At 37.9% G+C, this 288,358-nt stretch overlaps 18 protein-coding genes across 28 annotated transcripts; 8 read left to right on the top strand and 10 right to left on the bottom strand.

Moving 5' to 3' along the window:
- Positions 1 to 17,793: 17,793 nt before the first annotated feature.
- Positions 17,794 to 22,006, top strand: LOC135468933 (uncharacterized). Its single transcript, XM_064747421.1, has 5 exons — positions 17,794 to 18,056; positions 19,452 to 19,560; positions 20,087 to 20,249; positions 20,931 to 21,012; positions 21,797 to 22,006. The coding sequence occupies exons 1-5, from the start codon at positions 17,877 to 17,879 to the stop codon at positions 21,815 to 21,817; spliced, it is 555 nt and encodes a 184-aa protein (XP_064603491.1). The 5' UTR covers positions 17,794 to 17,876; the 3' UTR covers positions 21,818 to 22,006.
- A 392-nt stretch (positions 22,007 to 22,398) lies between these two features.
- On the bottom strand, positions 22,399 to 46,603 carry LOC135468932 (uncharacterized). The gene is made up of 14 exons (XM_064747420.1): positions 46,556 to 46,603; positions 37,654 to 37,770; positions 37,313 to 37,390; positions 36,684 to 36,791; positions 35,551 to 36,199; positions 34,416 to 34,618; positions 33,433 to 33,887; positions 32,593 to 32,750; positions 31,010 to 31,227; positions 30,461 to 30,690; positions 29,300 to 29,458; positions 28,837 to 28,966; positions 27,129 to 27,228; positions 22,399 to 26,768 (listed from the first exon to the last, which is right to left on the bottom strand). Exons 1-14 carry the CDS (start codon positions 46,556 to 46,558, stop codon positions 23,176 to 23,178), a joined length of 6,201 nt encoding a protein of 2,066 aa, XP_064603490.1. The 5' UTR covers positions 46,559 to 46,603; the 3' UTR covers positions 22,399 to 23,175.
- Positions 46,604 to 48,478: 1,875 nt separating this feature from the next.
- On the bottom strand, positions 48,479 to 64,495 carry LOC135467939 (myb-related protein A-like). Its single transcript, XM_064745877.1, has 18 exons — positions 64,342 to 64,495; positions 62,039 to 62,204; positions 61,726 to 61,876; positions 61,406 to 61,511; positions 60,429 to 60,557; positions 58,407 to 58,563; positions 56,916 to 56,934; positions 56,104 to 56,221; positions 55,542 to 55,678; positions 54,982 to 55,118; positions 54,420 to 54,764; positions 53,829 to 53,974; positions 52,882 to 52,996; positions 52,268 to 52,381; positions 51,779 to 51,895; positions 50,963 to 51,076; positions 50,550 to 50,606; positions 48,479 to 50,200 (listed from the first exon to the last, which is right to left on the bottom strand). Exons 1-18 carry the CDS (start codon positions 64,362 to 64,364, stop codon positions 50,087 to 50,089), a joined length of 2,265 nt encoding a protein of 754 aa, XP_064601947.1. The 5' UTR covers positions 64,365 to 64,495; the 3' UTR covers positions 48,479 to 50,086.
- A 2,071-nt stretch (positions 64,496 to 66,566) lies between these two features.
- Positions 66,567 to 81,670, bottom strand: LOC135466485 (aldehyde dehydrogenase, dimeric NADP-preferring-like). 4 transcript variants are annotated; one of them, XM_064743985.1, is made up of 15 exons: positions 81,498 to 81,670; positions 79,130 to 79,273; positions 78,653 to 78,748; positions 77,731 to 77,866; positions 77,428 to 77,513; positions 76,296 to 76,459; positions 74,243 to 74,369; positions 73,817 to 73,920; positions 73,234 to 73,360; positions 72,560 to 72,630; positions 72,098 to 72,213; positions 71,138 to 71,267; positions 70,340 to 70,481; positions 69,053 to 69,107; positions 66,567 to 67,928 (listed from the first exon to the last, which is right to left on the bottom strand). In XM_064743985.1, exons 1-14 carry the CDS (start codon positions 81,513 to 81,515, stop codon positions 69,084 to 69,086), a joined length of 1,485 nt encoding a protein of 494 aa, XP_064600055.1. In that variant the 5' UTR covers positions 81,516 to 81,670; the 3' UTR covers positions 66,567 to 67,928; positions 69,053 to 69,083. The 4 variants fall into 4 exon arrangements, with proteins under 4 accessions (XP_064600055.1, XP_064600056.1, XP_064600057.1 ...); XM_064743986.1 differs by having other exon boundaries at positions 70,346 to 70,481; XM_064743987.1 differs by lacking the exon at positions 69,053 to 69,107.
- Positions 81,671 to 83,561: 1,891 nt separating this feature from the next.
- On the top strand, positions 83,562 to 117,941 carry LOC135466256 (GTPase HRas). 2 transcript variants are annotated; one of them, XM_064743667.1, is made up of 8 exons: positions 83,562 to 83,628; positions 98,454 to 98,502; positions 103,364 to 103,392; positions 104,346 to 104,430; positions 112,460 to 112,562; positions 113,770 to 113,809; positions 114,465 to 114,625; positions 115,455 to 117,941. In XM_064743667.1, exons 1-8 carry the CDS (start codon positions 83,625 to 83,627, stop codon positions 115,512 to 115,514), a joined length of 531 nt encoding a protein of 176 aa, XP_064599737.1. In that variant the 5' UTR covers positions 83,562 to 83,624; the 3' UTR covers positions 115,515 to 117,941. The 2 variants fall into 2 exon arrangements, with proteins under 2 accessions (XP_064599737.1, XP_064599736.1); XM_064743666.1 differs by having other exon boundaries at positions 83,570 to 83,808.
- A 4,931-nt stretch (positions 117,942 to 122,872) lies between these two features.
- On the bottom strand, positions 122,873 to 125,590 carry LOC135469254 (uncharacterized). The gene is made up of 4 exons (XM_064747852.1): positions 125,344 to 125,590; positions 124,616 to 124,745; positions 123,224 to 123,364; positions 122,873 to 123,018 (listed from the first exon to the last, which is right to left on the bottom strand). Exons 1-4 carry the CDS (start codon positions 125,509 to 125,511, stop codon positions 122,942 to 122,944), a joined length of 516 nt encoding a protein of 171 aa, XP_064603922.1. The 5' UTR covers positions 125,512 to 125,590; the 3' UTR covers positions 122,873 to 122,941.
- A 3,304-nt stretch (positions 125,591 to 128,894) lies between these two features.
- LOC135469132 (inactive heparanase-2-like) lies at positions 128,895 to 136,783 on the bottom strand. 2 transcript variants are annotated; one of them, XM_064747666.1, is made up of 10 exons: positions 136,523 to 136,783; positions 134,813 to 134,931; positions 133,962 to 134,132; positions 132,800 to 132,962; positions 132,282 to 132,329; positions 131,806 to 132,012; positions 130,939 to 131,047; positions 129,775 to 129,884; positions 129,393 to 129,533; positions 128,895 to 129,119 (listed from the first exon to the last, which is right to left on the bottom strand). In XM_064747666.1, the coding sequence occupies exons 1-10, from the start codon at positions 136,750 to 136,752 to the stop codon at positions 128,966 to 128,968; spliced, it is 1,452 nt and encodes a 483-aa protein (XP_064603736.1). In that variant the 5' UTR covers positions 136,753 to 136,783; the 3' UTR covers positions 128,895 to 128,965. The 2 variants fall into 2 exon arrangements, with proteins under 2 accessions (XP_064603736.1, XP_064603735.1); XM_064747665.1 differs by lacking the exon at positions 136,523 to 136,783 and adding an exon at positions 135,304 to 135,564.
- Positions 136,784 to 141,286: 4,503 nt separating this feature from the next.
- LOC135469186 (heparanase-like) lies at positions 141,287 to 148,064 on the bottom strand. Its single transcript, XM_064747729.1, has 10 exons — positions 147,816 to 148,064; positions 146,985 to 147,103; positions 145,973 to 146,143; positions 144,895 to 145,057; positions 144,386 to 144,433; positions 144,013 to 144,216; positions 143,325 to 143,433; positions 142,620 to 142,729; positions 142,045 to 142,185; positions 141,287 to 141,640 (listed from the first exon to the last, which is right to left on the bottom strand). Exons 1-10 carry the CDS (start codon positions 148,043 to 148,045, stop codon positions 141,487 to 141,489), a joined length of 1,449 nt encoding a protein of 482 aa, XP_064603799.1. The 5' UTR covers positions 148,046 to 148,064; the 3' UTR covers positions 141,287 to 141,486.
- Positions 148,065 to 149,873: 1,809 nt separating this feature from the next.
- On the top strand, positions 149,874 to 162,980 carry LOC135468092 (cell division cycle protein 23 homolog). 2 transcript variants are annotated; one of them, XM_064746148.1, is made up of 14 exons: positions 149,874 to 149,979; positions 150,993 to 151,068; positions 151,492 to 151,672; positions 152,587 to 152,686; positions 153,038 to 153,170; positions 153,737 to 153,914; positions 154,579 to 154,676; positions 155,431 to 155,512; positions 156,165 to 156,329; positions 157,456 to 157,564; positions 158,223 to 158,360; positions 159,127 to 159,205; positions 160,903 to 161,019; positions 162,323 to 162,980. In XM_064746148.1, the coding sequence occupies exons 1-14, from the start codon at positions 149,879 to 149,881 to the stop codon at positions 162,488 to 162,490; spliced, it is 1,725 nt and encodes a 574-aa protein (XP_064602218.1). In that variant the 5' UTR covers positions 149,874 to 149,878; the 3' UTR covers positions 162,491 to 162,980. The 2 variants fall into 2 exon arrangements, with proteins under 2 accessions (XP_064602218.1, XP_064602219.1); XM_064746149.1 differs by lacking the exon at positions 149,874 to 149,979 and adding an exon at positions 150,428 to 150,567.
- Positions 162,981 to 164,462: 1,482 nt separating this feature from the next.
- LOC135468325 (protein FAM184A-like) lies at positions 164,463 to 183,923 on the bottom strand. The gene is made up of 17 exons (XM_064746512.1): positions 183,571 to 183,923; positions 181,830 to 182,702; positions 177,805 to 177,925; positions 176,507 to 176,688; positions 175,791 to 175,997; positions 175,422 to 175,544; positions 174,566 to 174,727; positions 173,702 to 173,823; positions 170,694 to 170,844; positions 169,943 to 170,155; positions 169,265 to 169,418; positions 168,845 to 168,972; positions 168,104 to 168,288; positions 167,275 to 167,421; positions 166,775 to 166,892; positions 165,744 to 165,848; positions 164,463 to 165,443 (listed from the first exon to the last, which is right to left on the bottom strand). Exons 1-17 carry the CDS (start codon positions 183,709 to 183,711, stop codon positions 165,276 to 165,278), a joined length of 3,300 nt encoding a protein of 1,099 aa, XP_064602582.1. The 5' UTR covers positions 183,712 to 183,923; the 3' UTR covers positions 164,463 to 165,275.
- Positions 183,924 to 185,382: 1,459 nt separating this feature from the next.
- Positions 185,383 to 194,163, top strand: LOC135468358 (protein BCCIP homolog). Its single transcript, XM_064746565.1, has 7 exons — positions 185,383 to 185,533; positions 187,664 to 187,738; positions 188,748 to 188,828; positions 189,549 to 189,641; positions 190,315 to 190,499; positions 191,242 to 191,398; positions 192,027 to 194,163. Exons 1-7 carry the CDS (start codon positions 185,390 to 185,392, stop codon positions 192,189 to 192,191), a joined length of 900 nt encoding a protein of 299 aa, XP_064602635.1. The 5' UTR covers positions 185,383 to 185,389; the 3' UTR covers positions 192,192 to 194,163.
- A 2,010-nt stretch (positions 194,164 to 196,173) lies between these two features.
- On the bottom strand, positions 196,174 to 201,589 carry LOC135467073 (uncharacterized). The gene has a single exon (XM_064744833.1). It carries the CDS (start codon positions 201,587 to 201,589, stop codon positions 198,296 to 198,298), a length of 3,294 nt encoding a protein of 1,097 aa, XP_064600903.1. The 3' UTR covers positions 196,174 to 198,295.
- Positions 201,590 to 203,229: 1,640 nt separating this feature from the next.
- LOC135468104 (probable ATP-dependent RNA helicase DDX56) lies at positions 203,230 to 221,719 on the bottom strand. Its single transcript, XM_064746167.1, has 17 exons — positions 221,621 to 221,719; positions 219,316 to 219,477; positions 218,853 to 218,933; positions 218,381 to 218,454; positions 217,418 to 217,588; positions 216,663 to 216,753; positions 216,005 to 216,069; positions 215,558 to 215,662; positions 215,024 to 215,095; positions 213,953 to 214,066; positions 212,624 to 212,743; positions 212,073 to 212,173; positions 209,907 to 209,980; positions 209,349 to 209,438; positions 208,095 to 208,200; positions 207,280 to 207,395; positions 203,230 to 203,365 (listed from the first exon to the last, which is right to left on the bottom strand). Exons 1-17 carry the CDS (start codon positions 221,693 to 221,695, stop codon positions 203,291 to 203,293), a joined length of 1,692 nt encoding a protein of 563 aa, XP_064602237.1. The 5' UTR covers positions 221,696 to 221,719; the 3' UTR covers positions 203,230 to 203,290.
- A 250-nt stretch (positions 221,720 to 221,969) lies between these two features.
- On the top strand, positions 221,970 to 235,050 carry LOC135466332 (putative pre-mRNA-splicing factor ATP-dependent RNA helicase PRP1). The gene is made up of 13 exons (XM_064743766.1): positions 221,970 to 222,108; positions 225,246 to 225,349; positions 225,741 to 225,889; positions 226,967 to 227,157; positions 227,763 to 227,964; positions 228,613 to 228,789; positions 229,180 to 229,434; positions 230,131 to 230,389; positions 230,940 to 231,131; positions 231,538 to 231,660; positions 232,142 to 232,332; positions 233,097 to 233,266; positions 233,913 to 235,050. Exons 1-13 carry the CDS (start codon positions 222,056 to 222,058, stop codon positions 234,031 to 234,033), a joined length of 2,187 nt encoding a protein of 728 aa, XP_064599836.1. The 5' UTR covers positions 221,970 to 222,055; the 3' UTR covers positions 234,034 to 235,050.
- Positions 235,051 to 236,446: 1,396 nt separating this feature from the next.
- LOC135467072 (acid phosphatase type 7-like) lies at positions 236,447 to 239,262 on the top strand. The gene is made up of 2 exons (XM_064744832.1): positions 236,447 to 237,584; positions 238,374 to 239,262. Exons 1-2 carry the CDS (start codon positions 236,447 to 236,449, stop codon positions 238,550 to 238,552), a joined length of 1,317 nt encoding a protein of 438 aa, XP_064600902.1. The 3' UTR covers positions 238,553 to 239,262.
- Positions 239,263 to 241,667: 2,405 nt separating this feature from the next.
- On the bottom strand, positions 241,668 to 259,169 carry LOC135466503 (ectonucleoside triphosphate diphosphohydrolase 2-like). 2 transcript variants are annotated; one of them, XM_064744023.1, is made up of 12 exons: positions 259,064 to 259,169; positions 257,394 to 257,472; positions 256,471 to 256,595; positions 254,999 to 255,116; positions 254,143 to 254,287; positions 252,758 to 252,929; positions 251,683 to 251,910; positions 248,728 to 248,892; positions 247,785 to 247,931; positions 247,250 to 247,369; positions 246,174 to 246,308; positions 241,668 to 243,406 (listed from the first exon to the last, which is right to left on the bottom strand). In XM_064744023.1, exons 2-12 carry the CDS (start codon positions 257,446 to 257,448, stop codon positions 243,176 to 243,178), a joined length of 1,641 nt encoding a protein of 546 aa, XP_064600093.1. In that variant the 5' UTR covers positions 257,449 to 257,472; positions 259,064 to 259,169; the 3' UTR covers positions 241,668 to 243,175. The 2 variants fall into 2 exon arrangements, with proteins under 2 accessions (XP_064600093.1, XP_064600092.1); XM_064744022.1 differs by having other exon boundaries at positions 259,038 to 259,149.
- Positions 259,170 to 259,281: 112 nt separating this feature from the next.
- On the top strand, positions 259,282 to 281,995 carry LOC135467967 (AT-rich interactive domain-containing protein 5B-like). 4 transcript variants are annotated; one of them, XM_064745925.1, is made up of 11 exons: positions 259,282 to 259,494; positions 259,716 to 259,970; positions 265,644 to 265,860; positions 273,860 to 274,093; positions 274,619 to 274,752; positions 275,478 to 275,640; positions 277,276 to 277,328; positions 278,446 to 278,460; positions 279,243 to 279,340; positions 279,837 to 279,999; positions 281,572 to 281,995. In XM_064745925.1, exons 1-11 carry the CDS (start codon positions 259,474 to 259,476, stop codon positions 281,731 to 281,733), a joined length of 1,515 nt encoding a protein of 504 aa, XP_064601995.1. In that variant the 5' UTR covers positions 259,282 to 259,473; the 3' UTR covers positions 281,734 to 281,995. The 4 variants fall into 4 exon arrangements, with proteins under 4 accessions (XP_064601995.1, XP_064601994.1, XP_064601997.1 ...); XM_064745924.1 differs by having other exon boundaries at positions 278,437 to 278,460; XM_064745927.1 differs by lacking the exon at positions 278,446 to 278,460 and having other exon boundaries at positions 279,255 to 279,340.
- On the top strand, positions 281,754 to 288,006 carry LOC135467071 (bromodomain-containing protein 4-like). Its single transcript, XM_064744831.1, has 3 exons — positions 281,754 to 281,819; positions 281,990 to 282,886; positions 283,598 to 288,006. Exons 1-3 carry the CDS (start codon positions 281,754 to 281,756, stop codon positions 283,916 to 283,918), a joined length of 1,284 nt encoding a protein of 427 aa, XP_064600901.1. The 3' UTR covers positions 283,919 to 288,006.
- Positions 288,007 to 288,358: the final 352 nt, after the last annotated feature.

The raw sequence follows: 288,358 nt of genomic DNA, 5'->3' as shown, positions 1-288,358 counted from the left end.
GCTGGAAATTTCATCACAGTTCGGCATATTGTCGCTTGAGTACAGTTCACACGTCTGCAGTTGGTTTTTATACTTGTAAATCCAACATTTAGGCTCTGGTTCTCCTCCACAGCGTTCTTCACAGATTTCTTTGGACACGTTCACAAACCGTCTGACAATCATCCCTGTCGGTAGCAAATCTCTGCCATATTGCTCCACAAATCGACAAGGTTGACCTATCAAAAAAGAAGTTAATTCTCACATATGTCAATGCGTATATACGACTCCTATTCTAGATTAACGAAAATCACAGGAAAGTGGAAATGCACGCTGCGAACTGGCATAAGGATTTATTTATTTATTTATTTATTTATTTATTTATTTATTTATTTGATTGGTGTACTACGCCATACTCTAGACTATTTCACTTATACCACGGCAGCTAGTACTATGATGGGAGAAAACCGGGCAGAACCCGGGGGTACCTTCCCATCTGCTGGCTACTGGCATAAGGAAGCGTATGTGTATAATGACACATAATCAGATTCAAGGACCAGTCTATATAATGTTTTCCTCACAGTTTGTGGGCAGAAAATTTCAAAATCCTTTTCGCTGACGTTATTGAAATATCGAAAACTGAGTGACATGTCTTCCGATTGTGGATTAGTAACTGACCAATTGTCGCCTGTCGCATCAACATTTACCTGTATTCGAGTTACTGAAAAGTTTAAAAATCGAGCAATGAGATTGATATGGTAGGTCGGGGTATAACAAGCTACATTTCTGGATCAGGCTTTTTTTGTCAAATGATCCCAGCCTGAAAATAAGCAGTTGAACAAGAGTAATGTCCTACACTAAACAACATTTTGACTGTAGCCTACTGCTTGTTTGGTGCAATACAAAGCAGTATTATAAACAACATAGTCGCTTTAAAAAATTGTTATCTGCAACATTATGTCCTGCGACAACATATTCGCTATCAAAGCACCAAGTATTACCTGTGTTTGTTTCGCAGATAGCCATTGTGTCATTTTTACAGGGAACTCCCTTCACTTCGTGTAGCTTAGATGCAATGATAAATTTGACAGCGGAGCAGTTGCTAGCAATGTTTTCCGTGTATGGAAGCGGGTAAGTGACATTCAACTCCCCAGCATCAGCTTGTCCATCAGACCAGAAGAAGGTCCCATTCGGAGCCCGTGTCAAGCCAATGGCAAGCTTGTCCCAGGTATAAAGAAGGCTGAAAGCAAGTACATTAGCCTGTTAATCAGGGCTTGTCACTGAAGAGTCTTTTGACTTATTATGTAATCTCATGTGTTCAAATTCAAGTTGCACTGCAATGACTTCTCATCTATCTGTTCGGGAGATCTATGAAAGATGTTCGAATCCAGCTGTCCCTGTTTCGACGGTGACTTTAAATCAGGAAGTTTGCCAGGTACCTGACGATGGTCGGTGGTTTATTCCACGCTTTTCGGTTTCCTCCATTTACAAACATGACCGATGTCATGTAAGTGAAAATTTCTGTTCAACAATATATAACCAGTACCTAACATCCGGGCACCTTGCACGGGAGCTGTTCAGTAACACACAACCAGTAACAAACATCCATACACAGCACTAATCCGTTCAATAACACACAACCAGTAACAAACATCCAAGCACAATGCACCGATCATGTTCAACAACACACAACCAGTAACAAGCATCCACGCACCAGGCACAAGACATGTTCAATAACACCCAACCAGTAGCAAACATCCACACACCATGCACGGGTCATGTTCAAGAACACGCAACCAGTAACAAACATCCACGTACCATACACGAGACCTGTTCAATAACACATAACCAGTAGCAAACAACCACATACCATGTACGGGATCTGTTTAAAAACACACGGCAAGTAACAAACATCCATGCACGATACGTGTTAAATATCACGTGAAAGCAAAGACATTTGTACAGATATTTGGGCAAAAGAATGACCTGGTGACGTCTACTTCGGACTTGGGGTATCAACTTCGAGCATCTGTAGTTACGGTCAAATCAGGTGGTACAGTCTGACTGATAGATGCACGAAAAACTTCTGGAGCGGGGAGTAGGTGTTTTTGGTTCCGACAGTACAATTCACCATCAAGTTCTATGCAGAATTCCGGATAGCCAGACTATTGAACAGCTGAACCGGCAGGACTCCACTGTCAGTTATTTATTCATTTGATTGATGTTTTACGCCGTACTCAAGAATATTTCACTTACACAATGTCGGTCAGCTTTAAGGTGGGAAGAAACCAAGTAGAGCCCGGGGGAAACTCACGACCATCCGTAGGTTGTTGCCAGACCTTCCCACGCACGGCCGGAGATGGATCCAGCTGGACTTGAACTCGCAGCGACTGTTTGTCATTGTCAAGTTATTCACGAACTTTACCTCCAGGCTGTAATCCAGCTAAGTCTACGACACCATGCCTCTTGTTGAAATGATCAGAAATTATCGGATTTGGCTCGGCTATCATTTTTCTGAATCTCACCTCTGGTAGGCTATTTAGGTTAAAATGTACTGGGTACGAGAGGAACAGTCGTCGTTACTGTCCTTGACAACATCTATTCATTAGGACTGTAGCCTAAGCTAGGCACTGGAGTATCCCAGCACGACAGTAACGCAAGGAACGGATCCTTCTGACGGATAATGTTCTTCGCTGCCTGCAAGGCTCTTTCTACTTCACCATTTGACTGGTGGAAGAGAGTATTGCTGAAGACATGCTTGATGACATAAGTTTCGTGAAAGCACCAATCTCGTTAAACTGATCTGTGGACCGTTATCACTTATTAAAGTCTTTTGAATACCCCAACGAGACATCATGTGTTTCCCCTTAACAATAACCACAATTCGCCTTAAATTTCTAGTAGGTAGGTAAGAGGTATCTATATACCTGGAGTAGTAATCAACAACTACCAGATAATTCTCATTACTTAGTTCATAGAAATCTGCACCAATTTTCTGACAATGGTGTAGATCGCAGAGTTTCCTGACACTGAGCTGCTCTCTTCTCCTGACAGTGCTGGCAATGCTTCACTACACGCTCAATTGTGTCACTGAGTCCCGGCCACTGCTTAGGTCGCTCGCGACGTTTAACCGGATGTCCATGATGAATCTTCTTAAGTGTACTATCCCTCATAAACTCGGGAACACCAATGCGTGTTCCACGCAAAACAGTCCATCAATACACTAAGTTCGCCACGAATACTGCGAAACTCACGAACATCACCATCACACTGGGTGATAAGTGTCCTTTTGAACTCCCATCTCGGCCATTTGAGGAACATGTCTCACCAAATAGTCCATCATACCCATTACCTGTCTCAACTGTTTATCATCGGTAGGTGGATTTAAGTCATCTATGGCCTGAACTTTTTCAGGGTGAGACATAGCACCTTCTTTACTCACCAAATGTCCCAGGATTTCAATACTGCTCTTTTTAATGTCACATTTCTCCCTCTTTTGATCTTAATGTCAGAGTCAGGCACTGTTTAGAACATCAGAAAGATTGTCATCGCGTCCTTTCACATCAGGGCCGAATATGACGACTTCGTCCTAAAACATAGCTGAACCCGAATCGCCATCTCACAATGTAGTCATTGCACGATGGAAAACTTCACTCGCACTAGAAATTACAAACGGCATCCTCAAGAATCGAAGGCTACCTATAGGCGTTGTGAAAGATAACGCCTAAAGCTAAGCATCTAACTTTGAAAATATCTCAGACAGACGAGATAACACACTGCACCGCTTCTGATTTTTCGTCCCCTTCTGATGTCAGTCTGTGTAACTCCCGCCAGATTTCGCTCACATCCCCATTCGCCAAGTTGAGCGGTCCTGATCGTTTCAGTGAATCCATCGCTCGGTATTAACTTTGAAACATTCCACAAGAATTCATAATCAAAGTTTTTCTCACATTTTCTCAGCGATTAATACAGTCAGGCCTAATGCGTTTTTCACTGCCATCATGTCATGACCACTTGGACTTGTCAGTGGGGTGACATAGAAGTAAGTCATCAACACGCAGTACAGTGTCGTAATCGCATATCGTGATCAAAGTAGTCAAACATTCACATACCGTGCGTGCATGTGATATGTTCAATAACACACAACCAGTAACAAACATCCACGCACCATGCACAGGACCTGTTCAAATAACACTAAACAAGTAACAAAAATCCACCCACAACGCATGACGTACATGCCATCCCAGGGAGAATAATACATTCTCATCCACTTACCTGATATGTCGACCCAACCAGCACAAGATGCTTCCAAAAACTAGTCGATATTCACATCCACACACCTGACATGTTGACCCAAACAGCAAAAGATGGTTACAAAAACCACTCGATATCCGCATGCATACCGCAGACATAATAACTGAACAGAACAACAAACATCCACAACTCAGACATGGCAGCCCTACCAATATTACCACAGTCTGATCAGACTTGTCATCCCAGCCTGCAATGGACTTCAAGGTGCGCTTTCAGAGCCATTACCGGACATATCAATACAACTGACACATCCAAACAACCAGCAATACCTGTAGACCCACCTGTATCAGACATGCTTACTCGTCAAAGATGATGATTTATCAGAAATATTCACCACCACCACCCACCTAGAACCCCCCTCCCCCCACATCTTCTCCTCGTACATACATTCAACCAGTCTTCACGAAAACACATCTCCCAATATTAAACAGTTACATACCCGAAAAGATAACTTACCCACTAATGCACATTCTAATACACCTGTGCAATACCCCACAACTTTTAACTTAGACCTCCGCCACCTTCCAACGTGCCTGAAATCTGCATTTTAGGCCACCTGGACCCTAGTTAAGCAACAAGGGTTCATGTTAATTAATTTGCCCAGAAACTGGAATGTTTTCTTCTGAGAATCTTTATACGCTGACAGTGTTGTTATAACTAGACGACCAGACATGACTTCTTATTATTCTGTGCCTACCTTCTGCTGTAATAAGGTATCAACTGATGAAGAGCGGATGACGCTGTACTGACTCGCAGGTCTAACAGGTGACTGCTGCCGACAGCTTCGCACTGGTTCCTGTGGGCGATGTAAGACTGCAATGATGTCCACACGTCATACCGTCGATCTGGAAGACGATCAAAAAGTCTATGGTCTGATAATAATAAGACTAATATATTACCGTACCATCCATCTTGTTCCCTGAGAAAAACCAAAATATTACACAGTCAACCCGTTATTTACACACAAAAAAAATCTGCACACTTTTTTTAACAGTTTATCAAAATGGATTGAAACGTGTAATGAAACTTAAATTGAAAATTGCGTTTGTTTCGAGCCTCTGATGAGTTTGTAATTCTCGTTATCCCATAAAATGAACATCGAAAAAAGAGCGAAATCCTGCCTCAAATCAGAGGGATTATTTTGTCTTGTATCTCTGTTTACAAAAGTGCTTTTAGAAGTGCTAAAGAATTTAAGGATGTGACATAAGTCATTCATCCTCAGACCAAAGCGCAGGATGAAATACATACGCAACACAAAAGAGTTCAACTTCAGACCTGCCTTCACTAAGCAAAACTGAGGTGAATTTATTTCATTTTCATTTACACAGTTAAAACTGGGTGGCAGATAATTGTTTTTATTTTATGATCATGATTATCAAAGGAAGGCCTCAAAGAGTCACGGGAAAACCAGTGACGACTACACGAGTGTGCAGCGTGCATGTCTACGTGTGTGAGAATGCCGGCTGAAAGGCATGTCACAAAAACATATCAGGCGAGAACATTTGAATACTTAAATGGCAATCGAAATCGGAATTTCCAAAGTATCAGTATCTTGGACCTTTGCACTCAATGGAGACGACAAGGTCACGTAGTAAAATAGTTCGGCGCGTGTAAAGCCAATGATTAGCTGATTTTTATCAACGAACTGTCCTGAGATAATCAAGTACCTCCCAACATTGTTGACGAAAGATAGGATGCTGTATAATTTATCACACTTCCTTTATCCCATCTTCCGGGTCAGGTATATGGGGTAAATATGTTTCACTGAGCTTTCAGAGTAAAACTACTGCTAACTCCATAATCAGACCCTCATCACTCTGATGATGGAATTAGTAGTACTCTGAAAGCTCAGTGAAATATATATATACAATATGATTTAAATTGTCATAAGTTACTCATTTGCTCAGATCCATTGGTCATCACATTTGTCAAATTACGGACTTTATATGGAGCCCAGTTTTGTATTGCTATTTAATATTATTGACCACAATTTATTTACGTAGTTAGAAAGTTATTTCACTGGTGTTTTACGTCGTACCAAAGAACATATCACTCATATGACAGCAGTGGAAGAAACCAAGAAAACTGTGATGCTGAGATACTCTCCCCTCCCCTGCTCTCCTCTCCCATCCACTCTTCTAAAAGAGGGGGAAAAAGCGAAGATAATGACAGCGAATAATAAAATAAACGGCCATTTTTAAGCCTAGCATATCAAATTGGTGAAAATCAACTAAATAATCGTTTAAGGAATTGTATTATCGTTATTTGAAGTTACGCTGTCAGGGAATAATACACATTCTTGTACCGGACACTAAGGCACTGGTTCAAAACCCGGAATAGGAGTGGCCTCGACTAAGTTTTAGCATTATCATCTATGCTATTCTCAGAAATTGTAATTCTGTATAACGATCTGTATACGTTTGCATATATTATTCAAAGCAATTTATTACCACATATAACGAAATGTGACTTTTGGACAAAAGTTGTATAAAATATTTTTCTATATGTCGCTTTAATACTTACTTGGGTTCGAGTCCAGCTCACGCTGGCTTCCTCTCCGGTCGTAGATCTTGCAACAACCTGCCCGGTTTCCTCTCAACATAATGCTGACCGCCGTCGTATAAGAGAAATATTCGTGAATACGGCGTAAAACACAAATCAAACAAATAAATAAATTAATACTTACATGTCGTTTGTTCGTTCAAGGCTCCAGAATCATTTACAAGCGCCTGTAACATAACAACTCTCTGATACTAGGCAGCCAAATAACATGAAGAAATACGGATTTCTCACACAAACGTTCATTCATTATAGTGGAACCGGGGAAATTGTTACGCGTATCTGAATAATGACCAATATGCTCACCGAAATACAACGACACGCTGAAATTACACTGACTGTTATTTACAGCATTGAAGATTAATACATTGCCAAAATTACAGAGTCGGGGTGTAAAGAGGTGCAAGTTTTCTTTTTCTCCGCAAGTTAAAAGTCAATTCCCTCTACTTTCAGTCAATCCACATAACCAATTAAGAAGAAATTTGGATTTATTCAGAAGAAATATAGTTTAAAGCTTTTCGAACAACTTCTGGGCACTTCACAGAGAAATAAAAAATAAAAGCATGAAGAGTAAAACCAGAGCAGCGACTATCATGTGATACCTGGCAAATGGTCACACATTAGGCCTCTTGTCATTTACCTCAGGGTTTTATTCTAACTATTAATGTAAATGCTCAAATAATAGCACCTTAGACACCCACTAACACTATGGCTTAAGCAGAATTAGGTGATAAAAACGCGATGATGTTAATTGCATTGTATTAGACGTCTCTAATCTTGAATTATTCATAATGCTGTGTTGTTATCAAATTTAATAACCAATCACATGAAAACCAAGCCACGGGGACTTATAGTCCACCAGCAGAATCCTGTGTTTCGGCATCAGATGCTGCCATCATCACATAATATCACTACAGGAACACGATTTAAAACACTACAGTACGGAGAGTAAAAACCACAGGAGTGACGGCAGTGCGAAAGTGGGCTCATGGTCACGCAGACAGAATCAACTTTAGCTTACGGTCGCTTTGTGGAACGGGACCCAGAGTCCTGTACAGACCTCTCTCTAATGGCATCTTAGGCTTGTGCACTAAAGGCTGGCAAATACATCACAATTATCCCATCGTGACAATACAAAATGAGAAATATCAGCAGCGACCAGCAAATAACCTTTCACACGCAGAGAATAGCGACCAAAGGCTCCAAATCGCCTACAATACTAATTAGTGCTTCTAACAGCATTACGATGGGAACATTATGAACATATGAAAAAGGACGTATCCCTTTTAGTATATATTAGCCCCTGATGCCCGTTTTACAAAGAGATTTCGGGCTTTAGCTTAAAATTGTAATCCAAATAAATGCAATAAACTGATAAAATTTTGACCCTTGAATTTCAGCCAAGCTTAAGCGTCAATCATAAAATATTTTGTATGGTAAAGAAGTTTAAGTTTTGGACTTAAGAATAAAATTTACGGTTCTTCTTTAAAGACAAGAGGTAATAGTACATACTTGGATGAGATAGAAAGCATATAAAGTTGCTATATCAAGGTCGTTTAAATTTTTGATAAAGCATTCGCCAGAATGTTATCATGGATATCCGACTCGGTCCCACATAGGGTGTCTTACACACCTGTTCCTCAGGTGTAACAGGCCTGATGTACACTGGACAGGGCTGATTGTCCCATACCTCACCGTTAACGTGATGGATGTGGAAATCTAGAAAAATAAACAGAATATATACTTTAGTTTTTAGAGATACACGAAAGGACCCGTGAAACGGACATTAAAAAAAAACAGTACACGGAAAGCAAAGAAGTGCTTGGGCGGTAACCTTGCGAAGATAAAAAAATTTAAATATATGAAGACATGAAGAACCTCTCCCTTCTTCCATTCATACCTCTAGCTCGTCATATTTTGTATGCCTAACTATACAACAAGAACCATGCCATTTCTATTACATTTAAAAACAGCTCAAAAACAATAACACGATACAAATAAGTTATATTGGTACTTCTACACTGAAACATTTATATGCATCGAAAGAAAAGCGCACTTATATGCAGAGTTACGACGACAACCACATGTCTCGTATGCAAAATACATACATTTATTCATTCATTGGATTAGTGCTTAACAACGCAGACTCCAGAAGCTTTAGTCTATAGGTGCAAGACACCAGAGAGCCAAGAAATAGAAACAGCCAAATTCAAATCCGACTAAAACGCAATAAACTTCAAATTCCTTCACGCTCACCGTATGCGAGATTTTAACAAAATATCCCAGACACAGCAATTTAATTTCAAAATTCAAGTCATTTTCTTCTACAAATGTGAGGACAAATCATTCATCAAGATTATCGAGCATGCCGAAACTTCGATGACAGATGTTCTGAATGGAACTGTTTGACCATGAATATAATAAATACAGACAGAAGACAAATCAACAAGTCAGACGAGTAAGAAAGTGATTAAGCGCTTACTGAAACATTTTTTCTCATACAGATCAGAACCTGGGGCCTCCCCAAACCATAGTTAACTGTCAAGAGTTGCCGGCATTAGCGTACTGTTATACAAGCTGCACGTCTGTTCCCCCGTCTTGTACTCGTAGAACCAGCATTCATCCCCGCACGAACTCTCACAACTCACAACGCTGGCCTCAGTCCGCGACGACTTACTCATCTCTGCGGTTGAGAAATCAGTATCAGGGCGTTGACAATATCCGCACTCGCCTTCTGTGAAATTAATGAACAAAAAATGGCTATCGAAGGCTTCTATTTTAACTCACTTCTGATTATTGTTTTTGTCCACTTCATTATTGTCGCTCACAACAACGGGCTCGGTCACGTGATAAAGAATAATCGTCTGCATGAAAAAATAATTAAAACAAGATGAATGCATATCGTTTCGTCGACTTTTTAAAAGTGTATTAGAGAGTATTCTACAAGGCTGACTTCACACCACTTTAACACTAGATTTCCGTAGTTTTATAAGATTCGATGTTGAGGTGTGAATAAATCACTGAAATATTACCTATAGTATAGTCACATATAAAACTATTGTTCTGTGTGCAGCCTCTGGCCTTCACAAGCCACAAAGTGTTTAGTGTACTCCACTTAAGGGATATACATCTGCCCGGTTTAAGATTCCCAATATACGGCAATATGAAGCGAATGGTGTCTTGGTCAAAAATTTCTCCGTCAAACCACACCACAGTATCGACCGGATGAGTCAAGCCTGTCCCGAAGTAGTCTGTACCGGTAATGTCTCTGGAAGCAAAAAAGGATGAAAATCATTTTCTTTCATTGACGTAAAATAGTAGAAGTCAGATTTATATGAAAATTAACGTCGTAAACACATAAGCCTGAACTATAAAATGCTATGTCTTATCTACGTTTAATGTGTGACGGAATTATCTATACCTAGGATTTTTTTATTTCACACGGCATTTGCCCTTCACTGTGTATCGTGGGGCATCGTTGGCTCACATGATAAAACTGGCAGCTCGCTGCAACTATAAGGTCACGTGTTCGAATTCCGCTGTCTTTCTTTCTGCTGCGGCTTTAGGTCAAGAAGTGTGCCAGTATCCTGGGGAGGGTCACTTGGGACGCTCAAGTTTCCTTCAGCCATAAACCAGACCAGAGTCATATAAGTGGAATATAATAGTAACGTTTTGTGTTTTTTGTTTTGTTGTTGTTTTTGTTGTTGTTGTTTTTTGTTGTTGTTGTTTTACTTTTTTTTTTGTTTTGTTTTTTTCTCCTTTATCTTGATTCGATTAATCTACTGAGCCATGGTCCACGGCCAAAACAGACCCATAGCGCTATAGCGCCTCTGCAAGTTTTTAAGGTATATAACCCATTGCGTTCATGTCGTCGCTGTATGTACATTAAAATGTACGACAATTCAAATAAAGACATGCTAGTTACCCTCGGTCTACGTATCCTTGTAATTGGTTTACCAAAGAGTCGGCCAGTAGTGGTCTTAGATCCAACAGGTGACCGTTGTATTCCTGTTGGCAATAGAGTTTAGCATTTTCGTAGGTCATTTTTTCCAAGTGCATATGATACTCTCTTTTCTGGAAACCTGCAAATATAGAAAATGACTGTATTACTGGTTCTGTGTTTGTAAACTCTGTCAAAAAAGAAACGCGACCCCTGTATTTTAGAGATTTTAATATTTAGTTTTAGGACGGCACAACTTTTTTCTTATTGAAGACAGAAATTTGGCAGAATAATAATCAAGATGGTCATGTTTAAAACTGTCTTTTCAAAAGTCATCTCACAGACACCAGTTGCTCACCAGGGGGCGTCTTCCTCAGTATCTCGTATGACCACCACGAGCTGCAATCACTGCACGGCATCTCCTTGGACAAGAACGGATAAGACGCCGGATTCTCTCCTGGGGAATGGCCCTCCACTCCTCCTGTAACGTAACGGCGAGCTGTTGAAGCGTCTGTGGCGGTGGCTGACGTTGACGCACGTGTCGGTCCAGAGTATCCCACAGGTGTTTAATAGGGTTGAGGTCTGGTGATTTAAAGGGCCACGGCAAGACATTGACGTTGGAATCCTGCAGAAAGTTCATTGTTACACGTGCAGTATGACGCCTGGCGTTGTCCTGTTGAAAAAGCTGTGTCTGTCGGTCAATAATCGGGAGAAGGTGGGGCTGTAACACGTGGTTGATGTAACGTTGGGCTGTCAGGTTCCCTGGAACGATCACCAAGTCTGATTTCTGGTTGTACGAGATGGCTCCCCAAACCATAACATTGCCTCCGCCAAATCTGTCCACCTGCCGGACGCAGATGGGCGCAAAGCGTTCATGACGTCTCCTATACACACGCTGTCTTCCGTCGTGACGTGTCAAAAGAAAACGGGATTCATCAGAAAACCAGATGCGCCTCCAGTTTTGTAAAGTCCATATCCTTACGTTGTTGCACCACCTGAGTCGTAGGCGTCGATGTAAGGGGCGTAGTACAGGTCCAACAACTGGTCTACAGGCACGTAAACCCGCTTCTTTCAGACGGTTCCTAATCGTTTGAGCCGACACTCTCCTCAAACCTGGTATTTGTGTGGCAGTCACGGTTGGTAGGGCATGCCAACTACGCAGGTGAAGGTCCCGGATGTACCGATCTTGAAGTGGGGTCGTGATTCTTGGCCTTCCACTTCTCGGGCGATCGTTGGTCGAATTAAAGTTGTTGTAACGGCTCCAAAGTCGGGATATCGTTGTTTTGTGAACATTTAGGTGTCGTGCAATAGTACCAAAACTTTCTCCGGCTTGAAGACGACCAATGGCGATATTTCGGTCGGCAGCACTCAGTCGCGGCATTTTACCGACTGCCTTTCGTCGACGAATGAATGAATAAAATACGAAAGCACATGGGCTTTTATACACCCCCACACTATAACTGCCATTGACATGATTTGCATGTGAACGGTTCTGTGTGCGACGTCAACAGGGTCAGTCTATGCGTTGTGACGTTATAAGCAATAAAATACACTTAGGAGAGAAAAGGCAGTTGTTTGGATGGTAATCTTCATTAAAAACGTGTATAATTTCATTACATTTGGCTAAAATTTAGTTTGGAAGCAATAACTTTATTCAAACGAATTTTTGATATCCGAGGACAGGGGTTGCGTTTCTTTTTTAACAGAGTTTAGATTGATTTTAGAGCGTTAGACATTATACAATATTTCAAATTTAACTTAACATAAAGCTTGTTGTTGTTTTGGTTGCCTCTTAGATTATGATAAACCTTATGGCTTACCTTGACACAACTCTTCAGAAATAATGCCCACAAAAATGGTAACCTGTAAAAAAAACAGAGGACTATTCAGCTGCAAAATGACTCAGCATTTTCACTTGTTTATAATTATCTGTTTGTTTCTCTTCCATTCAAGCTTCTAAATATTTCTATTAATTATATTATCTATAGTTATTGATTAGTGTTTTAATCAACAAGAAAGTCTGAGAAGTCAAACATGCACTGAAATCATTCTTCATTTCATATGTTTTTATGAAATTTTTAGCCTCTTTTTAAGTAGAGCAAATCTGATTTGGTTGTCATTTTTCTAACGACTTGCAATAGTGCAGTTATTCACAAAACTTAAATTCTTAATTTTGCATTAACCGTAAAATGCCTACCAACAACATCACCGTTTTGCTCACGATGATCCTTGACTGCATCTGTATTGGATCAACTTGGCCTGGGTATGGAGACCGTTATATTCCTGTTGGCAACAGAGTTTAGCATCATCGTAGGTCTTTAGTTCCAAGTGCATATGATATTACTCCCTTTGCTGGAAACCTACAAACGTATAGTCTAAAAACAAACTGAACGCTTGCAGAATGATCTCATTCGGTACTGTTTCATTATGTTGAAAACTGTTTTTTACTGTTTAAGGTTACAAGAGAATTTGGTTGAATTCAATTAATTTGACATTTGATCTGACATATCTTGTTAGTTTATGTATCGTTGTTTTTAACATATCATCCATAAGTTCTCCAAATATCTTAATAAAAACGTTTTCTTTTTTCTTCAAAATCCAAATATGTATTTGTATTTTTGTCATTCATACTGACGCAACGCGGGCCATTTAAGGCTAAATAATCTTTATTTACAAATAGACGAATAATCTTTAATTTTAAGCTGAAGTGAATAGAGACTTGGAAATACAAATTTTTTTGTCTCGTTGGATTAGACTAAATTTATAAAACCGTATCTGAAAAATTGTGTAAATTGTCCAGAATGTGTTAAATTGCGGAATTAGTTTTTCAAGGAAACAATAATAGATTTTAACTGTTGATGGAATATTTTAAACTTCGATCAGACTTGATAAGCAAATGTGTGTCGTCCATAAAATGAAAGTAGAATCTAACGGTTCCTTGTCGATTAATGCTGAAAGAATGCTGCATTCTAATTCAGACATAATTATGTTATGGCGGAATATGACTAAATTAAAAGACGCTTCCAACACTGATAAAAAAAATATAAAAGAACTCTATATACTGGAATATCAAAATAGTTGTGATATACAATACAGCAAAACTCTCCGAAATGTTAAGAATTTAAAGACCAGCTTTCAACAGTAACCTTGTATACCAGGTTATAGTTACCCAGATGTAAAGCAGCTCTAATTTGAAGAAAATTCATTCAGAGAAACCAACTAAGTACGTTCTTAGGTTTCAAAACTGCGAACCTTTTAAGTACTTGACGACAAGCCATGTCTTACCCAATCTAGAGATATATTTACGATGCAGATCTTGTAAGAAGTCTATTATACAACATGACAATTATTGACAGAGCAAGCCACGGGAGAACTATTTTGTTCACAAAAGCCAATTCAACAAAAACAAAGGAACCGGAACTCAGAACTTAGATTGTCCGCCAGCAAAGAATCGTTTGCACTGAGCTGATGTATTCCTCTCCATATTACTGTAGATCCCTTCATGTTTGTATTTATATTTTGTCATGTTCTTGTTTATCTTTTTGTGGTGTCTCATAGAGGCAAAGGAAACACTAACGAGAAGTATATGTCAGATTGCCGCCTATTAAAAACTAAATTACACTTGGACTCCAAAAAAACATAGGAAACGTGAAAAAAAATCATAAAGAAAGTTGAAAAAGAGCAATTACTAAAGTAAACGTTCATTTTTAACGCCCAGGGAATCAGATTGGTGAATGTCATCTAGAAAAATCAGGAAAGTGATCACATCACATACGTAACTGTGCTATCCTTATTTGGGATTACACTTCCTGGAACCAATTTTTTATGCGTTTCCATACATGATGCCAAGCAATTTATTTCCACGTACAAGGATATAGGCCGGGTATAGATACAGGATATTTAAAAGATTTTCTGTTCATACATTATCTTGCTGAGCCACTTACAAGCCGATTGTTGCCTTCCTATAAATAGTCCATAACCGATAAACAGTGCCTGTAACACAACAATTCCCTGATGTTAGTAATAATAGTGCAATATTACCATCGGAATATTGTTACAATTATCTCAATAATGTCCAAAGTGCAAGTAATCAAACCTTACATTAATAGTTACAGCATTATGAAACAACCCATTGCCAAGAGAATACACTACTCAAAACAATTGCGCTGACAGATTTAGAAAACCCCAGATCTGCGTGGGTCTGCCAATAAAGAAATGTGTGCGATTTATGTTTCTGTACTTGTTAAAAGTTGATTTGAATTAAAGATCTGAATTAAAGTAGTGGATAAATTCTTTGAAACTTACCAAAGTAAGTCTGAATAACAGAGTTCTGCAGAGATATCTCTCTGGTGTCATCTCACTTCTTAGGTGGTCTGGAATTCGTCAGAGCTGATAATCATACTTGATTGATGTACAGTCCCATACTAAGCTTTTGACCCTGAGAAGCCAAAAAGCTTTGATGTTTACGTGCTTTACTCCCATGCTCACATGAGGTGCTTATCTTGCACCGACAGACGCCAATGGAGGTACCTTTAGAGTAGAGCATATGCGTAATACCCTGCATGTTTGACAATAGCACTGACTGGCACCTTAGCAACGGAATGGAAACACATAAACACAAGGATGACAGGAAATCATCAGAGTTGACTTGAAAGTTTTCATTTTGTAGCAACTTCTTCAAATAAAGGAAAACGCCGACTAAGCAATTTCACTTCCGCAATTATTGAACCTCCTTTATGTACCTTCTTTTTCATTTGTCTGGACTCTTCATGACATCCCCCAGGTCAGAATCCAATTCCTTTCAGCACTTCTTACTTGCGGGCGGCTAATCCCTGCTTATTGGATTCAGCTCCATTGTTTCGGATGACGTCATTACTGTAGACTTTCTTTTGTGACCTTGTTCAGGTAATGGTTTACTTTATTCGAAAGCATTTGCAACCGTCCGCTGTAAAAAGCATGGTGTAAATACGACACAGAGTTCATATGTTTGAAGTATTGTTTTTATGATCCAATGCCAGAGGAAACACACGCATCTGACGAATGCCTGACACAGCCTTTGTGTAATTTTCTTTCAGAAATCCATACAGGTTATTTGACTTCTACCATCAAGCAGCCACAGTGTGAATAAAAAGAGAAAAAATGTGAGCGTTTTCATGTCTTTGTGCTCGTTTGTATGACTTTGGATAAAACAATAACATACAGAATGCCTAGATCAATGTGTATTGTTATCTAGTTGCTTGTAGTTTAGACATTGCTGTCTAAAATGGTGAATAGTAAACACAATAGCACCTTGAGAGTTTGCTGTGGTGGAGCTGGGTTGCCGAGACGATTAAAGCGTTGGCGCGCTACAACTGTAACTTAACCAATCAGGGGGCATGTACGATTTCAGGTCTCTCTGTTACGGTTGTGGTCTTAAGTCATGTGCCCGAGGGCGATGGTTTACTCATCAACCTGGGCCCCATCATATGACTGAAAAATTCTCGAGCGCGGCGTTTAACAACAATCAATCAATCAATCAATCAATCAATCAATCAATAATCTACAATCAATCAATTAATAATTCCTCTGAAATGTGTTCTCCGCTGAGGATGGAAAAAATCAATTCTCTATCAGCAGGAAGACTCGATGGGCCACGTGACTAAGGCCTTATGCTCGCCGCAGCCCATCCATGCATGACCAATGACGAAACAGACTGGAATGGAGTGGTTCTGGTGCGAGAGGTTTCTCGAGAACCTAGAGCGAATGAGGGTGGTTTATTCCAGGCACTCTGGGCTCCCCTTACAGAAAAGCTTAACGTCGTTGCATATACAAAAAATGATTTTGTTAAAAACCTATCAAATAATGAGTGAGTTGGCTGCGTGATACCCTCACCGATGCACATAATCCGTATTCCACGAAGCCGTTGTCAATTTCACGTTTGTCAAAATATCAAACATTGCATTATACGATATGTTTGGAGCGCATGATGTAAAATTATTGTGTAAGTTCTGTCTTTTTGATATCTAAGCTCTGACAAGTAATAAATAATGTGAAATCAATATTCTGTTTATGTGGTTATATTAAGTAACATTTTTGTGTAAAGGCTCAGTCACAGCACGGCCGATTTACCCAAAGGAATTCTTTGCACTCACATTTAAAGTGACCATTAAACTCTTGCAAGACGGATGGCAGTTTGTCGTAACTGTATGCGATGATGGGCCTCTATATACATGTAGTATCCGATGTGCCTGATATGAATCGTCTGTGTTCCCATCATCATGGAATGGAGTACTGATAATTATTTATCTCCCCTCCCCAGTTATCTTGTAAAGAATGGAATGATTATGGTTTAATCACCCCTCGTCATGGTAATGTGGTACGTCTAACCAGTCTTAATTAATGCATGGATTTTCTGTTACTTATGGCTTTGGGAACTTGAGTTGTGTTAAAGTATTGGCTGTAATACGTTCACACAAACCAGTTCATCTGCCCATACAGAATATACCAAACGAATGCGTCTCGCTAGTATAGAATTAGATACAGGACACAATTTCTGCATTGGTGTTATATAGGTACATAATATATATCTGGTGGAGATCAAAAAGTCTTTCACCAAAATATTTAGAAAACTATTTAACGAGAAAAGTATATGGCTTTAATACCTTTAAATGTTTTGTTTTTTGTTTTTTTTTCATTTGAAAGATCTCTCCTTATTAAAAATAAATTGCGTTTTTTATTTGAATTCAAATGTCTTATCCATTGAAAGAATCCTACACTAACATAGTCCGTCCACGTGGCTGGCTAAAGATGCTAAAAGTAGCCACATATGGCTTTCTGATAAAAATAAATACGTTTTCAAAGTGTCGGATGACATCGATAAACGTGCTTAACGTAAGATGTAATTTTTCAAAGTTGATACTTAACACCTGTTTTAGGTAGGACGTCGATTTTTAAGGATTAAGTCTTCTTAACGAAATCAATTTGAAATCAATACGTCAGTAAGTATCAAAGAAGGCCTGATTACAGTCACCGAGGTGGTCATTGCTATCAGACAAAAATCACGAGCTCTGAGTATATCTCTCTCCCTTGTGCTCGCAGACAGAGAACGATGAAGTTGTTTTGCGTTCTGGCTAGTTTACTGGTCGTCGGTCAGTGTTCCTCAAGCTTTGACCTGTGTGAGGACAACGATCCACGATGTACCTGTTTGCGACCAAACAAGCTTCTGGGAACTCTCCGTCCTGTGGGCGAAGCCAACTCCGACAGTTTTTGTTACTGTCCTTGTGGTCAGGTAAAATTTATCTTATGTTTATTAAAAAGACTACCGGTAAGTGCTACTCTCTGAACGAGTGTCCAGTAGGTTATACTTCACTAAGGGAACGGAGAAAACGAAAGGAATAGAAAAGTTACGATTTCGAACCCTATGGTCGCTTTAGGCAAAAGCAGTCTCGCTATATCAGGTGACGTGTCAAAAATGTTAAGACAACTTTTGTTAATTTTCCCTTTACCTGTTTCCTTGAGTTTGGAGGATTTCTGGAGACAACTCTTTCCTTATAGGTGAAGAAGACCTAAAAACATTATAATATAGGCTGAAAAGAGCACATTTTTTCTATCTGGTGGTGCCTGCTGAATAATTTTGCCATTTTTCCTCGGCATACACGTAAAGCCTGAAAATCGCGTCCTCCATCTTCAACACCCCGTAATTTATGCTGAGGCTTAAGGTGGGGGGGGGGGGGGCCTCTCAGCCAATGAGTTAAAACTGCCGGCATGTTCGTGTAAACTCGGAACCTACGTCCAACATTCCGGTTCCCCGATCGTCAGCGGAAAACGAATTGTACTGTTCGCTACCTCCTGGGAAGAAGAGTGCTACCAGAAATGTACGAACTGTACTTCGGCAGTTTCCGATGGCAATTCTCCTCCCAAAACAGAAGACTTCAGGACTAGTTCTTAGGCAAAATGGAGTCGCCCACAGCGGATTTTGGCTCTGACTTTATTTATTATTTATCAACTTGAGGTACTTATTAGAATTTTTATGGCATGGACCAGCTAGGAAGAGGATACTCTTTTCAAGGGTATTTGACTGATATTTAAATTTTTTTCTCATTTAAGTTCACAAACGTTCAGCTAATCAGTTGAATAGCTCTTTGTTAAAGGTTTTTTAGACGCCCATGTTATAGTAAATATAAACATATAAAAATGGTTGATTAATATTTTTGACAGGTTAGGACTTTTTTACCTTTAGCGATAAAAAAATTCGAACTTGAATCTGCCCTACTGAGATGCTTTTTTTTGCGCCCCGTTTTTGTCCCTCCATTGGCCTTTCGTCAGACATATACTTCATTTTAGTGTTTTCTTTGACTCTAATCAAACTGTGTTCAGTCATCATCAGCCAACGTTCAAAAGTATATTCAAAATTAGGTCACTTTGAAACAGTCTCATTCTAATACAAAGGAATTGTTGCTTTTATCTTGGATCGAAAAAATAGCTAAAGTGCCTCTATATGGTTTAACATTCCCGTGTAATTCCGGTCCAAGCCCTACTGACCACTGTTCTTTTGCAATGCGTGAGTAAAACGTTAACAATTTACACAGGAATACACAACTTAGTATGGATTACTTTAGACGGGAAGGTTCCTCACTTTCCATTCAGTCTTTTACATTTGTGGTTGCTATTGTTGTTCTGACAGGCCCGGGGAGAATTGTGCTCGACAACAGAGGAGTGCGCCGTGGGAACCTACTGCGGGGCTCCTATTCATTTTGAGACCCATGCAGACAAAACAAAAGGGGTATGCAGAGGTAAGCCGAAACGCGGGGGCAGAAAATACCATATTGGCAGTTTGCTTTTACTTTTACACAGTTTTTGTAAATCCTTAAAACTGAAGAGCAAATATTTCCTACTTCAGTTTGTACATCGGGTGTGTGGATTAACCGACCTTTGTCCTGTTTCAAGACAGATGTAAAACTTACTTTAACTTTAAAATAGTTTACTGCGCAAGAATTGTGACTTATTTTAGGAATCTCTATGTTAATATTTAGAGTTCTCTTTGTCGTTGTTGAACGACAAAATTCAACAATGGCACTTTGTTTTCCGACAAGTGTAATGACGACCCCATGCTATATTGTTTTCAGACAGATGTCATGAATACCCCATAGTAAATTGTTTTCAGACAAGTGTAGTGACGACCTCATGGTATATTGTTTTCAGACCGATGTCATGATCACCAGATGCTGTACTGTTTTCAGACAGATATAATGAATACCCTATGATATATTGTTTCATGCAGACATGTAAAATAACTTAACCATGGCATGTTCTTTTCAGACAGATGCAGTGACCATCACTGCCCGGAGTTTACCATATGCAAACTGAACACCACGGGTTACCCGGTATGTGAAGCCTCAACGTTCACCTGTACTCGTAACGTCAACGTTCAGGTGTGCGCCTTTGATCATCTTGTGGAGGAAATTAAATATTTCCCAAACATGTGAGTTGTTATTTTACCACATTTATAACTTTGCTTTACTTTCACTTTATAATTTTTGCGTTTATTGATGGGCGTCATGTGTTGGATCCGTGTTGCATTTTAGCTGATTTAACCAAGAACTTTCGAAAATTTCTTGGAGTGTTACAGACAGCCATTTGCAATAAGCTATAAATGTAGTCATTTCTATTATCTTTCGTCAATAAAGGTACAAGACGAGCATAGTATCTGCCGAGTATCAGTGACTCCGTATCAGTGCAAATACATGTGCCTGAAATATTGTGGTAAAATGAGTCATCACTGATTTATTAGTCACCAAATGGTACCTTAGGCCAATTTTCGATAAAGCGTCCACTGAACGCCCAAACTTATCCACTCTGGGACATCTATTCTTCATAATGAATAGCCTGTTCCACAGATTGTTGAATTATTATATTATGTTATGTTATGTTATGTTATGTTATGTTATGTTATGTTATGTTATGTTATGTTATGTTATATTATATTATATTATATTATATTATATTATATTATATTATATTATATTATATTATATTATATTATATTATATTATATTTATATTATATTATATTATATTATATTATAATTATATTATATTATATTATATTATTATATGACTGTGAGCACAATAAAGCTGTTGCACTTATATATGCATTGTTGCAGGTGTTATCTGGTGAATGAAATTTTTGAACGCACATCCGTCGGGAATGGAGACAGCCTGGAAAGACGTGACTGCCAGACAATGGTAAGTATACAAGTCACGCCCCATTCACAAAGATTCACTTGTGAGATCTGGAACTGTAGAGTGGCTGATGGCTGTGACTGACGTCGATGGCCCTCATTGGCTCATTTGGCCACAACGTCCTCACCTCTGCCAATCGGCCGTGGATTTGTGGATGATTCGGCTACGGAGTTATGTCTGGAGGTCTGTCAGGTACTTATAGAGAATGGTTGTGTTTTACTCCGGGCGCTTTGGTTTGCCTCCCACTATAAACCTGACGAAACCTGCAGATGGCCGTGGATTTCCGCTGGGCTCTGCTTGGTTTTCTCCCACCATAACGCCGTTGTATATGTGAAATATTTTTGAGTACAGCGTAAAACGTTTTATTTATTTATCTCATTCCAATTTTACGCCGTACTCAATAATATGTTGACTTACACAACTAAGGAATAAATAAATAAATGAACCTGACCGCTGTTGTATGAGCGAAAGTTTCTTGATACGGCGGTCTACGCGAATCACATAAATTAATAGATAGGACATACAAATCCCTGTGGAAGTGCATCGATGAAACAAATTTCCTGGGAAATTCAGCTTAAGCTTCGTGAGCTTATCTGTGATTCAGCTTAAGACTAAACATCGCTGTTTCTTTTGTAATAGTTAGAAGTCACGTGCTGTGCGTTCAGGTCAGTGAGACTATATTATCAAACATTAATTTGGTGGTTTGTCGAGATAAACGAATATATGAAAATGTAACAATATCAGTCATTCATACATAATAGATAATACACTTTGTTTTGTCTTCCAGGCCGTAATACATTCGCACTAGCCGGATTCCTTCAGCCGGAGAGAAAGTTCCATTCCCCGTGAAGTTGAGAATCCGTCCAACAAATTCCCAAAACAACAACGTATCATTCAGGTCTCCCGGTTTGGATGATTTACGTGTGTCATAACATAGTCAAATGGACAACATAATTATCTTCAACAAACTCAAATAAACTAACTGATGCAATTTAAACCTTGATTAGCTCAAAGCTTTTTTTAGTTTGTTTGTTTATTTGTATGTTTGTTTGATTGATAATAAGAAGGATACAAAGACGTTTTGTAACTGTAACAAGTTCCCCCAAGAGGGAAGAATATAGCGGTGAAAGGAAATGTGTAGGGCTGTTACTGTTAACACTGACGACTGGAGACTTTGCCTTTGTTTGTCAGTATACATACAAGAAACTGGACACCTTGGATATGTCGTGCGTTGTCTCAAGTAAAATATAATGACAGCTTAACAAAGTACACTCGTGTTATTCCGTGTGTTTTTGAAGGATTTTTTAATTTGGATTGTATTCTTCGTGACCCATTAACAGCCTTTACATTGAGAATGAATTACTAACGCAGTCATAATAAATAACCTTCTTTAATGCATTTCTATTTACATTAGTTTCACACACAATATATTGTACAACAAGAATTGATATGGTCTATACCTATAATCTCTACATATATTCGTTATTGATATTGTATCGGGACAGTTTGACAGTCTTTATTATCACAGACATGCTATAATACTGGTTATGTAATAATGGCTTTTAAGAAGATATGTCACATTCTTTTAACTTATACAAATAGCCTTGTGGGCACGCATTACTGATGTTCGATGATGCATCTGACTAAAAAATTCAAGGCAAAATTGTAATATTGTAACCTTAGGTGGTGAAAAAATATAAGGTATATGTACACTTCCGCGTGTTTCACGAATATAACAACTGAACCACGTTGGACGAGAATGAATTTTCGAAACGCCAATAGACAGTCAAATACTTCCCCTTTTCCCCCAATAGACAGTCAAATACTTCCCCTTTGCATTCAACAGCTTATATGCTACAATTATGTCTGAATTTTTTCACGAATGAAATTTCCAAAACCATGGCTCCATGGACGGCATTCGGGTTTCTTCAGCTTAATACAATTAAGACAACACGGGTTTTGTTTTGTGTTGAATGGGTACTACTAGACTATATCTCTGCTATAGCATTGCTATGTGCCATAACGGCTACCAAATCCTGTCTTTTATGTAATGTCTGTTGTGCCGACGTTCCCCGACGGTACCATACAACTGAGGCATTGTCATAGACGATAACGGATATCGAATCCTGTCCATTTGTAATATGTTTGATAAGCGATGCCTCACCATCAACTCTCGTCATTTTCATCGTCTTCGTCTGAGGTATCGCCGGTTGTTTCACCGAAAATGTCCTCACCCTGGTTGTCTTGGATAGGCTGGATGTCCCGGGAGGCCAGTTTGAGTACGACCACATCTGCGCTCTCTAGGAGACCAAAAGCCACGACCTTCCCATCAAGACTCACGCTACAACACTGTATCGTCATATCTGGGCTGAATATAGCCAGCACCGACGCTTCCGCTATGTCCCACAACGAGATGTCACCAGCAAAGACAAGGGCACGGGTATTGTTTTCAACGATGAATATTTTACTACCAACACCGAAGTTAAAGCCGGCATACCCTTTAATTTTGCGAACAGAGTTCTGTTTCATGGGGTCCCAAATGCGTAGTTCGTTGTTGCTTTTTCCAAACACCACTCGTTCGCCGTCGTTTGCCAGGGCCAAAGCGCACACGTCCGATTCGTTCTTCAGGCGTCGCTTCACCTGACCGGTATTGCAGTTCCACAGAGTAACGTAACTAGTTTTGTTGTTCTCGTCATAATTAGCCTGAGCCAGGTAACTGCCGTCAAAGGTCAAGGCCGCAGTGTACAGGAACAGCATTGAACTTTCATTCTCAAGGGTAGATTTATGTGCATGACTCGGCATATCAAATACACAGAGGTGGTGAGCGAAAAACGAGGCCACTATCGTTTTGCTGTCTCCACTAATAATGTACTGATCGATGGAATTCTCTTTCTCTTTTTTGATGTCTTCGATCTTCTTTCTTTCCTCGTCTAACTCCATCTCCCGGCGCCTTTGTCGGGCATCGTGTGTTTCCGATCTTCTGTCCCACGCCAGCATTTTGGCAGTAGTCGCTCGCTTTATGATCGGATATTCTCTTGGAGGTTCGCCGCGCTCAAGCCGCTGTCGTTCAAACTCTTTGAAATTCGTCCGAATCCTATGAACTACGTGACCAGTGTGTAAGCTCCAGATGACGAAGTGATTCCTTTCGTTGGAAAGGCCCATTAGCAAGTCGTCCTCAAGCAAAACATACTCATTGGGTGGAGACGGTGTGATGAAGACTCCTGTCAGCTTTCTGTCATACTTCTTCGTCTGCAGGTTGTATATGAGAACAGTTTGAAAAACCGGTTTTGAATCGTCGCTGACGCTGGAAAACCCTCTATCCGTCAGAATGACAATCTTAGTGTTTCGGACCAAGAGAACATCGCTTGGATCTACCAGCCCTCTTTCTATCCTGACTGCACCCTGAAGACACTTGGCTTTCGCTACATTCCACACACTCAGTGGTCCGTTATTTACTGCCTTAGCCACCACGTACCTGGGGTTATCAACCATGGGTATTATCTCACAAACTCCATTGAATTTCTTCATTTTTGCCCCTGGCAAATTAACCTTTCCGCTGATGTTCCAGATCCGTAAAGTCTTGTCGTTGACGGCTGCTGTCAGACAGTACCGGAAGTCCAGACACACGCAGATTTTAGACACGTTTGCATGTCGTGCCAAGTGTTTGTGATCTTCCGTTTCCAAGTTCCACAGCGCGATGTTCGACATGTTGTTCTGCTCTGACGCACACACGGCGATAGCGTGAGAGCCGATCTGGTTGATAAGAAGTTCCTGAACATTGTCATGAATACATCCGCGTACATTCCGCAAAAAGTGGCCCCTTTTAATGTCAAACAGCTCTAATGTAAAAATCTCATGCAACTTCATATAAGGCTGTTTACAACCCAAGACTAGATAGTCTCTGGTGATTGCCAAACATGAGATTAACGACGTTGGGTCATGACACTTTATAGCATGGATTTGTCTGCCGGTTCGGGCGTTTTGCATATAGGCCATTTTTGTGCCACGAGCTCCGAACAGAATGTGATCTCCAAACGGATTTCCTGCAACTATTGCCGAGTTATCCTGGTGAACAACCGTGTGTTTAATGTCGATTTCGTGACGTAGGTTGAAGTTATTCTCCAAGTCCCATACCCGCAAAGTGTTAATTCCGTCAAACACCGCCACGAGTAATCTCCCTTCACTCGCAGTCGTTATAATAGCGGGATCATCGTAACCGGAAAGAGTGTGCACGTGCGCGCCAGTGCGCAAACTCCAGATGCGTATACAGCTTGTTTCTGATGTGATGGCGAGACTGTTGCTCATGCCAGTTTTGACAAACGACACACCCTTACCGACACCATCTATAGTTCTAACAACACGACCACTTCGCAGGTCCCACAGCTTCATCGTATCGTCGTTGGCCGTCGTTAGCGCTCTCATTCCGTCCGTAGTCAGCGTCGCGGCTGTGATGGCCTCATTGTGTCCACATAGAAGATCAAACAAAACACCCCCAGGCTCTGTCAAGCAAGACACCGACGGTATAAGGGTAGGCACTGATGACTTGGGAATCTGGGCGAACAACTCCTTGAGGTATGGGTACTTACATGGGTCGGCTGCCGTTGCCGGGATATCTCTTGAAACTATACCATTTAGTCGCCCAGCAATCTGGGCCCCTATCTGTTTCGGCTCTTTGGTCAAGGCCCTCTGTGACAACTGTAGAGTGTCCGCTAAAAGTTTTAGATCTTTGTCCGTGGGTTCTAAGCTTAAAGCAATGTGGTACTCCTCCAGAAGAGCGCGGAGTGAGGTAGCACACAACTTTGCAAGAATGTATTCAAAGTTGCAAAGCACCATCGACTTCAATAAATCTGTCTGCTGGGAATGTAAAAGATGATGGGGCAACTCTCTAATTCTCCGGATGTTGAAGATCTTCTGAGGTTTCCCCTTGGCATCAGACGACTCGATGTACAAGCTTTGATTGGCTATATATCGCAAGGACCCGGTCTCGTTTCCAGGATAAGGTTTCAGCACTGATGACCATTTTCCCGAGAAATACTCAGCCATAGCTTTGTGGTACGATGGAGCCTTATCCCGGGCTAGTAGGTAACGCTCCTCTGCAGCCTCGTGAAACTGCGCATGGCGCCAGCGAAGAGTGCAGATGCCACCTGCGCGGCACACCATGAGGTACTTCATCAGCTCTTCCCGGAGACCGATCCAAAGTACGGAAGGAATTCGTCGTCTAGGTGGCGACAGCTGATGCTTGACGTCCTCCATGACGACTTCGTCCAGAGATAGAAGGTCCTCCATCTCATTGCTGCTCACTCCCTCCCTCGACGCTGTAATGTAACCCAGAGCTCTCCTTACCAGCGGCTCTCCGAACGTCTTCTCCATCTTCCCATACTTTATGGTAGCTATTTTCTTCACGGTTTCCCCGAGCTTCACTTGTTCGGTGTCCACGTAGGATGGCCAAGACATGGCTTCGTGAAATGCTGTATCAAGAAATAAAGGCGTGGGACATTTCTTGAAGGCTTCCAGTAATACGTCATATTGGAAATCGGTGAGAAGTCGGTTTGAGGCTAAGAACCATTTGTCCATTATAGAAATAGCGTCCTGTTCATCCATCTGTCCCAGTATCAAGTAGTAATGGTTACTCTGTGGGTACAGGCCCTGCAGTGCCTTGAGACAACCGTATTTCTCGTCTGGTAAGGTAGAGACTATTAGGTGCACATTCGCTGGCAGCTCTCTTGGCATCCATTGAAGCTTACGACCATCGTTCTCATCTGAAATTCACCAAGGATGTGTTTTAGTTATTACACCTTCCCATGTATAAATAAACCATGCGAGAAATAATCGGCAAGACTATCAAAGCTGTGTTACTGCATACGTTGTTTTTCCGAACCAATATAGGTCTGATAATAAAGAAATAAATGTGTTTTAAGACCATTAAGATGGCATCTGAAAGTCTATAAAACTATAAAGTTCCAAAAACTGTGCTTGATTTCTACACATAAAACGCGATTTTAAACACATGTTTATTATCCCAATGAATTTATCTTTAGCAGGTAAAATAAATTATGTTTATGTTTTTAAATATCTTTCCCTCATGATTTCCATCACCTTGCGACATCTAATAGATGTACCTGATAGTCGGTCCAGTGCATCGAGAAAGACAATAACATGTTTGTCCTCGGGTATGTGAGACAGCAACGTGCTGAATTCGTTTACTATACCTTTGGTGTCCTGTTTAAAAAAAGCAAGAGGTGTTAAATATGCAGGTGACAATTAGTTGAATTCTTAATAGATCGGGATTGTTCCATATTTTATTTATAAATTAATATACTGATGTTGTAATCACGGACATGATCAAAACACTGGGAGATTTAAAGGAAGAAAACTTAAAAACATGACACTTTAGGCGGAAAAGAGCACATTTTTTTCTATCTGCTGTATAATTTTGCCATTTTTCCCGGCCATACACGTAAAGCCTGAAAACGGCAAAGCTGGCATAAATTGCTGAGTCCATCGCATTCTCCATCTTTAACACCCTGTAATTTATGCTGGGGGGGTGTTGCCCCTCAGCCAATTAGAGTTGTTAAAACTGCCGGCTTGTTCGTATAAACTCGGAACCTACGTCCAACATTCGGGTTTCCCGATCGTCAGCGGAAAACGAACTGTACTGTTCGCTACCTCCTGGGAAGAAGAGTTCTACCGGAAATGTACGAAGTGCACTTCAGCGGTTTCCGACGGCAATTCTCCTCCTAAGACAAAAGACTTCAGGACTAGTTCTTAGGCAAATGGAATTGTCAACAGCGGATTTTGGCGCTGATTCTATTTATAAATTATCAACTTGAGGTACATATTCGAATTTTTTATGACATGCACCTGCGAGGAAAATCATACTCTTTTCAATGGTATTTGATTGATATTTAAATTTTCTTCTCTCTTAAAAATCTAACAGCTTCGGTGGATTGCAACAATAGCTATGCACACCTTGTCAACAGCCAGGTAAAATCTTTTTTCTTTAAAACAAATGCACGTACGTAACATACTTCCTTAGAAATTACGTGCTATTGCCTAACATCTGGTGCAGATCAATAAACTTTGTTTAGTGTGTGCTCTGCAGTCTGTTGTCGAGATTGCTGACATTACGCTTGTGATTACATGTCATGTTGTCTTCAGTACTCAACCCTGTACTTAGAGACCTGGTGAATCAACTATGAGCTAACGGCGTTGTGGATCGATCCACCTATCGACATTTACTGACTGATTCACTGATGAGAACATTGATTCCATCTATTTCCTTCCTGCTAACAACGAGGCCGTCAATGTACTGTTCACGCTGGCAGGAGCGTCATTTAGTACGTATATTTCTGTTACTGTACTAGAAGAGAGTTGTTATTCTCAGATAAACCGACAGGAAAGTTTTTCTGCGTTACCTTACGCCTATAGAGGAGTGGATTTGTCAAACCTATAAAAACTAGCCTGTAATTTTTAACAATTTTACCCCGATGCCCATTAAGTCTTACATTACGTCCCAAGTCAATGACCAAACAGCATTCTCTTTCGTCAAAGATTCATTGACCTATCCTAATATTAGATTTATTTCAGTGGGCTTTGGGCTTTCTCCAGAATATTCAATTTATGACAGATTTAGAGGTCATGGAAACTGGGCATAGTTTGAAGAAACCCACATTTCTTCTCCATTACACACTTTCTGACAATTCGAATTAACATATCCTAATGATTCTAGCTCGTAAATCCGATCTCACCCTCACACCCCCCCCCCCCCCGCCCCCTCTCTCTCTCTCCGCTGCCCACGCACATTTTCAGGGGACATCTCATTCTCACCTGGGGAAGATCTTTAGCCTCCATATCCATGATGTGACACAGTTGCTGACATATGTTATACAAGAGAAGACGGACGTTTGTAGACTTATCACTAAGCCCAATCGCGCGATATAGTATCGAAATGTCCGACCTGAAATACAAACGCACGATAGTCAGTTTCATTCAGACGTCTTTGAGGTGTTGATATGTTTGTCTCAACACCATTCAGTCAAACTGCATGATTACTGTTTACTGACTTACTGATTCTATACCGATTTATTCAATTATTTTTTTTTCCATTCCACGTAACTTTTCAACACACTGTTCTCCTGAATTGTTTATATATTGATTCCGTACTGATTAAATTTGTTTCATTTTGAACGTGATTTTAATGTAAATTATAGGGAGAAAAATTTCTACGAATTTGGACTGCACAACAGAATAATGGACTGCAGTGCGCCCACAAATCCACTGAAAGTCTTACCCTTTGAACCATTTGTGTACCTCCCTGGCCGCCTTTGAGAGAAGCGATGTCTTTCCGGTACCGGCTGCCCCGTGTACCACCAGAGGTACGTTGGCAGGGCATCTGAGGTACGCTTTCACCCTCATCAGAAGATCCTTCCGACCGTGAAACTTTATGGCACTTCAATGGTAAACAAACATCAGGAAATTTGTTAATTTGTTCACATGTACACATACATCAAATAGTTGGCGATTCTATTTCTATGTCAAAATGGAATTCTTATCAGCGTTGCTTATAACTGTCGATAGCTACAACATATGATTTTGAATGATTGAATGTTTTCAGACTAATTCCACAATTTAAATATTCAGCTATTGTATAATTGAATTTGCCCTACAGTCCGGTTTGGTTCCAATCGTGTACTGCGGAATTCGGGTTTCCGAGTACAAGCATCCTTATTTCTTCATGGTGTGGCCTGTGACCTCGAGGTCGGGAGGCCCGGAATACAGAGGACTAAAAATGGTCTCGTTTGGCGCTCAGCACTGAGAAGTCAGAGCTGGGAACGGGAACTGGTTGGCCGGTGTCAGTATAATGTGACTGGACCAAACAGGGAAAGAGTAGCCGCACAGACAAAACTGATGTAAGAATGAAATATGCTAAACACACCGAGTGAGTAATGTCCCTTGAAAAACAAAAAGTTTATGTAAGGGCGGTTGCAATGTAAGGTCCCTAAGGGTTGAAAGCATTAGAATAAAAGTAGTCAAAACCCTCAGTAGTACAAAAACGGTAATACTTTCGTCGAAAAGGGAGCAAACTTTTTATTGCGAAGTCATATTCAATTCTATGAATAAAATGTCCGGAAAACTGTTTCATGACGGACTGACAGACTAGGTTTAAAAGTTCTGCCCCGCGCCCCCATCCACTGGTACAGACTGACGAACAATAACCATGCTTTCACCTGTATTTGTTTGGAGCACAAATGCAGCCCTGCCAGAACAATTAAGCAACCATAGTTTTACACGTAGTGTATGCACAAACGGCATAATGGGCTATAATGAAGGTTTTGATCAACCATAATCAGATGATATACCTAGACCAGGCATTGCATATGGATTTACAACTTCTTGGTTTATTGTCACGCCGTTTCGATGCAGGTACTAGTATCGGTATCAGATCATATACCTGTAATGGCAGAAGCGGACGTGATGCGACACTTCTTCATACAGAGCCTTCTTTTCAGAATCAGCGTTGTTGTCAGTGTCTCTGGGGTCTAGAGTCAGGGTTTTCAGTAAATGGTCCATCAACGACTGGGACATTTTCTCTAGGTACATGTGATGGCCTCTGTTGCCTGAAGGCAGGATTCCTCCAGAATTCCAGACAACTTGAAATTCCTGTATGAGGTCAGCATTAATCTGACAGAGAAGATAATCCAAAGGGTTATAATCAAGTTCAGAGACATGGAAGAATTTCCAATGAAATTTACTATTATGCATTTTTATCCCTTTTTGGTTATTGTTAAATTATTGCAGCATCATTGCCAGTTGTGTGTTATATAGCAATCCATGTTCCCAATGTACATGTCAGATATGTACACCAAGATTTTCAAACGCCAATTCTAATTCTGTCAACCTGAAGATATAAACTTCAGTATTTGCTCAAAATATTAACTTCGCAAAATACATGACAACAGATATTTCCATGGAAAACAGGATAGTAACAGTTCATTCTCACGTTTTCTGGTACAACACATTCTCGAATTTCGTCAATCCGGTCTGCCAGTTTTTCGTCTATTTCTGGTTTCTTCCCTTTCAGACGAATATCCAGATAGTCAGCAACTTTTCCCTCGGCTAAATTCCGGTTGATGTGCTGTAGATTTCTTTGCATGACGAAGCATCGGTCATTTGGGTCGTCCGCTTGAACCAAGCCCTGTTCAATTTCCAGATCCAACACTACACAAAAATTAATACACATCAATACAGTCCAGATCAAGCACTACACAAAAGGTAATACACATCAATACAGTCCAGATCAGGCACTACACAAAAGTTAATACACATCAATACAGTCCAGATCTAGCACTACACAAAAGTTAATACACATCAATACAGTCCAGATCTAACACTACACAAACGTTAATACACATCAATACAGTCCAGATCTAACACTACACAAAAGTTAATACACCAACACATTCCAGATCTGACAATACACAAAAGTTACTCATCAATACAGTCCAGTTCTAACACTAAACAAAAGTTAATACACATCAATACAGTCCAGATCTGACAATAGACAAAAGTAACACATCAATACAATCCAGATCCGGCTTATTTGCTTCAGTAAGTCATCTCAGTGAAACATCACTAGATAAAAGAGCGGTGGAAACCCGTCCTGCAACAAGGAGGCACATTACATGCACTCTAAGGACTCCTTCGTTGTCATATGACGACTGAAATTGTTAAGTACAACGTTAACAAAACTTAATACACATTAATACAGTCCAGATCTAACACTACACAAAAGTTAATACACCAACACATTCCAGATCTGACAATACACAAAAGTTACTCATCAATACAGTCTAGTTCTAACACTAAACAAAAGTTAATACACATCAATACAGTCCAGATCTGCCAATAGACAAAAGTAACACATCAATACAATCCAGATCCGGCACCAGATGCACAAAAATCAATACAGTCCAGATCAGGCACTACAGAAAAGTCAATACATCAGTACAGTCCAGATCAGGCACTAAACAAAAGTCAATACAATCAATACAGTCCAGATCTAAGACTACACAAAAGTCAATACATCAATACAGTCGATATCTAGCACTACACAAAAGCTAATATTTCTCAATAACGTCCAGATTCAACACCACATTAGGTTTAATATACAGTTGTAGGATCCTATCAATTTGAAAATTTTGAACAAAGATTTTGAACTTAATTTCACGACATCGTCTTTATTAAGTGTTATGCCAAATATATATGATTTTGGACATCTGAAACCATAAACTTAACAATATGATGAAGTTTTCAACTTTGTCTTCAGGCAAATTACATTTCGTGGAATTAACAGTACACAAAGTTTTTTTTATACAACAAGAGAATCTATATCCAGCACAACACATGGTTTAACACGAAAACAAGGTCCAAACCAACAAGTACCCAGCGATGCATAGCGATTTGGTAATTTTATCCATGTTCCGATCACTTGTCTTCCATAAATGCACATCTGTACATCACGTAAGTAAATCAACATATAGTATTAGAAAATCAGCGTCTACAAACTTTATTTCAGCAACTTACGAGAAGTGAAGTACTTCCTCCTTGCAGCTGGATCTTCGATAACTTTGGTGGCCATGGATTGAAGGATACCCAACAATCTCCTCGATGTAGACAACCAGTTTGTCCTGGCCTGCAGGCGTTTGGAAACTTCACCTCGTAAGAAATCCGCCACATGTGTGCTGCAGGCAAATATATACATAAAAACCGATATTCAACATATTTGAACATGTCCGGCGGTCTACTGTTTTCCACCAGTGGAGTTCAAATGAAGATTTGATTTCATTTATCATCATTATATATGTTAACGTTTGATGCACACGACACAAATTGAGTGCCCTTTATGTACTGATGTTAAAACTGCTATCGTCATTGGTCTCGCCATATTTTTCCTTGCGGGTTAGTATCAAGAGCAATAACAGGATATCTATAGCAATAGACTCCAAACTATTAACTGACAAAACCGACTAGCTTATCAAATGGACCATCTGACAAAAATGACCAGAGCGCCACTGAATCACGAGGAAACCATTTACTGCAGAAATGAGAGCAAAATACTACAAAATAGTATATTATGCCAACTTAAACTCAAAGGCGCTAAAAAAATGTTTCTGTAATTTATAAATCAGGGGTCTCTAGACGCTGGCGTAACATACTTAGATCTCATTACATATGTATAACCAAAACTCGTTCAGTTATTGTCGATGACGTTTTGACATAGATTCTAATGTCGTTTTCAAACCAATACTGTTAGAAATCATCGCTTTCAAACCAAACGTCTACAGCAATTTGTGAATGATATTACTATCTATAAGTAACCTGTTCTTTAAAGTTCGATACATTCTTTATGAACGTAACGATTACCTGATATTCTGCAGGCGATATACGGACGGGACAACATTGGTGTCCAGCTTGTACCACGTACTCAAAACATTCACATCGATCACATCATTGATTTTCTCCGGAAGTTTATTCTGGTCTTCGCGCATAAACCGGATGATTTGGGCCTCTTTGCGAATCATCTCAGCGTGGTATCGGAGCCTGCTAGAGCCGGATCTCTCCGGGAGGTCCGGGGAGAGAGACGTTGAAGGCGATGATCCGCCCGTCAACGCGTTGATATCCAGATTAATGCTGTCCTCCATTCCCTGACGTCGTTGTTGTGCCTCCGCCTTAGCCGCCTCTATGGCAGCAGCGCGCTCGGCGATTAGCCTTTGTTGACGTACAAGCTCTGTGTTAGCCGCACGGTATATTTTGTCGTACTCCTCCGCGGGGATGGTCGTTGGTAGAAGGTAGGGCCCATACTTCTCTCCAAGAAATAACTAGAGCAGGAGAGAGAAAAATACTCCTTATTTTGTAACAGTATATGGTTTACGCTTTTGTTACTGTGTAAATCTGGTTCCATAAAACAACTATTACCTTATTGGATTAAAGCTTAATGCTCGTTACCCATTGACTGAAGTTGATTATAGAAGATCTGGCTAACACATATTTCTGTCCTTGGCTACACTTCAATGCCTCATTGCTCAACCAGAATCGCTAAGAAATACATTGAACTGCAAGACTTGCACACTTGACTTGTCCACTTCGGAAAGAAGTCAATAAAGAACAAATTTATTCCTATTTAAGGACCATGTGTGAAGTGGTAGGAAGAGATGCTTTGGACTTATAATAGAAACCCGTGAGAAATCAGCGATTGGCTGAAGTGTATCGGAGATAAACAAATCACACACAAGTAACTGTTATCAATATTGAATTATATCTTTATAATAAAACCGTTCAGGGAGAATCATCAAGTACCAGTGTGATTTATGCCACACACAGGTTAAGTCTCTTAAGCAGTAATTTACCAGGAAGCTTGTGCCGAAGGGGCTTTCCCGTGACTTGACCACCATGTCCATACAAAGCTGCTGAATGCGATGATCGTCAGTGATGGTGTCCTTGAGACCCCAGTGAAGGTCGTATATCTCAAGCTCATAACCTTTCCCTAATACAGCTTCTCTTAGTAAAGGGAATACTCTTTCCAACAGCAAACTCCGCTCAACTTCTGTGTCTATAAAGATAGTACGTGTAATACTGTATCGATAAGCATAAGACGTGCATCACTGTATCTGTGAACGAGACGTGAGCCCAGTAGGCTCGCCGAGTGTTAAAGTCCAGCCCATACTGACTTCCCCTCCGGCCGTATATGGGAAGGCCCCCCTGCAAACTGCGGATGATCGTGGGCTTCACTCAGGCTCTGCTCGGTTCCCTCCCATCATAATGCTGGCGTATAAGTGAACTATTCTTGAGTACAGAGTAAAACACCAATTTAATAAATCCGGCACAGTTGGTAGAGCGATCTAGGGTCAATATTGGGTCGGGTCACCTTTGACCTTAAAAGAGGAAGTTGTAACTTCCTTAAGGGGATAGTGCAACGACTAGTTGACCAGTATCAGTATAATGGCTCGGGCGGGGCGGCTTATTTGCTTCAGTAAGTCATCTCAGTGAAACATCACTAGATAAAAGAGCGGTAGAAACCCGTCCTGCAACAAGGAGGCACATTACATGCACTCTAAGGACTCCTTCGTTGTCATATGACGACTGAAATTGTTAAGTACGACATCAAACCCCAAGCACTTACTCACCAATTAAATAAATAAATTTATAAACGATCACATAGAATATAAATGTTATTTTCCAATGATTATGAAATCCACCCATTACCCCTCCTCAGCATAGACACAGGATAAATTTAAATTATATCATCAATTTATCACTATCAGAAGCTTTAGCGATTGTATGTTGGTATAAAGAATTCGTATCAAATTCTCTTCGAACAATTTGAAATTCGCCCAATACGCCCTCACAACATAGTCTCAAATTACATATCATTGTGTAGCTACTAAATGATCAATTTAGCATTGTATGAAACTTCAGCCATCTGGTTTGAAAATTTTCGTGTCAAGCTCAATATCTGTGACGCGAGATGCGTGAATTCATTACCTGAAAATCCCGAGCTGACGTAAAGTTTCAAAGCTCTATCATCTGGTGGACAAGTCACGTGAACTTGACCTTTTAGAACCCTTTCCATCCGGTCGTTAAAGCTTAGTCTCGTCTCCTCTCGCGTCATCGGGCGGAACATGACAGGTGTTGCCACTGGGCTTATATCCGGTTCCGGTTGTTCGTCGACAACAACTTTGGTCAGAGTGAACAAGGAGGCCTCTCTCTCAATGCCTGCGTTGAGTCCCCTGTGAACCGCCTGGTCATCGCAGTCAGCCTGTGTTTCAGGGGTTGTTCTCTCAATTTCTCCGTGCTCGCTCCGGATGTGCAGTTCATCAGACTTTGGTGTTTTCTGTGCGTCCTCGATTTTTTCTGTTCTGCCATTCTCAAATACAGCATTAGTGGATTCGGAGACAGGTGTTTTACTGTGCTCTATGTCGGGTAGGGGCGTATTGGAATTCAGCGGCATAACATTGCCCTCTGAACGACGGGCCCCTGACGAACTGTCACTCTTCCCATTCATCGCGGAGCTAAGCTTACTGTCCGACATATCCAGTGGTTTTAGTCTTGTAAGCGTTTCAGAGATGTCGCCATTCAGTTTTTCTCCGAACTCCGAATATTTCTCAAATATGTCAGTGGGTGTTTTGGTTGACTGCAAGTAAGAACAAAAAAACAACAAACAATGAAGATTTAAGTATGCAAAATAATATAATTGTAAATTTGTGTGTGTGCACGGTTGAGCGTCACAATTGTACAGTTGCTTATTAAGACCATGTTGAGCATGACTGTCCATATCATCTATTTAGTTGTGAACTGAAAACCGGTTCACAGCCTTTAAAAAGAGTTAACTGACAGTGTAACACTCCTGAAATACACATACTTAACAAAATCTCGATTAATTAGATAAATATTTTGAGAAGCCTGCGATAAAATATTACCCATCCAAATTTTAACATGGAAACCTGGAAAACAAGCAGTCCAAATACTGATTTGAAGCCTTAGTCTATAAGATGACACAAAATACAAGGCAAGAAAAGTTTTCTTACTCGATGTACATTGGCTTATGTATATCCTTCTAACTGAATTTCAAGTTTAGTTATCTTTAAACTTTCAGATATGACAAGGCCAAACCACACCTTTCGATCGGCTGATGTTGGAGGAGTGGTCTGTGAATTCACACCCAACTGGTTCTCGACCTCGTCTAGATTGTACAATCTCTGTTCCAGACGGCGTATTAACTTTCTCTGAAACGAAAAAAATATACAGTTTAGCAACGTAAAGAGTGTTTCGAAACATTCATTTGTCTGAATGGGGTCACTTTTGGTGCGCAATTGTGAATCGGGTCCACGTCGGACTGACCATTGTCCTCTTTATAAATCATCATCGGAGAAGAGAAGTGAGCAACAGACCTCACATCTTTAGCCCGATTTACTTTAGGAGGGAAAGGTCATTTCAACATTGCCTTGAAAAAAGGATAATTTTTAGAAAATGCTCGAATGAATCTGAATGCATACATTTTATGTCATGTTTTAACAATTTTTTGGTTTCTAACATTTTATCCCATATTACCCCTTCCAGCATCATTATATTAAATCGAAAGGTGTTATACATGTAACAGCAAGTTTTGTTAAGGTGTGATAGACTTAAAGATATGAACTATGACTTTAAGTGAAACATCATCTTACAGATAAGTCGATACATGTGAATATGACTACTTTATGCACTTTAGGAGGTTGAAATCAAACAATGCAATAGGCAAACTTACCCGCAAATGTGCGATGACTTTACGATCGACCATCAAACTGAGATGACGGGATGGTTTGTGCCAGTGGCTGTACTGGGCCTTGGGGAAGAAAGCAGGTAGAATATCAACTTATAATCCTTACATGAAACATTACATTCCTCGGTCTTAGATTAGGCTACTTACGGACTTTATGGATCGGTTAAACAACCATTTGAATGTAGAAAAGGCTTTACATATGACCGGACTCTGGTTATGGCTTCTTATAAGTTGTTAATGTTGTGGACATATGCGTGAAACAAACAAACCCAAAAGCAAGCAGTGCAAAGGAAGTTACTCCCTTGCTTATTAACCGTGAAACTTACAGCTTCTAGGGAAGTGTGAACGGCTTTTGCAATTCGTCGTCTGGTCTTTGAGTGAGCAGACGACCGCATCTGCAAAGGCGGGAGGACTGGTATCCTTTTACGGCCATCGTCGGACGCCTGTTAGATAAAGACAACTCACTGATATTGGGTGAGTAAGAAAACCTATGGATACTATACCATACTGGCCAAGTCTGAGACAAGATGCGAAAATAAATATTTCACTTATCATATTTCACTCTATGTGTAGTCGTACGGTACGAAAAGTATTGATGTAACTATGTGTATATATAATTCAGCGTACATGTACCAATATGCCACGGGAAGGCATTGATTCTATGAATTTTTTTTTTTTATTTGTTTTTTTTTTTTTTTTTGGAGGTCAACCAAGTTAGTTTTACATTTGTAAGGAACAGGATGAAGTAAGCATCAATTTTATCAACTTAGGCCTGTATTTACGCAAATGGAACCGCAGTAGTTGCAAATGTACTTTTCTTCAAAGTAGTTCCTACATTTCCACTTACTGAAGAAATGTTTGGTAATATTTACAGTAACCAGGGATAATAAAGACAGCAAAATACTATTAAGTCTTTTAAAGTCAAAAGGTTATCTTTTAAGCCGACGAATAGCCATTAGCGTGCGTAAGACTCCTTTTATTTCACGAGCACTCTTTGATTTAATGGTCGTCAAATAAATCCGCGTGTACAATGTTTCTGTCGCTAGGCCTGTGCAAAAATGAGGTGCAAAAGGAGAGCCGTGTAAAAGTACGTTACCTGAGCCGAGAAGTTTAGATTTTTTATGCAATAGTTGATCGGGTATGTGCGTTAAAAAGGGCGAGAGCAAAATATAGCAGGAACAAGTCGTTGACAATGTTAAATACAAATCTCTTTATATCGCAAAATAAAATGTAGTCGCTCATTTGATTTCAAAATAAGTCGTCAGTATTTTAACAGTCGTGAGTATCTTATTGTCAAGCAGAATAAAGTGTCACCAAGACAATTGAGGTACGACAAACTCCATACTTGAAGTTTTATTTCAGGCAGACCATATATTCTAGTAGTGGTGACTTTGTCTGCAGGTATGAGTTGATATTTAGTTTGGCAATTCAGGCTCTTCATTGCCACACATTTAGACATGAAGGTGGCGTATACTTTGAAAAACTCCCCAAGAGAATATAGCAAATCTCATAGTTATTGGTTTGGCTCGTGCCTCGAATCTACGTCATGAAAAATATGGCAGTGCAGTAGTTTACAAGGGATTGATGAATCCCTTGTAATTTGAAATGAAATTGCCTGAAATGAATATTACAGCCAAGTATAAGTTTGAAGTGCAACTGTCCATATGATCGAACACATCAAAAGAATATAGCAAATTTTTGTGTTTTTTAATGTTTTTTGATGTTTTGACGAAAGACCTGCTGGTGCTTAAGAAGCTGATGTCAAATTCTCATTCTTAAAATCTTGATAATTCTTTTTGCTCTCTTAAATGAACATACTGAGAGAAAAGCTTCGGTTAACTGACTGAAAAATTTGACTTTTTTATGTCCAGATCAGCTTAGTCATGAAACTCATCTGGTTTATATATTGTTGACTCACTTGGTTAATCGGAAAATTCGCAAGAGTCTTTCACAATTCGTGAGATGAATTAGCTCAATTGTACAACTCAGATGTTTTAGTTATTTTCTATCAGTTCAAGATTTTCTTCATTCATTCGACTGATTCGTTGTCGTCGATGTTTCGATGTTTCGTGACTGCCTACCTTCATCAAGCGAATCACTCGTCCGTTCGTTTCGTGAACATTCACCCACCGTTTTGACCTCTTCTCTCGCGTCGGTGGATACGTGTGAAATTTCACGTTGCGTTGCTTTGCCTTTGCTGGCGAATTTTCCGGAAAATTCGTCACTTTTCGCAAAGGTTTAAGGGGTACATCCGGGTAATGGAACTCTTTGACTGGTCCGAACCTCGGGAGGATTGGGGGGAGGTAAATCCCCGTGTCATTGCATAACTTCATCGTTATGGACACAGAAAACGACGAGTAAGAGAGATCTTCGCATACAGATCCCAAAACACCAGGGGAAATCGTGTTCAAAACTAAACGAGACGATGGATCAAGGGTTACAACCTATGTGACCAATATACCCCGGATTGAAGCATAAGACCTTATGCTTGTGTCTTCACAGATCTAAATTCCACTCTGATTTATCTACACATTATCTGTATCCAAAATTGTTGCTTCCAAGAACATTGTCTCCCCGTTATTGCCATGTAACAGCAGGGGCAGGGAATGCTACTTGATATATCTCCATGTGGCGACCAGACCGTCTGGGGCGTATCTATAAACTCATAGGTCATAGCACAGTTCACTGGGGGGAATTGTTATGGGTGAGATGTGGACCCCATTGTCAAACACTCCGTTTTTAAGCTCGTTATTAACAGGCGAAACGCCTCACACAAAACCTGTGGACTCACGTTGAAGCCCCCTGAGACTGATCGCTGAGTTTTGTATTAATCCGTTTCACTTGTCCCCAAAGCACGCGATTCGTTTATGAATGAAGATCGTAAATACAAGCGAATTGATATGATGTTAAGAAAAAGTGATAATCGAACAATTGCCTGTCAGCACCCATTGTTACACCAGGAGATATCGGTGGTCTCCTGGCGCAACTCGATTTTATAGGGACAGGCTCAGTCCACGTGTTAAAGGTCAAGTTTACATATAAAATGGATTATTGGAATCTGCTCTCCGCATTTCTTTGAGTCTGTGATATATCTTTATATGGCATGACAAATTAAACATATGCATAAGTTTTTGTTGTGGTAATATTAAAATATTATTGATAATTAAATCTAGAAATTGTAAATTAATCGATAAAATTTAAGTACTAGGAACTGAGCTCAGTACTTCTTTGAAAATCAATAAATATGCCTTGGGCATTTATAATAACAATAACCAAAATGAACTCTTCCATGCAAATACATATGGGACTCGCTCAACTTCCATCATGCCTCCACGACAATAAATAGTTTTCGCACAAGAGCTCTTTGAACCCGTAGAAAAATTCCTACGTTGTCGATAATTTAAGAAAACATTGATCAAATAATTAAGATACTGTGTTACCATAAAGAGTTCATTAGTGTAGGTTATTAAACAACCGTGTGCCCTAAATACCTACTTTAGTAATATCAAGAGGGCCACTTTTCAAACGACGAATAGTTGCGTAACTATAACCAAGTAGTTATCTGCGAAAGATTAAAACCATGGTTCCCATGCTAAAGTCTGGAATGTTGCATGTTCTTGTGAACTTCGACTTCACGGAGGGAAGAAGGCTGTGGCCGAGCGGTTAAGGCGCTTGCATTTCATTCAGTAGGCCACACAATACATGGGGGTTAAATTTCTATTCTAGACCAGGATCTGTGGTTTATGTATTGTTTTTATGCGATTGTTATTAAATCTAAGGACAGCATTATGAGTTATTCTACTGTTTTTTTGTTTGTTAGTTTGTTTTTTGTTGTTGTTTTTGTTGTTTTTTTTGTTTGTTTTTTTTTGTTTGTTTGTTTGTTTTTGTGTTTTTTTATTGTTTTTTTCTTTAGTTGTTTTATTTTTTTTTTACTTATCTTGCTCTATACGCCATGGTTCTAAGGACTGTCTAAGTTGTTACTTTGTAAGCATTTACATGAACAGCTCGAGTAAAACCCTAAACGAGATAAACTGACATTGTATTTCATCGGTTATATGACCAGTAGTCAGCTATCACCATTGTCTGGTTTTACTCTCCATGATGTGATCTTGTATATTTATATTTGTGTTGCACACGATATTCAAGAATATTTCACTTGCACAACCGCGTTCACTTTTCTTTGTGGCGAAAACCATGCAGACCACCCTATTTCGTCCACAGCCAATTAGTCACATGATTGTCATCGCACGCGAGAACCCATTACTTCTAGTTGTATATATGTGTCATTCAGGATTATTCGTCTATACATTTTACGAAGTTAACAAAATGTACTGTCATGACTAGGAATGTCACTTCTTTAAATCATTCCACCGAATAATTAGCCTAAGGAAGGCAAAAGAATACATACAGTCCAATTGTTCTGTTAATTTATTAAATCGGTCCAAAGTACTGTCTTTATCTTGTTCAGCGCATGCCTGTTCAAAAAGGTAGTACACAACCACTGAAGCGTCACGGCAGAAAAAGGCGTGTTTCACTGCGATTTGGACGCTTTTGTGCACATGTAGCACGTGGAAGTCATTATACTTCACTTCCCCAATGACTATTCTGGTGACGACCATAAAGACATTTCGTCTAACCAATTTCATTTGTTTACCGCATAACGGTGTAATAACCGACATGCCAAATTGGCAAAAATATAGCCAATATATAGGGCGATTCCAAATGAGCCTAAGGAATACCCGAACATGTAACGAAATATTAACATGCCTTTTTTAACTTTTTTCACCGTGTCTCTATGATGTAGAAATAGTGGAAGTATATAAGGTTACCTCCTACCATATCGGACTGTATACCAACACGACGAAGCTGCCATCTTTGTGTTGAAACAGACATTCGTATACCAGCCATCAGCCAATATGAACGTTCTAGGCCGATAATCACAACCCCAATTTCAAAAATGACGTTTAACACAAACCACCAAAGAACTAAGAAAGTATATAAAAAGACAAAATTTGGACGGAATCATACAAAGAGAAGCAGTCAACAGTTTCCAATGATGGTGGAAAAAAGTAAGTTGTGTTCAAGGCAAATAAGTTAAATCGGTATTCAAATATTGTGCCATGGTAGCATAACATTGTCGATAAGAAAATGTATCAGAGTTGCACTTTGATTGGAAGTGTTCATCTATCCAACGTGGCGATCTAATTCACGATGAATAAACATCCCCTAGACCCTGATCATTTTTAGGAGTTTTAGCCTTTTTTCTTCTGGATGCTGTTGTACAAAATGAAACGCAAATGCCATGGCCTTGGAATCCCCCAAAACCACCCCCCTCCCCCACCCCAACACCCCCATCCCTTCTATAACACTTCTTTGAAGTTTCAAACCAAAACTGGGAACTTTCTGAAGAAACAAATTTACGCGCTTTTTCAACGTTTTAACCTTTGTGAGACCCAGCACACATAGGTTCCATATTCAATGTCCAAGTGTCAAAAATTCCATATGCAATAGGTAACGACTTCATATTCCATATTCAAGTGTTTAAAACGAAAAAGTGTCAAGTGCATACGAACAATCTTTCGATCAAATGTTTCTTTTTTCGACATGTTTTACAAAGAAGACGGCTTTTGGAGTGAGATCGACAACAGCAAAAAGGTCTCTAGCTCGTATTCTGGGTGCAAGATAGAAACTATATATTGTTGATCTTGAGAGATTATTATCAAATATCAAGCCAATGCTGTAATGGAAAAACTTGCGTGTGTATAAACTGGAGATTGAATTCCTGTCAGCAAGCTATATTTGCTTAATATCCTGTAACACGCACGCTTATCATTGCCTAACTGAGCCTGGTATCAGTATATCCAGTGTAATTTATGTACCTCGATGCTTTATGTCCTTAATAATGTCCCTACTTCTGTTTACAAAAGAAGTTCATGCCTGAGTGCAATAAAGATCCAAAGTGTGATGTGTTGCGTACCACACTATTCATTTCTCGTCATAAAACTTGCTGTACTGATTCTTTGCCAGATCATAAAAGGACTTGATATAGACTTACAGGTCACCGAACTTGTAAGTTTTGCTCGCCTACACGAATACAAGAGTGGAACGCCGGCATTAAACAAAGCGAACTATGTAACACAGACACGGTAGGCCTTTATTGCTTATGTTACATTGTAAACATGTGACACCTAGTAAAATGGTCGAACTACTTCGATCTTGCTCTCTCTTATAAATGTCATAAATAGTTTTTTTTTTCTGCACAGAGTGGAGAATTAATGTTATAAATCTTTAACGTATAAAATACCTAGTGTAATAATAAATGATTACAGACAAAAAAAAGGATTAAGGAGCCCTGATCTACAACTGTTCGTATAGGTAAAGTGTATACATTTGTACATACATGTGTACATTTGCACCTGATGTTGTATTTTAGCGAAATGCAGACTTTCAGTGCGGGGGCAGACATGACAAAATGCAAGCTTTTTGCTGCCATTGTTCTTTTTCATAGTTTTTAGGCAAGGACATACAAGCTTAGTTTAAGGTGATATGCTGATTGTTTTGTTCTGATTCATTCACATCCGATCCAACAACTTATTTAACGATTATACAGTTCTTTGAAACATAATATGGTTAGGCCAAAACAATATGCTGCCTACGTCTTTGGATTAGCATAGTTCTTACCTAAAATGTACCTCAAACATAATGCAGAAAAAAAAATCCAAAAGCGAGTCTCGTTTCAAAGTCAATCCTTGAGGAAAACAAGTGACCAAAACCAATCTGCGGTCGACCAGAGGCTATACAGCTTGATACTAATTGTCGCCTACATGTAAATACATTTGCTGAAACCGCTGAAGCATAGGTTTTAATCTGTTAGCAACAGGCATCATTTTTTTTATACTATCAATATGATGCACTTCAGATCGTCTTCAGGATTAAAGAAAAATGAATCATGTCATAATGGAAAATTGTCGGTTGATTTCTCCTGTATTGCATAGGCAAAACTTTACCGTGTAGACGATATATCTCACTTTATAATCACTGTTTAGACACTAGAACTTAATATAACTATCAGAAATAATGCCTATTCCCATAGGACATAAGGCACACATCTTAAAACGTTGGGGTAATATAGCAGTTTGACTTTTAGGACCATATCTGGTAAGTTAGTTTATCCTGTCACTCACTTCCTTAAAAAAAAAAAAACGAAAAAAAAAACAAAAACAAAAAAAAAACGCATATACCTTTTCCGTTATATAGCTCCTAGCCTGTCAAATTAGTACGGATCTATTTCGTATTTTTGCATCGTATACAAACCAATGTCATATGTGTATTTATTACTGTGATATAGAAGTATTCTATAATCCAATTAAAATGCCTTGATTAATTCGTACGGCATATATACTCACTTGTTCCGGTTCCATGGAGACAGGTTACTCAGGCTGCCAAAACTGCACATATATTCCTTGGCAAATATAATGATATGTCTAACAAGTTTACCTATAACTGTCTGTATGCCTGCTATATGTGGTAAACTAACAGGTCTGTTGATATCTAACGGAGCATGGCCTGGCCATAGATAACAGCACTTCGTCATGTATTGACGACGGCCTCGCCAGCAGAAACTATACACGGCATGGCATGACAACACGGTTCGTTCAGCGCAATACAAAAGCACCACAACAGCAGTTAATCTGACTGTATATAATGAAACACTGGAAGGCTATTCTGTAAAGGTTGTGACGTTTCTGACTTAATCATGCTCTCCACTTTGCCAATTTTCACATACGATTGAAATGATGGGGGGAAACGGAAGAAAGAAAGCCATTCGCGACAGCTGGTAAAAAGGACGATTGTTCCCAAACCCACTTTCGGTATACATGGACAAGTCGAGTTTGGTCTCACTTTGAAACCGTTTTCCTGAGAATCTGTTAAGGGTACATAATGACAGGCTATTATCATATGTCCCGCTACACAGTATTAAACACTCAGGGGTAGGGCAATAGATATTTATGAACTGTTATTTAATTATCATCATTTGTATATAGTTAAATGTGCTTAATACGTCTATATACATCTCTTAACGCGATAGGTAGACCCGTGATCAGGCAAAAGTGGAATTCCTGAAATTATTTGCTTGTGTTAATATACATATTGTCGTGTTCATCCTTATGCAAATTTCTCCAATAAGAAAGCGGACCAGTTAGCAGGCGGGAGAGACCGAATCAAGCCTATATTAAAAGATACAAAGTGATCTATATATCATAGTTTACTTCCGAAAGTTTAGAATTTCACAGCCCGACGTTGAATGTGCAGATGACTCAATTATTTTTCAACGTCGCTAGCGATGCTATAAGTAAATCTAATTAAAGATTTTTTTAAGTATTCATTATAATACGTTGCTCACAAACTGTTGGCTTTATATAAGTAATGTTGTTTTCGAATTGATTCATTAGGAAAGTATGTGTTGTGTGTGTGTGTGGGGGGGGGGGGGGCTGTGAAATTGTGATTAAACCCCAAACATGTATTCATTTTTTTTTTCAGATAATGGCGCCTACCATTTGTTAACCACGAAAGAAAGTATGCCCGTACTCATAAAAAGACCAATTTTCAGAATCATTTACAGTTACAGTTAGTAAACATGTTGTGTATGTATGGTAAATACGCCTACAGTGGATGACATATCTTTTAGAATGAAATAAACAATTAAGATCGACTTGGGCAATCTATAAATTTTACATGCACATAGGCTACTCTCACGCCTTTTTCGACATCTCCGTCTTCATAGTACATAGCATGATCAGTTTGCACATGCTGATTGCACATTTGCACGTCCTAATCACACGAGCCCATGAATTGCAGAACTTCAGTGTACAACACAGAATGTTAAAATGTTAAAATACATCTGTAGAAGTTTTCTTTCAACATTTCTGAGTAGAATCGCTATTAAACAAATCAAGCGTGAACGCGGGATTGACGGCGGTTATCTGTAGTGACTATCTATATACATAGCCTTGTACGATCAGGCAAGTACCCCCCCCCCCCCCCCCCACTCTATTCCCAGGCTTACACCCACCCCTACCCTACAAAAGTATAATAAGGAACACTGTACATCGTGGTCACTCCAACTTGTCTGGCTGGTAAACAGTAGACTGTCAGACTAGCGCCAGCCCACAATGATCGATTTGGTCAGAGGTTCGAACTGAATAATGTATAACAAATGTCACTTACCATTGTTGGACCCTATAGATAAACGGTAACCCAAACCCAGTATAAATCTTAATTCAAAGGTCTGGTGTCCACAGTAATTGCGTCGGCATCGTGGTTATATGGCTCTACATGCTGGGCCTTACACGAGCGACGCTTTCATGGTTTAGGTGCTATACAAGGTGATTCAAATATTTCAGTCCTGGATACCACAACTTTTACACAGCCTACCCCTCGGATCTCTACGCGGAGCCTATTATATGATTTATACTGTCATAAACATAGTGATTTAGCCCAGGAATAGCACTCTTATAACGGTTGAACGTACTGTTTGACTGCAAGAGGGATTCCCTCAAGAGAATTGTCATTAACATGAATACAAATATAGCTGCTTGCAATTGGATAAATAAATAATGGTTTGGTAGTATATTCAACAGGTAAACACGTTTGCGGTAGCCCGGTAGCTATTTTGCTAAGTGGCTGTTCTCTGAGAGCATATATGTTTGCTTAGGTAGGCATTCCGCTTTGGGACGAGCGACCCCGCTGTCGTTAAGATATTATTGCTCTCAGGAAGGTCCGCTATTATCTTGTCCACAGTATAATGACCCTGTAACTCAACACTCTTGGGCGTCGTATATAAACAGTATTGTGATGATCGGAATTCAACACCTTCTTGGTTTGTGTTAAAGTCACCTGCGAGTGTGAGCTCAATCTTAAAGTTAGACTTAGTACATGAACTATTAACAATAGGGGGAACTCATGTGAGCGCCTTCGGCATAGTCATAGACCTATAGATTTACTCTTTTTACGTCTCGTTGAATTAAGATTTCAGTCAACATCGGTGTGCGTCATGAAACACAAGGTATATAGCAAACGGAGAAGTTTGTCCTCAGTTCTGTATTCTCAAAACTATGCAAATTCCTTGAACAAGATTCCATGAAGGAACCTTGCAAGTTCTTTAAACAAGATTCCATAAAGGAACCTTGCAAATGACATTCACTCCTCCCACTATATATAACAGCGAATATATCCATGAACATAATGTTATGTGCTGGTATTGTAGCCTGCATAAGTGTCTTGAATACCAACACACGGATGATTTTTGGCGATACCAGTATTGATATAACGCTTAACTATTGCCCACACTCAAGCGTCCATGTTTACTATGGACTCGAACAGGTGATACATATACTGAGAAACTGTGTTCCAACCTTTCCTCCAATAAGTGAAGAAATAGCCTCCAAAAATACAACTGAAGTATATTGCTTGGCCTATCTGGGGGCTTAGTCAATTAGTAATATGCACACGTATATCCAAATAAAATGCACCGACGCTGAAGTCACATTTACATGAAAACTTAGTCAATACTGCCTCAGCTTACAGAATGGTAGTACTTTTGTCACACTTCCTAAATTCAGCAGGACCCAAAAGCAACCTCCGCACTTCGGGTTTATTGAATTGATTCCTGTGCAAAGATCGTCCAATTACCAATCGCCTCAAAATGATGCAAAAGGATATGCCGCCGATTAGCTGGAGTGCTCACCGCGATGAGTTCGCCTTTAATGTGGTAAGACAGCTCTTGTTATCGATTCCGGTAAATCAACCAAAAACGAATGAAAACCGAATACTTAATTACATAAAAGAACAAGTTGGATGTGCGTGTTTCAGTTGCTTTTATGGTTGTAATTTTATTGTATTGTGTCGATATTATCCATAAATAAAATAAATGAACAGTTTATCCAAAAAGCCTCACATAAAAATTTAACCCGATGTCCACAAACATGTCCTGAAAAAGTACAGAAACACATTTAACATCAGACAGCATACAAAAAGTGATAGGTACGGACTGCTCAAGGATTTTAACACTGCATTGTTTAAGTCACAAACTCGCAAATACCCGACACAATTGACGTCGAGAAGCACTGATGTTACGCATGTGTGTGTGTGTGTGTGTGTGTGTTGGGGGGGGGGGGGTAGTGTGCTACTATGCAGGTTTCACTAGCCATATATAAAAACCTTGACAACATGCTCACCTATAAATACAAATATACATATTAAATATCCAAGAAATTCATTACGATCAAGAAAGGATTTTTTGTACATTTTTTATGCATTCTTTTACCATGTATGGTGTAACTGTTTTTCTTTATTAACTAGAAACGCTCCTAGTTTTACCTGTAAATATCTAGTTGTCTTGAACATAAACTCAATGTGAGTTGCGTGCAGATGAACATGTATGCTATAAAGAACAAAGCACTAGCTACAGCAACAAACAACAGGAACCCGGCACATGCCTCAAGCCAATAACATTGGCCTCTAGCTAACAGTAGCCCTAAATTTACAACAAAACAAAATTGCCAACAATAGTCCGCTCAGTGTCCGAGACCTTTTCAGTTATATATTACCAAATGTCACACTCTATACAGGAATAAAAAATTTGATAAAAATTTTCTTTCTTTTTTTTTTCTCTCCCTCTCAGAACATTTTAGTTCTAAAAATATTTGTATTCCACACTAAACCCGCGTGGATTAGGCCTTCTGGAAATCAATCGGTTTCGATCACAATATTGCAGCTGTTCGGCTGTTTAAGAGAATACTACATAACAAAATGAGAACAACAATATTCAATGACGAATTTAAAAGAACACAACAGGCTGCTGAACGAAAGAAAATATACAAATAAAAAGACAAATTGCTGATGACAAAGACAAATCAAACCTCTCATGTAAATGTAAGAATTACGATGTGAACAGATCAAAAATCTGAAATTGAAACTGATCATGCAGCGTTTGTTGGGTGGAGGTGCGGAGGAATAAAACACATTGACATTTTCATGTTGATATTTCAAAACAACAACTTATAGCATTTCTCTAACCAACCTCGAAGATAACTAAGGACTTCTACTACAAAACGTGACAAAGTCAGAAGGCCAATACTGTGCCATTTAAACAGGTCGCCCAGATGTCTAACAGGTTAACATATCAAAAAAATCAAAATCCACCGATGTGAGAACGTACATAATACTTACATAAGTACATACATTTACACATAAGGATGCTCGGATAATGAAAATTTTCAAATTTCGTGACTTGTTTTGTGATGTGGCATCTCTGCATTATATACTGCTCACACTCTTCACAACACTAAGATCTAGTGTGTTTAACTTTAGATAGGTGATGATTTCTATCAAGGTACTAGAAAACATCATATCTTTAGTGACTTTACATACTTCAGATCTAGGGTACAAAATACTTGCAAAAATGTAAATATATATCTAGTTGCTACACATGCAACGTACATGTACTATTGTATGTTTACAAATATTGGGAGATCCACATGTACATAATATTTACAAATATATATATGAAATGCTTTACAGGTTGTCGAGTAGCCCACAATACTAGAAATAATCCTTGTAGGAAATTGCCAAGGTGTTAAAAATTGATATTAAAAGAACGTCAGAAGCACTGCTCATCAATATTGCCATACAAAATCTATAAAGGTGTTTAATTGTGGAATTGCACTGCCATAATATACAACATGCATAGTCAGCCACTCAAAGATTGAGAGCATGCGGTCTAAGAGAGGCAAAGTACTTCCTAGCTAATTCTGTCAGTTCAACTTGGTCTGGAGTCTTTCCACAAGCAAACATCTCAAACTTCTCATCAAGCTGAAAATACAAATCATCACAATCAGCTAAAATTATTTAGGCTATGGACAGGGCAAAATACCCGTGAGGCAAAAATTCTGCAATGTTTATTTTCATAAAGACATTAATAGACATACCATATCTGACCTAAAATTATGTTACATGAACATGATTATGTTACTCCTATGAAAACATGCTCACAGAAGCCTTTAGCTCAACTTTCACAATACTAAAATGACAATTGGGGCATTATTTACAACAGAAAAGAGCTTCACAGATATTGGATTAAACTAAGTAAGTTCAAATATCTGCTGCCTGAAATATGAAAATAAGGTTTTAGTACTTAAAAAATTAAAAAAAAAAATTATACCTTCTGTACTGGTTTTGATGGGGTTTCTTCAAACGGAATCCTTTCACTTGACTTCTTCTGCAAAAAAAAAAAAAAAAAAAACATTTGTTAGTTTTATAAGGTCAACCTCCTTGCTCATTCCAGCTAATCATCAAATCGAAACAAACTTCAAGACAAGAAAATAACTCATCAACCACTCCTAGAGATCACACAGCTTTCTTGAAAAATATTTTTCAATGACTTTTAAGAACCTAATATCCTCAGATGTCCAGACTTTCCCAGGATGATTCAGTTTAAGGACAAACCTTCATGTGGGGATTAATGGATACTATTTTGAAGTTATTTATCAGTGAACTTCAAGGTAATGCAATATGATAATGAACAATCAAGTACTTTCAAGGACCACTGTGAACTGCTCCTTATTTATGACTTACCTTAGCTGGTGAACCTGGCAATGCGAACACTCCTCCTAACCCAGGAAATACATCTTTCAAGGTTGATGGAGGTGAAAACAAGGATACACTCTCATCTCCTATTAGCGACTTGCTCTACAAAAACAAATGAAGCCCACACATGTAATTATTGCTTGATATCAAAAATTATACACAATAAATCAATGCATGAAGGAATTGTCAGTCATCTATACATCACACACGTCAATAAATAGGCACCAAAAAAAAGTTAGCAAATGACTGAGTGCATCCGGGCATCTGCTCTCTCAAAGCTCAGTATGAGGTGTGAAAATGGGCAGAAATGCTGTACAGGTTTGGATCCGACACCACATTAGCAGTACAATTTGTATATTATGTACAATAAAGTGTAAGACATAATCCAAAATGTAATCATGAAAAGCTATAAATTGTTTAATCTACCTTTTATGGTTTTACACAATAAAAGAGCTAACAGATATCATATGACGATCCCGATCTGAACATAGAATACAACCCCACGTGCTGGTGTTTAGCCCCAAGTACTGATTTGTGAGAACATGGGCATATCATTGCATTACAGACTATCTTCAACCTCAGAATCTTACAACAGGGAACTACAGCTGAAGCTGAAGGCATGTTTTATTTTCTTATGGGATATAAAATTGTTTTAATCAACCGAATGAATTATTTTGTTTAAGTTTTCACCTTGCATCAGCTATCAAGATCATCAGCTTTTTCAATCTCCAGTTTTAAAGAGTATTTTCCATCACGTCGGAGAACTTGGAGGACATTATAGTGAGGTTTGACTGTATTACTTACTGGAGTCTCTGGTTTCGTGAAGGGGTCATCACTTGAAAAGTCTGAAGCATTTACAGCTTCCATCACAGACCAGTCCTTATCCAGGGACTTCCTCACACGATTTGACGACGTGGAGCTCTGCAAAATAATATTGACATTATTTGTTTATTTTTGTAATTTGTGTTTAAAAAATATCTCATTTACACGACAGAGGTCAGGAAAATGGAGTGCCAAGAGTGACTCACTGGCTACTGGCAATGACAAATTTTCCCACACACTATGCACCCATATTCACTGATGAAGAAATCTGACTGATTTCAATCTTGAGCATGCTCATTAGAGCACAACTGAATCCACAGAATAATCCTTGACATCTTAATGACTTCGCAAAAGTTTATCACTATGGGGCAAATATCTTTGAACGCATCAAACAATATTTTGATTGGAATTATACCTTAAGAATTACTATTATCCCTCAGTCACAATAGCATCAGAGACAAGCATGCTCACCTGTCTGTGTGATCTGTTATCCGTGGTACCTAATGTTGAGGTGTCGGCTTCATACCCACTGGCTGTGTCTTCTCGCATCACATCATTCAGGTACACATCCACAGTACTTGGGCTCTGTGCAATCAGTTCAACAGTGAATATCAGAGAAATGCATCATGATCAATCATTTTGCAAGTAGTGATTTACATATATACATATGTGTGTGTGTGTGTGTGTGTGTGTGTATATATATATATATATATATATACCTCAGTCACAATGACTGATTAAGGTATATACATATTCTTAAGGTATATACATTCGAAGTATGTATATGTGTGTGTGTGTGTGTGTATATATATAAATGTACACACACACACACACACAAATACATACTTCTTTTAATCACTACAAGGTAGCACATGTTGATTTTGCTACATATGGATAAAAACAGCACATATCCGTGTTTAATGTTATTATACTTCATTATGATTTAGTCAGAACATATATGACTAATGCTGATCAGCCCTTGACAACTGGATGAATGATCATGGCTTAGCATGACTTCAGCAAATGCAGTATCATGGTGACTGACTAATGAGGTTGTGTAGCCCATGTGTACTTGTAACATTTACCATCGGTACTAATGTCATTGCCTTCATTGCATTTCTCAGAGGAGTGGGTGTCTGTGGGGCTGTCTCCAGAAGAGACCTCTTCACTGCTGGAGTCCTGTTCTCATCATTAGACCCACTGCAAAACACATTGTAGAAACAATAAGACATTGCTTGGATGTAGAAAGCTCTATCTAATATATAACATCCTTCTTTTCTCAATCATATTACTTAATTCTATTTCCACGGGGAAAAGCAAGCAATCTTTCATACCGAAATTGGGGCCAGAGATCCAAAAAGGCCAATTTAGAAGTTAAAAAATTTGAAATCTGGTTTATTTTGATTAAAACTTTGTTGAAATGTTTGATCTGATATTCCTTCTTACTCAGTCAATATCCTTGTTATTAAGTAGAGAATTTCGCCTATAATTAGACAAAATTCCACATTCCTCTAATTTTAGACCAAATCAAAAGCCCTCATTTGAACCGAATTTCTATCAGATAGCAGACATCCCATCTTGCTGACCACCAGAAATATGCAAACTGAGTAAGCATAGAAACAAAGGCCTGGTACCTTCCTATCATATTTATCAAACCTGTCACTCAAGTTTCTGATTACATTTGACATTTCCAACGGCTGAAATTCCTAAATATTAAACTTATTCTTTTCATTAAGTTTTACACTAAAGTAACCTGTACAAAAATTTCCTGTAAAGTTATCCACCCAATAACCAAATAATTAACATGAGGGGAAAGGAACTTATCTCCATAAATGGATTGGCTAATACATTGCCAACTGTAATAGTAGAAATAGAAGTCTTCCTTACAACTTTAATTTCATGTCAACTGATCAATTACAGTGAAATCTCCAAGCTACCTGATTACAGCTTGGAGCTAACATCATGCCTAAGATCTGTCTGTATCAAATGAACCAACATTTCCTGACATCTATCCACTTGAAAACTATCTAACCTGTCATGCACTTTGCCTGACTCCTCCAGTGTGTCCAGAGTAGCACAGGTGGGTGTCGTCAAAACAGAAGAACTTGTGTCACAAGGATTAGAGGCTACAGGTGTGGACGTCAGCAATCCAAAGGGCAGGCCAGGACTGTTCAGAAACTGAAATACAATTCCACCGCCACGTCAGACATTTCACAAAAACAAGGCTGACTCGCTCCAAGCCACAAACACAAACTCCCATAAATTTCTTGAAAGCATTCAAATAACAATGTAAGACAACTATGAATTTGTTAAAAAATTAGCAACACTCAAAAAAATATGGACATCCATGTTTTCTAAGACGTGTTATACTATGTTGACTTGGAAAAATTCCATTTTGAAATCAATGGAGCTCTTCAGGAAAAATCTTTGTCATTACGCACAGCAAAAGTGCTCATAATTATGAAGATTTATTACAATGAACTCTAATCTGATTTATTGGTTATATACCTTTCAATCAATATACACCACACAAGATGCTTGTTTCACGAGCTCCTCCTAGCATGTCTTCACATGAAGACTTATCTACAGCAGACCTGTGACAGACAGAGGAATCAAATCTTACCTGTGATGGTGAAAAGGGCAGGTTCTTGATTGGTGTTCCTGTTGGGGTTTTGGTTTCCTGTTTTACAGGGTAGTAAGGATCCAAATTTTCAATGTCAATTTTTGGATCATCTGATTCTGATTTTATTAAAACCTCTGGTGGAAGACTGTAGGCAGCGAACGGAATGTCTACATGACCTGATAGTACCGAAGCTGGTTCTGAACACATTTCCACTGGCTCAGACTTTATGCTCACTGGTTCCACCTTTAATTCATTTACAAACTGCTCAGTTTTAACATCAGAACTGAGTGATGACATGGTTGTGTTCTCAGGCTTCGATGCAAATATTCTGCGGCATCTAGTTCTCTGATAATTGTGTTAAGGATTACAACGATTAAGGAAACTCAAATTTCCACGGCAGATATAAACTATTAAGAGTAAAAAAAAAAAAAAAAGTATTAAGTCTATATTCATAATGATTACAATTAATCATTTTAACAATCTATGTCATGTTTTGTTTCACTAAAAGACAAACCATGTCACAAGTATAAATAATATAATAGTATAAATTAAACAAGGATACATGCTTCTGATGTCGCCCTCTTCTTAGAATAGCTGGTGGAGTGGAAAGGCGAGAAGCAACTGGGGAGGGGAAGGGTATCAACCCTCCACCCCCTGGACTCTTTAACTTCCCTATTGCACGGCCATCAAACCTGTAGCCTGCCAAAATGAAAAGTATTACACTTTATATGTGTGATATCTATTTGAACACATGTAAACACCTCCTGCTTTCACTACTTTTGGAACACAGTAAAACTGTAAAATATATCAAATACACTGGATTCCCACAACGCCAGCTTACCGGGTAGACATAACAGCCAAAATGAGAGGAGGTCCAGCAAATCTGAGTGCCAGAATGTCCAATTTTAATTGCCTTCCTGCAATACCAATAAATATTATATCTACACTGTTGGTATTGCTTTTAATTTTGTGCCACTTCTTTCTGGATTTAAAGCAGAAATAAACACGCTCAGTAACTGATGGATGAAAGAATGGAAATATTTGATCACAAAATCCCACTGAGTTTACTCTACAAAATAGCTTCTGTAACCATATTTCAGACCTTCGTCACTCCACACAAACCTTTGACTCCATTTCTGGTGAGCCTAGATGACTTAAGGGGAGTCAACCCCTGTGTAATTTCAACACCATTGATCAAGTCTAGTGCAGACATTTCTCCAAAACCAGAGCTCTGCGTCAAGGCTTCAGCGACATTAGATCTAGATGTAAAAAAGAAATACAAAACTTTTGTGAGATTTCACTCAAATAAAATATACATACAAGTCTGTTTGAAAGTATCAGAATTTCAAATATCTGTATGTAATACACAACAAACCTTTTGGAAACCATTGGATCCATACACCAGAGCCTGAAGAAGGTAACACTGACCTTATGCTATTTTTAATAAAAGACAGTTTGACAAAACTTTCTGCATTGAGGGTGCTTTTGCTGTAATGAGCATATTAACTTATTTCATACGATCAGATATCACACATTTCTTAACAACTGTACCAAAATCTTAAGTATGTGTAATTCCATAGCAATCAAATCATAACCATATCTTTGTCAGATAATATGAGAACACAGCACTGCTCAAATTTCTTAATACAATCAAACAGTCCAATAAAAAGATTAATTACATTACCTGACAGGGGAGATAACTCCATGGGCTTCAACAACTGTCCAGCACTTGCCCTCATTTCTTTGGTCCAGTATCACTGCATTTGTCATCTGATTGTTGGTTAAAAGTGATGTACCTATACCTGTGATTCATATAGAATGGCAATCAAACAAGAACAACATTCACAATATATTAAACCCTCAATATTTAAATATACTGAATTATACCAGTTGTTTCATAACCATGGTGTCACAATTAACACACACATGCACCTGTTGCATCAAAAGCAAACCAAACCTTGCTAACTGCCATTTTCAAGTTGGCTTCATCCAAGACAGATGAACTCCTGGATCATTTGGATTGAAACCAATAAGGTTACACCATTTTAGTAATAGGGTCAATGTCAACATTAAATTTTGTTTTAATAATGAACAGAAGTAACCATGAGCAACTAATGTGAAAAAATGATCTTAATTTTGGGGCGAGTCTCCCCTAGCAATTGAAGCAGGTGATTTAAAAGTGGCAATTGTGAAGTTTCGGTGTTTCAGAGTCTATGCTTTGGTTAGATTTATGTTAATATCAACTTTATGGTTTTCATAATTCCTGCATAATACAGCTCTATGAATTCAAAATTACTTTAAAATTGAGGGAAACAGCTTTGAAACTTTCAGGCCAGCGCATGCAACAGTGGGGAGTTCCAGGTTTGTGAATGTGAAGATTCATAGCTGGAAACATTGCCAGCCGATCTTGGAGCTTTTCAAGTACCTTCACAGCTTATATTGTACAAGTTTTTTTTTTTTTTTTGTACAAGTTGAGAAAAAAACAAGAACAATTACCTGATGACTCAGAGTTTATCTGTAACAAAAGAGGAAAAATATTACCATAAGCAAACAGAGGAAGCAGCAGAGGCAAGTTTCAATCTTCTCAACACTTTGAAACATGTCCATTTAAAAAATACAGGACTCTAAGTCATTTCATCCACTACAAGTATAACTATTACACAACTTTTCAATACTTTCAACAACCTTATCTACCAGCTGGTAAACGGACCTGGCCATGTTCCACAAACATGACTGACAACAACTAGGATGTGTCTCCATACCACATAGTATTAATCTCTTTATGGAGCACGTACCCAAATTTATTTATTTGACTGATTTACGCTGTGCTCAAGAATATTTCACCTACAAGACGGCCGCCAGCATTATGGTGGGAGGAAACCAATGTCACACAAGCCAACCCTACCCTGATATCTTCCAGTCTAATATTGCTAAATCAGAAAAGGGCCTTTACAAGCACCATGAAATTCTCAAAACAAAATGCAGAAATGGATAAATTCCATTTTATATCAGTGCAACTTTTCTTATTCTATGCTGCTGGGAACAACATTCAATGCAATTTATGCACACTTTTAATTTGATTTTGGAGACAAAACTACACTGACTGGATTAACCAAGTTCAGGGCTTCACAAAAACTATGATTTTATCAGTTTGCACTGAATAATGCCTTCATGAATAAAACACCTTGCAAACAAGCAAAATGGTTGAAGGATTACAGTAGTGTGAATTATGAAAGGAAAAAATATGAGGACTTATGTGTCATGTGGGCATGAATGATTAAAACACCACACATCGACCTACATTTTACACAAAGAAAAAACATTTGGTTGCCTATCAGATTACATTAAGTTTCTGTTTATAAAATAATTCTGAAAACCATGATTTGCATTACATGTCGGACGTTTCAAGCCATGAACGTTTTACTGGAGTATACGTCTAACTCATTTCAAAATATCTCATAACTTTTACATACATAACAGTGGCATTGAAAACAATTTAAAAAGATGTGCGGACATCGGTCGACTATCCCAGCACAAAAGGCCAGGGCCCAGGAGCTGCCTAGACCCCAGATGCTACACAGATGCCCTGAAATTGCGTTACTGGGTTTTTATTCCTCACACAGCTCTAGTGTAGTTTTATGTGCCTAAAGGTCTACAGTGCCACATGTGTGTGCTTGGGCCTTCATTTTGCTGGTCACAATTAAATCGGTTCCACTTTACAAAAACATGCAAAAACATGAAGCTGCTCTAACCCAAAATGCTCATCTCTGCATCCCATCACAACAGCGCCCAAATGACTAAAACTGCATACCATTAGGCAGCCTACACATAAATTTTGTAGACATTAGCATGTTGTGTTCATAAGTATTAAACTGCTGACCTCAGAAAGTAAGTCAAAGACAAAAGTTTACCAATGGCTAAAACTCACTTGCTCACACTTCTTTCTGGATAGAGATACATAGTAATTACTGGAAGTTAAATACATACACTTCTGAAGAGCTTGACAGGATGGACATGTTGAAGATTACTGGACGAGCTGGGAGTGTAAGCACTGGTGACCACCTGGGGGGCAGTTTGCTCTTCTTCTGCCTCAAACTTCCTCCTCATTGTTGAATTCCAGTGATTTTTGATAGCGTTATCTGTCCTGCACGGCACAGAATCAAATATAAAAATGTACAAACTTTTCTGATGTAAAGGTGAAACACCCAAGGCACAGGCTTAATTCTGCATTTACAACAGAATAAAACACTTAAAATCAATTAGTACTTGTTGCCTAGAAATTTTAAACCCATTTCAACATTAGCTGGGAGTACAAAAATACACCAAAACAAGACACTTTGCCCAATCACAGTATAACGGCACTGGGTGAGCACTACTATTAAAACCATTTCCTTACAGTCCTTGGTGAAAAAGCACAAGCATTGCCCATTCTTAAGTCAAATGGCCCACACGGGTTCATAGACGTCAAAATGTTAACTACCCTATCAGAAATAATGAGTTGTTTTCACGGTGGTTTCAACTTTTTTTTCAGAACTGTCTGACAAAATAATATTAACTTCTATGTTTTTCAGATTCTGAAAAATCAAACTGAAAACATCGAATACATCCATTTTAACTGGTTGATCCCCTATCGATCTCCTAAACTATGTAAACATAAATTCTCAATCACTATGCAACTCCAGGAGAACGGTAATTTCATATATGGGCAAGTTCAGTGTGCTTTCAGTTGATAGCTGTATTCATTTTAATTAGAATAAAATCCATTCGACCTTAATGCCAGTTTAAACAGAAAATGACTGACCATCGACACTGGTAACAGACATGAAAATAACTGCTTGCATCAGTGAGTGAGACTACTATTTAATGCGACCTGTGATTGGCTCAATAAAAATTACGTGGCCAATGAAATGTCTTGTTTCACAATCCCAAATAAAGCACATGTCCACACCTCTGAGGAGTTTGTGCTCACACAAGGTTTGAAAAGTTACCTTGACGAAGGCGAAAACCGTTCATAAACAAACTTTTACCTATGGCCAATGAAGGATAAGTTTATCATTCTGAGCACTGATAGCGGCAGGTATAGAACTAAACTGCAATGCAAATATGTGCGATACATCTGTCTGGCTCAAGCCGGCCATCGAAATGTGAAGGGTGTTGCAATCTACTATTTATGTGAGTGATGTAATACATAAACAAAAGAATATCAAATGTAATTTGATGATTAATATTTTAATTAATACTATTTCCAAGTTAAAATCAATCAAAGAATATTATTAAAAACAGTACATATGACAATTCTCTGTACCGACTTTTCATTCAAATAGGATAAAACCTGATACTTTTTAAATGAAGAAAACATATAGCTTGTAAAATGTTAGTGCGCTCTATCTGTACATGGATTGAGGATATATGTAAAAGAGAGTAAAGCACGTGGTAGTAAACTTCTCTGTAATCAGATAGAGAAGTTAATACCTAGGCTTGGGGCTCCCATACACCTTTCTGCAGGGTGACGTTCCCCAGATTACAGAGAAATAAAAAGAGCACTGTAGCTCATGTCCACCTGGCTGCAGAGATTGTTTTGAGATGATTGTCAAATAGACAGGAGAGCATGGCATGAACACGTAATGAACATACTTTTGAGCTTTTTAAACTCCATACTAAGTATTTTGAATCTCTTAACTACCCATAAACGCTAGCGAAGGTTGAAGTCTATGAACACCTGGGCCCATTATAAAGTCTCTTGGCTCTAATTACAACTGACAAATGGTTCTATAAAGTAAATTTTCTGACTTCTTAGGAATCATCTATCCATTTAAAAATTTTGAAAAGAAAAAAATTAAAATCCACAAAATTACATGTTCCGAAGTCAGGAACCTGTCCTAGTATTATAGCACTTTCAACAATCTGTTAACCGTTAACTGTTGACACATCAACTGCTTTGCAATTCTCTAAAAAAATAAAATCATATATGTGATCTCTACAGTGAAATGAATAAGATTTGACAAGTACCGTCCAGTTAAGTATTTAGCTATCTCTGCCCATCTGTTTCCCATGCGCTTGTGAAGTTGATAAATTAAGCGATCCTCCTCTTCTGTCCATGCAGATTTCTTGATGGCAGGATTTAGATGATTATGCCACCTGAACATGAAATAAGAAATTATACTTTTATCTAACATTGCTGTTTCCTTTTTACTAATAAACAGACAACACTGGTAACAAACCTGGATTAAATGACATTCATGCTTCTTTAAATACATACAAATTATTAGTATAGACCAGACAACCTCTAAGTGTTGTCAGATCTTCAAAAGTAGTTTGCATGTATAATTTGCATTAAAGTAAACCATCAAATTTGCTAGTCTTTCCTCCTTTGCATTAAACAGAACAGCTTAAATCTAAAATCTGACATACCAGTGAAACCATCCCAAGTACAACACGGGAAGTTTTAACTGAAAAAGAAATGGTGTCTCACTGCACACAAAGACTATTATTATACTTTACAGAGGGATTTGTGGTTTCCATTGGGCAATACAATCACATGATGTTGCGTAAAAAATAATGTATAATGATAACAAGTCAAGCAAAGAAATGTCATGCTTACAAAGTCATATTTAGGTACGAGAATCTTTCTCATTTTCCTCAAAATTCTCATCCCTGAATACCCCATGTTCACAAGCTAATATCCACCAATGACGTGTTTATTATACTGGAGTTATCTCCCCTCGTGTGGCTATTCCTGCAATTGATGTACATATTCAGCCGTTAAAAGTACCAGTGGAGCAGGTACACTGTTTTTTGTTTTGTATGATAAAACACATTTGCTACATGCTTTGAGATGGGATATCACAAAATGTCAGCTCTCAACAAGTGATATTCAAATCGTGATCAGCACTCAACGAACATCACTTCTCTGGAGCTGACAATTCCTGATATCCCACACCTCAGCATACACTATTTATGTACCATACATCAACATGTAAACCAACCTTTCTCTGCATTGCTTTCCTGTCCTCCCTTTCAGATGCTTTGAAATCAAAGTCCACTTTTTGGGGCCATGAACTTTAACTAGGTGCACAACCTTTTCATCTTCCTGTTCACAAAATAGGCAAACTTATATTGAAAACCTCACTGAAAGCTTCCATTTTTTTTAACAATAAAATTCAGCAAATTACAATATTCATTTTTTGTTTTTAACTAATGAATTCTTACACAAATGTTAACTAGAATAAGTAATATTTCTCAAAGACAATGCAATGTGAAATAGCTTTGCTTTTGAAATTCTCATGCCCAATATTACACATACCCTCTTTTGTCCAGGGACCTTTGATCAGTTCTGGATTAAGAACTTTGTACCATCTATGCTGACACTGGATATCAGATCGATCAGGAAAAAAACTTGATATGAGCTTCCAATCATGCTGACCATGGTTCTCCACTATCTTTTTTAACTTTTCATCCTATAATTCAACATACAGGGAAAAAAACAAAATCAAAAAATTACTTGCAAGTAATAAACATGAGTTAAACCAATAACAAGATTTCATGTAGGAATACTCACTACTACCCATTTTCAAAATCTCAATTAACACCTGCTGTACATTTATCATTGTAGACCTTACCTCTTCTCTTATCCATCTGCCTTTGTTTATCAGCTTTCTACCATATGATCTCAGATCAGTGTAAGCAGAGTCCTTTTGACCTGTGTCATCGCTGTCCTCGTCACTGGAAGCCACATCAGGTTGAGCAGTTTGGAGGCCTTGTATACCCTGACCCAAAACATGTACCCTGTCAACAGATTCATATGACACATGTTACCAAAAATGGTGTCATCATTATAGAATAATAGTACATTATACATATTGATATCAGATAATGCTACATGTATGATGTTTATCACATCAAACTATCATCAGACACATCACGGTGTCTCTTTGAAGTCTCTTTGACAATACATTTATTGTGCTGCCTCACTGGAACACCATGCTGAAAGTGAAGAGTGAAGACCCCAAATGTGACATCTTGCAGGTCAATCAGTCATATTCTGCAGACACTCGGCAGACCTATGCTTGGGATATTCCTGTTATGTTTAGCACCAAGTGAGGTAGTACGAAGATTACCAATATTAAAAAGTCTTAGGCATGACTCAAATCAGGATTCAACCCCAAACCTACCATTTACAAGGCATACACTCTATTCACAACTCAACCACAGCCTGTGGTTGAAAGATACCCATCGTACAGGCCTGGGCACTGCTAATCTGTTAGTCAGCACCAGAGAATATACTGTACTATCTGAATTTAATTGAACTGAAGGCATGTTATTTTTGGTGATTATTAATTGGCCAAAACTTCCGGTTGTCTTAATTTAAAGGAGAAGAAAACTTAAATATCAAACAATTACCACCAAAAGGAGTATGCATTTCCTCGCAGGGTGAATGCCATAAAAAAAATTCTAACATGTACCTCAATATGATAAATTATAAATAAAGTCAGCGCCAAAATCCGCTGTGGGCCACTCCATTTTGCTTAAGAACTAGCCCCTGAAGTCTTCTGTGTTAGGAGGAGAAATTATTGTCGGGACAACCTCCGAAGTGCAGTTCGTACAGTTCTGGGGAGGTAGCAAACAGTACAGTTCGTTTTCTGCCTGACAGTCGGGAAACCGGAATGTTGGAAGTAGGTTCTGAGTTTACATGAACAAGCCGCCAGTTTAAACGACTCTCATTGGCTGAGAGACAAAATACCCCCAGCATAAATTACAGGGTGTTAAAGATGGAGGATGCGATTTACGCCAGCTTTGCCGTTTTCAGGCTTTACGTGTGTGGCAAGGAAAGATCACAAAATTATCCAACAGGCACCACCAGATAGTAAAAAAATGTGCTCTTTTCAGCCTATAGTGTCATTTTTTTAAGTTTTCTTCTCCTTTAATGATATGGCTTGTACTGCTGACTATCCTTTCTTTTCCCAGTATTAAAAGACCACATGTAATTATTTGGCTTTTCATTTTCAAGTTTGTCATGTGCACATGAAAGTATAGCACAACAGATTAGCCCTACAATCTTCTGGGATTAAAAGACTTTGACCTATCTTAATCCAAGCCTGGTTGACGGCAATATGGCAATGAAACGCGAGCAAAGCTACATTAAACTTATGCTCTGAGTGTTCCCACATGAGTTCTTAGTAAAACCCACATGTTATATGGTCATTGCCTACCACGTTAGAAAGCATCCTGAAGATAACCACCAAACAATAGGCTCGAATGTTTCTTTCCACAGCCATGTTTGGCTAAACTGTTAAAGCTATCCTTAGAATTGCATGTGAGTAATGAAAGTGAAGATAACTGAGAATAAATATGATGAACAAGTGATTTATGTTGTTTGTTGTTTTACTAGCTTGTAACCATTGCCCCTGGCAAACAATATCATGCGTCCCTAAGAGTACAGGAGTCTGAATAAGAAAAGACATAAAAATGTGTCAAAGTACAAAACAATGACATTAGCCAACACATTATTAGCTCACCTCATTTGAAGTTTAATTCTCATTCCTTATCTACACGAATACTGAATAACATGAAATGTATGTCAATATTTTGGCCCAGCGTCCCAGTCCGGCTGTCCACGCCAATCAACCCAATAGAAAGTTTGACGTGTATCGTGGCTCTTTGTTACGGAAGCGATGGAATAAAATCAGTCATAATAAGCATCGCTACTAACGACACAGGACACGTGCACCCCCATATTCTAAAGATAGCTCACAAAACAACACAAACGAACTGCTAAGCAATCAACAACGTGTAAATGATATTTCTGGAGTGCACCAGCTGTTGTGAAAGTGCATGTACATGTAAAACTGACCACATCATCAGTACAATTGCAACAACGCGCGCCAGCTGTCATTGTTACTTGGATCAAAATTTACCGACTTACCCCCAAAACTCATTGCCTGCCATCCCAGTCGAACGGTGGAAGGTTCTCAGCAACTTCCATCACACAAACAGATGCAGATCAAGAGACAAGGAGGCCAAAGACTAACAAAACTAGTCAAATAAATAAACAGATTATAACACCCAGCCCACTAGTAATAAAAATGGCGGCGGAGTTTCAGTCGAATTTCCGCGCTTTCTATAATGACATGCACAATTCTGCCTGATGATTGGTTTAAAGCTCGCTCCTCGTAAACGTCATCGCTAAGGCATGTGCCGGTTGGGCCTAGTGTAAACTGTAGCCTACAGGCGACATGACAGACTTCGGGGCCTTCACACATGTCTGCCGTCGCAGAGTAGATCTTACAAGACTTATATTTGTGAAAAAGCCGAAAATGTATCAAAACCAACATTAGCTATTCTCTCACTGCTGTATACAAAAGTAAAATAAGCAAACATGTTTAACACAAAAGGAAAATATGGAAACAAGTTTAATACCAAGCACATTTTGAAGGCACCAGCTAACGCATGTTAAGACACAGGGCCATATGTTCCACTTTCGCTCTGTGTAATCAGTAGAAGGATTAAGAAGTGTAATTCAACACATAGGTGTTTAATAATTAGGCCAGATCATTTGCAGATCCACCGTTTTAGGGGTTTTCGGTAGACAGAGACAGGTGTGCAAGATTTACATACATATGGTACGTATATATGCAGAGTTGTTTCTAAAATAATCTGAACGGGAACAAGGAATCTGTAGTGTCCATGGTCTTACCTCAATAAATTGTACATGCATGGGGGTGAGTTTTGTAAGAGCACAGTGAGTTCAGCCCAAGACTGATCACCCTCACTATGATATGGTTTAAAGGCCAACTACATGTGCATGTTGCCTAGCTACAGTGTACATGTACCTTTACATGTATATTTCTTTAAGAAATCATACATTTCATCTTAATGAAAAATATTCCACATCAAATATTATAACAGAACCCAAAAAAGTAAAAACCAAAAAAAAACCAAAAAACTGTCAGCTGTTGCAGTCATCAAGTCCCTACAGGCAGTGAGAGTATATAAAATAATATATATAATATATATATACGAATATATAAATCCTCTGTCCAAGGCCGGGTTTGAGCCTTTTATGTCGTAAAGCAATTGAAAGGCAAGCACCTCAATCATTCCCCCTTGGCCCTACTGCCTTGAAGTGCCTCTAATCTACAAAATGTTTAATTGAGAACGGTCTTGAACATATCCAGCTTTACACCCATTATATCTGCACGTACACTTTGATTGACATTATCAATCAGTGGTGGGCATAAATGCACCCTAACAACTGCCATAGCTGGTGGTTGAATACTCAAACAATAGCCTCACTATTTAGCAACATTATTAGTAGCTTGTATAGGTCTACATTTAGCCATGCATGTTCAGCACTAATAGCTTGCACTTCGTAATCTGAATGGATATCCTATTCTTGTGACTTGAAAATCTGGCCATTTTTTTTTTTTTGTCTCTCTCTCTCTCTTTGATCTATACATGTATCATGTACCGTAAGCCACTGGTGCTGTTTTAATGTCAAGTAGATGTGTATTAAAATGAAAAATTTATTGTTGTTGTCGTCTATTTTTTCTCAAAATAAACATATCCCCTGTTCACACCATATTCAATTTGATATCAAAACATGAATTAACCAAGAGAGCAAAACTAGCACAAAGAGAATACATTTTATTACAGCAGATAATTACAAAAGTTAGGAGTTGTTCACCCAACATAATACAAAAATTTGCAGCACTGTGATTGTAAAGGAATGTCATGGAAAGGACGGGTCAAAAATCTGACCAGGCCCACCAGACGAACTACTTTCACAAAATGCCTGCATGCAGCCATATGCATGCACAGTTACCATGGCAAACTGTATTGTAACTACTACAACTATACAGATAAATGTGTTCAGACACAACTGGTCACAGATGTCACCACTATCCCTGAGGAGGATAAATGATGCAGTTAATCAATTTCTTTGTCATATCAGCATTGCTGTGACAATGGCTCTTGCTTGGCTACCTCAACAAAGGAGTATGACATTGTTTGTCCTTGTCCCAAATGTTGCCGAAATCTGAGGGCATGTGTAATCTTCTGTCCTTAACATTCCAAGAATTTTCTACTTCACCGAGAGACCCGTTTATATATTCTAATGTACTGAAATTTACACAAATTAAGACAGGCATCCAAACTAAATTTCTTGAAAATTTGAAAAATATATTAACACCAATTGTGGACTCATGGTTTGTTTGTTCCGATAAATTCATTGGAGTAAACATGTCATTCAGATCAGATCATAAATAAACTAATCAGATTTATTTTGATGAAGTCACCGTTACATATAACAATACAAGCACCTGTTAACATATACCTACATGTATATACACATCAATGCATCTTAAGACACATGTATCATTAAAAAAAACTTAAAGGTTTAATGTACATGTAACATCAAGTAACAATCCCTGTTTACTCACTTCCTTGAATGCATTACATTATCATTTCTTGATAACAAACAGAGGGTTCATGTCACACAACTGTTAATAACCAGAGACAACACAATGATCAGACATATTCTATTCTCACAAATACTACACCAGTACTTCAGCACCTCTTCTACAGTAACGAATTGTAAACAGATAAATCAAGGTACAATATAACCGGACACTTTATGGAAAAGAGAAAAGAAATCTAAAAATAACAACAAGTACATATTCTAACTTTAATCACTTTGAGTACCCTGAATATGATGCATATTCAGGATATTCAAATATTCTAAATTTCTTAGATGCTTGTTCAGTAAATGGGATGATAAACCAATAATAGTTTGCACTCTAAACTCAACAGAACTCTAAGAATAAGAGAAAATGAGCAAGTTAGTCATGGCTGAAATCAGAGGTTATTAAGTATAGTTCAACTGTAGCCAGAGAATAGCTGGTGATCTGATGATCAGCTGGCCACATAAGTAAAGTAATTAGTTTATTAACAACACAGCAAACTACCTAAATCTAGTATCATACATTCTATGCACATACTATATATGTAGTATAAAAAAATCTAAACCAGATCAAAGTACAGGGAATTGTTTAATTAACGAAAACAAATATATTCTTAAAAAAATTTAAGTGATCTACAAAAAGATACATGTAGATGTAGGCCTACAAACATTTCTTCACTTGACTTACCACTTGAAACAATTTTCTTCCTTTTTTCTTTGATATTTAATACTAGCTCATGAATTGGACAGATTGTTTAATGGATTCTGTTCAAAGCACAGTCATAACCAATAAACACCACAATGCCATGTTAAATCGTCATTTTTAATTACAGATAAATTTTGCCTGAGTTTAACAGTCCATCTTGAAAAAAATAGACATAAACTATGTTATTGGTAAGTTACCTTCTACTTTCAGCTCGAATGGTATTATAATCTAGCTACTAATAATGAATTTCACAATGTAGCATAAAAGGGAGTTCCAATGACAATCTTCCTGAATTTATCCTGGTCCAAAAATCAACAGTCACCTGAAGGCTCTATATCCCAAGAATCTGAAACAAGCAGTAAAAATAACAAATAATGGAATCTTTATTTCTAAATGGTGTTGTCAGCCTTCTTTTTGTGCCTTTTTAAATAATTAGGACAAAAACTAACAGTGAGGACTGACAACCTTAGTTTACAAAATAAACTCACAGAATGTAAAAGTAAACAAAACCTGTTCACAATTAATATCCATCAGCAGGATACAGGAGATATAAAGGAGTTGTAGGAAGGTTCTGGTACTATAGACACCCACCATATTTTTAGGTAGAAGCTGGTATCTAGGCATGGAAAATACAGGTTAAAGGAAGGTTATCTCCCATACAAGAGATATCGAGATGGCTTAGAAAGGTTCTGATACAGGACTGACTATTCTCAAAGACATCATGACATGCGTCATATATGTGAAATATTCTCGAGTACTGTGTAAAACACCAATCAAATAAATAAATAAATAAACCTCATGAAAAAACTGAGCATTGCGTAACAATAAAATTGTAATACACAGAAATGTGACATGCTGCACTCCAAGGAACATATATTCAACTGCGGTAACAATTCTATATGTACAACCATGTTTTTTTTTTTGAGGCTGTGACACAGCAAAAAAGTAAGGCTGAGTTAAGCCAAATATAAACCTGTAAACAGCCAGGAAGGTGTCCTGGCTTATGTTAAACAGGCAATTCTTCAGAACATGCTGGATGGCTCACATATAATGTGAAGATTTTGAGAGGCAGAATTAATCAAGACAAATTCAGTGTTCAGAATAAGATCATATCATCCTAGGAATCATTATTTGGACACTTGACTGCAAGAAGGCGGCAAAATTTAATTACATACAGGACCATTTTTACTCCTTAAAACTCCTTATATATATATATTATATTAGTTCATACCAAAGCAGAAAATACTTAAAGCAGTAGAAAATCATAACAATCCAGCACCTCTTGTCGGTAGTTCAGTTTGGAGTAAAATCAGGACATTCCAAGAAGGAGCACGCAAAAAAAGAACATGCACAGCCGAGACCCCCCAAACCATGCTTTATGAACAAAACACAATGTTAGGTGGGGGTGGAGTGGTGGTGAGTGTTTCATTGCATTTCCCTCTCAGAAAAATATATATACATTTATCTCACCAATAATATTGTCTCTCAAAAGTACAATGTATCACGGTGACCTCATTACACCATGCTGTAAGACAATTCAAAGCTGAACTTCATAAACTTGTCATATTCCACACATCTGTTATCTGTATTTATTTATTTATTTTATTTTACTTATTTCATTGGTGTTTTATGCCATACTCAAGAATATTTCATTCACATGGCGGAGGCCTGTATTACAGTGGGAGGAAACTGTAATGCCTGTTAGACATCTACAGGTACATATATACCTATATCCTTTATACATTTCCACAAATCCCCATCACATGAACCTACTGTTAGTATAAATAGGTCCCATTTGGTATTTTTACACCAAGTACTACAAACAGTCTGTCAAATTCATATTTATTACACTACCCTTCAATCCATACATCCATTTACACATCTCCATTTAAGAATTTTACCCAAATCCATCATATCCCAATAGAGGAGTTTTGAGTTTATGCTCTTTTATCACTGAAGGCAAAGAATGTCCTATTGTACTATGTGACCTGTCACAAATGTTAGGCAACTATTTATGATAACATTTACTTTAACTCTGGCACATGAAAAAAGTTCCACAAAAAGCTGCTTAGGGCATGTGAAAGATGGAGAAAACTGAGAAGCTGAACATTTGAAAATTCAACAAGTTCCTGAAGGAAAGCAGTGTGATTTCATCCTTCTGAATATGGTAAGAAAGGTGATAAGGTTACAGAAGAATTGCCCTTTAGCAACAAAAGAGTTCAAACTCTAAACTCCCCCCTACTGTATCTTTATATCTCAGTGATGTCAGGCCAATTCCACATACATGTACATGTACAGCTTTACTATGTTCTCAGCAGGTATATGTCTCACCTTCCCAGCTACATCTAGGTTTTATATACCTGGGTATACCCTATTTCTTCTAATTTTTGGGACACTTGGTCTGTTCATTTTAGCCATTTTAGCACTTTTAATATGTCAATGTAGCACGAGTATTGAGTTTCTTTTTTCACATGGTTAGACAATTTACTGAACAACATACTCATATCTTTACTTTTCCAAACGGCTAGTAAAGAAATGTAATATTCTACTTTCACCACTACTAATACCTGTCCCAAAAATTAGCAGAATTAATGTCTTTGTGAAAGGTGTACATTAGGCCTTTGAAAGGCCCACCTTGGGCTCTTCACCAGCAGCATGTTTTCTGGACGAGTAAAACACCCAACAGCCTGAGGAAAACCTACACAATATTTCCACAATTTATAAAGTTGCTAAATCACTCAGAAATCAGAGACATACCGGTACCTTAAACACCACGGCAAAAATGGTGCCTAACAGGAGGAATGGAACAAAAGAAAGGATTCCAGATCTCTTGGGTTTCTTCTGCATTATCCAAGTGATCCAGCTCAGCTTCTTCTCAGTGTATGGAGGGTATCGGATCCTGACAAATCATGCAAAGACAAAAGTAAGCAAATTTTCCATCACAACTGATAGATTTTGCAACTTAAATGAGCAAGTAAACATATTTAGGCCATCATTAAAAACTTCTTTGTTGGAGGTCACCAAACCCAATCCAAAAACATAGGGCCAGAAAATTTTATTTTTCATCAGGTTTTCATCAGGAGGTTTTAAAGTTCTTAAAATTGAGAGATAAAGAAAAAAAATAGAATAAGATATTTTTGAGAGGATGAGTTGGGTTACATATTTTTAATGATGGACTTATTCAAGACCAAGCTCATGTATACAATCACTGAAATTAAGAGTAGTACAAGTGCTATCTAATAGTTTTACGTAGCAAGCACAAATTCACAGCAGCTCTGACCTCCCGCAAAAAGTCAAGGTTGCCACACAAATGCTAAATGATGGGTACATGCAAAATTTGACTGACCCACCTGTCTGAATAGACAGACAGAGTGAGTTTCAATATATAGCTGACAGTCACAGCTGAAAATAGCATAATGGTATGTTTCTCATATTTCGATCCTGAGACAACAACTATTAAATGGAGGAAATATTCAGTCACTTCACATTAATTTGTATCGCACTAACAAGACCAAAAAACAATGTTTATCTTCAATACCTATAGTATTTACTCACTGATTAACATTGTCCATTTTCAAATCCTTCAGCAAGCAGGCTCGCTTATGGCTGAAGGTATCAAATGTGTGATGTCCGTGGTAGCTTCCCATTCCACTATGACCCACTCCCCCAAAAGGCAAAGTTTCCACTGAAAAACAGAAAGCTCTACATCTATACGCTCATCACAACAAAATCAAGATCAGAGACTGAGCAAAATTTTAACAATACCTTGGCCATTGGCTGTGGCTAAATAGGGTGCCCAGAGCACACCAATGATGTCTGGTGAGTTACTGGCAAACTCAACAAATTGTCACATATCATACTGGTGATAGTCAAAGGCAAAGACCACTCTAAAATGAAGTACACATCAGATGAAAGACCATTAAAAACTGTTCCAGAAAACACTTAGATTTTGTTTCGTTTTTTTTTTTAGAATTTTTCCAGCCAAGTAAAATTGTGTTAAAAGATAAGATTCTACGATGGCCTGCTGTGATCCACAAGGTATCAGTTACGTCATATCTATAATTTCTGCTTGAAATAATTCGCTTCAAGGTCAATTTAGCGAATGAATTATGAATTCTGAATGATGAAATGTAGCAGTCTAATATGTATTAAGTAGGAAAAACCTTAAAATCACTGGCACCACTTTGATCAGAAAAGGCCACCACAGAATAAAATATTCAAATGCGTTTTACTTGGTTAAACAAATTAAAAACAAAAATAAATCCAGCTATTCTCCTGGACAGTTTTTCATGGTCTTTCATCTGATATATACTTGGTTTTAGTGTTTTCTTTGCCTTTAAGTGCACAATTATCCACAAATACCTGGCCAAGCTTATGTACTACAGAAGAATGTGAATCTCAGAGAATGAGATTAAACAGACATCTTGTGTGACCTGGGAAATGCAACAAGCTCCCAAAGGTAAATGTATATGTGCACAACTTTCCAGATATCTCATGTTTGTATAATGTACTTACATCCTCCATGTACCATGACATCATTCACACAAAATCCACCACTGCTGGTCTGCTCCACAATTTTGTCCACCACATTCTTGTTTGTGGAAAAGACATACAAAGCCAATGGTTTTTCACTACAACAACAAAAATGACAAACAACACATAATATTCAGCTGCATTTCTCCATACAAAATGAAGTGAACATCTAAACAGATGAATCATTTTGATACATGTACCTTGTAGACCTTGAAGAAGGTTTTGGCCAAGATCTAAACAGGAAACTCCTTGAAATGTGATAATTTACCAATGATAAGTTCATAATGAAGGGTAATAACAAGGTTGTAGGTAAAAGTGGTTATACTTGTGCATTTGGTTAGAACGATCAGATAAATCTGAGTTTGAATTGGTTATTTGTCCACAAAACATACATGAAACTTTAAACAGGTTCTGAGAATTACAATATGTATGTGATACAATTACCGTGAATTGATGATGTCAATTGCTTCATCTTCATTCTTCACTGTGACAATCGGCAACAATGGCCCAAATATCTACAAATTATACAAGAAATACTCTACAGGTACCAAATAGGTGTTTTGTGAACTTAAAAATGTTTTCTAGTAAAGTAGGAACATGTTCCTTCCTGAATTGAGCAAATATTGTTCCTACATTTTCTTCTGTGATGGTCATAATTTTGTTAAAACTAAACAAAAATGTGAAACTCATAACATGACTTAACAGGTTCAAGATATGCACTAAATTTCAAATTCACTTGCCTGAACTACTTAAAAAAGAACTTTGCTATATAAGTGCCAGCTTGTTTGAAAGTTTCCCGTTCAGAAAGAATGCAAAACTAGCCATTAAGTGAAGGCCAACAACTTGTCTTACTTGGCAGCCAATCACAGCAGACACTTTAACGTGTGAGTTCTTAAAGGTGACCAACAGAATACAAAGTGATGGCTGTCTAAAACAATCAAACACAAATGTATGTCTCGCCGACACAAGGCTGGTAAAGAAATGTAATATTCTACTTTCACCTGTTCAAAAAATTAGAAGAATCATGGTACTGTGTGTCTCGTTAAGCCTTACAAGCAAAAAACCTCCACCAGAAAAAGAAGAAGAAATCTTCACATATACATGCCGTTAATGCTAACCTCATTGGTCATGACAGGATCATCTAACTTGACATCTTTAATGACTGTGGGCGAGATGTACAATTCCTCTGGTTTCAGGTCTCCTCCAAACGCCACAGTCCCCGAACCCAGCAGATTCTTCACACGCCTGTCAGCAAAAAGAATGTGTGACCTCTTTTACAGAACTAGTAAATAACTTGAGCAGAAAAATGGATAGGAGAATACAAGCAGTAGTTTATACATCAGTTCCTCTGGTTAAACCAGTTTTAATGCCAACATTATAGCGCAGTGGGATGATCATATAAATAAAAAATTTTACTGCTTTTTCCTAAACAGTTTTACAGCTTTTTCCTAACAGTTTTACAGCTTTTTCCTAAACAATCTGTATAGCCTGACCAGGCTCTCCTCCTTTATCTTGTAACTACAATACCGGGATGAGAATGAAAACTTCTATCCAAAGACCAAACTTTTGTCTAAAGCATTTCATGGCAACATTATGTAAACAATATGATGGCCATAGTAATGGTATGAGGGAAAGGTAGAATGCAATCAGTGAATGTGAGTCTGGAACAATGGACAGTGAATGTTCAACTTCACAACCTACTCGAAGTGTCGTTTATTAATAATGCGACCATAGTCGTCGGATTCTGCTGGATCTCCTTTGTAAAACTCATCCAAGGCAGACTTCAGCTTCTCTATAAGGGGCTCCTGAAAACAAATAAACAGACAGAAATTTATGTGAAGAATTTAGACATGCTGCATGCACTTAGCCAACAGTGAATGGTGATATGAATGTGAGAAATGCAATAAGTCAATAGTTAAGAAGAATGACTGTATACAAAAGCAAATGTGGCCATTAGGTCCTTTTAACATTTGCGTTTTCATTTTGACCATTTTGCTAATATGATAGAAAACAGGTGAAATATGGATCATACTGGCCATTTCAAGATATATTTACTTTTACTTTCTGTGAAAATGAACTTACTGATAGCTCATACAGATGTGTTCACAAAGGTGTTACTACACATACCTGTACATCTTGTGGACAGAGGACATAGTCTGGGGCCACACAGGTCTGTCCAGCATTACAGACCTTACCCCACATGAGGCGCCTGCCGACCACTGATAGGTCACATCCACGATCAATATACACAGGGCTGGTGGCAGGCAAAGAAATAAAATCATTAGCATCATTTAAGTATTTTCCAACTGGGACGAACTACGACCCATTCGCTGATTACGAATCAACGATTATTACTGACATCCTATATGCTTACTAAATCACTAATGTATTCATTTGAGTGAGTGAGTGCTTGGGGTTTAACGTCGTACTCAACAATTTTTCAGTCATATGACAACGAAGGAATCATTAGGGTGCATGTACGTATAATGTGCCTCCTTGTTGCAGGACGGATTTCCACCGCTCTTTTATTTAGTGCTGCTTCACTGAGACCACTTACCGAAGGCAAGTAAGCCGCCCCGCCCGAGCCATTATACTGATACGGGTCAACCAGTCGTTGCACTATCCCCTTCATGCTGAACGCCAAGCGAGGAAGTTACAACTTCCTCTTTTAAAGTCTTAGGTGTGACTCGATCAAGGATTGATCCTGGATCTACCGGTCCCGAAGCAGACGCTCTACCAACTCTGCTATCCGGGTCGGTTGTATTCATTTGAGGTTTAAGGCTTAAAAAATGGTCCTATGAGTCACAGTTGAAGAAATTTTATCAACATGTACATCTTAACCATATCTTACCCTTTACTTATTCTAAAGATGCTAACATAAACTACAGCCAATGGGTGAATCTCTCTATGTATTAGTTACATGAAGGTAAAAGTTAAGTACTGACATGACATATGAGAAGAAAAACACATATTGTTTTGTAAAGGAGAATCTTAACCAAAACAATTATTGCATTTATTGTATTTGTTTATTTAATTTGGATTGGAGAAAAGGGCGGCTTTTGTACCATGCTTATAATTACTGCACTTAGATCAGATTTTTTGGGTGGAGAGCACAATGGCTGTGTAAATTGAGTGCAGGGTCCTCATGCCAGCTGAAGCGAAGGTGTAAGTGCAGAAGGAGCACTGAGGGTGCTTTATTTCAATATTGTTCCTGTTGAACCCCATTCTAACATTGAAGAAATGGGGAGTGAAACCCTTGTTCGCAAAGAGTAATCTTGTGTTACATTTTGCCGTTCTAACCTCATTCTCGTGTGGGATCAACACCAGTGCAGTGATAAGAATAAGCCCAATAGGGCCTATTGGACTCCCCGGCCCTCCCTGCCCTCTTTAATTCACCTGGTGCCTGACTAAATAACTACACTCCTGACATAAAGCCACAGTCAAATGAATGAGATCTGAACACTACCATGAATGAGATCTGAACACTACCATGAATGAGATCTGAACGCTATCATGAATGAGATCTGAATGCTATCATGAATGAGATCTGAACGCTTCCATGAATGAGATCTGAACGTTACCATGAATGAGATCTGAACGCTACCATGAATGAGATCTGAACGCTATCATGAATGAGATCTGAATGCTACCATGAATGAGATCTGAACGCTACCACGTGCATCCAAAGTATAACACTGACGCATCACACATCAATTTAGCCAATAAAATGAGCGACTGATTGCTTGAGTTTAGTGTCGTACTTAGCAACTTTTCAGCCATATGACGACGAAGGAGTCCTTAGAGTGCATGAAATATGCCTCCTTGTTGCAGGACGGATTTCCACCGCTCTTTTATTTAGTGCTGCTTCACTGAGATGACTTACCGAAGGCAAGTATGCCGCTCCGCCTGAGCCATTATACTGACAAGGGTCAACCAGTCTTTGCACTATCCCCTCGATGCTGAACGCCAAGCGAGGTAGTTACAATTTCCTCTTTTAAGGTCACAGGTGTGACCTGATAAAGGATTAACCTTTAATTTACAGCCTCCCAAAGTGGACGCTCTATCAACTGTGCTATTGGGGCCAGCACTAGCCAATAAAGAGCAAATAAATCTGTTGTAACAAAACAAAGTTGAGCAATGCCTGATACCAATTTACATCAGCTGTACAACGTCTGGCTACCTCTTTCCTCCCAGCTCTAAAGTGACTGGGGTCAGGTTCTCTGCTGCAGCTTTCATTACTATTTTGGCCACCATGCTGTTTCCCGTGTAGAAGATATGATCAAATCTCTCCTTGAGCAGGGCAGTTGTCTCGGGCACCCCACCATTCACCACCTTTACACATTCCTACACAAAACACATACGCAAACTGTTCATCTTTTTCATTCATATTTTAGGCAAGTATTCAAGGGACTGATGAGCAGTTTGACAAAGGCAGAAATAGCCACAAAGTCACTGATATGTTATAATGACGATGAGAGAATGGATTTTTACCTATACCAATTCAGAGTTATCTCCCTCATAATAATCTTCCTCACAAGTACTTATATCGTACTCCTTACAGTGCATGAGCCTGTCTCTACATACACTTTACATCGCTGCCACCACTACAAAATTTTGAACAGAAATCTGAAACAACACTGGAGTCAAGGTGATGAAGCAGGCAGCTTTGTATCTTACAATACATTATATACCTGCATTCTCTGTCTAAAATATGCACAACATGATTCTAAACAAACAACTAAAACATTTTTATTGCTGAATGCTGATAAAATTGTTCTCCACAAGGACACCAGTGGTGAGGCTAAGCCTAAACAAGCATACATGTGTTGTACAGGCTCCAAATGTCAAGCTTGTCTGGTGGTGGCAGTGAGGTAAAGAGGGCATAAGGAGCAGCACATGCACTGTAATGGTATATGTATATATATATATATATATATATATATATATATATATATATGATGTTATAATAAATCTTTTATAGAGCAGCATGATTTTAGAGGTAAATATATCTTAAGGAACCATGCCATGAACTCAAGGAACACAAGAAAACATTTAGAAAGTTTCACAAGCTCAGATTTACTTAAGGTTTGAATTGAAGTCCTATGAAATTTAAAACTTCTGAAACTGGTGCAATTGAATAACGAATACCATTGGGTAAGGAATGGACATTAGTAAGTGTCTGTGCAGTAAATGTTTGATTATTTCCTTTCTAATGTAAGTTTGGGCAAAATAGCTGTACCAGTTCTGAGACAAAGACAGACAAATACAGTAAAGAGATGCACATTTATACATGTAGCTGAAGTGGATCCTACCGTATCCAGATATTGTGGGATTAGTTTTTCCAGGAGCAAAGCTGTGTTTTCCGCCACTTCAGAGGGTTTCAAAATTGCACAATTCCCTGGGTGAGACAAAGAAATGCAATACATTTCTAAATATATCTCAGAGACACAAATGATGAGAAAAATGTATGTTTCTGCTCCAAATGTAATATTATATGACTTTATTCACCTCTAAAAATGCAATTTTCAGATGATTTTTTATGGCAATTACAGCAGACTGAAGGTGTTTTCCTATCAAGAAATGTGATGATTGAATCTCAGTGACCGATACCTTACCTGCTGCCAAGGCCCCTAACAGAGGTAGGAGGGTTAACTGCAGAGGGTAGTTCCAGGCCCCCAAGATGAGGACAGTACCAAGCGGCTCCCTCCTTATGTAGCATGTGTCCATCATATTTAACAGTCCCTTCTTCACCTGATAAATAAAAAGTTAGGATTTGAAAATGTTGGATATGTTGGAACCAAGGTTAAAAACAGACACACCAGTGCCAGTATGTTTGTGTGTTTACACACTAGTCTGGTGGGAGAGTTATTTGTCTATTTGTTTATCTTGGGTTTCAGTTAAACGCTGATTTAAAAGGTATTTTGTTGATACCATGATGGGGTCTCATTGTAACAGGATGGTACCCATGGTGCTGCCTCACCAGAATGCCATGCCAAAGACAACAGACATGAAACCCAAACCTGTCACAGTATATTACCAGGCCTATTACCTTGAAGGGATACAGAATCAATTCTGACTGGCTGGTATGAGAGATATCTAAGCAAGTCTACGCCATGCCTAGCCTAAGCTGAATTCTCCACCCCCATCTGATCAGCGTCGACTACGTATAACTTTAAGCTGAGCAACTCGCCAGGGAAGAACATGTACCAAAATTATTGATTTTAAAAGTCCTTTGGTTTGACTTAAGGAAAATTGTTGATGCACTATGAATCAGACCCCCTTAACAAAGCATTATTATCAATACAAGGCTGAAACATAAAGTTTGACACAATCTTTGAAGAAGTCTGGTTCTCTTAATTTCATATCATAATCATGAAATAACTGAAAAATGAAGTCTGAACTTCAGCTGTAAAAAAAAAACAAACAAGAGAATTAATGTAAAAAAAGTAGTTCAACAAATGTAAATATAGAATGTGCCATGTTAATGTTTGATCAAATGTACAGATCAGTTCATAGTATCATAACTAAGTTAATTACCTTCTCTGGTTTCATCCATTCCTCTAAATTATTCATGGTATTAATGACCTCGTTTGTTGCTAAGGACACTTCAAAAACCAAAGTCTCCATCTTTGGCTGCAAAACCAAGGCAAAACAGTTTTATAATTACTGTTAGACTTACAAAAAATAGAAAACAACTTTTACAATGTCTAGGCTTCAGAATAAAATAAATGTAAATCAATATTTCATCTCTTTCCATTTAAGAATCTATCTGTACTGAGGTAAGTTTTCTTCTAATTTTAATGAATGGAGTATAAATAAAAATTGCAAGCGCAAGCAAACAAAAATTTATTTTGGATAGCAGATATACTGTCCAATTAAATACCAAACTATGGACAAGATTTGTGCATTTTATTATTATTTTAAAGTAAACATGAAATTCTTTATAACTATGTGGTGTACATCATATCATGAAATAAAAGTGTAACAACAAGGAAAAAAGTTTTGGAGTGAAACCTTGTGTAAGTCTTTCTTAAGGGCCTCCACTATGTCATCTTTCTTTTCCGTTAAAATCTTTAGAATACCATCAAGCTGCTTTCGACGCCATGCCAAAGTCTTTGTTTTCCCCGAGAGAAACGTTTTTCGCACTCCAGACACAAGCTGTTCAAAACAAAATTTATTGTCTATATATTGACTGATGAGCAGAGTGTATAATAATAATAATAATAATAGTGCTATCATGCTATAATCAGCCTGATACAGGCAAAAAAGTCATCAAATACACAGGGTTAAACTGACGAAAATAGCAAAGTTCAGCATCATACACATTAAACATCTATCGTAAATCTTCAAACTTTTCAGCCAGAAAAGCACTTTTTAGGATGGAATTTATGAATACGTTTATTATGAAAATGACAAAAATGATTTGTTTATGTCACTAAAGATGCAAGCTTCATACCGCTGTGCAAATTATTTCCCTACACTCCATAGTTCTCTCAGAATGTTTCAAAATACTGGTTGCAAAGATGGCTGAGAAGATTGAAGAATTTGGGTGCATGTACATACACAATCTGAAACAAGTAAAACCTAGAAAATTTATTTATTTGATTGGTGTTTTACACCGTACTCAAGAATTAATATTTCACTTATACACTGGTGGCTAGCATTATGGTGGAAGCAAACTGGGCAGAGCCTGGGGGTAACCCACAGCCATTTGCAGGTTGCTGACTGGCTGTCTCACATATAGGAGAGGAAGCCAGCATGAGCTGGACTTGGTGAGAGGCTCCTGGGTCATTTCACCATACTGGCATGCTAGCCACCTCAACCACGAATGTCCATGCTTGGAGTAACCAAACTAATACCACACCAGAAATAGCAACACGCACCTTAAACAACACACTGGGATTTATGAAGGCCATTCAAACAACTAACTTCAGCACAAAAAGTGGCATTTTTACTCTTGGGTTGAATTATCAATGGATACCAAGTACTATCACACCAGCATTTACTTACATTTAATTTCAGATAGTATGGTTTATAACTCTAACCAAATACAAAATTTAGGGCAAACCTGGTAAAAATGACTTCAATAGCTTAGTCTGAACTAAATTTTGGTGGGTAAAGGCATGGGAGTTAAAGCTCCAATGCATCTAAATTTTCTGAGTTTCTGAAAAGGCACTGCTTCACTCAATACTCTCACTAAATACCAGGCTTGAAAAATTTATCAGTAACTATTTGAGTGTTGATAGAGCTAAATATCTTTCATTTGCATGCCATTCTGATGATAACATCTCCATAGCATGCGATTATAATTAGTGTATTTATTTACATGTTTAATTATCTAACAATTTTTGAACATCATTTCAAAAGGAAATCGAAAATGCCCAAGGTAAATCACCAGCTTATGCCAGTTATGAACAAACTTTCTATCTGAATTGTGATTTATTTATTTGTTTCATTTATTTGATTGGTGGTTTATGCCATACTCAAGAATATTACGCTTATACGGCAGCAGCTAGCAATCTGCTGTGAGGAAACTGGACAGAGACCTGGAGAAACCCACAACCATCGAAGTATAGCCAGAGAGGAAGCCACCATGAACTGAAATTGAACTCACGGCGACCTCGTTAGTAGGAGGTGTCTGAGACATTGCGCCGTGCTGGTGTGCTAACCCCTTGGCCACGGATGTCCCCCAATTCCAACTGATGTAAAGATACGCACACTGCATTGGTGGACTGCTTATTGTCACCAAGGTCCTCTGAACAATAAGACTTGGAGTAATCTAGAAATGTCCTGCCCATGGCCAGGACTGAAACTGCTTATTAAATTAACCTATGCAAGGGTAGTTGTGCTTGACATAATAATGTGCATGTCTTCTGACTTGACAATCTCAAAATAGATTGATCAAGTTGTCATATATTTGCAATTCAGGTTTACCTAAAGCTCGCCATCCGAGAAGAAGTAATCTTCTCAAAAATCCACTGACTTAAAGAAAATGCAAAACTATTAATTAAATATCGTAGCAATATCATTTACAAATGGGAACTAGCTTATAGGGATACAATTATTTATTTATTTATTTGACTGTTGTTTAACGCCGTACTCAAGAATACTTCACTTATACGACGGCGGCCAGCATTATGGTGGATGGATGAAGGCCTACAATTAAGTCTTCTGCTGAAATATTAAGTGGATATATTTTAATGATCTTTAAAATGTTAAACCTTTATTCTCTGCCAGATTCATTAGTATTCGTTTCAATTTAGGACTATTATAATTCTGCAGAAAACTATTTGCTGTTGGCACATGTATACATGATCATTGATAGTACAGTATACATTACAACAACAGCAAATGCCAGTTAGCGATGTGCGAACAGTATTACCTCTGTGTAGTTTGCCATGACAGCTACCTCAGATGTGTCGCTCTGATGTCAGCACCGATTATCGACTCGATCTATCACAAAGAGAGACAAATATCTGGCACCTATATTGTTTTATTTTCGATTGTTCTCAACTTTAACTGTCAAACAATAAAGAAAATCACATGACAGGTACAAAGTTCGAAGACTCGTACACATGAAAGATACGCGTCCGCTTCCGGGTGGGTTAAAATTTCTTGAGCATACACGTACTTTTGACAATAAAACCGAAAAAAGTACTGGTAACCACATAAAAATTAAATAAGAAAAATTGGATGTAACGATGTTTAGTAACTATTCAAGTACCTCTTTGGCAACCATTAAACAGGCACCATAACGATGGAACCACAGAAAGATAGGCAAGTGCATGCAAGCAGTAGAGGCATATACATGATGCACAGTTAATGAGTTATTGTTGTCACTCACAGTTTAACATAGTAGAGTATTAAAAATATGATAAACCATGCGTATCATGAATATCTAGTTGTGCGCATTTGGTTTATAGGTGTGAGGTAGTCGTTCATTTATTTAGGTTGGCAAGAAGTTTTGTTTTTGTGTTACCCGATTTATACATATTTGTATAACAGTCCCACATGTTATGGTGAACTTCAACTATGGGAAAAAGTGTTTTCTTGAAATTATGCTATAACTGTCTTGCCATTACTAATAAAAACTGCATGTAACCTAACATACAGCATCTTGATGTTGAATTCATTTTTACAAGTCTTAATTAATTATGAGGTTGTGCAAGCTTACTTTTAGACCTTTTGTCTCCTTATTTATTCATTTGATTGATGTTTTACACCATACTCAAGAATATTTCACTTATACGACAGCGGCCAGCATTATAGTGGGAGGAAACCGGGCAGAGCCCGGGGGAAACCCTCGACCATCCGCAGGTTGCTGGAAGACCTTCCCACATACAACCGGAGAGGAAGCCAGCATGAGCTGGACTTGAAATCACAACAACCACATTGGTGAGATGCTCCTGGGCCATTACGCTGCGCTAGCGTGCTAACCGACCGAGCCACGGAGGTTCTTAAAACTTATTTATTTGATTGGTGTTTTACGCCGTACTCAAGAATATTTCACTTATACGACGGCGGCTAGCATTATGGTGGGTGGAAACCGGGCAGAGCCAGGGGGAAACCCACAACCATCCGCAGGTTGCTGGCAGACCTTCCCACTGACGAGGTTCTTAAAAATGACACTTCTTGTCAACTCCTCTGTGCCGTGTGTTCTCCCAGTGTATTCTCCTAGTGTGCTCTTGTGCTCTCCCTACACTCTCCCAATGTGTTCTCCCAAAATTATTTTCACACCCACAGTGCAAGAATCTTAGACACACAAAAAATAGCCAGGGTAAAGCAGGGTAATGAAATTCAATTTGAGTTACTGTATTTAAATGAATTAAATGTCCTAAATATCTAAAAAATATACAACTTCACTATTAGACTTCGAGTTCCAATAAAGAAAACAAATATATACATTTAATTTTGATGTTACTTTATCGGACATAATAATGGGGGGAAATAACACCCACACGCCACAGTTCTACAAAACCGGTTTGGCAGAATAGAAGATCATGGTGTTCAAATAACTATCTCTTATCGAAGAGTCATAAATGAGCGACACGATATGAAACTATATTGGCTGGGCAGGACCGATCTATAAAGGTCAGTTGCCCAGAACGTCCGACGAACTTTGGCTTGCCCGGTCGACCTTCTAAGAAGACACTAAGAATGGCCTTTGTGTGTCGCATATATAACGGTACCAAAATACCGCCTCGCCGCTCATTGGTGGGCTATTTATGGAAAGGGTTGTCCTGGGGAGAACCGCACGGTATAGTCGAAAATGAGATAAGTCGCACATATTCATTGACAAACATATCGATTTCCAGTTGTCCTCTCAGTAATGAACAGTGAATCAAACCTTTGTTCTGAATTCAGGTGATAAGATATTGCTTACAAACAGCAGCAGTGCTGGTTAGACCGAAGGATGGATGACAGGAAGTCGACTGCGCCATTGTGAACAGGGGAGCTCATCTCGCTGTAGCGGCATTGCATGGGCGTGATCTTATGTTGTGAAGAGTAGATGAGTAGGTTCACCCTTACGTAGATGCTTTACACTTTGAAAGTGACGTTCGAGACATTTTAAAGTGCTTATGTTTCCTACATATCAAAAAATTCGACACGAGGGAGGTAGAACCGAGCATTGAGGGTAGTTTGGTAGGGCAAGGGGAAGCAAATGACGGAGTATAAGTTGGTCGTGGTTGGAGGTGAGTGCTAGTGTTGAAGTTTGCTGTTGTGGGGACAGTTGTCGGCGCGATCGTAAACAAAACAGGGTGTATCTGGCGCGCTAAACACACACCGGTTGATAAGGAACACTCCACATTTAGGTGCACACATCAAAATGACGAGTTAGCCGTACAAACTCCTTTAGCACCGTGCTTAAAACGCATAGTTATCAAAGAAAGTGTGCGAGAATGTCTGGCATTTGGAGCCGAATACGAAACAGTGGCTACGGGTGTGATCACGGTGCATTTTAGCAGCGATTTGACAGAAAGTTAGCTATTAGTAATTGTCTGGATGATGTATTTCTGTAGCCACTGGGATTTAGAATGTTATTTTGAAGACAGCAGTACTGTAGAATGTCTTATGTGCAAAGATGAGATGTGGTTATAAGATAAGTGTACATGTATATGTAATAATCTGACATACGTCGATATACTTTGCAGTACATTTTAAAACTTTAAGAATTGACAGTGACACAAACTCCATTGCTACCTCTCAAACATAGTTGAGATCACAAATTGCATTTGCGCTGGTGGTATTGAAGCTCTCATTATGAGCTTGTGTGAGTGCAAGCTTTGATGTCGAATCATAAGGGTTAAAGGTAAACTAAAAGAAGGATTGACCAACTCTGTAAGATGGTCCAAAAGATGGCGGTCACATGATCACCCTACTGTGGGTGAAAACAAAATGGCCTATAACATTATGAGGTCACTTTCTTCACACAAACTGTATGTTACTAAGATCACTTTGTCTGATGCTTACGTTTGAACTACTATGTCATGGTGTTTCAAGAGTTGCTATTGCACTAACCCATGCCCTGTTCCGCTATAGCTTGCTTATAGTCTGCTATCACTTCTTCAAATCTGCGCCGGAGCCTGGGTATCATTCATCGTGGAAGATTCTCATCTACCTTAGGTTAACCTTGGAAATATTTCCCCATTGAAGCTAAACATCTCAAAACACAGACTATGGATAACAACATGGAAATATACAAAATCCTAAGTTTATTTGAATGTATTATGATACAGAAATTACCGTAAAATAAGTGGAATTGACGAAAGGTCACCGGAGCCATGTATAATGGCAGACATGTTCAATGGCATGGAACTGAGAACGAAGGAAGTACTCAAGATCTGTAGCACCTTCCACAATGAATGATGCTGTGGCTCCGAAATGTCACTGGTGCAGACTGTTTTTGGTGGAAAAAGTGACAGGAGACTAAAAGAGCCATGGAAGAACGTGGGTAACTCTTGAAAAGTCATGGGCCAAGAATGACATTTAAGTTAACCATGGCGTAGTAGTGCAAGCATAAATGTCATGGATAAATTTGACGTCCACAGTGCATGTATGGCTGTTTAGGTGGCCGTGCATGAAGTTTATTTGAAATGTCTTGTCTTTTACCTATTGCAGGATACACATAGAACTTGTTGTGTATATATTGTACATGTATATTAGTACTTCGGAGGCTGCTGGTTTACTTCTCTGGGCACTTCAGTTTCCTCCACCCAAAAAAATCTGATGGCTGTTGTACAGTTTAAGCATGAAATATTCTTAAGTATAACGTTAAATCCCAATCAAACAAATAATTAAAATAAACACACTCACTTTTTAATTGTGACTTTGAAAAAATGCAAAGCTGTTCAGGTGTCCTCTGACGTGAAGAACTTACTGTTTTAAGTAAAAGTAGTGGTGTATACAGCCCTCCATAACCGTGCAGTCAAGAAACTCAATGACATTTGGAGGCTACGAAAATTCCATTACCTTTATGCATCAAATAATTAGTGCAAATTGTGATGCAGTATTTTATGGACACAAAGTTTTAGTTTAAATAGCACCTTTCCATTGCATGACATCACCTACATTTAAACAATATTCACTCTTCAAAATTTATTTTAGCAATCCTAGATAGGAGTATTTGGACTATCTAAGCCACACTTGCATTCCAGTATAGACAGACAAGGTCATGCATGATAATATGCCATTACGAGATGTTCAACAGGTATATTTCCCAACCTAAACATGATGAAATAAACCTATCATATGTTCAGGTACACACGGGCCATGTGACTAGTCCATGAAAATCGCAGCAGAAAACTTCAGAAGATCACTGAGTAGATATAAAAACCTTTCTACAAGAAATTCTTCTAAATTGCAACGCTGAATGTCTCACATTATGACTGTCTATGTTCATGTAAAGATGTTGATCTTTATGAGTACTTCAGAATTAGATATGCTTGGTTATAAATTTGAAATGAACTGGTCATGATCCTGAATTTTCCTATGAAAATTTTAACCAAAAATAATGTACACAAGACTTTAAATCCATTTTGTCCATAGGTTTATGACATCATAGGGTGGTTGTAATTTGTAAAATATTTGAATTACAGAAATAGGATTCACCTACACTTCTTTTTCTATTTGTATTTTATTAACCAAAACAGAAGTCAAATAAGGGAAATGTTTCTGACAATTACAGCATGCATGTAATATACATGGATATAAATTGTAAGGCCTAAACTCAGATTTAATTTGAATTTCCTAATTAATGACTTGCAGCATACAGTAGTATGTACATGTGTTTAAACCAGTATTCTGGATTTTGTAAACTTATGAGGGTTATCACATGTGAAATTGATTAGTTTGAGTAGGTGTAAATGTGCCATGTGGGCAGTGGAAGGTAACTAATGGGTTGTTGATGAAAGTCCAAAGGTTAACACCCTGCCATATGGCATCAGAACAGTGCCATATTAACAGTATAACCTTTGCAGGTGTTAGGCGGTGTTGATTTTTTGCCCGGTTACACAATACACCTGGTCACATGATCAGGCAGTATGATTCTGGCTTTAATAGTGGGAAGATCTCTTTTGCATTTTAGTGGGGTACGCGTGTTTGGCTTGCCAGAGCGGCACAACAAGTCAAGAGCCTCTCACCAATGCAGTGGCTGTGAGTTCAAGTCTAGCTCATGCTGGTTTCCTCTGTGGTGGTGCGTGAGAAGACCTCGCAGTAAGCTGTGGATGGTCATGGGTTTCCCTCAGGCTCTGTGTGGTTGGCTCCCGTTATAATGCTGGCCACCATTGCATAAGTGTATTTTTCTTGAATATGGTGTAAACAGCAATGAAATAAATAAACAAAACACCAAACTATCAAATAAACAAATCTTGCATTTTAGGCAATAGGAAGATGAATTTTGGGTTATGTGTAATCCTAAGCCCAAAGAGAGGGTTTCAGTGCATGGCACAGTATATTTGTTGTTGATGATATATTATACCCATCATTTTGCAATTTCATGTACTAACATACATGTAGATACTGTACTGTTTGTGCAATAGGCAGAAAATCCTAAGCTGAAGAAAGATTTGTGAATATTGAATGGCATTCAAAGATTGAAGAAGTGTGAAGATAATTTACAATTTTGTGGATTGTGAAAAGTAACAATGTTGGTGTATATTTATAAGCCAAGAAATTGCCTTGTTTTTGCCATTTACCCACTTACATGAAAAGGATTTATGAGAACAAAGACACATCACATTACATTTTAGATTAAAAAAATTTGGTGAAGTTGTCTTGGAACTGTACAGATATATGTAAGGTGACTTCCGTGTAAGGGGTGAAGATGTACTGGTGTGTAAGAAGCTTGTCTACCAATCACAGGTGTTGGACTGTTGCTTCGGGGGATCATTTTGGGGGATGCTTTTCATCACCAGATGTAAAAAAAAAAAAAATTATTAAGGGAGATAAGTCAAGGTAAAGTTACATCTGTGAATGATGTTACCTCCCATGAAAAATTTAAGCTTTTCCACTTCATAAACTATTTTGGGGGATCCGAAGTAAATTAAATGTTTTAGAATATGTGCCATTATTTAAATGTGTACGACATCTGGTTTTCCCCTGTCAGACTGTGTTACTTCAATGTGCTGATCATAATGCTGCATTTAAGTAAACTGAATTTACAAATTTTATTTCGTAGCAAATTTTGCTGATAGAGGAAATTGCATTTTACTAGGACCCTACTGATAGGTAGGGTTGAAAAAAGGATAGATTTTTTTGTTTTCAAAAAACATGCTGCCAAGCATTGATCCATTATTTTGAGGGCAGTTCGAAATGTAATGTTTGATAAACTGTAGATATAGCTGGAAGAGACCAAACTGATTCTAGCAGCTACACCAAGGCAGACAAAAAACAAATTACAGATGGAGACCTACAAGAGTCATGGGTATTGCTTCCATTCAATCAGATTATTGTCGCAAGAGATTAAATCAAGGCAAGTCAAGGAAGTATGGCTAAAGAAAAGTAGCATTTGCTACAAAATCTGATGAGTGGCTAAAGTGACTGGCTAAAAAAAAATAGTGACCCAGAGGAAGCCCTTTTACTTGGATTGGGAATTTGTAAATCACCTTGATTTCATGATTTATGGGTTGTTGGTGACAGTAAAGAGGCGGTTTGCTCAATCTAACATTCATTGAAGACTACTGGTCTTCTGTCAACACAGTGTGCATATACGCATCAAAAGGGAAAATTTGTCAGTAAGTTGCCAAAGGTTATTTAGTAATTTGCCCCCAGGCACTCTAGTTTCTTCTACCAACAAAATTGACCACCATCATATATATCACATCGTCTTCAAATTTACAGAATTAAGCCTCTTTTTATGGTTAACATGTGTACTGGGTTTTCATGACAACACTGTATTAGAAGAACTGCTTCACTTGAGAGTTTGAAATAAGATAAACCTGTGTTTTTCAGTCAACACCAAGCCTGATGGCTTTGTCCATTATTCACTCTGCCATGATGGGCCTGTGATGAAGTTCCAAAACTCTTGTTGCATATTGAAATAATGTATGACCAATTGCATTCAAGATACTTTTCCAAATTATGTAAGCCTCTAATTAGACTTACAGATGAAGTGTTACTCAATAGTTCAGGGTCCACTACATGCTGCCAAGTGTCTGATAAACTTCCATATCTAACCCCACAGTTGTTGTTGTCTGAACCGACAATGCCATATATGTTTGGAACTGAACGAGTATCAGTAAATCTCATTGACCCAGATACGGCCTTTCAAGGCAATACTACATTTCAGATGTGATAAACATATTCGTCAAGGCCCGAGTTTGTAAAGTAGGTGTACTGGATTATCATGATTAACATTGATCCGTAACATGCTTAGTATTGTCCACTTGGTATTCAAGGGGCTTTTTTTTATCATCCACACATCTAGACACATGACCAGATGAAGAAGTACAGGAGGGGATTTTACTGTACTTGTTATAGAAAGGTTTGGGGCAACTTGTAGATGGTCGTGGGTTTCCTCCCACCATAATGCTGGCCGCCTTCATATAAGTTAAATCTTCTTGAGTCAGTCACCAGTCAAGTAAACAAGTAATATTTGTTCCTGTTATCTGAGACCAGATAACCCTTGCCTCCTGGTTTTTTACATGTACATAGCTCATTGTTTCTAACCTTACCACAGTCTGGAATCGGGACACCTGGATTTTGGTCTTTGACTTGGTCTAGAAAACAAATTTAAGAGATGAAAAAAACTGTTGAAAAACTATTCATGGACTAAGCTCTTGACGTGACCTTTGGTCAGGGATCTTGGTCCGTAAGCTGGGATCTTTATTCTTGGTTCATCATTTGCAATCTGTGCTTCTGTCTTTTTTTCTACAGTAGTCTTGATGACACAGACTCATGGTTGGATATCAAGGCTTATTAATTTTGATCTGGGCTCATAATTTCTGCTGTGGGCCTTGTCCCACAAAGCAATCATAGGCTAAGTTGATTGTAACTGCCGAAGTGACAAATATCATTGACATGTGTTTGCTATTAAATGTACAGTGTAGTTACGATCAACTTAAAGTGTATTGGGGCCCTGGGCTAAAAGGTTTCTGTTCTGAACCCTGCTTCAGTCACAGACAAACGTGTACTTAGCTATAGTTACAATGGACTTACAATTGCTTTGTGAAAACATGGTCATAGGCTTATAATTTGAGGATTCTCGTCTGGTCTTGGAGTTTCTTATTGGGGATACAGTGGCTAGGATCTGGACCCATTCAAGATGTGTTTATTGTCAGGGTTCATGGTTTATCATCAGGACTGAGACCACTGATTGTTTTGGGATCTTTGGGATTTGTAAGGCTGGGGTTGCTGTTTGAGGTTAGCTAATTAAAGAAGCCGGTTTCCACAATGCATAACTAAAAATGAGGTCACCAACAAACAGTATACAGCAACCTTGTCTCTTCTAAGGTGGGATCTTTGCACATGGATTGGTATCAAGGTTTGTTTTCCATGAAATGTATTTGTACTATCTTGCTTGTGATCTTTGTTTTGAGGTTGAAGGACTGGGATATATGTATATGTTTACCTGTATTACATGCTATACAGGGTATTTTGGACAAAAAATTAATCAGTGTAAATATGTAAATTTTTACTATTTTGCAATATTCCAAGTGATTGACTTTTTAACAAATATCAGCCTTGGGTCTTTGAACATGTTTAGGTATAAAATTTGTAATAAAGTTTGTAAAATTTATAATACAGGTCGCCTTATACATGTAACCTTTTCAGACTTTACTATCATTATAACACTATAAATAGTACAAGTACAAATTTTTCTAAAAAAATCTCCAGTGTAGCCTCTTTAATTAGTATAAATCCTCATTCCTTTAATTGCTGTGATGAATAGTGTCTTATGATGTTTCATGTCTCTGATTTGCCAACTGGTTGCACTCTCTTTGCTAATGGTCTGTTTGTGTATTATCTGCAGGTAGTTTATATGTGTCGTATGCATCAGTGTCATTTATGTCGGCTCTGGCCAGGTTTGGCACCAGGGCTCATTAGATTTGTGATTGAGGCTTGTGATTGATATGTGATTGAGGCTTACAACTGATACATTATTGAGGCTCAAGGCTAATGCATGATTAAGACTCGATGTGTCATTTAGGCCTAAGACTGATACAAGATATGTGATTGGGGCTCATGGTACCCAGATGTATATATGATTGAAGCTCATGACTGATACATAATTGATGCTCAAGATATGTGATTAGACTCATGACTGATACATGATTGAGGCTCGATATGTGATTGGGGCTCATGGTACCCAGATGTATATATGATTGAAGCTCATGACTGATACATAATTGATGCTCAAGATATGTGATTAGACTCATGACTGATACATGATTGAGGCTCGATATGTGATTGGGGCTCATGGTACCCAGATGTATATATGATTGAAGCTCATGACTGATACATAATTGATGCTCAAGATATGTGATTAGACTCATGACTGATACATGATTGAGGCTCGATATGTGATTGGGGCTCATGGTACCCAGATGTATATATGATTGAAGCTCATGACTGATACATAATTGATGCTCAAGATATGTGATTAGACTCATGACTGATACATGATTGAGGCTCGATATGTGATTTTGGCTCATGGTACACTGATTTATGTTGTTGAGGCTTGGCATATGCCAATTGATGCTGATGATATGTGATTGAAGCTCTTGAAATGTGACTCAGATCTGTGTCTGGCAGGTTATAAATGATATACGTGTACATGCGTTCAGTGTACAAAGGTATAATGTTCATGTGACTGACCCACTTAGGTTATCCTAGATGAGCAAGTGTGTCAGTAGAGCACTAGGTTGCCATGAAAGCCATCTGGTTCATGTATAGAAAAAAAAACACCTCAGATATTTTTGGTCTACAGATTTGTTCCTTGGCAGAAATCAATAACCTTGCAAAACAAGCAGTGGTGTGTTTACAAACAGTCTTGAATATGGAAGCTTTGTCGTGCTGTCGGGGTGTTTGCCGATGTACGGTTCAGAAAGACTGTAAATGTATGATCAGGTGGAATATAAACCATAAAGACTGCAGATTGTTCCTGGTGATAAAAGAAGGGACAGCATGGCTCAGTTTAAATAAAAAACGATCTTGCATTGCAGATCATTTAGCATTGATCTACATGTAGGTCCTGATTCAGCAAGTATCTAATAGCACTTACAATGTTGTGATAATGTATTTTTACAGCTATGCTAGTCATATGTTCATGTAGCGCTTATAAATAACACTGTGTCATGTGCAGGTAAATCACAATGTTATGTGCCCATAACTCATACTGCCAAACATGTACATATATGTGAAGGTGAATCATATTGTCTTGCAGGTAAATCATATGTAGTGCATATTTATAGCCGTCACCTTTTTTATGGATCTATTGGTGAGAATCGCCAGGGTCCCAGTACAGAGGCATGAAAAAAATGTGAAGAAAACGCCGGAAGTAGTTGCACTGAAGTACAAGGTGTCAGTACACTTAACTAAATAGACCCTGTCTTATGGTCAGATATTAGCTTCTTTTCATGATGTTTTCTTCATTGTTTTGTTGGGATTTATATGTTATGATTATGCAATGAATAAAAATTTTATTTATGTGTAGGTGTGTAATTATGTGTAGTTTGGTGTCACGAAAACTTATCGAAGTGTCAAATACCAGTCGGTACCTTGATTGCCTATGATAGTGTACGTAGCAAAAAGATTTACAACATGTAAGGTAGCCTACGTTCATTTATTTAACGGCTCCTAATAAGATTTAGGCCTACCTAATGGCAATCGAGGGCTTTGTTAGTCCCCAAAATGGTGAAAATAAAGAATGTGAAAGAACTTGACCTTGACCTCAGTGCTGCAGATAAGAGGCGTGCAGGCATAAATGCACTTAAAAAAATTAGATGATACACCTAAATTCCTGAAAGCTATAGTGTGCATGCGAGATTTAAAGCAAACGGTCCTGTCAAAATGGAAAGTAGATTTACAGAGTAGTTTACGTGCGCGGTGCTCTGCACGGCGTGTTAGTTTTCAGAAACTGAAGGCAAAGGCTCATGTACCACTACCCGTAATCGTGGAGAATGACTTCTGTGATACTTGTATTTGTGACATTCTCTAGTGTTTGCCATGAAGAAGATGTAGCAAGGGCAAAAAAATGGTCATTTGCATGACCATACAGCAAGTTCTGCTACTGTACAGCATTAAATCATCCTATCGCTCCCAGTAAATGCTTTTAATTGTACACTGACCATCAGTTATTTGTGCAGTGTTAAAATGTGATTTGATGTATCTGTCATTTCTGAGGGGAGAAGCTAATGCAATGAAAAACAACGATCATGAGAAAAGCTAGTGTGCAGAAACACTTTAGATGTATACTATATACTGCCAATAAATAGGGGAGTTGTAAGGACTAGGACTATATTTACATTTACTTGTTGCTTTCCATGTGCATTCTGACATCATTTTTGACTGATTTTTTCTTTTACTGATTTTTCATTGGTTAAAATTGAATGGGGACATGTTCAGTTAGCATTAAGAGAAAAACAGCAGCGTTTATCATTCTAGTTTCTGTCATTTATATGACATTGCTTCACAATTTGTACTTTTTTTTAAAGTATTCACTTAACTTGTTGTGAAATGCTCTGGATTCAAACTCCCATCAGACAGCATGTCAGGTCCGTAGCTGGTTGCTCACTACACCACTCCAGCTGATGTGCCAGAACATGGTTTTTAGAGGCCTTTATGACAGATGAACATGGTAAGGGTTGAATGCACTAGTGTATGTGTGACATGATTTTGTCATGTGGACTACATCTGAAGTAGGTCTCCCCCATATTTGGTCAGCAGTTACCTTGATGTGTTGCCACATGTGGCAGTTGTACAAATAATAATGATTTTCATGCTCACACTAACCGACCAAATAGAAATGGTAACGAATGTCTTCAATCTTGCAATATATCATAATATAATGTTCTGGTGCAATGCATTCTCTTAATGAGGTGAGGCCGGTGCTCCATTACAGACAGAATAGCTGATAGGCCCTTTGTGGGTAGAGAAGACCAATGAATTGTACTAGACCAGTGAATTGTACTAGAAGACAATTGGTCACCAGTTAGAAGAAAAATAAAATAGATGAAGAGCAATAGACCCATTTCACAGCCCTTGGGCAGTTTCATTCAGCTCCAGCAGTGACAAGTTGATCTGGCCTTTGATATGTTGAGTGCCCATGTGTTGAACCCCTAACATTCCTACTTCAAATGACCTATTGATTTATTTAGGGAATGCTGAGATTTTTGCATAACATTTTGAACACAGTTTTGTACAACTAAATCATTATGCCATTCTGTAAAACAGGTCTGAAGTGGGTCGTGTGACCACCCGTTCATAACTTCACTAGTGACCAGTAAGGCCTAGTTGTCCAAAGTAAGGTCGCGAAAGCTCTGCAGAAATGGTCAGACTATCTGGAAGCTGAAAATTATACAAATTCAGTGGATACAAGATCACTGACAGCTATTCAATAATAGGCATTTTCCTATGCAAAAACATGGGAGATCGTGTGGTCTCTAGCTTCTGATCCATCTTGCAGAATGTGCACATAAATCATACTGCCATACATGTATATGGGCTTGTGAATTCATAATCACACTGTCATGTGCACGTAAATCATACTGGCATACTGTACATGTACGTGTGCTGGAGAATCATACTGTCATGTACATTTACAAGTAAATCATACTGTCATGCAGGTAAGTCACACTGTCATGTGCACATAACTCATACTGCAAAAGGTACATGTATGTGAAGGTGAATCATATTGTCTTGCAGGTAAATCACACTGTGTCATATGCAGGTAAATCACACTGTGTCACATTCATGTAAATCACACTGTGTCATGTGCAGGTAAATCATATTGTGTCATGTGCAGGTAAATCACACTGTGTCATTTGCAGGTAAATCACACTGTCATGTGCCCATAACTGCCAAACATGTACATGTATGTGAAGGTGAATCATATTGTCTTGAAGGTAAATCACATTGTCTTGAAGGTAAATCACATTGTCTTGAAGGTAAATCACTCTTTCTCATGTGCAGGTAAATCACACTGTGTCATGTGAAGGTAAATCACACTGTGTCATGTGCAGGTAAATCACACTGTGTCATGTGCAGGTAAATCATACTGCCAAACATGTTTTTGAAGGTGAATCATATAGTCTTGCAGGTAAATCATACTGTTTCATGTGTAGGTAAATCATACTGCGCTATATGCTGGTAAATCATTTAGTGTGATATCATACTATCTTGTGTAGATAAATATAACTGCCATGTGCAGGTTTTATGCATATACATGAAAATCTTTGAATGCAAACTTGTCATACTGTCATTTTCTAGTTTAATGTATCATTTCTCCTTTCCTCTTTTAAACAGTAGGTTTGTATCAGAGAAAATAGATGAAATTGCCAGGACTTAATTTACTACTGATGTAAACCAATAGTGCCATTGACCCTTAGGCCAGTGGGGTATCCAGGGCCAGTCCAATGAGATTCACATGTGAAATATAGAAAGTGGGAGCTGGCAAAGAGGTTTAATATAAAGGTGCTAGCCTTTCAACCACAGTGCCACACAAGATAAAGAGTTCAGTTCAGTTGTCAGATTTTCTACATTGCACCGCTTTTGCTTTTTCTCATTGGCCTTGATGGCAATAAACATTCAACATGACCACTGTTGGACTGAATGGTATGATTTTCTAGGTAAGCCAAATGCAGAATACGAAACCTAGTGCCAGCAAGAGGAAGGTTTATTAAAGTGTAGTTTGTGGAGGAACAGTGTGTGCACTGAGTGCATTAAAAGGTATAGAAATGAATTAAATGGTTCAAGCTCTTGCTTCCCATGAACCGGGAAGTGGCCTGTGACCAGTGTCTTGGTTTACATGTGGCCGGTTTTGAGTGTGGTCATTGATAAAGCTTGAGCATTGGAAGCTGCCCATGGGAGCTGTCCAGCAGCATCTAGATAGACTGGAGAACCTGGTTATTTGCTTGCACAGTTCAGCTAACATGACAAGCAGGCTACTGGTCCAGGTGCAGGCACCATCATAGTGCAATAATCAAAGTAGGCAGCCCTTGTTCAACATGTGCACATCAGCCCAATGTTTTAGAAGAAGCAATGCCCTAAAGCAGCCACCCAGATACATCTGTATGCTCCTGATGCAAGCCTTAAATGACCAGCCAAGTCCCTATATCCACATATTCACCATACCATTATATGGATTGATGCATGTGCCAGTTGCTCCAGTTATAGCATTACAAGGCTTCAGTCCATGGTGTGCAATTTTAAACACAGTTTACCCTGAAAAATTAAGATGTTGATGATTGTGCTGAGGAATTTGCTCATAGTACTCCTTTATTTAGGATGTGTAGTGTGGGAACGTTAGCAGAAAAAAAAATGTATACCTTTTTGTATTCAGTCATTTCCTGACAGCTGTAATTTTGGTCGCCCTCTTTCTGTATTAATAGTCCAATAGGCTACATGTATTTGGACCATGTCTTGCTGTAGGTATGGAGATGTATGTACATGTATCATGAGCACTCTACTGTATTTTACATGTACTTTAAATGACATGATATTTCGCCAATAAAAGTGCATTTTCAGAGGCAAATAAATATCACAAAATATTATTTTTGGTGCTGAAACTTACAATTTTCTAGTGTAATTTTATCCCGTGCTCCAAGCAAAGCTCAAAATTTTTTCTAAAAACAGTAAAACCTGCAGAATCAAGAAAAATGAGAAAGTCAGTCATGGATGAAGTGTATGGTTATTTAGGGTATGCATGTCTCATGGTGTGTCGATACCAGATCTACTTGTACACTGTTTTTCCATCTTTTTAATTCATGTTTCAGTGTGCCAACAACATAATTATTATGTACGATAGGACATAATTTTGCTTTACTATTACATAACATAGTGCCTGTCATCGCATTGCACAATAGTTATGACTGTAATCTTGACCCATGCATAACCTGTCTGTCCTGCACCAAGTCTCCGTCAATCATCAATGGCAGGGAGATGTGGTTAACGTGGTAGTTCTCTAGAGAATGCTAGCCAGCTCCCTTGATGTGTAAAACAGGGCGTAACATTTGACATTTCCATCTGCAATCCCCACTCATTCATCTTTCACAGCACAGGAGCAAATTCAAACAGCTGAACCTCTTGTACTGGATTTCAGGACATTCACCTTGCAGATGTAAGCATACTGCTGGGTGCTACATGTATTTATAGCACTATAGCCTACCTTTGACATTCTCCTGTAATTTACATGCAGATGATCAGAAAGTAAAGCTCCTGTGTGTCAAATGTGTGAAGACATTTTAGTGTGGTGTTTCTTGTCAAATGCTGATCCTGAAAATGCATTATACATTCGTGGTAAATTTTCCACTTTTTTAGTTTGTGGAGTTTCATGCAGTGAATATTGAGTTGACATTTGACTAGCCATACCTGGAGGATTTAAATCCAATAGCTCACATAACTGGAGAACTTGATCTTATCAAGCTGGTAAGAAAATGGATACAGTCTATGCTCAATCTGATCAGTTGCACAGCTGGCATTTTATTCACTTCTAGTGCTTTTGGTTATACATTTGTTCATGCCGAATTGCTGTGTTGTTACTGCCGTGGGTTTACGAAACATCACGTTCCAGTACCTCAATAAAAATTCAAGCATTTTATGCGTGAAAAAAACAGATTATTTGTTCAACATGAGCGATGCCTTTCTGTTGCGGTAACCATTAATAGAAACCTTGCAAACCAAATGACCGTGATTGCTTTGGCTTGTACTCAGAAGGTCTATCTGGCACTCCAGGATATTCTACCGCAGCCATCCGATACATTAAGCTCTGATCTGCAACACTGACAAGTTCAATCAAGAATGATGACATTGAGCAAATTACAAAGCTGTTAGCATCCGTATTTTAATCTGAAGATGTAAAGCTAATTGTCTGCAATACACAAGTATCAATGTACTTGTAGGCACATCATGCATGAAAGAAATGTCATTAACATTTTAAATAGGTAAACATGTAACTACAGCTATATGTAACATTTTGTTCACCCTTGAAGTACATGTACATACACATACATGCATGTATCTTGTTGCGATAAAACTGAAATGTTGTTGAAAATGACGTTAAATCTTTCACTCACTCACTCACATGCATGTATCATTCTATCAGTTTGTGTATTTATGTTGGTACATAATTGCCTTTTCCCACATGTATTGAAGACGGCTTCAGAACCCTAATGGGTAGAGCATCCATCGCGGGGTGGAGAGATCCCCGGGTCGAACACGAGCTGGGTCATACCAAAGACTTTAAAACTGGTACTGGCTGATGCATTTCTCTTTCTCTGAGAGGTTAGAGTAAGGAAACATGATGGTTGGCCCAGTGTTGGTATAATGTGACTGTGTGAGGTGTCCTGTCTGGTGTCTTCAGCATAATACTTCAGTGGCGGCAGCACTTTGGTGGCATGGACTCACTTTGCCACAAGAAGACAAAATATATGTACATGTACAGAAACCCATAGACTTTTAATCATCATAGGACTGAAAAATTGTTAAGTACAACATAAAACTACATGCATTTGTAGAGTATGAGGAATTAAAATTTTCTTTCATTTTCCTTAGTTAACGTTCATATATGTGTAAGATATGTAAGCTGAAACCTATTCTCATGTTTGAATTATCAGCAGAGCATTTTTTTCATTCAAGATGTAATTATGTACTTCTTTAAATTATATATTTTGTTTGCTTTCAGCTGGAGGCGTTGGTAAAAGTGCCTTGACAATTCAGCTCATACAAAACCAGTAAGTATTACATGTCAGTATAAAGTCTGCTCAGAAATGTTTTGATTTCTGTCTTTTATTGTGTACAACTATGTTAAGTGATGAGTTTTTAATATAGACTATTGAACTTGACATGTCTATGTACTTTCAGCATGTAGTATGTCAACATATCAAAGCTGTGCTTGATTCTACACTATGCATCATTGAAGTAGCTCCGCAAGCGTTTAAATTTTGATGTTAAGTGTATGAGATTTTGAATACCTATTGGTTAATTCCAAATCTGATACCCGCTCATAGCGCACCTACTCTTCTAAATATTGACTGCAAAATGCCCAAAATTTTTTACAGCAAAATTGGCCAATTTCTGAACCTTGTAAAACTGCTTTTAGGATCAAGGAAAGGGCACATGTCCTACAATACCTCTAGATTGGGGCCAGATAGCCTTTCCATGTGGCAGGAATGATGACAGGTGTACCTCATACATATGTTGATTCATACATGCAGACGGACAGACAGACAGACATGCATACATGAAAATGGAGATTCTTGCAGAAATTTAATTGTGTGCAAAATTTGGGGGCAAAACTCAAAGCAAAGCCCCTGTCATTAGTAATGCTTTAACTGCAGTTTTAAAGGTGAAGAAAACGTAAAAATGACACAAAGTTCAGATGAAAGAATGCAAAAAGTTATTCCTAAAAGTGGTCTTCACTATTTTTTCTGATTTTTCCTTAAGGAGAAAAAGACACTTGAAAATAATTTTTGTATGGTTGGTATGTGGGACCACCTTTTGGTATTTATAGTCTTTGTTTAATAATGTGATAAATGAGGATGGTAACACAGGTTGAATAAATATTTTTGTAGCAGAATTTGTTCTTTCAATTAACAAATGTATTAAACCTCAATTTGGATCATATTTATATTTTTAATACGTTCATAAATATTATCATAGTTTAGGCTACATGCATATGTTTGGATATGTAAACAACAAAGTTATATTCATATAAATTTATTAGACAAGCATCACTTCCTTATTTAAGATGTTATTATGCAACAACCATAAATACCAAAAGTTGGTCCCAAATACCCACCGTACAAAAATACAAAAAAAGATCATATTTGCAATTAAGTTTTGACGCCCTTTCATCTGATTTTGTCATTTTTACCAAGTGACTGATATCTAACCAAGACCTCAAAGTGGTGAATGAATAATACTCCACAGAGGCAAATCCGTTCAACATCCGGGGGTGATATTAGCCTGTTCAAAGTCATCTGGTTTTTCTATTGATAAAAGCTGTTGACCAACCAGCTCTTAACGTCCATCAGTGGTCAATCGTGCTTTCTTCCTGCTGTATCTTTGATCTGTCCATTATGGGCTTCGAAAATGTAACCAGAAACAGCCTTGAAAATAGCCTTTCCTAGAGAGATAGCGTCAAGGTGGAGAAAATAATGAGACACATCTATGTACATATATGATTTGTGTGTTTCATGTACATGTAGGTATAATGTTTATGTGCAATTCCTGCACTGTCTGTTAATTTGCATGTATTTATTTGATTTGGATTTAATGTTTCTATTTTTCCCTGATACAACAGGTGGCAGGGTTATGGTTGAAGGAAAGTTGAAGGATTAGTGTCCAGATTATTATTTATTCATAATTAGATGCCCCCTGTATATATTGTTAAATTGATTGTAAAAAGTATTGAAAAAGCTTAAATTAATCTGAGTAATATGGCACTTAAAATAACTTGATAATGAGGCTGGTTTGATGCATTTTTCCCCCGCCAACACTCGGTAGTCTCCGCCAGATTACATCATACAAGTCTAAACTTTACAAGCTGCCAGAGCTTCACAGTTTAGATCTTAGAAAAGAGCTACAAGAGTGACTACAAACATATTGAATTTCTCCAAGAAATAGTTTGTTGTTCTGCATACGACGAAAAGGGCGTCAAAGAACCCTGAACTTTCCAGAAGATTTGGCCCTTAGGAAGGCATGGATTTACAGTACAAGATGTAAGGATTTTGTTCCCACCTAGAACAGCCTTATCTGCTCTCGCCATTTTGATAAATATTAAATCTCAAGATAAACACACAAAATGTACAGTGTAACTCTTGATAAAGCTATAGCTCACCAGTCCATATGCCTGAACAAATTCAACTTCTGAATCTCAGAATCTGAAGTCTGACCAGAGATGTCCGTGTCATACATGTAAATTGTAACTTCACCATCTTCCACTTTATGGGTTCAAATTCATATATTTTCTTCTGTGCAGCTAGAATCTATCTCAAAATTGACATCGTTTTGGTACAAAATTGTACGTTATTTAGGGCAGTTAGACTTGAGTTGGCCATCTATGTCATCGCTGAGCTGTACCATGCAGCCAGCTGGAGAAGGGTTAGGGCTGTAAATCTAATGTTTTTGGTTGATTTACAGTCATTATTACGTTTCTCAGAAGCCCTTCCAGTAACATGTTGTTTAAACAGGTTATAATCTTTATAATCAGGACAGGAAGCTAAATCTGGACATTAATCTTTGAGTTCGCCTTGTCAGGTATTGGGCCAAACCTAGATCCATAGAAGTGTGAAAGAGGATGTCCAAAAAGCCCATGTTGCTTTAACAAGGAATCAAAATGGCATTATTTTTTGTATTTTACTTGACCATTTGGATGGGTACCTCGCTGATCCGTTGCTGAAAAACCTCCAGACTTAAAGCCCCAGCCAGATTCTCAAGAGCATAATTAAACGTATGACTCCAGTGATCATGGGCCCTTGGGCTGTACAGTTGTTACATGTAGATAGAAAGTTACATGTAGATATATGCATATCTCCTGTAAACACATGGAATAAAGAGCGTTAAAATCTTTTGATTGTATTATATCATTTCCACAACAGAATCATTATTGAAAATCATGCCTTGGAGTGATTGATGGATAGATTTTTATTTTTTACAGACCTTTGTACATGTAGAAAAGCTGAACTTTGATTCTGCTGGCCATACATGTACTTGATAAACACTGACAGGGAAACGACACGTAATTTCAAGGAAAGGAATGCTTCTTTTTGACAACGTACCTGAATATGCCTTAAGTCGTGATTGTTTTGCCCTTGCCAGACTGTGTATCAAGTTTAAGCTGACACATTACATGGCGGTTGAGTAGTGGACACATGAACAGTTATAATATATATGTATCATTTTCCCTACAGAAAGTTACCCTAGAGGGAATATGAAGCATCCCTAAAGCTGGGTGCACCATCTGTATTCAGGCCAAGAATCTTCTCAACTTAATGCAGAGCTCTACTGGCATCTCCTCAACTTTTATATATTATTCATAAAACTGTAGATCTTTATACATCTGTGGGTCAACTTCTACGTCTCTGAGCCGATGAAAAATTGCTGTTTTGGTCTAATGCGCATTCATTCATTCTATGCATTTAGAACATTTTATTTAGACACATGCGAACTGTGATGTGTTCATTTTGTCTGGCATCTGTATGAATCAGTTCGGCACAACAGTTCTTCATTGGTATGATAATATTGTGCAGATGTGTCATCACAGCTGTGTCACATTTGCTGGGATCATTCAGAAATATGAAACAGGTAAACATGTACTTGTAGCTCTGCTTTCCCATGAGAATGGAGATGAATTTCTATTAATAGAAATAAAGTTTGTGATATTATGGAAGAAAAGGCTGTAAATTTAAACCTGGTAAGTTTTCATGTTTGGTTATAGCATAGATATGTCACCAGTATTTGCTTATTGAATTGAATCTCAAATACAGGAAGTAAGAAGGCCATTAGACAAGGAGATAATCCATAAAATGAGAATATATAGATGATATTTATATTTATAGATGACAGTAAATGTGTGGAATTCAGATTTATGTTTTCAACCAGATTGATGCAGGCTTTTTCTTTCTTCCATTTGTACATGAAAAGTTAGTAAAGAAAGAAAAGTTACATGTTTATTGCCAAATAGCCAAAAAGCCTTTTCTAATGTTTGTCCTACAAGAAGATAAAGGAAGAAAAATTCAAACTTCAGTTTTCTGACCTGAGGCCCTGATAGGTTGGCAAATTTGACTAAAATAACCCGTACTGAAGGTGGCATATTAAAACCAACCTCTCGCTAGTTCTTCCTGTTAAAATTGGTAGGTTTGCAAAGTGCCTGATGAAGGATGGTGGTGTTTTTTGCTTGCTGTTTTTTTTCTGGGCACTCTAATTTTATCCCCCTATTTAACCTGCAAGCCAGTGTAAAAATGGAAAGATCTTGTGATAATTTGTTAAACACCAATCAGATTAGTTTTCAGAACTGTGGATGTATGCATAAATTGGCTAATGGCGGAATTTCCTGCTCTTATTTGATATAATCCTATAAATTCAGGCACCTTTTCTGGGAAAGCCTGTAGATGAAAATGGAAATCTGTAACAGCTGGAACACATAAACCATTTACAATAGGCATTCATCCAGCTGAATTGGCTGATTAATTATAAAAAATTATAAAAAGACTGGAGTGTCAGATATTGTACGTGTATTATGTTCTCAGAAATTCAGGGCAAGATGAAAGATGTGATATAAAACTGGTTTTGCACCAGGTCAAAGATATTACAGTTTTGATAGGTCATGTATATAGGAGATAATGAATCAGGATATTTGAGCATCATGTATTGGGGTATATTCCCAGAACGTCTGTGTGATATACAAGTCAGTGATGGAATAAAAATGGTCATATTCCAGATAGTCTGCAATATAACATGTATAGTACCTGGTAACAGGGATGTGTTAATGCATATCAGGAATATGTGGATGTGTGGTTTTAAAAAATGACAGAGTGAATTGTAATATCCACACTTGAAATTTTATGATATCGTTTTTTTTTCTGTTTTCAGTTTTGTTGAAGAGTATGATCCTACAATTGGTAAGAGAATTACTCATTTGCCATGGTTATACATATATACACTAAGGTTGTGTCAGAGCGTGTAAAATAAAATATGCTTTGTGATCATTTCTAATATTTCTGGAGAAATGCTGGTGTGTTCAGCCTACTTTGGTTGATCTTGTGAGATGATTCTTGTAATGTGAGGCTACTTGAACAAATACTTGACGTATACTTGTAGTTGGACGAATCTGTCAACATTATACCTGTGGAAAATCATGATTGCTCTGTGTAAGAAGAGCTGATCAGTAAAAAAATGTCACAAATTCATTTATGTTGTACAAGTAGATAGCAGGGCTTAATACATTAGCCTGCCAACATGCTATAGTGTGCCTCTCCTTCCTCATAACACTCCGACATTCCCACAAGTGATTCAGTATAACAAAGGTCACAGATTTGTTCCCCAAAGTTTTCTCCAAGCTGCCTGCTGTAGCACATAGCTGGGCATACTTTCAGAAGTTTTCTCCAAGCTGCCTGCTGTAGCACATAGCTGGGCATAATTTCAGAAGTTTTAGTAAAGAAAACCTCCACACTATGCTCTCAGACAAGTGGCTATTTTGTAATTATTAAATGAAATCCATACATCCTGCAGATCTGGCTCTACAATGATCATCCTGAATCCATGTATTTCATTGGCTATAGATGGCCAAGGAACTTAAATGACAACAGTGGGCAGCTAAGAGGTTATCCCCAACAGCAGCATTATAATGAGGGAGAGGTGTAAAACTTTAGTGTATTGACATCCCTTGTACCAGAAATAAAATATTAGGAATGACACCTAAACATACATATATGTACAATTAATTAATCCAAGACAGTAGATTACAGAATCTTCTGTAGTCTACATTTTCTGTAACCTTCTACATGTTTTGCTTTCAAAAGCATAGGTGACATGTACAGGTATAATACTTATATTTATCTTGCTTGGTTTTCAGAGGATTCATACCGTAAGCAGGTAGTGATCGACGGCGAGACATGTCTGCTAGATATCCTGGACACAGCCGGTCAAGAGGAGTACAGGTAGGCTAATTGCTAACCACTGGTCATTATTATCAGGGGCAACTTTCACAAAACTTTGTATTTCATCCTATTTCTGGTACCTTTGGCTTTTTTTGGGGGGGGGGGGGGGGACAAAATTTATATCGTCTTTTGATGTCTATTAGACCAATTTTGATGATAATCTGTTTGATTTTATTTCATAATGAAAAGCGGGGCCTCCGTGGCTCAGTCGGTTAGCGCGCTAGCGCAGCGTAATAACCCAGGAGCCTCTCACCAATGCGGTCGCTGTGAGTTCAAGTCCAGCTCATGCTGGCTTCCTCTCCGGCCGTAAGTGGGAAGGTCCGTTAGCAATCTGCGGATGGTCGTGGGTTTCCCCCGGGCTCTGCCCAGTTTCCACCCACCATAATGCTGGCCGCCGTCGTATAAGTGAAATATTCTTGAGTACGGCGTAAAACACCAATCAAAAAAAAAAAAAAAAAATTCATAATGAAAAGCTTGCACATTTCAACTGTTTATTGTTGTCTGCAGTGATGCACAACCTGCCTCAATGTAGGTGTCATTACATTAAAAATGGTTTATTTAGCCAAGGATCAACTTACAGGGAATGGAAACACTTGTTCACTTGTTAAACCAGAAAGATGTGAAATTTGTGTTCTGGTCTTTGCTGGAATGTGTAACAGTGGAACTAGAGTAAGCTCAACAAAAAATGGGTAGTTGAGATTGGTATTGGTGTCTTTATTCTTATAAAATTTACATCATTTTGGATATAGAGACAGGTACAAACATCCAGTACATGCAATTTCAGACCCTTAACAGAATTCCAGTATCAAATCATTTGCCAAATAAATGTGGGACAAGGTTCAATGAAACTTATGTACTTTCTGCCAGCGTTTGCAGTCAATAACTTCCATTTCTTGTTTTTTCATGCAAACATGTAACACAGATTGTGGTTGTGGTTGGAAGGTTCTGGATGTTGTTGGATGTGGTTGCAGTGTTTACAGAACAACCGCCTGGAGCAGATGTTCTCTTAGGCAGTATAGAATCTACATTATTAAACAGGATGATTTGCTGGCACACATGCAGAAAGCTACACATCTTTGCATGGCATGAAATGCATCCACAATGTTGAGCTCTATATTGCTGTGCAGAACAATAATGTGAAATTCAGTTGCATAGTTATGTGAAAATTGGACAAGGCCTCTCAGACCTGGCCTGATGTTCAAGATCAAACCTCTCAATATTTCTAACCCACTGTGTCTGGGTCATTGTTAACCATATCTAGCAAAGCTGGGTTGGTCAACTGCTTACTGCTCCACTAGTGACCACTGAATGTTAAATCTTAAAGAGTTGAACTTTGCAAATACTTGTGAGTAATTCTGATAAAATACAAAACGTATTCTATTACATCATAGTCATCAAAGAATCTTCGAGTAAAAGCAACAGTTGATTCCACTAATGTCATTGATAGTTGTACATAGTGCTCCAGCACTCACAACTCAAAGAAGTATCATTTGACAAGCACACACAACTCAAAGAAGTATCATTTGACAAGCACACCTTTTTACGTTATCTTTTTTCTGAAATTTACCTGCTGTTTTTATTGTCCCAAACTCTTCTGCATAGCTAAAGAGTTCATTTTAGGCAAGGTATTAGACTGAACTACACCTCTTCCGCACTGAGAGGGAGCAAAATATCCTAAGACACTTTGGATCTTGTTTGACATTGTTACTCTTGTGGCTGCACTACTGGAATCAGAGTTACGTGTGTGCAACTACACAAAATGGCCTCATGGCATTCCACAATTTACACCATGGACTCAGTAAAGGTGTAACTCTTAATAGTAATTAGGCCTGGTATACCATTACAACTGCTTTAAGAAACAGCCCTCAGTCCTGCTGTATTAATACGTAAGTCAGGATCGCAGTTATGGATAACCAGTCGTATGATGACATTCTCTGATTGTGTGCTCGAGAGTTATGCCCATTAGATGTGATGATTAATGCTGCCATTCAACAACCACGCCCATTCACAAGACAGTTGATGGGCAGTGATCCAGTGGTCTCATTCAACCACATCAGTTCAGAATTATGACAAAATGGCCTAGAGGATATTAGGTAGAGAGATGGAACTGTATACTATTTTATTGATTGCTCTCTCTACTCATCTTGTCAGCATTGACTGGACCTTGTAATTAGGCCAGCAATTTCCATTTGGCGATGTGTTAACGTGTGTAGCAATCTGTATAAGCAAATGAATATTTTTGAGTACAGCATAAAATACCAATCAGATAAATAAATATGTAAGCAGATGGATTTGCTCATCAAGTTTCTGCTCTCTGCATCATGTATTGCTGTAATTTATTTTCTATATCTGGAGCTTGAGTTGGTTTCTCTGTATTATTGTTTTATATATACGTTATATAGATTTATGTGTATTTTGTGTGTGTTTCTGTTAAATAATATTTCACTTTCATTTGACACCTACGCCCCCAGCCACAGTACAGATACCCCTATAACTTGCCTTATTGACGCTCCTATAACTTACCTTAATGATGCCCCCATAACTTATGTTATTGACGCCCCTGTAACTTACCTTATTGACTCCTCTATATCTTACCTTATTGACAACCCTATAATTTGCCATATTAATACCCCTGTAACTCACCTTATTGACACCCCTATAACTTACCTTATTGACAACCCTATAACTTACCTTATTGACACCCCTATAACTTACCTTATTGACACCCCTATGACTTGCCTTATCTAAACCTCTGTAACTTACCTTATTGACACCCCTATAACTTACCTTATTGACACCCCTATAACTTACCTTATTGACACCCCTATAACTTACCTTATTGATACCCCTATAACTTACCTTATTGACACCCCTATAACTTACTTATTGATACCCCTATAACTTACTTTATTGATACCCCTATAACTTACCTTATTGACAACCCTATAACTTACCTTATTGACACCCCTATGACTTGCCTTATCTAAACCTCTGTAACTTACCTTATTGACACCCCTATAACTTACCTTATTGACACCCCTATAACTTACCTTATTGACACCCCTATAACTTACCTTATTGATACCCCTATAACTTACCTTATTGACACCCCTATAACTTACTTATTGATACCCCTATAACTTACTTTATTGATACCCCTATAACTTACCTTATTTACACCAATACCCTTTAAAACTCTAGTCTCCAAGAAGCTTTCATGTTACGTAACCTACTTCGACCTTGGTCTGCTATACTATGTCAGATGTGCAGTATTTCCAACAGGTAACTGAGGAGGAGGTTAAATGCAACTAAAGTTAAACCTTTCATGAATACATTGTTTAGATTTTTACATATGTAGAAATTCAGACATTTTTTTTACCAAACATGTACAACATGTATCACATTGTTTTAAGTAAAGCACATAACACTTGTGTTGATTCCAGGAACTTCCATTAGACAGGTCATAATTTGCATTCACTTAGTATTGACTGCATCTAGCTGAGATCTGTCAGAGGCAGTGATGAAGTAGAGTGTTTAAGTGATGCGTGTTGCTGAGCTCAAAGGCTAGGCTTACGCAGTTTGGGTAATGGCCCTGCTGAAGTGTCGCCCTCCCCAGGGAGACTATTATTGACTCGGAGCTACGTACAGGACTCTCCCATCACCCAGCTAAGCCTCATGACATGGGTCTACAAGCTGTTATCTGACTGTTTCGTAATCACATGCAGTAGCATTGTCATAAACGAACGGTGGCCTCCAGCAAAGAGCTCATATTGAGAGGTATATTCAGCATTGCCGTTGTTGATTTCGGCAATTTGTACATCATGTTTGTATATGTGAGGAAGGGTTCCTAATTAAAACAGTTGTCTTGAGACCTGCGCCCATTGTGAGTTCACACTATCTGATATGTACATGTATGTACATTGTATGTGTGCTTCACATTTCTACAGTGTATGCCTGCAATATTGGCAAAGTGGCATTCGGCTGTAATTATTCATACATTTTTTGTGTAGCACAGGTGTGCAGTGTGGACACTATATTCACATCCATCTGCATGGAGGGAGGAGGGATGGCTTCCATTATCTTGCCTCAAGCGACTACCATAATTAAGTAACTCAAGGCATAATTCTCTATTAAAAATAAAATTCAAAAAAAAAAAAAAAATACAAACCAACACAAGATGCAATCAGGTCTGGGTAATCATTTAATGTAATCATTTGGCAGTGGCCCGATGTAATAGGTAAGCTGCTCTTCTCAGAGCCAATGCCAGGACAATGGGGAAGGGCCAGAGTAAAGCAGTGGTCTTGATATTCCTGCAGCATTGCTGTTGAACATGCGGCAAGCCTGCATGTAAATTAGCAGTCTAACACATCTGCTCCAGTTCCACTCCTAAGGCTGTAAATCAGCAGCTACTAGTCTTCTCTTTGTGTTCAAAATAGGACAAGTTTATATAATGCTAGGGTACTCTTATCCTTTTCTGTATTTTTAACTTTTGATTTAACCAGGGTGTAACACTAAACGTAGTCACCATGGTAGCTCTGAGACAAGTTGTTGTTTCCAGATGAGCTTCTACATTAACCGCTCTGAGTCGTTACATTCACTAGCTTCCAACTTGGTTCTTTCGCCTGCGTTGTCGTCGAAATGTCAAAGGTGTATAACAGAAACAAGTTTTCTCTAAATCTAAAAATAATTCTCAATTCTTATCATCTCATTAGGCAGGAATAATAAACACCACTACGTCGTTTTTAACAAGTGTAATGAACATACCAACTCAGACAGCATCTGACATTGCAAATCACGATTTTCAAAGCACTGGGCTCCGTTGCAGGGGTGGACCCAAAATTAAGATCATATTTTTCACTATTTGATTAAAGTGTTTTGTTCACTAATGAAATAAAAATGAAAACGAAGACTGTCAAACAGGTTGTCAATTGCCCTTTTTAAATAGTGTACATCTTCCTGGTTTCAGTCAAAATTTTCCAGAAGTTTATCATTTCCCGGATGATAGTGAGTGTTGGGTTTTTGGCTGAAATTGCTTTGGAATTGCGATATCTACATCTGTGTTGATTATCCATTTAATAAAGTATACATACGTCATCAAATTCAACAAGCACAACCAACCAAAAATTTGCAAGATTCGCTATTAATGTTGAATTACTTTATACAAACCCAGTGTTCATTTAATTTGTTTTTTATTGATTGATTTTGTATTATATTTTACAGACTGATTTAATAAGAAACCACATATTGATCACACCAGTTTTTTTGCTATGACCCACCTTTAATCTGCCATAGTCAGGGCAATTGATACCCTGTGTAACATGCATGTCTAGGGTTTCTTTTGTGTATGGTGAATCCATACACAATCATGTCCATCCACGTATAAAGGCTAAGTAGCCTCAAATTTTCAGACAGAAAAGTTAGTAGCTTTTAAGGAGGAAAAAAGAGAAAATGAGCACTTACATATATATCTTGGATCTTACACATTTACCCATTCAGATGCAAGTAACACTTGTCTTACGACAATTAGGCCATAAATATAGAGGGCACTCCTTGATAAGGACAGTTTATAAAGAGCTAGTTTGCTGTGATTGTCAGGCCCTTGACTAGTGAGGTCTCATGTTATAACCCAGCACTTGCTGATGTTTGTCCAGTACATGGCAAAGGGCGGTGTTTTACTCCAGACAGTAATACCCTAATTCCTCAAACTTTTCGCATATGAAAGAGCAATTTTCAGCACAATTTATGTTGTTTTAATTGGATTTTGAAAACAAGACTACATTGGTTGGACTGGCCAATTTCACGAGTTTACAAAAAGTATAATTTTATCAATCTGCATAGAATAAAACTTTCAGAATATGCTTGAATAAACACCTTGCAGACATGCGAAAACGTTGAACAGTTACAGTTTAAGGGAAAAATTCTTGAGTAACAAGAAGGCATGAAACACCAATGAAATAATGAAATATTCCAGTTCAAAATTTATCTGTTTTTTGCCCTTCATACTCCCTTATGTGAAGAAGTTTTATAAGTGGGTTGGTTGACATTCTCAGTATTTAATGACTGGCGCAACAAGTACATTGTCTTAATCAAATTCTGCAGTATCTAGGAGCATCATAATGTACATGTAGTGATAGTACAAGGGCACTGGTTTGTGTGCTGTATTGTGCAGTAGAGCTTGAACACTTGTGCTCAACCAGCTAAAGGGTCACCCCAGTACCACAGCCAAGCTTGGGTCACATTTACATGTACATGTACTTAACATTGCTGCTATTTTAACCTCTTAATAATGAGTCATCTTTGTTTTCATACTTTTACAACATTCATACTTCATACTGTAAATAACCTAAATCTGTGTCCAGGAGTTAACATGATTGCTTATTTCCCCCATTCCGAGAGTTCTATTTTATCTTAGAAAGTTTTTGGGGGGTGTTTGAGAAGGTACATGTAGGGTGATGTACAACTGGATCCAGCACCAAAACTAATGTGTAAGGCCATCATAAATTGCACAAACTTTTGAGCCCTCCCATTTTGAGAGGGGTCTGAAACAGAGAAATAAAAGGAACCACATCACATTGACCTGGACCACTGGTTGCCTTATCCACTATGAACATGAAATATATCAACACTGTGGTGAAAAAGTATCATTTGAGTGCAATTACCTATAGTGTAGGTATAAAATTGCCAGCCATCACACAGTCGCTCTCTCAACAATTAAACTGCTAAAAAATCATCGCACAAATTTCTTTCATTACTAATTTGTGTGATAGGTGAAGTTAGAGTGACAGTGCGCCGCTATAATCCCAGAGCCTCTCATCAATGCGGTCGTTGTGAGTTCAAGTCCAGCTCATACTGGATTTCTCTCCGGCTTTATGTGGGAAGATCTGCCAGCAACCCTACACTCTACCCTGTTTCATTCCACCATAATGCTGGCTGCTGTCATATAAGTGAAATATTTCTGAGTACGTGGTCAAACATCAATTAAATAAATAAATATTTCGATGATTGGTAAGTTAGCGATTGACAGCCCATAAAAACTTTGTTGGTTTGGAACACAGTGATAAAGCTGGTTTCTGTAAATGTATGTTGACAGTTTTCAGTAGGTTATTTAAAAAAGTCCCTACTGTATAGAGGCAGATAGTCGGTTTGCCCCATTTAAACAAACTCCTAGAAAAACCCAGTTTATGGACAGGAAGACTCGCTAAGAACAGGTGAAAAGCTCAAGAATAGTACAATATTGTGCGAGAGGATAAAAACAGGATGTATGGTTACAGGTGAGATGTCTGGACATGTGTTGTGGTGATAGTGTGTGACATTAGGTGGGTGCATCGAACAGGTGCGAGTTGAAGGTGTGAATAATGGGGGTGTAGTCATTTGTTATGTTTGTAGGAGGAAAATACTAAAGCATAAGTGTAAATGAAATCGTGACATGGGTGAAGGGAAAATCTACATACATGTAGTGTGTGCATTACAGTACATTTACATGTGTAAAACTGAACAGTTCCCATATGTGGATTTACAGCTTGTCGTTAAAAGAAGTATCGGTACTATCTTTAAACTAGAGAGGTTGTTTTGTCATCATTGTCATATCACGTTCCTTAGCAAATTTAAGACACCTGTGGAAAGGTGGTCTGCGCTGGGTGCTCTGGTATTATCCACATGTAAACCTGGCTACCATTATGTGAATGAAAATTCTTGAGGACTGTTTTAGACACCAAACATTAAAACAAATAAAACTATTTAAATACTCATTGTAAACATCCCTTTGCAGATAAATAAAAATCCGTGCGTGCAAAGGCAAGAATGAATAACAGACTGTAAAGCATAAATCCAAATCACTTTAGGCGGGAAACCTTCCCCATTGCATATGCCTTGTTGAACCGTAGATTCTAATTGTTAAATTTGCCAATGTATTCTTTAAGCATTGCATTTCTATGTCTCTCTAATGTCTATCCAGGATTAGAATTACTAACATGCGTGTCTATATAAATGTAGACTAGTGTTGTAAGTGTTCAGTCTGTTTTCTGTTTAGTGCCATGAGGGACCAGTACATGAGGACTGGAGAAGGCTTCCTCTGTGTCATGGCCGTCAATAATCAAAAATCCTTTGAAGATATTAACCAGTACCGTGAGCAGGTAAGGGGATTTACTCTCGACATAAAATCGTATTTGTTAGTCTGACAGAGACCAGCTTTTACTGGCTTCAGTGATTGAAGGATACATCCTGGTAACACCTTGAATGCTAAAATCCCTATATCTGATGCACTGTCTTCTTTTTTGTATTCGAATGTTCTTGTGGAATTTTCTCAAGTCTGTTAGCTGATCTTCTTGATAAAAAAATCATTGGAAAGAGCAGGTTTAGTTTTATATAGCAAAACTATGTTTTTGTTCGGATACAGCTTAGTGTGAAATCTGGAAATTTTCCCCAGCATTCCAGATCCATTATCACCATTCAGAGAAAATCCTATTGATTTGATTGGTTGAAATGCCAAACATACAAGATCGAATATACCTTTATGCTTTGAATGTATACGTCATTCCTACATGTAGTTAAATCACGGTCCATAAGCTCCTAAGTCCGGACCCAAATCAACCAGTTTCGTCTCTGCCTGCTGATCACAAGACAACGTGAAGGAGAGAAATTTGACATGGGCAAAGACTGAGTGTTGAGTGCAGAGATTTTCTTTACTAAGCACTGTACCAGCCACAATGTTATCCAAATCAACATCTTCTCTTCAGAAATCAAAAACTCCAGAATCACATCCGTCAAAGTATTTTGTGGTCTCATCTTCTTCATGCGTTTCATTGGATTATCACTAGTCTTGACCTTGACTGACATAAATCAGTTGATTAGTGACTATGATGACGTAGCTCAGTTGCCAATGACAGAAACATATGACAGTTCCGATGGTTAATAGCTGTACGTTACAGTCAGTGAACAATAGACAGTTACATCAATTACATGTACAACCTTCTTTCGACGTCTGAAAGCTCTGAACTTCAATACCAACACGGACTGTAAAGATTTAAAGATTTTATTTTACTGCCCATAAAAAAAATGCAAAGGGAGACAACTGTGGGTAAGCAGTTGGCCTTTCTAGGGTATACGGGTAGGTAGTTGGCTTCGTCCATTTATATTTTTCCTCATCATCAACTGGGAAAAATATTATCAACCTCAGCCAAGTATCTAGCCATATACCCCCGAAAGGTCATCATACAATTAATATTATTCACCCTGTATAAATGTCCTGGCTGTGTTAGGCAGTCATCTTTATTGCGTTTCAGTTTCATTTTAAGATAATGATAAAACTGCTCGATAAATGGTCATCTGTTCATTTTGCAGATAAAACGAGTCAAGGATGCAGATGAAGTACCCATGGTCTGTAAGTATTTGTAGTCAAGTGTTTCTGAATACATGTCCTTTCTTCCTTCAGCAGCTGAGACCACACCATGATTGTGAAGTGGTAAATCATTCACCTTGTAAGCCCAAGAAGGGGAGGGAATCGTTCATTCCTTTGTCAGATCTTGACAGATTTAATACTTCCATTTCTTGGCACTCTGTATGAGGGAGTAGTCCCAGTTCTGTTTTTCTTAGTATCCATATTTCATGAACATGATGCTTGGTGTCTTCAGCATTAAATATTTCAGTGAGGCAGCACTCTAAGTATGTCCGCATTAGTGCCAGGTGCCAGTTTCACAAAGCACATGTAGCGCTACATGTACGTAACTTCATTGGCAGTCAGTAATGTAGCTATTACGTAACCGTGGTAGTTATGTGGACGTAGCTTCATGTGCGCATTGAGAAACAGGCTACTAGAGGGAGACACCATGAGGAAATAAAGGAAAACAGTATTGACGGCAACATTGTACCTGAGCAAGCAAAGAAACTGATAATGAGAATAATGACATATCTAAAAAAAAAACTAATCAGGAAATAACATTTCTAAGTGATTTTAAATGTTGAATAACGTTGTCTTATTTCCATCTTGTATGCAAAGGTGTTGTGGAGTATGATTGAATGGTTCTTTTTCATTTCAGTGGTGGGGAACAAGGTTGACCTTCAGACTCGACACGTGGATGCTAAACTTGCTAAACAGGCAGCAGATGTGTACGGAATACCGTATGTGGAGACGTCAGCCAAAACAAGACAAGGCGTCGATGACGCTTTCTATACATTAGTTAGGGAAATACGAAAACATGTAAGTATGGCTTAATATAGATACATAGCTTTGTCAAAGTCAAATGTTGTAGAAAGGGCAAGTTGTTAAAGAGGCAAGAAGTGCCTACATGTAGATGATTTTCTACAAAATAATGTTCATGTACTTGGGCTTTTGCCAATCAAAGTGATAAGTATCTTTATCGAAAAGGCTATACATTACTTTTTCAGGGGCTCATTTTACAATTGATTTGGGGGGGAGGGGGGGTACATGCATTACCCATGTTCTGTTCTGGAAAACTGTGGGTTTTTCTATGAAATCGCATCTGGTTCTACCTCCACAAGACTGGATACAGAAGTTGTCTTTCTCATATGATGTCTCTTTACGACACTCCAACACACACCAAAAATGTTTTGAAAACACAGTCTGCCGACGATGTTTAGTGATGGTGGTCCCAAGTGATAATCTTTATTAATCTTTTTAATAGCCAGGCTGAAAATCACATTTGTAGAATTATGCTATAGTCATTTTGCACATGTACTCTAAGTTTACATTTGTCTGATAGCAGTTTGATCTCTATTAGTAATGTGCAATCTAAATTTAAATGCTCTCAAGTGGTAAAATGCATCAAATTTACCTTATTATATGACTTGTAATGCATCTAAGTTACAATGTCCCATGGTGGATCTCTTGGCTGAAATGTCATTTCATTTACAGTGTAACCTTGATTCAATAAAGTTTTCTGTTTTGCAGCTTTGTCACAAGTTATTTCATGTGCAGCCTGATGAAAGCTTGTTATTTACAGGTGGAGTGAACCAACTAGAGCCTCTGGGAACTGGTGAATATAATCTTTGCCTCTTCTCTGTTGCAGAAAGAAAAGAAGGGTAGAGAAAAGAAGAAGAAAAAGAAGCTTCCATGTGAAGTGTTGTAAATTGTTATATTTTCCTAATTTTTTTTCCACCTTTTTTTTTTCTTTTTTTCTTTTTTTTTCACCTCTTATCTGTTTTCTTTTTCTGTTGGGAGGGGGCATCTGTACTTGTTATTATAATGATAAACTCATGTAACACACAGACTGGTCTCACGTTGGTAGATCAGTCAGAAACCAAGCACATGGGGGAGATAACTCTTCCAGACTTATTTTTGTACCTATATTACTAATAACCCGTGTCATAAATCTGTTGTAGACAGGCGTGTAGTTGCCAAAGTAAAATTATGCTAGTAGGTTTTTTGCATTGTAGCGATGCCAGGATTGTATGGTGGAAATAGCCATGATTATCAAAATGATACAGAGTATCATTGTGCAAGACATTTCTTTTCGTGATAAATGAATGCCAGTTTAACTGGAGTAGCCTCCCTCAAGGACTGGATATTTCACAGCTATATTGTTGACTGTAATAACTGACACATCTGTTTTGGTCAGAATCTGTTATTATATCAGGTTGTTACTCAGCATGTTTATTAAGGAGGCATGTGGATAGCACTGGCTCAACCTATGCACTTTGTTGCAGACAACATATTCTTTCTCCCCTACTGTGCTATAGCTTATGTTCAGTTAAGCTTCTGTGATTTCTACCCATTTATTTACATCATCTGGAGCTTCTTTTGTTTTTTTTAATCCCAAAATTAGAATCATGACAAGCAAATAATATGAAACTCGGATCCTTATATTTTCATTGTCATTGTCACACGTTATCTATAAATGACTTTGTCTTGAGGAGAATGTGAGAACAATAATCTCAACATGATTATGTTGCAGTTTTTGTCATCATAATGTGTTGTGCATTTCTTTTTGTAAAAACTGATTGAGAGCTCTCACTGAAAACCCAGGAAACGGAATTGAGCTTCTCTCGCACACTGGTGGCACAGCGTGTATTAAACACAGATATCATTTGGATATACTGTGTAGTTTTATATCTCACAAAGAAAAGTTCCATTAACCATGATGTATTCAGCAAAAAATTACTTCAATAGTTCTGTAGGCATCAAAGTACCTTGTCTTGTTTTTTTCTTTTTTTGGTGAAAATATGAAGAAAGGGGTGTTGGTGCCTGGTTTAGTTTTTTGTGTTTACCTCAGGTTTGATGTCAATATGCGCACTATTTGTTGGGGCAATGATATTGAGAACTTTGATAGCATTCACAGGCTAACTAGAATGTTGATTTCTTCCACAGTGTGAATGAAAATTATTGGTCAATTTAGCATTGTTTCGTTTAGCTCATTGATTTGCTTGGTTTAGGTTATGTGTAAAAAAAAGGATGCCCACTTGAGAGCTACTGGGATGCTCACAACCCTTCTTAGTGGAAAACTTTGGCCTGATACAAGTCAGTCCAAGCAGTGAAACGCCACTGTTTCTGTGTAATTCTGCTTTGAACAAAGAGGTAGTTCACAAGCACTGCCTCATATCATAGGAGAATTACATGCTGTAGGCAGGAAATGTTGACTGATCATGACCATTAGGCTAGAAATTTAAAGAATGTGACGGGGATAAAGGTTTGTTGATCTCTTAAATGGATTACATTTGGTTTATGAATTGGGCATTCTCTTCAGTCTTGGCAAGTTGTATTTGGGGGGAGTTGGGACACTTTCCGTGGTTTGTGAAATATCTGTTGTTTGTTATCAAATTGCCTCATCACTTTGATTTGTACAGTATGTTATATTGTTATTTCAGAGATCTAATTGTTAAATTTGTTTAAAAAGGGGGTTGGCAAATGCTGTTATTGCTATCTTGGTCTTGCAAACTGAAAGACTGTCATACGAAACAGTCATTGGTCAAATTCTCCTTAAATGGTATGTGTCAATTTCTTCCTCCTTTTTTTGCAATGATAAGGTTCCTAACAGCTACATTATCTCCCCAATCCTCCAGAACATCGAATATCAAGATGGATATTGTCAGTGATAAGTTTGAAATAGATGTTCAATAAACTAATTTGCTCTTCATTTGCCTCAAGAAATGAAGTCAACAAGAGCTATTAAATGAAATTTTTATGGCTGGAGAGATTTTATCCAGCAGTTCATGTATGTATAATAAATTGACTTATATTCCTACAATTTTCATCTGGCATGAGATGTAATTCATCGGTTGTTGGCTACGGGTGAGCTTTCGGCCAGGTTAGTGGATTCCATGTGCTTTGTTGATGTATAAACAAGTGTTTATTGTATGCTCTATACCCAGGTTCCATTTGATGTATAACAAAACAGCTGGTAGGTTGTGGAAATATAGCATATGTTCAGCAGATTAAGAGAATGTGGAAAGTGCTCAGACTTACGTGACCAGGGGTCAGTTGTTCAAACATCTTACCAAGATATAATTCTTTAGTCTCGAGAATGGCGTAGATTGATCCTACTATATACACACACACACACATATATATATATATATATATATATATATATATAAATAACAAATATATATAGCAGGTAATACCAGTGTTGAACAACTACCCCTGGAGTTATGCCCCTTGGTGGGGGCTCATTCCTGCGAACACTGCTGACTCACCATTATGTACAAAGTATTGGTATAGTAACCTCAGGATTTTTGTATTTGAGCATCATTGATCATATTGCATTCTCTCAAAGGTGAAATTTGTACATTTATAATCCACAGTAACTGTCATCATTTGAAGATAGCTTGATCCATCAGCACTTGTCGCCCTGACTCTCTTGTTCTTTGATAAAAAGGTCCGTATATATTCTGTTCAGGTGCAGATTGTGGAAATCTGCCTACATACTTGTACATACGACTGTACATAAAATATTACACTACTGCATTTTTGGCCAGAATCTTACTTGTCAACACCTTGAATCTTAAACAGTGTTACTGTTTAACTTAACAGCTTTTTGTAAACACTTAATTTTCTCATTCATACTCTTGTCTTCATTTATATATGGATTTTCGCATTTCTGAATGTAAACTATGCTAATAAATTGATTTACATCACAAAGAAAATAATGTGTTTGTGCAACCTTTTAACAATAAGACTACATGCTTTGTGGATTTGCATTCTAATTCTTACCTGTATGCAAATAGATTCAGTCGTTTTTTAATTGCAAAAGTAAGAGGACAGTCAAGAAGTCGAAAAGGCAATACAGCATACCTTGTGCAAGTATTACATTGAGGTCATAGCCAAGTAGCTGCAGGTGCTTGACTTTCAGTTGCACAAGAACGCACAAGATGAGAGTTCAGTTATGTCTTTGCTCTTGTGTACAATATAAATGGTTGGCAATTTTCGGGTGGCAAGTTGCGCAGTCTAACATTTGTTGGAGAGCGCATGTCTTTCACCAATATGGTGTGTAGACCTGTACCCTTACATGTGGAAAGATCACTAGTAACTTGTCAAAAGCCTGTGGTTTAACCCATGCCCAAATTGGATTTATGAATTTTTGTGGACTTGAACCCTGCATTGCTGTTTAAACACAGTCTATAATCCGTGTAAGTGCCTCAGGGAATTCTGGCAGTTTTTACATGAAGTGCTCAAAGTGGTCAGAGAGCTCAAAGACTGCCTTTGCTAAAGGAGTGTCTCATCACACTTCTACATCACACAGCGATGGTTACAAAACCCTGTGTCTGTCCTCAAAGATAGAGAACTAGCTCAAAGCCTACCTGCTGTTCCAAATGTTTATGAGAAGAGCTCAAAACGTGCCTTCTGTTTCCCAAGTGAATGTCTTGTATCACAGGAGCAAACAGCGGTGGTTATAAAACACCTCGGGGTCTCCGTGGCTCAGTTGGTTAGCGCGCTAGCACAGCGTAATGACCCAGGAGTCTCTCACTAATGCGGTCGCTGTGAGTTCAAGTCCAGCTCATGCTGGCTTCCTCTCCGGCCGTATGTGGGAAGGTCTGTTAGCAACCTGCGGATGGTCATAGGTTTCCCCCGGGCTGTGCCCGGTTCCACCCACTATAATGCTGGCCGCCAACGTATAAGTGAAATATTCTTGAGTACGGCGTAAAACACCGATCAAATAAATAAATAAATACAAAACACCTCTGTCCGTTCTCAAGCATGGGGAAAGGGTTCATCCAGAGCCTGCCCTTTGTTTCCTAGATGAGTGTCTCAGTCTTCTGCATCAAACAGTCTTTAGGGAACGAGCTCGAAGACCGCCTTGTGTTTCCAATTTTTATGGGCAGATCTCGAATCTCTCCCTGTGTTTCCAATGTTCGGGATCGAGCTCAAACCCGGCCTTGTGTTTGCGAGATGAGTGTCTTAGTCGTTCCAGATGAGATTAGATTAAAACATCGTATGCTTCGTGCAGGCTCCTCACTTAGCCGGTTAAGCGATTACCAGAGAATTTGGAGCCTATTCCACAAAAGCATTTCTGACTTACGTCAAATTTTAAAACTACGTCTGAGTGATCAGGTTTTGGTACTGGAAAATGATGTTATAATATTTGTCTTCACGGGAAAGGACCCAGGAGCCTCCCATTAATGCGGTTGCTTTGAGCTCAAGTCTAGCGCAAGCTGGCTTCCTCTTCGGAAGATCTGTCAGCAACCTGTGGATGGTTGTGAGTTTCCCCTGGGCTCTGCTCTGTTTCCTCCCACAACAATGCTGGCCGCCATCGTACAAATGAATTATTCTTGAGTGCGGCGTAAAACACCAATCAAATAAAATAAATAAAGAGGAAGTAAGTGTATAAATGAAGTACGCATCAGTAGAAAGACCATTGAAAAGTTGTGTTTTTTTCAATAAGTTAAATGCTGTCGGTCATGTATTTTCATAACATGATCACCTTCACGGACCATAAAGACCTTTGGTTAGCAGTTACAGTGAGTGAGTGAGCGCTGGCGGTTTAACGTCGTACTTAATTTTTCAGTCATATAAGGACGAAGGAGTCCTTATAGTGCATGTACGTGTAATGCCTCCTTGTTCCAGAACGGATTTCCACCGCGCTCTTTTATCTACTGCTGCTTCAATGAGACGACTTACCGAAGGCATGTAAGCGACCCCGCCCGATTCATTATACTGATACGAATCAACTTACCAACTGTGATATCAGGGTCCGGTGTTAGCTGTTCTAACTTCAAGCTAGGATAGGTAAACTAATTCTGATTTATAAGTTATAAAGTTATAAGTTTGTACTATGTCGCTACTGACGTCACACCGACTTTTTTCTGACATGTATTTAATGCCAGATTTGCTTTTTCATATACACAGCATGAATACAGTTCAGAACAATTTTATTTAGATTTAGAAGATAATGGTGTGACGTCATTACTGACATACATTATTACTACTGGTATCCTCCCTGAAACCCATCATTACATTAGAACATTTTAATGGAATTTTTAACTTTTTGGAAAAAAGTAATTCAAATGTATTTTCAGATAAAGGTCTAAAATGTTTCTACTGATGCTCATTTCATTTTTATACTTTCAGTCAAATTAAGTTAACATAAGGTCGTCAAAAGTTTAATTTTTAAGGGCAGAAACAAGTCGTATTTCAAATGTTGAGATGAGTTGAAAATCTCTTAGAGGAATGGGCCCTTGTGCACATGGCTGTTACGCTCAGGGTTTGCCTAAAGACTCGAATTACTTTAGGCGGGAAAGGTTCCCCATTAATCTATGTGCCTATCCCACAATGTTCTCGTGCTGTGGCATCGCTTATCAATTGGATCTGCATACCTCTATTACTATTCGCAAATTGACACAAAGGTTTGCTGACTTTTAAAATTAAAAGAAATGACAACACCATATGTATATGTGTATCGATAAAGTACGCTAGATGTAGTTTAAAAAGTATACCAATGTTTTTTTTTTATTTTTGTTATGTTACATAAACAAGATATCGAGAAAACGGCTATCGAAAAAGTGCCGCTATCGTAACAGTTTTAGCTAATTAGGCGCCAGTTATTTCTAGAATTCCACAAGGCAACTGTTTCCACTTAAGTGACCTGAACCTTAGCTGTTTTACCTTTATCTATATGAGAGTGGCGTCCGAGTGACGTGATATTGCGCTTCCGGTTGTAAGTCATTGAGTGTGCTAAAACACTGTCGAAGTCCATGCACCTGGCGGGTGATGGGTTCACCTAAGGTTATGACGTTGTAGACGCTGTTTTATCACATCGTAATAGTTGTGAAAGCAGATTACCCGAAGAATTAAGGAATACAAACCTTAATGGAATGCAGAATCGATTCTGATTTCCTGGTGTGAGCGATAGACAAGTCCACGCTATGGCTAGCCTAAGCTGAACTTTAGGATTGACATATTAATTCAAACGTGACCAATCCTGCAGGGTTTAACCGAAGAAACCCTGTCATCCAATCAGTGTCGATTCTGGATCTCTTTGAAGGGATACAGAATCGATTCTGATTGGCTGGTGTGAGAGATAGACAAGTCCAGGCTATGCCTTGCCTCAGCTGAATTTTAGGTATGGTACATTTATTGAAGCATGACCTAAGCTGGAAAATTTAACCCAGAAAACCCTACGCCCACTGTCAGCCAATCAGCGTCGATTCTGTATCACTTTTATAACAGACGACCGTGTCGGCCACATTTGACTGTATCATTCAGTCGGTACCATTACCGATAATGAACAAATGGATAATGGATAATGTACTTTCTTGAAGTCTTTCTGCCACTTAAGGACAAATCTGTACAAATGTCCATCTGTAATTACATGTATCCATACTTGTACATTTCATTAAAATCGAGATCTCTGAATGATTATGAAACTTAAAGGAGAAGAAAACATATAAATGATGCCAAAATCAGGTGAAATCTTATTTGCAAAGATGATTTTTTAGTTTTTTGTTTTTTTTTTTTTTCGATTTTTTGCTTTCAGAAGAAAAGGGTATTTGAAAATAATGATGGATATTTGGAACCACAATTTGGTATATAATGTTTTCAAAAAGGTTCTGATGCATGTCTAATAAATTTATATGAACATAAATTTGTTGTTCATGCCCAAACACATGCATTTAATCTGAATTAGAATAATAGTTATGAGTACATTAAAAATATGATCAAAATCCAGGTTGAACATATCTGTGAACTGAAAAGACCAAATTCCAGAGCAAATATATTTATTAACCATGTGAAACATCCACATTTATAACAGCCAAGATATACCAAGAAATGGTCCCAAAAACCCACCATACAAAAATTATTTTCAAGTGTTTTTTGCTCTTTAAAAAAACAGAAGATCGTATTCAGAACTAACTTTTGACACTCTTTCATCTGAACTTCATGCAATTTTTCTCCACCTTTAATGTATTGGCTTGCGTGGGAGCGAGATTGTAATGCAGTTGAACACAGATCAAAGTAAAACATTGGAAGAAAAACAACAATTAGACAACAAACTCTTGGAGTTTCCTGATTTATTGGCACCTTTCACATGTGACAGAATTGCGAAGATTAGGGCAAGTGAGTTCAACAGTCAGCCTTTCCTTCTCTGAATGTGCCCTTATCCACTTCTCCAGTCTGTGTGTCCACACAGAAACATTGGCCTACAAAAATAACAGGGGTCAAAAATATACATGTCAGATGGTAACAGTACGATGTAGTGGTGTGCTACTGGAAGCTCTAGGTGAACAATACGCGATTAAGATTTGTCAGTCGGTGAAAAGCAGAGCCATGGTTTTGATTAATGATGTGATCATTAGTTTGCTTTCTTTACTGTTTTTTTTTTCATAAATGTGTAGTTATGCATACCGATATTGTTACATTGTTGTCTTGAGTAGCTGTCGTCCGCTTCACACTGGGGAATCCACTGACCCTGATACACTATCATCATCATCAGTTTGTGCATCCTGTCCGTCTTACAGGATTTCTTGTTCACGGCCTCACGGATAACTGTTCGAACCAAACTCAACATATCAAACACTTTTCCACACCTGTAGATTGTGGGATTCTGATGAAAGGCGCAGTACAAAAAGTTAAATCACAGAAGCGACGCCCCTGTGGACAATAGGCATTTAAATGGCGCTCTGCAGCATTGAGAAAGCACTTGGGTGTACCGATTTGAAAGGAATCATAGGTAAAGTAAAAAGGGAATCATAGGTAATAAACAAAGGCACTGATAAAGTACGCTAAGTGTGTATGTATGCTTGGGGATTTATGTGGTACTTAACACTTTTTTCAGTCATGTGACGACAAGGAGTCATGACAAGTTCATATACTATGTCTTCTTGTGATAGGTCGAGTCCATGCCGCCGAAGTGCTGCCGCGACTGAAGTATAATGCCGAAGACACCAGACATAACACTCCACCCAGACATTTTACTGACACCGCGCCAGCCAGTTCCGCAACCTTCGTCTGTCAAACCAGGCAACAACAAGCAACCAGTTTGATAAGCAGATACGTTAATCCGACTGAATCGAACTTGAACAAAGTCTGTGGGACCATGGTCTCGTTATCTCTGCGCTAAACCTATACACGAAGCTGACCAGTCATTCCTTTATTTCTGTGGAACTGTTAGATGGGGAAAACTGGATAAATTAACTTGAGCAGTATAATTAATTACCCGCTTTTCTTCACTTTTCTCCAGTAAGACTTTTAGGTCTATATTTAGGCTGGACTTATCCCACCCTGTCATGTCCTGGAGAATTCTATAGAACATTTATCCATATTATAACCCTACCTAAAATTCACGGATTTTCACACTTCACGTTGTTTGTATCACTCTTAATTGTCAATTACCCCACGGGTTAAAACTGGTTGTCGTACATGAAACAACCAGTACAATTTGATTTTAATTTGCATGGCTGGCAGAGGTGTGCATTGTAAATACTCTTTTCTGTGTTTCAAGTGGGAAACGCGCGCACTGCTTTTGTAAAGGTCTTAGATTACAGAATCCAAAGAGTGAAATTAAAACACTTTCATGAAACAGATAGAAGAAAGCGTCCAATCTATCCTATATTATATGTGTTCTCGTTCACGTGTACCATGCATTTAACTGAGCAACTTTTATATTCTCTGAAATGATATAATTCTCACGATACCTTACATGAGTAAGTAATCATAAGGCAGCACATATATGTGACGAACATGTTCATATGGAAACTGTGTGGTTCGAATCACCAGATACAGATACTTTGCATATACCTCGCCTGGAAGCCGATTTGCAGACTCCCATTCCAATCATCATGTTGTGCTGAGGAACACACGACAAGCCGCCTTCGCATTTGCCGAACGAGACCGTCAAGTCCATATGGCCGCAAGATTCTCCCTCTTGCTATAAAACATCGATAGCTTGGTATGTAAGATTTGGTGGTAAATGAAATTATTCGCTTGCACTATAAACCATATAATCATGGATCTGTAAATCTGAGTGATTAAGTGAGATTTTATATATACAGGCTAAAAGGAGCTACTCTGGTTCAAGCTGGAATGACCTCAGTTCTCACGAGTAACACGATAACAGTTTGTCTATAACACACCGTGGCAAAGGCAGGAACAGTAATGAATAGCATAATACACTGTTTATGACTGAACTATACAATGTAAGTGGTAAAAGCCCCTTGTTTTGCCTTTAATGTTCCCATTTGTAATTCAAGCAGGCAAAATGTTCCTGTAAAATTTTTCATGAAATGTTTCTAACTCTTCAAAACTAGAGATAAACTACACCGCTTGGACCCATGTTATACTTCACAGGAAGGAAAGATTTCCTGTTTTGCATTCAATATTCTCATTTCGTAGTTCAAGGAGGCGAAATATTTCTGCAAAACGTCTAATGGAACTTTTTAATTCTTCAAAATTAGCGTTAAACGATTATGCTATACTTTATCCATTTATACATATTATGAAAATATTTGTAACCTTATGCAGCTAACCTTGGCGCAGATATCCGTACAACCGCAGAATCCCCCGCCTTTGATGACGGATCCTGCGCAGTTCAAAGGCTCCTGCTCAACTCCTTCACACAGCATCGGGGTGCAGACAATAGCTTTGCTAACCCTTAGAGCCACGAGCACTACAGCTAAACCCAACAGCCACTTCATGCTGGTAATATGCTTCTTAGAAGTTCACAATTATAAGATATATTGCGGTGTGTACAGATCTGGCGTGTATAGCGCTATATCATACCTTCTCGTGAGATATGTCTCAGAAGCACTTGCTACGTTTGTGGGAATTTTTCCAGATGTATATGACATGCTGGTGTCAAGTTTCAGGGTAAACTTGACAAGAGATCAACCCTTAACGGTACAACTATAATTGTAAACAAAGACAAAGAAAGGAAATACCATATGCGTGGAAAACGTCATGTGTATTTGTCAGACTTTTAATTTTGATGTTATATGTTATGCTTCAAGCGTCGTTGCTAGATAATTCACTCCTCCTCAATAAATATATGGGCCCGAATATTTAGTACCGTGTTGGTGTTTTCCATGGATGAGTTATCAATATCCCGATAAAAAATTTTTATTAAGAAAAGAATTAGTCGCTACATGTAGAACACGTCGAATATGGATTTAATCCACTCTTTGGCATTCAGGATTCCCTTGTTTCCATTGCTCTCGAGGACTTGGTGCCAATAAGCGGTCGATAGCGTTTTTTTTGTTTTTTTTTTTTTGTGCGGTCTTACATGAGGTTCTCTGGAAGGCACTTGCCTGTCACCAACAGAATGCATGTCGCACCAAAGAAATTTCGTCATACATCCATTCGCACAATGAAGGTCAGTGGTTTACTCTTGAGCACCGATTTCCTCCACTAACATTGGCCGCATGCGCATACAATTCTTGAAAAGGTGTAAAACAATAGTCAAATAAATACATATATAAATTGTATTTATTAGTACTTTTATACTATTTAAGAATTTCAATGATTTATTCATGCCAAAAAGAGTATTATCTATATCAGTTATCTAAAAGACTTGCTTCGGATATCAATAAAAAGAGACCATTCATTATAACTAATCTCAATAGATCACTTGCCAGTATAAAAATACAGTTACAGATTAATCCATGCAGTGGGGAGCGGGACGTGGCTTAGTGGTAAAGTGCTAAACTCTGCGAGATGCGGGTTCGATCCTAACTATGGACAATCAAATTCACGATTTCCCCGCTATCATTGTTCGCATACTCATGGCAACTTTCGACAAAACCCATGGAGCCGCGTACTCAGTTTTATGTGTCTGTTGAAGACCACCTGTTCATGTCAGTATGTCAAACGTGGGAAATTTCGCAAGACTCTTGCAAACCGTCGGTGTTTTCCTCCAACCACTTCGGTTTTCTTTACCAATGCCAACCCACGTGTGAAAAATTTTTGAGTATGGCGCTAAACCACAATCGAATTAACAATTCCCTCAAATTTAGCAACATTTGAACCAAAGGAGCAATTTTTTTGTGAGTTTATATTGCAAATGTCTGCTCATCTCTTCCTTTATCTCGATAGACAGATCTGTTTTCTTTGTATAGTAATATAAAAAGATTACAGCATGGGGAATAAAACCAGAGCAGCAACGACAGTGTAATAGTTGGTTACAGGTAACGGGAGAATCCGGTGAATCAATTTACCTCAGTGTAGGGCTTCACTCCAACTGCTAATGTAAATGCTTAAACAGCCGCTGAAGAATGCCACTTGTTACTTATAGGTGTTTCTTTGTTCAGGTACTCACTTGGATATCAAAGGTCCGTTTCCGCCAGCTATCAGGTTGTACAGCTCATAATAATGACTAGTGTACTGCTCCAGGTTTATGCCGTGATTGACAAAATAATGCGGCACCCAACGTCAATATAAGAGGTAAATAGTTCGGATATGGGATTTTAGGACGGAAAAGTTTGGTTTCATACGGAGAACAATAATTAACGTTCTTAGTGGTTATATTTGCTTCTCAACCTGTCATTTTTCTTGTTTCTATCCACATAAAGTTATTGCCATTCCTGTCCAACTAGAGGTCAAATCATTTCTTTCTGAAGCATAAAAAACACACACTATTGTTTTTTAACTTGGTATATATCGGCTTCCATAAAATGGCTTATGATCACCTGAAAGAATATAGCGTTCAGCTGTGCAATGGCGCTTGTGTTCTCTAGTGGTGACCATGAGAACTTTCAGACCAACAAGACGTTTGAGTAGCAATGTCAGCCAGAGATCCCGACAAGGAAAACCCAATAAATTGTACTACGATGGGCAAGACAGAATGCAATAGAACAAAATACACTTAATACTGCAAACGAAGTTGTTTAACAGTAGTTTGAGACTATCGGTCTTAAAATTAATGTCACAAATATATTTCTTCCAGATATGAGATTAACTTTTAATAACATCTTGACCATATTTCCGCCATTTATCAGTGTAGGTAATCTTCACACTTTACCAGAAGAATATCTATCCCTCCACATATTAGTGTAGACAATTCTTCATATTTTACTACAAGAATTCTTATTACCATATTTATTACCGAGGACATTCTTCGCATATATATCTGCATAGAATCTCTTTAAATTTATCCTCGAGAATTCCGATGACCACATTTATAATTGTGAAAGTTCAACTATTCCAATAGATAATATATATGATCAGGAGCATTTACTTTGATCATACGGACACTAGCATCATTTAGGCACTAGCATTTCTATGACCGCATTTATTATTGAATAATACTGACATTTAACTTCTAGCATTTCCATGGCCACATTTGCTCTTGTGAATAATATTGACATTTTGTTGAGTATAGGATACAATTCAGAAGTCAAATTCCAACATAAATACATTGCGAAGACAATCACATTATAAACAGTCTACACTCTTTATTTATCGTATCTACATGGTGGTCATGAACGCCTGACATCATCTCTTCTGTTTGCTATATTCTTACCATATATTTTGCCTTGGACGTCATGTCACCGGTACTCTGGGACATCTTGTGAGTTGTTAAAACATTATTTAATTCTGACCATCAAAAAATACAACTACAGAGACAATGTACAGCATGAAGATATTTTCTAAATTAATTCACTAGTTTTTATTTATTTGATTGGTGTTTTACGCCGTACTCAAGAACATTTCACTTATAGGACGGCGGTCAGCATTATGGTGGGAGGCAACCGGGCACAGCCCGGGGCAAGTTGCTGTCAGACCTGCCCACGTACAGCCGGAGAGGAAGCCAGCTTGAGCTGGACTTGAACTCACAGCGACCGCATTGGTGAGAGCCTCCTGGGTCATAACGCTGCGATAACGCGCTAACCAACTGAGCCACGGAGACCCCTCATGAGTTTTAAATACGATTTATGAGAAATTATGAATTTCAATATTGGTGTAGACTAATCACAAAAATCCTTATGAGTCCATGGTGATTAGATGTTGTCATTAACTGATGTTTGAAAGAGTTTCGACTGTGTAATGAAATGTAAACACAATTCAAAGACAACTAGATGCTATATATATCCACTTTTATTCTCTACATATAAACACAAAAATGCATGTTCCGCTTGTTAAGTGTCTAACTTTGCTTCATGGGCATGCGGATGCGTCGGCGTGGGGTGAGACCAGGAACCCGAACGAGTGGCCGGGAACCTTCACAGGCCAGACTCTGTCGGTTACCGGTGAGAGGGTAGGCAGGGAATCACCGTTCATATGCAGTTCATGGCCGTTTAACTTCACGGTCCTAAGAACATAAGAGAAACATTATCCAATTGGTACTATACATATCATTACCGTGGTTCTGAAAACAGCTGTAAAAACACATCGTACAAACATCGTCAAAACACTCAAATACCGTATTTTCCATGCAGGCAGTTCAATCACCACCGTTAGCGAAGAGGTAACGAAGTCTAAATTTGCGACCGACAGCAGCAATTTTCGGACACTACTGTGATTTGTTTTATTGTAAAAACGGGAAAATAGTGGCGAGACCGACAATATTTTTTCAGGTACTCACTTAGATGTCAAAGACCCGTCTCCGCCAGCCGTCAAGATGTAGAGCTCATAATAATGATTAGTGTACTGCTCCAGGTTTAGCTTCACTTCGGAACTCAGCATATTTTGAAAGAAAAATGTGACACCGTGAGGATGTCCATGTCTGAAATGTTGTAAGATTCGCAGTTAAAACAACATAAGGTGATAACAAAATAACGTGGTAACCATCGTCATTATAAGAGCTAAACAGTTTGTGATTTCCGCAAGGAGAAAGCATGATTAATGCGATCTGCATATTTTGCTTTTCAAGCTGTCCACATTTCTGTTCTTTTTTTCCCGTACTAAGTGTATTCCTAAGTGTATTATAATTGTGTATTCCTGTTACAATAGATAGACAGACTTACTCCTTGGAGCAATGGGCGTAGATCCGGAAGTGACGATTATGTTCGCTAGAGGTGACCTTGAGAACTTTCCGTCCTACCAGACGTTTGTGTAGCAATGTCAACCAGTAGTCCTGACAGAAATAATTCCCGTAACAAATTATTTTTACGGGCGGACCACAGAATATAACAGAATAAAATGTATTTAGCACAGCAAAAGAGCTTGTTAAATATTTGAATTTGAATTTTAGGTTAATTCGTTTGATAGTTAAATAATCAACATCAGTATCATATTATTTTCATCGATCTATATTTGCTACCGACCCTGAAATTCAGGCCACATGAATCAAAGTATTCACTTGTTAGAACATTTTACATTATTCTTGTTTCCACAATTTCATTTAAGGGGATAGTGCAACGACTGGTTGACCCGTATCAGTATAATGGCTCAGGCAGAGCGGCTTACTTGCCTTCGGTAAGTCGTCTCAGTGAAGCAGCACTAGATAAAAGAGTGGTGGAAATCCGTCCTGCTACAAGGAGGCACATTACACGTACATGCACCCTAAGGATTCCGTCGTTGTCATATGACTAAAAAATTGTTGAGTACGACGTTACACCCCAAGCACTCACGCACTCCACAACTTCATTTAGAACTGTGGGTACCCTTCTCGTTTTACCAAAATAACTTTTGTTACCATGTTTATATGTGTAGAAAATCTTCACATTTTACCGGCTCCTCCAACCATAATGCTGGCCACCAGCGTATAAGTGAAATAGTCTTGAGTATGGCGGAAAACATCAATCAAATAAATAAATAAATCGCTTTTTACTACACATTTACCATTGTTGACATTTTTCATATTTTTCCTCAACTGTTTCCACTACCGTATTTATCAGCATGGACAGCCTTCAAATTCTTCCACAAGAATTCCGATGATCGCGTTTATCATCGTGAATGTTCGTCACAGGCTTACCTTTCGGCAAGAACTTGCTGTACCACATGTATCATTGTGCACAACACTCATATTTAAATACAACTAGAATTTCTATGACCACACTAATGGATATTCTTCAAATGGCACATCTGATGTCTTACTGGCAATGGGTTATCATTTGCAACAATTGCACATCTGATGTTTTACTGGCAATGGGTTATCATTTGCAACAATTGCACATCTGATGTCTTACTGGCAATGGGTTATCATTTGCAACAAGAGAATAATGTGCTCCCACAAAGTTTTGTCTGGCAACAACAGGGATACCATTGGCAGCAGCCATGCCGAGTTCGTCCAACCACCTTAAAGAAATAGAAAACAAATTTCTCAGAAAAGGAGCCAGTGGAAACCATTCGGTTGACCAAACTGACCAGGTAGGAATATACAAGACTACAACAAGGAGGGTAAAACCAGAGCCGTGAGGACAGTGTGATAGTTGGCAAATGGTCACACGGAACCGGTGAAATCCGGACTCTTGTCAGATTAGGATTTTATTCTAACCGTTAATGTAAATGCTTAAATCGCAGAAAAAATTCCCTAACTCCATCACTTACACAGAATTAGGTAAAAGAAAATAAATTTCAGTGATGTTTAAGGCAATATTTTAATCACCGCTCGTTTAGAGTCACTCAAAATGTTGTTATCATCCCATCACATCGTTTTTGTCGTGTCGGATTGGTGAATATCATTTAGAAAGTAGTTTAAGGAACACTTTAACATATCGTTTTGGGGGATTTACAGCACAAATGTTAGCACAGATACTGGAGTGCTGAAAATTTTAAAGTCGCGGAGTGGTCTCAACCTGTTTTCAGCACTATACTACATCCAGAAACCTGTGTATATCCCCCAAAACGATAAAACTGTTCTTTTTATGGTGTGTGTGGTGGCGATTGGACAAATTTTGTATGCAGACTTTTTGGTCATGAGAATTATTAGACCGTAGATGTACAACAAAACAAACCCTGAGCTAAATGAAGTGATATAATCAATGAAAACTCGTTATCGTTTAACTGATTTCATTGATGAGACACTGATGTAGTTTGGTTTGAGCGCCACGTACGTGAAGCCGGCGATAAAGGATTCTGAGAGCACTGGGGCGCCTCCCCCGTAGGCTGAACTCGTCTCTAGCACCCAGGTAGTCTTTGTTCCTTTTGAATGCTTGGATAAGGCTTCCTGAGACCGATGAATGGCCAAACGCTTGAAATTATCCAGGATGTCCGGATTCAAGAAATCTTCCGCCTTCGCTTTCGATCCGTCCATGTAATACCTATGGAGAATGGGGATAAGCCGCCAAAATGCATGCGAAAACATCCGGTGCCCAAATAATTGTAAAGATTACCATTTCGCTAATAACGATTGGTGGTGTAAAAAGTCAATATCTATTTTACTTTTCCATTTTACCAACTAATTTTTCGTGGGAAAATAAAAGATGACCCTTTCATTAATAACGACAGGTGGCGTAATGAGTCGATATCTATTATACTTTTCCATTTTACTAACTAATTTTGGGTGGGAAACAAATCTGTATGTTCTTACTGATGCACTGTCATGGCGTCGATATAAGTCGACCCTGTTGACAGAAACCTGAAACAAAAACGAAATACAGGTCATTTCCCAAGTATATTAGTGGCTAATTGCTCCAAATATTTAATAGCTTGAATTCAAAAATATCTTTTTATTTTATTATACCATGCCTATTTTCGACCAAAGCTTTACAATTCTATGATCATTTTCTGTCTAGTTCCACAAAGCAATATACACTAAATTTATACGGGATCTCACAGTGGACGAAAAGGGATTTTCATAACCAACAGATTGTAATTTGTATACGAATGTTGTTTCAAATATACGATCCAAAAATGATATAACATCAATAAACAATATTTCTATCATCAATACCTTTTTCACTTACATAATTCATGCACAGACTACTGAGTTTCTATATTTCACCTGCTGCAATGATTTTTGAAATTTTAGTCCTGATGGAGGTATAGCCCTACATTACCCACTACTATACTACAGATGTACTCACTCTTCATGTATTCAGTACTCACTTCTCAGCGTAGTCCACATGAAAACTGCCTGTGAAAGCCGGACCTACCAGCATCATTTCGTTAAAAGGGTGGATAGAATTCATCAGATGCTTAAGTTTGCCATAGTCACGGCCTATCTGGGCTGGGTCCACGTGAATGCCTCTACGTTCGTATAAATTCGGTTCTAATTGAAAGAAATAGTAATAAAAAGAACAACATATGAAGACACTTATTCTTTATGGTGAGACAAACTAACAGCGTCCAATGTTCATTCCTGTTTTCACTATGAAGATTTCTCATCAAAGTGATACCGTAATCCCCATGAATTGCACGAGAACAATGGTAGGGAAAAGGTCCCCAACTGCCAGTTTGGTCCGGTGATTACCTAAGTTGGATAATCATCTATGGCGAACACTGGGTTCAACCTTGCACCAAGAGTGCCAATTCCCTTGCGAGCAGTGTTAAGCGTACAGGCAAACATTGGGTTCAACCTCGCTTTGCGCACCAAGAATGCCAGCACTCTTGTGAACAGTGATAAGTGCACATGCAAACATTATGTTCAACTTCACTTTGCACACCAAGTGTGTCAATGTCCTTTCTTATTTATTTATTTGTTTGATTAGTGTTTTACGCCGTACTCAAGAATATTTCACTTGTACGACGGCAACCAGCATTATGATGGGTTGAGACCGGACAGAGCCCGGGGGAAACCCACGATAATCAGCAGGATGCTGACAGACCTTCACACGAACGGCCGGAGAGGAAGCCAGCATGAGCTGGACTTGAACTCACAGAGACTGCATTGGTGAGAGCCTCCTGGGTCATTACGCTGCGCTACCAATGTCCTTGTGAGCAGTGTTAAGCGTACAGGCAAACATTGGGTTCAACTTCGCTTTGCGCACCAAGAGAGAACTCTCGTAACTACGTCACTCGAAGCCTAGTTACCGCAGGACTTGAGGCCACAATGGATTTTTTGAGCTAAACAAAGCGAAAGAGAAACTGCTACACGTCTATAAACATATTCCTTGACCTCACAAATAGTTGGGCTGATGGCTTCATTACATGTCTTTTGTTTTTCATTAATTTCATGGGCAAATGAGGTGGCGGAGAGGGGGTTGATCCCACCTCTAGTTTTGTTCCTAAAGTGAAATAATAAAAGTAATGGTAGAATGGTTCTACTTACCATTTCCTAACTCCAGATGGAACCTGTATCCTTTGCTGGCGGCGTACTTCATCAGTGATTCGGCATTAGTAGAGTCCCATTCTCCGTGATGACGGTGAAGCAGATTGAGGTCAAAGATCATGTCCCAGCCAACATCTCTTGCGAAATGATACAGGGTGTCCAGCTCCCGCTCTACAGTGTAATGGAGATTCCCTTTACTTATTATCCGATATAGTATCATGTTCTGTAGACCTTACGTAGTACTGATATATTTTTGACGTGATCATTTCTTTTATGACAAAGTGTACGGGTAAGTGTCATGTTTTCTACTATCTCTTAGGTTGTGATCAATCCAAAGGGGTTCCCAGGGAAGGAACATTGCCACGCCCTTCACGGTCTCTTTGACTCTTATCAACACAAAGTGGGTTCTTACAGAAGGAAGAGTGCCTCTTCGATTACCATCAACACGAACCAGATGAATTTCATCAATACGAATAGGTTCCAATGGAAGGAACAGTGCCATGCCGTGAATTTTCTCTTAGACTACCATCAACACGAATCGGATTCTCAAAAGGAACAGTTTCGTGAATTTTATTGTCTGTTCGATTGCCATCAACACGGAGCGTGTTCCTACAGAAGAGACACTCATGCCATGAATGTCCAAAAATGGCAACAGTACAGCGGTAAAAAAAAATGTAAGATCAAAAGACAAGTTAATTTAGTAAGGATAAATGAATCTAGGAGTCGAAAGAGACTTATGTATAGACAGGCAGACATTTTCAAAATATTTAATCTGACCCATAAATTCGCCACGCACTAAAACTGACAACACGGGTCGGTTGTTCTTATAATGGCACTTGTAGCCTACTGACCGTCCATTATGAAGTCTGTTGATGGCCCTGATTTAAAGCTCAGGGAGTCTGCGGCCGTTCCCCCTACACGGAGATACGCTGGAGCCAGACCTTTGGCAAGGTTACGTATCTTCTTTAGGCTGGACACGATAGGGGAAAAACAAACATTAAAAAATGAATATGTATAAACAAAAAATATTAGATGTTACAGCATAAACGAAGCGCAGACCTCCACCACACCTTAATCCCATCACTACAGGCAAAGAGACAATACTCTGGTTTTGTGTGGCGTATCGCAATGAGTAAAAAAAAACACTGAAAAATTCTAGAATTACTATCAACATGTGGTGGACTGATGTTCCAAAGCTGTGTACCAAATTTCATCTAAAACCGTCTATATACACAGAGACAAATAAAGGGACAAATGCGGGCGAATAAGCGCGAGCAATAACATGACCTTCCTTTACTGAGGTGATCATGAAAAAATCGCAATTGTTGGATTATAACCTTACCCGGAATGGAAATGTCTCAAACCATATTTGAGCTGGCTGGAATCGAGAGTAAGGCTGACAAATTTGTCACTGACCGTGTGGATGGCATGATGGGAGTCTATGGTCACTGTCACTGTGTTACCATCAACTAAAAATCTCTCATATAGACGGCTGAAGTTACCATTGTTACCATATGCATATTGAAAGGTGGTAACTGTGAAACAAACACTGAACAGTAATAGCCTTATCATTCTGCCAGTGCACTCCGGTCTGTGGTACTGTTAACTGTCTCGTGTAGAAATACAAGTAATTTATTTTTTCAGAATCATGAGAAATTCCGCTGTGAACGGAACAGAAGGCGCTACTCCCACGGCCAAGGTTGTCCAAGTTTTCAGCGAAGGGTAGTATAATTCGTTTCTTTTAACTTATATATAACCTATATTCAACTATCTGTTAAATCACTCATGGTCACTGCGAGTATTGCCTTTTCGTCATTGACATGTACTGTAAAAACTCTACACATTCATATGTTGGACGTCCATGGTAATGTTTTCAGATGGAGTTCAGATATTTTTTGGAGTTTGAAGTTACAAATGTTAGGCGTACGTGGAGAGAAATTTGTTTTATTACGGCGGGACCACATCCAGTCAAAACAACATCAAGTTTTAATAAAGCCTACAATCCTCTCCCTGTGAATAGAGACTACAATCTATTTTTTGAAAATAGATTTTCCTGAAGTCAAACTCTGAAGACATATTACTGTCAGATCATAAGGCTACCAGAGATTAAAGTGACAGAAAGATAAAAATTGAATTAAGTTTCATCACAAGAACAGCCAAAAACTATGCGTATAAATACTTAGAAATTTGAATTCGAATGTTGAATTATATTGTGGGCTTTATGACCCATATAACCGGTGTCTGGGTTCTCTTTCCAAATTTATTTTGTATATTTTGGCAAATTTAATAATTCTTTTCACCTTTGGATCTGAACAAAAATCGCGGGGCTTGATGTAAGATTTTGTCCAACACTGTGAAACCAGTTGGCTCAATGATCTCAATTACATATAATCCTCCAAATACAGTATTTTTGATATTCAACATCCCTCATAGTACAAAAGTCCAAAGGGCCTACCACGATTGTTGAGTAAAACTCTACACCTCTATGCCAGGAACAATTAGATGTATTCAAAATTTTAGAAAATGCAAACGTGACCATCAAAGATGAGAAAATAGCTTACCTTAAATGGAAAAACTTTAGGTTATATTTGAGTTCCCAGGAATCAAGAGTAATGCTAACAAATTTGTCACTGACCGTGTGGATGGCATGGTGAGAATCAATAGTCACAGTTATGGTATTGCCATCAACTAGAAATCTCTCCTGTAAATGGCTAGCGTTATAAACATTGCCATGTACATTGTACAAGATGCTGGCAAGCAGGATGAATAGTCTAAAAGCTATTGTCAACATTTCACTCAAAGTTGTGATTCAACAGATCCCCGTGTGAACAACTCAGAGATTTCCAGTGTTGAAGAACACACGTTGAATTTCCCACAGCAGATATCTGGTGCTATGAGATAGCGACCACAGATATCGTAGCATTACACTGATTGTCTTCGGTTACAGCACGTATGACAGAAGATACATGCATACTGGACAAATTGTTAGAACGTCGGGAGACGGGATCAAACCGGGGTCAAGTCATACCAAAGGCTTACAAAATGGTATTTGTTGTTGCGAGGCACTGAGAGGTTAGAGCAAGGAAACAGGACTGGTTGGCTCGGTGTCAGTATAATATGACTAGGTGAAGTGTCGTGTCTGGTGTCTTTGCTGTGATACTTAATTTTGATCTTGTATACGCCGTGCTGCAAATCGCCCAAGGATTGTTGGTCAAATCGTCCAAGGACTAATTAATAACTGAAGAATTAATTCTCGCTTAACGATTTACTATATACGGCATTTTTTTAATATCTAATTATACATGCAACTTTCATAAATCAATGTGAAATTTGATGTCAACCAAAAACAATGTTCCAAGCAAGGAAGACGAAGTGCTTTTAGTGATTGCGAGTGCTTGGGGTTTATCGTCGTGCTCAACAATTTTTGCAGTCATATGACGACGAAGGAATCCTTAGGGCGTATGTAATGTGCCTCCTTGTTGCAGGACGGATTTCCACCGCTCTTTTATCTAGTGCTCCTTCATTGAGACGACTTACCGAAGACAAGTAAGCCGGCCCGCCAGAGCCATTTTACTGATACGGGTCAACCAGCAGTTGCACTATCCCCTTCATGCTTTTAAGGAAATAGGTATGACCCGAACCAGGATTGATCCTGGATCTAGCGCTGCCGAAGCGGACGTTCTACCAACTGTGCTATCCGGGCCGGTAAATGTTTCTAGTTCCTTATACACCTTGAAACTTGAGCACGCCTAAACACCTGTCAGTAGATGCAGATCGCGACTTGTATCGCTATTGACCACTGGACATTATGTCTTGGCAACATAAGCTAATGATTGGTGTTTTACGCCGCCCTCAAGAATATTTCACTTATACGACGGCGGTGAGCATTATGGTGGTAGAAAAACTGGCAGAGGCGTAGTGAATCCCACGACCATCCGCAGGTTGCTGAGACCTTCCCACGTACGGCCGAAGAGCAAGCCAGCATGAGATGGACTTCAACTCCCAGCGACCGCATTAGTGAGAGATTCCGGGGTCATTATGCCGCGCTAATGTGTTAACACTCGACCACGAAGGCCCCCAGGATACACCAAACCAGAGACGTATCAGCCTTGTAGAGATAAATTTCGGGATCTCGGTATTAATGGAGTCCCATTATCCGTTATGGCCATGAAGTAGGTTCAGATCAAAGATCACATCTCTGTCGATACAGTAGTGTCTAGCTGCCCAGCTACAACGTAATAATCATTTCCCTTCTAAACGTAAATCATTGTGTAGATTTAAAATCTTATTTGTTTTCCATAATGTTCATCAAACCGAACAGGCTCACCTGTTAGCCTCGTGTTAGCCTGTATATGTATATAAATGCACATGTGGGCTGTTTGGCCTCTGTATACAGAACAACTGGCTGATACTTTTCCTAACCAAATCCATTAGGTTATTTTACCTATCTAAATATAAAACAGAAGACTAGCTTGACGGCTGGTATACCAATGCCTGTTTCGGCGCGTAAATACGGCATAGAGATTAAAACTAGAGCAGCGACGACACTGATAGTTGGTAATGGTAATACGTAACCGATTAAATGCGGTCTCGTCAGTTTAGCTCAGTTAGAGTTTTATTCTATGTATTCATGTAAATGCCTAAAAGTGGCAACTGGCTGACACCATGGTTTATGCAGAATTAGGTAAGAAACGTGCGGTAATGTTAGTAGCAATTTATTAGTGCCTCATCTTCAGAACAATGAGAGTAAAAACTTATTCCCACATATAGACGGTTTGTTTAGCAGCTCAGCACTTCAAGCGAATTTGCGCTCTCACCGCCCTCTCGATCCAAACAAATAATTTGGCCAATTAATTACATAACATTGCAAAAAGTGCGAAGTTAAATTTGGTAACCCCTTTCTGAAAAAAAAAATGAATAATTAAAGATGTTACGCAGATGTTTCTTTACCAGTTAAAGTCATTTGCCATGAATGATCATAACAGCGCCTGTAACATGAAAACCAGGTATGTCTGTGATTTGGACAATCGATGCTATAGTATAACATTATTATACTGTAAACATTCATGTTTAAATGAAGGAATGGATGATCGAAGTATGCATAATACATAAATAAAATAAAAATCTATTATGCGTATACCGGTAGCTCTACTTGAATGGAAATCTTTTAAGTGACGTTTGAGATTGCTAGTACCTACTTTCTACTCAGAAATTATATCATGGGGCAAAATTATTGATTCCTTTTTTCGTCTGTATGGTTCGCTATTGTTGTGGCCCCAAATGTTATACATCTTGAGGCTAACCAGGTCGGCGTTTGACCTAGGTCTGGGTTTGTTTACAGTTTAACGTCTTCCCAAGCGATCTTTCTGGATGCTCACTGTCAGTGTATATATAATTTCTCTGTATAGTAAATAGGTCCTGATTCCGAGAATCAACTATGAATTTTAGTAAACATGTTTATCGTTTAGGTCCATCGAAACTAGAGGATTCTAGTACTCTAAAAAAAAAAATAACGTGTTAAATTTAACTGAAAGTCTGTTATCTGAGAGATGCTAGAAATTATTCTTAGACCACACATAAGCCTAGCACTTTATGGCTGGCGGACAGGTTTGATACAAACCATCGTCGGTGTGCCATGTGTACAATCCGTTGTCACCTATATGCCATTTTATCTTTCATTTGAGGAATACACGAGAACCATTGCCTAGGTTTACCTGATTCTGTGAGTTGACATTTGTCATTGGGATTCATGTATTTGGACGGGAAATGTGTCTGCTGCAAATGTGACAATGTTTTGTATACGGCTACTGTATATAAGTTGAACTATTTGGTTCAGATTGTTTAATTATATGTAGACCTATTGAATTTATCTGAAGAGTGTTTGTGTTTCATTGATTAATCTTGTTTGAGGGCAATCACTGCCTGGGAGTTGAACAAGCTATTTTTTCACAGTGTTTCCTCTCTGATAGTGATACCTTTACACTTTATATATTGACGTCTTCCAAAAGCAGGAGAGAGCTGGCAAATTCTTGTTTATTACGAATCCTTCTTCAGTTTACAGTTTACCCTGAAAATGACTTTGTGTGCATATTTCCGAGGAGTGAGACATACATGGACGGCTCGGCATCACGGACGCTACTGTTAACGCGTCCGCCCTGAGAAGTTTCTTTGTTTCGTCTTGACTAAGGCCTATCGCTGATCTGAGAGTTAAACAAGCCAGTTGTGTCTCATCTTTACGCTCCAATACTGCTAGCCTTACATATACATACACACGTATATAAGACACATACTCTGAGAGGGTGTTACGAATTGGATGCACAATATTATACCTAATTGATTGGATAGCAGATTCGAATCCTGCTCCCGACAGTGCGCCAAGATTCCGGCGAGATGCAGTGGAATCTATCGAGCTCTGCCATATATTCGTTGTGCTGATTAAGATCGCCACGTTGGATACATGAACAGTTGCAATAATAGCGCAACTGTTGCCACGATATGAAATATTGTCGATGTGGAGTTGAGCCATAAGCATTCATACAAAGCGTAACTGAGATACATAGTTTGATTGTTGACAACAAACATAGATAAGCATGGTACACGATTTGGATACTGATTTCAGCCATTCGCCTAAAAGATTCCTTGTGTCTTTCCAACACCATTGAAAACTGCTGACTGCTTCTCCGTCTTAATTTTATACCTCATACACTTTCAAAGTTATTTGCTGGTTTGTGTTGAACGGTGCTTTGGAAATTGGCTTTGCCATTATTGACCTTGGTTGAAAACTGGTATAGGAATGTCTGTTTTGGCTCTGTACTGTTTTCTCTACCCATAACCATGACATACCCATAAACGGCCATGCAAGTGATCACCATTCTTGGCTATATAGGCTGCAAAATACTCATCGAATAAACACTCAAATAAATTGTGTAGATAACCAAATCATAAATATCCATACCCTTTATTCGGGTCGTATCAAAATAGATAGCCATAAATGTGTGGCATGCTCTGTTCTGTTTGCGAAGTTTTTACCACTTCCCTTGACGTGATTTTGATGGCACGTCAGTGGTAAGCCTCATACACAGCGGTCATACATAGCGACTGGAATCTAATATAGTATGCTCTATCCATATTGTCGATGCCGTTCCTTAATATCTCATGTTTGGAGCACGATTTATCGGATAATACAGATTTACAAAATCATTATGAGCCAAAGATGTTCAAATGTTGTCAACCTGCAGATTGACGCGGGTTTCCCCCGGGCTCTGCACGGTGTCCTCCAACCATAATATTGGCCAAACTTAAATATTACTGAGTGTTATATTATTAAATCAAATAAATCAAATGTTGTCATTTCTTCGTGATTATGAAATCGTACCTCAAGGATAAACGTGAACAGAACTCAAAGACAACAATAAATGCTACATTTACCCTCATTTAGTCTCCACATATTAACAGTACCTTGCCCTGTCTTTTCATCGAATGTCTAACTGCCTCATGCGCATGAGTGCTAAGTGCTAACTTTGCCTCATGGACATGCGGATGCGTCGGCGTGGGGTGAGACCAGGAACCCGAACGAGTGGCCGGGAACCTTCACAGGCCAGACTCTGTCGGTTACCGGTGAGAGGGTAGGCAGGGAATCACCGTTCATATGCAGTTCATGGCCATTCAACTTCACGGTCCTGGGAAAAATGACAAACATTTACCAAAGGGTAGCATAATGTTATGTTATTACAGTGTTATTCTTTGAAAACAGATTTCGCACGCGTCTTGTTGTTTTACATACCGTTAGTTATTTAACACGCGTTAATAGCAGCGACTGTAGTTTAATAGTTGCCAAAGGATCACACATACGCGGTGAATAACGGTGATCAACGATGATGTAGTTTCTGAAAAATCCGTCCATTGACAGAAAATATGCATAACATAGAGGGGTTATTAACAGGTATAGAAATCCCCCAAGAAATTTTTTTAACAAAAATTCCGCGGCATAATTTTCTTCATTCGATATGGAAAAATAATCTTTGTTTTATAGTTCATTTTCATGTATCCTGTAAGATAGATGTGTTCAGGTACCGGTACTCACTTGGATGTCAAAGACCCGTCTCCGCCAGCTGTCAGGATGTACAGCTCATAATAGTGACTGGTGTACTCCTTCATGTTTAGCTTCACTTCGGAACTCAGCATGTTTTGGAAGTAAAACGTGACGCTGCGAGGGTGTCCTGAACTAGAAAATAATTAGATATACTAACAAATGTTAACGGGGAAAGGTATATAAAACAAAATGTCTTAAAAACAAGTCAATACAAAAGGTAAATATTTTAACAACGCACTATCGGTGAATCAGAAACGTTTTCTACTTATTTTTAAACTTGTTTTCTTGTTTCAAGACCAAAACACACAAAAGCAAGAATTATAATGACACAGAATGTGTGCACTGCATGGAAATAATCAGCGGGATAAATATATTATCAACTTGTGGGAAAACCTACGGAGCATCTCAGGTTTATGCTTTCAAAACAGCAATAAACTTTTGTCTTCCAAGAACAGCTCGAAGTCCAACACTGAAATCTCCAAAGTTTAGCAACAGCCTTTAATGTAGAGGAGGCTGGCAGAATGTAGTATGTGGTTAAAACAAAATCTTTTGTGTAGCAGACTTACTCCCTGGAACAATGGGCGTAGATCCGGAAGTGACGATTATGTTCGCTAGAGGTGACCTTGAGAACTTTCCGACCAACCAGACGTTTGTACAGTAATGTCAGCCAGTAATCCTGATAGAGAAATTCCAACAAATTGTTTTTTTACGGGAGGACAACAGAATATAACAGAATAAAATGTATTTAGCAAAACACGAAATTTATAAGGCAGCGTGCCTGTTTGTTATGAGCATGTAAATTTAATTTATAACATCTACTGACAAAAGCACGGTGGCTTGCAATCAATCAATCAGTCAATCAAACCGGAAGACTGGCGTCTATCACATTTTTCACCCAAGAATTTCCTACAGATTTCCAAACACATTTATCAAGACGGATATACTATGCTTCTAAATGGCCATATTGATCAGTTTAAAAATTATCAGTTCGAGTGCGAAAATATGTGTTTGATAACTGACTACAAGAATTTCTACATTTTCACATTTTACTATTCAAATGAACCTATTTATAGACAGAGTGGATATGGTTAACATTTTACTGTTCAGATGAACCTATTTATAGACAGAGTGGATATGGTTCACATTTTACTATTCAAATGAACCTATTTATAGACAGAGTGGATATGGTTAACATTTTACTCCATACATTTTTATAACCACATTTATCTCTCGTGTGTTTTCCTGTATCGGCACATGTCCCTGTGTCTTACTGGTAACGGGTTATCATCCTCCACAAGAGAGTAGTGACCGCCCACAAAGCTCTGCCTGGCAACAACAGGGATACCATTGGCAGCGGCCATGCCGAGTTTGTCCAGCCACCTATAATAATCAAGAGACAGAGAGTTCTCTACAAACAAGAAGGGAGGAGTTGGCTTCAAGAAAACAATCCTGTGTGAAATCCCAGTCATGTATATTAAAGTCTTTGGTTTCCAAAGAAAAATGACAAAGTCGAAAACATTTTTACAAGAGAGTTAAAAATGTGCAAAACATATCTTAAACAAAGCATAATGTTTATATATTTGTTTTTTTTTTACTCCGCACTTTAGGGGCGGAGTATACATCGGACTACCTGGGGTAAACCACTGACCTTTGGCCATTTACTGAAAGGTTTTGCCAAGTGCGACGTACATATATACACTCCATACTGGTGGAAGACAACTGGTCTACAATGAACGTTATTCAGCGGAAAAGTCCACCAAGGCCCTACGAAAAGCTCATCTGAACCGGGGAATCTACAAATGCCCAGCACATGGTCGGTATCTGAATCTGTACCTCCTATGTCATAGAGATTAAAAGGTAAACCTAAGTATAAGGTGACCTATGCATTAAACAGCATACTTTCATTTTCCAAACTAAACTAGTGTGTATTGCATGGATTTCTTTGAACTGACCACGTACGTGAAGCCAGCGAGAAAGGATTCTGAGAGCACGTGAGCTCCTCCTCCATAAGCCGAACTCGTCTCCAGTACCCAGGTCGTGTGTGTTCCCTTTGATGCTTTGGATAAGGCTTCCTTGGAGTGATCGATCAAGTGTTTGAAATTATCCAAGGTGCTGGGATTCAAGAAGTTACTCTCCTTAGCTTTCGAACCGTCCATGTAATAACTGTGATGGGAAAAGTGGACACATTAAAATGTGATAAACGCATCAAAAACAACCGTTTGACGTTATTTATTTATTTGGTTGATATTTTACGCCATATACTCATGAATGTTTCACTTATAGGAGGGTGGCCAGTATTAAGGTGGGAGCTTAAACATAAGATGATACTTACTGATGCACTGTCATGGCGTCGATATAAGTCGACCCTGTTGATAGGAACCTTAAATAACAAAAAATACAGATATACATCTCTCAGGAACTTATTAGTCTTGCAGAACGTGACTCACTCTCTGACTTTGTTAGATCCTGTGTATTGTTTGGGATTAGATCAAGGTTATTCCATCGAACAGTCTAGGTTTCTTAAGTTTTACAATAAGCATAATTCTCTTGTGATTCAATATGGACAGAGCGTCCAGAATATCGGGCGCTCTGCTTCATAGTTGTGTCTAATTCCGCTTAACCCCGGGCTAGGCCGTACATTCATCCAGTTGAAGTAGATCGCCACGTTAAATACATAAACAGTGGAAATCAAAGCGCAGCTGAAATACATATTTTGTTTTTTGTTGTTTTCGACAAAAGAGTTACAGTTCTTTGTGTATACATGTCTCTGATCTGAAATATGCAATACATTGTTTAACATAAATAATGTCACCCACCTATATACGGTAGGAATATACTCACTTTTCACAGTAGTCCACATGAAAACTCCCTGTCAAAGCCGGACCCACCAGCATCATTTCGTTAAAAGGGTGTATAGAATTCATAAGGTGTTTTAGTTTGCCATAGTCACGGCCAATCTGGGCGGGGTCCAGGTGTACGTTTCTACGTTCATATAAATTGGGCTCTACAGAAGAAACAATAAATAGAAACAAGCTGTTTGTGTATATTTATTTTCTGTGGTAATAAATAACAATGATTTCTACACATAAATATACATTTTTATCCCAAATATATCACGAATACATGTATCAGGGGTCAAGCATAGATAATTCCGGTTAAACATTAGGAGAAATGAAGCTCTCCTAAGCATGCGAATGATATATAATGGCGACAGATTGATGGACCCGTCAACCCGTCTGCAGCCATGAGTACAGCATGCACATCCCCTGGAGTGGCTTTATTTGGCATGCCAAACGCCGATAAACCGCATTACATGTTAAACCATCTCCGTTTCTCATTTCGGTTACATAAATTCCAGTGTTGATCGCTACACATTTCCCTTATGAGATTCAGTATCAGTAATAGTAAACAGTTCATCACATGGTGTGCACATTTTTATATAGTCGAATTATTTGTTGGTCTCGGCGTTTGATCACGTTTTCAACATTATTTTGGTTATATATTGCTTTAGGCTCGTGGGTTCAGCAATAATAATAATTTAGTCGAGGCATTATCACGTACATGTAGAAGATTTCACAAGCTTTCCATCCACTTGACAAATCCATCCCTCACAATAGATCCCGGCAAGTTCACTGAAAGTTTGCTAAACATTTTTACGTGATGATACCTCCGCTTCATTGTTATTATTATTTGGGTTATATGCCGACGGTGTCTACTTGTAGCGAGCCAGTGCTAAGGCCAACATATTGATAATGCTGCCTCACTAGAAAAGCAATGCCCAGGACATCAATTTACTTCCCCATCCAGTCACATACTCACAACATTTGGCCTATCCCGTTATGCCGGTACCGTCAAGCCAAGGAAGTACCAGTAACCACTCTTGATGAATTAAACTGAAAAAAAAAAACATTGTACTTACCATTCCCTAACTCTAGATGGAACCTGTATCCTTTGCTGGCGGCATACTTCATCAGTGATTCGGCATTACTGGAGTCCCATTCTCCATTATGGCGTTGAAGCAGATTCATATCAAAGATCATGTCCCAGCCAACATCTCTGGCGAAATGGTAAAGAGTGTCCAGCTCTCCAGCTACAATGTAAAAAAATTCCCTTTCTGGCCAGGAAGTCAACGGTAGATTATTACGCAGAATTATGCAGTTGACCTTGTTCATGTACTTTGGATTGCCAAGGAATATAATTAGGCCTCGAGGTGCACGTCCTATGTTTGTTCTCCACATTTTCGATTGTCACCCAAGAGTACATTTTTTCGTCAGAAATTAAGGAACCCTCTCTTACTTAGCATTGTCTCACAGAGTTCAAACGATATCTTGCCTATATGCAAGACATATATAATATATTCAATCCATAAACTTGACTCAAAATTGATTTAGGTCACAGTAAATGAACAGAGTTCTTCCCATTGCTTAAATGCATGTGTAGTTCACGTTTCCTGAAATTGGCTGCTTAGACGGACAGGTGGGCAGACTAAGGCGCTGAATGTGTAATGACCCAGGAGCATCTCACCAATGCGGTCGCTGTGAGTTCAAGTCCAGCTAAAGCTGTCTTCCTTTCCTGTCGTACATGGGAAGGTCTGGCAAAAACCTGCGGATGGTTGTGGGTTTCCCCCTTGGCTCTGCCCGGTTTCCTCCCACCATAATGCTGACCGCCGTCGTATAAGTGAAATATTTTTGAGTACCGGTATGGCGTAAAACACCAGTCAAATAAATAAATAAACAATGCAATGAATGAATAAAAAAACAAAAGTTAAATCAACTCGTGCTCCATGTTTCAGTAAGAATTAAAGCATATACGTCATACAATGCATGAAAACACATGTTTAAATTATTCCCCCTGTTTGATAATTAAGTCCTATGTACTGAAACACACAGTATGGTTGTAGTGTTGTTATCATGCCAAAACCCAACACTGACCGTCCATTATGATGTCTGTCGACGGCCCTGATTTAAAGCTGAGCCTGTCTGCGGACGTCCCTCCTACACGGAAGTACGCCGGAGCCAGGCCTTTTGCAAGGTTGCGTATCTTCTTTAGGCTGGAAACGATAGAAATTAACCCTTTGAAAATGTGACACAAAATCTTAGTACTTTCGATATATGAAAACTGTATATTACATGTTACAATTTTGACCACCGTTTTGGTCACTGTTCATAGAATAAGCTGGGTAGTTCAGATCATAGCCAGCCTCAATGTACCGTGGCTTATTAGTGCCATGCAATTAGATTTGAATTTCTTGGCAGTTTTGTATTATACTTGCTAGTAAGGCGGCTTATCAAACTGTTTTATCAGCTCGGTTTACTTTGTAGAGAAGAAAATTCTGTTTCACAATAGGAGTCCGTTTTTTACATAAGAAATCATTTTTATGAGGAAATTATTTTTAGGCGGAAATTATTTTTTAGGCGGAAATTGTTTTTTCACATGAAAAATACCGCGGAATACCGTTGCTGTGGTGACGTCAAGTGATACAACTTGATAGTCAAAACAACTCTGTTTGGAGAAAAGTGTTTATGATGTCATTAATATACATCGGAATGACGACCATACGAAAGCTTGGTAAACCATTTATAACAAACACAACTGAATAATTGTTGATCTTATAGATGTTCCTTTCCCAAGTATATACGTTTGTCATACATACACATAAAATCGCAGACTTTCATCACTCAAGTTCATCACTCAAAATAGGGACATGTAATAATGGTATGAACAAAATATGAATTATCCTCTGTAAAGGTATATAGCCTTACCTTGAATGAAAATACTTTAAATGATATTTGAGATTTCCAGTGTCAAGAGTAACGCTGACAAACTTGTCGCTGACTGTATGGATGGCATGATGGGAGTCTATGGTCACTGTTACTGTGTTACCATCAACTAAAAACCTCTCTTGTAGACGGCTGAAGTTACCATTGTTACCATGTGCATATTGAAGGGTGGTAACAGTGAAACAAACGTTGAACAATAATAGTCTTAACATAACTGACCCAGGCAACACGTCCAGTGGTTTACTCAACTGTTTAGAAATAATACTGGCATACTCTATGTGCGTTGGGAAGAATTCTCAGTATACGCAGACAACATAAGGCTTCCTCCCATGGCCAAATTATCTTATCCTGTTTATCAGATATTTGCAAGACAACCTAAATTCGTATTTGGCGATATTCAACATGTAACATATAGACAACAGATATGTCATCGCTTGTTAATTACGAAGTCCCCCATACATTTCAGGAGGAGATTTTGCATTTGTCCACAAAGAAGATATACTGAGTTGTTACTCACCTACTTCCTACCCTGAAAATATGTCGTGAGGCAAAATCATTGATTCTTTTTGCTTCTCTGTGGTTCGTTTTCTATATTGGCCTTCCAAAAGTAGGAGAGATTTGGCAAATTTGTGTTTTTCATTAGGAGGCAATGTTAAAGTGAACTGTTATTGTTACATCTAATCAGAATATCACGGGGATTGTGAAATGTGAAAAAAACAAGAAAGTTCTATGGGGTTTTTAACTTGCGAGAAACGTAATCAGTTGTTTTCCATGGAAGCCGGATGCGGCCATGATCTCTCCGTCACACTTGCCCCTAAACCAAAAACAGTGATAATTGAATGACAATTCGAGAGTTATGCCTAGTCGAGATTCATTCTAGATTAGGGCGACAACGTGACATTCTGACGAGATTCCAAAGAGACTCCATCCAAACTCGGTCGAGAATATCGTATAGCTTTTGTGCCTGCATTCGAATCTCGCTTTGTCGATCACTCGCGCCCTCGCTCGATACTCGCCTGCATATTTATTTCTCGGCCAAATCTCGATCAAATCTCGATTAGGTTCTCGAGTGAATTCCGGTGGAGTCTTGCTGGAATCTCGTCAATAGGTCACGTTGTCCTCCTTATCTCGACTCAGTCTCGACTAAATCTTGCAGTGTCGAATATGTATCCGCACGTGTTACTGGTTTGAGGTAAATATGTGAGAACATCGGCTCATCTGGTTGCCATGGTTTTTGTCGTTTTAGGGTGATAAATTCAGGCCTATATCCATGTCACATGCATTACGGTGCTTTAAAGTTAAAACTAAATCTAAACCAAAATCGGTGTGCCATATCACAGTTATCCCATAAAACAGTTAACAATTATATGCAGCACATGATTTGAAGAAAAAAAAACAATGTCAGATTTTTAATTAAGTTATGCGGAGCCAGACTTAACTGACGTGTCCCAAGATTCTGGCGCCCAAAATGACTTACAATTGATGCGTGCGTGATCACGCCGGTACCTTTTCATACAAGTTTGGTTCTTTCATATTGACAATGTGAACATTTGTCCGCCATCCGTTGTATCTTGTTTATATATAGATTATATAGACTGAGATCCTCAGTTAATTCGACCAGTAAAGTATGACTTAAAAGTGAGTGAGTCAGTGCTTGGAGTTTAACGTCGTAATCAACAATTTTTCAGTCATATGACGACGTGGGAATCCTTAGGTAATGTGCCTCTTTGTTGCAGGACGGATTTCCACCGCTCTTTTATCTCGTGCTGCTTCACTGAGACTGAAAAAAAAAATTGGACATAGGCCTAATAGGCCTAAAAAATGAAAAATCACACTTTTTACACGGAAAAGTTTTCCTCGAAAAATTCCATGTAGTACATTTTGAGGTAATTTATTGATTTATTAATTATACAACATTCCCAGCCATTGGAGAATAAAGAAAACAAGTATTGTTTAACAAACTTCAAAATTGAGATAAACATGCAGTAAACCTTGGCCAACGTGTAGGGACTGCAAGCAATGACTGCTCCCCGGAAGAAACCAGCATGGCGGACATTTCAAGTTGGGATTTGATTGCGGTGAAAAAAGACTTGATCAAGGCTCAACAAGAATGTTCTCAGCGGGGCCTGATGCACAGCGCAAAGTGGTATATCTGCAATTAATCGTAGATGATGTGAATTCTTATTTTGAAAAGGACTTTGCCCCTACAAGCTCACATTAATGCAGAATTCTGGTTTCTTACAACAACAACAAGAACATTATTTTCCCAGAGGTCTACATTAGCTGTAGATCTATAGGTTGTTGCAGATGTTAGTTTCCGAGAAAAACCTTCACGGACGTGGAGACACCCACGTTTGCTCATCTGCTGATGAGCGATGAAAGATTGGAGCCTAAAAGAAGAAGTAACAGCAATAAGCCGAGTGTGCATTTCACGGGTCTCGCAAGTTCACACAGGTTTTGGGCGAGACAGGTGGAGGCTCTAGCAAACTAACAGGGCTAAAAGACATGATATTACGGCAGCTGCTAACTGCGCCTTTGGCGGACAAACCTGTCAAAGCCAAATCTGTATTCAGTTTAGCAAGTACCATAAAATCTCGCCTTTTAGCTGCGTTAGTTTGCGAAAGACCCCATCTTGTCTCGTTCATATCTGCAACTCGCTGGACTCATGAAATGACAGTTAGGCATATTGTTATTAGTGTAAACTTTCCTAAGAAATCAACATCAAATTGAAAATGTAAATGACAGTGAGGGGGTGATTCACAAGATTTGTTATTCCCCTGACTATATTCTTTGTAGCCGTAAAATAATTCATACTGATTATGACATGCAAAAGTGTTCTGAATATTTATTGGGGCTCTTGAGGTTAGTGTGGCAGCGCAGCACAGTGACTCTGAAGCCTCTCACTGCTGCAGTCACTCTGAGTTCACGTCCAGCTGATGCTGGCTTCCGTTCCGGTCATATATGTGAAGGTCTATGAATGGTCGTAGGTTTCCCTAGGGCTCTGCTCGGTTGCCTCCCACCATAATGCTGGCCACTGGCCAACGGTGTAAGTGAAATACTCTTGAGTGTCGTCATAAAACACCAATCGAGTAAATAAATAAAGTAATAATTATTATGTATTGTTGACTATAAGGTTTATATATTTTTGTCTGTTAACAGGACAGCGGAGATGGCCTTTGCGTTGCGTGAAACAATTGATTACAAAGAAATACAAGAAATAATACAAAAATCTCAGGTCAGTCATATGGCATATATGTGTCCTAATAGGACATTTGACGCAAACTAAACATATCTGTATTTAACTCTTTAATGTCCATATTTTACAAGTACATGCACATCAAACTATCAAGCCATAGAAGATATTATTCATTGTAGGTTGAATACCATAAATATTGCAGTACAGCTTGTACTGGCTTCCTCTCTGGTCATGTATGGGAAGGTCCGTACACGTACAAGTGTTTAACTTTCACAAATACTTTTTAAAAAATCCTCTACTGCCCTACGAATGTGGTGGTGTTCGTAATGCTCAGTCCCTGATATCTGCCACTTGTCACCATGGCAATAGGGGGACCAAACAGCTGTTCTGTTACCCCACACATATATCAGATATGTTGTTGGAATTGATACTATAGGTATGAACCTTTGTCTCATTATACAGACACTTGGAGCAGACTATGAGAAGTACACATTAGCCAGAAGTTACTTTGATGTCAAGGAGTATGACAGAGCTGCATATTTCATACAAGATTGCTCTCACCCGAAGGTCTATTTTCTCTACATGTATTCCCGCTACTTGGCTGACGAGAAGAGGAAAACAGACAACAGGCCCGACTCCATCGGTAAGTAATATGCTGATGATGCATTACAAATTTGACGAGTTCATATTCTTACCAATATTGCCAAATGTCTTGTGTGGTGATTATCTGATTGTTATGTTGATGGTCATATAGCAAAGAAGGCTGAGGAATAGGATTTGGTTCTGGTGAAGGCACTATGTGGTCAACAGGAGTATGTACATGTACATAGCTCCAGATGTACGTCATGGTAGTTTTGCCCAGCTACTACCCTGTAAGCGGTATTTACCAGCTAATAATTCTTCACACTTGACACACTTATAGTATTAAGTGCCTCTTGCACGAAGGGATTAAAAGCTAAGTTAGTTGTGACTTACAATCACAAATTACAGTTGGGTTAAAATGTTGTAAATATTTACAGTCGCCCCAAAATTAACATTAAAGACAAATGCTCACCTTAAGTAGACTGTTAGTACTTTTCCACTCGGTTTGTGAAGATGTGCCATTTAGTTGTCTCAAAAAGATGTTACAAGAATATTTTTACATGTTGTTGATAAATTTTCAAAATTAAGGCAAGAAAAGTTATTGACTGGTACATTGTCCATATACAAAGGCCACCTTTATGTACGAGTCAAAGTTGGCCTATGATCACGATCATAACTTCAAAAATTTACAGTCCCTTTGTGCAAACGCTTCGACTTACTTTTATGATCAGTTGTGAACTCAGTTGATTATAGCTAAGAATCTCTTTTTGCAAGCGGGCCCAGGAATGTTCCTCTGACATACTTCCCAAATGTTACATGGTTACATTCTGTTCACATTGAGATTTTCCTCCTATTTCTTAGTTGATGCTTTTCTGCACAACATAATCTCCAAGTAGTTCTTCAAGTATACCTCTCCTTACATGCATGTTATTCCCCATTTAATGATAATTTCTCCCCCTTGTTTTACTGTTGCAGGTCCACCAAAGAAAATAGAGAATGGGAACCTGAAGGTGCTACAGTCAGAGCTGTCTGAGAGACACAAGAAGAAGGAGCTCGATGGATTCTGTCTTTACTTGTAACTTCACTAAACATCATAATTCATTGTATTTACTTGTATTTTCACCAAACATTATAATTTATTTCCATTGCATGTAACTTCATTATAGTTCATTGTCCTTACTTGTATTTTCACTAAACATTATAATTTTCATGTTGTCACATTTACCATTAAACAGAAGACAAAGTATGTCATGTCGTGTTAGGGGTGCCTGAAAAATATTCAGCTCCACACTGAAAAGTAAGATTTCATTACCTTTATTCACCTCTGTAAACGCATTTCTTGTATGAATTTCAAGGGAAGTTATAGTAATCATAAATGCATATAGATTTGCAGATTTCTGTAACAGTTCTTGTCTTGTTCCGCCAGGTACGGGGTAGTGCTGAAGAAACTGGACTTTGTGAAGGAAGCTATTGATGTGTTTGTGGAGGCTGTGAGGAAGGAGCCGTTACACTGGGGGGCGTGGCAGGAGATGACACGTCTGATCACGGACAGGGAAATGGTGCGGTCACTGGGGCTTCCTCATATGGATGGTTATGGCTTAATCTAGAGCTCTCTTCATTAGATGCTGTTTAAGGTCTATATGAGAAAATTTGTCGGTAACTTAGCAAAGTTCTGTGCTTTACTGTAACAGGCACTCTGGTTTGCTCCACCTGTAAAACTCACCACCATGGTATAAATGGAAAATTTTGGGCATGGCATCAGACAACAATTAGATAAACAAATTATATGGCTATATGACATATCAGTACTGCATGCTGTATTATGTGTTGTTTTTGTGGACATTTTTTTTTTTTTTTGAAAGATGTTTGTGTTTAGATTCAATTTGGTCAAACTGATGTAAGATCAGTGTTGGAAAAGGTTTTAGTTATTTCAGTTTAGGCACACTATGTATGATAATTTTTGACTTTAATTTGGAATTTACTAAGTTAGTTCAAAATGGATCAGCTGAGACTAGGCTCTTGTCATTAACTTGGCAAGTTTGGGAGATGAAATGAATATCCTTTTTTAGGCACACCCTTTGGAATGATTGGAATGTACTGTCAAGTTTAATGTTATTGTTCTCAGATGTCCTCGCTTGTACTGCCTGACCACTGGATGAAGCAGTTCTTCCTGGCTCACCTTTACCTGGAGTTACAGATGAACGATGAGGCTGTTAAGCTCTACATGAGACTGTGTAGTCATGGCTTTCACAGAAGTACATACATCATGGCACAGAATGCTCTGGCTTTCCACAACCGTAGGGGTGAGTACAGAAGCCCAGTTTGCTTCATCTGTATAATACTTGTTTCTCTGTGTTCAAGCCCCGGGATCACGAAGTGATCTTATGTTTAAGTCAAAATCTTAATCATTAAATCTGAAATGTCCCTTTCTGTTATTTGAACTGATATTTGTTGTTCAATAACTTAACAAAGAATATATGTTAGCAAGCAATACTTTGACCTTGTTACATCAGAAATAACAATTTTATATTGATTTTAAATTTTGACTTTGAGCCTAATATTGTTTTGTGATCTGGCGGCCCAGTCTTCAAAAGTGTATTAAGAATTAAACTTGGTTATAATAATTTTAGTCTGGACAAATGTCATTTGTTGTGTGTTGAAATGATACTGGAGTTTATACGTGAATATTCAAGTTTGAGTTGGTCTTACATGATCATTTACAGGAGTTACCTCCCCTTAATTTGACATACATGTGGAATTAGCTGTGCAGTTCTGAGTTGGTGCCCTGTGAGGGAAAGTTTGCCAGTTACTTGACATAGGTCAGTGGTTTTCTGTGGGCTCTTTGGTTTCCTATCTCTAAAGAAAAACCACTGTTGGATAGGTTTCAAACGCTTGAGTATGGCAGGAAACCCCAGTCAATTCATGAATAAATTCAATTTCAAAGTGGACATGTTTTTAATCTTACAGCTGTGGACCAAGCTGTCAGTGCATTTGAGAGTCTCCAGAAGTACGACCCTTACAGACTGGACAATATGGATACATACTCTAACCTATTATATGTCAAGGTATTTCAACAAACTACAGTGTAACTTCTTACTCATCAAATGTGATGACTAAGTGTGATGGTTTTACTAATTGTGCCAACAGGTGGTGTTTTCATGATGCTATTTTAGTTTTCCCAGGGTACAGTTCTGTGATAAAGTGGTTTTCCCGTGGTATTTTGGCTTCCAGATGCTAATTTAATTTTCCCATTGTATTTGGCTTCCAGGTGCTAATTTAATTTTCCCTTCTGGTGTGGTGGTTTTCCCATGGTATGTTTGCTTCCTGATGCAGGGTATGACAGCTTCCCCATAATATGGTGGTTTGTGTGTGCAAAATCCTAACTTGTGTTACATAATAAAGTGAAAAATATTTTTATTCTGGCATAAAACCCTTCTGAAATCTCCCATAATGTTGACTGCTTATTATCAGTATGTAGGGTTCAGGTTTGTGGTTGATACCAAAATGTGCTTGTATTTGTTAATGTATTGTATGTAATGTTTTTGACCATGTGGATAATTATCAAACTGCTAATAATTGTTAAAACATCAATTTCGCGGTGGAAACGACCATGATGCAGAGTGCTCATCAGGAAGATGCATATGTCTATAAGATGCAGCATTGCAAAAGATGCCTTCCACTTTTGACATGTAAAGTGATTTGATCTTGAGTAGTTTGAGAGCGATACGTGCACTCATTATGCAGGGGTTGAAACATGAGCGGTATACAGAATACTGGTTAATGTGCACTGTGAGATGTATGAGTTTTCTGTTTGCCCAGGAGATGAGAGCAGAACTGGCGTACCTGGCTCACCGCTGCTGTGATATAGACAAGTACAGGATGGAGACATGCTGTGTCATAGGTGAGCTACTGTTTCTACCGGCATGACACGGGCAGTGTAAGCCCATTGGTCCCCCCTTATTACTGGTATAGGCTTCATTCATTACCATTAACCCATTGTTCCATTCATTGAAATCGTCAAATGACCTGTTGTTGCTTTCATTGCCAATGCCCTTTCATTCCATTTATAACCATTTTTTCATTCATATTTATTGTTTCATTTCATTCACTCCATCCTATAGGCATATTGTTTCATTTCATTCACTCCATCCCATAGGCGTATTGTTTCATTTCATTCACTCCATCCCATTGGCATATTGTTTCATTTCATTCACTCCATCCCATTGGCATATTGTTTCATTTCATTCACTCCATCACATTGGCATATTGTTTCATTTCATTCACTCCGTCCCATTCGCATATTGTTTCATTTCTTGGTAGTGACCTGTTCATTGCACTTTTTTTCGCCCTGAACAAAAATTTCAGTGCAAATATGTAATTTAGTGATTTGCACAAATTTTGGGTATAAAGTGGATGCAGAGTTATCTTACAAAACATCTTTAAGTTACACACAGGTACGTAAAATTATGTAGAAATCACAAGCTGGGTACTAAGGTAAAGCTGAAAGCTAAGGTCTGATCTTGTAACAAAAACTACTGTACTGGGTGTTTCAGGAAACTACTACTCTCTGCGCTCACAGCACGAGAAGGCCGTCTTGTACTTCCAGCGAGCTCTCAGGCTGAACCCTCACTACCTGTCTGCCTGGACTCTGATTGGGCACGAATTCATGGAGATGAAGAACTCCTCAGCAGCCATTCAGGCTTACAGGCAGGCTGTGGGTGAGTTGATCTGCAAATATCTCCTGCTTTATACCATCACAAGATCAGGAGTTTTCTTTTCTTTTCACAAACTTTGTCAGGCCATAGATTTAACGCTATAAAATGTCCCACAAACTTTAACATTTAAGTTGGTAAACTTCATACTAAATGCAGCAGGTGCAAATGGGAAGTGATGATAAGTTGATAATAGATAATACCTGTGAGTTTTGTTGCTGTGCTGTCTGTCTTTCATTTCTGATACCATAGTGTGCTTAATACCTGTATATCTAAAACTCCTGACACAACTGTGCACAAAAGTGGTTTTAACTTTCATTCATCACCTAAAATTGGCCAACTTTGCAGAGCAGCCATGAGTACTTTGTGGATAAAAGCTGTGGCCTTTTACCCACTCAGGTCTCAGGTTCAAATCTAGCTGTTCTAGACTTGGATTGAGTAAACTGCTGGCCTGGCAGGGAAGACATCATTTTTTCTTTGGCTGTGATGATTAGTCTTATCAGACTCAGATAACAGGTTTTTTATACGCCCCGCCAATAGGTGGAGCGTATTATATTATAGAGATTTTCTCGTCTATCTGTCTGTTTGTCCAACCGTCTGTCCGTATTCATTATTCGTGTCTGGGCTGTTTTCCATGCAGAGTTTTAAATTTTCATGGATACATAGATACACAGAGGACAATGTGTCACAACTTACATTTGTCCATTTTTGTGGTTGTCATGACAACCAGGTAGCTGTTTTCCTTGTTTATACTGTATAAACAGAAATGATTTTGTGTCCAGGCTACAACTCCATCTACGTGTTCTGCATAACCTTTTCATTTGTGGTGGACACATTTGTCCACTTGTGCGGTTGTCATGGTAACCACATACCTATCATCAACACCCATAAAGATTCCCCCATGGGTTATACTGACCACAGCGTTACTGGTATTCTTTTATACATTTCAAACAAATGCATTTGTTGGGGCGTATGTTCTGTTCACCTGAACTCTTGTTGTGTGAAGGAATGATGCCATTTGAAATATTAAACCATGTGGTTTAAATATGTCTTACGCTGTAGTAGAATTTCAAATAAACATTTTTAAGCTGACTGACTAAACACCATGGTTGGCTGTATGTTTTTTCAACAGAGGTGAACAGGAGGGATTACAGGGCTTGGTATGGGCTGGGACAAACGTATGAAATCATGAAAATGCCATTTTATTCTCTGTATTATTACAGACAAGCACATCAGTTGAGGTAAGTTATGCCATCAAAATACATGAACCAGGGCTTTTGTTTTTTCTAGAGATAGCTAGAGGTATGACTCTAATTTGTACATGTAAATTTGTATTTATGTATGCATCAGTTTGACTGTACATGTTTCATTTCTGACCATTATTAAAATAAATAATTTTGCATTTTCAATCAGCTTTTATTCAGTCTGATTGCTTATATTTTAATTTTTTAAAATTTATAAGGCATACATCACATCCTTACTTAGAAAATTATTATGCAAAGAAGATATATACTCAGAGGTGATCCCAAATACCCACCATACAAAAATATTTTCAAATACCCTTTTCTCCTGAAATAAAAAATATCAAAGACCATATTTTCGAATTAAGTTTCCATGCTCTTTCATCTGATTTTGGTGTCGTTTTTATGTTTTCTTCTAAATGTGTGTATTTTGTGTGTGAATGTGTTGTTTTTTTTTGTACATGTTTGGTGTGGTTTTTTGGGGGATATGCATGCAAGTGTACTGCAGCTACGACTTCATGACAAGGTATAAATGCTTGGTTAGTATATACATGTAGTGAGGTAACTACATACATATACATAAACCTGTGTTCAGGTAGGTAATAAAATTCCCTGACTTACATTTTCCACCTATACAACTAAGAATGGTGTGTTTCAGGCCGAATGACTCTCGTATGGTTGTTGCTATGGGGGAGAGCTATGAGAAACTAGACCAACTACAAGAGGCCAAGAAGTGTTTCTGGAAAGCTCACAGTTTAGGTGACGTGGAAGGTTTAGCTCTGATAAAACTGGCAAGGTAAGCCAGCATACATGTACATCATCTGGGGGTGAGGTGCTTGGTTGTGGCGATAGGTGAGGGAGTCTAGCGTATGCATTTTCATCAAGATGATTATGTCACATGGCCAAGGTTTGATAAAGTCGTTTTTTGTCAGTATCAACCCCATTCAGTGTAAGGGCTGATAGAACTAACACATTACTTAAGCATACAGTCTGCAAATACTTCCTACTTATCCATTACCCTAACTCTTCAACCTTTTCACAGATGAAAGATTGACTTTCATTGCAATTTATTCACATTTTTAATTTGATTTTTAAAGAGTAAAAGTATAATTTTATCAGTTAACACAGAATAATACCTTTAGAATATACTTTAATTAACACCTTGTAAACATGTAGGTGTTCAACAGAAGGTTGAAGAATTACCTTACTCCTCGAACTGGAGTAATTGATCATGTGATCTGTAATGTTACAGGTGATTGATATTGATCCCGATCACTTATGTATTAAATTCTATGCATTGCATGGAATGAACATAACAAATGAATACAGAGCCCATGAAAGTATCAGTACTTGTTCTAGTATGTAGGATCTCTTGCTTATGCAGTTTGAAATAAAGGTTGATGACGGATATCTCTGAGACTACGTAGACTTTTAAAATTGATAACACTTATTTTTGGTCTTCATATTCTGTTGTCTTTGTCGAGTTTGAAAATTGCTCTAATAAGTATTAGATTTACCTGATTTTAGTATTAAATGTACATTCACATGTACTTTGTCTCTAGATTGTACGAGAAGTTAAAGGAAGAAGAACAAGCAGCTGCCGCGTACACAGAGTTTATCTACGAAGCAGCACACCAAGGGGTAAGCTGGAACGAATATAATACATCGTGGTCTGACAGTGCTGTAGTTTCACCATGCGGTTAATGACGCCCAGCGGTTACTGTGGTTTACTTTCACACGGTCTGAGTTAGCAGCATGATGACAGCAGTGGGTGATTAGCCCCCTGCCTGTTTCATTACCCTACATGGCAGCTATGGTCCCTAATCCACGCCACATGGGGTCAGGTCACTGACATCGAGCTGTGCAGATCTCCCAAGTAGCCATCTATAATTATATCCATACATTAAAGTCAGCCGATGACTAATACAAAGCTGTAATTTCCAAACACTGTCTCCATCCATGGCCATACCAATACAAATACTACAATGTGCACTGCAGGCCTCAGAACAGCAAACGATTGTTCGGGTAACATTGATGTCACATCGCAGAATTATGGTGTGAACGGTTGTCTATTCTGAGCCCCGATTATGCTACAAATACTTGTGTATATGTATTTAAGCTACAAATGGATTTCACTGAGAAATATCTGTCACCAACCTCCCATATAATTTGAATGAAGTGTGTCATTCTACGCGCACATTTTGTTTCGTTACAGTCGGAACTGTCTTTCTATTGCAGAAGAGTTACCTTTCCCGCATTTAGAAATCGGGACTCCCCATATGACACATAGTTTCCTAAAACTACCATGACTACCTTTGACCCCTTTTCGGTAGCACTGTGTGCAGGTCTGGCATGTCAGGAGTACGTGTTGTTGTCATATTAGAAGTTCACACAACCCTGACAGGCTTTATATCAAAATGAAGTGCATGTTTTATGATCACCAGTATACAAATATGCCAAGGTGTTGCCAGCGACAGATAAGATTATTTTTTCGCCTTTCTTGGGCAAAAATCATGCATAAAGGGGTAAAATATACATGTGAAGATTTCGCGTCCTGTGATTACAAGTTGTCGCTTTTAACGCAGTTTGAGTCATCATCTGGTAATTTGTAAGTAAGGATTTCGGGGCACAAAGTTCTGTTATAACTGTATACACGAAGAACTCTGTGTGCATATTAACGGATATTTGACATGCCACTCCACGTGTGTATGGTGATGCTCATGCTCAATATCCGGAGAGTTTTCTTGCAAATTTCCTTTCATCACAAAATGGCGATCATATAACAATCAAGGTACTCCTTTTGTGAAGTAAGACCATATGTATTAAATTTAGTATGATTAAAACTGAATAAAACGTGAACTGTTGGTGGCAGGAGCATAGACTGACTGCCCAATAAAGCGTGAGCTTGTTTATTACATTTGGGGACAGTCCACATAATCCCAACAATCGGCGATGCTCTCGAACCATTGCAGTGAATTATGGGATGCACTTTCCAAGTCTGAGGGCAAAACTTAAGGTCATTTACCTTACCCTACATGTAATTCCTCAACCTGCACATAAAAAGAGCAGCTTCCAGTGGAAGTTTTGCCAAACTACATTGGTTAGATTGGAAAATTTGAGGCTGGATAAACACCTTACCAGCATGCAAAAAGGTTGAAGAAATAGAGTAGCTATTAATCTGAGGCTGTGTAATTACTTCCAGAATGCAGGTTTTTGGTGTTGCTTTAATGATACTCGATGACAAGAGTTACTGTGAAAACAGAAAAGCTGTAACCACATGTGTTTATATCTTACGATGTGGCTGTTTATTTCTTTCTTTGTTTGTTTCTTTCTTTCAGAACTACAGCCGTGAAGATCAGAGCCAAGCTTACATGTTCCTCACAAACTATTACCTGAAAAGAGAGATGTTGGATGAGGCCTTAAGTGCGGCCCAGAAGTGTGCAGAGTTCACTGAGGTATGATTACGATGGTGATGATGATTAGGATGAGGATGATTACGATGATGATGATCACAATGACAACGACGATGATGATGGTGGTAAACTTTATTGTAGTGTTGCAAGATGGTCCCATCATTGATCATGTTTTAATAGTCATTAATAAATTCATATTGCATGTGAGTAGTTATTTTTGGTTTCAGTAGCTTAGGCATGAGGTGTCTGTTCAGTCTCAACGTTGGAAATGGTGCATTAATGTCTCAACTGCTCTTGTAAGGTCATTCAGGTTGGTCATTCAGGTGGTATTAAATGAATTTTTTTTAGAGGTCATGCGCCTTCCAACCAAGGTAAAAACCTGTGTGGTAAAGTTTTTCAGTGGCATGCCCAAAGCTGGTGGTTTACTTCAAGTACTTCACATAATCGCTGTGATCACTGTCACAAATGTGAAGTATTCTCTGGTATGGTGCTAAACATGGATCAATCAAATAAAATGAAACCAATTGTTGAGGGGGCAATTTGACGTGGGAAGTAACATAAATCTGTAATATGGAGTTAGGCAGCTGAATGAAAAAACTGCTAAACTGAATTTTTTATCTGTTTGAATCTGTAAGAAGTTTCCAGGTAAAGCAAAATCCCTCTTCTTAACAAGGATTTTCTTCAAACTGATATGACTGATATATGAATATCTGAGCCTATCTAACAATTTGCAGATCTTGCCTGGCATGAATTTAACTCAGATTTCCAGCTTCGATAATGTACTCTTTAATTTGCTACTGCGGTCTCAAGATAAACCAGACGAAAATATTTTACTGGTATGAATGATACCCTATGGAACAGAGCTAACTCCATGGTTCAGAAGAATTAACGAAGAATACGCTAACGAATTAACATTATTGAACCACCAATAAATGGGTCCTGATCATCAAAACTTTCAGCTGTCACTGTAAAATTTTGTTGATGTTACCTGATAATATTCCTTATGTGATTACCGGCATTCTTGATGTCGAGTAAGGCAGTTATACTGGACTGTCAACACGAGCGTTTGAAAGTATTGTGTCATTTGTGGATACACCTCACTACTTGAAGTCACACCAGGCAAAGTTGAAAACGGAAAACTTATATTTCCGTACTGTTCTCCGAAACCTAAAACACTGATTAAAACACAATCCAATATTTTTTTAACAATTGAGGAATGCCATGTGTACTAACTCGATCCTTATCACTTAGCCGTGTTTATAAGATACATACGTATTGACTGTTTAGTAGCTCTGGAGTAGTGGAGTACTGTAGCTCTTTAACTGTGGGCATTCTTCTGTTGTAGACAAGAGAAGAGGCTAAGGATATGCTGAAGGAGATAGCAAACCTGCGTATGAGGGAAGGAGCTCAGATACAGGAGGTGAATGTATCCATCACAGACGACCAGTTACCCTCTGGGGATCACACGCCCTTTAGTAGTCTGCCGCCAATGAACTTGAGATTCACGCCCTGAACCTGTCGGCGAAGGGAACATACACCATTTAGCAGACTTGGACAAAGGGTTTTAGGATTTATTCCACATCAGAAAAAATACTGTCTTCATTGGATAGCAGTGGTCACATGGAGGAGGGCGTATATTCCTGTATCCTGAAGCCAGTGCCATGTGCAGTTGTTGACTATGTTGTCTAGGTTACGCTGTTGAAGTCAGTCACTGATATGTCAGCCTTCTGTGCTCAACTGATGATTGTTTTGCATGATGAATTTGTTGCAACTAACATTATTCCTTGAACATGGGGGAAGAGATATGTGAAGATGCCAGCCCAGGAATATACATGCTTCAACAAACTGCCTGAATGATCTTGCACAGTAAATTCAGAAAGGTACAAAAACTGGGCGGTACTGTGTGGCTACTGCTCAACATTGTGGCAGTTGCATGTAGGGAGTGAATTGTCCCACAGTAACAGTCCAGTCCTGAGCCTTGCAGATCTCGTACTGTGCGGGCGACAGCCTCGTACTGTGCGGGCAACAGCCTCGTACTGTGCGGGCGACAGCCAAGAAATGCCATGTAGTAACTCTGCAGATCCCTGAGATTGTCCTAGTATAGAGGTGTAATCATGAAAGGGCAATGTGTTGTTCTGCTGTGAAAATTACAACATCATGTTTACTTTTCACATATAGTGATATTCATATTGTGCGATGTGGATAGATGTTTGCGACAGAAATTTTTCTCAGCTAGAGGAAACCCTAGTTCATGAAATTTGCCAGCGACATGCTTCAGTAAATTCTGATGATACTGTTTTGGGGCAGTCAAAATGAACCTGTGTCAAACGGTATAGGCAATGTGTAGGAGCAGAGACTTAGTAACGTCATGGAGTGCAAGAGAAAACTGAAGATTTAGTAAAATGTTCTTGTGTGAATTGCCAGGACGAGTTATCTAAGGAAATGTGATGTGGCTTCGTTAAAATTTAGTGCTGCAGTTTAATATGAAAAGGATGAGGTGCTGTTAAGAAATACTTGCTGATGATCAAATGTCCTCAGACCGATACTTGTAACATATGTGGACTTGTACTCAACTTAGCAGATGAGCAAATTATGTAATGAACATCATCAGTGGTCCTATGTATGGACGTATGTCCTAATGACTGACGGCGAGGTGTATATGTGCCAATGTAAGTACATATATCTCTTTCACTGAATGGAAGTGCTTATTATGAAATGCTCTGGCTTAAAAGCAGATGGTTGTTTTCAGTGCACAGAACTTGTAATACAAGAAACACAACATGGTGCATATAGTTTTGATATGAATGTAATAAATATATTTACCTAATTCAAAAATTCTGAAATTTTTCTTGCAAATGAAGATATTAAAGAGAGCAAGGTTTACAGAGCTGATGAGAGTATATGTACATAGAAATGTGCATATTACATAACAGCACAATTACATAAAGCCTGTCAAGTATTTTTTTTTTCTTTCTCTCTTCTCATTCCACCTCCCCCCACTGATTCCCCAGGCAATTCATGATCTTCAACCCTGTGGTAATAATCGTCTTCTCTGTGTGAGTGTTCATACAGAGGGTGGCATATATTGCTTGTTAGCGCCAATGTCACCAATATACGGGCAGATTTGTACTCACTGTAACTTACCAAGCAATCACCACAGCTCTGTAAGTGAAATATTATTGAGTACAGCATAAAACATCCAGCAAGCACAGGTCAGCGGAAAACATTTGACGGATGCTGTGTGCGCTACATGAAGAACCTCTCAGAAATTTGCCATCACGCAATCTTTTATACAAAACAAGACAATATTTTTGCATCACATAATAATAACAAATGTATTCAATATCACAGTCTTGCTATACATGACATACATCATTATGTTTAATAAATACCAGTCTGTACATGTATACAGAACAATAATGCAAATGAACAATAATGCAGATTTCATCTAAAAATACAAGCTACCAGAGTATAAAAGTTGCTGTGGGGGAAGGGGTAACTTTCAGGGAGGTCCCCTGTCTCAGTTTTCTTCCTGTGAGTGTGGGACTTCCAACCTGGATCATGTTAAACTTGGTTTCATCTCTAAAAGGTGTGCCTTGGAAATATCTGGTGATTCAGATACTACTGACAATTTCTGTGCTTTTTATGATAAAACATTTAACTCCACTTCTTGAATAAAGTACATGTATACAAAGAAATAATAATACATATCTATATACTATAAAATGAACAAAGCAACTAAACTGCAAATAATATAAAAACCTTACACAACACTGGATATTAAAAAGCACGATTGCAAATTTCTCATTGAATATAAATAGTAATACTGGTTCTGTAAATAACCATGATTAGGCACTTCATACCAGTTGAAACACCTTCAGGTTTGAAATGATGAGGAAATATATTCTAATGAAAAACAATGCCTTTCACAAAAAAATTAATACCTGAGTACAAAGGATCTGTTTCTACTTCACATCACTGTTTCCTGAAATCCATACTTTTGGAGTCAATTATTATGACCTATCACAGAAAGTACGTGTGAAAGTCACTGTTTGGATCTCAACTCCTGAATGTTGATGTTGCTGGTACTTGAAGTATATCAAGATAACTGTCGCATTCAAACAGGTGAGGTTGTCAAGAGTGAGGTTGTCAAGAGAGAAGCAGTCTGTGAAGGGGGATAACTCCTCTGGTGCATTTATTGGAAGCAGTCTGAAGCATCAGCTCTCGCACAGTCTTTGGTCAAAGTCTGTCACTGAAAATCACAAGCGAAAACAGCAAAGAGTCCTTGTGAGGTAACCTTATCTCACAAACTTCTTAGCAAAATTTGGCTGAGGTAAGGGTCTGGTGGGGTTGAGTTTTTCATCATGGAGCGGAGAATTGGGCAAGGGATCTAGTCTATTAGCACTACTCCAGGCATTCAGATTTGGTGCACTAATAAACTTCCCACTGCTACCTTTCTTCTTTGGCTGAAAAAAAAAAACAGCAGAGAATACTGTAAGATCTTTATGAAGAATGGATCAATTGTCTGGTATTAATTGTCACTGTCCTGGTAGTGTCACTAATGAACTTAACAACTTAACAAACTCTATGAACTTAACAACAACTTGACAAACTCTATGAACTTTACAACTAAACAAACTCTATGAACTCATGGACTGTGGGATCGCAAAGATGTTTTGGGGGGGTTTTTTGAGAATCACTGACAGAGACAATGTATTAATTTTATAGTTGAAACTTCCTAGAACGACCAGTAATGTGAAACTCACCTTTGATAAAGGGTTTAACACTCCAACATTCGGAGCAGAATTAAACACTTTGTTGAAATTTGTCTCTCTGTTGACTAACTCCATCTGATAATACCTCTTCTCATCCTAAAAAGAAAAACAAAAAACACAATATATCAATCAAGTGTTCTGTATGAAATGATGTAAAGTGAACTTGTTACTCAAACCAAAAAAGGGAGATCTTCTGCTGACATAAATTACAGATTTTACATGAACTAATCACTGCTGTGTGAAATGTATTTAGTAGGTAAAAGTTATGAGAACTGCTATGTAATTCAGTGTTAATGACACAAAATTTCTCTTGATTTCTGATTAACTACACGCAAGTACTTGTCCTGTAAAGTATGAACATCTGCTCCTACACAAGTTCCATTAGATTCTCATTAAAATACTACATGTATTACTGTCTGAATTTTATATACCTTCATAATGCCATACTCAAGAGCTTTCCATTTATACAAGATTTAGCGTTGGAGGGAATTGATGTGCCTAGAGGAAACAACTGACCTTTGGCAGGTTACTGAAGAGCTTTCCCTGGTTTGACATACAGATATACACACCATACTGATGCACACCTAGTAGAGTGTCCGCTTCGGCAGCGGTAGATCCAGGCCTAATCCTGGGTTGAGTCACACTTAAGACCTTAAAAGAGGAAGTTGTAACTTCCTCGCTCGCTGTTCAGCGTGAAGGGGATAGTGCAACGACTGGTTGACCCATATTGATATAATTGCTTGGGCGGGGTGGCTTTCTTGCCTTTGGTAAGGCGTCCCAGAGAAGCAGCACTAGATATATACAAGGAGGCACATTACATGCACTCTAAGGATTCCTTTGTCGTCATATTACTGAAAAAGTGTTAAGTACAATGTTACACTCCAAGCACTCACTCACTCACTCACTCACAAATTCTCTGCACTGGGCCAGTGCTGAATATGGGCTTCATGGCTAAAGCAGTTACATACTTTACTTAGCCACAACCAGATCATAATTTTAAGCGGATAAACTTTAATACTTACAATCAATGCCTTCATGCGTCCCTCTCTCTCTGAGACAGCCTCTCTCAACTGATGAATCAGCTCCAAATCTTCAGGACGTGAATCTCGTAATCTGTACCTCTCCTCAGCCTCCTCCAACCTAGAAACACATACAAGCCAGCAATGTATCATAGCAATGGTCTATACATGCCCATGCCACCTATGTGACACAACAAGGTAAATCAGGTGCGTCAACATTGTGCTTCAAAATGCAGAACCATTTCTGACAGGCCTTTGCTGTTTACCTGATAAACCTGACAGAGACACATGAGCCAGCCAGGGCCCCAGCCTCTGAATTGTATTATAAGAGTACATAGCAAGATTTCAGACAGGCATGATTACCATTGCTCCACTAATCATCAGGTTCGTCAACAGTTGATCAAACTTACACTCCAACAGAAATACCCTTTAAATAACTTAACTGGTTTAAGAAATTCTACAAACTGTACAAAAGAAAACAACAAAGATACAGCTGTACTCACATGATATTCAGTTCTGATATTTTGTCCTTGAGTAGTTCCTGTGCTCTGTTAAATTCCACTAGCATTTCCTGAGTCTCTCGCAGATGATCAGCAGCCAGGTTACTGAGGTTAGCTTCATGGCGAGCTCTCAATGACTCCTCTTGTGCTCTGAAAGTTTGCGGGGAAATTTTCATGTTAGACGTAAGACGTACGATGATCTATATGTGTGGCTTCTTTGATGGTGCTTGTGTAATATAGGGCATTTCTTGAGCCATACATGTACAGGAACCCAAGATCTACTCCATACCATAAAATGCTGACTACTCTGTGGATTTGCATCCATATATAATAGTAATACCCATATTACAAATTCTTAATCCTCATTCAGTCTCTTCACCTAGACATCCTTCATCCCTGCCACATCAGAAGATGTATGAGAACAGAGCAGAATTAACTGACCATCAAACTTTTAATGTTTCTGCAAGATTACTTATTTATTAATTTGATTCATGTTTCACATTGTACTCAAGAATATTTCACCTATACGCAGACAGCCAGCACTATGGAGGGAGGAAACCAGGCAGAACCTGACGAGAAACCCATGACGATCTGCATGTTGTTGGCAGAACTTCCCACATAGGACTGGGCATGTTCTGCTACAAAACTATCTACTGGACACCAATAAACATGACAGTATGAAACTGTATAGAACTATATTCTGAAAATTAATGGCTCAGTCTTATTTTACATTGCTTGGATGAGAGACATTGTTCAACAAATTACTAAACACAAGATAAATGCAATAATTGGACATTTTATACATATTACAAACAATGAAGAACTGACTCACTTCAGAGTCATGTCAGCTTCTACTTTGATCTTGGAGATTTCCTTTCCTTTGTTCTCTATCTCCCGTGACAAGTATTCCAGCTGTCGTCTCAGTTTGTGGCCCTCGTCATCCAAATTTTTGATGTGTCTCTCTCGCTGGGAAATTTCAGACTGTAACTCTTCTGTTTTATTCTTATGATCTCTTTCCTGATGACATTCGTAATAAAATGGAACATTCAGGTGCAAAATCATTTGTTTGTGTCCACTGTTAGAGTAACGTTTAGAACTTAAGGTGATAGGCATCACAAAGCTTAATGAAGAACCTAAAACAATATCAAAACAATATCAAAACAATATCAAAACAATATCTTGCAAGATGCAAAATATCCCAGAAATATGAAAACACATGTATTAGTTGAATTCATTAACAGCTACAGAACAAAATGCCAAAAACAAAAACTTTTTTTTTAATTTTGCAAACAAATGCAAACACAAGACTACTACAACATAGGTCACACATATCTGTTGCTTAGATACAATCTGGGGCTTACTGCCTAGGCCAGGTATAAAGGTTTCTTTCATATAAAGTTTAATATTCTCCCAGAAAAGGACTATTTTATTTGCAAATAACTTTCTGCAGAAAGCATCCTACTGTTTATCTTGAATCATTCTCATATTCCTGTTATCCTGTCTTACATTACTGTTATCTCACAAACAGAATATGGTCATGATGAATGAGGGTCAACTGTTACCAGACACACACCTTTTGTTTAGTGATCTCCACAGACCGCTCCAGCTCTAGTCTGGCTGCATGGATCTGGGACTGATGAGCCTCAGTCTGTTGTTGTATCTCCACAGAGTGGGACTCCGTCAGCTGGGACCGTAATGTGTCTGAGGAATAAAAAAAAACGTTAATCTTGGTTGAATACATGTATGCGCAGGGTTAATGCAGGAAATTAACGCTCTGTTCTTCATTGAAAATTTGAAGTATTTAGGTTTAGGGAATCTTTATGTTCCTTATCTACAATATGTGACATGTATACATAGCAAGTCCAGTTCTATTTCAAGTGTCAAAATTGTGAGCATGAATGTTGACTTAACAATGTTATACTAGTAGTCCAAAATAAGGTACATTTACTATGTGAAAACATGAAACAAATTAACCACAAGCAGTAAGTCTCACCTAAATCATGCTTGTGCTTTGCTTTCAAATCTCCCAACTGAACAAGTTTAGCTTGCTCTGACTCTTTCAGTGCATTATCCAGGGCTGCTTTGTGAGCAGTTATCTGCCCCTGCATCTCTTCCAGGTGAGAGGCCTTTAGCCTCTGCTCAAGTTCCTGTGAACAACACACTGAGCAGTGAAGTTAATACTGTCCAGACAGTTGATGACAGTAGTGAGAATAGCAGTGAAAAGTTTATATTTATGTTGTTCGATACAGCAGTGAATTTTATGCTTTTTAAGTATGGCGATCACATGTGAAATAATCATCACTAATTCTTCAGTGACAACAATTATTTTCATCTGCTAGTCTTCATACATCATTCACCATAACAACACACTCACATGTTTTTTATTATGAGAAAGATAAGGCCTATTTTCTTGTTGAAAGCACATAGTAATAATGTCATAATTAACAGCCATACATTTACATTTGTACTGAGCTAAAATCAGCAGGAGGATTTAGTCTGGTGGGCAGAACTTCTCTCAATCACACACTCAAGAAAATAATCAAATCAAACCTGTTCCAACACTACAGAAGAAAAGTTCCAGAATTACATTATGATGCATGCAGATTTTTGGTTTCAAATTTTCATCCATCCAGCCCAGATTTCCCTGTCAGTAAGATGCACATGTACTTACAGCTAACTGGTCCTCCCTCTGTTTCTGCAATGTCACCATTTGCTCCCTGTGTTCCCTCTCTAGGTTGTCTACCTTGGCAGAGCTCTCCTTCTCTACTTTCTTCACCTCCTCCTCCAGTCTCCTCTTCTGGTTTGCCATGTCTTGATGTAACTTCTCCAAGCTTTGTGAGGCTGATGACTCAGAATTCTCCATCTTGTTCTTCAAGTCAGATATCTGTTAATATTCGAACAAAGTAGTAGCAACATATTACAATGTATATACCATAGTGGTGAATGTATCAATTTTAACTATTTTCATGGAGAGTAAAAATTATGGAATTAAATTACAGGGTTGCTCAGAAAAAAAAATTTCATTGTCCCAGATTTGAGTTTGTCCCAACAAGCATCTGAGAATCCAGTGCAATGAAACTCATATATGAACACCTGAATCACAAATTAAGTAAGTAAGTAAAATCAATTTGAAGCAACTTGATGAGAATATAATTTGCTTACATAAATGTACATTTAAATGAAAAGTATGCAAACTTCAGTTAACATGCAACCAAAGATCTGCCACAGCACAGATGCTCGGCCAGGGCTGGCTTGTTCAGCTAAAGCACCGTTCTTATCATAGCCAACAGGCTATAGCATACACATATTTTCTGGTCCAGTACTACATGATGCCCATTACACATGAATAACATGTCATGATGAAACAACAAGAAGCAATGTTAACAATGTCATCCTCTTGCCCAGTTTCGCCGCCCACGTACCTGAGTGAGGAGCATTGTGACTTGTCGTTCCCTCTCCTCCCTCACACAAGCCAATTCCTCATCCTTCAGTTTGGCTAGCTGTACCAGGGCTGCCTTCATCTCATCATCCTTCTGTCTCACCAGGTCCTTTCGCAGCTGTTCTGTCTCCTTACTAGAGGAAGAACATTATTACATGGGTTATTTAAAAAAATTTGGGTTATAGTATACATGGAAGGTATTGCACAGTCAAGGTTGAACATTTAAAATAATACTTTCAAGTGACAGTTTTTCACAAGAAAAATATTTATGGCATTCATCTTTCTCTGTTTATTCATTTTGCAATATTCTATTTATTATTTATATTTTGACAATATCATGATTTTGGGTACTTTAACAAGTTTAAGCAATGTTTTCAGCTGTAGGCCTTCAAAGTCTTGTGCCAATGTGGCGTTAAGCCACAATCATTTATTCATTCAATGAATTGTACACAAAGCGTGACATCATACAAAACGTCTTCTATGACACTGTGACTTGTTGCGTAAGTAAGCTTGTATTGTGAATGTCATTCCACTGAGCACGAATTGGAATATCATAAAGCAAAATGTTTCTTTCTTGACATCATGGTGTTTGGGTGTGAGATATCAAAATGTAATAACCAGTGATATCTAACTGAGCGAAATATCATTATCAGTGATTTTATTTATTTATTTGATTGGTGTTTTACGCCGTACTCAAGAATATTTCACTTATACGACGGCGGCCAGCATTATGGTGGGTGGAAACCGGGCAGAGCCCGGCAGAAACCCACGACCATCCGCAGGTTGCTGGCAGACCTTCCCACTTACGGCCGGAGAGGAAGCCAGCATGAGCTGGACTTGAACTCACAGCGACCGCATTGGTGAGAGGCTCCTGGGTCATTACGCTGCGCTAGCGCGCTAACCGACTGAGCCACGGAGGCCCCCATTATCAGTGATGGAAATCCTGATATTATACCTTTATATTTCACCTTTATATAAATAATAAATAGGTATGATGAAGTAAATAAATATGCCTTAGCTTGTATTTATCTTCATCCTGATTTGTTACACACTATGCATAGCTAAGCAACATTAACGTCATCCCTCAATCAATACATTAACACACAATATTAGTAACAAAAGATACAAAAATGTGACAATAAAATCTCCCATTTTTCCATATTACAATCTACCCTTCTGTTAGGTGTTGGTCGTGTGCAAATATACATATTACGTAGAGATGACCTTCAAACAACATCGCTTATGTCATGCAACAGACCGGCCAATACATTTACCTCCCCACGTAATATCATTTCATGTTGTTTATGTCTACAAATAAAAGATGTTGAGTTCGTTTACTTCTTAGATTTGCTTCATCATTCACAAAAAAGTGAACTATCAAAATTTCTCTCAGTAATAAAAGTGTTAATTCACACAGTTTATAGATATCACTTTTTTTTTTCACTTTTTTTATATTCTACACCCATACGCCATGACATTGAAAAAGAAACATTTGTTTCAAGATGTTCCAATCTGAGCTTATCGGTATGACATCATAATACATGTACAGTAAACTTTTACATTTCTACGTCACGCAACAAAAAGACACGACATCATACATTTGCAGCTTTGACGTATCCAGGTCAACTGCAATGGCCTAAGCTTAGCGTTGATTAGTCTAAAATGCATGACTTCTGTGGAAGAAGTAAAACAGAATGCTAGCATGAAATATGCAGTTTTTGCCATATTTTCTTCACTTTTGGGGGTAAAATAGACTTTCACACCTTCATCTTGGTGTTTGTTGTGTAACGCACCGTGACTGAACCTTCTTCAGCATACCAACACCATAGGAGAATGACAAGGCTTGCTTACCCTACAGTTATTTGAACTTATTTCTACAAAAAATTCTGCTTTTGAACCTCTAAATGCTTGCATGTTGAACTGATTTGGATCACACACTGATGTGAACACAAGATGGAGATGTACAAGAATATGGCAACTTGTATTACCAGCCAGAGACTTTTGCCAGTTTTTTTCTTGAAGTCAACTAACATCTTCAAATTCAGCTCAATCTTCAGCTTCCCTACCCAAGTAACTACCACTGCAGCACCCATGTAACTACCACTGTGATACCCATGTAACTATCAGTGCAGCACCCATGTAACTACAACTGTGGCACCCATGTAACTACCACTACGGCACCCATGTAACTACACCGCGGCACCCATGTAACTACCACTGTTGCACCCATGTAACTACCACTGTTGCACCCATGTGACTACCACTGTGGCACCCATGTAACTATCACTGTGGCATCCATGTAACTACCACTGTGGCATCCATGTAACTACCACTGTTGCACCCATGTAACTACTGCTGTGGCACCCATGTAACTAAGACTGTGGCACCCATGTAACTAAGACTGTTGCACCCATGTAACTACCACTGTTGCACCCATGTAACTACCACTGTGGCACCCATGTAACTACCGCTGCGGCATCCATGTAACTACTGCTGTTGCACCCATGTAACTACCACTGTAGCAAACATGTAACTACCACTGTAGCACCCATGTAACTACCACTGTGGCACCCATGTAACTACCACTGCGGCACCCATGTAACTACCACTGTTGCACCCATGTAACTACTGCTGTTGCACCCATGTAACTACCACTGTAGCACCCATGTAACTACCACTGTAGCACCCATGTAACTATCACTGTGGCACAGAAGACATATTATTATATTATTACATACAACTCCAATCAAACAAATAAAAAAATACCCTAATTCTTCAACATTTTCAACCGCCTGTGACCAATATTTTGAAACATACTGAGAAAACCGTGCAGTCAGATAAATAATTTGCACAATTTTATGAAACAAATCACTTAAGTGTGATTTTACTTGTAACTGTATGCATTAATTCCACTGAAAAAGTGCTATAGACGTTGAAAAGGTTGAAGATTTACTGTAGCAACTAATTCCTGCGTTCTTCACTTATGCAAACCTTAATGTATCTGTCCATTTTTTCTCCAAATCTGCTGTAAGCTGCTGTGTTCTGTTCTGTAAGTCATGCTCTGCTGCTGTTAACTTTGCCTCATATGACAGCTTCTGCTTGTCTAACTCAGCCTGAAACAACCAAATTACAACAATGAGTAAACTATTTTTTGACAACAGCTGCATAACAATGACTGATGTAAAAGTTATATTTTCCACAAGACATGTACACACATATGGTTATTGTATTTTGGACACAGCAAAAAGGTAAGGAATATAATTTTGCATCTCAAGTGGTGTTTGTTTCCACTTAATAACCTGACATCTAATATTCATGCCCTTCTGGTCATGGCTTGGTTATCTCCCTTTAGTGCTCCCATGGATCATGAGGCTGTATTCTAATTTAGTCAGACTTGATCTCAACTCCACAAGAATGTTCTGCACTAAGCTTGTGACAAACGTTTCGTAGCTGGATTATCTCCCCTTAGTCTGTTATAGATCATGAAGCTGTCTTAGACTTCATTCATGCCTAGTTTAATCTTCAAAACAATTAACTGCACTTAAAATTGTGACTAACCTTAGGATCCTTACTTTCATACTGCTGTCTTGGACTTTTATGACAAACTAAAAATTACCATTTAGAAAGTCCATAAAAAATATGTTATGTTAAGACTAAGTCTGACATAAGAAACCTTGGTGATCCCCATGCTCCTTGAGGATTGCTTCAGTACTTTCTCTACAAGACCATTCAGCAATCATGCAATCACTGCAGTTAAGGAATAACTTTTTACATTTGTCACCCACAAATTTATTCCATCATAAAAGTATGTGAATCATAAACTACATGTAGCAATTAATTCTTTGTTCGGCTCACCTGTAATTTAGCAGCATTAGCCTTGGCCTGTTTGAGTTCTGCTCTGCTATTATCCAGCTCTTGTTTCAACCTGACAGAAGCATCCTTCAGGTTGTTGATGTGGACTGAGGCTGAGCCCAGCCCAGACTCACTTTCCTTCACAGCAGTCTCCAGCTTCTCCACCTAACAACAATACAACGGTCTCCACTCACACTCATATATATATATATATATATATAAATCATTTTTTTGTTCTTTGTTTTTTGTTTGACTGATAAACTGACTGTTGTTTAAATTCTTCACTGTTACTACCAGAAATAAGTTTATTTTAGCAGTGGCGGAATGCCCAGAGCAGAAAAGAGCGATAGCTTGATTTGAGAATGCAACTCCATTAGTCAGTGGCCTAATAGTCACAGCACGTCAGCCCTTTAATCATCTGCGCTTATGAGACCCCACTTCAGCACAGGTATCAACAGAAAATGTTCTCCCCAAGTTTAAATTAAGACAACAAGAAAGTAAGGAATCAAAAACAATGTAGTGAAGATAATACAGTTCAATGAGAACATAACACATGGCCAGGCCTATCACTAGAGTTTTTATCTGACTTTAAATACATAGTAAATCTTAAATGCAGTTAAAAACTTTTAAACATCTGAATACCGTGACAGCTGGTCTGAAATTTATCTAACACAAAATACACAGTACACGTTGAATGTAGCAAAATGTGTTAGAGCATCTAAACAGTGTGACAGCTCATCTGAAGCTTATGTGGCACAAAATACATAGTAAATTTTGAATGTAGCAAAAAGCGTTAGAACATCTGAGCAATGTGACAGCTGGTCTGAAATCCACATTTAATCCATGGCTCAATGCTTACCTCTTTCTCAGCTGCCTCCAGCCTACTACACAAATCCGCTTTGACTTTCTCGAACTCTGCCACAACAGCAGCCTTCTCCCTAGTTAGTCTCTCAGTTTCTTCATCTAACTTCTTCTTCAAACTCTGAGAGTAGAGAACACAATTACCCAATACTCCTTAATGATGCACTCAATACAATGCAATATTATACTTCAATCTCATATCTCAATCACAACATAAAACTGAAGCAACAACTGACGAGGCTACTGAAAGATATACAAACTTTCCAGTTCTTGTAGCAGTTAATACATGCAGATTTGTCACAGATACAAGAAGAATAATGCAGTCTTTATGATTTTAATAGATTTTCTCAGTATATGAAACTCTTACCTGAGTGGTATCACTGAGAGTTTTCAGAGCCTGCTCCTTTTCAAGTTTCACTTCATTTTGATGTTGCTTTGAAAGGTCATCCAGTTGACTGGCATGATCGGACAAGAGGCTTCGCTCTCGTTCTTCAAACCGCTCCTTCATACTTTTGATTTCTCTGTCATATTTTTCTTTCATCGTTTGTTTCTCCACTGAGATGTCCTCCAGGGCCTGCCATCATCAGATACACAAGAATGAAGATACGATTATTGCCACAGCTTCATGGTGACAATATTACAGTGTAGCAACAACATTTAATCAGAGTTTGTCTGATTCTGAGAGTTCTATTGATCTTAATGTTAGGAGGCTCGAGGTTTGTTTTTTCTCCAACTTGAAAAATGTCAGTTTTAGCACCAAGAGTAACATTTCATGATGTTTATTTACCTTCAAAAACACAACTGTTTAAACTAAACTTTAATCATCTCATTTACAGATGATATATTATTGCATTTGACTACAAATTCCAACCTCTGTTATATGTAATGGAAGAGCATGTAATGATCTCTACAGAGTACATGCAAGAAGGTCTTCATCAGAAAATTTTATGATGTCAAAAATATGAGCTCATACAGCTACAGGTCAAATCTGGAGAACTGCAGGTAACTTTCAACCATGTTCATGTTTAGATGAATGTGATATAAAGACATAATAAATGGGGTTTTCTTTCTGCACAACCATACCTGTTCCAGGGATTTTAATTTTATGCTGGAAGTTTGCGAAAGAGTGGATTGCTGGCTTTCCAGATCTTGTCGTTCTTTTTCCAGCCATTTTAATTTGTCTTGAAGTTTTGCCAACTCTGACTGAAGATCCACAATTTTAGATTGATGCTGTATGCGTGTTGCTTCTAGTTCACCGATCAAGCCTGAAAATACACATCAACAGTCAGTATAGCAGTAATAAACAATTGGATACAACTAGCAGGAATTGTTAAAATGAAATATTTCTAGACTTCAGTCATTAAATACAGATGTTTATTGTTCACATAAAACACAGAATAGTTTTCAATCAACTTTCCTTTATCTCATCTTCAAATTTGCCTTGTGATCTCATTATGTATATCCAATTACAGCTCAGTGTTTATAAAGTATGCAATTATAGGCATGGGTTGTAATGACTCCATGTTTAAAAAGATTTATTTTTTTTGATTGGAATTTTATGTCGCACTTTAGAATATTTAACTTTTACAACACATCACAGCTGTCAGCATCATGGGCAAGGCTTAAAGAGAAAACCCACGGCTATCCCCAAGGATGCTGGCAAACCTTAATTCCCATATATGATTGGAGAGGAATAAAATAAAGTCTATGTAAATTAGCAAACACAACTCCAATCCAGTAAATATTGCAAATTACCATTTTTTTTTCTTTGTGTAACAAAAGTTACTTGTATTATGTATAAAGCTTCTTCCACCCATTTGAGGGCGAGGTATAATTAATAAACATGACTGGAGGCTTTACTGTCAAATTACTCCGTGTACAGGTCACAGAATTCATTAGTGAATTCGCCACTACTTGAGTGAAATATATTCTGGAGTACAGCATAAAACACCAATCAAATAAATCATTAGTGAATTGCCATTTTCTGTTCATACATGTACATTCTACATACATGTGTATGTATATGTGCTCAAATGCAGCATTATATTTAAAAATAAGGCAAATTACACATACAAATGAAAATTTACGCATGTATGTTTGGATGATGTATTCTTACATATATACATGTATATACTGCATATGTATAGTAATACATGTATAAAGGAGTGGATAGAGTCACTAAAACAGCATATGCACATGTTTATACATGTATGTACACACATACACATACATTTGTACAAGTGCATACCATAGCTGTAACCCAGAACATGCAGAGAGCATTGAGCTTATGAAGATGAGTACATCTATATCCCAGCAGGCAAGAGGCTGAGGGAGACTGCCTAGCCCTGTGTGTCTGTGGGATCATGTACAGGGGAACTTACTGGACTTGTTTAGGAGGTCCTGGGCCTGCTGTGAGCACATGTGCCTGGAGGCCACCAGCTCAGCCTCCTGTTCCTTTAGTTGTCTCTGAGCACTGGCTGCCTCATCCTGCATTGCCTGCAGCTGTCAATCATAAAACATCACATTGCCCATTGAACCTGTTATTAATATATCAAGTGTGGGTAGTAAATGTAACAGCTGATGCTAACACAACAATACATGCATGTTATGACAAGACAAACAAAAAAAATTACAAATATAAATATTACTGTAAAACTAATACTAAATACATGATATAATTAATGGCATGCACAAATGCTAGTACTGAGACATCAAAAGTCACACAAATGTCTCCCAATATAAGTGCTGAGCAGTTGTCTAACTACATGTACACATGTGTATTTCTTAGTATACACCGTATTTGATAGCTGTTACTTTTTTTTTTTTGTTTTTTGATTTTTTTTTTGACCTTCCTCTTGAGAGTTGTTCACTTACAATGTATATGGTGGTCAGGTTTATGGTGGAGGAAACCGGAGAGGCCTGAGTAAGCCCTTTGCCAGACACCTGACAAACTTTTTGACATAAAGCCAACCACATGTATGTACAACTTGTATATATGTATGTAGTACACACATACAGTATTTACAGAGTATATTTATGAGTTTCCTGGGTATCTGTTGATTTGATTTGTCTTGCACAATCTGGATTTGATAAACCTGTATTTAAAGATATAAGTTTATGAGTAGTGAGGAAGACCACTGCATAGCCCTAGTTACTATTTGACAAACTTCCTGAGGTCACAATCTATTCCAACTCTACCAGGGCTATATCAAGCAAAAATAGTAAACTTTAAAAGTGACAATGTGACTGTGCATGAAGAAATATGATAAAATACTGCTCCAAATGAAGCTTTCAGAGAGGGTTTAAGTCTGCGAATTAAAGGAATTTGTACCAAAATGTAAATTTTGTTTCATTTATTTGTTAAGTTTGAGAGCCTAAACTTTTTCCAGAACTAAACAACCCTTTACATGGCCCTATCTACATAATGTATTTGTAAAATAAAATAAACCCCCTCTATAAATTTATGTAAAACTCAATAAAAAAGATTTTTTTTCTCTTTAAACACTTTCATGCTTTCTGATGATATGTGGTAATCTTTTCTGTCTTTTGAAGTAAAGAACGACAAGTAATTTAAAAAGACTGACGCTCATACTTCACAGATGAACTGCAATTTTCCACTGGCTCTGTCTCAACAAATGTCAGTCTTGTGCATTCTTACTGCTGTACCTATGAATGTATGCATCACGCAATTTTTTTCTTTTCCTCCACATTACAGAGTTTCTATGGATCTATTTACTGAAGGCTTACTTAAGCATGGTCGTCTAGTGTACTTTGTTATTTATGTAAGAAGATCTTCTGTGTCTGTAGCTTATCTGCAGGCCTGCCATTTAGGCTGAAGCAATAACACATGGCCCAACCCTCATTTCACAGCACTCTGGGATCCATGTCTATCTGCTCAAATGTGTTTGCTTTCAGCTAGGCACGTTACATAAGGTGCCTAGCAGACAACTGATTATCCTGGACACAAAAGTCACTATAGTTAGAAGATAACAATTCTCTTCCAACCGCATATGCCATACCCAGTACCTAAGAAATTCAATTGTTTCTACTGATACACCTTGACAAATATTTATGGTCAAAATAGATGCATTTAAATGCAACCAACCAATGTCACTACAGTCACTTTTGTCATTATCAGTATGATAATCTACATCGTATACATACAATATAATTAATATATAGATACATGTATACATACAGTATCTGCTATCTCTGTAAGATTTCTAATTCCAGTTTCTTTAGGCATGTATACTAATGATGTGATTCATAGATTTGTATTTACCTTAATTCATAAAGCTGCATGTGCGTACATTTCAAAATTGTACAATGTATTATTGCTTTTATCTGAAGCAGTTTTAAATACATGTGCGGTGCAGGGTTCAAAAGTAATCAGTCGATCAAATGGTAACTTTTCACAGCCGATATCAACTCACATGTACTGTAACTGGAACACACAGTAAACAGTAAGTGTATGCTGTCTTGTCAGGCATTTTCACCACTTACATGTACACATTTATAAAAAAAAAGACTATAAAGGAATGTATCAGTTTTGCAGCAATCAAAATGCTAAAAGGAGAAACGTTCATGTTTGTGGTATGAAGAGTGGAGATGAAAGTTGGTCTTACACCCTGCCCAATTACTCATCTAACCACCCAGCATGACGACCAGTGGTCTGTCTTATCTTCATTCTGCCAGCCAGAATACCAAGGTCAATCTGCTGGGAAGGTGGTAAATACATCACAAGCATACTTATACAGATGTGTAAAGGTACAGACATGCAGGCGATAGCCATATGTAGATTTTCAAAATTTCATCAGTGGAACCCAAATGTTTTTCAGACGTCTCGTGTACAAACAGTATGGGCTACACGCTGGTTCACATGAATATTTACTTACAATATATATATATATATATATATATATATATATATATATATATATATTTATTTATTTTTTTATTGTAAGTAAATATTATATATATATATATATATATATATATATATATATATATATATATATATTTTTTTTTATTAGGATACAGAGTATGTAGCCAATTTTAATTCATGACATTTTATATCATATACATGCACATGTATGTAAGTAGTAATAAATGTAATGCATACATCGTCTTGACACTGTATTTGACACTGTCACGATATTGAAAGCTGTATTTCACAAAGGTACAGTCAGATGAAACACAGCCATGACAACTGTAACTTGTTGCAAATCAGCATGGCTTTTAGGTTCAACTAATGCAGCTATGAGCAAAGACAATGTATTGTAGTGCTATAGACATGTAACAAACACACTGTACCATACATGCACATGTAGGCATGTGGAACTTGCCAATTAGGTCCTAATTTCACCAAGAGGTCTAGACTATACATGAAATCCTGTCTAATGAGGCCATATATTCAAACTCAGCTGTTGCTGGGCCATATACATGGCTTCATGTAATTATATCTGGTGAGATGCAGTCTTCGGCAATATCTGAGAGCTCCAGTAACTGAGACCAATTTCACAATTTACATCCCATTTGGACTTAACATTTGGACTTTGAATTAACTGCTTATCATATCAAAAGGAAGGAATAAAATCTGGGCAAGACTTACATCTGATACACAAAGAAAAAACATAAAAATTTGCAATTCTGGGGAGTAGGGCCATTAATTGGAAATTATATTGAGGCTTTACACAGTTTAAGATGCGACCTAACATAGAATAGTATAGAAATATTTCTCAGCTTTTTTCTTTGTAGTGTAAAAATGGCTTTAAACTACAGTTTTCCTAAAGCCCCAGTGGTTATCTGAAGATATTTAGTGGCCAGTCATGGTGACACTAATGGCAATAGCTGTCACACAACTTTGTTGGGAGGGAGAGCCCAAATTGGGCCCACTAGGCTGGTTCTGCCTTCACAGTATGTTCATCAATTTCATTATTTCCAAATATTCTTGACAACTGGCAGAAAATATGCATAAAATATAGGCTTTATTATGAAACCAAAAACATATGCCTAAAAACAAAAAAGATTATGTTCTTATTTTTTAGGCATGTCTTTCTTTATTTTTCCATAAAACCATATACTCTTCTTTTTATAATACTTGTACCTTATCTTCCATCCTTCAAGCTTAGTTGAATTGGCCCCTGGCTTGTTTTCTACTCCAATGAATCATGAATCAAGTCATCAGACATGCGTACCAGTGTAACTATTACTGGCCAAGGTACATGTATGTATGTGTAAACGCTATCAAAAAAAATAGCAATTAACTAAATAAGAAGAACCTAAAATTAACTATGTTCAGGTTTCATGTGACATACCGGAAAAATGTGCACGGCAATTCATTCTACAAGGAATCCAAACTATCTTTACTCCAGATGTAACATAAATTGATGACAAAAGCATTTACCTGTTTATTTAGCTCAGTCATTCCCGTATCTTTGCCTGTCACAGATAGCTGCAACATTTCCAACTGTTGTTTGTAGGAGCTAATTTCATCTTCACTCGTTGATAGTTGCTCAATCAAACTGTCTATTCTCTGTTTTAACTCAGATTCTTGGAATGCGAAGTCTTTCTTCATTTTACTCTGCTCCAGGCGTAAAGCCTCAAGTTCTTTCTCAAAACTGGAAGACTGTGCATTTTTGAAGACACTCAGTTCATTTTCATAAAAGGCTTTTGCCTTGCTGAGTTTACCCTCATAGTCTTCCATCATTTTGGACTTTTCTGACTTCAAAGCCTCATATTGCTCCTCCAGTTTCAGAATGTTGTGTTTGTGTAATTCTTCAAGTTTTAATCTCTCAGAATCAAAGTCAGTGGCTTTTCCTTGGCACGTCTCTCTAAGTTGGAGTAATTCTTGCTCATGCTGCTTCTGAAGTTCCTCGATACACTGACGCTGGTTACTCTCTACATCAAATTTCAAGTCTGAAAATTTCTGAAGCTGTTCTTCAAAGTCTCTTTTCATTGCTAAAACTTCTTGTGACAATGCCAACATTTTCTCTGAATGTTCTGTTTTCAATGCTGATTCCCTCTTTTCAGCCTGCTGTTTGAATGTCTCAAACTGAGAGAATGCATCTTTTCTCTTCTGTTCATACTGTGCAACACACATTTCAAGAGATTCTATCCTGTGCCTGTACTCAGTTTCGTTACATATTTTACTTTTATACAACTCAATTTTGTCTTTAGTCTCTGCAAGCAATTGCTGCATCTGTTCTTCATGGTGTTCTTTAAGAGCAGCCACAACAGCTTCATGTTCATCATTTTTGGTGTTGAGAGCATATATAACCTGAAAAACAAGAACAAGATAAAAAGATAAATATATCCTTCAGAGAAACTAGAAGAAAGGCTCAGGAACTAAACACATGTGTCCACATTCCAAACACCAACTTGTTTTCAAGACTCACACAGATAAATATACTATTGGACAATTTAGGAATGAACAGACGTAAAAGGTTATCACTTTCTAAGTCCTCTGTCATTAAGCTGCAAAATTACCTGAATTCAGCCCAGAAATAATGTTGTAATATTTAACGGATACATCAAATTGTTCAGTAACTCTGAAACAATGTTCTGCATACCCAGTATGAAAACTACATTTCATACTTCGTCATAAAAGAGAGCTATTACAGCAATGTGAATGTTACCATAAAAAAGCATCAATACTGAAGCAAAATCCCCAACTATGACACAGACAGCGATCAAATGTGTATATGTAGTACTGAATTGGGAATCAAAATTCTTAATAAGTTTGGAGCAAAATCTAAAATTGTAAAAAAAAAATAAAATGAATAAATTACAAAAGATAAGTGCAAAATTAAATGCTAAAAGCTAATACAACTTTAAAGTAAAATATTGTAAAGATCGTGATTTTGTAATTTAGTTTACTATTTATTTTAGCTTAAATAATCATCATTCATTTAATAATCTGGTACCATCAAATACTGTTTTGCCTACGTTTTATAGTCTTCATTACAGGCCATGAAATAAAAAAATAACTGATCTAGGTATAATGGTAATAAACAGGTACACAGGTTTTAGTTGCAAGCCTTTCTCAAACATGAAAGTAAAAAGCTGCGAACATCAGAGTCACATGTTGTTGTTGTTACAATACTTTAAGCTTGGGCACCGAGTGCTTGACAAGTCAAAGATCTTACCTTTGTCAGCTGTGCGATCTTTTTGGACATTTTAAGATGCATATCCTGTGTAACTTCCATGTCTTTTGATGGGTTCTGAGGTATGGTACCGTATTTTCCATTCTGGTAGAAGTTGAATGACATCTTCGCACTGGTCGCCATCTTCCCTTCTCGCTCTAGCGATAGTCAGTAACCTTCGCTAAACATTTGGTATTTTCAGTGGCGAAACATTCTTTCACACGAAATCGGAGAAGTCATAGCTATCTAAGACGATGTTTTCTTCATAATAAAACTGATAAGACAGACATCCGTATTTTGTGTACAAAAATGACAGAGTTAGAGATCGTATTGAATCTCGTGTACGAGGTGACACATCAAAGTTTACACTGGTTGCTACGCGCTGTGACGGTCGACCCTCACTTGGCCACACAGAGCACTAAAGTGGGACATGCCGGCATTGGCCCAGATAACTATGTGCCTACTTAAAAGGCCTGTGTGAGACCGGCCTCCGTGTATTATAGTTAGCTTGATATATATATATGTGCGCTTAATTAGCTCCAGACGGTAAATCTGCCTTAGATTGTTCAGGAACAGTAGTTAGCGGCTGACGTCTTTCTCCAAACAGATTTCTACAAATTATATACCGGTGTATATCATATCAATGATAGGTATTTATCATAAGTATGATATGCCTAAATAATATAGAGTACGAACGTTTTATTATTGTAATTAAGATTTTATATGTATCCCAGATATAAGTAGCTTACTGATTGGCATAGCTGCTATCCCTGTTGCCAACTATAATAATGAATTCGGCTAATTAATTATATATTGAATTATCAAAAAACCAAAATTAAATTTTATCAAATGATGCAAAAATAACGCTTGCTTCTTCTCCAGCAGTGCGTGGAAAAGGTGTACCAGAAGTAAGTGAATAAGTAGAAGTAGAAGTCCATTATGTGGAGTTCTGGTATAAGTGAAATATTCTTGAGTGCGGCATAAAACACCAATCGGATACCAGTAAATGAATAACAAAGTATGAACATTTTATTATTGTTTTATATGTATCCTAGATATAAGTACTGATTGGTCTAACCACTGTCAATGTTGCCAACTATAATAATGAATTGGGTTAAATAGCTATTCGTAGATTTTGTTTTATGATTTATTTTTATTATGTTTTAATTATGTGTTTATTTGCATGTGCTGAAATTCAGAAGCAACATTATAGACGTGTATGCCTATATCTTTATCATGACATTAATATATGTAGGCCTAGCATATAGTGTACCGAAACATAAAGTAGGTATGTCTATTGCCAGCAAGCCCTTCAGCCTGTAAGGTTAATTTACTTGAGCATGTAGACCAACTGAATATACATGTATACCTATATCTCGTGTTTTCAGATCCATCATGTATTAACCTATCATTTTAAAGTCAATCGATCTGCGTGGCTATAGCAGGCGCTAATAAACCCCAGCTGAAACATCAGTATATATTATACCGGTAAGCAGACTATGATGTGGTCACTTTTCAATTTTGCATTCTGCCTTCAAGGGAAAACAAAATTTGAAAACGTCATTTTTTAAAATTTTACAGTTTGAAAAATGAATTTTACAATATAAACTTTTCACTGTTGAAAAAAGTGGATTCCGTACTTATAATAATCGATCGTGTATGTTTCACCACTATATACAGCAATTTATCAAATATGGATTTGAATGCTGTCGCTCCGGTTTTATTTAGTTTCAGATATTTAACATTTCATAATAACATTTTATAACCGCTGTCCATCGCGGCGGGCTTTCACAAGGACTGTCAATATCATAATACCACCCACATGCGCGCCACAACAAACATGGCGGCGCCCTCAAAGAAACGTGTAACGGAAAATGTGGATATGTCCGAAGATGATATTCTCGGCGACGAAAATGAAGATGAAATGCAGTCAGATGAAAGTGAAGAGGAAACGCCAATGAATGAGGTAGGATACACCACATAAAACAGTTTTAAGCAGAAACAATGGAAGATGTATTTATGTTGACTGGAATAACCGCTTCGTTGTTGTTGTAGTGTGTTGTGCAATAGTACAATTCTGAAAACATAGTTAGCTGCCTTTCTTTACAAAAGTTTCACACCCCCACCGTTATGTACACATCCCTGTTAGTGTTATTCCCCTCTTATACTGTAAGTTGTAACAGAAAGAATTTTCTGGTGTACCGATATTTTGTTGATCCATATAGTGCAAAAGTATAGATACTCCGAAAAAAACTGAGAAGTTGTAGATATGACGTTTTAATATTTCGACAATATTTGTCATCTTCATGATACGTTAAAAGTTACACACGGAGCTAAAACACAATAGAAGATTGAGAAATGATTTGGTGGACATAGCAAGTGAAAAGTGTGTTAGATGTAGAGGGTTGTGAGGTTGGCAAAAGAGGGGGCTGACAGCAGCAGGTAATCCATAGACATTGACAATGGTTAGAATAAATAGTCTGTATGGTTGTTAGAATAAACAGTCGTTCATTGTATCGGAGCATCAGAACCTTCAACATGGTATACTAATGAGATTAAGGGATCAAAGAAATATTTTTCTTTGTACAATACATTTATATTTTAGTTCTCTAATCTCACAATGTACTGTGCTGCCAGTTTTATTGCCTCTTCAGGGCTTTACTTTTGATGGGAATATGATTGTTGCTATGACTCATGTAAACCAAATTTACGGGAATCTGCTTGGATTCCTGTAAAAAAGCCACAAAACAATTTTCAAAGTGACCATTTCATCTCAAATTTCCAGTTCATAACTATTCGTCCTCTCAACAAGTGAACGTACGACCATAAACATTGCCCTAATGAGCCTTTTGTTTGATGGGAGTTGTTGTCACAATGATAGTTTTCAAAATATACAAACATTAGAACCTCTATTCTGACAAACATGCAGAGATCAAAATAAATTGTAAACTAGTCAGAATTTTGGAATTAAACGCCTAAGTGTTGGTTTCATCCTATATTGCACTATGATTTATCATAAACTAACAGACAAATAATGAAATATAGTGATATTTAAGTCACCTGGAATCCCCAAAACTGTTTAGGTTTGATAAACCACATATTAAAACTTTCACTTGGAGTAACTGCAGACTTTGTGGTACAAGAATTTACCTAGATTCTGGTGAATTCCCGCAAATCCGTTTAGATTCTGTTAAAGAATTAGGAAAATAAAGGCCTGCTCTTTACAGTGAAAGACTGTTCTGTAGTCCTGAGCCAATTCCACAAAGCTTAAGAGATAAATGAAAAGATACATTAAAATGAAGAGTATGGTTTTGAGGAAAATAAAAAAAGACATACCAGAAAGAAATGAGAAACAAAATCATTTTTGAGGCGTATTTTATATTTTTTACTAACCCCTCAATTTCGTGCATATTTTTCAAGGTCAGAAATTTTCAGAAATGATATCATCAACGAACACACAAGGAATGCCAAACCAATTTAGCACTCCCTCTTAGATCTCTTCCACCAACAAAGTCCAGGTTGGGCCATACCAAACACTTTAAAAATGGTACTTGTTGCTAGCTCGCTTGGCACTTAGCACTGAGAGGTTAGAGCAAAGAAACATGACTGGTCGGCTTGGTGTCAGTATAATGTGACTGGGTGGGGTGTCATCTCTGGTGTCTTCGGCCTGATACTTCATTGGCGGCAGCGCTTTGGTGGCATGGACTTGCCCTGCCACAAGAAGACACAGTATATGTACATGCACCTAATGACTCGTCAGCATGCATTGATTTCTCCAGTAAAATTGTTTTGACAACTTTTACCCTTGTCACCACATCACACTACTTAATTTCTGGATTGACCCCTAGGGTCGTAAATAGGAAAACCATAGTTTAAAGCCGTTTTTATGCCCCAAGAAGAAAGCTGAGAAGCTTTTTTGTGCTTTTATATGTTGAACCACTTTCATGTACTCGGCATTAAGAAATAAAAACAAGTGTTTCATCTTCAGCTTTGTATCATTTAAAAATAATCAGTACAGTACTTTTATGAATTAAATGTATTACTTATGTTGCTGTAGGAATTGTTAGGGAATATTCATCTTTTTTTCTTCCCCCAGGAAGTACAGGTGGAGTTTGAAGCCAGAAGACCTGAAGGTTCAGACTTTCATGGTATTAAAAGTCTCTTGCAGCAGGTATGTGACAGTGCAGTTAATGGTTAAAGGTATCAACACTAAGTAAACTATGTGTCTGAAGAAAATGCATTGAATAGCTCCTAGGGCCACATCTAGATTCTAAAGTCACATTTCGTTGTGGAAAATGTTTGGGCTTCCAAACCTTTGGCTGCTCAACCTAAACAAGCTGTATTAGAAACAAGTAAAATATGATGATTTACCAATATAAAGTTAAGTTGTCATATAAATTTCTCTCATTCACAGACTTTAAAGCTCTTAGAAATCATCATTTTGAGTTGCAATTTTTAAAATTTCTTTACGCATAGTCACAATGTCACTATTAATGTGTGGGATCAGAAACTTCAGTGTACTTCTAGATATGACCCTGGCTCCACCAGAAAATTGACCTATTTCTTTATTACAGTTTTTCAACCCAAAATGATTTGAAGACATCAAATTTTACAATGGTCTGTCATGTTCTTGGGGGATCCATTGGGTATCAGTGATGTCATCTTCACATGTTTTTTTGAAATAATGATTAATCCATTTCAGGGCCTGCCTGGCAAACATATTCTTTAACAGAATAATGTGTACATGCATTTGGAATGCAGAAATGTACCAGTCTTTGTGTGGCACTAGTATGAGTGGGAATAGCTTGATCATGTGATGCAACTTGTCTTAATGTGACCAGAAAAGAATCCAGTGTTTCAAATGCACATTATTATTATCATTAACTATTTTAACTGTTTTCTTGGATAGTGTTTAATTAATGGTCTTCTAGAAATATATGTGATGTTGCTAGTTTCTTTGTTGAATAGACATGATCTTTATTCTACTGTTCTGACACAGCTGTCTTACCAATAAATTTGTAAGTTGTCCAGTTGTCTTTAGTTTAGCCCCAGCTACTTTCAGTATGAGTTGCTCACTTTTAATACTGGTAATTCTACATTGTTAATGTTGTCATAATCATAATAACATTTTTATCTTGGCTTAGAAATAAGTTAATTCTCTTTACTTGGTGTATTTTCAGTTATTTCTCAAGGCCAACATAAATCTCTCTGAGATGACAGACACATTGCTGTCACAAAACTACATAGGTAGTATTGTCAAGGTAAGAAGCTTGAAGTCTGTTGTATCTTGCATTTCTCAGACAACGTATACTGTAATATACAGTATATTATACTGTAATATACAGCCTTCGGTAAGTCATCTCATTGAAGCAGCGGTAGATAAAAGAGCGGTGGAAATCCATCCTGCGACAAGGAGGCACATTATATGCACTCTAATGATTCCTTCGTCGTCATATTACTGAAAAATTAAGTACGACGTTAAACCCCATGCACTCACTCATTTACTTTTTATCTGGCTGTAGGATTTTTTTTTTTTTTAATATTCGGAGGCATATAGTTCATGCGAAAGCTCATTTTGCCAAACTGGTTTAGCAAGATTCTTACATGAAGTACGAAAAAGACTGGTTATTGAAGTGATAATTGGTTTCAGGGAAAGCACTTGTGCAACAAAGCATCTAACGTCAATAAGGGCCTCTGTGGCCTAGAAGTTAGCATGTTGAAGCAGCACAGTGACCTCTCACCACTGCAATCACTGTGAGTTCAAGTCCAGCTGATGCAGGTGTCTTCATGGGTCGTATGTTGGAAGGCATGTCAGCAACCTGCGAATGGCTTGGGTTTGCCCGGGGCTCTGCCTGCTTTGCTCCCACTATAATACTGGACATAAGTGGAAGTGAAATATTCTTTGATTGCGTTATAAAACTCAGATAAATAAATAAATCTAATGTAAATACCACTCTCTGCATTGATTTCCTGCATTACAGCAAAGTGACATTCCTGAAGATGATGAAGGAGACAGTGACGATGATGATCCTGTGTTTGGAATTACCTCTGTCATTAACTTAACTTCAAGAAAGGTTGGTGCAGGCTATGAGGTTGAGAGTTCAAACCTGTCTCATGCCTCCATTTTCTTTTTAATATACAAATAAAATTTAACTAGATGATATACCCCTGCTTTTTCAATATATCACAATTATGAAAAGAGATGAAATACAAATCTCTGGTGTCCTCCGTGGCTGATGAGGTTAGCACACAAACACCCAACAATGACCTTGGAGCCTCCCACCAATGCTGTCATTTTGAGCTCAAGTCCAGCCCATGCTGGCTTCCTCTCCTATCGTATGGGGGAAGGTCTGTCAACAACTTGCGGATGATCATGGGTTTCCCCTGGGTTCTGCCGGGTTTCCTCCCAACACAATGCTGGCTGCTGTTGGGTAAGTGAAATATTCTTGAGTACGGTGTAAAACGCCAATCAAATAAATAAATAAACAAATCTCTGCTTGACTAAAATATTGTCGGCTTTAGTCCCAAATGTAATTTTAAGGTCTTGAATATCTTCTTTATTAGTAAATTAAACAAGTTGACAGTTCAGAGTTATTTTCAGTCGTTATTGTCAGGAGTACATCAATTTATCCATGAAGTTCAGTTTTTGTGGATATTAGAAAAGTTGTTTTGGCGGCCAAACTTTCCTGAGGCGCTAATTATACATAGGCTATTTTACCAGTTGTTAATGCTTTTTTTTCTTTATAGGAATTGGAGTGTGTCAAACAATTAAAGAGCATGCTTATGGGTAAATGTCAGGAAGTCTCGCCAAAACAGACTGACAGACTGAAATCAATATTGGATGATGAGGACAAGCAAGTTGGCTTTGTGATCAACGAGAGATTTATAAACATCCCTCCCCAGCTGTCATTGCCCATGTTTAAAAGCCTAAGGTAAGACAGAATTAAGAAAAAATAGGGTATATCTCCTCATTTTTGTTTACCTTATTTATATGCCTGTTAGTAATGACTGGTCATGTTACCATTAAATCAGATTCAAATTTCTTTATCATCCAGAAAAGAAACCTATTAAAATTCAGTGGATCGTTTTTTTTTTTGTTTTTTTTTGTCATTAGGGTATTTGAAGAACATGGTCTGAGTCCACAAAGACATTTGCAACAAAATGTTAAACATTGTCACAGTGTTTAGTTTTTGGTGTTAGAAGTTGGAATTTTCTCACATGCGTCTTAAGATAGCATTGAGGAGGTGTTCAAAATTTTTTTTGATTTTAATTTACATGGCTTGAAAAAAAGCTCTGAAATCTTGTTTCAAATGTTGCCAGTCAAAACTGGCTTTGTGGAATCGTTCTTGTTTCCCTTCAGATAGAGAAATGTGACAAATCTTGTATATTTCATTCATGAGAACCAATTCCCATTCATGGCTTTGTCCTTTACTCATTCTGCCAAGGTTGATGGGCGTATGTTGAGATTTGGAAACACTTACATCATTTTATACATACTTAAAATTTATCCTAAGCAGTCAATACACTTATCTTGAGAAATTAAGACAGAACCACCTGTAATGTATCACAGCTATACATGTATAAATGTTTTTACAGTGTTTTTATTGTGTAACAGTTTTAGTAGGTAAATGAACTTGGCTATAATATTGAAATAAACCATGTGACATGTTTCAGAAAAGAAATGGAAAGTGCTTGCAAGAAGAACATGAAATACAAATTTGATTGGTATTTAATGATATCAAAAGCTTACAAGCAAAAGCTCACAAAGAAAGGCAGGGCTGTAGACACTGAGATATTGTTCACAAACCAAGAAGAAGAGTTTTTAAAGAAGGTGAGCATGGTGTAGTTTGAATTCTATCATTGAAGATAACTGGTATTATTCCACCCATCTTGGTGATTTACTTATTTGTTTGATTGATTAGTGAGGAACTCCATAATTTCCTCACCTAGACTGTTATTAATCTCGTTATGGGAAGAAGGTTATGACTTATTATAAGGTGATCACTAGATCGCATGTGCAAGAAGTCGTTTAAATCCAATACTTAGAAAGTTATTGCTGTCTTCATGTGGCCTTGGATGAAATTTGCTGAAGATCACTAGCCTTTCACTACCATGGCATATGTCACGCATGAGTTAGTAACCTGCCAAAGGCCAGTGGTTTTCTCCAGGTTCTCTAGCGTCCTCCACCAATAAAACTGGTGGACATAATATGTAAGTGAAATATGATGTTAAACAGCAATCCGAAAAAATAAATAAACAATCCTGAAATGGTTCATTGAACTCCATTCACAACTGGTAACACCAAGGTTGATGAAGAATGATTACGGTTAATTGACTCTAAAGTTGGAATGCTAACATCATTCCTATTTACACATTCCTTGTGTACAGGCAAATCGTTAAGCAGTGGTTGCTGGACCAATCACTGTTTATGTTACAAATGTACATTCTGCTGTTTGCAGCACACCAGCGTGATGTTTGACTATTCTGTGTCCCATGAGCGTGACGGAGTTGTGGAAGGGGGTTGGGATGCTGACGAGGACATGGAAGCGTTACGCTCCGTATTGGTCTTTACAGCCGACAAACTAGACCAGTTTATCACAGAACTAGAGGCAGAACTGCAATAATGTGAAAACTGAATCAACTGTGAACTGAAATGGCCAGAGGACTTAACTGTGAACTGTAAAGGCCATAAGATTTAACTGTGAACTGTAAAGGCCATAGGACTGAACTGTGAACTGTAAAGGCCAAATGGCTAAACTGTGCACTTCAAAGGCCAACTGACTGAACTGAGTTCACTGTTGACTGTAAAGTCATATTTACTAAACTGTGCACCAGAAAAGTCAAACTGATAATACCATGAACTATAATATTCAAGTGACTAAACTGTTCACTTCAAGGGTCAACAAACTTTACTGTGAACACTAAAGGCTGTCTGACAACATCATGAACTGTGAAGGCCATTGGAACTGACTATACTCTGAAGTGTAAATGCTAAATTTATTGCAATAACTCATCATCAGAAAAATCTTAGAGCATCAATTTCATGTTCAAGGCATGTCTTAACATGTTCAAGTACAAATAAATTTTCTAGCCTCGATCCCAATGGATAAAATGGCACTGAACGATAAGGCTGCATCAAATATCAGCCGTCAACTGGAAAAATCAATGAACTGTGCCAGTCATTTGTGGTCAGTGACCTAGATTGTTTAGGGACTGCTTTTATATTGTCTGTGACATAACCGAGCTTCATGTACAACTCAACACTTGGTTTTAAAGATAATTTCTGCAATTGCATATGCGGATTTTGTTCTGTCACAGTGTATTTACGTTAGCCAGTTGCATGTACAAGTAATTGCATATACCAGCTTTAGCTGATGTATTTTGCCAACATGAATTCAGGTACAGTGTTTCTAAGTTATTGACTCTGAACTGCAGTTGGGAAGTACTTTAATTTTAATAAACTAATTATATTTATCACCTACAAGTGATGTGCTACCAAAAGACAAAGTTCAGTTTGCAGTAATGTGGCCCACTTAAATAGACTATGCTCATATGCCATGTTATAAGAATATGGGTAAATGAATACAACATGGTACTGCAAATAATTGCAATGCCATGTCATGATTAGTTAATACTGCCACTATGTAATGCTGTACATTAGCCCACAGTAATTTAAGAGACTCAGCTTGCCCATGCCATAACTGTCAGTGCTTTTACAGATGTTAAGTTTAATAGGTGTCAGTGCAAGTATGCTTCATGGTAAACTATAAAAAGCCTGTACAGATTTTGAGTTAGGTGTAAGTTTTGTTTTTAACACCCCATGTTTTAACACTTGAAGGTTTTATTTTTAGGAAAAGAGTGAAATGTACCTATCAGATAGGCCTAGTTGTAATTTTTTTTTAATTTGACATTATTAGTTGTATATGCTTCTTATTAACTGTTGATTCTTTTTCATCATTTTATAACCTCAAACAATGTTTTAATAGATTCATTTTTATTTTACATGATAAGGGTATTTTGTTACTCCTTTAGATCTTTCAACATACATTGATTTTTAGGGAAAGATAACACTTGTACACTCAATGGAACTATCAGTCATTGTCTGTCTAGATTTGGTGTTTGGGTGTATATTTCATGTAGATAACTCTGGTACACTAATGTCTACAAAATGCACTAATGTCTACAAAATACACAAATGTCTACAAGATACAGTCATGTTTACACTGGCGGCCTAATTCACTATTAAATTGTTGGCGGTTTCTGAAATGGTCTAAGATTTTTTTTTTGTTTCGTAATTTAATTTAGTTCACCCATAGTCTAAATATGTAATTGTCTACAACTTGTCGCGGGTGTTCAGTGTGTGGTTGGTAACTGAATAGGCACTTCTCAAAACAGAGGGCCCCTGTCTTCGTGCGTTGTGATGATTATCTGGGCAGTTATATACACGCTACCCATTACTCGTCACAACTGACTGTCAAGTTGGTTTTAGGAGTGTTGGTGCAGCATTTAGGTTGGTAACCAAAGGCAGTACATTTCAAAGACAAAGTCTATGTTTTAGTGGTAGAAATTTTATACATTTGTAGCCGTGTCTTATACTTCGAAAACAGCATCCAGCGGGGAACAAAGATGATCAGATGTGTACATCAGATACCAAGCAGTGAAATGGCAAATAAATTAAATTATACTACATTTTACCATCAATGATTCAACAATACAGTTTCAAGAGCAACTTGGCTCAGTCGGTTAGCGCGCTAGCGCAGCGTAGTGACCCAGAAACCTCTAACCAATGCGGTCGCTGTGAGTTCAAGTCCAGCTCATACTGGCTTCCTCTCCGGCCGTACGTGGGAAGGCCTGCCAACAACCTGCAGATGGTTATGGTTTCTTCCCGGGCTCTGCCTGGTTTCCTCCCACCATAATGCTGGCCGCCATTGTATAAATGAAAATATTCTCGAGTACGGTGTAAAACACCAATCAAACAAATAAATAAATAAATCAAGAGCAACTTCTGGATGAGAAGTCTTGTTTGCTCTGATCCCCGCCATGCCGTCCAGCCTCTGAAGCAAGAAACTGACATAATATTTAACCTTGTATAACCCTGTAAGAATACAGATGCTGAACTATAGGGTAGACCAATAGCTGCTTCGACACTAAGCAGTGCATGAAATAGGTCGGTTTTTATAGTGCGGCAAAGATGTGAAATATACAAGTAGTTCGGAATTGAGAGATGTGTCATCGTGACGTAGTCATATGTATGTATAATAACGGATAATCTGGCCTCCCATTACGAATGGCATGTTAGTTATAGCCGCTATACCTGCAGGGTTATTAGTGGACATTTATGTAAACAGAAATGAATTATGCAGTGTGGATCTAATAATGGAGTTAATGATTTAATTAGGTTTAGATCTACACCAACCTGCCAGTGTCCCTGAGTGTCGAATTCGCATTCCGTTCTTGTCGCTTGCCATCGTGTTCAGCTTAAAGTGGGGGGCACTTTTCATGAAGTGAAGTGAAGTAAAAAACCGCGGCGCGTGTGGACCACTCGCCGGCCTTTGGCAAATCATGTTTGACGCACTTTCCAACATGTGAGTGATTTTTATCCGCAAGTGATCTCAAACGAATCTTGACGACCATATAAGAGCACTGTCAATCGTTTATTGTCATGGACAATAACAGTGGGGGTAAAATCTTTAAAAGTTCACACATACGAGGCTGGATTGGACCAACACCTCGCGGATTCTTATACAGGTTGTAGGTCAAACTGTAAAGCATCTTAACTGCCCAACATCGGCCCGCCGCATTAAAATACAGGCGCAGGCCTACATGCACCATATGTACGGTACGTAATTTGTATGTATAAACACATGCATGGGGAAGTCTATTTGTATGTAGATGTGTATATTATCTGTGTTCTATTTCTTATTTGTGCCCCCCTCCCCCTCGTGACTGTAAGTCTCACACCCAAATGTAAACTCACGTATGTCGATTGTGGCAGAGGAAATTGCAATTGTCCACTTCCTGCCGATTATATTCCGACACCAACTTTGACAATCACGTCAAACACATATTTATTATATTTGCCTATCTGATATACATATGTAGTTGATACTTGTGTTATGTACATTTGGCGAAGCCCTGCATATGTTGGCGAAAATCTTCACAGGCTTCTATATACATGTATATATAAAGTGGCCTAATTGCTGATGTAGGCCACTTTTTAACGACATGCAGACATTACTCCAAAAAAAAAAAAATAATAATAACCTTAATTTTAACAAAGTCTGTTGTCTGATTGATGAGAGGATACATATTCTTTCATGGGTTCAACGTAACATCCTGTACGCCTGATAGAATCTTTATGTTGAATTAACAGAATATGTGTGTTAGGTTTAACGGAATAATCTGCTGCAATAGCAGAATACACTCTAACGTCACTCTTGTTAGACTTTCTGTTAAAATTAAGAGATTAATTTTTTGAGTGTATATACAAGGCACTCCTCTACAGTATTACGTGGTGTACTGGCTGTAGGCCTTAAATATACGTTTAAGTATATATATATAAAGTTTATATCAGCATCACACATAAAAAAAACATAATTTCTCCTTCAAATTTATTCTCATTCTCTCCATATATAAATACATTCCTGTGAGGAAAAAAGTGTGGCGGCGTTAGTATGTTATGGATGTGTATATAGCTTAACATTTCCAGGTTAGTGATTGAAGTCTCTTATCTGAGGTTCTCACATCTACATGCATATAAATACAACCCAAACATCAACACACATTTCCAACAACATAGTATACAAACTGCACGATGATCATATCCGTGCGTCAAGGAAATGTGTGGTTTACTTGGGACACTCTGCCTAGTTATCTGTACCAAAGGAACTGACCGCCTTCGTCTAAATATGGGGTTTTAAACTCTAATCAGTTATTCAATCAAGTCAGATTCTCAGGTTCTCGCTATTACTTTGTATGTGACCTGTGGCCGAGTGCTCAGCGTGTTACAGCGGCACAATGACGCAGGAGCCTCTCAACAACGCGGTCGCTGTGAGTTCAAGTCCAGCTCATATCCAACTTCACTCTGCGGTCTACCATACAGCGTATGGTCGTGGGGGTTCTCCCGGCTCTGCCCTGTTCCACACGTTTTTCTCTCAGTCAGGTTTAGCAGTGGATGTGAAAACCCGCATGGTAGGCCAAGGGACTACATGTATCTTAGACTTGTGGCTAGATCACGACAGGCACATCGAGTTGTGACTATAGGTCTTACAACTAAATTAAGGAATGTTCAGTTTTAGGAAGAGACCAAAATCAAGTATAAAGATGTACGCAAATCTTATGCTTCAATGAGTTTTCTCTAAGTCTTCTAACACATGTGATGCAATCAGGATTCTTGATTGGCCAAGAAGATAAAACTTCTGTTTTATTCAAACTAATTTATTTCGTGCAACACGCAGCTTTAGAAAAGGCACGCAGTCACACTCATCCACATGCACGTCTGCACAGATGTTTCAAAACAAGCATTCGTGACTTTTCATGACCAAATGTGACAATAGTTAACTATTTCTATACCCAAATATGTCAAAATATGAAGATTAATATTGCACCTTTAAACTATGTAGCTCAGAGGTTTCACCGCCAGATTGGGATAACAGAGACATACAAATGCACTGTTCATGCGAGCTAGCTAGGTAAATGTCATAATACAAACAACATAGCCATATGTAGATGCCCGGACTTTTTTCAGGACATTCTCCAAAATCTGTGACTCTATGGCGTGAACATTTATTCATTAATATTCAGGTTTTCCTACGACAGTGGAAACCTTGAATATAGAGGGACTTGATTCCAACACCCCACATCATTGTTCAAAGACGACTTTTTCCTTGGCGCTTAAAGAGGCTATACGGTACCGGAGATATTTGGCAAAAAGCCATATTCGTTTATCAAATCAACTTTTTTCTACTGGCCAAGGATAGCTCAAATTATTGCCTTTTAGAAAATACCTTCCTTGTACCTGTGCCATTTGGTGTGGTATAATGATTCTAAAGTTTGAAAAAGCAATAAACCGACCCGCGCTATAAATTTTACGAATTCTTGAACCGTAACACGTTCACAGATGAGACTGGTATTTTATGAAAGGTAATTATTTGGACTATTGTAAAATAATGGCAAAAAATCGATTGGATTTGCGCTGATCTTTAAAGGAGAAGAAATCATAAAAATGATATAAAAAATATTTTTTTTCTCGTATGGTCGGTATTTGGGACCACAGTTTGGTATTTATCGTCGTTAAATAATAATGTTCTCAATATGGATGTGATGCGTGTCAAATAAATTTATATGAATGTAAATAGGTTGTTTATATCTAAACATGTACATTTCATCTGAGTTATGATAGTATTCATGAATATATTAAAAATATAAATACACTGTATATACCAACAGGTGGTCCCAAATACCCAACATACGAAAATTATTTTCAAGTGTTTTTTTCTCTTTAATAAAATCAAATGAAATATTGAAGGACATATTCACAACTAACTTTTCACATCTTTCATCTGAACTCTATGTAATTTTCATGTTTTCTCCACCTTTAAATAGCACAGTGATGTCAATAATGATTCGACAACATGCAGGTCGTTTCACGCTATAGGAACGGCTACACAAATATCGTGAACTATTCAACGGTGCACCAGTCAATAATGTAACAAAGATGACTTTCGAGTTATACTTCAATTTCGTCAGCACTTTGTTCACTATCAGTCATATCCCTGTGCGTAGACCCTTTGGTGAGTACCACGGGCTCCATATCGTAGGTTGGATTGTCTACGATTACAATTTTCTTGGTTTTCGGAGGAGGAGAAGGCGGCGACAGATCGTCTTCCTCAACTCCATCTGCTTTGTAAGTTACTGGCTCCCCAGCATGGGTGTCTGGTGTTGGATCATTTTTATTCAACTGTTTGACTACTCGACTACTCCTTGGACACTCGTAGTAACTTAACACACTGTCACAGGTTGGCACATTCTTAACCACAGGCATGACCAGAGCACTTGGCTTGGCACTGCTGCTTAACTCGCTACAGTTCTTACTCTCAACGTCATGAGTACTACCTGTACCTTGTAAATGGTCCTGTTTAGACTTGACATGGTTCTCGATCGGCAAGGTGTCCTCGTAGATGTGGTCAATGTCACTGTCGTCTGAACTGCACTTGTCATCAAGGCGAACCTGAAGGCTGAAGTTGGTTTCGTAAAGGTTTTTACACGGTCTCTGATCATTTGGCCCCTCACCTGTTCCTGTGCCCTTGGAATCATATTTCTTGTCTTTGGTTGACGGGGTTGCTTTGCTGGAGGTCACGCTAGGAGAAAATAGATATCCTTCGGCGCCTTGGACGACAGCTCCTTCTGTGATGTCCACCTCATCTCCAGCAGACTCCCGAACAGGCAGTAATGGTTGGGCAAAGTGAATTCCGTCCTGATATGTTTGTCCGCGTGAAACTTGGTATTGTTCCGGATCATTCAGTAACAAATCACTCAGCACAACAGACTCCCTACCAGGGGCATTGTCTTTGTTGCGTGAAAAGCATGGAAATGTTCTTTCAAGAAAGCTCCGGAGAGTTCTAACATCATGGAATTCTCTTCTCTGCCCCAGGCGACTCGACGGAGCATTAACTTTGCTTTTGCAACGTCTATAACATACCACTATAACAACAACAACGCTGATGAAACAAATAATGCTGATGATAATAAGACCAGTCTTCAGATGATCCACTGGTGTATGAACGGGTGGGCTTTGCGATGAGGTGTCCCAGCGCGAGACTCTGTGCGATGACGCTGGTGAGATGTTCAGTGTGGCTGTATCCCAAGTCGTCATGGAAAACCCTGGAGTCTTGCCACCGTCTGGCGTGACGTCAGGTGCATAATCGTAGAAACAGCGTCTGCCTAGAGACTGACTATGGTCATTCAGAGCCTCCAGACAAATATCATGACTGAGGCTCTGATTTGGATACACAAATGAATAACTGCGATCCTCAGGGTTGAGTAAATGGATAGACGTAGGGGTGTCTCTCCCTACACCCGTTACATTCACCCGAACCTTAGACCATTTTCCCGGCCCGTAAAGCTCCCAGGTTAACGTAAATCCCAACTCGAAATGACTAATGTTTACCCGAACTTCCACGAAGTGATCTAAAGAACACTCTGAGAGATGGCAGTTCGAACTACATGAACGCCATCTACACTTCAGGAGATAGCCTCTGTCTTGTACTGGAGTGGAACACCTGCTCTCGTCAAGAACCGTTCTGCAAAAAGACGTTCTAAGACCAAGAAACCGCGCACAATCGCAGTCAAGGGGGTTCCCCTTCAAACGCAAAACCTGAAGAAAAGGCATCGCGAACACGCTGGCTGGTAACGTCTTCAGCTGGTTTTGACTGAAATCAATCTCTCGCAACGACCGCGGCAATAGGGCAGCGGAAGCCAGGTCAATCACAGCAATCTGGTTACCCACAAATGAAATTTTTTCCAGCTTCGTCCCATGATAATTTCCTTTCACCAAATCTGTCCATTTCAGTCTGGTGAAATTGTTATAGTCTAGCAGCAACTCCCTCACTCCATAGCCAATACAACTAACTGGCGGGAGGCCTTGAAGCCTGTTGAATGACAAGTCTAGAACTTTGAAAGTCACGAGGAAATCAATATAACAGGATGGAAAGGTTTCCAGTAGATTGTTCCTCATGTTGTAAAAAACACTCGTTGGTCTTCTTGTCGGAATTGTTGTAAATAACAATGTGCTTTCAAACGATGTTATCTTGTTGTTCGAAAGGTCAATGTGAACTATATTTCGTTCCCCAGACATTCGCAAATACATGAAATACGGTGCACGTTGTAACAAATTCCTGGACAAGTTGATCGTTATCTGAGTAGTTCCGTTCCCACCATAGGATATTGCGATACTGGGCCAGTTAGTGATTTTGTTACCCGACATGTCCAAAGTGAACTCTCTAAACGCAGGAATCGTACCGCTGTTAACAAATGTGACGAGATTATCAGAAAAGTTCAGCAAAGAGAACCTCTGGCGTTCCGGAATTCCTTTAAGGTCAAGAGAGGTCAGTTGGTTTTTGGCCATGGATAACCGCTTTAGATATGGCAGAGCCAAGATATAAGGAGGCAGAGAATCCAACAAGTTTTCCGACAAATCAAAATCCTCTAAACCTGTGTACTCACGTAAAACGTGTTCGTACAGGCTCTCCAGTCTGTTCTTTCGAAGAGACAGCACTCTAACGTTTCGAACATTCCTCAAAGCAAAAATCGACAGCAAATTATCTCCAAGGTATAAATATTTCAGAGAAGGCATGATGAAGATCTTGTTCCCGAAGTGAGTAAGGCGGTTCCTAGATAAATCCAGAGTTTCCAGAGTTTTCAACACAATGGGGACAGATGTTTCAGACTCAATCGTTAATAAATTTTTCGATAAACTGAGAAACACAAGATTCTCAAGTCTTGCAAACGGTAAGCCATCCAGCTGACACAGGCTATTGCCACTCAGATCTAACCTAGTTAAAGATGGAACCTCTTGGAAGTCATTTTGGGCAAGCGTAACAATCCGGTTTTCGGACAAATTTAGAGACGTAAGTTTCGTCAGTCCTGTTAGGGTGCATGCCGGCACAATCTGTAAAGCATTGTCACTGAGATCAAGCTCTAATAAAGTAGACTGCAATCCTGAGAGCAGAGAACAGCCAGTAGAAGTCAGGTTAAGCCCATGCAGGCGAACAGCTTGAACGCGCAGATTCCTGAAAAAGAAGTTGGACAACGTATGGGTTCCTAGAACCGTGACGCTTCTCTGGATACCGAGTGAGCGGTTGCTGAACGTGGGTGGTCCATGCTTAGAGACGTCACATGTAATGTCCACATGGGGGAGGTCGCCGCATTCACATTGCAGACTGACTGGACAGTTAAGTGTCAACCCGTACTGAAGATGTAAGACCAAGAAAAGAAGAGCTCCAACACATCTCCCAGTTCTCATTTTGACGTGTCGGTCGCAATCTGTGAGGAGCTCAAGCACTCCATACGAGTATCTTCATGCATGCAGTGGATTGCATCAAGTGACAGTAGGCGCCCTAACTTTCGAAAACCACCCAATTTTCCATAATTATATTCCTACGCATCAAATTGAGATACTGAGCACATCATTTACGTCAATTCTGCCGGATATAATTTAACCCTTGTTGTTGACACTCACCCGTATACAGTACCCATAGCCATGCCTTAGGTTGACAGACAGAACATAATCGTACGGGCAGAGCGTAATGGGCACAGCATACACGGTTAAATATATATACACGTAATATGTACATGTATATACACAAAACCAGTCAAACTACATTTACAACAACACGTCTAGCTATTACTCAGCTATAAAGAAGTCACGGCTTTTGACCATAAAACGAAGTTACGTACAACATGTCTAGTGTGGCATTTAGACAAGGTATACAAGTACATACATTCATTAACATACTTACAAAAACATCATTACGCAATGAAGAGGTTCGCATCAAATGTGAAACGTATTATTTCTTCATCTACTCTTACCTACATATGAATGGCCATATTACCACACACTATTTCTGGTTAAAATGTTCTCAATTTACACGTGCGAATACCGTAGTTAATTTAGGTAACTACCACTTTCACGATCAATAAAGGTGTAAATGATTAATGACCGTACTCCCCCTCCCCCCCCCCCCACTTCATCATGGAATATCCTGCTCCACACTCCCATTCGCGTTATTTATTTGATTGTTGCTAAACGCTTTGCGTAAAACAACTGTGTGAGAAAGGGAGTTGGGAGTGGCATTGTAAGAAAATTAGTTAGTGTTTAGCATTCCGTGTATTTCCTATACGTGTGGCATACATCTCTTGGTGAAAGACAAGCGGTCTTCAACAGCCGTCAGACTGAAGTGCGAAAACGGCCCGACGAGTGTCGTTGACCGCTTACTGTCACAAAGGCCCCACGAACACTTCAGAGCGCTGCAATTCGTAGATTCCCTGTTAAAGGCCAGGATTGAACTTCCGCCCAATAGGCCAGGCCTATGCCTCTTGTCTCATTCGTAGATTACTCGTAAAATCGGCCACACTACACTAATGTATACATCCTTCTTGATTTAGCACTAACTGCAAGTGATTTTTAAATGGTTAAGACTTTTAAATTGTCAAATATTATAAGAATCTACTTGGCCTATCTAGTCAGATAGTTTACTATAAAGCCGCGTCTGTGAAACAACAATTAGTCTGGTCGGTGACTCAATCGGAAATGCACCATTTCAAATTTGCATTCTTAACTTGCAGTAATGTGTTGAGATGGCTTAAATTTACGATTTATTTATGACGTTTGATGTCATTGGTTTTGGATGATGTCTGTCACTGTATGTACTGGTCAATGTGTATGTATGTGACAAACCATATTGTCATGCCACAGCAGGTGTTATTCTGCTCTCATTTTTCTTAGCCTAAAGCCACACATTACAGCCAAATGCTATCCAAATTGTGTACTGCAATGAACATAGGAAAAAAATTTTTTTTTTCAAAACTATTCATTTCTGGTCTAGTTTCATCAACATTCTAAAATATGTCTAGAGCTCAAAAAAAAAAAGCAAAAGACAAACATTTACCTTTACATCAGCATAAAATTTATTCAGTAATGCATGCACAATAATCAATTGAAGGTTTATTTCTTTTTCTTTTTTTTACTCTGACTTAGGCCAGCAAACTGGAAACTCTTCAGTGGATCTGCTTGTCGCTTCTGAAATACAAAGAAAGAAGTTCACAGGAGAATGATGGGCTAAATACAGCAGTCCAAACTTCAGTTAAAAACACACCATTTTCTTTTGCAACATTGCAGTGCTTGTCTGCTACAAAAGTGTTTCCAGAGTACACACACAATGAAAAGTGTGACATACTACACAAATGCTAGAACAAAAAGAGTGCTCTGGAAGGAGTTTGGAAGTTCCCGATGGCTTAGTAGATGTACAGTAAAACCTGAAATATGGTGCAGATGTATTGGAAAAAAAATTGGCTGAGATCTTTGGATTGGTCATTAGGCATAAGTTTGCAATGAGATAGCAGAAGGGATATCTAGCTGTGAGCTGTATGTAAGGAATGTACATTTCTACAGTGTATCTCTGAATTTTGTTTGCTCAGAATTATTTTGCAGTGAAGTCATTAGCCTGAAGAGCTCAAAATCTGTTCATACACAATTTTCTGTGTCCCAGAATAAGCCAGATAGCAGTTTTAAGTGTGCATCATACATGCATGTCCCAGAATAAGCCAGATAGCAGTTTTCAGTGCGCATGCTACATCCATGTCCCAGAATAAGCCAGATAGCAGTTTTCCATGCACATCACACACCCACGTCCCAGAATAAGCCAGATAGCAGTTTTAAGTGTGATAAGATACATCCATGTCCCAGAATAAACCTGATAGCACTTTTCAGTGCGCATCATACATGCATGTCCCAGAATAAGCCAGATAACAGTTTTAAGTGCACATCATACATGCATGTCCCAGAATAAACCTGATAGCAGTTTCCGGTGTGCAAGATACATCCATGTCCCAGAATAAACCTGATAGCACTTTTCAGTGCGCATCATACATGCATGTCCCAGAATAAGCCAGATAGCAGTTTTAAGTGCACATCATACATGCATGTCCCAGAATAAGCCAGATAGCAGTTTTAAGTGCACATCATACATGCATGTCCCAGAATAAGCCAGATAGCAGTTTTAAGTGCACATCATACATGCATGTCCCAGAATAAGCCAGATAGCAGTTTTAAGTGTGCATCATACATGCATGTCCCAGAATAAGCCAGATAGCAGTTTTAAGTGCACATCATACATGCATGTCCCAGAATAAGCCAGATAGCAGTTTTCAGTGCACATCGTACATGCATGTCCCAGAATAAGCCAGATAGCAGTTTTAAGTGCACATCATACATGCATGTCCCAGAATAAGCCAGATAGCAGTTTTCAGTGCGCATGCTACATCCATGTCCCAGATTAAGCCAGATAGCAGTTTTCCATGCACATCACACACCCACGTCCCCGAATAAGCCGGATAACAGTTTTAAGTGCACATCATACATGCATATCCCAGAATAAGCCAGATAGCAGTTTTCAGTGTGCACCATACATCCATGTCCCAGAATAAGCCAGATAGCAGTTTTAAGTGCACATCATACATGTATGTCCCAGAATAAGCCAGATAGCAGTTTTAAGTGCACATCATACATGCATGTCCCAGAATAAGCCAGATAGCAGTTTCCGGTGCGCAAGATACATCCATGTCCCAAAATAAACCTGATAGCACCTTTCAGTGTGCATAATACATGCATGTCCCAGAATAAGCCAGATAGCAGTTTTAAGTGCACATCATACATGCATGTCCCAGAATAAGCCAGGTGGCAGTTTTAAGTGCACATCATACATGCATGTCCCAGAATAAGCCAGATAGCAGTTTCCGATGCGCAAGATACATCCATGTCCCAAAATAAACCTGATAGCACCTTTCAGTGTGCATAATACATGCATGTCCTAGAATAAGCCAGATAGCAGTTTTAAGTGCACATCATACATGCATGTCCCAGAATAAGCCAGATAGCAGTTTCCGATGCGCAAGATACATCCATGTCCCAAAATAAACCTGATAGCACTTTTCAGTGCGCATCATACATGCATGTCCCAGAATAAGCCAGATAGCAGTTTCCGGTGCGCAAGATGCATCCATGTCCCAAAATAAAAATGATAGCACTTTTCAGTGCGCATCATACATGCATGTCCCAGAATAAGCCAGATAGCAGTTTTCAGTGTGCATAATACAGGCATGTCCCAGAATAAGCCAGATAGCACTTTTCAGTGCGCATCATACATGCATGTCCCAGAATAAGCCAGATAGCAGTTTTCAGTGCGCATGCTACATCCATGTCCCAGATTAAGCCAGATAGCAGTTTTCCATGCACATCACACACCCACGTCCCCGAATAAGCCGGATAACAGTTTTAAGTGCACATCATACATGCATGTCCCAGAATAAGCCAGATAGCAGTTTTCAGTGTGCACCATACATCCATGTCCCAGAATAAGCCAGATAGCAGTTTTAAGTGCACATCATACATGTATGTCCCAGAATAAGCCAGATAGCAGTTTTAAGTGCACATCATACATGCATGTCCCAGAATAAGCCAGATAGCAGTTTCCGGTGCGCAAGATACATCCATGTCCCAAAATAAACCTGATAGCACCTTTCAGTGTGCATAATACATGCATGTCCAGAATAAGCCAGATAGCAGTTTTAAGTGCACATCATACATGCATGTCCCAGAATAAGCCAGGTGGCAGTTTTAAGTGCACATCATACATGCATGTCCCAGAATAAGCCAGATAGCAGTTTCCGATGCGCAAGATACATCCATGTCCCAAAATAAACCTGATAGCACCTTTCAGTGTGCATAATACATGCATGTCCCAGAATAAGCCAGATAGCAGTTTTTAAGTGCACATCATACATGCATGTCCCAGAATAAGCCAGATAGCAGTTTCCGGTGCGCAAGATACATCCATGTCCCAAAATAAACCTGATAGCACTTTTCAGTGCGCATCATACATGCATGTCCCAGAATAAGCCAGATAGCAGTTTCCGGTGCGCAAGATGCATCCATGTCCCAAAATAAAAATGATAGCACTTTTCAGTGCGCATCATACATGCATGTCCCAGAATAAGCCAGATAGCAGTTTTCAGTGTGCATAATACAGGCATGTCCCAGAATAAGCCAGATAGCACTTTTCAGTGCGCATCATACATGCATGTCCCAGAATAAGCCAGATAGCAGTTTTCAGTGTGCATAATACAGGCATGTCCCAGAATAAGCCAGATAGCAGTTTTCAGTGCACATCATACATCCATGTCCAGAATAAGCCAAATAGCAGTTTTCAGTGTGCACCATACATCCATGTCCCAGAGTAGATAAACAACTACATGTTTCCGTATGTTAAAGCATTGTAATCATCAACAGTACATGTAACAGAATTCAAAAAATTTTGAGTATTTCAAGATAATCTTTGAGACACCTAAAACTTTACATGGACTTTACATGTAGCTCACAGGTCACCTGTCATTGTGGTACCAGTAATAAGCAAATAGCCATTTTCAGTATGAGCTAATGTCTAAAAGAAAAAAAATCCAAGATAGCCAACAGATGCCCGTAATCTTAAATATACGCGGGTGTAGTTGTCATTTGATGGTCTCTTGCAATATATCCTGTATTATATACCAAATTTCACCTAAGGTTTTGAGATTAAAAATGCATTTTCAGAAGCACATAAAGGCTTTATTATGACACTATTGATGCCAACCAAAGTTTTTCTAACAAGAAATTACTCAAACTTCGAAAAAAACACCTCATAATGCCAATATAATGTGAATGAATCAATCAAGTGAAATGTGTTACTTGAAAAATGCTATACTTCAAGTGAAATACAGCATATAGCAACAGAACCAGTGAGACAGAACAGGGTGGCTCTCCATTCAACAACAACAGCAACTGCCATTTTTCATCCAAGAAATAAGTGTTCTGTTTTGAATTTTTTGGAAATATTTGAACACAAGAGCCAATGATGCCATCTCTACCATACTTCAGAATGAGGTCACACAGTCCTTTACCTGGAATTTTCTTTGACCTTGGGTTATGGCAGGTGCTTTTCTATCATTAGACTGTCCTGACCTGCGAGATTTATTGCGACCGCCATTTCTGCTGAGACCCTTCAGGGTGGGGGGAACTGACAACAAAGCACAAGAGGACTCTCACAACATATGCCATCAACTGCTGACTTTTTCCTCAATATCACTTATGAAATTAGGAATTAAATGAAGTCAAAGAGGGAATAAGAAAGCTATACAAATATTAGAATACTTTTTCGATACCAGTAAACATGCTTTAGCAATTGTAATTTTACACTAACAACACACAATACGCTGAATAGCTACATTTTTAACCACATTAATTTGCATAATAAGCCTCTCCGTATAATTCACAGGTTAAACAGATATCTGTCAATGTCAAGTTAGTCAGTTCATATTTACCACACAATTGCATATATTCATTAACTTGTGGTTAACACGATTAATGATGAATACATAATGTTATTATACCATGGTTCGTTTCATGAGCACAGAACACCAGAGTGCCTGGAGTAAACCACCAAAATTTGGTGAGTAACTGACAAACTTTCCAAACCACAGAGCCAAGTTCAACATTTAGGACATAACAGCAAGTGATTTCCAACAAACTTCATGTTAGGTCACCTAACTGGACAAGCAAGTGCTGTCACTGTTCAGTGCTGTCATGAAAATCTCTTGTCTAAGGCGGGACTGAACCGAATTCTTGTCCGTTCAATTCAAAGCCAAACATCAAAACTGCACACCTAAGACACACCCCTCATTTGCTTACATCTTGGAAGTCGTAAAAAAGCGCATACCTAGGTAATCTGGTACATTTTTTAACTGTGGCTGATTCTTGACTGTATGAAGACTTTTGTCATGTCTCAGCAGTTGTAAGTCTCTGGGGTTATCTTCAAAATAGGACTAAAAACAGAAGAGAGCACGAGGTGTTAATTACCAACATAGCATACATGTGATACGATGAGGATCAACTTGGGAAAACATCTGCATGTTAAACTATTGCATGTACTTGTAAAGTCATAACCCTGAAACCTCCCACTCATGTCTGCCTCCCCAGCTGCACGCGGGAAGGTCTGCACGCGAGACGTGATACGATGAGGATCAACTTAGGAAAACATCTGCATGTTAAACTATTGCATGTACTTGTAAAGTCAATGACCCTGAAGCCTCCCACTCATGTCTGCCTCTCCAGCTGCACGCGGGAAGGTCTGCACGCGAGACGTGATACGATGAGGATCAACTTAGGAAAACATCTGCATGTTAAACTATTGCATGTACTTGTAAACTCAATGACCCTGAAGCCTCCCACTCATGTCTGCCTCTCCAGTTGCGCGCGGGAAGGTCTGCACGCGAGACGTGATACGATGAGGATCAACTTAGGAAAACATCTGCATGTTAAACTATTGCATGTACTTGTAAACTCAATGACCCTGAAACCTCCCACTCATGTCTGCCTCTCCAGCTGCGCGCGGGAAGGTCTGCACGCGAGACGTGATACGATGAGGATCAACTTAGGAAAACATCTGCATGTTAAACTATTGCATGTACTTGTAAACTCAATGACCCTGAAGCCTCCCACTCATGTCTGCCTCTCCAGCTGCACGCGGGAAGGTCTGCAGCAACCTGCAGATGGTTGTGAGTTTCCTTTGAGCTTAGCCATAATACTGGCCGCTATAAGTTTAAGTGAAATATTCTTGACTACGACATAAAACAACATAAATAAATAAATGCTTATAAGCTGATAACCATGGGTATGATACCATAGGTAAGACATTTCTGATCTGTGTAAAATCACACCATTCTCTTCTAATACAGAAACAGTTACCTATTATTTTAGGGATGTAAGGGGTTGTTAAAAGCCCCCTATGAGTAATTATCACTTCCTTTTCTTTATGAAAAATGGTGCATGATTTTTTTTATGGCCACATAAGAAAAACATGGTTGTTTTTTGATGACAAGAACTGAATTTAGATTGTCACCCACATCATAAACACACAATGTGGAACCTTCAATTTGCATTTTCAAAATGCCTACACAAAAAACAAGATTACCTTTAACTTTTTGGAGTTCAACAATTCTTGTTTGATTTCTTTCAAACGAGCTTCTCTGATGGCCACCTTTGTAACTGCTCTTAATGCATCCTGAAATACAGGTGTTAACAAGTTTGATCCAAATCCTTGGAAGGTACAATACTACATTTAATTATTGAATGCAGTGACTGAATGCACTTGATCAATGTATTTCATGAATAAACGGAATAGCACTTTTCAAAGTCTTGATGGGTTTTCAGACAAGTACTGAATCCCTTCAGTGAGATGAAATGGAATTGTCCACCTTTAAATAAAGTAATTAATATCTTAATGGCAATTTCATGCAGATTCCAACTATATCTTTCACGTTTTTTTTAAAAAAAAACCGGCAAAATTACTGACACCAGGCTGACAAGTACTTGACCATTTCATCTGTATAAAGCAATTAAGTATTAATCCTACAAAATTTTTAAATTAAAATGTATGTCTCTACATACACAGTGAAGTGAAAGAGAGTTACATATGTAACTGTTTCATTTTATATTGTAAAATCTTTTCTGTGTCTAAGAAAGGACGTACCTTGGCTCTGTACCGGAAGCCCTCGATCTCCTCCATTCTAAATTGAAATGGTTTGAACATATCCTCCCCGTCACCTGCACACAGAATACACTGAACATTAGCATACTGATAATTCTCTGTACAGGTTAGACGACTGCATTTAATAAGATCAAGAACCTACCTCAGATTATTTGTCTTTGATCAATTACGCCTCCGTACAGATGTAAGATACTTGTATGCTTAGACCGCTTCGGTAACCTAATGGTTAGACAGCCTGCCTCGACATCAGGAGATCTGAGATCAAAACCGGGTTGGGTCATACAAAAAGACTTTAACAAGGCATTCAGAGAATCCCACCAGCTCAACTGCTTTAGCAGTCAAGTAGACAATTGAATCAGAATAAAGATAAAAGTTGTGAAGTGTTTTGGTGGTAAAGCTGTCATTGTGGGGAGTTCGAGCACAAAATGAGGCAGTGGTCTGTGATATGCAAATTGTGAACTTCATGCGGCAATCTGTGAACAATTCCAATGTTGTGAATGGCTGAGCAAATACTGAGCAATGATAGTAAAAAAAATTTGGGGTGGGGTGGTCTTTGATAAGCAAATCACTTCCCATGATTGGCTATCTGTGTAATATGGGTGGCCACTGCAGCCTTCTAATTGGTTGAGCAAATACTCAGCTGACAATTGTCACTGTCTATGTTTGTGGTTTAAACATTTCATCATAGTACAGGAATGCACATGCATTTGATAGTGTCACAGGCTGCAATAATACAGATGTAGGAATCTTTCTACAGATACCGTGCATACCGGATAAATTAGTATGCACCAAGGTAAACTCTTACACTCTACAAATCTGGTAAAGAGAGAAAAAAAGCTTATCCAGATGAGTGACCGCATTAGAAACTGTAGCCCTAAAAGCAAGGCTTGTAGAAATCCATGTTTACAGAACAGAATGAAGTCAATCTGAATGTGAGCATGATGTCCACAAAACAGGAAAATGTTCAAATCGCCAGAGGAGTACAATAGCCTTCTTGTCCTCCTACACATAGGTAGGCATGTGCCTAAAAACTGTAGACCTATATGAAGCTTTTCTTGATTACAAAAATGATTAGTCTGGCAAAGTCCATAAATCTCATAAGCAAGTCACAGAAACCCTGTATACAAGAAAATGTATATTGCCCTGCAAAGAGGCTTAATTTCTAGAGAGCCTGTTTGATACAGAAAACAATTATATAACTGGTAAATTTTTGAATTGAAGTCTATGAATTAAAATCATAAGAAATCATCACAAAGCCTATAAAACAAAAACCAATAAAACGGTTCAACCTTCCATCAGTAGGCCCTTTGTAGATGTACATAGGCGAAAAAAGAAAAAAAAAACAAAAAAAAACCCACAAACGAAAAACACTTTCTATTGCTGTATGCTGGAGATTCATGTATGATTGCCATTACACAGGAGCTAAAAAAAAAACTCAACCTGCCCTCTGAGAATGTACACTTACACACCATACCTTAAACTTGGGAGCAAAAAAAAAACCTAACCTCTAATCCATGTATGATAGCCCAATATACAAGAGCTGAAAATAAAGCTTAATCTCCCATCCGAGTATGTGCATTTACACACCATACCTCAGGCCACAGAGCTAAATGAAAAAGCTTAACCTTCAATCAATGTATATAACTATACAAGAGCTAAAAATGCATCCATACATACATACATACATACATACAAACATACATACATGTATGCTTACATACATACATACATACATACACACATACATACATACATACATACATGTATGCATACATACATACTTGTATGCTTACATACATACATACATGTATGCTTACATACATACATACATACATACATACATACATACATATATACATACTTGCTTACTTACTTACTTACTTACATACTTACTTACATACATACAAACATGTAAGCTTACATCACAATCTGACAGATTCTCCATCCAGCATGAAATTAAAACTTTTTAGTGCACTTCTAATAGCCAATTCCAATTAGATATACAACATGCAAATGCATTTTTCATACAACAAAGTAATTTCTAATTGAGCACTCAGAGCACATATGGTTCTTGTGTAGAGAGCTGATATGGCAGTTTTCTGATATGAATCAGAGCAGAGGTCAAGGAAGACTGGCCACGTGACTTACCATAGGAATCTGACAAAGCATCTTCCACCAGTTTTAGCTGCGCCATCTCTTTCATGTTGACAAACGACAAGGCTGTCCCTTCACTGTCCCCACGAGCTGTTCTGTCAACATGTCCACGACAACACAACATTATTTGTCAACATATCAATAACACACCATTACATGTCAAGTAACCAGTAAAAATGCATTTAATTTATTTATCTGATTGTTTCTTCATGCCATGCTCAAGAATTTTCACTGATTTTTGGTTAGTTTGATGGGTTCAGGAAACCAAGGTAACAGGCATAAACCACTGACTTTTAGCAATTTACTGACAAAACTTTCCCACGTGACAGATATGCACACTACAGGTGTGGATATGAAGTGATCTTCAACAAATGTTACACAGCACCAACTTTAGTTTCAGTTTCACTTCAGTATGTATATAACATGAATTTAACTCACAGCTTTCCATATTTCTCTGCTCACCTAACCTTCGGGGTATCAGTTGGCAGTATTTTTGTGTCAACTTTCTTGGTAGATATTATACCACTCCATACACCCGAGCTTACCTGCCTACTCTGTGTATATACGCATCAACAGTGACTGGAAAATCAAAGTTGATTACATTTGAGACATGCCGGAAATCTATCCCTCGAGATACACCATATTCTTCATCCTTTTTATGAATTCTGTGAAAAAAGATAGCAGGTAAATATTTAACCTATCACCACTCTGCAAAAGAAGAAGGAATGAATTAAGGTATAACCTTTACTAAGAGTCGTGGTACTCTTTTCTATAAATGTATTCATGTGTTCACAGGATGTTACAGTAATGTTTTCTGCCATCTAAAGGGGCCTCCATGACCAAGGTAGTTAGCGTGTCAGCATGCCACAATAACCCATAAGCCTCTCAAGAAACTTCAGGATAAATTGCAGGGCAAAAGAGAACATTATTTGTGAGCAATACCAGCAGGTAGAGTTCTGACATGTCATACAACAGTTTTAATAGCTATGTCTGCCATTATGCATTTCTGTCTACAAATGTTGTGCATCGCTTCAAAATAATTACATGAACATTTACGCGTGTACATGTATTTTATGTACAGAATTGACCTACACGTATTTTCATATACAGAATTCTCCTGTATGTGTTTTCATATACAGAATTGACCTACATGTATTTTCATATACAGAATTGTCCTACACATATTTTCATATACAGAATTCTCCTGTATGGGTTTTCATATACAGAATTGTCCTGCATGTATTTTCATATACAGAATTGACCTACATGTACTTTCATATACAGAATAGACCTACATATATTTTCATATACAGAACTGACCTAATGTATTTTCATATACAGAATTGACCTACATGTATTTTCATATACAGAATTGACCTACATGTATTTTCATATGCACAATTGTCCTACAGCTACAATATAAATGTTTAGAAGTATTTTCACCTGCTGACTTGTCCTGCAACACATACAATGGTAATTTATTTATTCATTTATTTGATTGGTGTTTTACGCCGTACTCAAGAATATTTCACTTATACCACCGTGGCCAGAATTATGGTGAGAGGAAACCGGGCAGAGCCCGGGGGAAACCCACAACCAACAATGGTAATACCCTAATTCTTCAACCTTTTCAAGCACTTCTGTAACCAATATTATGAAACATTCTGACAGACCCATGGGGTGTAGAGAAATAATATGCACAGTTTTATGAAGCTTGCATCTTTAATGACACAAACACATCAGTTCAGCATCATTTTCACAACAACTGCATGCATAAATTCCACTGAATAAAAGCGTGTAACTTTGAAAAGGTTGAAAATTCACAGTATACTTTCATCTATAAATAAATTATTTTTCACACATGTGCAAGTTACCTTTTGCCCTTCTTGATGTGCTGAGGTTTTTCCTGGGGATCTGATAACATGGTTTCATCAGACGCTATGATGATGTCATACAAACCATCGTTGAACTGTGTCACAATGTGGCATCTGTGGCACAATAAATAAATCTTCAATGCTCAAGATCAAGAAATGGCTCAGTTTTGAGTTCACAATGAAGGTAAAAACATCGTACAGTACCATGTGATGTGTCAGAAATGTTCCACAACTAACTTCCATTACATTTACTTCAACATGAAAGTCAAAGTTTCACAAAGAGTTATTTACAGTTATTTAGAGAGACAAAGGATGGAGGTGCTGAATGCTTGTGATCTCAAGACGTTCCTGAAGGAAAGCAATGTCATTTAATTATCTACAACATGGCCAGACAGGTGATTGGTGAGTTAATGTCAACAAAAGTTGCCTTACATTATAGGCAAGTCATACTCTATATTTATTTTCAGTGACAAAAGAGTTTCAACTCAAAACTCCGCTACTGTAACATTATTACGTACCAGTACAGGATATACTATAGAGTTAATATATCTGTTCACAAGTTGGGATTTCTGGTATAAGATGTCATACAGAAAACATCCCATGATAAACAAAAGTGCTGTGTTTGATTTGGCTCACACTTCAATTGATAGCTGTGCTACCACATGATATATATTCAGATCTCATGGACATTTTATGCCAGATTATTGAAACAATGTACATATCAGGTCAGATTTGTGAGTTGAAATAAACTATGAAGCTGCCGCTGTATTCAAACATGCAGTCGCCACAATACGAGTAAAACGGCCAAAGTGGGGTCAAGCATGAAAATATTCAAATGTCAAATATTAAGTGACAGAGTTGCCTCGTACAACACGGTCACTAAGAGCCGTGCTTTGATTTGGCTTGATGAATCATATTGCTGCTATTAATTGCATTCTACTGAGGAGACTTCACAAAAGAAAATATGAATGTAACCACATAAACACTATTATGGAATTACATAAGACAATGGTTTGGTACATACATCTACATGTATCATGTTCATCTCATCAAACAAAAGAGCCAACCTACCTGGAGGCTGTGGGAAGTTCTGAATTCAATACACACGACAGAATCCCAAACTGTTCTAAAAATAGCTTCAACCTGTCAATTAAAGCGGACACAGTATAACGCTAGATACAAGTAAGGGATGACACTCTCAAATAAATATCTAATTTAAGGATGGTGCGGGTTGTATAAAGATTGAATTTGGTCCCTAAATTAGAGTACAGTCAAAATGATGCCTACAGGTTAGCATGCTAGCGCCGCACAATGACCCAGAAGCCTCTCACCACTGCGGTTGCTGTGAGTTCAAGTCCAGCTTATGCTGGCTTCATGCTCACAGTAGTTTGCGAATTGCCAGGGCTTTACCCGGTAAGGGGGAGTAAGGCATAAAACACCAATGAAACACACAAATCAGTAAACTGACGCCGACACACTGAATCCGGTTTCAATCTGATGGTCTAAAAAATGCTACATGTATATTACGAAGAGTAGACCGCTAAAACTTACATACACAATGCTATTTTAGACAATGTATCATACAGCTCTAAAAGTGAAACTTACCTGTATGATTTGTTTACAGAATTGACAAAAATGATGGATTTCCCTCTAATTAATCGTAGTTTCAACAATGTGTAGATTAAAGCAAATTTATCATCATCTTCGCATCTGAAACAGATATGAAACATTTTGGGTTCACTGTGATTTTTCCCTCTTGTCTACATGTCAAGATATGTCTACATCATGTACATATATAAAAAAAACATAAAAAACAGGGCTGACCCCCAAACCTCTCCTTACATGTAGAAAACAATGACAACGGTAGGCAAGGCAAAAGAACTCCAACAAATACTGGTAACACCAGCTTATCATGTGTTTCTCATTTTAGTCTGTGATATCAAAATTTAAATAACAGAAGTTATGACCTACACTTTTAGATAAGATATACTGTGAATAAAATAAAATACATGTTAATTAGCTTTTTTAATTGAATGAAGCAATATGCAATACTTGATATGATACTGAGTAAGTTGTGTGGCCTCTGGCAGTTGTGATTCTTCCAATTTTAATATCACCTGTAAAGAAAATAACAATTAGCCAAATATATAACTGATTCAGACAGTAGCTTTTATAATCCATGAAGATATTCCTATTCATCAACTGCCATTACACTTAAGTGGCCCAAAATTTACACATTTTACCTGATTCTGAGAGATTAGAATTTTCTTTTTTTTTGCAAGGTAGTATGATATCCTACTGAAATAATACTGGTGTATTATTGAAGTTTCAGGAAATTTTAAGAAGTCATTATTTGCTTCTAAAAATGTATTTTGGGGAGAAATTTTAGGTTATTTAAGTAACAGATTAATGTTTCAGATTAAAGGTAATCCGGCTCCCTGAACTCATATTTCACAGTGGTTATGTCTACGTAATTCTATGTAGAGTTTTTGAAATAAGGCCAGCACATTTTCAAATATTAATATAGAGGAAAATAAGTTGATAATTGATGAATAATACATGAGCAGTTTGTATGCCAGCCAAATATTCCTCTGTCTCAACATCATCTGTCCTATACAGCAGTTCTGTGACTTGCACTGACGCATCCATATACTTGGTAACATGGAGTCTTGTTTAGTATCCATCTGTAAAACTACTTCTACATACTCACGGCGTTGTGCAGAACCAACTTCTTCAGGGCTTTCACATCCTCACTTAGCGTTGCTGACATCAAGAAGGCTTGATATATTTTTGGAAGATGTCTACAAAGTAAATCCCATAAACATTTTGTTTGTTTCAAACTTCAAAGACTTTAGGGGCAAATGGGAGAATATTCTAGGTTTACAATCCACTGTGTTCTCTTAGATCTGAGAAATTTCAATTTACGACTGTACTTTGCCTACGTCACTTATTTTTAGGTACATGTCTTACTAGATTCACCTGTACCCTTCATGATAAAGTTCATCATTTGGCATATGCTCATACCCATATAGCCATTAGTCTGCTAATACTGATGGGGCATTGGGTGTCAGCTACATATGTTTTTAACCCAGAGGGATATCCATAAAGTTTGCCTTTTCAAACCACTTGGTGTGGTGGTTTGAATAGCAGTCTGTCTTCTGCCTTTGGTTCAACACCAGAGGTTTATGCAACAAGCTAACTTAGTGAGCTTTCACGACAATGATACATGACAAAGAGAAAACTGACTGCATAACTTAATAGAATTTCTGGAACATTAACACCAAAAACGTTTAATTTGTGTTGTAGACATCTGCTACAGCTAAGGTTTAACTGAATAGAGAGGAGTTCAGGAGAGTATAGTGAAAAACTAAATACCACAAACATCATACATGTAACGAGAAATTTTATTTAGCAAGACTATAGCAAGCCTGTTTTCTCATAAGTTTCTCTTAAGCCATTACTTACTCCAGCAGTTTCTTCACATCCTGTTCATATCCAAATGAAAAGAGCAGATCTGCTTCATCAATCACCAATAGCTCCATAGTTTCTTTTACACTGAGGTTTCCAGCAGTCAAGTGTGCCAATACTCGACTGGGGGTGCCAACAACAATATCAGGCTTCTCCATTAACAGTGGCCTGTAGACAACAGAAAGAACTACAGACAGTATCCTAACAGGGGAGTTTCAAGTCTGAACTCTTTTGCTGTTAAAGGTAAAAACAGTCCTGCTGTGTGATGTGAGGAAAAATGTAAACTAACCTTTGTTGACATTAATTTGCCAATCACTTGTCTCTAAGAGGCACAAATGACACCTCTTTCCTTTAGAAACTTCTTAAGTTCACCAACATTCACCTCATCAATTTTCTTCCCTGTTCGCCTCTTCTAAATCACTTCTTGAGAAACTATTTCAGATGCCCATAATTATTGTAAATGTGATCAATAAGAGTTATGTTCACTGTTGAAGACATATTTACATGACTGGAAACCCTGGAAAATCATAAAAACTTGGATATCGAACAATATAAGAAGGTTGATTTTTAATTTTGGATTTTTTAGAGCCTATAAAACAAAAAATTGAAACTTGTGTCGCCTTAACTTAATACAAAAGTAAAGGTCTGACTAAAACTTTTGTGACAGCTATCCACACTGAGTGTTCTGAGAACAGGACTCATCAACAACACGAACATTAAATGACCAATAGGCCTACAGCTGTAAATGAGAATTTTGTAGAAGCCTACATTTACCCTTCTCTAAACGGTCCATTTTGCAGCCTTTAACTGTCTTAAATTTTCCAAATAGCTTTATATTTTATGCCTAATCACCGTTTTTACACACAGAAAGATATCTGGAAGCACTGGAACAAATTACATTGCTTAACACTTTAGTTTGGCATTGGGCAAATGTGGTGAAAAACTGAAAGCGGAACTTACTTCTGTTGTAATAGAGGAACATGGGGGGATATGTCTGTACACTTAATTTCTCTAGAACAATAACTGGTCAATTCCTGAAATCATAAAATCAACATAAAGCATGTGGAATAAAAATAAATTTGACAGATAACGAAACATTTCATTGGTATATTCACTGTAGCACTTATTCAGTTGACCTTTAGACCAAACGTGAAATCACCTTTTATCACAATAGTCCCATTGGATGTAATAATCTAACCATGGAATAAGTTGACTAAACAGACACTGCCTCCACAAAACCAAATTTGAAATTTGAAAACCTTTGTCTTAAGTCAGCATTCATTAGGAGGTCAAAATTTGATACCATACTTCAGATTTTGTCTGAAGTCCAAAAAGGCACTGTGGAATCACCCCCATTTCTGTAGCTGCATTCTACTGAAACTCTTGTTTTTCAAGATAATTTGGCCTGACAGCCTCAACAGCAAAGTCTTACCTGTATGTTGTTATAGGCTTGCTTACAGAGTTCTTTGGATGGGGTCATGACCAGTGCTCGGACACACTGCTCTGTGGCTGTCTACAATCAGGGAAAGTCATGATCATGAGACACAACATAAACTGCCTGATTGTGTAATGAAGTGAACATACTGCTCTGTGGCTGTCTACAATCAGGGAAAGTCATGATCATGAGACATAATATAAACTGACTGTGCAATGATGTGAACACACTGCTCTGAGGCTGTCTACAATCAGGGAAAGCCACTATAACAAGACACAATAATAGACTGACTGTATAATGATGTGAACACATTGCTCTATGGCTGTCTACATTAAAGAGACTGTCAGAAAAAAAAAAAAAAAATTTTGCCTCAAACAATATGTCTACCTGTAATGTTATTGAGACTTATAATTTCCGGAACAAATAATTTCTTTCTTGAATATAAACTGGATTTACATACTTGTTTTGCCAGAAGGATTTTTTGGACAACTGGAATCACGAAAGCTGCTGTCTTTCCAGAACCTGTTCGTGCTCTAGCCAAAACATCCTTCCCCTCGAGGGCAAGAGGAATTGCTCTTTCCTGGATTGGTGTTGGGGACGACCAGCCTAGTTTAGCAACAGCCTTTCACAAACAAAAACTTTTTAGGTGAGTACAGACATATTATGTGCAACATATCAGTAGGAAAAAATAGAAGAGCAAAATCACAAGAAATACTGAGAGAAACCTAAATTAATGTGTCAAACTACTCAGGTGAGGAGCATTTAATATCTCATAAACTTGTTCTGAGATTTGTCACGTCAAAATGGGGATAAAACGATAATAATTTTCAAACAAGGGCATATTTTCCCAGATTATAACAACAAAGTGTATAAGCAAGTCAGGCACCTTCACTATTAATTGTCCTTAATTCTGACATACAGGACACAGCATTTATGGTTGTTGGTGTTCTCCTGACAAGGTAAGTCAGCAAGTAAGGCTGCAACGTATTTCCTCTCAGACATTTGGGGTCACTCTCCCATTCAAATGGTATTTGCTTAGGTGTGGTTATGTAGGATCTCTGAAAATGGCTAATGGAGAGTTTCAAAGTTAAAGTGGTATTAGGTAGTTAAAGGCATACCTGTAAGACAGACTTTCATTTTGTAAACTGATTTGCAAAGCCCAAAATATAGTTAGTATAATTGTTTTCAGCAATTCAGAGAAAATTTAAATATCCCCTAAAGAAAATGCACGTACTGTATTGTATATGTACAACAAATGTACAATTTCAGTGAACTCCTTCATTCTACCTAACCTGAAAAACACGAGACTTCAGATCTGAGACTCTGATTGGTTGATGTCATGTTTTTCTACATATTGTTACCACGGTTGTGACACTAGCTACACACTGCATTCAGCAGGTGAGGTCCCACTTATTCTTGAGTATTAGGAAAAAAACACCAATCAAATAAATCAATTAAAAATTTACCTCACGTTACGTCATAGCTGTTCATGAGACAAGGAGTTAATTGAAATGAGGCCTGTCAGTGTCCTTGTTGATTTTAGTGAAGTCAGCTCATAGTTTAAATTTAGCTGCCCTTTCAAAAACTGAAGTCTGTTAAGCAGCATGATTCATAACACTAACACATATACACGAGTATGAAAATCATGTACCAGGTATCAAAACAAGAAAGAAAAAAAATCAGAGGAATGACTGATTCAGATAGTCTATCTGAATGGACTCATTGTGCCATTTTAAAATTCTGACATTTATCGTAACACTGCATCCATCGCCGACTCTCAAACAAATCGCCACATATTTGCGCACTCCAACTCGATGGAACCATTCTCAATGAGGTCTGCACTCACTGCACCCTAACAATACAAGTTCTTTTTTATGCCATTTTGGATTGAATTAGGAAGATTGAAGTTGTTCTTGCAGATGGCAATCGAAATGTAATACTTTTCTTGAGGATTTCAATACCAAAACTGCATTTCAAACTGAAAAGACTGCCACATGACACTTCAAAATGGCTGTTGACAGCGAGGCACTTGGTACTCCCAAAGTTCAAGCAGTCAATGGGTCCACCACACAGCGAGTTAATTAGTTTCATCAGTAAGGAAAGTGAATTAGGAGGATATTATTAGAGATTCGGGGGACTCCATGACCGAGGGGGTTAGCACACCAGCATTGCTTAATGGCCCAAGAGCCTTTCACCTGTTGCTGGGATGTCAAGTCCAGCTCACACTGGCTTCCCCTCTGGCTGCACATGGGAAGGTCTGCCAGCAGCCTGCAGATGCTCCTCGGTTTCCATCCACCATAATGCTGGCCGCTGTCGTATAAGTGAAATATTCGTGAGTATGGCGTAACACACCAATCAAATGAATAAATAAATATTTGAGATTCCACAATAACATAACGTATAAATGAGCAGAGGAGGTGGGAATGGGATGGGAGTTTGAAATATGTGCCATGTTTTTGAGAAGCGTTGATGGACTCTGGGTTACAATGAATGTCAGAATTTTGAAATAGCACACTGAGTCTATCTAGATGGACTGAGGGAAAACAGGACTAATCTAAAAGAGGTGACGTAAAATGTTCTGTACTATATATGACAAAAGCACACTGACATGCTACATCAACTACGATATATAATCAACAGGCAGCTACATCATTACATGTATGAGCTAGGCGTTACAGCGAAAATACTACATGAAGTTACTCCGCGACACGACAGTCACTTCATAATGACACAAGAAATTACTGAATGTTCTACCACCATCTCACTTTCAAAATTCGGTCATCCAGTCCCATTTCATGAAAACCCAATACATTTGTGCTCTCATCTGAAGTGCCTGCCATCTCTTCCCACTGCGTTAACCCCCAACAAACCCACGTGGCCACCAACTTCCGCATTGCCTTTTCCGTTTACCTTAAACCCATGTAGATACTTTGAAAACACTCATATTTCGCGAGAACGATCTTCTGTTGATAGATAAATTTGATATTCGAGATATTTGAACTTAAGTACATGAGCTAAATTCATGAAAAAACGCGTAATTTCCCTTGTGTTTACGTATTACATTCTCGAAACACAAACAGGAAATCTCCTTGGGATCAAGGTGTTTCATCCATCGCCATTTCCCGCACAAGGGAAGAAAAAATAGAAGAAGCCATAGTTCAATATTTGGGTGAATTATTGAACTGTGATAAACGGTCACAATGTCAAAACGACGTATTGATGTTGGAGATGCGTATTCAAGTAAACGACAAAGGTATACATGATTATAATTCATTCTGTTATAGGTTTTATAGTTTCGTGTTGTTGTTGTTGTTGCATCATTGTACAACCCCCGCACAGCTTTCACAGGAGCAAATGAGCGATTGTTTATATTGACACATTGTTATCTTATTTAGTGACAAAATGTTGAAGTTACACAAGACTGATTTTATTTTCGAAAATATACATATTTTTTTCATGGACGTGGTGTATTAAACATGTAGTGTGTAGAATTGTATTTTCTGATTAGAACTTACACTTACTGCAGATATTGTGGTAAGAGTAACGGGCTGTTGTAAAGACTAAGGTTATATTTACATATAACTTTCTACGTCACTACTTACGTTAATTCATTCATGCTTCGCTTAATGATGCTGGCCAAATATGGAGGAGACCCTTTTCAGATATGGTTCACGTGACAAAGGCATGTGACACATGCATATGCGCATTCGACTGTTAACATGTTCATCTGTCTTAAGGGCCTCTAATAACCATGTTCTAGCACATCAAATTGAGTGGTGTAGTGGTATAAGCAACTGGCTAAGGACCCAACATACTGTCTCTTGGAAGTTCAGATCCAGAGCGTTGCACAACAAGTTAAGTAAATCCTTTCAAAAAAGTCTAAATTGCGAATTATACAGTGCAACAATGTCATATAAATGACAATGACACAATCTAGAATGATAAATGTCTTACTTAATCTGTTTTTATTTGTTTGCAAACTGAACATCTCCTCATTCAATTTTAACCAATGAAAAATCAGTAAAAGCACATGACGGTGGGGAAAAAATGATGTCAGAATTCATGTGGAAGTCAACAAGTGAATATAACCGTAGTCCTTACAACTTCAGCCTAACGGGCTGCAGCAGTTCTAGGGCGCTTACGAAACACCGGTGTCACCAGCTTATTTTGACCAGTCAGATAACAATAACTACGAATAATGCAGGTGCTCATAGACGTAATTTTTCCATGTTCTGTGGGCAAAATTACGTTTTCCTTTCAACTAAAGTCGATTTTTTTTTTGTTTCAACCGACCGTTTGAGATTCTAAAATTGAGTATTTTTGTTTCTTTGATTTCGCTGCTTTAGAGCGACCCACAAATACTGAATTACTCCATGGAGTATAGATAATTATCTTTAAATAGAGATTTAGAGAGATAAAGTATAGTACCACTTAGGTATCAATGAATTTGCACTTGTCCATGACGAATACAGCTGGATCTCAACGGCCTGAAGTCCTGCCTGGCACACAGCTCTATGTTCAGTCTTTCATAGCGAATGATTAATGTTGTTATCTGGCAATTAAGGTTTTGATTTCACTGCTATAAGCCATTTATCAAACTTCAGACTCCTGAAAATGAACCCTGGATGCAAACTGCATGCTTGCTTAAAAGGAGGAGGTGCCACCTGACGTCAGGGAGAGGAAATCAATCAGACTGCAGTCACTTGCACTACACTAATGTCAAAAACAGAACAATCAGAAACTGAAGTAGGTCAAATTATTTGTGAGGACCAATTTGGTAGAGACCAAGGAAGCTTACTTTTTGTCATGTTCATACACTTGCTTAAGTGGCATTTAGAAGTCGGTGAGGAGATACACTGGACAAGGCATTCTTATGGATGTACATGTACATGTTCATACACCCCTGCACTTCCAACAATTACCTTCTTAAGTCTAATCAACTGTAGAAGATCATAAAGATAACTAAAAGGGAGATAACTCGTAATGCGAAGAGGTTGCTTTGCGAAACTTTGGATATGTTTAGATTGAGTTTCAAACTTTACGTAAAATTTTGAATATTTCTTTCAAAAAACAACCTCAAATTGAATACATATTACCAGTTATTGAGTTTTTTTTATTCAGTTGACGGACTGAATATTGGCTGGTCCAGACGACTTCTATGAATCCCTGTAACGTCACATGATTGGTTAATGCTAGACTTTCGACACTGGTGTTTCTGTATAATCGTGAGCGCACAGTCAGAATTATGAAAAATGGTCACATTTTCCCAGCCTATACTATCGTAGTTCATGAGTTATAGAGAAGGTGGCTGCTGCACAGTAGACCCTGGAATTGTCCTTTTTCGACAGTTTGTGTTATTGTCTTGGATTATTTTTGGTTAGGCCAACCTGAGAAGAGGTTAGTTAATTTGTAGAAACATGCGCCTGACATTGACTTATGCTAGGGAAGATTTATTATGCATGTGAACAGTGGTAAATATTCCTTACCTTCAGTGCAACGTGTTTTGGGCTGTTTCTCTCTGTAGCTTTCCCAGCTGCATTGCTTGACAAGAATTACCCAAAATCCGCAAATTGGTTGCCATGTGACAGTCATCTGTAAATTTTCTTTGCTTATCTACAGTCTCATTTTTGCAATGCATTGTTGAATTGTTGGGAAATTAGTTCTTTACAGTATCATATTTTTATCTGAAATAAAGTCAGTTCCGAAGTCCTTTAAAGCAAGGAAGCAAATGGCGGCTGCCTTAAATCACTGTCGACAGACTAGTCTGGAGGCTTTTTCATGAGAAACAGATACTTTATTGGATTACCATTACAAAATTGCATGGGTTGTTGGAAGGGGAGGTTGTATGAGATTGATTCGGCCAGCTAGTTGTATTTGGAGTGCTTATTTGCGCCGCAATCTGTTCATCACTACTTTTGCAAATGGCAGGACCTATGACCAGATGTTGAACAGCCATATTTATAGCATTCGCTAATTTTTTCCCAATGCACTGGTCAATGAACTCTTAATCATTCTCAATAGAGCGGCTTTTGACTACATGTAGAACTGCGGAATGCTGTTGAGCTTATCACAATATCAACTGTCAGTTCTAGTCAGAAAATTCAGACTACTCCACTGAGAGCCTTAAACTTCCATAGGGTCGGATAAAGTAGCATAATGGGTACATTTCAAATGTATTTTCAGTTGGAACTGTGCTGATCAGATGCATCAGAGAATAGATGGTCATTCAAAGAAAAACTGGTACCATGTGGCATGGAACATCTTGCTGGGTTGTTAATGAGTAAAACTACTCTGAAAAATTGTGTCTTGCAGATTTTAACGAGATAGTTCCAAGGACAATTAGCGGTTCCCTTTTTAGAACAGATTCTCCCACCTGTTCTTCTTTTGCAGGGACACTGGAGAAAATTCAGAGCGTCCGAAGACTGACAAGCCTAAGTCCATTTTTGAAGAGTTCAACATTCCTAGACCACAGCTTCAGTTAAACCCATATTCAGGTAAACTATATCTATTTATTGTAAAGAAAGCATCTTTGAGGATGGCTTTAAACAACAAATAAATATATAACCCTAAATGACCTAAAATTTCATCCATGACTAAGTTCCTCATTTTTTCAGATCTTGGGAGTTCCATAGATTTTAGAAAGGTGCTGTGAGAGGTGTTTGGAAGATAAGATGTTATCCTACTAGGAAAACGCCAATTTTAAAACCAGAAGTAATGTGACATTTGTCTTCAAAAATTGGTGGTGGTCTAGTTTTTAGGTCATTTAGGTTAAATGCAATGTCACTGATATGTCTTAATTCGTGCAAAAAATAAGTTATTTATATTCTTATATAGTCAGTATATTGGTTCATTCCTAGGCAGTAATAGTGTTTTTGATGCTTTCAGGGTTGCCGTACACCCCCAGGTATTATGAACTGTTGAGAAAGCGAATGACCCTCCCTGTTTGGGAGTACAAAGATAAGTTTGTGGATACAGTCAATAATCATCAGACACTGGTGCTAGTCGGTGAGACTGGTTCTGGTAAAACGACACAGGTAAAACATTGACTCAAGAACATGTACAAAAAAAAAAAACACAGCTCTAAGGCAAAGTAGTTTATTGAAATAAGTGTTATAAATGCTTAATACTGGGTTAGAATCAACTGAATTTTTATTTTCTTTATTTTCCATATTTTCCATGGTGATGAAATCTTCAAAAATTTGTTTTTGACTTATTGTGTACAGTTTGAAGACACTCTAACATTGATGACAAAATACAGTAAATTTAAGAAAAAACAAAAAATACAACCAAGGTTGACAGACCTGAAACTGATGGGACCAATTGTCAAAGGAAAAGTAACAATTTTGATCCCTTGATGTTACCTGAAACTCATAAATTTACATATACCTTTATAGCTGAAGTCTATCAGAGTAAAAGTTACTGAAGATGACCCAAAATTTCATACATGACTAACTTCATTTAGGAGTGCTATTGTTCTTACAAAGGTGTGTTAAGGTCTGTTCAGAAGGCAGGGTGATATCAGGGCATGATCTGGCTTCAGAAGTGCAGGGGGTGAAGGGCACCTCATTGTTGAATATTTCGATTCTCATAAATTTTTAAGGGCCTTGGTTCATCCGGTTGACCTCCACCCCACATGCATACCACAACACGTACGTAGCCCGAAGAACCAACTTCTTGCACACTGAAGTCAAATATTCCTTCTTGATGCCGGATCCAACATTAATTTTGAGTACATTTCCGAACTTTAAACCTAAACAACTGAAAGGCATTCATTGCTTTCGCCACTCTGGCAAAGGGATGGCAATTTGCTTTTGCCACACAGAAATTATATTCGCTAAAACTAATGTGGTGAATGGCTACCCCAAGCCCAGCGACTAAGTAGATATAATAAATCTTATAATGAATTCTTGCTGTTTTGTTTTGTTTTTTTTTTTAATTTTTTTAATTTTTTTTTTTTTGGCGCAAAGGGCACTTCAAGGGAATGGCAGCGTATTCGGATGCTGAGAAGGGCTAGATTAGGCCCTGGATATCATATTAGAAAAACACAGCACAGAAAGTAATATTTTAGATATATTGTGCTGTTTGTAATCCTATATTGTTTTCCTGGACAGATCCCACAATGGTGTTTGGAGTGGGTTAAGACAAAGTTTACCAAGAAAGGGGTAGCCTGTACCCAACCCCGTAGGGTGGCAGCCATGTCTGTAGCTCAGAGAGTGTCAGAAGAAATGGATGTGGGGTTAGGACAGGAAGTGGGTTACAGTATCCGATTTGAAGATTGCACTTCCTCAAAAACCATCCTCAAGTAAGTTGAAAGAATTCCGAAATGTGTGTGCTGTATTTTCATGCTCTAAAAGATGTGCTTAGCACAATAATGCTAACTTTGTACTGTAATTAATGGATCCCACATGCCCGATATCACCACCATCACTTGTTGCAGCGACGTCCCTTCTCATTCCATTCTCAGTAAAACGATCACATCACAGAATTTGGAGCATTTCAGTTCATTTAGCTTTAAACTGTATAGATCACGATTGGTCAAATGCATGGTTTTGATGGATAATTCAGAATGATCCGTAACTGGTTCTTCGGAAAAGAAAATACTCGTGCCCTCATCCAAAAATATTGCTCTTCTACATTATACAGTGGATCAAATCTCAACATTCTTTTCAAAATCTTACTTCCAATAGTGTGGAAATAAGACTACCATTTTAGATCAAGAATGTACCAGCCTATGTTTTGGACTACTTTTTACAAAAGTCCTTTGAACCAATATGTAATTTGTTCTACATTTGAACTGAAGGGTTTGATAGCATGAGCAGTCTCTTACTTAAAACAGGAAAACTTATCCATGATGACATAGCAGATCTGTAATTGCCCTTCATTTAAACTGCCATTTGCACGTTACAGATATATGACAGATGGTATGTTGTTAAGAGAGGCCATGTCCGATCCTTTGCTGGAGGCATATGGTGTGGTGATGTTGGATGAAGCTCACGAGCGTACTCTAGCTACAGATATCCTCATGGGGCTCCTGAAGGAGGTCGCCAAGCAGCGGTCAGACCTCAAAATCATAATCATGAGTGCCACATTGGATGCCGGCAAATTCCAGGTGATTATCCAAAGCAGAGATCTTTTGTGTTGAGCTGGGAGAAGTCATGCTAGTATTGCCCCATGTTCTTGAAAGCATTCCAAGAGCATAAATTTTGGTAACCTTCTTCAGAAATCATCCTGCTTAAAATTCCTCTTCAACTCTTGGATCAAGCTTGTCAGGCATTAGGTGAAGTTATCTGTTTTTGCCCCCAAGGCTATGTTAAGTTTACTCCATTACGAATGCAGACCTCATATATATGAAATATTACAGTTTGATGCTATGAATCCTAAAATAAATGGTGCACAAGTGTTATTCTGACTTTATTTTGCGATAAATACTGTTTCTTCACTGTAATGCAAAGTCTGTATCTGTACAGTTTAGGTTTTGTGGCAGGTCAGTTCATCAGTGTGATATTGTAAGAAAACTAGTTATCCAAGAGATGTATTCTTGGTTAATACCAGTAATTTCATACAAGATTGGATAGGAGTCTGAATCCTAAATCACACTGTTAATAGTCTGCTTCTTTCGCTGTGGAAATATCATAGCAAAGTCATGATATCATAGTCTATAGAGATACTTTAAAATATCCAAGTTTCGTCTTTCTCACACAAACAGTAATCACCTGTCTTCAATATGTTAACAGTACCAATGTTCATGTGTTTCTAGAACTACTTCGATCATGCCCCTCTGATGAGCGTGCCTGGTAGGACTCACCCCGTGGAGATCTTTTACACACCTGAGCCAGAGCGAGACTACCTGGAGGCAGCTATTAGGACAGTCATACAAATACACATGTGTGAGGAGGGGGAGGGTGATATACTGCTCTTCCTCACTGGTCAAGAGGTCAGTTTCTTCTCACCTGGGTCATTTAGTTTTTACCTGGGCATGGTTTTCTCCTACAAGTTTTGCAAAAAGATTACTTTAATTAAATGGTTACAAACAAATGTGGTCCTCAAACTTTATATTACCGTAGTGGAGTAAGAAAATATAAACCAGCATTTGAAAATATATATATGACCAGTCTGCATAAGGAAATGTTCAGTAGAGTGATAGCTGTCAACATCAGTTTTTGTTTACTGTATACATTAAAGCAGACATAGTAGCTAGCTTAATATATTTTTTGCTGTAGTGACAATATCCGTTTACTGATGCACAAAGTACATATTTTTATTTGTTCCGCTTTGCAGTATGTTTATTTGTAAAAAGTAACAATTCAATGATATCTTTTTACAGGAGATAGATGAGGCCTGTAAAAGAATTCAGAGGGAAGTAGATAACTTGGGGCCTGATGTAGGAGATATGAAGTGTATACCTCTTTATTCCACCTTACCGCCAAATTTACAGCAGAGGATCTTCGAGCCACCCCCTCCAAAGAAAGCTAACGGGGCTGTTGGCAGGAAGGTGGTGGTCTCTACCAACATTGCAGAAACATCACTAACAATTGATGGTGTTGTGTTTGTGATTGATCCAGGCTTTGCTAAACAAAAAGTAAGCAAGGGTTGTTTACAATCTGTCTAAAGCGTGAGCCCATGTACTGCCAGTCCATTAGCTGATTGGGGAACACCTGGCAACATTTAAACGTCTAATATTTCTACCTCAGATCATCACAATGGAGTCGTGTTATAAACAGTACATTACTACATAAGCTGGTTGTAACTTTGTAGACGTTTATCTACGAAGAGCTTCTGACATTGCCCTGGCTCTTTCAATTATTTGTGTTGAAATGACTCTGACCAGTGAGGTTGGAATGTGAGTAGGTGTGTCTTTAGATTAAGGCTGCGACAAATCCGTATAGGGCTAGGTTACTAGATCTGGCTTTAGGGCTATATTTAACTGTGTTAAAAAATATCATGAAATCATAGATTTGTTTGTTTATTGGGATTTAAAGAAAATTCATTTTGAGATTGTCTATCTTGTGTTAGTAAAATCATAAACTTCAATGATGTATTGGTGCTCTGCAGTAGTAAGTCACCAATTGTGCTCTTTCTGTTGCTCTGTGTGAAAGTAGTTGTCCTTGTTTTTTGGGGTATAAATTTGTGTATTTTCATGCGTTTTAGTGAAATACTATTTCTACAGGTTAATGCTTTGTGTACAGTTTTTATTTAGTAATCATTAAATGTAGTTAGGACACACAGTATTATTTTTGGCCTTGGCTTATGTATGCCGTTATCTGTATGTGTACAGGTATACAACCCTCGTATCAGAGTGGAATCATTGCTGGTGACAGCCATCAGCAAGGCCAGTGCCCAGCAGAGGGCTGGCAGAGCTGGGCGTACACGGCCTGGCAAGTGTTTCCGTCTGTACACAGAGAAAGCCTACAAACAAGAGATGCAGGATAATACCTACCCAGAGATTCTCAGGTCCAACCTCGGCTCTGTGGTCCTACAGCTGAAGAAACTGGGTATTGATGATCTCGTTCACTTTGACTTCATGGACCCTCCAGGTAATAAAACTCTTCCTTTTGCACTTTGGTTAAGTCTTTTAATGCCTACACAACACAGGGTTTTATCTCTGTACCTCGAGCATAGTTTACGTATTCTTCAAAACTTTGTATGAAGTAGCTATAATAGCCCTAGGGGAGAGGACCATTATCTAGTGGTTGTTAAAGTGCTTCATGTGCAATCTCTGGGGTGGGGGTTCAAACCTGACCTTGGACAGAGAATTTTTAGATTCCCCAGCTCTCATTGTTCATGGGGTCTTAGTGACACTGAGTGGTTGACTGCACTTATGTTACTGTTTCTGGAGTCACAATTTAGAATCAGCAAATGGTAGGTAATATGTGTGAAAATCTGTGTGTATATGTGTGTAAATGCATGCAGATGCTCCTGTTTCCTCTACTCCTGTAACAGGCTGTCCATATGTAAGTAAAAATTGTTCAGTATGGCATTAAATAATAATGAAGTTAATAAACAAATCTTACAAATAAAATAGTTGTGAGTGATGAGTAAAGCTCCAGTTAAGTAAATATGAAGATGAACCCTAATATGTTTCAGCCCCCGAGACGTTGATGAGGGCGCTGGAGCTGCTGAACTATGTGGCTGCTCTTGATGATGATGGAGAGCTGACTGAGCTGGGCTCCATGATGGCAGAGTTTCCATTGGACCCGCAGTTAGCCAAGATGGTCATAGCCAGCTGTGACTTCAACTGCTCTAATGAGATCCTCTCCATTACTGCCATGCTGTCAGGTATAAATGTAAATCTGGTGTGATTTACCTGGTTTCAGATTTTTAAATTTAAGCAGCAGATAAGAATTATTTTTCTTCTGAGCGCATTTATGAGTGCATTATGCTTTAGCAAAACTTTGAGTGATTTTTTTATGTAAATCTGCATTTCAAAATAATGGATAGGGCATCCCATAAAACCTAGGCATAAGGACACTAAAATATCAACATTGTGTGAAACATAAAACACATCAACATATTTATATGAAGTATTGGAAAGGAATTTACTACCGTGCTGAGCAGTGCATAGCGAAGCATATCTGCAAGTTTGGGGTGCCCTATCTAACACACTGGCTTTGTTTTAGTTTGTCATTTGAGACTAATGGCGATGGGGATGGGGCATGCTTGGCTCCTATCCAAACCTGTTTAGTCCCACAGTGTTTTGTCCGACCTACGGAAGCAAAGAAAGCAGCAGACGAGGCTAAGATGAGGTTTGCACACATTGACGGTGACCATCTGACTCTACTGAATGTCTACCACGCCTTCAAACAGAGTATGTACATGTATTCATGACTTCAGAATAACAGCAGATGAATGAAAGGTTTTTGAAATAAGAAAAAAATTCAGTTGGCTTTAGGCTTCTACTTTCAAATAGGTATTCGATAAAGACTTTGGCTTTCTCGGTTAAGTTATGTTTTTGTAAAACAAGAACATGGTTATGACTGAAGTCATACGTTTCAGCTGTTTAGGTGTTTGTGAATGAACGGACATAGGATTGCTAGTATGTGCCACTATTATACATACAGCTTTGTATATATATTTGAGGTTGAGTATTGTATATAAACCAATTCCAAGATGTAGGTTTAATTGGTCTTTCATTCTGTGCTGAATACTTCATCACTTATACAGTAGACCATCATGACTGTGGACATGTTTTAGATTTCCTGTCAACGCTGTTTATCTATAAAACAAGCTTCAGATGTTAGAAGCTTGTTTTATGACACAATTTCATATATTTCTGTCTCGTCTTTCAGACCATGAAGATCCCCAGTGGTGCTATGACAACTTTGTCAACTACCGATCGCTGAAGAGTGCAGACAATGTCCGACAGCAGCTGGCGCGTATCATGGACCGGTTCAACCTTCGGCGGTCCAGCACAGACTTCACTAGTAGAGACTACTACATCAACATTCGTAAAGCTTTGGTGTCTGGATTCTTCATGCAGGTAAACAAAAACCAAGAGTTCTCAATTTACTCGGTAGTTCTTCTCAAACGAACAGAATTTTACATGTATACTTGAAAATTCACTCTTCCAAACCAAGCTGTATAAAGAAAGCATATTTTTTTTTTCATAATTATTTTAGTGGGTTGATCTTCATAGGTCTATCATTGTTTGGCAAAACTTACAGGACCGGTATTGGGCTTACTTGAAAGCCTTGTGGATGTGTTTATATCTGCTGGGTTACACATAAGCCAATATTAAAACATGTAGCCATGGCTGTAGAAACAAACTGTTTCTGAAATGGCTATGTGGTATAGAGTAAAACATGTACGATAAGCTTATTAATAGATTCATTTCATCTACTGAACACCATTAAACATAGGAATAATTCGTCAGACATTTCTGTGTAATTTATATTTGTATTTCCTGTGTTCTAAGCATTTGTTTTGTTGTATTTCAAGTACAGATGGGTGAGTTGGAAAATACAATGTCTAAAATATATGTAACATAAAAGTTTGTACTTCAATTTTCACTGCCATTTAGTATATCATACCCTCAAGTTGTCAGACAAATTTATTTCATACAGAATTGTCTGAAATTACATTTTTCTTGGATTTCATAATCGAAACTTTGTTGCTATTTAAGTCGTCATTTTGGTAATACTTTTTTCCATTCACTGTGAAATTGCTGATATTTGGAAAATGTTACTTTTTTGTCAAAAGTTTTCATTGGACGTAGTTAATTCCATGCCTACCTTTGCTGGTTAGATTGCTCACCTTGAAAGGACTGGTCATTACCTGACCGTGAAGGATAACCAGGTTGTTCAGCTCCATCCCTCCACATGCCTTGACCACAAACCCGAGTGGGTCCTATACAATGAGTTTGTGCTGACCACCAAGAACTACATCCGCACAGTCACAGACATAAAACCAGAGTGGTAAGCCTCGCACATGTATTTGAGATATAAAATTCTTTCACGCAGATGTTCTCATTGTGAACATTTTTCCCTAAGTAAATCAGACTATCTGCACAATATTATTGTTGGGCGACTCAGACTCCGGTCCATATAAACATTAAGTATGGCAACATTAAAGTACAACTTTTAAATTTGTTAGTTTGTGCAAATAAATTCACATAGTAGATTCTTAATATTTCTTTGTAAGTCATTCTTAATAATCTTACAATTGTAAGTATACGAAAACAGTTCAGAAAGTAAATTGTAGATTTTGTATTTGAATTGTAGATGAAGTTGTATCTTTGCAAATTGTTCTTAAAATGATCAGAAGTAAGTCTTCTTGTTTCCTTTTGTGTGTGTAAGCTATGTTGTGCGGGCGAGAATGTTGTAAGAGCAGGTCTGATAAATTGATAAAACCTGATGAAAACGGGCTCTGTTTATTTAGCGTGGACAGTTCAGGATTTAACAGTATTGGCATATACTGATTTTTAATATTATTACTGGTTTTGTTATTAAGTTATATATTTCACAATATATCACCAAAGATAGCACATATTGCCTATGCACTTTGTCCATTACAGCATGATACGATTATGTCACTCATTAACTTGCTTATGATCTGTTTTAGGTTGATTAAGATAGCTCCCCAGTACTATGACATGGGAAACTTCCCGATGTGCGAGGCCAGGAGACAGCTTGAGCGGATCATCGCCAAGTTTGAAACGAGACAGTACCAGGAGGGCTTCTGATGAGCCAAGTGACCAGTTACATGTAGTTAGGGATATGAACATTTGCTTGTAGCAGACATATACAAACCACATGCTATTTTATAGGACCAGAAACTGAGACTGAAATGAGGCAGGGGAAAATACCAGATTTCCTTACAGTGACTTTGAAATCCACAGAACTTGTGTAAAGTGTGTTAGTCTTGCAGAGTTTGTAAGTAGTGTACTACAGTTAAGCACTGACTACATTTGTTGATCACTGCTCTGTGTTACCACAGCTGAGCTTTTCTGCTTGGTGTTTTGGCCCTCTTGTATGCAATATGCCTCTTATTACCCATACTGAATTGTCAGGGTTAGTCTGAAAAGTGCTGTTGGTTCTTCGTTTAAGGACAGTCCATGATTCCTGAAAGCAACTTTTCCATTCTCTGCCAGATCAAACCATCAGACCATGCATCCCTCCCATCATGTCACCAACTGTGGGTCGTGTGCATCTTGCTGTGGGAGATTCAAGATATTTTATGGCGACCGATGCATTTAGTGACTGGAATTTATACGGAATGACTAAACATTACCTTACCTACAGTTATACTAAATTATTCTCATATATTTCAAAAAAATGTGCCCAGTCATTACCAGTGTATATTTTAGAAAAGTGATTTGCATGAATTAGGAGTGAGCTTTGTGAAGTTTTGTGGAATCTTTGTATCTTGTTAGATCATGGAGGAGTGAAACTCCCATGGCAAGCGCCCCTTGAAGCACTTCAGCAATGGATTAAATAGGAGTCCTGTTATATTTATTAACAAAATGTGCAATGGTGTAACACAATAGCACTGTGTCTGTCATACATCTTTTTCATGTCTGTGAATACTTTGCTGGAATATTTGTACAATCTTTGATACAGTGTAGTTAAGTACAATATTGTTACACCTTTGTCAACCTGCATGATGTGGGCGGCTTGCGTCACATACACACTGTACATGCCTCTATTTTCACAATAAATCTGGTGATCTTGCATAGGTGATTGCCATTCCATCATCAAAACTAGTTCAATTTTTTGACATCTGTTTTGTTTCTTGCATAGACCAAGTCTTACCTGTTCTAATGAGTCCAGTTACAAATGATTTGACTCATCTTTAGCACTTGGACAGGGATTCTCCCCGTTTTTACTGATTGTGGGATATTGGAGACCAGAAGCAGTCGACCATGCTAGTGTGGCTGTACAGTCCTCAGTTCAGTGAACATCGTTTGTTTTCCACCAATACGGTGTGTGTATGTTTATGTCAACTGACGCTATTGGACATGTAAAAAAATATATATGGTATTTAGCATTCATGAAATACATCTTTTTCAGCATGACATGGAATATGACACAGCGCTTCAGTGTTAAACACCTGACTACTTGGCGTGGGTTCAATCCCAACATTGTTCAGGGACTTTGTAGATTCATCTGCTGTCACTTAATGAGACCTTGATGGCAATAAGCAGTAGACAGTGCTTATTGTGCTGTTAATGCAGTCTTCCACTATCCCAAGACCACTGATCTTTTACAGTTGGGGTAGTTCTTCAGTATAAGCCTGCCAAAGGTTGTTTCCCTACCCCAGGCTTCACATAAAACTGACTGCAAACATTTCAGTGAGAAATCTTTAGTATGGCATGGAACAAAAATCAATAGAAAATAATTAAAGCCAAGCATTGAACTTTGCTATTGATTGATTGGTTGAGGTTTTTTTTTTATTCACCAGTATAATATATACATAATACAGAGACTCACTTATAAAGAACAATATTGGCGGAAGTTAAGGTGTACAGATCTTTCGCTATTCCAGTGTACATAAACTAACATGAAGGCCAGAGGTGAATTATAAAGCACAGATGCCATAATGTATTTTATTTTTAAAAAAATATAAAGCAAAATGAAATGTGCATGATCCATATATGCTGCTATCTACAAGTGTTATCTTTTAAGAAGAAAAGCAAGTAAGTCATGAAGCCAGTTTAAATCTGTTTGTACAATTATATCTGAGCTGTGTGAAGACAAAAAAACAGGTACATGTCTGAATAGATTTAGGTAAAGATATGCTCCTGGGGCTAATCAGTTTCACCAACATTGATCAGTTTTGTTATCCTCATTGATAACACTTTGCACTTTGTGGATACGCAGTTATTCTCGTTTATGACATCAGATAAGCTGCCAATGTCAAGGGGCAATGTACAACAGGTATCCCAAAACAGTGCTGTGATTTGTAAAATATATCTAATCATTTATGAAATAGGTTGAAAGGAAGACCAGGTATGTGTTGTGTTTAGATGACATATTTAAGATATTTGAATTATTAGCTATTTGTATTAGCGAAGAGGTACATGCTTTTTAGGAAGTGTATTACGGTGTAAGGGATCTGTGAGGAAATAACTGAACGACAGCTCAATTGTAGTCAAAATGGTAAAGATAAGTGTATGTTTCATGGTACTGGCTCTGGGGTTAGTGGACGCAGTATTTACTAAAGATTTGTCAACAAAGGGAACTCAAAGGGAGAAAATTTCTAATCCTGTGGAGGGAGTCCATGTTGCCTTGTGGGGTGAGGGGTTTGTGCGGTATACCTGGCTAAACCCTGTCCCCCATGGACCCGATAATACAAAGTTCAATCCCTGGTGTAAGTATGGCACCTCTTCAACCAACTTTAACCACACCGCCAGAGGAGAGGCTTACACCTACACTGCTGGAATGTTTAATATGACCTTGAACAGTGTGGTAGCTGAGCTGCCCATTCAACCAGATGGGTATACCCAAGTGAACTACCAGTGTGGAGACAGTAACTATGGTTGGAGCCCTGTGTACAGCATACAGCTCCAGACCCCAGGGGTCAGCCAGACACAGAGGGGTAACATTGCCCTGATAGCAGACCTGGGGTCCACCAATGGCTCCGACACCATCACGGCCTTAGAGCAGTTTGCAGAAAGCGGATTGATCAAGATGGTTGTCCATGCCGGCGACATCAGCTATGCGGATAACTTCGGGAAAAGAAATCACAACAACTCCTACATCTGGGTGGAGTACATGAAGCAAATAGAGAAATTTACTTCCTGGGTTCCATACATGACGGCTCCTGGAAACCACGAGTCTCAGTACGACTTTGCCGCATATCGTAACTGGTTGCCAATGCCGTACAAATCCAGCGACTCCGAGTCCCCTTTCTGGTTCTCCTTTGACTACATGGGCATCCACTTCCTGTCCTTCTCCACGGAGCACAGCTTTAACCAGAGCTCCGCCCAGTTTGCCTTTATGCAACAAGACCTGATTCAGGCCAACAGGAACCGTGACAGTGTACCGTGGATTATCGTGTTTGGTCACCGCCCATTGTACTGTACCTCCCTGGTTGCTGAGCACAGGTGTGTCTACGACGCCCCAGTTTTCAGGTCCTACCTGGAAGATTTGTTGTACCAGCAGAGAGTGGATGTGTACCTGTGTGGTCATGATCACAGCTACGAGAGAACCTATCCTGTCTACAGAGAGCGGGTGATACGGAGGGACTACCATAACCCACAGGCTCCAATCTACATTGTCGACGGAGAAGCAGGTGGGTGGCAGCCAATGAGAAACTGTTTACTTTGTAAACACAATATTTGAGCCAAAATTTTAAACTTTTAGGAATACAGAATCGATGCTGATTGGCCGACAGTGAATATAGGGTTTCCTGGGTCAAGTATTGCAGCCTCAGTCATGCTTGAATAAATGTACAATACCTAAAATTCAGATCGGGCATTAAATAACCTGGATTTGCCGGTATCTCACACCAGCCAGTCATCAGTTACTAATTCTAAAGCTCAATTCCTCTTACCTGTTTTAAGGTCTGTGTGGAAGGTAGAATTTTATCCTACTAGGAAAATCTCAGTGTGCACTGTAATGTTTTATGACTTTTATTTGCCTTACGAAATGAATTTTTTATGGACAATTTTTGGTGGCCAATATAGTGTATGGGTTTTTGTTATCTGAACCCGACAATTGTATTAAACGGTTTTCTTTCTTGTTCAGAAGCATAGTATCCCATTGGCTGAATTCTACATGCATGGTACTTTGTCAGATGCAGTGCATGCATAGAAGAAATTCTGGACATTGACTGTACATGATCGATTATTTCTTTTTGTCTATGATGAGCTAAACTTGGAATAGGATTTTTGGAAATTTTTGTGAATAGGAAATCTGCATTGTTGTACAAGTTGGAGAAAGAGCATGGTACATGTGACTTGTGTGTCATGTACAACATTTATATTGATGAAGACAACATTTGGCCTAATTAGGTTTCCACAAAGTTGGATTACTTCCCAAATCATTAATCTACATTTCAATTTGTTTCACCCCCCTGAAGGCAACCCAGAGCCTAATGACCCCAGCTTCCAGCCTGATGTTGAATGGAGGGCAAACTTTTATCCAGGTTGGGATAATGGTTTTCTACTGGTACAACCTACACCTGTGGCCCTGCAGTTTCAGTACATCCGCAGTAGGGACCTCACACCCATGGATATATTTTCAATAACAAAGGATTAGACTCTGTCACAAAGAAAGGTATTCATTTTTAAAGAAAGAAAATTGTACCACATGCATTGATGCTGATATCCAGTTATGTATCTACTATTAGCTAACAAGAAACACCCTTTTGAACAGGTTTTATGCCAGTCATGGGTACATTGGTTTAGAGGGTTAGCAACTTAGCTCCACTTAAAAGTGATTTACAGATCGCATCCTAACTCACCAAAAAGTTGTGGGCAGCCAGCAAGTTGGCAGGACAATGCCACATCATAACATGACACATAACAAATGACTGGCATACAGAAATGTCTTGCTTGAGGAACATGTAACTATCAGTGATGTAATAAATTGCCACAGAGTGCCAATGAAAGATTCATAAACTTGCAAATACAGCATCTTTACAGCTCTACATCAACTCCTCAGCCAGCAACCTGCAGATGGTAGTGGTTTTCCCCCGGGTTCTGCCCGGTTTCCTCCCACCATAATGCTGGCGGCAGTTGTATAAGTGAAATATTCATGAGTACGGCTCAAAAATTCAAATAAATAAATCAACTTCTTAAACCAACTACTGGTTTATCAATATAATGAACATGACCACATAATAAAAAAAAGAATAAGATAAAGAAGATTTTCATGTTGACACGAAAGTTTCACAAATAGATATATCATGATCATTGTAAAGAATTAAAGGTAATTCTTCAAGCCTACGGAATTTCCATTTGGGAAGAGGCCACATTACATTGAGTAGAATACATTAGTTGTATGCGACAGTTTAACTTTGAAGAGCTCCACACTTACACAGATATGTCCATTCAATACAACTGTTTTGCCTGATTTGTCATACTTGTATCTTCTGGTGTATTCATATGTGAACTGAGTTTTTGATTTACTGGCAGGGATAAACTCTGCACAGCCGAGGGAAATCACCACGTTTTGTCCCGTTTGTTTTTTGAACAAACCATATTCACGAATATTTCATATATGCTATGGTACTCAGTTTTTAGGGTGGTGGAAACAGCAGTGCCCAGGGTAAAGTGGCATGTGGCGTGTTACTGAGACATAATTGGTGGAAGCACAATGAGGAAGCTGTAAAGGGATACAGAATTAATTCTGATTGGCTGGTGTGAGAGATAGGCAAGTTCAGGCTATGCCTTGGCTCAGCTGAATTTTAGTACAGGACATTTATTCAAGCGTGACCAAGGCTGCAAGATTTAACGCGAGAAACCCCACTGTCTCCACTGTCAGCCAATTAGAGTTGATTCTGTATCCCTTTAACCTAGATACACCAAGTTGCCTTTTTAAGGACCCAGTGATGCATTTTTATTTACATTACTGGCAACATATGCTTCAAGGCTGTTTCCCATGAGCAGTTTACCAAAATGCTTGTCAGATGGCCAAATTAATCATCCGGTGTCCAATTGAATAAAACACATTAGGCTTTACCTGCTTATAATACATGGTTTATTGCAAGCAAAGGGTCTTCTGGTGACACATTTAGGCTGTTATAAGCTAATTTAGCCAGTACCCTAGAAACTTGAATTTGATAGTAAGGCTACCAAAGAGCTTACCTGTTTGCAAAACTTCAGTTCAAAGTCCTTAACATGGAATCTGACACACACATGACATAAACTCTCACTGTACTGTACTTTATACAGGCGAGTTTAAGAAGCACCACCATACATCTGAATAAATTAATTCATTCATTTTGGTTTAAACCCTTCCTTCAGCACTTAACAAGCATGTTTTGATTACAGTATATTACATGAAGATAAAACTTAACAGAAATTCATAATACATGAGTACATGTACCGGTACTTCAGTCTGAAACAGTGATTAACGTACAGTGAAATGACTGAAAGCTTTTAGCAAATGCCACAAAAACAGATAAAGGGAAACATCAGTCTGTCCTTACTTGTTGGATTTTACAGATTTAATTTTCATTAAAACATTCCACCAGGCTTCCAGAAGTAATGCAGACTACAAAAACACAATGTCAATCTTTTTAATGCAACTAAAGTGAACATAAAGAACCCTTTTAATGATAAACACAATTTACACATAAACCTAATCTAACGTTTAACAAAAATATATACATGTTAACACAGTCTTAAATAAATGTAATCTATCTTTGCATTAACAAAGACACAAAACACTGTTAAAAAAACACTTTAAACTGGTAGTGGTAAATGAATGCCAAATTGCTTTATACACCCTTTCGGGACTCTTTATGTACAGGAAAATATCCACATATTATACATGTAAAATATATATATACATATATATGTGTCTGCATAAAATGTACAAACTGGTGCAATTCAATTACAATGCCATCATCATACACACCAGACAAACAAAACTTCAGTATAAAAATATCTTTTGGTGCACATGCACTCAATAGTTCTGTTCATCAATTGACAACAATAATCAGATACCTGTCTGCTATCTACAGCAAGGTGAATGCCCTTAAACAATATAACAATGTGGCAAGACTTGTCCACACTATGTACACCCTTACTTATGCTTTGGTTATCGCTGGTGGCTGAAGGACAAAGAATTCTGTAATACACAGCCAACCCTCTAAAGACTAGTGCGTCATCTTAGCAACAAAACCTGGTCCAGAACATACAGTCAGGCATTCAGAATTGGACAAAGACTCTTCAGAGCACCTTCAAAGAACAATACTGCTCCACAGAATAAGAAACTTCCAACATTTCTCTATCAACGAATGGAAAAAATTTACAGCAGCATTTTCATCATAATTTACAGCTTTAATCAGGGATAATCAGTTTTACTTCCTTTCCTAAATACAATAATGTTAAGGGGACAAACTCCTCACATACACCATGTAGAGGTCAGTATAATGCAGTACCAGATTTTCAATGCCTTTTAAGTTGTGCCTGTTTTAGTTACACTGTTAATCTTATTAATTTAAGTAAAACAAGTCTAAACTTAGATATTTAGTAAAATTCCACTTGGTTCTAGTGAAGCAGTTACCCATATCAAATGTAAGACTTCAATTTGATTTCAATTCAAATGAAACAAGCCAAATTTAAATACAAGTATTAACAGTACCAGTTTTTCAATGGCTTTTGTTTTTAATTAGAATGTTAAACAAAGTAAAAGTAGAAAGTAAAACAATTTTCAATTTAGATATATAGTACAGTATCAGTTGTTTAATGCCTCTTGGTTTTAGTTAAACCATTAACCAGATCAAATGTAGGATAGAATTTCAAATCCAGTAAAATATGTCTAAATTTTAATATATAATACCAGCCTTTCAATGCCTATTTTAGCTAAAACTGGTAATCTTATCAAGTAAAATATGGCTGTACCAGTTGTCGAAATCCTATTGGTTTTAATTAACCATATCAAATGAAACATATAACTTCAACTGACGTAAAACCAGACTATTAAATTTCCAATATACAGGACATATGCCTTGTATGCTCTGTATTAAAATAATGGTAGTTCCTACACATATTCAACAGAGTTTGGTAGTGGGGTAAAACAATCGGTCATGTTTAAAATCAGGCAATAAAGCACCTCAAAGTTATGACAAAACTGAAAAAGATATCAAATTAAAGCTGTACAGTATATCACACATATTTTGATTCATGCCCTCTGTGTCATGTTATTTATGATGAATCTTTCACAGATATGTAGGACTAAAAGGACTAGTACTTTATTATACTCTACACTGTGCCATAACTATGTCCAAACCTCGGTCCAGTACCTCCCTTTGCAAGGTACTTTAATAGTCTTCTGGACAGTTTTGTATGCAGTTCTTATAACATGGTTATAATCTTCTACACTGTGCTGTAACTATCTACTATCTCACAGCATGGATATAATCTTCTACACTGTGCTGTAACTACCTACTATCTCAAAGCATGGTTATATTCTACACTGTGCTGTAACTACCTACTATCTCATAGCTTTCGTTATCACAGTCTTATCATTGTAATTCATATTTCTTGTAATTTTTTCGTAATAGATCTTGTCTAGGTTATTGTGCCATAAGGCAGCGTTATTTATGACAAAAGTTATGAAAAACTAATTCACGAAGTTTTGTGAAAGTGAGCCCTACTGCCTATTTTCATAGCGTTCTTTATAATCTTCAACACTGTGCCATAACTGCCTGTTGTCTCTCTCACAGCATTGTTCATAGTCTTGTACCTCGGGGTCAGTTCCGCAATGCCATATTTAACTTTTTCGTAACAGACCTTGTCTAGGTTATCATGCCATAAGGTGACTTTATTTACAAGAAAAGTTACGAAAAGTTGATTTGCGAAGTTTTGTGAAGTGGGCCTTTAGCCATAACCACCTATTATCTCACTGCATCGTTTTCAATCTTTTGCACTGCCTGTTCTCTCTTAGGGTTGTTCATAGTCCTTTATCCTGTGCCATAACTGCCTATTATCTCACAGCATTGTTTATAATCTTCTACACAGCCGTATCTGCCTATTCTCTTGTAGCGTTGTTTATAGTCTTGCACCCAGTGCGTAACTAACTTATTATTTCATAGCGTTGTTCATCATCTTCTACACTGTGCCGTAACTACCTATTCTCTCAGAGCGTTGTTCATAATCTTCTACATTGTGCCGTAACTACCTATTCCCTCAGACCATTGTTCATAGTCTTCTACACTGTGCCGTAACTACCTATTCTCTCATAGCCTTGGTTCTGCAGAGCCTTGCGTATCTGGATAGCGTAGTAAGCAAACCCCACAGATATAACCAAGAACAGGAAAAAGAGAATGAGAAGTAACACCATAGTGAGAATGGGCAGAGGGGATTCTGGGTAATCTGCAGGGATCAGGTTACTTGCATTGATCATAAATCCCAGGGCCCAGCCAAGGCTAGCGCTGTTCACCTGGAACACAGAAAACGTCACATCACACGATTACTATCAATAAGTGAACCCAAACTCCACACTGAATTTTGTGGATTTAATTGGTGTTTTATCGCTGTGAGTTCAAGTCCAACTCATGCTGGCTTCCTCTCCCGCCATAAAACACCAATCAAATAAATAAATAAATAAATTCGTGTTTTGCGCCATACTCAAGAATATTTCACTGATGCAACAGCCGCCAGCATTATGATGGGTGAAACCGGGCAGAACCCGGGGGAAACCCACAACCATCTGCAGGTTGCTGCCAGACCTTCCCACGTATGACCGGAGAGGAAAATAAGCATGAGCTGGATTTGAATTCACAGTAACTGCCTTGGTGAGAGCTCTCACCTGATATAGCAATCGGCACAAGCAACCCATGAACAATAAAAAATCATTGTCAAACATACATTAAAGGAGAATAAAACATAAAAATGATCATCAAAACTTACTTGCAAATATGGTCTTTAATATTTTTTCGATTTTTTCTTTCAGGAGAAAATGGTTTTTAAAAATATTTTGTATAGTGAGTATTTGAGACCTCCTCGTGGTGTATATTTTGTCTTTGCATAATAATGTTCTAAATAAGGATGTGATGCACGTCTAATAAATTTTTTGAAATGTGATTTTTTTTCTTTATATCCAAACACATGCATTTAATCTGAAGTATGATAATATTTATGAATACATTAGTCAAAATCTAGGTTGAATATATCTGATAGGCCAAATTCTAAATACATTTATTAAGCATGAGGTACATCATCATTTTTAACATAATTACGCAAAGACAATATATGCCAAGACATGGTCCCAAATACCAAACATACAAAAAATACATTCAAGAGTGTTTTCTCATTAAAGAAAACTCTGAACTGAACTGAATGTTTTCTCCACCTTAAACATGACTTGTGTAGGTAGCTTTTGGAAACTGGGATGGTAGATTTGATCAAGCTCTGTGTATCATCTTCTTTATAAAGAACTTGATGCTGACTCAGAATGAATCAATTGTCGAAAAACTACTGTTCACAAAATCCACACAAATTTTCCATAAATTAACGAGTATTGGTTCAAAAAACATCAAACCACAAAAAAAGACAAAATTACCAGTCTGTGTGATCTCACAGAAAACATGGTACATTTAACAATACATTTACCAAGAAAAAACAGCACACATAAACACTACTGATTAAACCTCCAGAAAACATCTGAGATTGAGTACTGGTGTCAAGTACTTAGACTGATCATACGGCAACCATGAACTTATCCAGGACACATTACACTCATTTATGTGTATCACATGATCAAATTAATTTCATAACAAATGTTAACGATCAACACAGTAAATTCCATGAACTGGCAACTTGATATTACATGTAGTCCTCTGTTCTGTATAACATCACATAAGTTACTGATATCAATAAAGTTCTCAACATCGAAGGGTTTTTACACAAACTTTATTTGTACACGTTAATGACTACAGCTAGATCCCTAGACTTCCGGATGAAACCAGGCAGAGCCTGAGGGAAACCCACGATCATTAGCAGGTTGCTGCAGACCATCCCACAAACGACTAGAGAGGAAGCCAGCATGTGAACTCACAGCAATCACGTTGGTGAGAGGCTCCTCGGTCATTTTAACCCTTTGGCCATTGAGGCCCCCAACACATTTTTAGTTACTGATATCAAAGCACTTCTCACTTCTCCCTAAAACAACAAGCTCCAGGACAGAACTCAACAAGAGTTCAGAACACCACATACACTGGTATTTTAACCCCTCGGCCATTGAGGCCCCCAACACATTTTTAGTTACTGATATCAAAGCACTTCTCACTTCTCCCTAACACAACAAGCTCCAGGACAGAACTCAACAAGAGTTCAGAACACCATATACACTGGCGTTTTAACCCCTCGGCCATCGAGGCCCTCCAACACATTTTTAGTTACTGATATCAAAGCACTTCTCACTTCTTCCTAAAACAACAAGTTCCAAGACAGAACTCAACAAGAGTTCAGGTCAACACAACATATGCCCCAACAAAAGCATTTACTTGAAATGTAGAAAAGAATACCAGCTTTATATATTATTGCGCCAAAAGCATTTGCTTGAAATGCATAAAGGAATACCAGCAGTGTTGTGGTGAGTATAACCTCTGAGGGGAATCTTCAAGGGTGTTGATGATAGGACAAATGTGAGTTGTTACACGTCATCTGTGTATCAATGTGTCCAGCAAAAATTAAAACTCTGCCTGGAAATCAGTTGCAGTTGTAGCCCACAAAGTCATATCTCTTCATATATCATACATAGGGAAATGGTGATCTGGTAACCATGACAACCATGGAAATGGACAAATTTGAGTCGTGAAACATCGTCTTTTGTGTATGTATGTATCCACCAAAATTAAAAACTCTACGATGAAAACAGAGTTATAGCCCGGACGCGAAATCATATCTATCTATAAAGTGTATTATAATATATAAGGAAAATGGTTATCTGTTCACCAAGACAAAAACAAAAATGGATAAATGTGAGTCTCAACACCATGACAACTGTGGAAATGGACAAATGTGAGTCGTGACACGTCGTCATCTGTGTATCCACCAAAACTTAAAACTCCTTTTGGCGGGAGTGTTTAAAAAGGAGCAAAAGCTGGAAACTGACATTAACATTCTGTTAAGTCCTCATTTTTGCTAAGTGTTAACTGGACTTTGTTCTGACATCTGTCCAACCAGAGAGCTTACATGCAGATTACCTTTTCTTTAAAGGAGATGGAGTCCCAGTTTGAGGCGTTGAACCCGTAACCTCTGGTAAGAATTGTTAGCACAAAGCTGGTCTCAAAACAGTACCAGGGTAAGGCTGCTGAGTAATCAGTTTTCATTGTCTTCACCTGGGGACAAAAATTTGAAACTTTTGAAAAGATAACACAACAGACACATGGGATAATGGGATAACATAGCTTTAACATAACATCCATTTCTTTTGATCTTGAAAATATATTAACAACAAAGGTTTACAGTAGCTGCCTTCAGGGCATAAACTAATATTGCAATGGATTTCAGTTGCGAAATCAAGATCTGGTGACAAAGTTTGTCTATGTTTAAAAAAATGACCTTTTTGTATTCAACACACTTTCACTGTCAAACGGAGCACAGTTTAACTAGCTATTATAAGAAAAAGAGCTGTTTCAACAAGCTCATAATTATTCCTGCCACCTCATTTTTCTCTCCTCTGTTGTCGCATTACAGGAAATCCATAGATAATTCTGATCTTAATGAATGAATAACAGCGGTTGAACGCCAGGTTGAAGACCCTTTGAATAAAATTACCTAAAATTGTCAAGGTCAGTTTGATTAAACTTCAAACTAAGACAAGGCTTCTTCAACACCTATTCTCAAACAAAATGATACAATTCTATAATCTACCACAGCTGCATATGGAATGAATTCATTTCATTAGTGGTGCCTTACTCAGGCGTATAATGCCTTTAAAAAAAGCACTTTTTACTTGTATCTGTCCGGCAGAGTAATTTTGTGGATTTATTTTTCCTTTTGCCGGGCAGATTAATATTGGCAAACGAGCAACTAATCTGACCTTCCTAGGGTTCCATTTCTGAATGTTCTTTTTCACAGATGTCCATTTGTAAATCAAATTTGGGCAAATCTCTTTCTTGTTAATCAAATCATGCTCTACACGAAAGAGGCACTGGGTTTCTAAGATGACATGTTAATTAGACAATAAACATAAAATTTATACTAGTTAATGGTAACTGAAAAAATATGAATGCTGGCATGAATTATGAAATACACGCATGCCATGCATTTATCCTACCTCATCCCAGGAACTGTTACACAGAACTGTAACAGCATTTCTGAACTGTTCCAAGCTAAAAGTTTCATTTCCATCAGTGAGGTTGAGAAACTGTACTTGGTAAAAATAGCTGGAGAATGCCTGAAAACAGTCAAATTTCAAAATCACTGACAAAGAGAGGGAAAGAAAAAATACAGATCACCACTTTTATAATTGTTTAGTTTTTAGAATGGAAAACAAGATAAATGCAGAATGACATGATTGTCTTAAATATTTACTTATTTATCTATCTGGCTATAAATTAATGCCACACTCCTGATTATTTCATTTCTACAATTGCAGTTTTGTTAGTGCAGGGAACCGAGGTACCCGGTATAAACCACTAACCTTTGGCAAGTGTCTTTCAATACATAACATGCCTTGACATATATATGTTCCCAATATTCCAATTCTTGTCAGATTAATTAAAGTCACGGGCTTAAATCCAGGTTTCGCTGGTTTGGTTGTTATTTTAAATCAGGTATAATGGAAAATACACACACAAATATGTACTTACATAAAAGTCCCCAGCTACAGCTGGTTGGTAAACACCATTAAATGAGCAACTAGGAAAATCACAGCGTTGTGTAAAGTTGAATAGGTTTTGTGTCTGTTGTTCACATTTTTCTGAATCGCTTTCCCCAACAAAGCTGTAATTTGAATTCTGAAATTATGAAATCAAAGAACATATATTCTTGTCGTCAATTTTTCCATGATTATATTCACATTATTCCTATCCAATGAATGCTGAGTTTCGACACCAGGAAAATTGTAAAGCAATATTGTATACAATAGGAAAAATATGAAAATCGTTACATTTGCAACACATACAATGTATAGTTGTATGTAAAATATGCATATGTAATAATGTATCTCTGTGTTTTTTCAAACCCTGATACAGTACACATTTCATAGAATTTAACAGTTTGTCTTATGTCAGATGAATAAGCGATCATGACTGTTATGTTATAATATACCAAAATCAAAGGGAGATATGTTGATTAAAAATAAATTGCAGACTGTCCAAATAAATGTAGATTGCTGTAAACCTTCTATCTTTTTAACCTCTAAAGCACTTTTGTCAGAGGAATTTATGCATACAATTATTATGAGAATGACCTTAAAAACGTTTTCTTTCTGTCAATGAAGATGCAAGATTCATAAAACTATGCAAATTAGTTCTCTACAGCCCATAGTTCTCTCAAAATGTTTCAAAATATTGGTTGCAGAGGCGGATGAAAAAGTTAAAGAATTAGGGTGATTGTGGTGAAACACACAATAACAGGGCAATCCAAAACAATCATCTCACAGTGTTTATCATGATAGTATTTCAATAGCCAATGGAAAACCTCAGCATTTTACCTTCAAGTGACAGATTAAAGCTACATTCATATACCAGTCTCATTTTAAAACAACTCTTTTATTCAGTTCTGCCAGATAATTGCCCAGTTTCTACTCACAGAGTCCATGTAGGATGTAGGGTAGATCTCTGAACCAAAGGCTTCCAGAGCATGTGGTCCTTTGGTACACGGTGCTTCAAAAACTTCATCATGGGGTACCGTTTCTACAACACCTTTTGGTCCACACGGATTAGCTATGGTCGTATTTGTTGTATTTCTTTGGTCCTGACAAGTCCAAAACACAATTTACAAGACATTTATCACAAGATCATATCAAGAATGTTGCAGGAAGACATGTATGTCCACTGTGATTGATGATTTTGTGTACAAATGTATGTTGTGATTCCTAGATGCACAACAGACACAATGAATCTGGTTACCTTTTAGCTGGAAAATGCACATACATGTAATTTGGCTGTCTATTGCGAAGACATACATATATACATGGTCAGGAATATCATCAATGAAAATCGTCTGGTTATCTGAATGATGATTGCTTCATACCATACACATACACAAGAATTTTCCACCTATACAGCGGGTGTCCAACAGTGAAGCGAGCCACCAACCTTTGGCAAGTTACTGACAGCTTTTCCCAAGTGTGATGTACAAATCAGCATGCCATGTTGGCCAAAAGACAAGTGGCCTTCAACAAATTTATGACTGCATTACAACTGATGATATACTGGAAGAAAAACAAAAAAAAGACTTCACATGTGCTATTTTATGTTCCAAACATACCCTTATAAAACAAAGTGTTGCTAGTGGATGGATCTAGTTTACAGATGTAATGTAATGCAGGTGAAATTCTGCCCAGTGTAGATGTTCATTACAGTTTACCTGTGTCAGAATTGGACCAACATGAAAACATCAGGCACAAAGATAGGCGGTTATGTATGGTCTGGGCAGTTAGGTAACTCCCCAAAAATGCGTTACTCGTTGATGATCTAGTCGTCAAAGGATTACAAAAATGATGCATCCCAATTCGATTGTGCTCGGCCTGTGTCATCACACGTCCAATATTTGCAAGGCGTGGAATGAGAATTTGTTATCTCGAGCATTGCTGTATTTTTTTTTTAATCACCAGCAAATTCTGCACACGTCTTGATGCTCAATCACATGAAATTGTGGTCACGTGACCTTGCAACGTTAAAGGGTCACGTTTTTATGGGCAAGCAAACACATAAAATTCCTAAAATTGGATAAAAATAAAACTGAAAATCCAACTTTTGTCCAATCATGATGTTTTACCTTATTTCCCTCTTTTAAAAGGCTTTCTAATCATGCATATACCATGAAATTTTGCCCACAAAAGTGTTTTTTTAAAAGGCAAATAAATATCACAAAATATTATTTTTGGTGCTGAAAATTGTAATTTTCCAGTAGAACATTATCCCATGTTCCAAGCAAATCCCAAAACACCTTTCTAAAATCAATGGAACTCTCAGAATCGGGGGAAAATGAGCAAGTTAATCGTGGATGAAATTTATGGTCATTTCGGGTATCTCTTCATACAATGCCAGCAGAGTTTACATTTTCCACAAATTAGATGATTTTCAAGCTTTATTTTTCTTTTCATACTTTCATAGGACATTCAAAAGAGGTTTATTCTGCCCGTAAAACAAATAAAATTAGTCATTAGTTTGTTAAAAAGTAGGTGAGATATCTATTATCAACACATGTTTGGAACACAGAACAGTTCGTGTATAACCGCTTACTGTGTCACTAAAACAGTTTTTAGAACGCCAAAAGAAAATTACCTGATGAAAATGAAAACTAGCAGAATGCACACATAATTTTTTTGCTCCCTGAATGAAAGGGTTTCTTGTAATGAGTTTATTCCATTCACAAAATGTGATTTTCACCACTTCCTGAGTGAATCAGTGCTATGCAGGGTTTCGGCCTATATACGTCACAATTTGAAAGATCATATTGAAAACAAAATAACTTACATTTATGGACAGTAGACTTGACTATCAAGTCCTGATCTTCAATTCATCATACTGTTTTAAACAATTAACCCTGATGTCGTCTGCATCATGTCAGAGGCCCTTTAAAGTGAACATAAAGTCTGCCACTAAATATACATAAAGTTTTGAAAGCTGAGAATGTGATGTTCAGCACTGGGGATATGGCACTGACGGACAATTCACTCCGGGCAGCCATGTCGTAGAAGCCGTTATGAACTTGGTCAATCTCTAGCACTAAAAGCATCACGCCATCATGTCAAAAAACCTATTACCTCGCGATTGTCAGCGTGGTGTCTTACAGCGGATAGACAGATACCAATGCAACATATTGGATTTTACAGGTAATTCAAGTGTTAAAGATTTTGGGCCACACATTTATGAGCAGGGTATTGATAACAGCTGCCCATGTCACATTGCGTACATGTTGGGCAGTAAACTGTCAAGGTGAGCTGGTAAGAAAAGCTCCTCAGGAGAGTTAATCATTGCTTGAAGAAAACTATAGTGACTTATTTTCCCTCAGGGAAGTCAGATTTATTATGAAATTATCTTCCCAAAATCTGAATCAAAGAGCCTGTTATCAATCAGAAGGTCCTGCTATATTCCGTAAATTCTGTGAAGCTGGTACAGTTCATTAGGCCAAACGCTTACTCCCATGCACGACGAGGCCAGCAGGACCATTAAAACATGACGATTGTGTCCACAAACATTGCCCTGACCGAGTGCCAAACCAAAAGAAAAATTGGCCTTTTGAACATGGAACAGAGCTGATACTCCTTGGTTGGGTAGCAGATGTTTTTGTTTGTTGTCACTGTCACATTGTTTAATACAGAAGGTACTGATGGTAGGTTTTGTGACGCTCAACATAGCAATAACATGGCAAAATGGTGTCATCAAATGAGCGGCGATTGTATGCTATTTATTTTGTTGATAAGCGGCGCAGACTGTATTAAACATTTTTAGAACATTTCTGGAATACTACTTTATTTATTAATTCAGCTTTAGTGGCTGACTTTATATTCACTTTAACTGTCATTCACATACTTACCATAACAAGGTTAGCTTGGAACCTGCGCAAGCCTTCGTTGATTCCATAGCAGAGGTAGCTATGGGTGTAGACAGTGTGGTTCACCCCATACAGACGCAGCTGGTTACTGTAGCCTGAGGGGAGAGATTCGGGTTTTTCTGGGGTGAAGGTGATCTGTGTGGAGGCACCCCCCATGTCTAATGCTCCGTGAGTGATTGGAGTTGGGGCAGCCAACTGATCTACAGGCTTCTACAAGAAAATCACTTTGAAGAAGATTTCAGTCTGAACTGTTCATCGACCAAACAGCTGGGCGCATGATGACAAAGCAATCTTAGACTCAAGTCCAAATTTCAGTTATTCAACTGTTCCGTACCATTACGTAGCTGAAATTTGTTTTACAATGATTTGACCAGAATTTACACTTTCAAGCAATATTTTGACCTTGTATTGTAAGAAATAACAATTTTAAAATGATCCGAAGTTTTGTCTTAAGTATACGGTTGTGTTGTGATTCTTGGGCAAAGCGCTTGTTTGTTTGTTTGCAATAGGTCTGACGCCATATTCAACAGAATATTTAGTAGGTCAGTGCTAATGCTGACTCACACCAACACCATGCCCATGACACCTCAGTCAGCTATTATATAACTCACACCAGTCTGACCAGCACTGGGTATACCTTATGCTCAAGTGCTTAACAAGGAAAAATACTGTAAGGCGTAAATGCAGGATTGGATAAAAGTTTCCTGCTTTATAAGGCACATCAAAAGCTGGCATGCTATCATGCCACTTGTACAGTAGTTGCTGCTAAATTCGCTACAGCTTTACATAGCTTCTCCCTTATACACTAAAGAATGGGTCCCTAGAGATAAATGTATCAAATACATATGCATATCTGTAATTTTCAAGTTTGAAAAAAAATTGCATTCTTCCTATTTTTAGGGACAGCTCACTTCACAAAGTAATATGTTCAAAAGAAAGACCAGAAAAATAACTCTAGCCTTTCCCTAGCCTTTTCCTTGAAGCCATACCTGTATTTTGAATGGGTTTATTTCATTTCACAAACCAAACTAAGACCTAACTGAACAAGAGAACTAACCACTCCAAGTGTTCCAGCGAAGTAGTTGACTGTCACCCAGGAAAATGTACCCTCTTCCTCGCCACTGATAATACGTGCTTGTTTATTTGGGTTAGAAAACCCAAACGGATACGACATGATTTTCTCTCTGACAACGTGTAAAATTATTTTGCTGGCATCTGGATTGGATGCACTGCAAAAGAGTGAAAAAAAAGGATTTGTCATATCATGAATGTTATGAGAAAAAAATAGGGTTGATGGAGAAAAAGAAATAAACACTGAGAGAAAATACAATTTCCATCGAAAGCCCAATAAAAACTTTTTTAAAGGGGTGGTCAAGTTCAAAACTGTTCTCAGCACATGCCGCACCATACTTGTACAAATAAGTGTCACTACCTTGAGAGTGAATGAGTGCTTGGGGTTTAATGTCGTATTTAACACTTATTTCTGTCATGTGACGACGAAGGAGTCCTTACGGTGCATGTAGGTGTAATGTGCCTCCTTGTTGTAGGGCAGATTTCCACCGCTCTTTCATCCAGTGCTGCGTCACGGAGACAACTTACTGAAGGCAACTAAGCTGCCCTGCTTGAGCCATTATACTGATACGGGTCAACCAGTCGTTGCACTATCCCCTTACTGCTGAACGCCAAGCGAGGAAGATACAACAAACAAGACTGACTCTGGATCTACTGTTCCAGAAGCCGACGCTCTAACAACCTTGCTATCGGGGCCAGTCTTTAGCTTGAGAGGATTGCCAGCTAAAGGGCTTCCCTCTTAAAACAAACTAGTTAATTCTTTTCCCCTATGTTTTGTATTGACACAATGTTTTGGTAAAGGGTGTATCCACGTGATATCGATTTGATAAATGAGTAATAAGTCAAGCCTATAAATGTATACCATATTTGTTTCAGGTATAAACAAGCCCTATTTTGCAATAACTGCCACAACCCATTTATAGGATGTTAAGCCATCCTGCAGAAAACTACACTCACTAACCTGCTATTTCAGTGAAAGGAGAAACCAGATGGAAATAGTAAAATGATATGGAGGATACCCTATGGAACAGAACTAACACCGCGGTTCAAATATATTTATAACGAATAACACTATTTTACCCCAATAAGTGAAGAACCCTCAAAAAATGTTATAGGTGTCAGCAATAGGTGACGATGAAAGGAATTCAGATTATCTTGAGCTTTATTACTTTACTCTGTTTTTAAGACAAACAGGTCTTAACGCTGAAGTAGCTCTTTAAATGAATGGCCCTCACAAAAAATATGATATGAAAATTTTAATGACTGACTGACAAACACCATCTCCAACCTACCAACAATACAAAATTTTTGTGAGAAAAATTTCCGTGATAATGAACACCAATGGCTGAGCACACTGCAAAAACTACTTACTTGAGGAGACGCATGCCAGCAGTAGCTCCCAGATAAACCTGTGTGTTCATGTAGTCCTCTGAGGGAATCCACTGCATGGCTTGGTTTAAGCAACCTGCAAGAGCATTTCCAGCATGCAGGGGCCTCGTCTCGTATTTGGAGAGTGCTAACAAAGCAAGACAAATTCAGGAAATTTAAAGCAAGACAAATTCAGCCAATTTAAAGCAAGACAAGAATCATAAATTGAGACAGAAACAAAGAGAGGTTGAGGTAATAGCAAGCAGACGATGACAGAAAGGAAAGAACAGGTTAAGCAGAAAGCAAACAGAAATTAAGAAAAAGACAAAAAAAGGCTGTGCGAAAAAAAAGAGGCTAAGAGAAAGATAAAAAGAGGCTGAAAGAAAGACTATCAAAAATCTATGAAAAATTGGGATAAAGATAAGAGAGGTTGACAGAAAGGCATAGAGGTTAAGATAAAGGCAAAGTAATGTTGAATAAAGGCAAACAAAGGTTGTGAGAAAGACAGAGAGAGAAAGAGACAAAGAAAGGTTTAAATAAAGACAAACGAACGTTGATAGAAGACAAGAGGAGACTGGGATAACGGCAAACACAGGTTGAGAAAAGTCAAAGAGATGATGTGATATAGACAGAAAATGGTTGAGAAATGTGTATAAAGCATGTTAAAACACTTAAAGACCTTCCCGAATCTGATGAACTACCAGTAACACCCAATGAACAAACAGCAAACCATGTTCTTCAATGCACAGAAAGGCCACATGTATATCAAATATGTATATTTGCATATATAAATTTACTTCTCTATCATGTCAGTCTTTAAACTAATAATATAAGCGTACAGTCACAAAACTACACTCACCAGTTGCTTTGCAGGAATGAATCTGACTCACTTCTGCTGTGCCATTCACTTTTCCACCTTTCCAATTATATACATACATAGAGGTATGTGTGGATCCCGCATCAAAAACAATACCATACTGAAATGAGAAATAAAAATGGAATAAACTCATGAAACTGTGGTATATTTTGAAATTTACACATGTACTTCATCTCAAGCAATTTCAAACATATATTGATCTTTTAAATGACACTGTTGTTTAACATCGTTGTGAGGTATTACCTACTTAAAACATCAGGCTGTAAGATGTCTCATACTCACTACACCAGCCTTTCACCTGTCTCTTACTTACTACACCAGCCTGTGAGATATCTCTTATTTATTACACCACCATGTAAAATGTCTTGCACTTACTACACCAGCCTGTGAGATGTCCCATACTTACTACATCACCTGCCTGGGAGATGTCTCTTACTTACTACACCAGCCTATGAGATGTCCCATACTTACTACACCAGCCTATGAGATGTCCCATACTTACAACATCACCTGCCTGGGAGATGTCTCGTACATACTACACCAGCCTGTGAGATGTCCCATACTTACTACATCACCTGCCTGGGAGATGTCTCTTACTTACTACACCAGCCTATGAGGTGTCCCATACTTACTACACCAGCCTGTGAGATGTCCCATACTTACTACATCACCTGCCTGGGAGATGTCTCGTACATACTACACCAGCCTGTATTTATTTATATATTTATTTGATTGGTGTTTTTATGCTGTATTCAAGAATATTTCACCTATACGACAGCGGCCAGCGTTAAGATAGGAGGAAACCGGGCACAGACAGGTGGAAACCCACGACAATCCGCACGTTGCTTGAAGACATTCCCACTTATGGCAGGAGAGGAAGCCAGCATGGGCTGATCTCTAAATCACAGCGGCTGCATTGGTAAGAGGCTTCTGGGTCATTATGTGGAGCTAGCGCGCTAACCAAGTGAGATGTCTCATACTTACTGTACTATCTCGTGAGATGTTTCATGTTCACTACATCAGCCTTTCAGAAGTATTGTATTCACTACACCGATATGTCTCGTACTTTTATCACCTTTTTTTGTGATGTTTCATACAGACTACATCACCCTACGAGATGTTTCCTACTAATTACTGTATTTCACCTGAAGTTAAGCATTTTTTTCAAAACATTTCGCTTTATTCTGATTGATTCACCCACTGACTTTATTTATAATTTATCAACTTGAGGTACATATTAGAATTTTTTTTATGGCATGCACCTGCGAGGAAATGCTTACTCTTTTCAATGGTATTTGTGTGATATTTAAATTTTCTTCTCCTTTAACAACTTTTCAGTCATATGACGAGAAGTCATTAGGTGCAGTACACATGTGAAACATCTTGTACTTCCTCTATCTGTAAAATGTAAGGTGCTTACGCCATCCTGCAAACTATCTCATACATCTACTTACCACATATACATCTTTCTTGCCAAATACTTCCACAACACCAATTGTGACAAACCCAGCAGCACTTATGAATAGGCTGACAGCAGCCAGTAACCACCAGTAATTACAGCCAGAGATCACTCCGACATCTAGGAGAAAACAGAATATATTTTATACTCATTCCATCTTAATAAATCAATCACTGGTCAAAAGAGCAACTTTCAGGCTTACGCTAAATTTACAGATGAATTCAAACACCTGAACAAGTCTGCTACAGTGGGGCATTTCAAAAATATACTCACTCTGAAAGAAACATGTGCATGGATATTTTTTTTTACATTTACATCTACTTTAATTTTTGCTCTTACAGGAGGAAGAGAAATTCATTAATAATTGAAAGACCACAAATTGCTGTTGATATCACATCTCTGACATACATGTAGTGTCCAGGTCAATAACTGAATGAGGGTGAAATTGAAGGTTGTGGATGTATAAAATGGGGACGATGTGCTGAAACATTTTCTGATGCTGAGGAAGTGCTGCAATTGTGCTTTGGTGAAAATGCACATGGCTTGCAACTTCTGTCATGTAAACCCTGCGGTAAGAGTACCAACAGCTTGAATACTTCCACTTTAATGTCAGGCATGGCATGATGAAAACTGTTAATGTCTTTTATACAGTGTGCCATCAGGTGTATCACATTGTTACCTCCACTAGGCAGGGTCTGTTTGTTCATCTGTCTGTTTGCCAGCAACTTTACACACAGATAGGCAGAGATTTGGATGAAATTTTTTTGCACAGGCATTTAATTTTGCTGGTGACCTGGACTCCCGTTTTATCATTGACAGATAGGACAGAAATGACACTTATTAGAGCATTGATGCTTTGTAGTATGGGAATATGTACACTTTGCTGTGACAGTGATCTGCCTTCCTTTGTGTGTTTACCTGGTTTCTGCTTGACATTGACAGCAGATTGCTCAGATACCTCATCCTGCTCCATATCACAGATTTTACATCAAAACACCTGGAAAATATGTCACACAATATGAAACTCATGCTCACTCACAGACAAGCATCATCAATCAAAGGAACATCTATCACAGTAGTTTATGGTTTGATGAATTTAACTAAAGTAAACCAAATTCTACCAGTATCTTAATTAAGAGCCAGAAGAGGAAATCTGGCTTTAATGATTTATGAAAAGAACATATGTGTATAAATGTTCAGTGTGTAAAGGTAAACCACAACACTTTCAATTTTCACAAAAAATATTATTCGTATAACGTCTAAGATTCTGGAAGTTTTCTTTCACGGAAATGAATTACAAATTCTTTAATACCAATCTTTACAACTGCCCAATGTTCCGTTATATGGAAAATATATCTTTTACATTTTATTTATTTATTGATTTGATTGGTGTGTTACTCAAGAATACTTCACTCTTTGGTCAGCTTTGTGGGTGGGTGAGACATTAGCGTCCACAATAAACTACCTTCTTTTTTCAGGTACCTGACAATCCCCTTGAACTCAAGCCATACTTATATCAGAGAGAGCTGAATTCAAACAGTTGAATAGTTTTGATGGTATAAGAGTTCATGAGGTTTTTGTTCCCTTGAAGAAGTGTTCATTAACATAGACAAGAATATCTGTCAAGGCAAGGCAAGGGATACAGGCCTATAAAACACACCATGCTTTGCAGCCTGTTTCACATGTACAGTGTACCTTGATTTGATTGGTGTTTTATGCCATACCCAAGAATATTTCAGTTATATGATGCCAACCAGCATTATGATCTGAGGAAACCGGACAGACCATAGGGCACAAACATAAGTAAATAGATACTGGTGGATTGATAACATTTAATACATTGAATCTGTTCATTTCTGTTTGATTTAGTAATTTATAGGATTATAGATAAACATATTGAATTGGTGTTTAATGTCGTACTTAAGAATATATCACTTATACAACCGCTGCCAACATTATGGTAGGAGGAAGCAGGGCAAAGCCTGGGGGAATTAAGGACCATCTGAAGGTTGCTGGAAGACCTTGAAATGTGCTGCCAAAGAGGAAGCCAGCATGAGCTTGACTTAAACTACTGCTCTGGTGAGAGGCTCTCACGTCCTTGCGCAGTGCTGGCATGCTAACCTCCTTGGCCACAAATGGTCCCCACTTCTGTTTGAGTTTTACTTCCCAGATCTTCTAGTTTAACTTAAACGTCACCATTTGCATTTGTACTAATGACTGACAACACCCCGGCGAAATCTCTATAGCCCAGTGGACTATGATATCTATATGCAGACAAATTTCTATCGCAGCCACATACATAAATAAAAAAATAAATGTTGAAATCTTGACCGTTTGCTTCAGGTTAATAAAAATTGCACATCACTATTGTCATTGAACTTAATTTTTAAAACCTTTCATTTCCACTACCACTACTTAGTACCGCAAAACTACGTGTACAACTCCTTAGTTATAGCTGCAGTCGGTACTCCAAAACTGGAGTACCGACTTCACTGCAAATAAGGCAAAGCGACTTAAGGTTTACAGCCTTGTATGGGTCTTACAATCACCGAATTCACTTACTTTAGAAAGAAAATCGGTGTGCCTACTGTAGATTAGGTCAAATTAGAGCCGTTAATAAGCAGAATAGGGTGTTTGGTGTGTTATTAAAGTCACACACCTCCACAGATGTCTAACTCGAGCACGAGTTTCAGTTTGACAGCTGCTTCCGGTGGAACGGAATTCTGGGATACATTTAGACCAAACGCCAGCATGATTTTAAGAATCTCAGAAATTCTAACTCGCCTCCTGCTTCGTTGATGAAATGAATAGGAAAGTTTGCGTATCGGAAGTTCATATTGTTAGAAAACATAGCCAGAAAGTGTAATATGAATGCATTATGATAACGAGGTCAGGTCAGTCCCAGCTCGTGACGTCACTAATTAGGGGGGCCAAATATAAAATGTATTGTCAAGACGTTTGATGCCGTAATCTCGGATGTGTGCCCTAATTTGGTGTAATGGATGACCAAAAAGTGCAGGTAAAATAACAGTTAAAGTTCTTTGCTTTGGTGTAATTATTTCTTCTTACCCACTTGTTGAATAGTGTGTGTGAATTCTCCAAGTGAGTGATATATTTTCGTTGCCTGCTTATTGAACAAGTGACCTACTAGCGTACTACTACAAGCATGTTGAATTTTATCGGTGTCATTTCCCTGAGCTCTACCCGATTTTTATCCACTTTATAATGTCTTTTTTTCAGTTTATCGGCAATCCCTGTGGACACCATGGATCGTACACTTTCTACAAAGCATTTAAATTTAATCAGGGTAACAACTGCCGAATTTTGACGTTGGGAGAATTTTTCTTCGTCAAGATATTTAGCGAAGCGCCTGTTTGCATTAGCGAGCTGCAGCTATTGTGGGAAGACAAAAATAACTCTCAACTTTTATCCAGCGTCCGGCTTTATTATTTACCAGAACATACTCCAGAAGGAAAACAAGAATTTCATGGACAGGTAATTATAACATTTATTCATTTCTGAACATTTTTAAGTTGAAATATTCACTGATATAAGTACGACAATTTCTAGGTTATTTACCCAAGGCTGAGTTTGTTCGGTGAAGTGTACAGCCACTGAGCTAGCAAGCCAAGCAGCCATGCCTGAATCAGTGGCTGTGTGATCTCAGCCTTAAATAGGATATGTTTTCACCATTTTTTAGTCCCAAGCAGTGCCGGTTTTCATCACTTGTGAACATTGAAACTGCATGTCATTATGAAATTTGCGTGTTGTCACATATATATTAATCTGATACACATTTGGATTTATACATGTATTGGTATACATACATGTATATTATTAGCTGATTTAAATACCAATTTAAGGAATAATGTGAATCATTCTATTTAAACAGAAAATTGTAAATGACATGGTGTTCAAAAAATATAAATTGGGAAATTTATGAAAAGATTTTTTTATAAATGTAAACATAGATGACTTTCATCTAAAGACTGAAAGGATAAATGTATGTATTATAGAATTTACAAATTATAATTTTATTTACTTAAAACATTAAATACTTAGTGAAAATAAATGACACCAATTGTGACTTACGAGATGTATGGTTAATTGGTTAAATTTACACAGGTACGCGACAGTCTGAATATAAGATGTGTTAATTGTTCATACATTTATGCAGATTTTTCTTTCAACTGCCACTGAACCGTAATCTCAGTGTCTTGTAAATTATTTCCTGACGAGAACCTAAACATTTAGTCAGTCTTCATTCATCATCTTCCCAAGCTAACTCCTGCTATGAATATTCAAGACCTTATTGTGTTTATCAAGTAACCTGGTTCCAATTTGGAACTTGAACCAGTATGGAGGGTACAAAGGAGGGGGTGATCAGTGTTGCGAATTTGTCATCTTCTCTTAATCTTGATTACTTGTATTAATATTATTTTTGATTGTTTTACAAGATATTTACATTCGTCTGGCATACTGAGGCTCATATTTTTAATTTTGTGAGTTTTGTAAAATAAGTATGCTTGGTTATTTATTTGTTCTTTTAATTTATTATATAAGTGATGTCTTCTGTTTATTACGTCTTCTGTTAATTTGAGTTGTATAGTTAATACATACATGTTCTAAGGTAACTACATTGAAATAGGATGTTTTGTTGCCTTTGTACAGCTAGTTGTGTGTTATATTAATGTGATGACAGGCCGTTTATTTCACAGTTTGATTGCCTGGATAAGGTAGAGCTGCAGTGTTGTATTGACTTGTGAGGCTCTAGAGTGATACCCTACTCTGGTGTTCAAGGATTATTTGTTAATGTATTAGTGGTGGAGCCTTTGGTTAGCACTGCTGTGTTCTACCCTGTTATAAAGGTCAACCAAGATTCACACATTGTGTAGCCAGTTTGAAAGGGTTGTTATTAAGGAATAGTGTGGTGTTTCTGTTAGTCATGGAAATCTACAGGATTTTCGTCACTCATTATTAATATTTGTTGTTGCAAGCTCATCTGTAAAACATGTATACACATGTACTTACAAATGTATACATGTATTCTTTGCTTGCACATAGTGTATTGATTTTTGTCTGTCTGCATGTTTTTTTAGTGTGCAACTTGTTTAAGTTTTGTTTTTTCTCACTCTATCTGAGTCTCTTATGACTGCATGTGGATTAGCAATTTAGCTTGCTGCTTGTTTATACTGTTGTTCTCTCTGATATTAGATACCAGTTACATTATGAAGATATAATTAACTAATTGCAAAACGACATGCAGAACATGATAAGCATAATAATTGATAAATTCTACATGAGACAAGATTGAACAGTGCACCTGTTTGAGGTACAGACGTTTGCTTTGCTTATCTGTATATATGTGAAAGCAGTGTTTCCCAGAGTTAAAACAAACTTGAAAGAGATAATGCTGGGGAAAATATCAAAAGCTTTGGATCCGGTCATGTTGAGTGCCTAGGGGTTATATATGGCCACCTGATTTGGCATGGCTATATAATTCTCAAACCCACTGGCTGGTACGTTATGCTGGTTAGGGATTAAGTTTCAAGCAGAATAATATCCCCATTAAATGTACTCAACACATGGCCATGAAAAATCACATTAAATATCATTGCAGACGTTGGGTCTGGAAAAAGTTGACTAAAAGAAGTTCACAGAACTAGGTCTTTGATTGTCAATTTAATATCAGTTTTGTTTAACAGTTATGTCTGTTTTGTACTTGAGCATAAATTTTATGTATTTAACTTCATTGTTCAGTAGAGTGGTTGAAAAATACAACAGATATCATGGACCAACAAGTGATATTGGTTAACACTTTATACCTAATGTTAAAGTGCTTCCTCCATAATATTTTGAAGGCAGGTAATTAAAACCCTGATTAGAGCCTATGGTATTTCATACAGACATGTTTTTACATTCCACTTGCCTGTTTATGATTACTTTTAAAAATTTGTCACAATTTGTGGCTATCAGCATCTGTTCAGTCTTTCATGTTACAATCAGTGGCATTTGAATTTAAGATTACTATATAGAACTTCAACGAATTCACGTGTTAACTTGGTGATAATTGATGACTAATTTGATTGTGTTTTTATGTGTGTCTGTACAGCTTATGTATTTCCTGAAGCCAGAAATTAACACAAATTATCAACTATATTGATTACTTAGGTACATGTAAATCATATTTGAAGCCACCTTTTTATATTATGTTGATGGCGTTGCAGTTTTACTACATGTAATCTATTATTAACATGTCTGATTTATACACAAATGTTGTTATTTTGAGATGGGTATAGGATACGATTCCAAAGAAATAAACAAAAATCAGCTTTTTAAATATTTTGTCTGCCTTCATCAAATCCTTAGTTTAAAAGGCAGGAGTTATGTACATGTACTTCTGAAAATGTTTCCAAAAAACTGCAGGGTTTTGTTTAATTATTTCTTCATTTGAAATACCATCAATTTTTTTTTTCCTTCTGGCTGTTATATAATTTGGGTTCTGTGAGTTTTTCCACTCTTTGCTGAGCCTGTGTAAAAAAGACCATTTCTTTTGAAACTAAATGTGATGACATAGTACAAAGTAGAATGTACATTTAAACACGACATATATTTACAGTCAGATTTCCTGATGTGTGTTTGGCATATTGTCATGTAGATAATAGTACTCATATTACTTGTATTTACTTATTGTTCATATAATCACACTTTTTATCTATGTAAGATATTAAATTTTTTTCATTTTGTGCCCATCTGGAATTGTGATTTGAGTTCATCCTAACTTACATCTGGATGGGTTAACCTAAATTAGTAGGTTTTGAAGCGCAGATACCCCACTCTGAAACCTCATGTAATTCCTACTGAAACCTGTTTAAAAAGATGTTTGTGCTTCATCTATGCTGGGTTATTCTGTGAGTTAAATACATGTATGCTGGATGGGGCTATGTGGCGGTACATTCACCCTGGGTGAATGGCCGTACTCTTAATCCATCCCAGTCCTACATATGGTATAATATTTGTGCTCTTAAGATTTCAAATATTGCAGGATTTCTCCTAATGAATGAGTTTTACTATTATAGATGTATAATCAAAGCGGATGTATATATTTGTGGAATTCAAATAGTGATGTATTTTCAGTTGTGACAGTTTGTTGCAGACACATCATTGCAAATGAGATGATGGAAATTCTGTAATTCTCTTCACTGCTACATATTACTCTGCATATGTAAATGATAGATTATGCATGTAATAAATGTTTACATTATATATTCATTTGTCTGACCAACACATATATGTATACTACTGTAATTATTAATTCTGAAATTCTCAGCATAATATAACTTGCATATCAAAATAGCCAGGGTTTGCTTGGATTGATGTTAACATCTTTTGTTAGGGTTTATATTGTGTCCTATGGCAGGCCAAGTCTGCCAAAAGAACTGTGTGTTGCTCCAGATGTAGTCTGTAGACCCTTGTGTACAGCTGGAAACCTGCTTGACTGACCTGATTTGCTCAACTTGTACTGTACCTGGAGAACTGAGCTGAAGTCCATAAAATTCTGTTCACGTCTTATGTACATATGATTTTCTTTGTTATAACATGTATGTGTACATAAGTACAATAGGGTACTGATGGAAAAAAAAAATCATATTTAATGGTTTTCAATCTTCACTTTTAATTCCAAACAAGAACAACAGCAGTGCCTTGATTGATTGACATTTTTATCAGTTCAGTAGAGTTAGAAGAGATTCAACACTTAATGGCATAAAGCACAATGTTGCCTTTAACATTGAACGAGTTCATGTGACAAAAGCTTTGCGTTATCATATCGTCTTGATGTCAAGTTTCATGAATACATGTACTTTTTATCATTTTCTAGCTTTATAACCTGTTCTTAGTTATTATTTAAATAATTTAAATTAAAGATACCAATGATAAATAAATTTCAAGCATTACTCAGATTACTCAGGTTTTGATTCTAAATTATAAATTTTTCTGATACATCTTTTTGTATATCTTTTTTTGCATTTGCTAAGCAATGTGTCTTGAGTGCAGGCAAAATTTACCTTGAGTCTTGCTTTGTATTAAGCTATTCTAAATGCCTGTATAGGATCTCTGTGGTTGGTGGATGTAAGTGCAATGTACAAATTGTATAGGAATGTAAAATCTTTATATTTAAAAATAAATATAACTGTTCTGTGCAAATATATAAATTAAGACAGTGTTTGATGAAGAGGAGCACACATGTATGTGGTTTAGTTAAACTTGATGCTGTTTGCCTTAAGCTTAATTGTTGGATGTTGGCTAGTACATGTTCCAAACTCCTCTTAACATTGTTTTGTTTCACAATGTACAAGGTGTCTATGTACTGTAAATCTGAGATAAATATTGATTTAGCTTCCTTCTCAAGGGGCCATAAATAAAAATAGAGGCAAAGAGGGTATGGGCACAGGCTGTGACATGGTTAACTGCACAGGCTATACAATTAAGTGTGATGTGTCCAAGTCTTAGTAGTACTATAAAGTTAGACAATGCATGTGGTGTCAGGGCTAAGCCCTTCCCCCTTTCCCCACTCCCCTTTTCTCACCCTTGGGGACTTCTCCCTGATAGGGGTCCCTCATGTGGTCTGGATATTTGGACATGCTGGCATTTGATGTACTTTAACAAAAATACCTAATGTGTCATTGACTGGTGTAAACAGAGATTCATGTACATGTCTTAGATAACTTCAAATTTTTGTGTCCCAGCATTAGGTCTCAATAATTTTGTCCACTATGCTTGGTAGCTTAAACCACAACATATGGTGTTGGGTTAACTTAGTCACGGTATAAAAACTGAAGGAAGTACCCTTTAAATAAAATCTGTAAACCTATATTTTCCTTAAAAGTAATTCTTTTAATTAAATCTTCCTGTTTCACTTTTATCTTAACGCATTTAGATGTAAAGAATTACTTTTCCTTTGCCAGGCATCCTAAACCAAATACTCTGGTCTGCATTATAAATTAATTCCATATGAACTTGTTGCAAGAATGAGTGTTCAAATTTTAAATTGATACAAAATCTTGTATTTTAGTGAAACTGTCTGATTTTTTACCTGTAAGCAAATGTACATGTTTTTTGTGTGTAACTTGTTTTTGATTTTTGTTTTTGTCCTATTTTGTTATTCAGGATGAAGTCCTTGCTGTGTCAGAGAAAATTATTCTTAAGTTGGAGGACCTGGTCAGCCTTATCAAAGATGGTGTGTCATGGGAGACTGGCAGTGTCCCCTTCCAGGATACCACGACAGACTCAGATAATGATAAACAGCCTGTTAACCTGGCCAAATCCTTTGCCGCTAACAACTTTGGCCTAAAGTTCAAGGGCCACAATGAAAATGATGTTGTTGGTATGTACTCCGATCTATATGAATGCATGTAGTTTATAAACTAAAACCTGTATTTGTAAATCTTTTTATATTCATTAAAATTATATTAATTTTTAAAAATTTTAAAGTTTGCTATATATATACAATGTACCCTGGGGATTTATCTGCTTCTCTGTCATATACATTTATTTTTTTTAAAAAAAGGGAAAGAATACATCCATGCAAAGTGAGGGTAGTAGGCGTGTGAGAGCATTTATAACAGGAAACCAAGTTTGTCCTTTATTTCCTGTTCACATATATCGTGATCTCCACTGTTATGCTTGATTGTGTACTTATGTCTGGACAATTCATTGTTGATAGGGTCCCTTGTGACCCTCTTCATCATATGGTAGGGGTACATCTACATCTTAAAAGCTAGTTACTTTATGTTTTGGTCCTGCTAGGGGTATTAAATCTGTGCTGAGAGGTGCAGGGAAACTTTCCATATCTCGGATTACCTTCATTAGTTATTGGTTTATACCACTAGCTTTGAGTTCAGAGGGTAGTGTAGTGCTATTTAAACAGGATATCTTTATTAAAATATTTCTCTGACTACATGCCATGTGAACTTGATGTTTACATTCTCTGGTTGGAGCTGAAGGTATCTGTGGCAACCTTTAAAACTATTTCCCTTGGGCTACTCATATGTTAGTGGTGCATGCACTTGCAGACTTACATAAAACTCTGTGCTTACAATAGCCCCTTCTGATTGCTCAAACATTGTAGCCCATTTGTACTGTGCTATCAAATACAGATCAGATAAAATTATTACATGTAGATTAGCAACACCCACCTCATGCAGCTGGTACATGTGCATGAAATACACTGAGCTATTCAGGGTATATATATCTGAATTTTATTATTTTTTTTTTCTGTTGTATGCATGTGTTATCTTATGCATTGTCCTTTGTTGTATAATTTGTCTGGTTTATATTGTGTTTAATACATATGTGTACATATGTAAACATCTAAAGCAAAACAGTCTATTTAATGAAACATAGTATTTCCTTGAATTAAATGAAGGAATAGATGAAATATAGAATACATGTATTATATTTATATCCACTCACTAAATAAGCTATCATGTACATAAATGTTTCATGCACTTTGATTTTAAATATTATTAATGTGGTTGTGTGTCTGCTCTCGGTTAGGATGCTTTCATATTCAATATGAATTAAATATGTTTGTCTGTTAACTGGACATTTATCATCAGTTGTTGAAGTGGTTTTTCAACCTGCAGGGGAGGAAGAGGCATTCCAGCCTATTCCTGATAATTGCATGTATGAATTTATGTATACCGGCCCCTCATTGTATTCTACAACACTCTTATCTTAACCTGAAAGCTTCTAGGTTTGTGCAATGTTTATGCACACATTTGACTTGGTAATTGGCTTATTCTATTACACTGAGCCAGTTCAGTCTGTTAATAGTTAACAGGTCTTTTTCTGTCTACAGACCTTAGTGATACTGTTTAAATCATTGCCACGGCAACATCAGTTGTAACATGTTTATCCTACCAGAATTTATAAATTCCAGATCATCAGTTCCATTCTAGTGCTGATTTTGTGAAAATTGAGGGTTAAATGTCATACGTACATAAATGTATGTTCATGAAAAATATTCCTAGCATATAGATATGTTATTGGAGATATTTGAGCACCTTTTCTGTTGCATGTTTGGTAATTTTGTGTAGTGGTGGAGTTCAGCACACTAACTAGTGAACTAAAATTTGACATGCTCTTCTTTCCTTTCTTGGATAGTTTTTGAATGAAGAAAACATATTAAATATAAAGCATTCTTGTACAACAGCTGTTTTTTCGATCATTATCACAGTGTTATTAATTTCCTCTGCTTATGAAATAAAATCAATATAGGTCTACATGTACATGTTACCACATGTAATGATATAATAACCTGGGAAAATATACATCATAAACCCATGATCAGCATATGTGTCAGAACAGTAAGCTGTATTGTGACTGTGTCTAACAGTTGTGGTTGAACATGCAAGTACTGTTGTTTGTTTTTTAATATTTTTTCTCAAAAGTATGTGCATTTGTTTTGGGGAAATTTTATTCATGGTGAATAACATCTTATGAGATGTTTACTCATATATGCATGTATGCCCCTGTTCTCGATCCCCATTCTCTGATCTTTAAGGTACTAACATTACACTCGAGTTATTTGGACCGCTTACAGTAATAATACTGACTTTGTTGTGGAGATTTATCTTTCTTGTCCTAATATTTTATTCTCACCATTGTCCTATCAGATGGTTTGGTGATGCTGTTGTCATTGATAACAATAAAGTGTCAAAGTTGTAAACTGCTATTTAGTACATAGTGACTAAGATCTTTTATGTCGGACGATGGCACTCCTCATTTACATACATGTATGTTAAAAATGCATCTATTCTGGTTGAATAGTTTTCAAGATATGTATTATAATTAGACCAAAAATTTGTCTGCATTTTATGATTAGAATGAATGCTCATTTATACAGAATGAACAGTGTATTGGTACACGTAGCTGTACCAGTCTTACTGGTCTTGTACTTGAAGATATTGAATTGACAGGGTGTATTTTAGTTTCGAGAGGGTAGAATGCCTAAGGCTATACTTTTTCAGCAGCCATTTTCTATAAGACCAACATATAATACCTACCAAGACAGCCACCTGTCTTATTCTGACAGAAAATCCTCCGCTTTTGTCAACCAACATAAAGAGCTGGAAATGTCTCTCTGATTCAACACAGGGACCTTATAATTGACTGTGGTATCTCCTGATGGCCCATACCAAACACTGTTACTGTAAATTATTAGTGATCAAGTTGATTTTGTTATACATAACACATAAATTTAGTACTTCTCACCCTTTTAATATTTGATCATTTCTAATTTACAGTTTGTTTAAAAAGTACATGTAATTATAGTGGACCTCACTGACTGTCACACCTCTGTGACATTCGTGTCCTTGGCTGCTATTTGCAGAAATGACAAATCACATGAAGTATATTTTTTCACAGAGAGGTTGTAATGTCACTGTTGATTTTAGATATTCTTTTCTGTGGAAACTACAGGTATGTCATACTCTTGAAATCTGAATTTTAAGTGAACCCAAGAGTGATATGCTTTATTAGCTAGTTTTTACTTTACGGTTTCAAGAAATTCACATGTTTTCATTATATATGTATGGCCTCCGGTCATATTCACTGGCTTTTTTACATGTACATGTATTTTTGAATATGTGGATGTAATATAAACAATGCACTGCAGCTAGATAGAATAATTTCACAAACCTTATTTTTTTGGCGTTGTATGTAGGCCTATATGCAAAAGGACTAGTTTATCATAAAGTTCTGACTGCTGTAAACTTCAGTGATAAAATGCTGTACACGATATTACGTTGGAAGACAAGTACCTTTTTTCATTTGGGTGAATTAATGGCAACAGCCTGAACTAAGACTTGTATAGTGATTTACCACGGTTGTTGTCAATGACCTTTAGATGGACATGTATGCACTATCGGCTGTTGAACAGGACAATGATATAGCTCTACAGGTTGAAGTGCTGTTAGCCATTCTGTGAGTTTAGAGTGTATCATGGGAATTAAATATATTTGTTAGGTTGATAACATTTAGTTTGTGGTTCACATGTATAAAAATATTAGTTGTTCTGTGGCTATATATGTCTTGTGTAACAGCTTGTTCAGTAGAATAAATAGTGTGAAAGTTGATAGGCCCTCCACAAGACCCTCACTGATAAGATGAACTGTGCGGTTTTTATGTCAGCCTAGGGGCAGTTGACATGAATACAAAGAATATCGTGATTGTCCAACATATTTCTCCTATTCTAACGGGAAGCATTTCCTAGTGATCTAAAGAACAGAAACTTATTCAGATTATCTTTCAATTAAAAAAATTAATTTAATCTGAGAAGATCTTTCTGGTGTTCTTTCCATAAATGTTGAAACAGAAGTTGGATATGTTTGCACTCTGCCTTGATTCAACATATAGTGCACTGCGAATTGAATATATATTTCCCCAGCTGGCTGTAGCTGTATGTAGTAAGGGGTTCTCTGTATCGAGCTCTATGTAGTTTCTACAGTATGTACATATAAATGGATTCTTGGGGTCACGTGTCAGCATTGATAAATGGCTGACATACTGCTTATAATAAATCCCGAGATTTTGTCCCCTGATAATTTACTTCATTAAAACCAACATATATTTGTGCAGACGTCGTGTATGTAAGGCCCAGTTTTTGTCCAATTTAGCTGTTTTTGGATGTGTTAAGATCCTGGTGTTGTTCAGTAAACACCTTGGTGTAACAGGAAATCTTTTGTCATGCCCATTATTGAATTAATATACATGTACATGCAACCGCAGGGTAAGGAGTGGCATAACGTTTTTTTTTTTTCTTTTACTGACCATATATTACTCACTGTTATTCTTACATGTACATTTAGGACTACAGCAGAATGTTAACCAATATGATAGTGACTAGAGGCAGTGTTGTGTGTAATATTGTAACCACTGTGCCAAAATGATGTCTTCAAACTGGTTTGCTCACTTGCACTGCTTTCACCTGGCATTAAACAGCTTTACATACACCCTGGTAGTTAATCATAGAAGTCATAAATTAACAATTTATTTATTCTGTGTATATGTATTAAACTTGTTTTTGTGTTTTTTTTCTTACTTTATGATTAAAGGCTATTATCCAGAACTGATAATTGCATGTACATTTTATCATTGCTGAAAACAGATGTATATATGTTTTTTAAATCCATGTACCTGTTTCTGAGATGTATATATTATTATCTTCTGTGCACCTTTATTTGACTTAAGGATATATTTATTTTAACACAACAAGATTTATTTTTACTACTTCTGTTGCATCGTCAAACAAAATTGAAATGTTATAATATATATATATCGGTAGGATTATATGAATAGGATTCCTGTTACTTTGAAGAAGATATTATGTAACATGGTCTGCGAAAATATGTGATTTGTCCTCATATTTCATTCGTACAAAAATAAGAAATTAGGAAGTCTAATGAATGCATGCTTAAAGTTATACGTGTATTTACATTCCTATTTCAGAAATTACATATTTTGATACGTGGTGATTTTTAAAAGATAAAAGATGCTGTGATCTTCATACTTAGCTAAATTTCATAACTCTTCAATTTGGTGTCACTGAATATCATCAGAAGAACCAGGTAGACATATGTGTATGTCTGCAAATATAACTGCACTTGAGCTGTATTTGAAATTTCATAGACATCAATATCTACATGTTATTGTAGGCCTTACAGTTTGATTGTATTAAATCCCGATGATCTGAAGTTGATGATGTTATTGGATTGTGATGAGCTGTATGAGAGCGAGTTAACATTTCAGTCATCTGCTGGGAGTGGTTATCAGGGTTGTTCAAAGTTTGATTGATCTGACCCCCTGTACTCAGTTAGCCTCCATGTACAAGTATATAGGGGGTTATGGCAGGCTGCAGGCTGTGTACTGGCTCAGTCCACTCTAGGCACATTCACAAGCAAGCAGCTTGGCAAATTGATTAATACCTTATCCCATGGCAGGCAAAAATAACCCAACCACAGCCTGGCCATTCAAATATATCTGTGGAATATCCGATGCTGCATGTTCACACAACTTTGCCACGTATATGTAACTAACCTTATTGTATCCATTTTGGGATAGAGGTTGTCTTGTGCTAAAAGAGGAGATCTCCTGCACTCTAACACTCTAACTGGCTCATGGCCAGCCAACATTGTTGCATTTGTGGAATAATCACATTTCATTACACACACTTAATAGTTATGTCTTCATATTACATGGCATAAATACATTGTTTAGTTGAGGAGCAGTGATATATGTTGTAAAACAAGTTTGTCTTTCTCATTTGCAGTATGCTCAGGATAAAATGTATTTTTTATTTTTTTAAGAAATACATAGAGCTGTGTACAGTTGTTAGCAAGGTGGAGTATTTTTAGATTAATTATACCTTTAAACATGTTTATGCCATATGCATACTCACTGAGCTAAGAGAATGGAGGGGGGAAAAAAGCAGAAAACAAGCTTATCCGCTAGGCTTAATTAGGCCCAGCACAAAGATCCGTTTAAAATGATAGATCTTTGAGTGCTCTTACATTTCTTCAAATATAAATGTATATGTATCTGTAACAGGTGTATAAAAATGTGTGAAGGAATATGATTTTGTATCTCTAGCACTTAACTACATGTATAATACCAACATGTTATAAGTGTATACAGTATCACTGCATAAGCCATAGGCAGTGGTGTTCACTGACCTATTTCTATAGCACTATCTACAGGCTGTGGCTATTAACATAACACAGAACCATGTTCCTTTTTCTGGGTGATCACATCCTCTCAAAATGTCAACATGAACATAAATATGTTATTTCATTTATCTTTTGCTACAGTTCTGGACCAACTTAAAAAAAAATATGGATAATTATACATGTCAGAACAGTTTTATAGTCACTTTGTTTAGATGTGATTTAACAGTTTAACATTCAAAGGATTTTAATTATTTTCCATATGAGAAAGAGAAGGATATAGTGAATTTAACAATATGCATACCATGTATATGTACATCCTGGTGATCTAACAAGTGGCTGTTGGTGGAAATGTCTGTGTTAGACTGATCTCTGATCTCTAACCTTCAGCAGGAGCACTAGGGATATTTTTAGGCTGAATATGTGCATGAGCACCAGCACATAACAAGTACGCTGTGCAGATCTTATGGGGAAACTTCCTGGGAATTGATAGAGATTACATTAATACACCATATCTAAGCATATCTGCATTTCTTGCCAACTTGCTTGTACTTTGCTGGAATTATTCCTTTATTTTTTATAATTCTGTTTTTTAATATTATTAATACAGATATCAAGTATCAATTCTTTAAGGATTTGAGTCAACTCTTGAGCAAAACTTAAATGTACTTTGAAACATAAAACTGTACATGTATGTACATAAATATTTATTTTATGTGTCCCATATATTAAGTGAGCTACCCAGTGGATGTTTTTTTTTTTTGTTTTTTTTTTGTATATGTGGTACACTGAGCACTTGTGAATTGGGTGCCTTTTGCACATGCACTTCTAGACACTACCAGTACCATGGTACATACCATTGTACATGTACATACTTGAAAAATGTTTACATGTCCTGATATACACCTTCATATATTACTGCAGTAGACAATGCATTACTTTGCGTTAAAAAATGTACATAATTGATTCTCTAGAGTACATATATATTTTACATGTATAGGTACACTTATATCTACATATATACATACAGGTCCTAAATGTGTAATGAAGCAAAACAGTTATTGTTGTGACAGAAATGAATTCATGCAGACATTTTGTTATGATACTATTGCCCACAAACACAAATAGAGTGTAAGTGTTGTAAGAGGACGGTTGTATGATCATACAAACTAATCAGATGTAAATAGGTACATGTACATGTATTTATTTAAGCCCTATGAAATAGCTTTCCACAATAAAGGTCAAGTGGTATAATGTAACCAGAAGAACAAGCATACAGTCATTAAATTCTGAAACCTTTATGATGTTAGGGTTTTAGTGTGTTAGGTGAAGACTCAATCTCCTGCTAACTAACAGATGACTTTACTGATATACAGTACATTTCTGGAATATATGCTGTACATTATACCCTTTGTGAGTCACCCAACATCAGCACTTTGAAGCCCATGCGCATAAAATACATGTATATTGTCCTACTAGTGTGAAAAGTATAATTCCTCATGTTTTTAGATTTCAAAATGTACAAAACAACTTCTTATTATATTATATTATTATTATTATTATAGGTTGACAAATTATATGATGCTTACATGGTAATGTGACTTTGGTCTCTCTTCATTTATATAGGATTTATTTTTCTTTGTTTTGTTGTCGTTATAGATGGTGGGCCTACTGACTCCACCCAAGTCACCATTCTGAGCTACCCGCGCTACTGTCGGTATAGAGCAGTGATGAAACGACTGGAAAAGTGTGAGGACCAGTGGTTACGGAATGCCCTTGTTTGTGCAATTGGAGGATTTACTGTAAAAAATAGCAACTCTCGTGTGGTGTTCTGTCGAGATACTTTTGATGATCCAGAGCTGGACAATTTAGAGATTCGATGTGATCATTTGGGTATGTTGATATATAGTGTAATTAGCGATATTATGTATTGATTAAAATGTCTTCCTTCTGTGTCATTACCTGAATTAATTATGTGACATTACACCTTACTCGTGCATCCTGCATTTGAATTCTTTACACGTAATAAACTTTAGGTATTTGTTTCATTTTACTGAGGGTGAAAGGGTGTTTGATGACCATTAGGTTTTGTTGTTTTTTATTTAATTCCATCATATGCCTGCATTGTTGGAATTTTTTTTTACATGGTGTCAGGAGCAGGGCTTTTTTAATGGATCTGCTTAGTTTAAGTATACCTCACATGTAAACTTGCATTCTGGAAAAAAAAATTTGAATTAGCTGTAGAAGATAAGAAAAAAATAATGTTTTTTTTTTGGCTTAGTAAAGGTCAGATGATACAGCATACATTTAAATAAATCCACCCCATGCTATAAACATTTCTCAGTGGTTTGAATAGTGGAATTATTGCTTAGGTACTGATTAAAAAATTATGCATGAATTAAATTTTACGTTTTGCAGCACCAAATTTGAAAGGTCGTCCTAGGAAGAAACGTGTATTATCAAAGAAAGAATCGTCACAAGATTCTGACAGCTGTGAATCTAACGGTGACCTGTTTGTCCCACCAAGTGGCTGCAGGAGTAAACCATCACCTGTAAGTTTTTATACACATAACCTTTTAATGACTTTTCATCAGATGCAGGTTGAAGCCCTGCCTGGGACAGGGGATTTGTAGATTGTCCCGCTGTCACAGCCTTCGTGAAAACAAACGGTCAGTGATGCTCTTGGGGCTCATGATCGTCACAGTTTGTCACACAACTTGCCAAAGGTTGATGGTTTTTCATGGGCACTCACTTTCCTAAAACTGACAGCGGCCTCTTTCAAGTGGAAAACTTGAATATATGTTGAAAACAATAATCAGATAAACAAATAAATTCATATGGCTTTTACACTTAGTATTTGTATGGTATTGTTACTTGCAGCTGTATGAGTCAGTAACTCTGTTGGTCGTTTAGTCAAAATTTTAGCGTCCTGTCTTTTAACATAAGGCATTGATTTATTAAAGGTCCTGAATGGAAGACCAGGTAGATTTTCTAGAGATGTTCAACTTTTCTGAATATGTGAGATGTTTCACCTTTTCTGAATGTGCTTTGTTCAGCCATAAAACCATCTCCTGAATATCAATTTTTTTTTTTTGCTTTTTATATTCCAGGTGCAGTTTATGCATCTTTTTAATTTGATTTTGGAGATTTCAGGGCTGTAACAAAACTATAATTTTATTTGTCTACATAGAGTAATGCCATCAGAATATGCTTGAATATAAATGTACATCTTGAAAACAACTACGAATAGCACTAATTTCATGTTGTCTTTCTCAAGTTGAATGTTAGAACACGGAAGGACAGCCATAAGAATGGTGCATTACTCACTGATAAGAAGGACATAACAAAAGAGGAAGAAGCTTTCCTTCAGTCCCTGCACAAGTACATGAGAAGTAGGAAAACCCCCATAGAGAGGATTCCATCTTTGGGCTTTAAACAAAGTGAGTTTTTCAACATACCTCAACATATCTAGGTTACATCATGTAACTAAACACTTACTTACAGCTGATTTGACTTTTGTCTCAAATGCATGTATTTAGGGCACTTCTCACCTGGTTTCCTGTGTGGAATTGTCCATGCATACTTACATGCATACACACACCTCTTATTTGCACATGTTTGTTTGTAGAAATGGTGTGTTTCTAGGTTTTTTTTATATAAACCATATTTCTTCTAATTTTTAGGACATATCTGAATTGCATTTCACTCCCAGATTTTTGGAAAAGTAAAGATATGAACATGTTGTTCATTGGATGGACTAACCCTGTGATAAAAAAGAAACTTTTAAAGAGATAAAATATGATGAAATATTCTTGTTATGCTTACATGTATATTGACTAGAAAAAGCAGACCAGGTGCCCCAGTAATTGTAAGAATTAGCTAAAGATAAAGATTTAGTAGTGACTTGGCTCTGTTTTTTCAGAAGTGCTCTCATAGTGACCTGGTCCAAGGGTTACAAAGCAATTGCAATGACCTGGTTCCAGTTTCAAAAAGCACTCATAGTACCTTGTCATGTTTCACGAAGTGCATAGTTGCATTAAGAGTACCAATATGCCACTTTCACTGCAGGCGCTTTGTAAAATCTGTTCATAATCATGTTTCCAAATGATAATGATTGCAATAAAAACATGCTGTGAAATAGTTTCTGTGAAAGTTCCTCTCCAAAGCATGTGAACAGTGATTAGGTTTGACCATTGGATATTAAACTTCATGTGAGATAAATATGAAATTGCTTTATTCTGAAATATGTATTGTAAAGTTCACACAAAAGCAAATTCTATGTGTACAAAATGTAGTGATATATTATTCTATGTATTCTGTGATTACTGTTCTATGTATCTATTATATGAAGATGTACACAGTTTGGTTTGTCTTATGGAGTATGATTAGTTTATTTGCTTGAAGGATTACTTTCAAAATACTATATATACAGTTTGTTATTGATTCATGGAGGGCAACAAGAAATATTGAAAGACAATATTTGTGTGCATAGGAACTTAGTTTATATATTTTGCTCTGCATCTGTGATGTTTATTAGGTGTATAAATCCAAATCAGAACAATGGATAAGTTAAATCCTTTCATATTTTTGTGTGAAGCTTAAGAATATATTCATGTTATGATATTTTTTTTTTTTTTTTTTTTTTTGATAGTGTTTGACGCTGTACTCAAGAATATTTCACTTATACGACGGCGGCCAGCATTATGGTGGGTGGAAACCGGGCACAGCCCGGGGGAAACCCACGACCATCTGCAGGTTGCTGGCAGACCTTCCCACTTACGGCCGGAGAGGAAGCCAGCATGAGCTGGACTTGAACTCACAGCGACCACATTGGTGAGAGGCTCCTGGGTCATTACGCTGCGCTAGCGCGCTAACCGACTAAGCATGTTATGATATGAATTTATATGTGTTTCTATATAGGGACACACATATATACATATGCAAATAGTTTGTTCTTGAAAATATGCATTTCAGGAACCTAGTGTTGGATGAAAGAATTGTGCTGGTTAATGATTCACTAAAATTTATCATGTTAGTCATTGATTTCACAAGTTTATGTTCTTTGTTTATTGCAGTTGACATATATGTGTTTTACACGTATGCTCAGAAATTGGGAGGCTATGATCAGGTGGGTGTTTTTTGTTGTGTTAAGTAACATTTAATTTTTCTGTGCCATGGAGATGCATTCATTTTGTTATTCTGTGATTACTGGATGTTCTTATAAGGACCCAGCAATCTGTTTGACTCACTGAGACTGCCTGTGCAGATTGTGGTTCTAGGTAAGCTGCAGTTTTGACATTAAACCCTAAGCAAAACAAACATTGGACATAAATGTCACTTCAGTAATGAACATTCATTGATCTCACACTTAGTGTATTCAACACCTCTAAAATTATGAAAATAGATTAACAGTGTGGAGCCTTTCCCACATAAAGTGAGATGTATGGACCTCAGCTATGTTTCTTTGAGTCCATTTCCAGACCTGTAAAAACACTCTTGCAAAGTTTATGTGTGCACCCCTGACCTATTACAGATACGAAGTGCATAGATTGGAAGCCAGATGCCCAGGGCTCAATTTGCACATGTAAATCGTTGAACTAACATTTAGGACTCCGAACTCCACTATTGAGTATAAATTATTTTTACTTATTTTTCAGGGCCTTTAGTAACTTGATTTATGTTATTTTGTGTGTACCTATCTTGAAAATATCATCTCTGATTTTTTTGTGGGTTTCTATTCCTTTTTTTTTTTTTTTTTTTTTTTTCGCTGTTTCTTGTTTTATTCTTAGCTCTTAGATATGTGCCACTGGCAATATTGAACTTCTTGTTGACATGTAGAGACATAGATTCTTTCTATACATGATATTTGAAAACCTATCAGCATTTGGTTGGAAGTTAAGCTGCACGGGACAGCTGTTATATGAAAGTTTTCAAGCTGAGATTAACATATGTAGGATTTTAGTTATATAAAGTTTCTTACGTTGGTGAACACAAAAATTGCTTCGGGCATTCATGGCATAATGTGCATTTTTATGATGTTTTACCGATCACCGTGTCTTGCCTCGACCAGAGGAGTGGAGGAGTTCTCTCCCCTAGGTGCAACTCCATTTGGAGAATCTACTGTTGTTATTTTCTCCGTTCACTTATTTTGTTCACCAAACAATAGATATTGTTAGTTTAATGATTCCTTCAGTAGTAGAATATTGTATGGTATTTTTAAATCTTTCCTTGTGCTGACATTGGAGTCAATGTTTGATATGGTGAGTATGGTTGCGTTGGCAGTTTGTTTATCATCTGAAGTATCTTTCTTCGTTTCTTTTTATACTCAGTTTATACTCAGTCACTTGTCGCATGTGTTCAGGGTATTTTCAGACCTGTTGTATTTTTGTCAGCGAGATTACTCTTGTGTGCCATTGATTTTTTTCAGTGAAGCTTACACTGTTGTGATTGCAGTTCTAGTTTCAGTCCTTGTGTATAGTTTGGACCACTGTTTCGAACATATTTGTGTGACAATGTCAGATTATTGAATGTATATGTAATTTACAGAAATCACATTCTAATACCAGCTCGAAAACTAAGCGTATTGATTAGTCAGGATTTATTTGAAATTCCAAACACGTTGGAATAATTAATGTAGTAATGTAATTGATAGGATCGGTTGTTGAATGTGAAAAGGACAGTATTAAGACTGTATTAACTTAACTAGATGAATTTTGTTATTTTTTTGAGAATTATTTTTCTTGTTTTTTCTGAATTATTTATTTTTAAATTTTTTATTGGACTTTTTTGTCATAGGTGAACATAATTAGTCAATTTAGTCTTTCATTTATCATATGTTTAATACTATTCTATATTTCATCATACTTAAAAAGCATCATGTTTTTTTGGTTTGGTGTGGTGGGTTGGAGAGGCGGGAGGGGGGGGGGCATTACTATGGATAGAAATGTTTGTAATGTAACAAATTGTGTTACGGCTGTCATATCTGAGTTGGAATGGACATGATCTTGATAATGTATTCACTTACAAGTATTCTTTCTGACAGATAACCCAAAAGAGGCTGTGGAAACATTTGTACGATCAGCTAGGTGGTAACCCTGGGAGTACTAGTGCTGCCACCTGTACCAGGAGACATTATGAAAGGTACAATCAAAAAGCCAGAATTAGCCTACACATCCTTAAGCAACAGATTCAGGAAGTTTTCCTTTGTCTTTGTCTTTCTCAGTCTTGTAAATTGTACGTTTAGTACATCTAGTTGCTAACCATAAACATTTACATCTGATTGGCATCAATGTATGAGGATTTTTATATACATAATTGAATGAAAAGTTTTCATTCATTCAGTTATTATTCCATCTTGTACTCTGGACAAGTTAACAATGTAACCTAATTTTATAACCAGTCGGTATTCTAAATTAAATCTTTTTTTATTTTTTTCTAAATCATTTTGTGAAAGGAACTTTGCACTCTAACCTCATCGCGTTACTTGGATGTCTGGATTTTTTCTTCCCCAGTGGGGTGTAGTTAACACCTGCTTACCCACATGATTGTGTTGATTGTATTGTATTGTATTGTGTGAATCTGTTTATGTCTTATATGCTATAGATATATACCAATTGTTGGACATCATAATTGACAGGCTGTTGCTGCCTTATGAGCGACACAAGAACGGTGAAGAGGATGAGCTTCTTACAAAATCCTCATCTGTGAACTCAGCGTCTGGCAAAAATGAAAACCATGAAGGGGACACGAAAACTGTCAAGACTGATCCAGACAGTCAGGAAAACCACAAGCACAAGAAGGTTAGTCCATGCTCCTAAATGAGATAGGATTCAGTTGCCAGCATTAGGAATACTCATTGCTATCTTAGTGTGATCTGATGGCAAACAACGAGTGATAAATAAAGCTCATTACTTACCTGCCATTGACCCTGCATATTGACGATATCATAGCTTTAAACTCAGGATATTCAGTTCCATTATTTAAGATCTATTTTTTCTTGAAGTACATGTAAAATAAATTCAGTAGGCTGCCACTGAATTATCTCCTTGTCACATGACAGTAGGTATGCCATAGGTGGGATATTTTTTTGTTGTGCGTGAGAGTGCTTGAAATGGGGCATTGTTTAGTGAATCACACAGACCATGGGTTCTGTCAAAAAAATCCAGGCAACAGAATGTAGAAAAAGCATTATGTCACCCATGGAAAATGTTCGGAATGTCAAGAGATCTTTGATGAACTCAGTGTTTTTCAGCTCACATAGAATCAGTGTACCCTCATTGTTCTTATTTTTTAGACAGAAGTTGTGCTGAAAGCAAAGAACAACATTTCTTTCCAAATTATTTGAAAATAAAAGATATGAATGTTCAATACACTAATCTTGTGGAAAAAGAAACTCCATGTACCTGTAAATATTCCTGCTACAATTACATTTTTATTGGCTAAAAAGAGCAGACCATGTTTCTCAAAATTAGAAGACTTCGCACAGTTCACGGAAGCTGTCTTGTATTTTATTAGTGTTTCAGAAAATTTGTAAATTTCCTAAAAAGAGCACAAAAAGTATATTGCAAATCAATTTTATACAAACCTAAATTTGGTGTACATGTTAAGTTTGCCCAAAGTGGTCACATTGTTGGAAAGCTGCATGCTAACAGATCAGAGAACTTTAATAATTATTCTTCTCCAATGGTTATGAGACAGATTGACCGTGTTACTGATAAAAATTGTCTGTTTTATGCTGCATTACATATTTAAAAGATGTCGACCCAGTGAAGAATGTCTTGAGTTGAAGAATTTTGGCCCAAAGCATGTGTGGCACATTTTATTTCATTAACGTGACAGTACATGTACAAAGTTGTAATTGTGCAGTACATTAATCGAGTTTCATTGTGTAATTTGCAGATTTGCGAATGTGGAACATTTCATTTCAATAACGTGACAGTACATGTACAAAGTTGTAATTATGCAGTATGTTAATCGGGTTTCATTGTGTAATGTGCAGATTTGCACATGTGGAACATTTCATTTCAATAACGTGACAGTACATGTACAAAGTTGTAATTGTGCAGGACGTTAATCGGGTTCATGATTTGCAAATGTGGAACATTTCATTTCAATAACGTGACAGTACATGTACAAAGTTGTAATTGTGCAGGACGTTAATCGGGTTTCATTGTGTAATTTGCAGATTTGCACAAGTGGAACATTTCATTTCAATAACGTGACAGTACATGTACAAAGTTGTAATTGTGCAGGACGTTAATCGGGTTTCATGATTTGCAAATGTGGAACATTTCATTTCAATAACGTGACAGTACATGTACAAAGTTGTAATTGTGCAGGACGTTAATCGGGTTTCATTGTGTAATGTGCAGATCAAACAAACTGGAACGAGCCGTGGATCTCCTGTCAGCGAGCACCAGAGTCTTTCCCTGACCCCCTCAGGTTGGAGACAGTGTCAGACCAGTGCTGACAGAACAGTCTGTAAACAGGAAACCAGAAGGGCAGAACTCCATGAAGATTCACTCCAGAAATGAACAATCATCATATAGTGAACATGGAGGTGATGTCTCCAGAGATGACAGACCCAAAGCACAGGTCATCAGAAATAGGTCAAAAGTCAGTATCCTTAGCCCTATAACATCCCAAAAGGGCCATTCACCATTCATCATCGCAGTACCATGCTCCTATTATACACCACCCGTATCAGAAAAGCCCTTCCTTACAGTCGCCCCCTCATCTTCACCCTGTCCACTCAGCAATCCTTGGCTTCCCCACCTCACAGTTTGGTAGGCCTTTATCAGTACACCCCCACCAGGTGTGACAAACAAGCTCATCCCTAAAAATGAGACATACAGTAAGCATATAGCCGGCAGTGGACTGAAAACCTGGGGACAGATCTGTCAATCAGAAAGCACACTTCCCAGCCACAGGCCGTCTGTCATACAGCACACACAGAAAATTAAACCTGCTCATCAGAACTCACCTGGCCCCAAGGCAGCTGCTCACAGTATAGACCAAAGATTGTCTGGCCCCCACCCTGCCACCAGCCCACCGCCCCCCAGACAAGCTCTTCCTGCTCACTCTAACCATCTGAAGCGCTCCTACCCGCCTTATTTGGATCCTGCAGGTCTGGGTCAACCCATACATCACATATCACCATACCATTACACTCCACAACAGAACAGTCAGCCACTACACTCCACCATGAAAAGGCCTAGACTTCAGGACCCAAGCAGTCCTCACTATTACCTGGCACAGATGAGGACCCTAGCTGGTGACTATGTTGGCAAGGTCAGGGCTTCAGCGGCCTCAGATACAAGGTTAACACAACCTAAACCATCTCACCAGCCAGCCATACCCAGACACAACCCTATAGATGAGCAGCCTACAGATCTCAGTCTGAAGAAGAAACCGAATTCAGATGTGCTGGACATGTCAAAAACCAGGAATTCCACACCAACAAGAGATATTCCTCCCCATGTCTATCATTTGTCACCGTCAGAGAGTCATCAACGGCCTTTGTCACGAACCATGCCTTCATCTAGCTCCTCCCCAAAGCCGGCAGTGGTCAAGCGAGTGGATAGAGCGTCGTCTTGTTCTCCTCTAGCTGTCAACAGGCAGGTATCTCCTGTTCCTAGCAGAGGTCAGAAAACGGAGCTGGATAAACTACCTTCTGCTCATACAATGGTAAGATACATGTACAGCAGATACACAGCTGACAAATTTTTAGTAATACTCAAAAGATGATTTCAAGCTGACAAAACACTGTTGTTACCTGTTTTAAGCAAACATATTGGTTTGTGAAGTTTCGTTGTAACTGTGTAGTGTAACTCTTCAACATTTTCGCATGTTTGCAAGGTGTCAGTCATACTCTGATGGCATTATTCTATGTACACTGATAAAATGATGCTTTTTGTGAATAAATGATCATTTATGATCATTTATTTATTTTTTTGTGAAGACCTGAAATTGGCCAATCCAACCTATGTAGCACAAGGTTGGGGAATTGGGGCAGAATTGAGGCTTTGCCACACGAGGCAAAAGTTCAAATTCGGCCGTGGACACAGAGTTTGTGTCCAAGTGTCACTGTTCACTGTGTCACTGTTCATGGGGTTTTGAGTGTTGGTTGGAAGCAGTTAAATGTTCATGGAATACCACAGCTTCCACCAATATGTCTGCAAGTCTTCACATTTTCAAAAATTTAAGGTTTACCTTAGGCAATCCGGCTTACTCGTCTAAAAGGGACAGCCATCGTTTGAGTGAAATAAATTGTAATATTGGGATATAATGATGTCAGGAAATTAAGTATGTATTCTCATAGTGTAATGCCTATCTGAATGATATGTGAATTTGACCTGGAATTTTATAAGAAATCTCAAGAATATTTTTTGTTTGCAGAGCCCAGACCTAGCAATGGCCGCAAAGACATTCCCGTTGTCATCAGATGCAAGTCACATGCTGCATCCAGCGTTCCCACATTCTTACCTCAGCCCATCTATTGTGCCTCAAAGAATCTTACACATCTCTCCCCAACAGCATGTCCACAGCATGTACGAGGCTCAGATGAGGGCGAATGTAGCACAGGCAGCTGCATACGATGAGATGGTGAAGCTGAATATGTCCCATATCCAAGGCTCCCCATCCCCCTCAGCACACACCAGCCAGGGTGCATACTCACACAGCAGAACTGCAAGCCCCAGACACACCTACCCCAAGTAACACTGTAGAGTGAGGATCATGTCCTCATGGAGACAATCTGCCAGAAGACTTTATGCCATTCTGTGCCTTTCAAACAATGCACGATGGAAGTAGCTAGCACATTCATTCTACATTTATCTTTGTATTCATCGCTGCTGGCAGATACTTCATGGATGATCTGTTGAATCTTGCCTATTTTGCATTTGATGAGGAAAAACTCTACAAGAGTGCAGGCCATTGTCTGACTTTTTGACTTGAAATATATGCATGTGTAGTATACAGTGTTTTATCTACTGGTTTCATGCTAGCAATTGTCATTTATGATACTAACATTGCAGATTTTGTAATACATGTACTTCTGGGCATTGTGTAACATGCTGAAAATGTGAGCGAGAGTATATATACAACATATGTGTTGTTTTACAGAGGTAGTGCTTCATGCTGCATTTTTAATGATCCATGTCATCTATCACATTGTTATTATATTTTGCATCGTTCACATGTGATCAAATGATTTTTATAAAAGCAACTGGAACAGATGTTTACATGCTCATAAATTGTATTTTTGAGCCATCACATTTTTATTAAACTTTCTTATCAATGATTCTATTGCTGATGTTTATATGACATCGCCACATTTACAATATTCAACACAGAGATGATACAAATCCGTCCGTCAAGTTACACTTCTCTCATTACATTCATTGATCAAATGCAGAAAACTCACTGTCTCGGCACAATAATGTCTCTGGACATTTGCAGTGCTCACTTTTGAAGTCCTGCCAAATTTGTTACATGTATTTAGGTGTTTTTCATATATATACATTTTGTTAGTATTAAGTACACGTAATCCGCTTTGGACAAGTCGGCTTTGGTTGAACTGAATACTTTGTCAAATGTATTTCATTCACTTTCTTGGATGTAACCTGAATTAATGAACGAGAAGAAACAAAAAGCACCAACTGGGTTTCTGATCTCAAGGAATTCACATTATGTCCTGAAACTCAGTTCAAATAAAAACTTCCTTTAAATTTATACATTGAAAGAAGAATTAAAACAATAGTCGTCATTTTAAAACTTCAGATTTATGAATTTAGATCCAGAAAATAACCTGGATACACAAATTTGGGTTATGTGACAAGTATTAAGTCACACATTTTGTCTTCAGCTCTGTGGTTTTACAGTTCTCTGTGTGTGAGACAGGTAATGTTATACTTTATATATGGAGGTGCTGTGATCATGTATTGTCACACATGTTGAAGCATGTTTATTTACTATATGATACATGATGATTTGCTTAGGAAAATATTCTTTGACTATGCAATCTTACTGTATTTAAACATGTTCTTTTAAAACGTCAGAATAAGATCATCATCTTTTTTATAGAAGACAATGAATATGGCCATGTTTTAATATTTTTTCAAATCATACTTGAAAGTTGACCGTATTAGAAGTGTGTTACAATTCTCTGTTCCAAACAGACACACATGCTATCGCAGTACAGTTTTCTGCTGGGTTATCTATGTTATTACGCAGTTAGGATATGTATGAAAGAGTGAATTTAAGGAAATGCACTCAAATTTTAATGCCTATAAATGCTGTGCATTGAATGGGAAAGGCAAGATTTGTGTTCAGCAATACATGATGAATTGTATTCTTGCAGTGGCATGCATTTGTTAAGTGTGTCTCACCTATATATCATTTCCAGGAACTCATAAAAGATATGTGTCTTTCCATCAGTATGTTTGTGGTACAAAGTTACATGATGGTTTTCAGTTAATGTAAATATTAGTTCACAGTAATAGTAAAGTGTGAGAGGTAATTTTTGTTTGTTTATAGGCTCGTCTGGAAAGCTAATGCTTGTAAGAACATCTATGATGGACACATACATTGAGAGCCTTGTAGCATTCCAAAACATGGTTGAGGTCAAAATCAAGTGTGACTATTGGCCCATTCTCACGATGCGATTTGTAGTACCAGCTTGTTGCATTCGACTTGAACTGTTCAACAAAAATTGCATATAACATGGTCAGATGCAACTTGTCCCGGATATCACGTTTTTTTTCGTTCAGTTCCGTTGATAAGGTCTGGCATTTTTGTGAGCATGTTTGTCACGATGAGTTGTTTACTGTAATTTTACATGATGTGTAATTTCATAGTAGATCTTGAGCAATAGTAAGCAGTAAATTGCTGGGTTTCAGTGAGCGGTACACCATCTTGCTTTTCCCGTAACAAGCATTTGTTTCTGCTTCTTCGGACATGGTTGTTGACAAGCTTTGATTGGTAACACATAGGGGCATAACTTATGGTGGAAAAAATTGAAACGATTTGATTGGATAGCGCAAGCATTTTGTATCTCTGTTTCCTTCGACTAGCTGACAACTTGTTGAATGTAACACATGTCAAAATGATTCAGGTCTTCTGACGGTTTGACTCGGTTGTATGCGTCAAGTCGGTACTACAAATTGCACAGTGAGAACAGGCCTTATACTTTTCACCCATCTATATGTATATCATTTGATTTTGAACCTACCCTTTCGAATCTACCAGTTACCTGCTGTTGTACCATGAGTTATTTTGCATCAGTCGAGTGTATTTTGTTAATATCCTATGTTCACTTTTTGCATCAGCGTAGTCTTATTTTTTTTTTCCCTCTGGTCAAAGAAAACCATTTTTTAGTATTAATGGGGAACTCCTAAAATTTCCTCCTACCCTTTAACAAAGTGGTCCAAAGCAACATACTTTTGCTCTTTCCTGGGCCACGTTCCACAAACCATTCAAAGGTTAAAAAGTTGATTGTAATTCACCATGGTGATGCATGTTAAAGTCATATGTTGCAGTGGTAGTTTCAGTAACCTTAGTCCACATCACCTTAATGGAACAGGGCCTAGTTGTGTGTCACAGTATTTAGTGTATTTGTCCTCATAAAACAGTTAGATAGTACACATGCACTTTAATACGGCAGAATACCAGGTGTTTGTGCGATTAGGGCCTGTCAGTGGATCTCATTTTATTAGGTAAATCTTGGATGAAATACAAATATGTTATGGAATGCTAATGTGACTAAAACCATCAGTATGATAAGTTATTTGCCTGAACATTCACAAACTAAAATGTAATTGTGGCAGCAAAAGGGAAGTTGAAGAAATGGTTTTGCCAGATGTATTTGTGGATCAACGGGATACTGGCAGAAGTCTGAAGTGGGACGTATTAGGTCATTTCAGTGAGGCTGAACATTCCACTGCAGTGTCAACAGTGTAAGAGGAAAATCTGCTGGTACCCCATTAAGCTTCTTAAGTCAAGATGATCAAAAAAACAGTCAGCAGAATGACAGAAGACCTGTGTGGTAATCAATTGTGTAATTGTTTCTTATAGTTAAGGCATTGGTTCCTCAGCAAATGAATGCCTGAATGAGATTGATGCACAATGTTGATTTTTTTTTATTATTATATATAGATTGTTACTTAAAACTGATGTGGAAGGTTGAAGAAAAATTGTTGTTTTACATGATAATTTTATGTGGATAGTTCACCAACATGGCTTGGCGTTATAAATCACTTTATATACAAATGTACAGTGAATTCTATATGGAGTGAGTTACATGTAAAATAGATAACATGATGGTATTTTGCCGGAGAGAGAGAGAGGGAGAGAGAGTGCGTTTTATGTTATGTAGTAGTGGATTGTAATAAATTGAATCATTGCTGTTTGTTGATCTTATTCAGAAGTTTATCTCTATCATCGTTTATCTACACCTTTAAATCGTCATTATCTTTCACATGTAGGTAGTTTAAGGTTGGCTAATACCCCACATAATCGTACACAGTTTTATACTTCTTTCCCTAGTGCAATATGAGACCAGTTGTAGTATCTGCCAGCTCTGTAGTTTTCCATGTGTGTACGTAATATACCATTAACCTGGCATCCATAATATTAACTTGTATACTTCAGGTATGCAGTATGTGTACATTGTAATATAGACCAACTTATGCTAAAGCCATCTATAAAAGTGCATTATGGATAAAGTGCTGTATTTGTTTTCATTTTCTTTTTTCAGCTTTGAATTTGGTGATCATTGACTGGATACCCTAAATGATTTAAAATTTTGCCCATAAAGGTGCATTTTTAGAGGCAAAAAAAAAATATTATATAAGGTGCTGAAACTTTCAATTTTCCAGTGTAATATAATCCCATGTTCCAAGCAAACCTCAAAACATCTTTCTAAAATTAATAGAATTCTGGGAAAATGGGCAAGTTGGTCATGAACGAAATGGACAAAATTTATGGTCATTCAGGGTAGTTCTTAATTGTCGGTTGTGTTATTGTTACTTGTAGTACAAGTAACCATGCATTCACACACTCTTATTTATTATTATTCCATTTGTACATCTTACTTAGGAAGTAAGTTCAGGAGTTCTGACTTTAGCCCTGGAACTGGTTCAATCCTCCAGTTTAAACTGG

The sequence above is a fragment of the Liolophura sinensis genome, chromosome 6 (assembly GCF_032854445.1).
Source record: "Liolophura sinensis isolate JHLJ2023 chromosome 6, CUHK_Ljap_v2, whole genome shotgun sequence".
Lineage (NCBI taxonomy): Eukaryota > Metazoa > Mollusca > Polyplacophora > Chitonida > Chitonidae > Liolophura > Liolophura sinensis.
This window is presented reverse-complemented; position numbering and strand designations above follow the sequence as displayed.

Bases quoted from the DNA above. Each gene is read 5' to 3' on its own strand.
- LOC135468933 (XM_064747421.1), top strand. From the start codon at position 17,877: ATGAAGTTGTTTTGCGTTCTGGCTAGTTTACTGGTCGTCGGTCAGTGT. The intron at 18,057-19,451 runs GTAAAATTTATC...TTGTTCTGACAG, and splicing joins GTTACTGTCCTTGTGGTCAG to GCCCGGGGAGAATTGTGCTC. The intron at 20,250-20,930 runs GTGAGTTGTTAT...GCATTGTTGCAG, and splicing joins ATTAAATATTTCCCAAACAT to GTGTTATCTGGTGAATGAAA.
- LOC135468932 (XM_064747420.1), bottom strand. The intron at 37,391-37,653 runs GTAAGTTTCACG...TTCTTCCCCAAG, and splicing joins TTCACACTTCCCTAGAAGCT to GCCCAGTACAGCCACTGGCA. The intron at 26,769-27,128 runs GTACATCTATTA...GGTGAATTTCAG, and splicing joins TGCACTGGACCGACTATCAG to ATGAGAACGATGGTCGTAAG.
- LOC135467939 (XM_064745877.1), bottom strand. From the start codon at position 64,364: ATGGCAGGCAATGAGTTTTGGGG. The intron at 61,877-62,038 runs GTAAGGTCTACA...GTTGAATTATAG, and splicing joins GCAGATGGATAAGAGAAGAG to GATGAAAAGTTAAAAAAGAT. The intron at 51,077-51,778 runs GTAAGTAATACA...TTGTTTTTGTAG, and splicing joins TCACGAAACCAGAGACTCCA to AGCAAGTCGCTAATAGGAGA.
- LOC135466485 (XM_064743985.1), bottom strand. The intron at 73,921-74,242 runs GTATGTGTAGTA...ATTTGTTTTCAG, and splicing joins TCTGTCCACAAGATGTACAG to GAGCCCCTTATAGAGAAGCT. The intron at 72,214-72,559 runs GTAATTGTATCA...TTGTTGTTGTAG, and splicing joins ATTGACATCATCAATTCACG to TGAAAAACCATTGGCTTTGT.
- LOC135466256 (XM_064743666.1), top strand. From the start codon at position 83,778: ATGACGGAGTATAAGTTGGTCGTGGTTGGAG. The intron at 83,809-98,453 runs GTGAGTGCTAGT...GTTTGCTTTCAG, and splicing joins TAAGTTGGTCGTGGTTGGAG to CTGGAGGCGTTGGTAAAAGT. The intron at 114,626-115,454 runs GTAAGTATGGCT...TCTCTGTTGCAG, and splicing joins TTAGGGAAATACGAAAACAT to AAAGAAAAGAAGGGTAGAGA.
- LOC135469254 (XM_064747852.1), bottom strand. From the start codon at position 125,511: ATGAAGTGGCTGTTGGGTTTAGCTGTAGTGCTCGTGGCTCTAAGGGTT. The intron at 124,746-125,343 runs GTTAGCTGCATA...GATGTTTTATAG, and splicing joins GTACGGATATCTGCGCCAAG to CAAGAGGGAGAATCTTGCGG. The intron at 123,019-123,223 runs GTATGCATAACT...TTATTTTTGTAG, and splicing joins ACAACAATGTAACAATATCG to GCCAATGTTTCTGTGTGGAC.
- LOC135469132 (XM_064747666.1), bottom strand. From the start codon at position 136,752: ATGTTGACAATAGCTTTTAGACTATTCATCCTGCTTGCCAGCATCTTG. The intron at 134,932-136,522 runs GTAAGCTATTTT...TATCGTGTCCAG, and splicing joins CTAAAGTTTTTCCATTTAAG to CCTAAAGAAGATACGTAACC. The intron at 134,133-134,812 runs GTCAGTAGGCTA...ATTACACTGTAG, and splicing joins AACAGACTTCATAATGGACG to AGCGGGAGCTGGACACCCTG.
- LOC135469186 (XM_064747729.1), bottom strand. From the start codon at position 148,045: ATGTTAAGACTATTATTGTTCAACGTTTGTTTCACTGTTACCACCCTT. The intron at 145,058-145,972 runs GTAAGTACAATG...TTTCTTCTGTAG, and splicing joins CCATCTAGAGTTAGGGAATG to AGCCCAATTTATATGAACGT. The intron at 142,730-143,324 runs GTAAGACACAGG...TTTCTCTATCAG, and splicing joins AGGATGATAACCCGTTACCA to GATTACTGGCTGACATTACT.
- LOC135468092 (XM_064746148.1), top strand. From the start codon at position 149,879: ATGGCGGACATTTCAAGTTGGGATTTGATTGCGGTGAAAAAAGACTTG. The intron at 149,980-150,992 runs GTATATCTGCAA...GTCTGTTAACAG, and splicing joins CTGATGCACAGCGCAAAGTG to GACAGCGGAGATGGCCTTTG. The intron at 156,330-157,455 runs GTGAGTTGATCT...TTTTTTCAACAG, and splicing joins GGCTTACAGGCAGGCTGTGG to AGGTGAACAGGAGGGATTAC.
- LOC135468325 (XM_064746512.1), bottom strand. From the start codon at position 183,711: ATGGCGACCAGTGCGAAGATGTCATTCAACTTCTACCAGAATGGAAAA. The intron at 173,824-174,565 runs GTGAGCCGAACA...TGGTTGTTTCAG, and splicing joins CTAATGCTGCTAAATTACAG to GCTGAGTTAGACAAGCAGAA. The intron at 165,849-166,774 runs GTAAGTATTAAA...TTTTCTTTTTAG, and splicing joins GACGCATGAAGGCATTGATT to GATGAGAAGAGGTATTATCA.
- LOC135468358 (XM_064746565.1), top strand. From the start codon at position 185,390: ATGCGCGCCACAACAAACATGGCGGCGCCCTCAAAGAAACGTGTAACG. The intron at 188,829-189,548 runs GTAAGAAGCTTG...CCTGCATTACAG, and splicing joins ACATAGGTAGTATTGTCAAG to CAAAGTGACATTCCTGAAGA. The intron at 189,642-190,314 runs GTTGGTGCAGGC...TTTTCTTTATAG, and splicing joins TTAACTTAACTTCAAGAAAG to GAATTGGAGTGTGTCAAACA.
- LOC135467073 (XM_064744833.1), bottom strand. From the start codon at position 201,589: ATGAGAACTGGGAGATGTGTTGGAGCTCTTCTTTTCTTGGTCTTACAT.
- LOC135468104 (XM_064746167.1), bottom strand. From the start codon at position 221,695: ATGGCAGGCACTTCAGATGAGAGCACAAATGTATTGGGTTTTCATGAA. The intron at 212,744-213,952 runs GTAACTTGCACA...CTTTTTTCACAG, and splicing joins CACATCAAGAAGGGCAAAAG to AATTCATAAAAAGGATGAAG. The intron at 209,981-212,072 runs GTAAGTCACGTG...TTCTGTGTGCAG, and splicing joins TGCTTTGTCAGATTCCTATG to GTGACGGGGAGGATATGTTC.
- LOC135466332 (XM_064743766.1), top strand. From the start codon at position 222,056: ATGTCAAAACGACGTATTGATGTTGGAGATGCGTATTCAAGTAAACGA. The intron at 227,965-228,612 runs GTGATTATCCAA...ATGTGTTTCTAG, and splicing joins TGGATGCCGGCAAATTCCAG to AACTACTTCGATCATGCCCC. The intron at 229,435-230,130 runs GTAAGCAAGGGT...GTATGTGTACAG, and splicing joins CAGGCTTTGCTAAACAAAAA to GTATACAACCCTCGTATCAG.
- LOC135467072 (XM_064744832.1), top strand. From the start codon at position 236,447: ATGGTAAAGATAAGTGTATGTTTCATGGTACTGGCTCTGGGGTTAGTG. The intron at 237,585-238,373 runs GTGGGTGGCAGC...ACCCCCCTGAAG, and splicing joins CATTGTCGACGGAGAAGCAG to GCAACCCAGAGCCTAATGAC.
- LOC135466503 (XM_064744023.1), bottom strand. From the start codon at position 257,448: ATGGAGCAGGATGAGGTATCTGAGCAATCTGCTGTCAATGTCAAGCAG. The intron at 252,930-254,142 runs GTAAGTAGTTTT...ACTCTTTTGCAG, and splicing joins GCTGGCATGCGTCTCCTCAA to TGCATCCAATCCAGATGCCA. The intron at 243,407-246,173 runs GTAATCTGCATG...TCTGTGTTCCAG, and splicing joins CCATCTCCTTTAAAGAAAAG to GTGAACAGCGCTAGCCTTGG.
- LOC135467967 (XM_064745924.1), top strand. From the start codon at position 259,474: ATGGATGACCAAAAAGTGCAG. The intron at 259,971-265,643 runs GTAATTATAACA...TTTGTTATTCAG, and splicing joins AACAAGAATTTCATGGACAG to GATGAAGTCCTTGCTGTGTC. The intron at 279,341-279,836 runs GTACAATCAAAA...CATAATTGACAG, and splicing joins ACCAGGAGACATTATGAAAG to GCTGTTGCTGCCTTATGAGC.
- LOC135467071 (XM_064744831.1), top strand. From the start codon at position 281,754: ATGGAGGTGATGTCTCCAGAGATGACAGACCCAAAGCACAGGTCATCA. The intron at 281,820-281,989 runs GTATCCTTAGCC...ACAGTTTGGTAG, and splicing joins CAGAAATAGGTCAAAAGTCA to GCCTTTATCAGTACACCCCC. The intron at 282,887-283,597 runs GTAAGATACATG...TTTTGTTTGCAG, and splicing joins TACCTTCTGCTCATACAATG to AGCCCAGACCTAGCAATGGC.